The sequence below is a fragment of the Plectropomus leopardus genome, chromosome 7, assembly GCF_026936395.1.
Source record: "Plectropomus leopardus strain MGB_pleo_1.0 chromosome 7, ASM2693639v1, whole genome shotgun sequence".
NCBI classification, from domain to species: domain Eukaryota; kingdom Metazoa; phylum Chordata; class Actinopteri; order Perciformes; family Serranidae; genus Plectropomus; species Plectropomus leopardus.
In genome coordinates, this window is record NC_142182.1 from 36,155,001 (window position 1) to 36,362,026 (window position 207,026).

The 207,026-nt window shown below is 40.2% G+C and overlaps 2 protein-coding genes across 12 annotated transcripts; both read right to left on the reverse strand.

Moving 5' to 3' along the window:
- Positions 1-71,087: 71,087 nt before the first annotated feature.
- On the reverse strand, positions 71,088-107,819 carry mctp2a (multiple C2 domains, transmembrane 2a). 2 transcript variants are annotated; one of them, XM_042496159.2, is made up of 23 exons: positions 107,693-107,819; positions 104,958-105,965; positions 103,154-103,213; positions 102,955-103,063; positions 99,279-99,421; positions 99,099-99,175; positions 98,880-98,994; positions 98,759-98,782; positions 96,269-96,442; positions 95,419-95,549; positions 95,126-95,312; positions 94,765-94,858; positions 94,567-94,669; positions 94,376-94,478; positions 93,438-93,539; positions 93,248-93,322; positions 92,842-92,961; positions 82,257-82,376; positions 81,124-81,165; positions 76,334-76,443; positions 75,395-75,504; positions 74,104-74,201; positions 71,088-71,929 (listed from the first exon to the last, which is right to left on the reverse strand). In XM_042496159.2, the coding sequence occupies exons 2-23, from the start codon at positions 105,951-105,953 to the stop codon at positions 71,870-71,872; spliced, it is 3,153 nt and encodes a 1,050-aa protein (XP_042352093.1). In that variant the 5' UTR covers positions 105,954-105,965; positions 107,693-107,819; the 3' UTR covers positions 71,088-71,869. The 2 variants fall into 2 exon arrangements, with proteins under 2 accessions (XP_042352093.1, XP_042352092.1); XM_042496158.2 differs by having other exon boundaries at positions 96,269-96,445.
- A 5,636-nt stretch (positions 107,820-113,455) lies between these two features.
- Positions 113,456-194,486, reverse strand: mef2aa (myocyte enhancer factor 2aa). Of its 10 annotated transcripts, none has more exons than XM_088080602.1 (12): positions 194,207-194,486; positions 164,430-164,625; positions 153,175-153,378; positions 134,649-134,780; positions 134,446-134,580; positions 131,665-131,878; positions 129,819-129,878; positions 122,166-122,350; positions 119,631-119,654; positions 117,459-117,588; positions 117,198-117,321; positions 113,456-117,011 (listed from the first exon to the last, which is right to left on the reverse strand). In XM_088080602.1, the coding sequence occupies exons 2-12, from the start codon at positions 164,481-164,483 to the stop codon at positions 116,675-116,677; spliced, it is 1,599 nt and encodes a 532-aa protein (XP_087936728.1). In that variant the 5' UTR covers positions 164,484-164,625; positions 194,207-194,486; the 3' UTR covers positions 113,456-116,674. The 10 variants fall into 10 exon arrangements, with proteins under 10 accessions (XP_087936728.1, XP_087936729.1, XP_087936730.1 ...); XM_088080603.1 differs by lacking the exon at positions 194,207-194,486 and adding an exon at positions 189,103-189,262; XM_088080604.1 differs by lacking the exon at positions 119,631-119,654.
- Between the last annotated feature and the right edge of the window lie 12,540 nt (positions 194,487-207,026).

Consider the following 207,026-nt stretch of genomic DNA (forward strand, 5'->3'; position numbering starts at 1 on the left):
CTTGTCACCTTTAACCAGTTTATTGCTCATTTCTTTTTTTTTTTTCATGTTTCGACATGCTTGTGAAAGGCATCTGAATGCTGTAGAGAAACTGATGTTGATTCAGGTCTCAAAGATTTAAGTAAAAGTACTAAAACCACACTGTAAATACTCTGTTCCAAAAGTCCTGCATTAAAATGTTTCCTGAGTAAAGTATGTAAATACAACCAGGAAAATGAACTCAAAGCAATAATAGTCTAAAGAAACAAATCAAAATGATTTTACAAAGTAGAAAACCCAATAGGCTGATTGATTAACAACTAATAATTCCAGCTATACATCCATAAACTGTATGTTCATTCAACTTTTTAAGAAATATTGACTAAACTATTTTTATGTTTGTTTGTTTGTTTTTTATTTTTTAGTCACTAGTGACTAAAATGTAGTTGAGTAAAAAAGACTCTATTTCCCTCTGAAATGTAATGGAGTAAAAGTATTGAGTCGCATGAGAAAAGACTAAAATAAAGTACCTAAAATGTGTACTTAAAAGTACAGTACTTAAAGAGATGTACTTAGACACACTGGTTACTTTTGAGTTTACAATAATATGTTTTAACTTAATTTTTTTGCACAAAAAAGTTTAGGTTGTTCTGATGCGCTGTTTGTATGTTTTCCTAAAGTTATGCACCAAAATTTGCACGTATCCCATGTCATAATGAGTTGGTAACCACGTATTTTGGAAGGCTGCGATCTTGTACACACTGCCATGACGGGCGTGAAGAGGGGATTGGTCAGATTTGTGTGAACTTTGACCAGTTTTAAGGCAACACAGTAATTGAACTTTCCTGAACCTAAACTCTGTAACTTTATATTAATCATATATCTTAACATTAAGGTGCAGGACACTGCACCTTAGGATATTATATTGTATCCGGATATGTTGAAAAGCTACACATCAATGCCAAGTTTAGCCTTTGTCACAGCACCTAAAACATTATTGGACAAAAATAGTTTTTGGATATTTTAAGGTGTTCTTTCATTTTTTGAGATATTAAGTTGCAGTATTTTCTGTATTTTTACTTCTCCAAACAGAACATGAAAGTTTGCTGCAAAGTGAACTGATTTCCAGGAAAGCTGTAAATCGATGGCTCTCCACCGACAAAACGTCTAAACACCTGTCACTTCCCGGCGTATTCATTCATCATTATTAGATAGTAAGTGGGGAATAGCCCCCGAAAAACCTCTATTACCTTTATGTACTCTGCAGAAGTGTGCCACAGATAACAGATGAGGCTGGACTTCATGTAAAATTAAATTACTTGTTTTCATATTGGGCACAATTAATGGGTTTTTTCAGAAGCAACGGAGCTCAGAGCATTTAGGGATGTGTCCTATCAACTCGTCCTGGGGATTAACCCAACTGCTTTGCATTGGCCCCGAAACGAACGCAAGCAATGCTAATCTGTGCACAGCCAGACAAGCCCCCTTCAATAACTTTCAGAAACTTCTGCATTGATGATGGAATATCTGTCAGCTGGCTGTCATTAATTTTGTACATGATTAAGCGTGTATTTACGACACTTGTCAAGTGGAAGTTTGGAGCTGTCTCTTGTTTGAGTGCAGGCAGAGTTTTTTGTACAATCTTGTGGAGCGTCTATGTTTTGTTTACCAACTCGTATAGCAAAAATGTGATTAAAAAATCAAAAATAATAAAAACATGCCTGACTTTGTATGATTTTTCATTGATAATCCGCATTCATTTTTATCCAACATTAAAATAACTGTTACTACGGCATCCTACTCTCTGTACGGTTTATATTTCACCTCTTGGAAATGCTGTATTTCGTACTGAGAAAGGTTTTTAGCTTTTGTAAAATCTGAATTGTGCTGTTTTGTGTTGGAAAGCACCGCTGGGTCACCACTCGCTTCCCTGTGGCCTTGACTGTGACAACACAGCAGCTGAATAAAAGTCATAGGAGGAATGCCTTTGATTGTGGAACACCCTTCCAAATCTTACATAGCCTTGGGTAAAAACATGGAACAACAACGCAGAGGTACAGTAACAGCACAATGGAGGCACTCAACATGAACTAATCAGTGTTTTGGGAATATATAAGTCTCTTTGACTTTCAAGGCAGTCGAGGGAGAGAAAGAGTTTCCAAGTTGTTTGTCATCTAAACAAATCTTCCCTGCAGCATTTCTTCATACTTCCAATAATAGTGACTGGTTCAAATGCCAAATTATGCTTTGCTCTGACATATTGCCCACACCATGTGGTGTATGTGTGTGTTTGTATATGTGCTTGTGTGTGCACCAGTATGTGTGTCACAATGACTGTTAGTGTTTTTTTGTGCGTGTGTGTGTGTGTGTGCGCCCGCTGTTTGTATGCATTACTGTACGTGTTAGTGGAGGTGGCTGGTGGCGGTGTACCAACTAGTCACGGACCTGGAGGATTAGATTTACCATTTCAAAGATGCGTGTGTTTCTAAAGTTTACACACATACATGCACACACACGCACACACTCATGCAATCACCCACCCACACACTGCTTCCCCAGCTTGTCAACGTGCAACGTGGGCTGCGGAGGCTTGTGCGAACAGATGGGAGGAACCAGCATAAAATAAAGTTAAACTAGAACAGAATGACTATGCAAGTGGCGTGGCCGCCCTTTGTTTGCTAGGAAGGTGATCCTCAGCAGCTGGGGATGATGGAACGCATGATTAAAATTACCAGAGGGAATGATTAATATCTCCTTAAAGCACACACTTCCAGCATATCAATCATCTCATTACACTGGAAAAGTTAATTGTGTGAGGGGAGGGTTGGGGCCCCTGAACCATGAAAAAGTAGCCCACCCCTCGACATGTTTACTTACACAACAGAACAGACCCAATAACTCCATGTGTCCTGCACCGCATTTTGGGAGTTTCCACACAGCAGGCCCCACTCTGCTGAGGACACTGTACTTTACAGTAACTGGATTTTTGTCTTACTGACAAAGTTTGTCTGTTGAGTAACAACTGAGAGATGTGGGCTGATATATGAGTGGTTACAAAGCTATAAAAAAAGCTGACATATGGTGTTAAACAATGTACTTTTAAAGGGTAAATTTGCTTTAAGAAAGTGCAGCAGGCTCTGCAGTACATCAAACATGCAGCTTTCACCCCTGTGCACACTCATGCTAATAACACTCATGAAAATGGTTGAGTGCCATATATTAGCGGGACATTTCGTTATATTCCGGAAGCCATAAATGGCAAGGTTATGAACTGTTGAGCTGCTTAATTGAATTGAGATGAATTTCCTGGTAGCCTTGATTTCCTGTAAGATTTGTATAATTGAAGGACACAGGCTTGTACTTTCATGAGGCCGTGCAGGAAGTCCTGCATGTGTTTACATGTACAAACAGTAGCTGAATATTATTTAAGTGCCAAACCATGACGGAAAAAGAGGGTAAAAACAGGAATAAAGCTGCATACACAGGGAGACGAAGGGAGGCAGGGCTCCCTGTGCTGCCTACGGTGGCCCGGCTTGCCCTTGCCTTGCCTCCCTTTCCCCTAGCTGCCAGTGTGTCCTACTCTTTGCCCTCTCTGCTCCGCTGCGCTCGCTCCCGTCCCCCCTCCCACCTCTCCCTGCATGCCTACGCTGCCTGAGCCAGCTGCTCCCACTTCATCTTCAGCAGCGTCACCAGGCGGGGTATTAATCATGTTTTTCGAGGGGGACACTCTGCTATTTATCTCTCTGACACTTCCAGCATTCAGAGGCCCGTTGCTGGGCACAGCCCATTGAGTAGTAAGATTACACATTACTTCGCTCCATTGCTTCTCCCTGCCCTCTCCATTGACTAGCTGTTCGACGGTGGCATCGAGCTTGCACGTTCGGACATAATTTATACCCTACATGTATAAAAAACACAATTCTGTTTCTCTGTTTTCACTCTCTATACTTCAATTTGGCTAATGTGCATTATGCATACATGTAATAGCAATCATCTGTTGGTTTCCATAAACAGCACACACAGTAAGTGATGTAGTATCATGACAGAATAACACTGCAAAATCAATTTCATGAAAAACACATTCTGATAGAACTTTCCAAAATTTCTTTTTAATGTGTAAAATATCACTATATGCAAGCCATTCAGACTTCTTCCTGTTAATAGCACTTAACAAGATTAGATTAGATTAGATAAGATTTTTAATATGTAATATTTTATGCAGTCACTAGAAAAAATCCACAATGAGCATCACAATTTCTTCTGTACATCACAAAGAAGGTGTCTACTTTCAGTCAGCGATGCACTCACGCTGTTTTTCAAAGAGACAGTCAGTGGAAATGGTTGCATCTGTGAAATCCAATTACACATGTTGACCCTTTACTTTTTCACTTACACCGCACATTGAGGCACTTTTACAACAACTCCAGCACCCATAGATTCAAATCTCAATCCAATCCCCGTCCTTTTGAGTAGGCGATGAATTGCCGAAATGAATGCACCACCATTCTCCTGATATTTGCTTCAGCTTCAGTTTGTTAAATGTACGAGACTCCTCTGGGCTAAAGTAATCTACTACCTCTCCACCGTTGGAAGTTTCTCAAACAACTGAATTATGGTGAGGATGAAAAAGGTGTCTTAGAGAAACAGGAAGCAGTTATGTTGGCTGATGGCCAGTCTAATGGGCTGATGGGAATGCTGAATGAATGAGTGATCCTCCAGGGATCCCCTCAGCTTTTGGTGGAGTTCTGAATCGAGAGTGTCAGCTAACTCCTCCTCTGCTGAAAATGGAGGGTAAAAGTGCATTGAAATCCTGCCAAATGGTAAATCAAATATGTGTTCAAAAAGGAAGTGAACATTTTTAGAACAATAGAGTTAAGTACACCCTCAACCCCCACCCCGTCCTCTCTCCCGCTCTCTTTGCCTGAACTGCTCCAGTTTTCTGTCTCATTTTCTCATTCTATCATTCACACATTGATAGGCTGCAAAGGAAAGTTAGGAGTCGTGTATGTGTTTGGGGGAGATGCAGAATTATTATATTAATAGATGCTATTGCAAAGTGTTGACTTGTGTCTAAAGGAATGCTCTGGGTATTGTAACCTCGTCCTCGTGTATGCTCTTTTCCACATAATGTTTAGGGGTCAGCAGGCTTTGAAGAATAACTTTTCTGATTTCCTGTCCATACAGCAGGGGCATGAATCTGCCCTGATCCCACTGGCCGCTCATGCTTAGAAAGGTTTGCTTCGAGAAAGGATGACAGGACTCTCCAAATTCAAACTTCAAATCCAAATCATCTTGTGAGCTTGCTAACAGCTGAAACTGTCTTGTCACAGAGAGAAGTATAAACTGGCAGAATGGCAAAATTTTGCACCAAAGTAAATCAGTTTCAATAGAAATGTCACAACTAGTATATTTGCTTGCCAATATTAAGTCGATTTGCAAAGGGTTAAACTTAAACACAACTTTACACTGTTTACTAATTGCACGCAGTGTTCAAAGTGTGTGGTGTAAGTGTTTAAGGGAATGGCAAACCAGGGCGTCCAAAATAGAGAATATTTCCTCTGTCTCATCATTTTTTTTTTCTTTTTACATATATCTCCGAAAGAAGACATGCACACAAATATGTTCCCTTTAATTAACTGCATTAATCCTATGAGACCTAGATTAACATCAGTTTTCTTGTGCTGTGTCCAGGTGCCTTTTACAAGAGGTTTAACCCTTTGAAACCTGAGCAAATTTGTTTTATGTTTCACAAATTGCAAGAAATTACTAAAAGGTGACAAGAAAAAATTATTATTACTATTATTAAAAAAATTGGGAAAACCAAAAAAACTAGGATAAATATCCACAAACTATATTTGTAATTGTTATAATTATTAATTTAAAATTATGTTACAGGGAAAACAAAATACATATATTTTTTTCAATTTTCAGCCCTTTTTTGGAGTAATTTGTTGATTTTTTGCTTATGAATTTTTTTTACCTTTCTTTTTTTCTTGTGTGCTTATTTTCAGGTTTCAGGTTTTTACTAATTTCTTGCTAATTTTTGGGGACCATGTGTTGTACAGTTGCTCACTGCCTTTTCTCCTTGTTTTTGTAAATAATCAAACCAATTTGCTCAGGTTTCAAAGGTTTAACAAACAAACATTTTAATTAGCACCAAGAGTACAAGCCTTCACTATTCACCAGAGGACATTTCATTGTGTGTTGATTTTATTTCATTTTGTGAGGGTCCTTGATGCAAGTCAAGTGTCAAAGTATTTAAGGTTTAATTTATTATTGTCATCATACAATACCGGGTTGCACTATGTAGTTGTAGTCCTCTCCACACTACACACACAGAAAATATAGATAGATCTGCTGTACCTTTACGGTCATTGCACAAGTACAAAGACAATGGGTGGATGTCCTTGCAGGTGGGCGAAAACGAAAAGAGGATGACTACAAAATAAGATAAGTTAAAGATAACTATAAAAAACAAAGTTAAAAAAACATTTAAAATGAAATATTGCATATTTGCCAACACATTACATTGCATTTCAGTGTAATGTAATGTGTTGCATATGAAGTTCATAATGTTCACATTGTTCAGTTGTTCATATAGAGTGCAGTAATGGTTCTGGGATAAAATTGTATATAGAGGTGTTCAAAATATTTAAATTAGAATAGAATATTTAAAAAAAAAACTTCATTCTGAAACTGGTTATATGTTCAAGTCCATAGGTTTTGTCTAAATGCTGAGGGGACACATATGAAACCGGGGATTTAGAAGGTCCACTGCCAGAAAATTTGAGCATCAGACATTAATTTTCTGCATTATTGTGAACTTTTCTGCACCAATTTGTTCCTTTTTTTGCATCTATTTATGTAGTCAATGTCTTTAATTTTGTCAAAATAAAAGTTTAAAAGCTTGCTGCTTGCATTCTTTTATTGAAGGAGACAAATGCACATTCTAAATATTAAGGGGGGCATGTCCCCTATATTTCCCCGAAATCTACACCTATGTATAAACAAAACAATTGTCATAGCAAATATATCAGCTGCATTTGAAATTTGAAATTTTTGCCTTTTTTTAAGCACACAGCGTTCAGAGTTGACTCGACACCCACAGCAGTGACGGTGAAAATGCTCTTTAGTTTTGAATATTTGAAAAAAGAATGTGTTATATCCTTTACAATGGCAGTATTCTAATAATATGTTGTATTAATATTTCTTTAAGAATGGCCAATTCACACCAGTTGTTGATTACTCCCTCTTATTATTGCTTTTATTGATCCTCTCACTGACTAGGTTGTTCAGTCATTTTGTTCGTCCTGATTTTTCTTTTCACATTTTCTAAATGCAGGCCTCGCACTGAAGTGAAAAAATGAAAAACATGCAGAATCTGAAACATGCTTTAACGTGCGGCCCATTCCCACACCCCAGATGTTTTATACAAGTGGGAGTGTCGCCCTCTTCAAGTCTGTGCTGCTCAAAGTCCAAGCTTCTGCTAATACAAGACAGGAAATGGCTGCAACAAGGCTTAATGGCTAAAGTCTACCTCCTCTGTCTGTGAGTGCTTCTCCACAGTGCTACGAGGAGTGGGTGTTAGCGCAGAGAGGAGAGGGGTGCTGTTCGTTGAGGTGCGCTGCAGGGGGGCAGAAAGACTTAATAAAGTGAAGACGTCTGAGAGCTAAATATAGATAACGACTGAAGTCAGATTTGCATAGGTCTTTAAGTGTGTGTAAAAGTGAGTGTGTGTATCCTCGTGCATGCGTGTGGTTTCCTCTCACCTGGTATTTTGGTCGTATCTGTCGTGTATGAATATAAGGGAAGGGCTTTGGAATGTTAACCATCAGTCAGTATGTCACTGCTTCTAAGACTGTTGGCTTCTGTATAGACGATGGCTCTTAGATGAAAGCCCTGGACTCTCCTCAAAAACCTTGGAAATGGAGCACGGTATATAGCTAGCAGTGATAACAAGAATTTGGCTTCAAACAGGGAGAACATCAAATACCTCCGTGTATGTGTGTCTGTGCCAGTGTCCACTGAGTGTGCATTTTTGTGCATGTAGGTGTGTGAGTGAACATGTCGCTATATGTGCTGTACATTTTAGTGATTTTATCTGTCATTACGATACAGTATTATTTTGTGCGTGAATGTGTGTGTGTTTTTGCAGCAAAGCCCTCCCATCCCAGCTCTAATGACACAGTGTGCTGTGGCTGAGGCCACAGGATTTGGACATATGTTCACCTTTCTTTTGATGAACAGAAATTGAGACCACAAGAAAGGGGACAACATTTGGACCAGGGAATCACCAAAGGGAATAAGATGAAAAGGGAGAGACTAGATGGCTAGTGAAACCCTGTCATGACCAGCAGAGTGGCCCATTCATCTGCTCTAATTCAGGGCATTAGTGCCTCACAGGATCAACATTGTCAAGGCTACAAACAAGAATTGTTATAGACTTCACTGCTGTAGATTCTTTCATGTGTCTCACAGCATTCTTTTGTGCTGGAGATTTCATAACAGTGTGTGATAGTAAGGTCATTAGGGTGGCATCAAAGTGAAGTGGAACACTTTAAAGCAACAAGACGTAAAAATAGTTTAGTACTCACAACACATGATTTTAATATTCGAGCAGAGAAAGTGTCCTGTGCAGTTGGGCTGGGCCATATGCTGAAATATATTGTCTGTCACTAACTAAACGTTCATCATTTCATATCATGCTATATTGTTAATTTCAAAACATCATCTGATAACACCGTCTGCGTGGCCGAGGGGGCGTGTACATAATGCACGGCAACAAAACAAACAAACACGGAGGAGCTGGAAAGCAATACTGAAAGTGTGAAACATCTAATTGTTGACCAAAAGCTTCATGTCCACAACAAATACATTAACACTTCCTGCCAAAGGCGAGCCTGGCCCTTCAAAATAAAAGCACCATGGGTTGTGCTTTGATATATTTAATTATAACAATACTTTATCTAACGTTGCTATGGTAGTACTTTATTTAATGTTTTACTTAATTTAACCTTACAACAGTATTTTATTAAACTTTACAAAAACATTAGTTTATGTAACTTTATTTTATGGCGGTAGCTACTTAATTTGTAACTGTAGTTTATTTTTACAATACAGCCTAAAAATATCATGATATTATTTTAAAGCCATATCACCTAGCCCTACTGTGCACATATGCAGTGACCTTCAACATCATCCAATCAAGCTGCAGGAGAGAACCACGAAGAACTGATGTTACATTATTGAGCACCAGTTGAAAAAAAATGACACCAGTATAATTTTGTTTGTGCACAAAAACTGGTCATCAAAAAGGATTATTGCAGTTTGCAAAATGTGCAGGTCAAAAACTAAAGATGTAGAAAACATACATTTCAAGTTGTGCAAGAAAAAAAGGTAAGTCGGAGCCTACACTTATATTGTTGGCGAGCTAATGCTTTGATAATGTTAGATAAACAGCTAATTGAGATTTTAACAAACTTGTTCTTAGAATTAAATACATATTTTAAAAATCATCCAGGACTGTTGTAAATTTAATATATCATTTGTCTGTTGTTAAAAAAGCATCAACACTTCCTGCCCAAGATGAGCCTGGTCAAAATAAAAGCACCATGGGTTCCTCTTTGATTTGTTTAATTATAATACTTTTTTTAACTTAACTATAATAGCACTTCATTTAATAATATACTTTGATTAATTTAACCTCATAAAAATGTTAAACTTTGCAACTTTGTTATAGTAGCAGTTTATGTAACTTTATTTTACGTCAGTAACTACTGCATTAGTAACCATGGTTCATTTAATTTTTAAAAAAATTATTTTGTAGTTTGCAGTGGTTTAGCAGAAATTTTAAAATTTCAAGATATATATCGTGTATCACAATATAGCCTAAAAATATCATGATATTATTTTAAAGCCATATCACCCAGCCTTAATGTAACATTAAAAGTAATAGAGTAATAATAAAGTGTTAGCATGATTAATCACCCCATCTGCCACTGAATCCTGGAGGACTGCTGATATTCTATCTCCAAATTTTGTATTGATTCTGATCAGACTGTGTAAAGTTGTGGCATGACCTTTCTTTACAATTCCCCTGCTTGGGTCTCTCTCAGCATCTGTGTCTCCGCGCACTAGAAAGCCTCATTAATGGTTCTGCAGGTGCCTTTATTGCTATGTCCCATCTTTGGACCTATGATTGATTGTTGGCATCGAGTGAAATTGGAAATGCTCTTTGCTGTGATTGTTTTGTTAAACACCTGCACAGTATTTATTACAAAGGTCACATCACGTTGGTTCCTTCATCTAAAAATATATGATCCCAATCTACCTCAGAAACAGTTTCATTTGGACGTATACCTTTATACTTTACTGCTTCTATAGACGGAGTGCTCAACTGCCGCATTCAGCTTTAGAAATGGTAATGCATCTTTTTATTTCCTGCAGATATCAACAGCGCTGCTATTCAGATGTCTGTCTCTGTCATAGCTCAGTGTCATTTCACTTTGTAATCAGCACACTTATTTTAATTAAACTGTCATATTTCATATTTTGCATATCCTTTTTAATAACTGTGCTATTTGATTATTTGTCTTTCACAGCCACATCTGTATGGTTGGGATCAATAGCTGATTATAAGCGACGCAAAATGTGTGTCAAAGCTTATAAGCATCCAGCAGAAGCTTAAAACACATGGAGCTCTATGAACAGATTATGTTTTCATTTTCACAGTCAGACCTCCAGGCGAATATATAATGATACAGTTATGTACCACAACACACAGATTTACAACAAGGAGCGTGACTATTGTCTTTAATCAGAAACTTGCATATATGTAATAATGGAATATTTTATTATCAAAATGTGCCTGGCCATATGCCAGTTGTTCACGGTGATGTTTTTAGATGTATTTATATTCTCGAAGTGTCTCGGGCTTGACTAAAAGGACAAAGTTATTGCGCTTTTGTGCAAATATTATAATGTCTTTCCCAGAGGTGTGGATGCCTTTGACTTGAAAATTCTTGATAATATCCTCCAAGACCAAAGATTAAACATGTTATTTTAAAAGTGTGCCAAAAATCAATTAATTTCCAGAATCAACTGGTTTCAATGACATCCTCTCCTCCAATATATTTTCAGCAAGTTGTCACTTGTCCCTGGATGTACTTTGCTTGAACCACTCGACAGCATTCAGTCAAGTTACAGGAGAGAACCAAAAAGAACTAATGTTGCATTATTGAGCACCAGTTGGAAAAAATGACACCAAGGATAATTTTGTGTGAACATAAAATCTGGTCATCAAAGAGAAGTATTGCAGTGTGCAAAATGTGCAGATCTAAAACTAAAGACGTAAACAATTTACAACTTTGCTCGACATTTGAAGTTGCATAAAAAAGTGTAAGTCAAGACTTATAAAGTTGGCAAGCAAATGCTTTGCAAATGTTAGACTAACTAACACAACTAACTTTTTAACAAACTTAGTCCGAAGATGTTAATTTTAGTCTCAATAGAAACTTCTTAGGCTAATTCTATTCTTATAGACAAAGTGTCAAGATGTTTTGGGGGGTTTTCAGCCTTGAAATGTTTCAACTGCTGTCTTCCTGCAGTCTTCCTCAAAGGAGTCATGTGACAGAAATACTGAAAGATGCTTGCATGACCAGAACAGATACAAATACAAATACAAGAACATAATACAAAAGAAAGATGTAGATGATATGGTGGTTCAGATTTGGGGAGGCAGTGGGAGATGGGTATTGTATGCTTTTTTGATAATTTTTCTGTTGTTAAAATGGTATTAGATTTGGTGAAGAGTGCATTGTGACTTGTTTAGGACTTGAAACTCAAAGTATAGGACTCAGGACTTGACCTGAGACTTAAGTGCAAAAAGATTTGAGGCTTAATTGTGACTCATACAATGACTTGGTCCAAACTCTGCTCCTTCCCGACTATGGCAGATAATGATGGATAATATCATACAGTAGTTTGGTGATTTAGAGTAGCTGTAAATTTTTCAAATTAAGTATTGACTATGCAAGCTTTACTGCATCTTACGAGCCTCTTTATCAATTCACATTAAACAAGTGTCTATTCAGCCGCACTTGATGAACAAGTTGAAAACCTGCTGCTTTTAATGATGGATCATTCATGTTCAAATTTGCAAAAGCAATGAAACACCTGCCTGACGTTTGAAGAAAATGATGGAAATAGGTTTCAACCACTTTTTATATGACTGTACACAAGTCTATAATTAATTGAATTATTAAAGGTAAGTACATCTGCTGCAATAATCAGTATAATTGAAGTGTTGTATGCTTAATGAGTTGCTCATTAAGGGCTCTGAAATAAAGTGCCCTGTACCACTTCAAATTTAGTATTTTCATGTTAAGTTAGTGTCGTCCATTTAGCTTAATTATATTGAAATGAGATTAAAAATATGCATCTTTGTCTACTGGTATGTTTGCACCATTATATCTCATTTATAATGTATTGATCAAATCAAAGAGAAGATTATCATAGTCAGTGTGATGGCCCTTTGCTCTCTCATTTAACTGCAAAAAATTAGGTTTTATTGTCATGATTCACACAATTTTCAAGCTTCAAAGGAACAAAACAGCATATTTTTGTTGTGAAGTGTTGTGAAATGACAGACTTGGTACACATTACAGGCCATTAACTTGAATGTCATAGTTGAAATAGGATTTCCAAGGCTGCAATGTGTATGCAGAAAAAGGCAAAATCATTGATCCTTTAATGCTGTCCCAGAGGGTCCACTGGTGGGGTAAAATAAAGAAGCCCTTAAACTCTGCATTGCCAATAATGAGCCATCATTGCTCAAATTACAGCAAGCACTGATTGGGTTTAAAGTAATGAAGAAAACAACATAATCAATCATCATCAAGGCCTGGTGTCATCATGTCAGAGCCCGGGCCTTGTGCTGTGACTGGCGGGCCAGAGCTCCATCTACAGGGGCCAGGACTGGGCCATGTCCTTGGGGCACCCATCCATCCTCCAACATCAACATCTCAGAAACAACAGCACCTGAAGCGCTCACTTTGATTTTAAAATACTGCTATGACCAGCCGCACCTAATGATAAAATTGGAGCTACATCAACCAGATGATGGGACAGATGTTTTTTATCAAAAGGTAATTGTTGGTACTATATATGATTAGAATGGTTTATATGCGATGCAGGCTTATTATCCACAGGCACTGCTGTCCAGATGCTGACTTTTGTCTGTCTTTTGGCAGTCATTTCCCTGAGAGTTAAAATTTGTAAAGAGCAGAATATAATAGTTACTTTTCATAATCTCCACCATGGATGGCTTGTCAAGCACCCACAAGCTCTATTATCATTTTAATACCCTGCTTGGACTTATTTCACCAGGGTGCTGACAGAATGGTTTTGAGAGTAAGTCGTCTTATGGAGAGGAAAATTATTTTCCCCTGGTTCATCACAGATAGCTCAATTAAGATAAGAAGGAACAAATCTAAGCCGCATTATGAAGAATATGTAAATGGTAAAAAAAGAAAACTCCAGGCATCATGGAGGGGCATTATTTGCCTAATGAGGATAGTTCTATTATTGTTTTGCATGGCAATCCTATTGACAAAATTAAATAGCGGGAATAGTCAACCCATTCACCATATCATAGCCTTGTAGTAGGTCCACATTATAGTATATTCTCACTCTGCGTGTGCACTCTGTCAACTCATCTTCTCCCACTTATTTGCCATTCAACAGTTCAACCAGCCGGCATGCCCTCAATCTCTAGCAGGAGATGCAGGAGGCACAAAGCAAAGTTTTATTGCTGATCCAATCCCTGTTTAGATTCAGCGTGCATGAAAGCTCCTAAAGTTGCCTACCATCAATAATGAGGTCTCATTTACACAAATTACTCCGAACGCTGATTAGGTATTATCTAACAGCAAGGGCCACCTCGATCAATCATCATCAGCCTGTGGAGCGTCAATGGACATCGAAAGGTTAACCCAGATCTTGGAGGCCCTGCCAGAGTCAGCAGAATCAGAGTGGGAGGCCTCTCTGCTGTCGATTGAGCAGCCAGACAATTAGGTAATGATTAAAATAGCGGCACCTGGGACTCAATAAGAAAATGAGCCATCCCGGCATAATTTGAGAATGATTTGTTTACCAATCCATATAGCTGTAGACGAAAGTCACTGAAGTGCAATGTATTATATGTACCAAGTCCTTTCTTTGCCACCAAAAACTTTCTCAAGTAGTGTATGGACTGCCATGCTGTTTGGTATTCATAATAAAGGTAAAGCCATTGTCTGGATAGAAAAGGTGCAACATAAGTATTCTTATTGCACTGTATGTCCTGGATGGTCTGTAGGTGTTTATTTTTTGGGTATTTTCCATCCACATATCATCAGCTGGAGGAGAACTTCAAACTTGGCGATGTATCCTTTATCAAGTCTTAATTTTTAAGTTTGAGTTTCAAGATTTAATTCAAGTGAATATGTCAGATGTCTGTTGTGAAAGCAGTCTTTATAGCCCATCCATCAGTAAAATAAAACCCTCTATTATCTTATCATAAATACCTATAAAACACCCTTGTCTTTGTCAATAAAAATGATTTTTTGACCAAGGTTTAACAGTCCTGTGTATGTGGGCTTTTGGAGGATTATTCATTGTGTTTATAAACACTGCAGCAAACCTACGTAACTCTGCATAACAGTGTTAATTGCAGGACAAATTCACACTGGACTTGTCTACATTTCCAAAGATTCTTTGGTCTATGTCATCGTTAGGAAATCTGGCTGCGGACATATACAGAAACAAAACACACCTCTTTAATAATTATAATATAATAATTTTAAAATATTTACAGACCAGTGCTACTTGTTTACTATTACTGTATTTCTATTTTACATTTTATAATTTTACATACTTGTGCTACTTATTTCTATTTATAATAATTCTCTATGCTGGCTTCAGAGTGACTCTAATGACCAAAATTTTCACTCTGTGGATCAATAAAGTATTTCTGATTTCTGATTCTAATAGTACTGTTCATTATACTGGGATCTTGTTTCTACTTCGGTGGTATAACCACTGAAATTGAAATTGTAAAACTTAACTTTTGACATGCTAAATATAATCTATCACAAGAACAAGCCTAGAAGACTTACTCATGTGATGTCAATTGCATGGCATCTTACATCAATCTATCAGTTTGTACAAGTAAGACTGTAGCAGCACAACTAAACTTAAAGCTTAACCAAGAAGCTGTCTGAAAATGTTTTACATTCACCGACCACAGTCGCTGTGGGTTCGATTCCAGTCTCGGCCCTTTGCTACATGTCATCCCCTTTCACACTATAGCTATCCTATCAGAATAAAGGCATAAGAAGCCCAAAAATATATATTAAGTGTTAATGACCTTGACAGTGACAGAGGGGAAAGGGATGGTGGCCGTTGTGCTTCCACGAACCTGTCTCAATATCAGCAGTACAAGTCGAATGGACCCAGTACAGAATACAGCGAAATACACCTAGACTGCAACAACGAATCGATAAAATAGATTATAATCAACTATTAAATGTGTTGGCAACGAATAAAATTATTGATTCGTTGTGTTGCGCGATTATTACGTCACTCACTGTGTCACAGAACTGTTTACGTCACATGCAGATGGGAGAAGCCGGTGTTTTGAAGAGGCATGACAGTGGCAGAGAGAACATTTTGAACGAAAACTTCAAAAGTTTGGGAGCACTTCACGTCATGCAAAACAGCTGCAAAATGTGCAAAAGTGACATGGCATGGCACGCAAGCGCGACAGTTATGATGCAGCATCTAAAACGAAAGCGAAACTCTCGACAAAAAACGACGTATGTTTGTTTTAAAGTAAGGAAACGTAATGGTATGTCAACATTTAGTTTATGAATTGTTTCATATTTGATTTTGTAGTTATCTATTGTTTATAATCTAATATTATTTTGACAGCTCAGGGATGTTTATGCACTGTACTCTTAGCACTGTTGTCAATGATAATCTGTTTTGGAACAAAGTGATGGAAGAAAACAAATCTTATTTTATTAGTATTTCTATGTTTATGTTTAAAAATCTGATTCATTGAATAATCGAAAAAATGACCGATTAATTCATTATCAAAATAATTGTTAGTTGCAGCCCTGGAATACACACATGATTATCATAGTAAATCGTCAATGGACTGTACTTGTATAACGCTCTTCTAGTCATTTTGACCACTCAAAGCGCTTTCACACTACATGTCACATTCACCCATACACACACATTCACACGCTGATGAGCAAGGCTCTGTAACCATTCATACCCACGCACACTCTGACGACGCAGCATCAGGAGCAATTTGGGGTTCAGTATCTTGCCCTCAGAGGTAGAGTGGGTCGTCCTCTAATCGGAAGGTCAGCGGTTCGATCCCTAGCTACATGTTGAAGCATCCTTGGGTACTGATACTGAACCCCAAATCCGATCCTGCATCATCAGAGTGTGAGTGTGTGTGAATGATTACTGAGTAGCAGGTGGCACCTTGTAAGGTAGCCTCGGCCACGTGTGTGTGAATGGGTGAATGTGACATGTAGTGTTAAAGCGCTTTGAGTGGTCAATAAGACTAGAAAAGCGCTATACAAGTATAGTCCATTTACCATTTACCAGTTACTTCAACATGTTTGCCTGGAGGAGCCAGCGATCAAACCGCTGACCTTCCGATTAGAGAACGACGCGCTCTACCTCTGAGTCACAGCCGCTCCCACATGTGCAAGGGGTTGGACCATCTACTTCCACAATCAACAGAGAAGCTCGGAGTACAGCACACACAGAGATGCATCACTGCACCGTCTGCTTAAGACACCATTATTCCAATAGTTCACTCAGTAGTTGCTGCTGTATTATTGCTCTAAATGTCGCACACAGGACCTTTAACCAGTAATGGCCCCATACATTGCTGCAACTCTTATACTTATATAAGAATACATCATGTAATTTCAGAATGAAAATTTTATATATATTAGTGGGGTTTTTTAACATTGATTCTTATAGTTTTCAAAGTAATATAATATAAAATCTGCCTTGACAGCACGCACGAGTGAGATGAAGATTAAAAAGATGAAGAAAAGCTCCTTTTCTCTCAGACTGTGAACGGTGGAAGAGAAAGATTCAAAACAGTTGTGTGGAGATGAATATGTGGTTGACAGTAAGGATGGATCAGCTGCTTGTGATCTAGGAATATGCATTAAAAATGTCAGTTAGACTTTCAACACTGTAAATTAGCATTCAGAGCACCGAAGATTATTCAGACACAAAATGGCCCATATACAGACCACAGGCATAATTCCTGCTCGTATGTGGGTTTCAAAGCATTACTTTATACTCTCAGGCCATTTAGACCTCACTGGTGCACTTGAGCTGAGCAGGAGACATTGGAAAGTTTGCTGGCACTCTTTATCAGCTCTGTGGTAAGTTATCTGCCACTCAATGTGAAAATAACAGCCTCCAGACACAAGTGGAAATGTAACCTAGTAGATTCTGTCTGGACAAATGACTTCCAGGGGGCAGACATTATATCTGTGGCTGGTGCTCGCTGTTATAGCACCCCTCATTCTTGACATTTATTCAGAAAGTCTTCCCTCTGACAGTACAAGAATACAAGCTGGACTTATTTCCGATTAATGCTTCCATTTATTCTGATTTTAAAGAAATATTATTTATAACAAAAGTTGTTATATGTGGGTGTTCCTATTCTTAATAATGAGAACTGACAGAAGAGGGTTTTCAGGGGAATAAAGTCCCCAGTAGTTCCCAGTAGTTAAAAAAGGCTTCAGTGTACGCTATTATGATAGGCTCTAGTGCATGTTAAGTACTAGTTAAAACTACGATCACTACAGTGCAACTACAATAACTGTTAACTATTTAATCTATTTTTTTAACCTTCTTTGTCTTAATTTCTTTTTCTTCTCTTTTTTAGCTAAATTTCAGATAATTTTCTTGTAACTCAAAGTTTATAATTTCTTTCTATATTTTTGTAAGAAATCAGGTCAACTTGCTTAGGTTTTAAAAGCTTAATAAACATTAATGTAAATGTGTCAGTGTTACCAAAAGGCTAATTTTCAAGTGATGCCCTTCAAAATAAAAGATAAGATGACCACTAAAACAGAAACTTGCCGAAATTAGCCACCCAAAGTCCCAAAACCAGTAAATGAGTTACCATTTAAGCATTCCCACTACTCTCTCTTCAAGTAAATATTTTTTTAAAGGAGTTTTCGGTTAGATGCCTTAAATGAGGTCTGTGGTTAACACAAGCTGAAGAGACTTTCACGTCTTGTTACTAAGTGGCCAAATAGGACTACTGAATGTCATCACACTGAATACAGCTTTAATGCCTTGTTGTAGTGGCGATCATGTGACCATAGTGTCGTCTAATGTTAACTTTTAACTTCTGGCAATTGCATTTAGGCCTCAAAACCCATTAACATCCTCCCTGGGGCACTCAGACTTGACAGAGAACAACACCAACATAAATGTTATCCAAAAATCATTATTGCATATATGCAAATGTCAAAAATACCAAAGAAAATAAGGAATCAACCACTGAATCAAATAGTTGTTTTTTCAAAGTTTATGTCAAATAAGCATATACTTTCTAAACATATACTGCTATAGATTGCTTCCATTTTATGTTTAAAAAAAGAAGAAAAACATGAAAGATATGGGTTTGCCTTTTCAATTGTATATATATCAAATGGCAGCATTCTTAATTTATTTGAGTTCTTTGAACACAAGCATATATTCAAGGTGGCAATCTGAATTACTCACAATTGCCTGTTTTCTAGCCCACATATTGTAGGAAGGCCCTTCACCACAGGGGCCCAAGTGCAATTGCCCGCCTGCACTGTCTCTATTTGCACCCCTGTATATCAGTTATACTGCAGCTTTCTGATTTGAACAATGAAATTAAATCCCACATTTCTGTCTTTGTTCCCCTCTCACTATTTGATTTAGTCTGGGACAGAATATGATTATAATAATTGGAATAATTTGACATCCAATTTTAGAAAGTTGAGAGTATGTCAAAGGGATGGTGCCTTTATCACCAACAAAAATAAATTATATTCTATAATATATATATATATATATATCTTTTTTTTTTTTTTTAAAGAATAAGGAGGTTTACAATTTTTGTTTTACTTTGGTTACATCTTCTATCTTTAACTGCAAATATACAGAGCGTCACTGGCTATAATACAATGTTTGACATTATCTAACCAAGCAGGATTTGCCACTGGGAGTATGATGACACAAAGACAAAATCTAATAGCATGCTACCTATTACATTCAGCATCTCTTGGATGCTACCTCAATCCAAATATTTGCTCTTTGTTAAACCTTGTTACCCAAATCAGCTGGTGGCCCCTCAGTATACATACGTCCCATAAGGCATCAGTGCTAGAGCACGCTGTGTGCATCCACTAATACAAATGAACTTCTTCAGATAGGTGTGACACTTACAGCAGTGAACAAACAGCGCAGCCTCTTTATGTAATGGGTAGCAGTGGGGCACAGCAAAGAAATGATGAGACATGAAGGGCCATTGCCTCTGGTGCTATCAGGCCACAAGGATTAAAACACGTCCCCCACAGCCAAGTCACACGCATGCCCTGCTCTCCACCAAACAAGTAGGGTTACAAGTGTTATTACTGTCACCTTTCAGAGGGGGTTTTGGATAGAGAGATCATTAAATTAACCGCAGGGCACTGCATTTGTGACCAGAAGTACATAAGCCACTTGAGGGTGGTGGCCTGCACCCCGCGTTTCTTGAGATGCACGTATAGCTGTCCTCAGAGAGCCACCACGACACTGAGGTGAGTCTGAGTCTGTAATAGTGTTAGCCTTTTGATCATTATGTGCTTAACACAGTAGATCTTCATTATCAAGGCTATTTTTCACTGAATTCACTTAGTTGAACATTATTTTTCCCGTGCCCCAGTTCAATATCTGGCACTTCACGCTGACTTGACTGGGAGCTCTCTCCTCTTAGAGGATGGTGAAAGGTAATGAACGAGTGCCTCAAAGAATTTTTCAGCCATCAGTCTGCAGCCTTTCAAAGAGGAGGTGATTGACAACATCCTATCAGTGTAAGTGCGCAGTGTATTATCATAGTTGTCCATCCTGTCTAACAGGAGAGGATGTCCCTGTCTTCAGATGATGCTTTTCATGAAGTGGTTCTGCCCGATCGTTGTCAATAAATAAATCTGATAATTGTCAGTGCAGACAGCTGTTTGTGACAGCTTTGTTGTCTTGACTCACTGCATCCTGTCATTCTCACAGAGGGAAAAGTGAGTTTTATATACTCTGACTGCCATCCGGGGAGCGGAGACATTTGCACATGAATCAATTGTCAGCATCACTGTACTTTGACAACTCCGTGACAGCTCAAATACACAGAGAATGGTGTTGTGCACATTTTTCTCAGCGGCATCCAAAGTTTGTGCAGATATTTTTTCCCAGTCATGTGATTCAAGGAATCTGGAATATCAAGGTTATATCTATCATTATGAAAACAGGAGTGCAGAAATCTTCAGAATTATGGACTCGAGCAGAACAGGAAAGTAGATGAAACATCTTTCTTTTTTTTCCCTTTTTTTTAAATATCTCCTCTTTCAACAGCTACTTGAAAGTGAGCCTCTCCGATTATGATTGTGGCTCTTGTTGCTCAAGATAACTGCTTGACATTTGCTAAATCAGTCAGTGTCAGTCTTGCATACTCAATTTCCCTCCACTTGAAAGCTCCCTCCAACTTTGGCATTTTGCAATGTTCTGTCACTCAAACAGAATTTGCTATGGGTATCGATAAACAAAATGTGTGACAGCACAGCAAACAAAGAGTTAGGTTTTTTTTATTACACAAATAACTTGCAGTGCCTTCCATCAGTGCATCTAGACTTAAAATGATAGGCACAGTAATACCAATGCATTACATGGATCAACATATAGTATTTAGATTCACCTTGCAAAAGCATGAGTTTGACCATGGCAATATCCTACAGTGTAAAAAAAAAAAACTTACTCTAAGGCCAGCCAACTGTAAAAATTTTTACTCAAAATCAGTCATTTCTTTTATAACACATTATGGTGGTGAAAACATGAAAAGACAGGGAACTGTGTAGTACTGCAGCGTGGAGCTGGAACTTTTTTTCTCCATTTCTCTGTCCGGCATTTACTGGGCGAGCATAAAAGCCAGCTCGATGACGCACTGGAACCATCCCTAACATAATACCTCCCCAAATTTATAAAAACCAGAGAGCCATGTGCAGCGACAGAGTGTCATTTAGCCACTAAAGCAACCAATGTTAGCACGAAACACACACAAAAGCAGTGAGTTGTAACGACAGTGGCTGGGTAGCTAAGTGAATCGCAGGTGATGGATATTCTGCTTGTGTATCGCTGCTGTTGGGTGCAAACCTCCTATCTCCAATATCGCTATATTTCAGGAATTAGGGAAAAAAAAGTTTTAAAAGGATGCAATGGAGATGAGAGGTTTAGTTGCAAGCTTTTTTTTTTAACACATTTCATTTATTGAGAAATCCACTGACAGAAGCAGAGGGGGACCAATACAATTAATTTATGAAAAAAACTGAAAATAGTGAAATGTGGAGATACAAGGTTTGCACCCGAAAACAACAACTGATACAACAATTCTGCTTGTGGCATTTAACAGACTAAGTTACTCATGTATGTAGCTAAATAACACCAGTATATGATAAATGCTACAAATTCTAACATTAGTAGTAGCTGTAATGTAGTTTCAGTTTGGCGGACACGCCCCCAGCGTCTCACAGCAAAGAATACTGCTGACGAGGAACTCTTATGAGGAATGGCCAAAGGCATGCCTGGAGGATCAAACACTAACAACTAACATGCTGGGTAAGCATTTTACTTCAACATAGCTGGAATTTAAGAACATAAACAACACCATAAAAACTACACAACTTAAATCCCAATATACCAGACACATTCTTCAAATGTAATAATGCTGAAGACACACTCTTGTCAGTGATGTCAGAAGTTTTTGGAGGAAGGTTCTTGACATGGTTAGCCAGATATCAAAGGTGAAAATCTCTTATTGTTTAAAGCTGTGCATCTTGGGTATTTATCCAGGTGATTTTTTAGAGTGACCGAGCACTAAAAGACTTGTGTCTCTGACAAGATAAGAGAGCAACGGCTATAGGATGGAAAGATGTGAACAAACCAAGTATAAAGCAATATAAAATTAACATGTGCTGCTTTGGAAAAACTACTTTATATTACAACAGGAAAGCTGGCAGTTTTTGAAAATATATTTAGGAGCTTTATAGACTTTTTGAAACCAAATGTTGATAAAGACCAATAAAAACCAAGGACAGGAATTGGGTCAGGGCAATCAGAAATAAGAATATGAAGCGTTGCAGTCCATGTGATCTTCAAGATTTCTGTACATTGTAACTACGGTAACAACATCTGTTTTTCACCCCTGCTTTATTTTTTCTTATTGTTGCTTTACTTTAATAGAAGATACACATATCAGAGGGCTGATAATGAACTGGATGTGCTGCGTGGATTTCATTGATGTGTTACAGGATGGATTATTTTGGCATTTGGCACTTGGCACTTGGTAGCAGAAATAAAAGCAGTATGGTTATTTTGGTTAGGCACATGTATTGTATTGGCAACAGTAGGCATCATAGCCCATGGGTTAATAAAGTTTAGAGAAATGTATACGACCTTCTATCAGCAGCAAGCCACTTACTCTGGTAGGCCGTGGCACATTGATCTGTACTGGTGAGAGGAACGCTCTCCAGTTGCACTTCAACCTGGACATCTCATGAATGTTTTTGCCGGTGTCAGTGCACTTTGAGCGCTCCTGCTGAAAAGATAATCACTGCGATCAGTGTTCTTTAAGGCTTGACCAGCCACAATAATCTCTTCACATCAACGATTGTGCACTCACTTGTGCCTAATGGCTCTTAAGTTCCCCTGCCCTACAGCTCCCCTGCACCCTCCGACTCGCAGCCAGCAAGCTCCGGGGCTGATCAATTAAAACGACTCGAACATTTAAAGACCCGTCAATAAACAGTCCCCTATGACTCAACACTACCTGCTGAAGTGTGTGGATTTGACTCATGTGCAGAGTCACTTGCTTCCAGTCAATGTACCTCAATGTCATAAGCACAACTAATTATTAGCTGGCGTATACACACCACATTTGTACTGTTGCCTAGGATTTAAGTTTAAAATACAAATTTGGCGCCAAATTTATTTTTAATGTATAGTTGTAAGAAATCATACTGGTTAGTTCAAATTTGAATAATCTGACATGTAAATGAAGGATAGGTGATCATTTTTAAATTAGTTTTCTAGCCATTTAGTTGTGTTCAATGATGAAGATCACTATTACAAATTTAAATAAACTGCTGAGTTCATTGTCCACAATTCAAGGATGATCTACTGTCAATGAGTATGTAACAAACTGTGTTTTACACGTTATACATATCTGGTATAAAACTGGTACAAAACTGGTGTCTTGGAAAAACAGAGACATCCTCTGTTCCTGGAATATACAGCATGCTACAAAATATCATGAACTATGCATATCTCTATGCATGTGGTGCAAAAGTCACTCTCATTTACTCATCACTAAATGATTAGTGTAAACTATGAAAAGTCTAGGAATAATGCTTGCATTTAAAGTATGAATAAAAAAAGAAGCCTTGCATTTGCATGAAGAGCGCAAGCTGCAGTCACCTCTCCGTTGTTACAGATGAGATTGAAGTTGATGCTATAAATGGGCCGGGTAAGTCCCTTAAGGGAGCCTCAGTTGACATGTGTTACTAAATCTTATGGAGATGCCATCTGCCACTGTGTTAACTGTTGGGAATGCTGACCTCTGCAGACACTGAAGTCATCCAAAACTGATCAGATCCGGAGAGGCAGACTCACTGACTCACAGTTTGAAACGGCTTATGAATCCATTTTTTTGTACCTTTATTTCAGTAATCTTCATTTTCGTGTAGATACTGTAAAACTGTAAAATAACTGCCAGTACGATTCTGTTAGGGTTGTAAATTGGAAGCACTTTCCTTAATCAATTATTATTAAGATTAACAATTCATTAATTGATTAATATTTATTTGAAAAAAACAACAAAAAAACGTTGCTTATTTTAAACAATACAAAATGCGTTTTTTCCTCAATCAAAGCTCACAGCAATATGTTGCATATACCGCAACAGTACTACATATCAATATATTGATTGAAATTTCACATGTTCAATTCATTCTTAACGATCGATTAATCAGTCTCTGATAATTTAGTCTCTGTGTATGCTTGTAAAGTCGTCAAAGTTATTTGCGTGACACATGGAAAGAGCTGTCAACTTCCTCCCTCACGCTGAGAGTACATTTTATGTTTATTTTGCTCAGTGGCCCAAAGTAGAAGAGTTGGATTGAGCATGGTGATTAAGTCCAGACTGTGTAACCGACACTATGGAGCTGGTTGTGGGTGGATACACTTGCCTGGAGCGTGGGGTCATGACACTGACGTACCAGGCTCTCTGTCCTTAGCAGTGAGTGACAGGAGGAGGCAGCTCGCTGATGCCTTTCACGTGGGAATCACAGCTTGCAGCAATACTGAAACAAAAACGTCTGCAAGACTTTGTGGGAAAATTCAATTGTGAGTTTTTTGGTCCCTTAATGTTTCTCTTAAAGTAAACTGCCATCCAAAGTTTATTAGTTCAGATAACATTTTTTTGTCCAAAGAAATGAGCAGCTGTGTTTTCAGTCCTGCCCAAAAGGTCACTCAATAGACACTGGCTAAAAATAACTCCTTCTAAAATGTCTTGTCGCAACAATTGTTGTAGATCCAGATGCAGAGACGGTGCTCGTTTCACATATAGTTATTTGTTATCAAAGAAATCAGTCTTTGTTTTCACCAGGGAGATTATTTGACTAATGAAGCTAATTTAATGAGTGGATTCTTAATTTATTCTGACAACTGGATAGGACAGGAGCAGCATATTAGCAGTGACATTTGGCTAAAAGGAAAGCTTCAAAGTGTGTTCTTCTTAGCGGTGTTTGACAGTGAAGGCATCAGTTGTGTCAAAGTATCTGCTTTGCTGTCTTGAACCGTTGTGCAGCGCTAATCAGTTTGTGAGCATTTGGAACTTCTCCTGACTACTGAGCCATACAATCTGCACACCTCAAAGACACCTTTCCTATGGAACAGCGGGGGGCTGCTCGCTTTACAGTTTGTAAGTTCTTCACTGAGTCTTGTGTAGAAGTTTGCAGGCTTATTACTCAAGGGGGGGTCTTCACTGTTTTCCTTGCATGTCCCATGGGTGTCTTTCTCAGCTGTAATGAGGCCTCCTGGACCAGAAAGCTCTCTTTAAAACAGGGAGTAATGAGTCCGTGTTGGCAGAGAGAGTGGGGATTTGCACTACTCAGTGGAAAGGGAAGGTCACTGAGAGGAGTTTTATTTTGGGAAACTGTCTTGTTTCTGAACCAAACAAAGCTTAAAGGGAAACACTACAAAGTCCTAGTCCAGGGATTGACTATCGTGGTCTAAAGGCAATTCAACACCTTCGAAGTTCCAACGGAGACTTGACAGCTTGTGTCCTCTATCCTCGCCCTGATGGCAAGAATTATTATAGCTGGCAATAGAATTTTCATTAAGTGTAATACCTTTTTTTGCTTTGCGCTGGATGTATTTAGATATTTTCAACTGACCGTTTAATCAAAGCCAAGGGCAAATGTTGCACACTGATGTAACTTCAATCAAACATGAAATAAAAGAGAAGATTCCTGTCGTGTCAGTTTATTTCAAGTTATTAGTGAGCTCTTCAAGGTCTCAAATATGATGAGCTTTTCCAATGAGAATGTGCATGTATACAATTGTATTTAAAGTTTAATGGAAATGTATTTGCTGGTCTTTAACAACCAGTAATTCAGAAGCCTTAAATAACGAACTATTCATCTTTAAATGTCTATTTCTTTTTCATTTATATCTTTATTTTGTAGGCAAGGCTATGTGGACCGAGAGCAGCCAATAGATGAGATGCAGATGCTTGAAGGTCCAGTGGATTAAAGGGGACGTATTGGCAGAGGTGGAATAGAATATAGGAAGTACGTTTTCTTTAGTGTATAGACACCTGGAAAGAAGATTCATGTTTCCGTTACTTTTGAATAAGCCCATTATATCTGCATAGAGTGTGGGTCCTTGTCCATTGGGGCTGCTACGTTGCACCGCAATGTTTCTACAGCAGCCTAGAACAGACAAACCAAAGACATTTGCAATTTTGCGTTTTCGTTAGCTACCGTAGTTAGCAGCCCCTCCCAACGAGCTAATTAGCATCTGTTTAAATCACCAAGTCCATTTGTTTTTGAGAGGAAGAGATCTCTGCAGATAATTTGGCTTTGTGTGAAAACCTCCTGAACAATGAACGCTGAAAGAATCTTAACTGGGAGTTCAAACTTGCCAAAACAGACAAGTTTCAGCTGCTTGCGATCTGCAGTCCTCACCACTAGATGCCACTAAATCCAGCCCATTTCAGTAAAAAGTCATCAAATACTGCCACTTTTGCAGTGCTTTCGGCAAAAGATCTCAACGCCAAAAACCACCTTTACTGTCTGCATGATACAAAACTGGAAGTCATCAGCTGAAAATGCAGCCGGACAGGACCATTCATGGTGTTCGCCACAACAGCATGATACCCCGATGGAACCAATCACTTCTGCAAGATACGCAGCTGGATAGCGTCAGGTTGAAACACTGCCAGTAATTCTGTAATATAAGGAGCACAAAGGTCCCTATAGAGCAGGCCGGAGGGTCTGTGGATAGATTAAACAAACCCCGGACTTTCATGCAGGAGTCCGGTGTTTGCTTCCTGTCTGAATGTGATGGGTTTTTTTCTACACCTTATGAGGTGCCCTTTTTGCCTAAACCTTACCATCTGTGTTCTTATTGCCTATTCGTAACCATCCATGCCAGCATGTGCATTTGTTGAGGTGCTGCCGTTGTTTGCCATGTGCTTTTGTTGCCTCAACATAACCACGTGCAGCGTCATCCCAACATGTGCTTGTGTTGACATCACAAGAGCCTTACCTAAAGCGTAATATGTCAACGCAGAATTCCACTGCAAAGCTGCAATATGTGACAATTGGGATGAGGATGTGTTGCTAAATCCTACAGACAGCTCCTTTAAAACAGTCAACAATTCAACCGAACGTGAGATATAGGAAAACATTTTACTCATTGAACAATCCATGGCAAGTTTAACCTGAAGATGGGTTCTTGCCCTACATCGACCTACATTGGGGAAAAAGTGAGTGCAGCACCTGCTAACCTGGGACTGGGTGGGGAGGCCAGGCAGTTTGCCTCACGTCATCCCTATGCACCAGTAACAGCAGACGCACAGCCTGCCACCATGACACATCCGAGCATAATTGGCCCTGACAAGAGGGCAAATCATCAACACAGGCCTGATAAGCATTACAGCCAGATGACAGCGTACAGAAGTGTATTAGCAACAGTGTGACATATCACATTACCACTGTGAATACAATAAAGGAGATACTAAACACTATGGCAGCTTCAATAGCCGTCCATTTCTTCTTTCTTCTGGCGGGCCATTATGCTCACTTTGCTTTAGCTAATTTGTTGCACACAAGTGACACCTGAGACAAAGTAGGCAGAGTGTAGATATGCACCTAATTTATAGCAGAGTTTAAGCAGTTTACTTTGACACAAGCTTCCTGTTACCTCTGGGATATGTTAAATGTTGCAATGAGCGTGATGCTTTTTCACCACTTAGCATGGAGATTTAACCCTTTAAAACCTGAGTAAACTGTCTTGTTACTTTCAAAAACAGGGAAGGAAGGCGATAAGTCACATAACAAGAAATGAACCAAAAATTAGCCAAAAAAAAATGTAAACTGCTACAAGAAAATTATCTGAAAATTAGCAAAAAAATGAAAAAAAGCAAAGTTTAAAAAAAAAGCAAACAAAAAAATGACCTAAAAAAAATGCTTCAAAAATTGCAACATGTCTGTCACATAACATTGTATATATTATGATAATTATAAATATAGCTTTCTTTTTTTAAAATGTAAATCTACTAATTTCTATCATTTTACAGCAACATTTCTTGCGGAGTTGCACATTGCCTTTTTAGGATGTTTTCGAAAGAGATCAAACCTATTTCCTCAGGTTTCAGAGGTCCGAATATTCCTGAAAGAAGTTGGAATGAAGCACAACAAAGTGATGTCAATCCAGGTTTCAAGGGGTTAAGGGACACTGAAGATGTAATATGTTTGCACGTAAACCGGCATGAAACCATGAGTTCTCTTAATAGATTTTATGACGTGTGCTGACTACCAGCTTGTACTGACTCTGATTGGAGCTTTTATGACAGGCTGAGGAGGCCGATTTCTCACATGCAGACAGTGGAAAATCCATTTCCCTTAATTGTTTTACCACTTGTATTAAAGGCAGTGCCATGTGTAACAGGAGCCTCCAGATACTGGGACAGGTCTTGAACCTGATAACTTGTACATGTTTTATAGCTGTTACATTATAAATTATTTCCACAGACTGAGGCCTTGAGGGATCATATTCTCTCAGCTTCAGTTACTGGTAACATCTTTTAATGATATTAACAAATTTGCAGCTCTAGTGTTTCAGCTTTATCTGGGAAATCTTAAACGGCTCCATGGTAAATACTTGGTTATGATATTATCAGGCACAGCCCATTGTGCACCGGGTGGATCATATGGCTATTAAAAGTGGGTCCAGCAGTGGTAATAACTAAGCTCATAAAGGCCTGTGTTGCTGCCTAACAGCCTGTCTGCATTTCCTGTTGTAATAGTGAGATACTGGCTAGAAAAGCAGGAAAGAACGGCCATTTTAATGGTCGAAAAAGCAGCTTTTTACGGTTTATTTTTCATGGCTCTGTGGTGCTTTGTTAAACCTCTCATTAACCTTGTTTTTAACTTCCTCTGCCATATATGAAATGGTATTGTATTTCTGCTCAGCTTCAATAGTGCCATTACTAATGAGGCCCTCAGAAAAAAAAGTACATGCTTAAATAAATCTGTTTTAGGGTTAACACTCTTCCAGGTTTTTGTAATGTTCATTAGCCTCACACTGTTTGCACGTATGGATTCCTTTGGCAAATTGTGCCCATTCGTTATTGGCTGTACATTTACCTTGCCATGTCTTCTCAATAACTGCATGTGGGCTATTATGTTTCCAGAACAGTTGCCAATAAACTGAGGTGTTACTATCTGAAGATAAACAGTACAGTATAACATGGCATTTATTCAAGCATATGATTACAAATCATGCTGTTAAACTTATGTAGTCCATGTTCTCTGTCCTAGAGTAATAAAATCCCTGCGTTGGCCTTATCAAAATATTTCCATTTGTCATATGAAGAGTGGGAGTAAAAACTACTGCCATGATGAGGGAATCTTTTTCAAAATTTATCATAAGTTTTTATGACATTGTAATCCAGAAAAAAAAGTCTTATCTCTTTTACATCTGATACGGATGGGGAATGTGCATGAAATAATGAGCTGCCAGATAACATCCTAAAGAGCCACGAAAACCTCTGTGGCCACACAAGACATGACAACTTTTAATCTCAGCGTGGAACTATGCCAAAGCCCATTTCATCCCAAAGACAGGGAGAGGGATTTTCTTCCACTAATGGAGTTCAAAGATTGCAGCATGTCAGATAAGGAGTCATGGGAAGTGAGTGACAGCACTAGGTATGAAGTGAGGAAGGGTATGTACATAGACATGCGAGTGCTTGTGTGTTGTTTAAAAGGGTTTTTGCATTACTCATCAGCCACTGTCACTGCTTTTTTTTTTTTGTTTGCAGCTGCAGTTCTGACTTTTAATAGACTAACTGGCGAGGATGTGGAAATGGTGCACCAAAGCTCCTCAGAATTAGAGTCAGAGGGGCACCGGCAGCATCAAACCAGACAGCTATTTATGGGAGATGACAGTTTGCAAATATCTCAATCTGGGTAAAGGCACTCGGGGTGACAATGAGGAGTGCCGTGAAATTGGAGGAGTCAGCAGCCAGCATTTATTTCATCAGGCTTTTTCCAATGAGGTGCAATTGCCTGACAGCACCAGATTATTGGTGGATATGTCATAACACCCACAAACCCGTTCTACATAAATATGTTTGTAATGAAAATGTATTCCAAAAAAAGACAAAGGAATGGCAGGGAAATGAACTGATATGAAACTTTAAGGTAAAAATCAGAATCCAGGAGTCACTGATGGTGGTTTAAATAATTCAAGCCTTATCTTACAGGAAATGTGTGTGTCAAATGTGAACTTGAGTTGGTAATTTTTCTTGAGTTGGTAGAAAATTTAGACTCATAATTTAAACTCAAGCCTAAAAATATTGTAATGATATATCAGTAATTTTGGCAGTAATGAGTATAAGATAATACAATTAGAAGTTAAATGATGACAATATAATTTCAAAGCAATACCAGTAATGCTCCATTATTTTGAAAACTTTAAGGTTAGCTTGTTCACATGTCTTAAGCCTCCTGCAGACTGTGAAATGTTTGTAATCTTTTAAGTTTAGTGCAGCTCCACTGTGTGACATGGATCTTAATAAACTGTGGTAAGACATCAAGTTTGATGTATGCAGACTGTACGATGACATCACCTACTGAATCGCAGGCTACGACCTACGTCCATCGATACACAAGAACAAAACATCATCAGTGTACGTCATCCATCTACACCATTGTAGCAATAAGAGCAAATTGTAAACAAACAAACCAAGCCCTTGCTATCATGGTAGGTGTGTGTGTCAGATAGTCAGATGAAGAGGAGGAGGACTGGAATGTGGACGCTGTTGTGGCAGTTCAATTTGCCACAACTTTAGTGTGAGGAAGGGACTCCCTCCTCTAGATCTGTGTGCTTTGAGCTAGCTATTGACAGCCCACCTACAATAGCAATAGAATATGTCACATCATATTGAGAATTCGGGCCTGTTTTAAGGCCCTTTGTTTGATTAACATAAGTAAAGCAAAAGCAAGTATATAACTACTGTTAGTAAATAGCAAATAATGTACACTACTAGTCAAATAGGTCTACTTGCCCAACACTAAAACAATTTAACTTAAAAACTTAACCTCAAATCTGAGATTTGATAACTAGAATTTAAAAAAATAAATGTCTCTTGGATTTTTTTTCTCTGCACTCAGCATAATTGAACTAATCAAACTTTTTAATGAAGATATGTATATACTGCATATAGACATCAACTCTTCAGGATGCCCCTGTGTGACTGTATTTTCACTCAACTAAATAACAAATTATGAATTTGATTTTGCTATAACAACAATTACGTTGAGCAGCTACTAGTTATCCTCAGCATACACCCACCCATAAAGCACACCAGCCCCATTCTCCCCTCTGTGTGGTGCGTGTATTTGGATCAAAGCTGTGTCACAGCCAATGACTTCCATGAGACGCTGGATTAGAGGAGACAGGAAACCAGTTTGCCAGCAGGTATACGTGCAGCTGAGCATTACAGCTGTATAAACAATATTAAACAATCTGGGAAAATATTTTCAAAAGGAAGCTGGTAATTCACCCAGAAATCAAGGGCAAGGTGGGGATGAAGACACAAAGAGCGAATTGCTTGCAACTGAACCTCCACCCTGTGACCCAAATCATTCCCAACATGCTCTCATAGCTTTAAACGCAGCCATTTGGCACTCTGGACTGTACTCAAGTAATGCTCTCAAAAGTAAATATGAACTAAAAGCCACCTTCAAAATGTAATTATGTTAAGTGTAGGCATATGGTGAATCGTGGGCCTATGCTATGCAATTGTCATTTTGGTCAACTCCGACCTTTAAATGAGGTCTGGAACCAACTGATTTCATCAGCAACAGCTGCATTTTTTCATGACTTCTAAAACACTTACATTCCTAAGAGGCTCAGATTTCTGCCCACTTGCACCAGTCGAGACCTTTCTCGCTACTTTCCGTTTCAGCTGGTATTATGTTGACCTGGATTTTATTAAGCATGGCAGTGTGTCCTAGGCATGCCGTTTAGACGTCTGATGTCATGGTGGGGTAAAGCGTTGAGGTTAGAGGACTTTCAGCTGTGATTGCAAAAAGTATTGCTATCTCTACATAAAGGGAACTTTAAGATCTGCACCTACACAGTATCTGTAAATGTAACCTATTAAATGTGGCCCATCCACATTCATAGATTGGCTTCTCACGGGTCTGTGTTTCAGAATCCTTTGATCTTTACCTACAATATAACACCACAGCACTTCCACAGAGGAGCTGATGGTGTGTACATCCAGCACAAGTTGGACTTTAGTTCAGAAAACTAGTACAGAGAAAAGAGGAAAAAGTGCATATGCTATAAAAACTTCCACTATCATATTGACAAAAGATTAACTTCACACAGACCTTAATGAGTTCTGTGATTCCAAAAATGACACAAATGTGAAGTATAACCCTTTACAAATCCTTTACAAATCTTGAAACAATTCCCCATTTTACCAGTCTTTTTAACAACTTATTTAAAGGTGAAAACAAAAATGAATATAAAAGTTAAAACCTACACCTACATTATTGTTTTAATTGTTAAACAACCATCTATGCCGATGAAAATATATCTGATGGGTTTCTGGCAGCAGAAATCATCTTCACTGACAGTCAGTGTGTTTACATGATGTAAAGTGGAATTATCGTGCCAGTCCGACTAAAACTGGACTTTTAGAATATGTATAAAAGTCAGGCTGAAACTGGACTAAATCGAATTTCTAGAGGTGGGACTAACACACCCAGATAATTTCATTAGAAGTAGAGCTACTCCATCATGTAAACACCTCAGTCGGACTTGAGCTGGCCTTGGTGTTTTGTATATGCTTCTAGCCGCTGTGCTGGCCTTCTTCAGTGGTTAGGGTTAGGGGACTGTTTATTATTTATGAGGGGACGAAACAATTAAGGCAGAGAGTGCATTTTGAAAATCATTGTGGATCCTACAGCAATCTTTAGATAAACAACAACAACAACGATGTAAAACACAGACAACAATAACAACTTGTCATTTCATCCTAATAAAATAGTCACAAGCAGCATTAGCTAATGTAAAGCTACATCGCTAACTTAGCATTACACCATAAGGCCACTGTACTTAACTTTATGTGGCTAATTTAGTATGGGGGTACAGCCCAATGCTGGTATCTGTGGTTAAAACCACCTAGCCTTTTCATTATCGCTGGCACAACACATCTACATGGCCTAATGACAGCTAGTGCCATGGCTGCAACAGAAATTAGGGATCAACAGATTATCAACCGGATAATTATTGGGGTCAATATTTGGCACTTTGCTGATAATCTGCATTGGCAGTTTATTTTAATGTTCACCAATAAAATTAGTTAATTAAAAGGTGCAAAGAAAGTGTCAGCATGGAAGGCACTTTTACTTTGTAAAACCTCAGGAAACAGTTTTTATTTATACAATTTTATTGAAATTATCACTTAACTTTCTAAAAAAAAAAGAAGTTGCTGGGAACTTGCTGTATATAATGTTAGCTGTTTCAGTTTTGATTAAACATTTGCGAAAGGCATCTTAACAAAGTTTTGTGTTGGAGTTTGTCATATTCCAAATTCTAAATATTGACAGAATGATTTTCATTTTTTATTGTAAATGCATCAGTTCCAAATATTGGTTATCGGTCTCATTAATCACTAACAATCGATATTGGTATTGGCCCTGAGAAAAACATCAGTTTAATAGAAATAAAGCTGCTAATATGTTGAACATCCATCGCCATGCTTCTTGTAATGTTATCGCCAGAGAAGACGCAGAACATCACTCAATGGAAACGCTGTCATCTTGCAATAGTGTTTATCATTTTGTTTTGCACAAATTTGTAATGGAAACCTGCCTAATGTAACCGCTTTAGATCCAGCAAAACTCCTAAACGCAGAAGTACAATAGCTGTAAAAAATCTTGAAAATGCACACACATCTTACAGGCATCTTTACTTTTGTACATATTTTTTTAATACTGTTTGAATTGACAGCTGACAAGTTGCAAGCTGGATTAATTTTCTTTTCCTTTAATGAGTCTAGCTTTATATTGTAATATGTCTGTTATACAGTAGATGTGAGTTGTAACCCAACATAACACTGAATATTAAAAATTCCAGGGCAATACACAACTAATGGATGTATACAAATAAAACATGCTTTCCTGAGTTTCACATATTTTCCATATGAAATTAAAAGTAAGCCTTTACTTTTTAATCTATTCACGTCAGATATGCCGTTTAAAGTGAGGTCAAACATGTGGCGCTGCACATGTTTACCAGACATTGGGAGGAAAGCTGATGTAAAGCATACCATTTAGGGGGGGCTGTTTGCGAGGTGATACTTTTTAATTGCTTCAGACAAATTTGTTTTGAGACAAGCGTCAAATTCAGAACATTAAAGTGGATTTCAGCGGATGAGCACGTAAAAGGCGTGTCCTTGGGGAGCACTGTGATGTGCTGGTAATGAGTGGAGGTAATGAAAGACTTCACATAGACAGATGTATCCATTTAAAATAGTAATAACTACAGTTAAGATGGCAAAGAGCAAATTACACACAACTTTCACTAAAGCACATGTTTATGCAGACTCTGCAGGGACCTGTCATTTTTACTGAGTCCCTGGGAAGTTAAGGAAGCTCCTGACGACTCTCATTGCCCCTCAAACAAGGTCAAAACTGTGATAGAGCCAGCATGACAAGTGCTACTGGGTACTGTACCTCTGAGACCAGGCTTGGCTCACTGCGCTATGCACCATACATCCACTGTTGTGTATGGCAAATGCAATTAAAGCGCAAGATAAAATGCTTTCTCTCATATGGTGGATTATCTTATACATGTCTCCTCTGCACATGATTTAATATGATTTTAACTCCAACCCATCATCAGCTAAAGTCAGTTTGAAGTATCATATGCATAATTTCTTCATTTAATCCTTTTAATTCCAACACAAGCCATATACTGTAGAGATGTTGCCGAAGACAATGACAGTAAAAAGATATCCATCACAGAAAGTTCGTCTCAAACAGTCATTTGCTATTCTGTCTGCACGTAGGGCATGTGCGACCTAGAGAGGATGCGTGTCCATCCATATGGATGGTGTATCTGCCGGCTGACAAGGTAAATGACACTTTATAGAGTTGTGTCACTCATCAGGGCTACGTGATGTATGCTGGTGCGGAGGTTAGGCCCAAACCCTTCACCTCTTGTCTGTTGTTTCAGGTACAGCCTGCCAGTGAATCACCAGAGGTCAATAGACTCAAATGACAGAGCTGAACACTTCTTCATTCTGCTCTGATGGAGAGCAGAGAGCAAGTTAAAGACAAGACTGTTGTTCAACAGTCGCCCGCTCCCTACCTGAGCAATCATTTGTGCCATGTAATTCCCCTGGCACTGTGTCACAGAGATGCTTCCCAGACAGCTCTGTGCTTTTCAGGGCCTTTGTTGTGGAGTCACACCAAGTGATGGATAGTGCACTATTGAATGAAGATGAACCTCTTGCCTGTGCGTGAGAAGGTGTCAGAGCTATGTGTGTTTGTGCACTCGGCGGCGCTGCCTCCTCCTTGTCTTCTCCTGGAGGCTCTGGCCATTTATCCTGATTTAGTCTGGAGTGCTAACATCAGTACTTCCCCTTTGTGCTGGACAGAGACTAATATTCAGCCTCTTACAGTCTTAGTGGCTCTTGCTACAAATCTGTGGTGTAAAACTCTGAAGAATGGTGTTGGTTTAAAACTGAAGAATGGAGTGGTGTTTGCGTAAGGGAGAAAGAGAGAGAGAGAGGGGAAAAAAGGGAGAAAGTGTGAGTACATGAGTGTCTTTGTTTGTGAAAACTGTTGCCTCTCACAGTCAGCATGCATAGAGCTCGCCTGTGCCAAAGCAGTGCTTCCCACGCAGCTAATGGCGGGGATGTGGAAATGAGTGGCTGGCCGGGGCGGTGGAGGCAGGGGATGTGTTAATTGAAAGTTAGGATCACTTTGTGGCCATTACAAGGAAACCTGAGACGTGTTAACGCAACAGAGTTAGGCAGCACCTGCTGTCACTAGCTAATTGTGTTGGGTTTGGTCATGTCTGTCAGAGGCGGGTTCCCATCACGCTCTGCCTCCAGTTACAGCTGTATTACTGCCAGAGTTGACATTACAGCAGGAGCCACAGGGGAGCCGGAGCCAACCTGCGACCTCGCCGCCATGGCTCAGGCTGATGGATCCTCAAAAGCCAATATAAATCGCAGTCATGTCATTATTGTGCCATTTGGGGGTTTTCTACGATTTTAATTGCATTTTATTAATCTCCATTAGATACCGGTTATATTTTTGTATACACAGTGTGCCCTTTTTAATACACAATACTTTAGATCCCTCTGAAATTATTGTATTGACTGACTGAAGGCGCCTCTGGCAGGAAAAGAGAAAAAAAAATGATCTGTGTGTTTCCAATTCATCCTCACTTACATATGCATCAGTCACAAACCAGGGTGCTGTGCAGATGACTCACTGAGGAGACATACTGTGCTTTTGAGGACCTGCTAGGGGCAGCAATGTATAATCTGATTTAGACTAGAGCAACCTCCTATTTATTTTTAATTGTCCCACTTTAGCATTTAAGAGCTATTGATCCCCGGAAAAGCATTAAGTGACAGAATCACTATTACTGTTAGTGCTCCCTGCTTGGGGAAGACACATCAAAGGACATTTTAATGTCACTGACTTTCTGAGGGAATTTAAAGCCTGGTTTTGAACAGGCCAGCCTATGAATGGAAAGGACACACAATAGACAAATGCAGAAACAAATGTGAGGGCAATTTGCAGCTAATCAAAGAATAGCTGGGAATTGATTTTTTTTTTTTTTTTTTACGGGTGGATGTTTGTAGTGCGACAATTTCATAAAACAACAACATTTAAAAGTCACGTCGGGCTCTTGTTAAATCACACACATTGATGGTTTTATTACTTATGGAGAAAACGTGGCAGAAACATGAAGGGAGACCTATAATGCTGCATCTTTTCTTTGAGATTTTAAAATGATTCAGATCTGCGGTGCTTTATTTGTCCACTATTTGTTTGCAGATATCACACCTGTAATCTACCCAGGGCTCTTTGTTGAACAGTCGCCTTGCATTGACTCCACTCACAAAATGCGTCCCTTTCAAGTGAGACATCCCCCCTTCTTCTGCCACCATCCCCAGATGTTTTGATTAGCAGCAACTCGTATGCTGGTCAGATCCCGGGATTAATGATGGATAATTTGCCTAAGGTTGGCACAGCACACCGCCACGCTGCCAGCCTTTGGATGCCATATGGGCAGAAGCAGCTGTTTTCATTACTCTCTCTTGCCCAGATGTGTCAAACAGGATGCCGACTTCAATCCGCAGTCTTGCTGGCACTTGGTGGGGGGTGCTTTCTACTAGCTTGGCAGCTAATTACTTTAATGTAGCCGAGTATGGAGGCCCTGCGTGTTTTTTAAAGGCCTTTTACAAACAGCTGAATGCCAGCTGTCACCTCTGTGCACAATGAGGGAAGATGGATAGGTAGTAGCCGAGTGTCTGATGAGGTTGGCCACGGGCACAGACCCAGCCCAGACCAGGGGCAGGGCAGCCTCTTCTCACAAACAATGGCAAGGTCATCCCAAATACATGCTGGCGAGCCGCGTGGCCGCAGCATCGCATCCGTGACACACCTCTCACTTTACTAAAATCTGCACTTTTCGATCCGACCTTGCCCGTGACGCTGTATTTGCCCTCTCTCCACCCAAAAAAAAGGCTACTGTAGGGATCGTTCAATGAAACGAATGTGAATGTGGTAATCTGAGCTGCGGAGGTAACAGTGCCAAGTCACAGCAAAGACCACACACAGGATAAGCTGGCACCGGAGCAGAGAACGGCAAGTGAAAACAGAAAGGAGGACGCTGCCAGAATGTCAGCTGGGTCTTTACATGAGATTGCACACACCATGGAACATGTGTTCAATGTGTCCCATTTCCTGCTGAGCAGCTCTGTTTTATTGTTCAGTGATAAATCCTGAGATTTGTCCCAACTGCCACATTTTTCATTGTTCAGACATGTATGCCACCGCCGTCTTCAAACTGCGTGTAATGTGTTTTAAAGTGATTGACACCAGTCAGATAAAAACCTTCCCTTTTATTCTGGGACACTGACACATGTCAAATGCCCTGAATAATACAAATAATAGCTTGGTGAGCTCAGTCAATTTCATCATTACCGCAGCAGAGGGCATCAATAAGTTTTCATTATGTTGAGATGCCATGTCTATATTATCACTTAAACAATGCCCGGCGGCCAGAGTTGAATGTTGACATCATGAAAGGGTCAACGGCGCCTGTCTGTGTCTTTGATATTTCCGTCAATAAGACTTCATGTTTCCACACCTGTATGTCCTTACCCCTGTAATAATCAACAAGGGGTTGCTCTCAGTCAATACACCATGATAGTTTCTTCCCAGGGCAGGAGTTGATGAAAGCGTCTTCATCCTGCGCCTGCAGTCATCAAGGTGCTGTAACGCGTCCAATGACCCCAAGTTTTTAATGTGTTTATTTTTTGTCTCCTACTTCGCCCGAGAAAGGTTGAATTCAAACATTTGGATTTTGAGGCGCTGCTCGTCTTATTGACGGGCCTCTACGAATGCGGGCGACATGGGGATAGGAACAGCAGTAGTGCTCCCTTGCAGCTCGATCCAACAAAGTCACCGGGGGTGTTGTTTTGTTGCTGTTGTTTTTGTTAAGTATTGATCTTAATGTTGCGCTTCATGTTCAGCCTCCGTCGGGGAAAAGATGAGTAAAGAGAGCATTTAGTAAATCAAAAGATCTTCTTTTAAGCAAGGGTACCACGCACTTTCTTCTCTTTTTCCCTTTTCTTTGTATTTTGAGTGACATTTTGTTCAAATTACCGACAGTGCCTTAGGGAAGGTGATGCTGAACCTTTAAACTGCTATCATTGTACAGACAAGTGCGGCTTTATTTCCTCCATGTAGTTCATAATTCAAAGTGGTGTTTGTACAGCGTGGCTCCTACACTTTTCCATGTAGTGTGGATCCCCTTCACAGCACTTTCACAGTCATGCTCACTTTTGGGCCTTAGCCTCTCCTCCCATAGGAACCTATTATCCTTCTTAACATATGCAAAAGCTTGCTGGATTGTGCATCATACTCACTAAGGGACTTGACACACTCATATTATGAGGCTCATACTTGTGTGCGGGCTGCTCAGCGTTATTGTAGGGGTGCTTCTCATTTAGAAAGCTCTCCTCACTCTGAGGGCTTTCACAAAGAAAGTCATTAGAAGTTTGGAGTGAATATGAAGGGTCATGCATCAGACAGTAACATCTTGGTTTGAGATTGAGCATCTTGAAAATGCAAAAGTTTAACGACAAGATTGGAGAGTGGACGTTATTAATTTATCCCATATTTAGGGTTTATGTGGGGGTTTTTTTAGCTCAAATATATAACCTTGCATTCTTCCTGTCTGGTACTGGAAACACATTTTTTGGTATTTTATTCACCTACAGACGATTGCATTCTTTTTCTGAGAGGCAAAATGTTATAAATATTTTTAATTAGATTTGAGGACAGAAAAACTAGCAGTTTTTCTCATCATCACGTCTGTTCTGAAAGCATACACTCAATAGAGATGGGGGCACCTCAGCAACGCTTTGATTTCAGCTATGAAATTTTAATTTGAAAAAAGAAAGGAGGGAACATATTGCGCTCATTCAAATCTAACTTTGTTCCCTCAAACTGGAAGATTGGATTTTCTTAATTAAATTATCCCCCTTGTTCACATACTCAAGGGGGCCATTGGCTCAAGGCAGTGAGAAAAATGTGTCTGGGTTTTTGGATGCACGGCTGGCATAATGCTGGTTTGTGAAGAGAATGAAATGTTTTGTTCTGGTTAGACTCCTTTTTTCCATTCCATTTGGACTCCTTTTTTCTAACTGGCCGTCCCTGCTTTCTTCTGTGCTCCTCTGTGTTGTGCCAGCATCAGCCCTGAGCCTCTCACCGAGAGAACGCTTTGATGTGTCCCCACTGTGCCGCCGCCCCCCTGTGCCCTGATTGGTGGATAGCAGGCGGGGCTGGCGGGGCAATGTGGGAGTGGATGGGGGATGAAAGCGAGCGGGGCAGCGAGGGGGCACCTGCACACAGAGCCTTGCCTGTGTGCCTGCTTCATCTTCAACTGCTTCCCTTGACCGCAGGCTGAACTCCTGTGTCAGCGACCATCACACGGTCGCTATGACCTCCCTCTCCCGCTCTCTCCCCTTCTCTCAATTTATTTCCTTTCTCTCTCCCTCCATATCCTCCTCTTTTCTTTTGCTCCCTTTTGTCTGTCTCTCTATAAATGTGTTATGAGAGAGTAGCAGATGACAGGTGAATCTCTGTGTGTGTGTGGAGCATTAGGCAGAATCAAATGAAATTCCTCCTTATTCAGACTGATTTACCAAAGCAGAGAAATAAATCTGTACTGTAGGAACCATACAGTATAACTTCAATACGTCTGTCTTGTGCTAATAATGACTGTCACTGAATTTTTTGTTATAATTCTAAGGCACATAAACAATATCCGATTACATCTATCAACTATAAAGCTGCTCCTCTGACTCTCTGCTCTGTGGGAATTTGATTAACCATAAAACGGTGCATTATGTCATTCCTATTTATGCCATTTGAAGCTGCCAGAAGGTCGGAGCTAAATGACCCCCCCACTTTTTTTTTTTTTAACTTTTATTGCGATGTCTCAGCAATAAGGGCACTGTTTCAGCACAGCTGTATACCAAGGCGGGCCAGTCAGCAACAATGAATGTCTCTGTGCCATCACATTTCAGACTTGTTCGAAGGAAAAAAGGGTTTTGGTTCATGGATGAAACATGGTTAGCTCATGTTACTGAGAAAATAGATTTGCTAATTATTTCACAAACGTGTACATCCTGTGCAGGTCAATTTTGAAACCTTCACTGTGGTTAAAACAAATTTGTATCACTTAATCTGTGTTAGAGAAATCGTTTGATGTTATTTGAAATCTGGCTTCATTAATTGTTGTAATATTGCTGCATTCATGTGATGTTGGAAGGTTGTAACTTCCGAGTAGGGAAGTCGTCCTTCCAACTTTGTTGTGTTCATGAGCTTTAAGGTCGTAATGTGGAAACAAGATGGAAGCTACAAAGAAGATGAATTGCGCTTTAATGCTAAGAGTGTTTAAACAAAAGGGTTAATAGCTGTTTCCTGTTAATTTTTATTTTTATATATTATTATTATCATTATTTATGATGTAAAGTCAGCAACTCGTGTTATAAAATAAGGTTGTTGTCAATGTTAGTATACTCGCCTGGCATGCTTTATAGTTTAAAGTTTGCTTGTTTGCTACAGTTAATACATGCAGATACTAAAATGTGCAACTACTAAAAGTAAATGATAGCTACTAGGAACAAAATAACTAAATATATCATTTTTAACCATCAATTGATGACACTGTTTCCATGCTTTCCTCCATTTCTGCTGACCTGAAACGTCACGCACACGTCACAACTCGAAACTCGGGTATCATCGAAATTTCCCGATTTCACACTTGGAATTACGATTTTAGAGGGAAATTTATGTGCTTGTAACTTGTAAATTTGGCAAATACAATATTTCTGAGAAGCACGTGAAGGCAACATATAAATATGTGTAATACAAAACCCCACTTTATCTCTGTCAGGTAGTTAAATGTAAAAAAAAAAGTATTTATATCATGTTTGGCCTCAGTTTTACAGTAACCTTTAACCTAAAATATAAGGCTTATAGCAATACTTACATCAACACCTGTGATAATTAACCATAGGCCCGTGTGTAATCATGTGTGCACGTAGTGTGTGTTTATTAATTAAAAAAAGGGTGTTGATGTGTCTTCACTTGCTACGTTGCATTTCTTTGGACGCCAGCCTCAGCTGTGACCCTCTTCTCTGGCGCTGCTTATGTGCAGTTGTGTCGTGGCTCTTAAGAAACACTATACGATTAAGATCTGTCTGCTTTTTTAAGAGTGTTTTTGGTGTACCGCGATCTTAGCTGACCCTGCGTAAATGCAGTTGTTGCAGAGGTGACCTGCTTGTAAATGAGGGTCATGGTTCAGGTGCTAGAGGTCACAGGAATTGGCCCCTCTCTCTGCACGAGGGCACCTTAGTGGCTGCCACTGCTTCGACCCCCAAATGCTGAACGTGCATTTGATTGTGTTAGGGCCAATAACGTATGGAGCTCCGAGGCAACAGAGAGGTCACGTCTGGGCCCATTGAGATGTGAAAGGTGACAGGCAGCAGGATCTAAGCCAATAGAACTCAAAGAGCATCTGTCAGATGTCTTCGACAGGAGTGTTTGCTCAGCAATCAGACGGCATTCTTTTAAAGACGAACGAGTGCTTTGTGGATGCAAAGATATTTGTTCATTCTGTTAATACTCCAATAGCTACAAGACTTAAATGAAGGGCAAATTATTCACACAGTAATAAAATAGCTGTTAAAAAATGATATATCCGTTAATCAATCTTCTATTGACTTCAGCCTTGTTTTCACTCAGTGAAAGAGAAACTGGGAGGAAGTGTTAAAGCAGTGTTAAAGACTTTCAGGGCTGCCTGTGCTTGAGAATTTCAGAGCAAAGCATCACAACGCACAGCACTTAGGCCAAATCCCAAAGGCCGTGACTGGCGCAGCGTGTCCCACATTAGCTCAACCACAGCTCACTGAAATGGACTCGCCTGAGTGGAATGAAGCCCATAAGGCACCATGCACACCACGCCAGCGGCTTTATCAGACAAAGATCAATGGACGGCAGCATTCACTCGGAGCGCCCAAGCTGCAAGGACAAATACAGTATCTTGGGGGGTTGTGAGAGTCATTGATAGGCTTAGGCTGTGTATGCGTACGTCTCGCCTGCTTTAATCAGGTTTCCCAACAGCAAACACTGGGCGTCAAGTGATGCGTTTCAGGCAGTGAGGCCTTTCAGGCGAGACAAAAGGTGGGAGAAGCTGTGGGACTCAGGGCCCGGGCCCTCTCCTTCGGTGAATGTGTCTCAGTTTTCCAGTGGAGCTCAAAAGGCCTTTGCCCTTCCAGCTGTAAAATTGGCAGATGGGGAGCCTCTAAAATCCCCTACTACTGTGAGTCCACACAAAACTGCAGCATTTTACTCTGAAGGAGCTAACCAGGCTCCAGCACAGCCCGTATCAGACAGTGCGGGACTGAAAGCAATACATTTTCCAGTCTTTAACTGAGAGTGAGAGTACATATATGTATAACGCTTTGTGCAATGTGCTAGGTTTCCATAATAGTGATTGATGGAGTAATTGTTGGCCATGAAAGAAATGGTACACTGAATGGGTTGCTATATAGATCTGAGAAAAAGACTGTTTTTGTTAAAACCATATGGAATAAAGAGAAATGTTATTAGTGTAAACAGATAACTTTGCACAAAGAAGATAGAATAATCAGTCACAATTTACACAGGGTTTAGTTTTGAATTTACTCTTATTTACCACTGTGTTCTGAGGTAATCTGTTGGTCTTGTTTATATTAAGTGCATTTGCTGTGTGTTGTGGATTACTAGAAGAAATGACAGTGGTGTGTAGAGTTCAATAGATAAATTTATAATTTTGATATGGAATTACCGATAAGATTTTTACAGCGGTTCAATCTCTCATAGCTCCAAGGAGAAGACAACTCAAACTCCTTTTTCAGTCATTGACTTATTAGTAAAATAAAAAGGCAAAGACACGATATTTTCACATACTTAAGCTACAAATGATGCCCCTGTATCAAACATTACATAATGTACATTACACACTCAGCATGTTTACATGATGTTAGAAAAATTCAAATCATGTTATTGCGACTAAAACTGGACTTATTTGATACATGTAAACATGTTAGTCCAACTGAAAATGGTCTAAAATGAATTTCTCAAAATTGGACTAAATCGAGCTATTCCATCATGTAAACACCTCAGTCGGACTTCAACTGTTCTGTGCATGCACCTAGTCATTGTGCCTCTGTGTTTATAGGGACTGTTTGTTATTTATGAGGGGGAAGGGGCACTGCAGGCATTTTAAAAAATGTAACACTGAAGAGGGACTTTAATTTTAGCTTAGATGATGTAAAGGTAGCATTTTATATTTATTTTAAATTAAAAGACTCCTCTGATAAATAAAGTACAGTCCTACAACACTGGCACAGAAGCTACGTGATGTCCTGCTGTGGACGGGCTGCAGCAAAACATATTTTAGCCATCTAAAAAAAGAAAAAAAACAATATCAGTGTAAGTGTTCACTATATTTAAATATTGTCTCCTCTTAACCTTCCACAACAGCTGATGGAGGCAGCAGTGGAGCAGCAGCTCCGCTGTTCAGTGGAGTAAAATTTTTCTCAGTGGAGTCTGGTGTTTTTGATATAAGGGCTGTCTTACAGCAATGTAAAGTGGTTAAGATACCATAAATATAGTGCACACTTAAAATGATATTGATTTTTTTTTTAGCTGGCTTAAAACTAATCAGTGAAGGCAGAGTTTACTCAGCGCCACTTGATTATATGTTTGTGACGTAGCAGTTTTCTACCCCAAAGTTATTGTAAATAAACACTTATGATTGTGATTGGGTCTTTATCATAGACTTTATAAATAATGTAGGTCTATAACTACTAGCTGAAGGGGGCATATCTCCACCTGCTGTGTAGGAGTCGGACATACTTTAGTCAATAAATGGACTCCCCTCAGTGCCTGTATACTGAGACAAGAACAGCAGTCCAGTTAAATGACCTAATCAAGTTATAACCATAGCTCCACTAAACTGCATGGGAACATACTGACTATTAGTTTTCTGTGCAAAAATGCATTATTAGATGTAGATGGCTGTGTCTATGCACCATTTGGAACATTGCTTCAGCACAGTGCTCCTCATACTGTAAGTCTCTATACATTAGAGCACTACGCGAAAGTGCTGGAGGTCTGCATTCATCATTACTGCATCACCAGCTAGTGAACTGAACTAAACTGGAGCCACAAGCCCGTCAGTGGAGGACATCATTTATTCATGAAGTGGCCCGTGACTTAAGAGGATCATGGATCTTATGAGGGATTTATAGTATACACTGTAACTTAAAGCATGTCCATTTAAACAAACAGGTCATCACTAAAAAGCTGTTTATTGGAGCGTCACACATCCTTAATGTGATCGTAGGTAACGCCTACTTTAACATTAGACCCTTGTGGTGCTCTACAATGCACACGAGTAATCTGTTGTTTTAACATTATTTGATATTTGAACATGTCTTCAAAATAGAGCTTGAAAAGTTACTGTAAATTATTAATAGCTAGGCTTATTATTTTCTTAAACCACTGATTTCACCAGGCTTATATTCAGGGCAGGAATTTATATGGGACAGGCTTTTATTTCCATTTTATTTAAACCTCTTTTTTTGTATCTCTCTTGTTTACCCTGCTGGTATTACTACTTCTGTGGTGCTCATAGTTTCAGTAAAATGAACTGAATGATTGAATTGTAGAGAATCTGACCAAGCTAACCGTGTGTAGCGATCTAAGCAGCTAATACTAGTTCCAGCAGGTAGTCAAAGAACTTCTATGAAAATGAATTGAGACAGGCCTTTATTTGTCAAAATGTGTAGCCGCATCGTGCTAGTTAAACAAACTTGGCCCTTGGACAGCCTTATATTTGAAGTTTTACTGTATTTTAGGCTATATGCAAGAATTCTAATGCCATCATTAGGGGGATACATTGGCAGAACTGAAATATTATATGTTAACTTTGTGTAAAATCACCTGAAAATAAGAATCATTGTGTTTTGTTACATTAGAATGAGCCATTTATATACACAGGGAATGGGTCCTCATCTACAGAGCCCTCTATGTTGCTCCCAAGTGGCAACCCCTGGGGCTAAAAAGTGAAGCCAATGCCAAAGTGCCACAAACTGCAGTTCATCAAATGGCCACTTGAGGCTGGCTCCAAGTGCATGGACATGCACAAGTAAATCCTTATAAACCCCCCATGTTAAAATGACCAACTTTACAGCACAAATAATGTTTAGAGCCTTGTACAAAAACTGTTTTTGGTCCCTATAGGCTATCTGCTGATAGTGCCTTTGGCTCAGTCAGATCCACCTTGTGCTCCTCCACAACTCCAACTTCTGGTCCAAATATTGTCACTTCTGGCTCCAAAAAACCAAGATGGCCACAGGCAAAATGCTAAACTCAGGGCTTTATACTAGCAGTCCACAAACTAATGGGTGACGTCACAGTAGCTACATCCATTGTTTATACAGTCTATGGTGTCCATCAGCCAATCTGCTCCCATAAATGGTCTATTCTGTCTTTGTTGTGAAAATAGCTTAGCTTAAGAAGCGGCAGTGACATCATAAGTACCTTTCTAAAACTAGCAGCAGACAGAGTACCTGCACAAAAAAGGCAGAGAGCTCTGAAAAAGACACTGGGGGCTGTGCTTATTCTTCAGGCAACTACATGCAGCCGCATACACCTCTGCTTGGGAACAATCGAAGGAAAACACTGCAAAAAAAACCCCAAAAAAACCCACATAAACACAGGCCTTTAAAAGTGCAGTGTATGGGATTTTGGGATATACAGTATAAACTGGAAGATAACATATTAAGTATGTTTTCTTTAGTGCACAATCGCATGATAATAAGAATCATGATCATGTTTTTATTACCTTAGAAAGAGCTGTTTGTATCTACACAGGGAGCGGTTCCTGGTCTATGGAGGTCATCATGTTGCACCGCATATGTCCACAGTAGCCCAAGACGAAAAACAAACACCACCTCTCATCAGAGCCATTCGCACTTTTGTGTTTTTCCTCAGCAGCCACTCGGAGATGAGTTCATTGGAAAAATTTGAAGTACTGGAAAAACACTTACTTTTTAACATGAACCTGCTTTATTCAATGTTTTTACCGGTCTACATCACCTTGTAAGTTTGTTCTGGAGGAGAAGACGTCCACAGATAATTCTGCTGAAATTGTGCAATATCTATTTATTTTCTGCAAGGTTAGTTTATATGTCTGAGTTGATGGGTCGATCATTTTTTTGTTTTTATTGTTTTAATAATTTTAATTGTTTTTATTTATTCCCTTTGCACCACTGAAAAGAGCTGCACGTAAATTTCGTTGTACTAATCTATTCTATTCTAAATTAACGTCTGGATCTTAAGTTTTCAGAGAATAAAGATAAGCACAGATTAGTAGCTGCTAGGTTAGAAGCCATCTCTTACCTGCAAAACAGCATTGGAGAAATGCAGATTTGTAACGTGAAACTGTTTTATTCAGTGTGTATATATATATATATATATATATATATATATATCAAGTATTTCAAGTATTTCATTAAATAATATTGATTATGCAACACTTTAATTGTTGCTGATGATACTGAATTTCTTCTATAAGCTAAAATCGTTTATGGTAATCATGGCCCATATCGCTTAAAATGACTATCTCAAAGCATCATATACTGGCTCTAAGAAAACACTCTCTTAATGTTGGTTTATATTTACAACTCTTGTATTCATTGTTCAAGAAAACACAGCAAAGCAGCCTTTAAAACGGACACCATGGAGAGAAAATGCAACAAAATGACTACTAATTAGAATAGTAGGTGGGCTTCTCTAACCTTTTGCAAATTTATGAAATTGGCTAACGACAAGGTTACGACATAGGCACCAGGACACTTTGAGGAGAGACAGTGGAGGAGATGTGCAGTTGACACCGAGCGCATCAGTCAGGGCCTGGCTGTGTTGTTTACATGATTCACAGGACTCGCTGCTCATCACGGCCTGTGGCACTCTGTCAGGAAAAGAGAGAAAGGATTGTAACTTTGGCCCTTTTGTTTAACAGCTCCCAAAGACGGAGGACACAGAAATTATTCTGAAGAGCAGGAGGCACACGGTGGAAAATGACCTTTAACTGCACTTCCTTAGCTGAATCTCATCCAATTAGAGCACTGTATATTTTCCCTAATAGCAGCTGATGAGGCAGGGCGTATGAGCGAGCACGCCCGACCGGCGTTGCTATGCAGCGAGATGGCTGCTTAGCACCAGAGGAGCGCTAGGGAATAAGTGAGCAGAGAGCTTTAATTTGATAGGGTTAGAATCCTGCAGGCTCCGGGGTCGTGGGTCACCAGGAGCTTGTCTCACACTGAATATGAAGAAATCAGAAGTAAATTGCTTACATCTGCTGCCAGTGGCTGTGAAGGCTGTGATTGGCTCCCAGAGGTGTGCACTATCTAACGCAGGCAGCGGAAGGGGGCCTTGGTGCAAAGAAGGCTTGTAATTGGAGTAATTCTGCATTAATAGATGTTAAAAATCCTCCAAGCAGCTGGTTTGAAAAGCAGTGCCTTCATGAAATGCGGCAGGATCACGGGGGCGTTTTTTTCCATTTTTTTTCTCTCTCTCTCTCTTTCTTCCTCTCGTTCTTCCTCCTTAAATGTCTGCACTACATTGCAATCACAGCAGCCGGCTGTAAATGCTCTGTCTCCCTGATGAAGGCAATGATGGTTATGTCAGACACCAGGGCAGATAAATAAGGTAAACAAAAGTGCCATGTGAAAATTACTATCCATCAACATTGTCCACAGCCTGGAATGAGAGGAAATAGCTTGTAATATTACTGCCAATGAATAATGCTATATCAGGTCAAAGTTTGAGGTGCTCCATATTGCATCCTCCATGTTTCCATCTATAGATTCCATAGTGGCTAGCCAGTTTGTTTGTCTTGTATTCATTGTTATGACTACTGAGCTATTTCACCATGCTACAAATACTGTACATTTTCTCTTGTCAGTTTGACACTGTCTAGTGGATCATGTTTCTCATCACAGCCCCTACTTTGGGACTGTGTCCAACAGAAAATGGGACAGGCTGTGAATTATCACAAATGCTCTGGCAAATGACACTTCATTGGAAGGTCTTTGTCACCAATTATGTGTCTATTAAGAAACAGTCAATCAGTCAATGTGCAAATAGCTAACCCTCCAAGGGCTCAGCTATTGACAGGATGCTGTCAATAGTCCATCTGATATGATTTAGCTGCGGAGGAACTATGTGTTCACCACTGAAGCTCGACAATCCTGCCGACCGTTTGGAGACTAACTTCTACTCCCCCTAGTTTATTGACCAACAATTATTTTAATGAGCCTTTTTAATGGAAATGTATTATTCACATTGGATTTGCTGAGCAGCTCGCCACGTGAGAACCTTTTGATTACAAGGTCCTCGGTACATCAAGTGTAGGTCATTTCTGCACTTTGCAAAATAAAAGTTTCCATTTCACATCAAGAGCAATCGCATTTTTTGTGTGTGTGTTATGTAACACAAATGAGCCACTTTCCTCTTGTCTTGTGGCCTCCAGCATATTATGCAGCAGCCACATTTGACTAAACCAAAACGCAAATTGGATGTCTGGCAGACTAATTTGATTTCCCCCAAAAAACCCTGAAACCGAAACCCTGTTAGTTACCTCAAATGATGGACACTAATATTGTGTTTTCAGCATGTAACTGCAGCTCGGCTGACTATCCTATCCCAATCAAAACAGTTACTTCCCAAATGTTATTACATTATGTTGCCATTTTCAGATAAATGACTGTAAAACGGCTCTGCCTCGCCATTGATGTCCATGCACAAACACATTACATTTACTGGCTTACTCTGGTTTCAGAGTCCTTCTGTCTCATTTAAGTAACTTATATACTTGAGATAATGCACTACAGTAGCATCACTGCAGATTTAAAAAAACAAAAAAAAAATACATTTTTTAACTACACACAACAATGGAAGCAGACAAAGACGACTCCATCAATCCGTCTTCTACTACAGGGGAAAGTTAATTTTCAGTACTGGCTGCTGCTTTCAGACACTCTTCCTGTCAAAGTCGGACTGGATTGTCAGTAAGCAAATTATAAAATGAATGACAATTCTATGACATTGCATTTGCTTTAACCAGCCGGCTGGTTAAAGCGGCATCCGCTCACATTCTGACACATCCTGATGGATAATCAAACACAGCAGCTGCATATGGCACAGGGCACACGCTGATACCATACCTCAAATACAGTTATTCCTTGGCATAAAATGCATGTGATTTGCCTCAGCTATTGCCATTAGGTAGATAAGTGCATCTTTTCAATTTCCACCCGAAGCTCACAGGAGACTCTTTATGCTCAGGATAGATCAGACTGGCAGTGAGCAGGCTGAGGACCTGATAGTCCTCAACTATCCACCATAATTACCATGACAGACTCACTTAGGCTTCTCCTCCATCTCGCAGTATTACTGACATGGATAGATCTCAGTCTTCTTGTTGTGCATAATGGTCATACAGCGGCAGAAAAAGCAGAGAGGTTACGGCGTCTGCAGTTTAGACCTTGTTCTTGTAATGAAAGGTGTCATAGGAACGTAGGTGGACTGGATGTATTCCACTGGGACGCTGTTTGAAGACTGACAGGGATTAGATTAATTAGTCATAGGCTGTATAGAGAGATGTATTGACATCTCTTTTTTTGCTGACTTCTCACACATAAAAAAACACTCAATAGAAATTAAGCCAAATGAGGAATTAACTTCAAAATAAACTTTTGTTCAAATATCCCCCCTCCCCAAGGACATTTCAAAATAAATTCTCTCACATCTTATTTTTATTTCTCAACAAGCAGAAGACTCCAATGCTGTGGTTCCTTTGTTGTTGTTTTTTGTTTTGTTTTGTTTTTTTGTTTTGTTTTTTTTGTGGTACATTTGAATAATACTTCCTTGTTTCTGATATGATTTGTGAAGGGGGAAAAAACCCAAAACAGATAATCATTAAAAGCAGAGTAGTCTCCAGCTCATAAATCAGTGGTGGGTGTTCCAGCTGAGGTAGCTCAATAAGCTTTCCCTTAAACATTGGCCCATGGTAATGGGAATATCTGAGGGTCAATCGGGGTTAGGCAGTCTTCCTCAACAGGAAATGAGCTTTTGGTGGGCTGTGTTCCCAAGGTAATGAGCAGTGTGTGTGTATGTGTGTTTAATCTTAGCTAATATTGTTATAATAACTGGATAAATTATTAAAAACAAGCCAATGGTAACATTCTAAAGACCACCAGTGCAACTTGAATTTGTTGCATTGTTTTACTTTCAATGGAAGTTCCTTAACTTCCCAAATGTGAGCCCTGTGTGGAGGCTTAGAGAGATATAATATATAACCCGTGTTTTTTGGGGTTAAAAGGTCATTAGTGAATTAGTTGCACAAACTCCCGCTCCTCTGGTAAACGTCCTCATCACATTCCTGTATGCATGTTTTTCCCCCCTCCCTTAATTCTTTGCACACGCCGCGTTCGTTTTACCCCCACAAGTGAGCCGTCAAATCTTTGTTCTTTTTCATCTGCTGTAAGGTCATTATTGCCTGGGATCTGCCGTGGAGCAGCAGCAGCGGCGGTGAGGGGGTACGAAATTCATGTCCTAATATGCAAATTAATTCGTGAATGCTCCATATTGTATAACCGCATGCATCTGGCATGATTGGGCAGTGTGGGACAAATTGTCCTCAGCCAAGGCATTTTGCTACTCAGCAAAAGCTAATGTTGAGAAGTGGAACCGCGCTCACAATTACCATGATAAAGGTGAGCAGGGGAAGAATAAATTGTGAAATTAGGGAACTTCTGTGTGCAAGGCAGGAATAAAAAAAAAAATTAAAAAGTCCCCTCCTATATAAATACAATACAGAGTTAGTCCTGAAATCACAGAACAAATGCATCAAATAAATACTTTATTCATGTGGAGCTAATTTCACCCCGCCATTTTGATCACGTCATTCCCTCTGGAAAATTGCAATTAAGTTTGGAGAGATAAAACATGCCAACTACTCTGCATTTCAAGGCTTGATTGGCCTATCAGCTAGTCAGTATGCCGCCATGGTTTTCATCACTGTTAATTGATCCTTTCTTTAATTAATCTGGAAAGGAAAGCCCATATCTCTATCCTGTCTGATCGTCCCCTCTGTCTGTCATAACACAATAAAGGCCCGATCCTACTGCTGCTAGCTCTGCCTTAGCCTCTGCCTCTGGCTCTCGGCCAAATGGACTATTTATGGTGCACCTATCTAACGACGAGCCGGCTGTATGGAGTTCAATGGCTGGGTTCATTAACAGTGCTTTACCCGGGTACTTCTAATTTGCATGCACTGACACCTTTCTTTTAGTATGGATGTGAAGATTAGTGGTAGGCCAAGCCACTTTCTCCACTACCATTGCTCTAAATATTGTTCTTGGAGCTCCCTGTCCCCTCACTGCCACTAACACCGCGACATCTCCCTCTGATTCAATTACACCCCCTCGCTTTTTTTTTTTTCATGCTTTATTCTTCTGCTGGCATTTGTCATGTATGTTCGTTATGTATCATGTTAGCTCCTGCATGGACAAAACTTTGATTCACAAGACTGAAAACTGCTTTGATTTTGAGTAATGTGATAGATAACCAGAACATCATATAGTCAGCTCATAAATTATTATTTATAAGCACACATTTAAAGGAATAATTGACATATATGTTTTTAAAGTCACACCAAGTGACTTTAAGAATTAAGAGTATTTGCAAATGAAAGGTATGAATGCAAAAAAAGGTTTCCATAGGTCTTTGTTTGATGGGTGTGGTCTCCAGCAAAGAGGATACCTCAAGACTTATAAAAATAAATAAAAAATACTTTCTTTGTCCACGCAAAAAAAGTCTCTGCCCTCTCTTTTGTGTATTTTAACAGTTGGCCTGTGATTCTGACAGCTCTACCTGCTGTAATGGTTGCCTCTAGGAGGTGTGAAACAAGGTCTTAACACTTGGCTTTTCACTATGAATGTGTGGTTCTCTCTGTGCTCACAGTTAAAGTTACAATTGGACCATAAAGCGTTTTTCCCCAACAGACTGTAAAGAAATGGATGGGAGGCAGCTGAGAAATGAACATGTGAGTATCTGTTTCTGTCTAATTAAATCCACAGAACAGCCTCAAGCCTTCCTCTGCCAAGACTGGATTCAGACAACGTGCAGACGCTGTGGAGGCGCCTTGTGTGGTAGCACACTGCCACCTATTGTTCAAAGCCCCCATGTCTCACTCTGAAACCTTTGTCTGCCTCCTCTCTTGATTGCTGAGAAGACAAGTTAGCTGGTAACAGATAACTGATGATAGTGACATCAGTCATCTGCCGGGATAAAACACTCTTTTAAGATCACATATCTCTTTTGAAGGCTTCTTTATTACTATTTGTACAACACATAGGCTACCTCTAATGGCACAAATCATCTGAGCAGGAGAGTAATGTAACCCCAGCTCTTATGTGTTATCATTGTGAAATGTGTTTTCTTAGTGTGGGATTCTGCAAAGGCCCATTTGTTGTTGTTGCTCTTGAGAACAAAGCAAAAAGAAGAAGTGGCAGCTGGAGGAGCAATTTTTGTCCATCAAGGGCTATTGAGGGTTCAATTATTTATCTTGTGAAGTGTTCCAAGGATGTGGTCAGCTCATCAGGGTTATAATGCATGGAGTGAGAGGACATGTGCATGGAGCGCGGGGAGGAGGATGTTGTTGTAGTCTGAAAAAAGTCGGCTAAAGCTTGTTTCCAGATACCAGCACTCCCACGCTCTCTGCATCTGATGAGGAAGTCTTTTAGAAACGGACATTGTTCATATCTCTGCTGGTGAGAAGCACAAAAACTGCAAATGCTCAACACTCGACAAACTTACACTGACAATAACAAGCAGAGACAGCAGACAACAAATTCATTCCCCATTTAATAATATTTATTTATTCCAAGTGTACAAAGTGAAACTCAAGGTCAAGCCTGCTGGCCACTTGTACGCTGCAACAGACAGTTTGTCCTTGGGAGAAATTCTGTGGGAGTCTTAATGACATTATATGAGCAGCGTATATAGAGGGTAGGGAGTTCATGTTTCTAAGTTATCTTTTAAAGACATTTTTTTGAATGGGAAAGAAGTTTCCATCTTTTAATAAATGAATTAAATATTTAAATAAAAATATTTCTTTAATTTGGTAAATCCCAAACTGATGCAGAATAAATTAATTTACAGAAGATTATTTCATGACAAAATGAGACTGTGAAACTGTGATGGTGTCAACCAAAAATAAAATCTATACCTTTAAAAAATATTTAAATAGTTACATTAGTTCTTACAGTAAGTCTCTCAACCAGACAGTATCTCATGAAGTTTATTTATACCAGTATTTTTACTTTTTCCACCTTCATTAAAGGATTTTTTCCTGATCTGAATTGATAAAGAAAGAGGATGTCTTAGGCAGTACAAACTGTAAAGCCCTCTGAGGCAAATTTGTTATTTGTGATTTTGGCTCACATATATAAAACTGACTTGCCAATGTTTACATTAACTGTCTACGAGCCTAATATTATACATCACATGTACATCAACAGCCTTGCAACTCTGTATGAGTAACATAATGAGCTGAAAATAGTTTTGTAAATGCTTTTTCAATGCAATATATACAGTAGTTTATATGTGAAGGAGTGAAATGGATGGAAGAAAAGAGAAAAATCCCTGCTAGCAGCCCCTGCAGGCCATCTCCCTCACACATCACATGACCAAAGTGTTTCTAACCAACCAGCCAACATTTCACTTCTTTGAAATAACTTACCTGGCCATACAGACCGAAGCAAATACAGATTTCTATCCTTGGGGTTACAACTACTGTATGCCAATTATTTATTCAAACCCTGGTTGAGTGGCAGATGAAATGCTGCACTCATCGCAGGAGGATTTATCATCAACGCTTAAAGCCAAGGAACCTTCGGCCATATTTTTTCAGGCACAGATACATAACAACAGTTAATGGAGAGCGGCTGGCAGGGAAAACAGGAAATGCATTATGTCCATAAAGAACGTCAAAGTCCTTGATGACATCATTGACTGTTTTTGGTCGATCTTGTAACAAGTACCAAAGCATGGGGGGGCGACTTTGTCCATTTATGGTAAATCTGCTGCTTCTGTACTGTACTGCTATCTTTCACAGAGAGGTCCTCTGAATGATCACTCATTCACAAAGCTATTTACCATCATTATCAAATTAAAAAAAAGGATCTTCTGATGTTCATTGGCTAGACTCAACCACGCAACAGACCTCCTAGCCCCTCACAATAACACTTTGAAACCCTGATCGACATCACTTTTCTTGTGCTGCATTCAAAAGCCTTTCACAAGCATTTTAACCTTTTGACCCTCAGCTGATTGGTTTGATTTCTTTCAAAATAATGGGGAAAAAGGCAACGTCCTGCTGATTAGTAGATTAGATTTTTTTTTCTTTTTTAAGTTAAGGAAAAATGCCCTGCAAACTATATTCATAATTATTCTGATTATATATTTGAAATTGCTTCATTTTCCAGTATGCTGGAATTTTTAAGCAGTTTGGTTAAGGTTAATTCCCTGTTTGGTTTCCTTTTTGGTTTTTGGGGGTTTTTTTTGGTTTGTGTTTTTTTTTTTGTGCAAATTTTCAGATAAACCTCATGTACTTTTTACTAATTTCTTGTTAATTTTTGGATAATTTTTTCTTGGTTCCTCCAAATTGCAGAGAAAATAGAAAATGGAAAATATTTTTGGAAAAGATTAGGGGCAAATTTCCAGAGAACTATATTCATAATTATCATGACTGTTATTTTTTTTAATTAAATAGTTTTTAAGTCAGTTCCTTGTTTTTTTCTTTTTATTTGTTTTCACTATTTTGTTGTTGTTCTACTGCCCTTTTTTATTTATTAGTGGGGTATTTTGTTGTTGTTTTTGCTGATTTTGAGGTAATCTTTGTGCCCAAGTTTCAAAGGGTTAATAAAACACAAAAGCATGTTCAACCCATCGAGCCTGACCCTCTGCTATATTCTCATTCAACCTGTCATAACTTGCATGATAACTTATAAAAATCTCCCAATCTGACGTTACCCTAATGCATTTGAAGAAAGACAAAGTAGAAGTGAGATCTGGTGAATTTCAAGCGACTGTTAAAACAGCGCCCCAAGGCGAAATCCATCACTAGTTTATCCTCCCAAAAAATGGATCACTTTCAGAATTCCTGCTAATGTCCATCCATTTCTCCCAGTCAAATGGACTCTGGAGAAGTGACTGATTTTACACTGAACTCAATAATCCGAAGCCTGCGCAGCTTAAGTCATGGAGCTCTGCTGTGCGTATGTTAACACCATTAAATCACCTCAAATGTCTACATGATTCAATCTTTTTCACAGTGGACGACAACTGAATTGAATTTCCCCAAAGTGGCTGTCCATTTCCTGTCTGTGTGTGACGAGTGGCTACAGTTGCTGGGGAATTCAAACCCACTCTCCCATTCACTTAACTCCCATATCACATTTAGCACAAAGCGAGTGGCTGCCCATTTTTCAAAAAAAAAAAAAAAATGTACATGAGAACAAAATGTAAGACGGTCAAACATACGATTTCAGTTTTTCTGGCGTTTTCCTGCTTTTATGAAACATTATCCATCAGATTCTTTTTCATTTGTGCAAGGATGTCTTTTCTATGTCTCAACAGTAGACCATATTCAGTGCCTAAATTTCGGCATTGCAGCCAGATGAGACCCTGGCCTTGTATGAGCCTGTCAGTGGTGCTCTATAGCACAGCGGCTCTTAGTGGCCGTGACTCCATGACCTGCTTTCCCGCTTTGTCGTGAATAGCTGCTGGCACCTCTCTCCAGCCTGTCTACTGGATGAGGAGCAAGTTTAAAGAGATACTACGTGTTTTTTTTTCACAACCATTATGTTTTTGCCTTGATTACGTTATTATACTTTATGCTATGTCCACACAGTTATGCACAGTTTGACAATGCCCTCCAGGTCAAGTACGGGAATAACAAAAAGAAGTCTCCTTCTGTGTTCCTCAATGGATCTCTGCAGAGTTGCACCACTGACCATACAAATGCTCAGCAGGGATAAAGAAATGCAAAAAAAAAAAAGTTAAGGAGCAGTGTTTGGCACTAGAAGCACAGAGTTTGGCGCTTTTTCCTTAACCCTTTAAAACTGTAAAAAGTATGGGAACAAGCAAATTAAAGGCAACAAGCACATAGCCCAAAAATGAGCAAGAAATTAGTAAAAATTAAGGTACAAGAAAATTATAATCCTCCCTTTTTTTAAAACTAATTTTTAGGTAATTTTCTTGTCACCTTTTACTAATTTTTTTGCAATATGTGGGACATTTTTGCCAGGTTGGTCATTGCCTTTTTTAAAATTCCAAACAATTTGCTCAGGATTCAAATGTCAAATGGCTTGTGAAAGGCATCCGAACGCAGCACAAGAAAACAGATGTCGATCCAGGTTACAAGGGGTTAACAACCTCTGTGACGGTCAAACACAACTAAAGAAACAAAGATGCTGACAGAAATAAAAATACTATGTACCGCTACGTGACATCTAGCTCAGAGACAATGTAGCATTGTTTTCACTTTAGGGCAACAACTATGAGCGCTCTAATCAATGGGAAGATAAAACCACGATTCCAGCTGTGGACAGGCGGAGACAGACGATGTACTCGTAGGCTGGGGAACACTGATTCCCTCTGACAGACTGGGCCTGTTTGCTACCTTCTTAATCCCCAGCATTTTAAAATTGTGTTTGGAATAAACGGACTAAAGGGAATAGAGCACCTAAGAGCTGGAGAAATGGAGAGCTCTCCCGGCTTGATTGGCAGGCCTTGTCAGTAAGTCTCTTCCAGTAAGAGGCACCTGCCTCAGCCCTGGTGGGATCCCCGCTCCAAAGTGAAGCGCAAAGGCATTGTCTTAATTATCCCCCTCCCCAGCACCCCCACCACATCTCAACTAGAAGAAGGAGAAAAAAACACAATTAACGGTAAGCGTTTAGGGGAGAGAGATTATTTACTGGGGCCCATCCAGTGGAGACAGACGCTCAGTGGTCCTGAGAGACAAGCATGTCCATCAGCTTGGGGAAGCCAAGCAATCCAATTAAAGTGGAGATCTTTCAGGCGGTCAGTGCTAACCAGTGGTGTTCATCATCCCACAATGACATTGCTTTAATATTTTTTTTTTTGTTGAAATCCTTTTCATCCCTGAATTATTTTGGGTGTAAATTATGCAAGATCATCTGTTGTTGGTAACAGAGGATGACTAAAATTGGTCAAAAACACATTGACTAACCTTATTTCTACTCAACCTGTTCTCATTCTCAAGTTATCAAAAACCAACGCTTTGTCTTTTTACCACTGTCGGACAGACAGCAACGCACAGGGCAACCTTTAGCATATCTATAGGCAGGTTTCAATTACAGATTTGCACAAAACATTTTAAAAATGTCGATAAAACACAAGTGTGAGATGACCACTGAGTGATGATCTGCGACTTCTACTCTCATTGTAACATTCTAAGAAGCATGGCGATGATGTTCAAAACATCAGCAGCTTTATGTCTATTGCAGTCACACCACTAGTGGTCATTATCTCCAATCCAAGGCCACGTAGGATTATGGAGCCATAATGGAAAGGCAAGCCCTTTATACATGGGAGGTGATAGTCCACGATTTCAGAGATGAATTGTGGATTCAAAACTTCCGGATGATCCGCTCAACTTTTAAAGAGTTGTCTGATGTAATAATATCTCTTGTAGCTCATGAGGGAGCCAGTTCCTACTGACAAGCACGTTGCCATGGCATCATGTGACATAGAAAAGCCAAAAAAAGTGTTTCCATTGCAGTTTTGCAAAATATGGCTTTTACAAATGGCATAAATTTTTTTTTCTGCGATAAATTTTAGGGTTAATGGAAACTCCCCTTATGTGACACCCAGATGAAACATATATCAAAACTTTACTTATATTGAGATATGGTCATGGTTAGGTTTAAGCAACAAATCTACTTGATTAGGATTAGAAAAAATATCATGCTTTGGGTTAAAAAGAAGTGAAACAAGTGAGGTCAGTGCACAGAGACCGTATGCAAGTCATATGAAATGATGTTAAAATAACACTGAATCTGCAGCCTCCTAGGTGACAGTCTCTGCTTGACTAACCCATCCACCTCCCATCCCTAACACGCTCTGCAGACTTTCTCACTCTTTGCAGGCTACTATGACAGCTGCTCTCAGCATCAAGTATTGCCGCAAATTGAGTTTACAGTGGACTTAGATGAAGGCTTGGTGCGTCTAAGAAGGACGCTAAAGCTGTGACAACAGATTCATATCTGAAGTTTAGTGGGCGTGTGTGTGTGTGTGTGTGTGTGTGTCAGTAGATAGATTGGAGCACGCAGACAATAGCTCACTGCAAAAGGGGTGAGGTATTGGGCCCTCATGCAGCCTGTAGGCTATGTGGTGATGCAAGATAGATCCAAGGGTAAAACCGATAAAAATTTGTATTAGGCTACAATTAAGTGAACTATTTCAGCAACATTATCATTAAACGGTGATCACATGACATTTGAGCAGCACAACTGCTGATAGGCCATTTCAGAACCATGAGCAACCTTTTAAATTTTAACAATAATGTGCCCAAAACCTTAGTGAGATTAATAAGAAAGACAGACTGAACTAGCTGGAAATTCCACCAAAGGAAACAGGGAAATGAAGACATAGTTTGACATTCAGTGAAGTCACAGCCACACAGACAGACAGCCAACACAACCAAACCACACGACTACTAAATACCAGTGTGTGAGCAATGTGTGCTCTGAGGTTACCGAGCAGACACGGCGGTCTGCAACACAAGCACCAACTAACACCGCGATATTTGAAAAAGAGCAGCTAGTCAGCATGTTTACTAAACATGAATTCCGCGGCTGTCACTTTGGACCAAATCCAGTAAAATAACATGTAACCTGTTGTAGCCTGAATAAAACGTCCAAAATGTCCAATGTCCAAACACTCCAACAGGTGAGCTGATCTCTCTAGGTCCCAGTAAACACCGTTCACAATCTATTAAATTCATTTCAGAAATGTTTTGTCCTGGACTCTTCTTCTGCAGGTGTGACATTACGAAAATAAGCAAGGGGAAACAGAAATATAACAAATAATGCTAGATAGCTTTGAAATTTCGCGACAGCCAAATCGAAAGGGCTGGAATCAATGACCAAAGTTCCCCACTGGTGCTGTGAGTTGCGGAGGACAGGAACCGCCTGACAGCTGTAGGAGCTCCTCTGTTCTCTGCACAAAACACCCACAGAAGCTGCGTTCAATTTTAACCATTTCACTATAATACATCCATGATTTCAACAGGGTGTGCACATGGATGTATTACAGGTATGCACCGTTTTGCTACAGTTTCCGGGATGAGCAACATGTGTCTTTGGCTGCGTTCATGTGATGTCAGAAGGTCGGATTTTCTGGCTTGGTTGCATTAATTTGCTTTGAGGTTGTAAAGTGGGAACAACATGGAATGGATGCTAAGAACGTTAAACAAGAGGTTGATGGCTATTTCTAGTATATGTTTGTATGTCATTTTATTTTCTACATATTTCTGTATATTATATTTTTGTTTATTTTAATATTTAATCTATGTCACTCTACATGGACAGCAGTTACCTTTAATACCATTAAAAACTTTACATGTGACCAAAACATGATATTTAGTATGTGAATTAATCAAAAAGTTTCTTACCATTGACCAAACACTGACTTTTGTCTGCCATGTTAATGCTTTTATGACATTTTTAAATAAAGCAAAGAAATGGGTTCCCTTTAGGAAAAAGGTAGGGAGCCACAGGTGAAACCCCCAAGTGTTACCAGGGAAACTCAATTCTGGCTTGTGAAAAACTTTAGATTTTGATTGCAAAACACATGAAAATATAAATGGTGGTTAAAGTTTTTTTTTTCTTTGCAAAGTGACCATGGTCTAAGCAGCATAATAACCTTTGAAGTATCCATAATCAGGAATTAATGGACTCTGCGGAGGCAAACTGCCCTTCCCATCGTCCATTAATTCCTGATGATGGATACCTCATCGTGCATTATCTCTCACTTATTCATGAGATTAGATAGTATAGAGGAATTGCTGTGCCGATGTTACAGTACACATGTAGCCTGAGTCTGAAGGTATCGCCTGTTGTTAGCCATCAAGATGAAAGGCTGACCACTCTGCCACCAACCAGGAGACTCGTATTAAGACAGCAGAAGACATGACAGTGGGAAGATTCCAACACTCTGTATAGTATGCAGACTTCACTACAGACCCTCCAGGCTGAGGTGAAAAAAGATTGCTGCAATTCAAAGACCACAACTTTACTTTGAGAGAGGCAAACCAAATGAGAGTCTGGGCCCCAGGTCCCCAGGTCAGCTAGCAGGTGGGAATGAGATGAAGCAGAGCAGGGGGGGAAAACAGGATGGCAGAGTGGGGACGTCACATCTGGGCTGAATTAGGAAAGTAATATGGCGGGCCCAGAAAAAGTGTTTGAGGATCTGGGAGGCAGATCTCCTTTCCTTCGGAACAGCAGGTTTGTATGTCAGCGGGGAGTCCAGATGAGAATGATTAGAGCTGGCCTTTGAGGAGCAGGTGCCTCTTCCAACCTCGGCTGCATGTAGCAGCGAATGGACCGTCATTAATCTTACATTGTCATAAGGCATTTAAGCAGATGATACTTTATGAGCTTGTCAAATTCCACCTTGTATGTGGTTTGTTTCAAACCAGGAATTTTCTGCATATGGGCCATTACTGAGCGGCGCTTCATTACAGTCAACAAGCCTTGAAGTTGAAAGTGGAATCTGCCGCTGATGGGAGAAAAAAGAGGACGGGGCCTCTTAATCATCACAAGTGGATTACCTCACCTAATAGATATATACACAGATATGCCACATCCAGTGTTGTCAGAAGCGTCAACACGGCTGCCATCTTGTCTCAGGGCTTCTGACCAGCGGTCTGCCTGACTGCAGCAGCATCTAGGCCAGTGCAAAGATGCCAGACTTTTGTGCCGTTTTTGGATGTTCCAATTAGAGAAACACAAAAACTAAACAACGAGGAATAACATTTCATGGGCAAGAGGTTGTTTTACATTACTTCACTTTACTGAACATTTGGCTTTTGAGATATCTCTTAAACTAGCATAAATGTAACAAATGTAAATTAAGATCATTTTAATGCTGTAATACATCATTAAGATGCTGAAAATGACCTTCGTCAATCAGCTACTGTATGTAATTGAGTTAAGTGTTATTTCTAAATTATCTGTTAAATCATTTGTTTCATATGATATATAGCTAGATATATATAGATATGTAGCTATTACAAATGTAGGGTTACATATATACTTAGAATCATTATGTGAATTCATCATATAGAGCTAATGTTTACCATCTACATAAGATGAAACATTTTGTTATGAAAACCTGCATTTTTAATTTAACTAGTTATTCTGTCTTATAAACACATCTGCCATTTGTAACAAATCAAACAGCTTGAAAGCTGGGTGAAAAGTCAGTGAGTTAAGATGATATTAACCAGTGATAGACCTCTGTCTCCACTGACTAATGCAGTGAGTGGGCATAGCTGCCACTGACACAAGATGGCAGTCACGTTGGTGCATCGTTCCAATGCAAAGCAGCAGCGAATGCGGCATCTACGCCTATATATCTTTCACCTCACCTGACATGAAATCTTAGCTGAATTTGTGAACACATAATTTGACAATATCGCAACATAAAATCATGTGGCCGGGTAGATTTAACATGGCCTGACCAGTGGAGACACATCCTCTGACAAAATCCTGCAAGAAGCTAAGAGTAACAACTGTGTCTCCTTAATAGTCCCCTAATTTCCCCCATGGCTCTATCATGCTCACTGTCTCCGTGTGCTCCCCCAGCCCGCCTGCTCTGCATAGCACCGACAGACACATTCGAGCATTGATTCAGCGCTACATTAAGTAATTTAGTAATCATTTACACCAACTGTTTTTTTGAGAAACAGAAGCATATTAAACAGGCATTAACGTCACTACGAGGAGAGTCGGCTGCGATGTGAGCGCTCTCCAACTTGGACGGCCCGCATTGGGGTTTTGCTCTCAGTTACCTCCTCGAGCTGTATAATGAAGTGGAAGATCTCCTTTTTCACGCCACCATTTCCACCCCATTTCTTTGCATTTCATTGTTGTCCCAATCTCCAAAACAATACAGTCAGTCATGAGGCTCTAGCCAGAAGACCAAAGCATGCATCCGCTCGCAGGTGAGTGGGAAGAGCAGCTGTGGACACAGACCACAGCATGAGAACTACAGTGTAGGTGTTTGTCAACATAAAAGGCTCTAGACAGACACAGATACTCTTTCACATTTTAGATCCTCACTGAAGCAACCTTTTATTATTTATTTCTGCTCATGATTGCATGCATTTCCACCACATCCAGCAGCACTTAAAGCATTGATACAGATATGAGTAGGGATAGGCTTGACAAGTTCTCCATAAATATTTTTGTTGCTTTTACTTCCAAAAAATAGGGGATCTTTTAAACACACCTCTCTGCATTGTGCATGAAACCTGCTGTGCTTTAATAAGAATTGTATGGTCTGTAGCTGTGAGCTATCTTAAACCTTAAACCTCGGACTAAGACGGGAAGATGGAAAAGAAATCAGAGCCAAAGGCAGTCTAGTTTGAACAGCTTTATAGACTCGACTCCAGTGCATTGTGAAGATTTTTGGGGTGCAAAAGAATGGAAATGGTTATTCTCACCTGACAACGGCCTTCGCTTGAAACAAAACAGGCTGTGTTCCTGCAGAATGTTTCAAGTAAGAGGGATTTGAGATGCTTGCAGTGATGTCTGAGGAGACAGATAATTAATGTTGCGAGGTTAGACAAATGTTGTGTTTTTCTTAATTCACAAACATGAATAGATAACACATTAAAAAGCAAAAAATAGATAAGAAATAAACAATAGATACTTTATAAAATAGTCCAAAAAAATTATGAATATTTGTTTTTGGTCATTTTTCTTAGGAGAGAAACTTTTTCAAACTATTTTTCATCATCTTCAGCTGCTCAAAACTTTGGCCTGAGTGATGTGCACCCTCATCCTCTGGCATAGGTTTGGGACGGAGGTGTGGGTGGCTTCGGATAAGTAATGATTTACAAATAATAAGTAGCGGAACAAATCAATAAATCAGTAGATCTTGGGATATTTGTGAGGCAACCTTATTTCTTTATTTATTGGGGTGTTTTATTTGTTTTCAGCTCTCCAAGGCAGGAGCAGGAATCCCAAATTATCCAGGGGGTTAGGGGGCGCGTTGCCCCTGAGCCCCGAGCCCCATAGCGGAGGTAACGTATTCAATGGCCTGGGGCGAGTGGAGGAGAAGAGCGGCCCTGCTGCATACTGATGGCAGGGAGAGAAGCCAGTAATTGGAGCTGCAGAGGAGAGGGGAGAGGAGGGCAAGCACTGGGAGATGATGGCTTTGTTTTCTCTCTTCCTGTCTGTGCCGCTCAAACTCCTCCCCCCAGACCTTGCTCTCCCTCACACTCACTAAGTACAGATATGGAGAAATTGAATAGAGATACTTGCTAATTGGTCTCTTGCCGCTTGCTTAAAGGACCATGGACATTCTTTTTCATTTGCCTATTGAAACTAATAAACTATGTCTGTCTGTGTTTGCCTGCGAGTGTGTGTGTGTGTGTGTGTGTGTGTGTGTGTGTGTGTGTGTGTGTGTGTGTGTGTGTGCGTGCGTGCGTGCGTGTGTGTGTGTGTGGTAATTCAAGGATTACATGAAGCACTGTGTACTTCTAATGGAGAAAAGAGGAAGGTGTGAAAGACTGCTATGACAGTGGTTTGGAGAACAGTTGTTATTGTTATCGGGACTTAAAAAAAAAGAAAGCTGCTCACAAAAAATGAGCATGTCCTTTAAAAAAGAGTATTTATACCATATCAAAGCTCGACTGGATCATTTACTGCGTTATTTCTCTCTCTTGTTGTGAAACATATGCATTATGTCCATGAAAGCCAATCTAAGCCCAGTGCTGCCTGATATGATGTAAATTGGTAAATACTATTTTAATCAGAGCACATCGCAGTTAATTAAGAAAATTACTTTGACAAATGGTTTGATCGACATAAGAGCTCAAGACAACATTGCAATCAGGCTCATTCCTTATGGTGGTGCTCCCTCATGTGGGTGAGGAACGCAGAGGAGGCATAACATTACGGAGCATCACTATCAAATCACAGGAGAAAGTGAATCTGGAGCCCTAAATACTTCCCAAACCAACACACTATATCAGCGGCGTCCTCTGCTGACACAGTTAAATGGCATGAAATCTACTGGCAGAAGAAGGACAGGGAGGCTGCGGTGGCATGTTTGAGTCGCCGATGTCAGCCAGTCTGCCCTTAACAGGTTGGAGTCCAGGGGTCACTAGAAGGACAAGAGCAAGTGCAGCTTTCATTTCCTGTCAAAGAGGAGCAGCGAGATGCTTTCCAAGGCATCAGTCGCAGGCTAATTGGGCCCCGGTGGGTGACACTGCAGCATCATAAATAAAACAAACACAGTTGTGGTGTTTCTGCCACTGGACTCTTTAAACCTTCATCACAGAGCAAGCGGTTCCGATGAAACACCCAGCCTAATTACTCTGGTACGGAGCTGTTATCTATTCTGCCTCGCCGTAATTGATCCTCTTTTTTCTGTGCGCATTTATGTTTTTAATCAGAAATGAGAGCATGCATCGCCTGAGAGCTTCAAGACCTTGTAGGAGCCGATAATTAGCCGCTCTGGTTAATGGGCCTAACTGTGCTCGTGTGCTACATGACTCTCCGGTGTCATAATGTGGCAGAGCTTGGAGGAGACGGTGCTCAGGGGTGAAACACATGTGATTAGTCTTCTCACTTCACCACAGCCCTCTTCACACCTCAGCTTTGCAGTCAGCGACACAAACCTCTGGTGGAAAAATTGCATATCCGAAAAACCAACACTCACTAATCAAATCGGGCTCCTTGTGAACTTCTGACTGATCCGTGGCCGGTGTTAGGGTTTAATCGTTTATTCATTTATTTTTTTATTTCTTTAATTATTTTTTTTATTCTCTTGAAAAGGGCAAATATGCTGAAACACACAAGTAGTGTGGGTGCATTTTCCAAGTAGAAGGACTTCAAGTGCAGCACATGAAAAGAACGTGGCCTCTCAAACATGTGTGCTGCATTTATGTGTTTGTACAGTGGCATGTATGCTAATTTGGATAAATATACAATTTGCCCTTGGCTGTGAATCATAAATCGGGCTAATAATAATACACTTAGAGTCTCTTGCTTCTTTTAAATTCACAATGGATCAAAATGCATCAGCTCCCCGATTGTCATGTGCATTCTTCATTCTGCTGGGTTTGCTGCAGATTTCACTTTGTTATTCAGCCAGTGGCTCCTTCCCTGGGAGTATGTATCCATATTCATCCAGAACCTATAGAATGTGTCAAATAGAGGTGTCCTAATTGTGTCCTTGATGAAAGGCTATTAATATTGAACACTTGCGCATTCACCCATGTGCTGGCGCCGAGGAAATTGTGTTTTCCCCTTCTTTCAGCAAGACAAAAAGCAGATCTGTTCATATCTCTAATGATACCTGATTCCCCAGGGGTTAGTGGCGCGACTAGCTGTGGCTTTAGCAGATTCATCAAACAAAATGTGGTGCTCTTTCCTCAGGAGGCCGAGAGTCACATTGCGTTATATCACTGTTAATTAGAATGAAATATGCAGTTCAATTATTCTTTGTATTGTTTTCTGACACATGTGCTCGTGCTAACTATAGAGCACTGATGCAACACAGAAAGTTAGGAAGCTAAACACTTTATTTCCTTTTTTTCTCCCACAGTTTATCAATTTTCAAAGTAAGACCATAAATATTCCACTCGGTGGCTATGAAAACAAAACATTTAACAGTTTGAAGGTTTTTTGCTCTCATAAGCAGAACTGTCATGGTTGCGGCAGCGGCTCACCTGATTGGCTGGGTGGCCGGGTGTCTGTTCCCATGTGACATTGTTTTTGAGGCAGGCAGTAGCTGTCCTGTGGCTGGTGTCACTACCCAACAACCTCTGATCCGCAACAGCAACTGTCAGGCCTGCACCTGTAACACTGAGACCTTCTGTCCCCTCCCCGTCCACAAGGCAGGGTTACACTCAGACATGCTTTGCATCACGCCGGCACTCATTGGCCCAAGCAATACTCCCGAGACTGGGCATGATCCCAGCTGTTGTCTTCATTTTAATGCACTCTGAATAATATTAAAGCAGAATCAGTTGAATTTATTAATGCAGCTTGCCCCTTAGAGAGATGCTTTTAAAGGCCAATGATTTAATTTCAGCTCTTAAAGGCCATCTTCTATTCTTGATGCTATAAAGAATTATGGCTTTTGCCATGTCTTAACACCAGTGTTTACTGTGGGCCACAAAATGAATTATTAGTAAACTGGAGCTGCTGCAAACAGCCGCTATTAGCGACCGTTTTTCTCTCTGTTGTTATCGCCATCTTATTCCCACTCCTATTCCCAGATACAACATCAATCCTGATTACCATGATTTATATATTCTATCATCGCGAAAGAGTAAAGCAAAGTGGCGACCGGTTACAATCTGGAACAAACTGCAAAAGCAGGCATCATTTTAAAGCTCCACATGCAGCCTCCTCAGTGGATGTGCTCATATTGTCAAAACAGTCTGACTGAAGAAAACTAAGTCTATTCTGTCATTTGTGTTTCCACTGAGGCGATGCCCCGGCAAATTCTGCTCTTTATTGGTGTCAGGCTTCTGTCTGGAGGCAGACCGTAACCTTTGCACCTTTAATTTAGGCCAGTTGGGACTTGCAGCACAGCCACTGATCTCCATGACCTGCTTCTCAGGTGGTACAAGCAGACCAAATAACACATGCAGAAGAGCTCCAACACATGTAAGTCAACTATGAGTCGTGCTTTTCTTACTTTGTCCCACTGTGCACATTATGTCTCCCAGAGAGGAGGTCAGAGAACCTTAACAGCATTGCACATGTAACAATTACTAAGGAGGTGCTGAGAATAGTGGCTTATTCAAATGAGGAGGCTTTTTTTTTTTTTTAATGCTATGCATCGCCTTGAAAAGCAGCGCAGAAGTGCGACAGAGAGAAAGGGTGCAGTGTTCTCTCTCCCTGCACTTGGTAGTTTGACGCCCGCTCCGGGGCTGAACATCAGAGGAGCGGCTGCTGAAAAAACAGGTTGTATGGGTCCTTGCACACAGCCTGCCTGTGGTGCTGCCTGAAGGACTGCCATGGAAACAAGGAGTGTGACAGGCTCTAGGGGGATCCGCCACAGCTGCAGGCACTTCCTTTTTGACAGCCTGATGAAGACATCACTGCCACACCATGCACAACAACAACAACTACTGGAGAAAAAAAAAGTGATCAGACAATGTTAACTGCTGTGTGGCTCAAATGTTCATTAGCAAGCTTGTAAAACATCCAGGGATTCTCCCCACTGCATTCTGGGACCATATTGCAAAGCGACTTCCTCTGCTGAGATTTGCAGCCATCCCAGGAGGAAATACATTGATGAATAATTCTTTAAATATGATTACGCCTCCTTGAAGAGGAGCTTATTTGTGTTTGTTTGTGCGCACTGTATGTGTGAAAGCAACATGAGTGTGCATTGGTGCATGCAGAGCCGAATCAACAATTGTTGTAACCCTGTCAGACTCTTTTGTATGATCCATAGACTATGAATGATACAGGGAACATACAAGTCCACAACCCCGGTGCCAAAGATTTGACAGCTTAAAGGCAAGCAGCCATATTCCTATATGACCTCTCGTAATGTCACAGGCAGCATTTGCCTCAACATGCAGGTTTCCATTACAGATTTGTGCAAAACTAAAGCAACATTTTCAAACGCAAACACAATCGCCAGATGACTGCATTTCCACTGAGTGATGCTGTGTGACTTCTCCTCTGGTGGTAACATTCCAAGAATGGTTATGAATGTTCAAAACATTAGCAGCTTTATTTCTATTGCAGTCACTGCACTAGCCACCATTATTTCCTATCCAAGACCATGTAGGTGTGTTATGTGAGCAATGATTGAAAGGCGAGCCACATGGGAGCGGCCACATATGAGGGATTTCTGGGAGGTGATAGTCCATTTCACATTCAACTTTTGAAGAGTTATGTGATGCAATAACTCTTGTAGCGCCTGCTGCATCATGAGGGATCCAGCTTCTACTGACAAGCACATAACTGTAGCATCATGTGACCTGTAAAAGCCAAAAAAATGTTTCCATTGCAGTTTTGCAAAATATGGCTTTTTCAAATGGCCTAAAATACCACCTCATGAGCGTAAAAACTTTTTTGCGGTAAATAGTTTTTTTTTTTTTTTTTTAATTTTTCATGTTTGCAATTTCAATTTGCGCAATTCGCAGGTTAATGGAAACCTGCCTTAAGTGACACAGCTGAAACACAAAACGTCTGATTAATGTTGTGAAACGGGCATGGTTAGGTTTAAACAATAAACTGCTTGGTTAGGTTTAGAAAAAAAAGATCATGTTTTTGGTTTAAAATAAGTTTTTTAGATCATGTAAATACGCCAGGCAAGTGACGTATTTTCGAAATTGACATGTTTCCATTAGCTGTATTTTATATTTGCAGTTTCAGTTTGCGCAATGTGAGGGTTAATGGAAATCCGCCTAGTGATACATCTAACACAATTTTATTAAATATTGCTCCTCACCAAAGTGATTTTTTTTTCTGGTTAAATGTGGCTTTATGAGCCCAAACTGTCTGTTTCTTATTTTTACGTGTTTTGTCAGGTTTAGATGTCCTGGTGCGGCAATTTGGATATTTGCTGAAATGTTGATTAAAAGTACCCTGGGAGTATTGCTTAATTGGTTTCACCTCTTGGGGACACTTCATCGGGTCTTGCCAGTGATCTCCTCCACCCCTCCCTCCCCAGCTCTGCCCTCCTCCCAGCACAGCCAAAACCAGCCCCCCACCCCCCACCCCAACGCCCCAACGGAGCCAAGAATGTAGGAGGGTTTCAGCCAGTGTGTGGGATTTAGCTCGTCAGAAGCTCAGGGTCACCTCCACACCCTCTCACTTTGAAATGGACCCCTGGTGGCAGCTCCTGGGAGAGCCCAGTGATGTCTCTATCAGCCTGTCAAAAGAGATAGCCCGGGGCTCCACCAGGTCCCCCTGAGCCAATCAAACTCTTCACAAAGCACAGATGGATGCTCTTTCACCAGCGTGCTACTGCTGAGGAGGGGGGCACCCGGCTGCGATGCTCAGTCTCCCAGTCAGTTAGAACAAACTCCCAATGGTGGGGTCCAAGCCTCAGTTCAGCCCAACTTCAGCTCTAACTATGTATATTTTAAAAGAGAGTGCTTGCCATTTGTCTATCAGAGCGACAGAAAGCAGGTAAAGGAGGAAACTATTTTTTCATACCATCCCACTGTTTGTAGACTAGCTAATAGATTAAGGGCAAATGATAGATATTTTGAAGGAACTTGTTTTTACTCAGTAAGGTTTTAATGTGAGAATAATCCAAATTGTCTCCAATGTTTAGCAAAAATCAAAATGGCCAATTGTGTCAATAATTTAGCTTTTTGTCTGTAAAATAAATATAGATGAGAAGACTGATAGAGGATAGACTACATCTCTCTTCTTCGAAGAACCACTGTGGAGAGACAGACGGAAAAACCAGTGTGTGTGTGTAACCATTAGATAGGCCAGGTGATTTTAGTGGAAATGTAAAGCACTAAGTGCTGAGGATGGAGAGAGTACTCTCTGTGAGATGAGCTCTTTCTCTCTCATCTGGACCCTGTTATTGTGAGAAGGCAACAAAGCAATGCATTAGGAAGCACACTGGAGCCACACAGCTTTGATGTGAGCTCGGTAACCAAGGCGCAGCGGTGGCCGGTGTGTGAGCTCTGTTCCAATGGCTGTGTTGTGTAATCAGATGTGTTTACTGTGTATTCAAGTAAAGAAGTGGTGTAATCCATCCTCACTAGAGTGCAGTTATTGAAAAAGCACGGGCAAAAACAAGAGCTCCAACTGATCAAGATTCTTTATTCAGGATTCCAGTAAATTCTCTATTTGATGATGCAGACGAGACACGGGGTAAAATTAAAACTGAAATTAATCAGTCTAACATACAGAAACATACACAGTCAGCTAGAAATAATACAGCAGAAGATAAATATAGATTTGTTGCTGAGAAGTATTATATTATATACACAATAAAGCCTCAACACAACTATTTTAAATGAGTGTCAAAACCTTAAATTTTGAGAATTATTTAAAAATGTATTACAATATATATGAACTTTTGATCTTTATTAAATTTACACATGTATTAAGAAAAGAACTGCCATGCTTTGTTTTTCATTGGCTGTAAAGCTTGTATTAACTTAACCTGAAGGCAAATTTCCAAGTTTCACCAAAGTTAAAAAAAAAAGAAAAAAAAAAAGCAAGACAGTGGAGGTCTAAGGTAAGCCAAACCCGACGCTTTTCATTCCTTTTCTAAATTATATCCAAAGATGAAGGCTGAGCCTTGCAGCGCTCTCTTTTCTTTACCTCCAGGCTTGTGATTGACAGCGCCATGTGCTGCCCTCCTAGCTGCTGCAGTTCACAGCCTCTGTCAGGGGGGTGGCAAACACACAAGCCAGAGAGCGGCTGGCTGCCCCTCAGCAGCAGGGGGCAGAGTTAGGGTGATATGGTGGGGTGCACGGGGTCACGGGCTCTGCTGGCACCGGAGCATTGTTGTCAGGTGGACTGCGTCGTGCTGTATTCAAAAGGAGACCAGCCTTTCATCCAGCGTGTCCGCTGAGCCTACCTTTTCTTCCGTGGCTGGTTCTGGCTGGTGGGCGCTCTCAGCGCACTGTGCTGCACCTGTAAAAACAAACAGGAGTTTGGTCAGAGGCAGGTAATCCGAGCTCAGTGGAGCGCACGGTAATGGCTCCCCTGAGGAGAGCTGGTGCAGGGAAAAGCGAGGCGGGCTCGCCTGTAATGAATCATTTTTTAAACACAGGAGCAGAGGGGATTAATCACAGGGAGGAAGGATTTGAAGAGTCAAGGGTTCCGTACCAGTGTACGCCCCCCTCATTCTGCACCACAATCACAATATTAGAAACAGACATCAACTGTTGTGATGACCTGCCAGGCCAGTGAGGGAGCTGCAAACTGCATAATCACTCACTGTAAGTTATGTCCCTTAAAGAAAACTTTTTGTATGAGCCTGAGAATAGTATAAAGCAAGTGTTGTTACCAACATTAGTTGATGTGTAACTTTCTTAACTTTTGCAGACCCTTTGTGTGACTTTGATTTCTTCGGGAAAAAACAAGACCTGCAATGTGACATTTGAACTCACACCCTTGTTTTTTTCCTGCTAGTTACATTTGTAGAATTAAGCTCAAGACAGACTTCTTCTTTAGAAGACAGAATCTTTCTGTTTTTTTTTCCTTCCAGAAATTCCTTGATGTTCAAATGATTTACAAAATAAATATATGTTGTAGAATCATGTTCTCTTTGACATTCAAAAAATTAGATTCAACTGTCCGTATTTTTATTTCAAAACTGCCACAATAATCCAAAGAGGACTGATCATAGGGTAAACTGAAAAGGAGAAGAGCTGGAATTTGAAAACTTGCTTTTGAAGCATGCTTGCTGAGCTCAAACAATACGGTGAATCTGTTGAATAAAGGTAAGAACTCTATGCTAATTAGCTGGTCTCCATTATTAGAATGGGAGATGGAATGTGGGAACAAAGTGACTGCCTCCTGCATCAGAACATGAAACTGTCCTCAGAACTGACAGATGCTTCTTATTTCAGGACAGACACAGTGTTGTCAGAAGTCCCTGTTTGAGGCAGACTTTGTAGATGTGCACAGGCACTAATTGCCAAGTCACATTTGCAAGAAAGACAGGAGTCAATTTTCAGCCTTTGTGGTGTTTTTGTGTCCACACCTATCTGAGGATTGAAGTTCTAAGTCAACAAAAACAAAATATGTGGTCTATTGTTTTGGGTCTCCTGTGTATATGATGTTAAGGTTATTTTTCACAGCACATAATGAAACGTACTTATGATGAATCTTAAGGGTGTTTTGTTTTTTATGATTGGAGCTATTTTCAAGATGTAGTTTCGCTTTTAAACCGGGCTAAAAAGTATTGTTTCCATGAGATTTGAAAGTGAGTCATTTTCAAAGCTCAAACATTGTATCCCAATGGGGGAAGAAGACATACAAAGGATTCTGAATCAAAATGTATTCACCACCTTGTTTTGCCAACTCAGTCAGCCAAATCTCTAACAACACAGGCTCCCTCCAACATCACAGAGAAGTCAGCAATGGCTTGCTGCAGGAGGACATCAAGGGTGCAGCAGAGAAACAGACTGGGGTGAGAGTGTCTTTCCAGATCCAGACTGTCAGGATTTCTCGCTGAATTCAGTCTGGCGAGTTACCTGGGAGATGAAGGCGCTTGTGTGGCACTTCATTTCCTGGCCGAGCAGAATTCTCAGTCAGAGAACGGCGAGCACCCGGCGCCACTTACAACACCCTGACAGCTCTCCTCAGCTCTGTGATGTAAATGCAAATGACATATCAGCCATGGCTAATATGTAATCACATATGGCACCCAGCAAGACGACTGGGGCTCACCACTACATTAATTGACTCTACCACCCTGAAGTGACTGAGGCCACATCAGAGTTTCCGTGCTGACACAACAGCCAGAGACGTCAGGAGCCCTCTGCCGGCCCTTGGCCAATCACCAACTTTAATGTCACAGCGCTTCAATCAGGCAGACAAAACTGCTAATAACGGACGAGGCTGCAGCAATATGGCTGAAGACAGATCTGAGCATCTCCTCACTCAGGCGATACAGCGACTACATGAAGCTGCACTGAGGAATAATTGGGCCAGGGCTGCTTTAAAGGCGAGAGTCCATTAATAATCAAACAAAGCCAGAGGATATATTTCCTGCAACACTTGGGAATTGTGGTACAGCAAATAATGCAGACATCTTCAGGGAATTCCCTCCCTATCTGTATGTAAAATTGGACCCTTACCTTTTGAACATCAGAAGGCACCCTCTTGAGGAAATCCAGTATTTCATTATTGTCAATAGTATATGGGTTGCGCAGCTTCTTGGTAAATTTGTTAACGCCTGTGAAAACAAGAGCACATTAATAAATAAAGGTGTCATACCAACCACCATATTTTACAGAGTAAAACAATAATATTAATAAAAAGACTTCTGTAACCCTATCTGTATATGTACAGTATAGCGTTCCCACCAGTGTATCACTAACTGCATTTATGATGCTGTTTCAATTGATCCCTCTCAGCCAAATTGAATTCAAGCCAGGCCAATACAATGAAGACAAGTGTGGACACAGTGATACTTTATCACATGAATAATGCTAACTGCAGTTTGAAAAACAGGCCCACATTCATGACAACTTTTCTTCACTTTTGTTTGCTTCACTCTGATCACTAGCACATCTATATTTACTTTGCACATGGCTGCATACCACAGAGAGAAAAAAAACTCTCTCTGGGGTCTTGTAATGGGACCATTATATTCGTAGCTTGGTACTGCGTGTACCTCAACATGCAGACAAAGAACCTAAGGACTTAAATATGTGCAAGCAACTTGAAAGGCTTGCCTTGCAACCACAGAGATGGGGGTTAACTGGGGAGGCAGAGGAGTGTCTCAGACTGTGTGTTTTTTGTTTGATATGATGGTTTTTTGGTATTGATTGTGTTGAAGGCAGTGTGGAAGTACAGTGGTTGTGGGCTTACAGCTGGAGGAGGAGAGCCTGTTAAGGGCAGCATATCTCCCTGACCACTGAGATGACTGTCTATTCTGTATGACTACAGCAGATAATGAGAGGCTAGACCAGGAGCCTACAGACTGCCCAAGGACATCATGTATTATATACAGCTTGCTACTCTACCTCTGCTTTGTTTTCACACAAACCTTAGGCCTCGCCTCTGCTGGGCTCTGCTACATCAGCCCACACTGAGCAGAGCAAACCTCTGCAGCTGTCTGATCTCTGTGCATCTGCAGAGGTGTAGGCATGGCAGAGTTCTTAAATTACTGTACTTCATTAAATCATGGATGTGCAGTTAGGAAGAGTGAATAAGAGTTTTGTTTTGCAACAACGGTATGGGCGTCGATTTTCATGCAATTTGTCAGGATGTTTTGGTCACAGTAATGAAGAATCTAGCAAGACACAGATAGTGGGAGTATGCTTGCTTTTGGTAATCGTCCAGTGTACTTGTAATTATGCAAAAATGATGTTTTTCATTCACAGTTTCATGAATTAGAATAGTGTTTTGAGATATAGAACTTACCCCATGTCAGCACAATATATCGCAGTGGGATATAATATAACAGCACTGTGGCCACAAACAGCACCAGGCAGGCCATGCACGACAGGAAAGGGACAGACCAGTTGAAAATGCTATAAAAAAAATAATAGTGTCAGGTTTGAGAAAATCAGATATCACAATATTTTGGACCAAATACCCCAATATTGATATTAAGGTCTGGGGAAAAATCCATACAACATAGTATTGTGATGTTTTTATGTGGCGTATCGATGCATGTTTGAACATATCTATTTTTTAATTATATAAATTATTAAAATTACAAATACAAATTAGACATTTGGCAGCCTTCTAGAATAATATAATCCATTACTTCTTTTAGTCCACTAGATAAAAAAATGCTGCAGTAAAAATGACAACAGTTGAAATGAAAACTTTATGTTATTACATAAAACAGATGTTGACAATTTGTTTTTCTTTTAAGGACATAATTAGCAGTTGAAAAAAGGGGGGAAAATCACTACATATCACAATATATGTTATCAGAATACATTTAAAATTGCAATAATATTATTATAACGTATCTTGGGGCCTCTGGTGATTCCTTTACCTATCAATATTGCAGGGTTAACTATTGGTGTTTTCACAGAATATTTACACAATTACATTTTGGATAAATAATCACCAGTGATGTGGATATAGTGACTAAATGGTAATAAAACAGCTATAACAGTTTAAGTTCAGAAAATTACATCACCTTGCTGTCATGAAGCCTTTAAAAAAAACAGGATAAGACAACACTTAAGATGTAACAATATCCAAAATCTAAGGCAACATAGTTTCATATTAGCATACCATTATATCAATATATAGCCCAGCCCTTTGTCAGATTAATGTAAAGTTCTATGAACATAATTAATTAAAAAATGAAGATACTTTGTTGGATAAATAGAAAATGTTTACTTCTTGATTCGTTCCCCGATGTTTGCGATCTCCTCCAAAACATTCTGGACAACCAGCACCACTTCCTGTACCATATGTATCTTATCCATCAAACCCTTTTTTCCGGCTTCCTAAAAAAAAAACAAGGAAAAAAATGCGCAGACACTGATGAGGTACACTGTATGTCAATTGTTGGGCAGAGTAGACAAAGAGCAGTTTATCTCTGCTGTGCTATTATGTGTGATTTATCTATTGAATGGCCCATAATGAGCAAACACTGTACATCTTCAGACTATGCTTTTGAAGATGAGACAGACTCAGTGCTCAGAAGCTGTTATGTGGATGGCTGAGAGATTTCAGCTTTTGTCCGCCACACACAATAGAGCTGTTGCACAAGTGCAGCACAATCAAGACTCTCTGGTAGATGAAAAGTACACAAAATGGCCAACCGCAATCAGGCAGAATAGACGACCTAGACGAGAAGTGCAGGGGCCTCGCAACTTCGGAAAGATTCCTTTCCGGCAGCGTGCGCAGGACAAGTTAGAACGTGTTTTTACAGATCTGTCGGCCGGGCTTTCTAACCTATCCTAAGACTTTCTCAGCATGAGAAACACACTTCACCCCGCTTTGAGCACCAGTTGGATGTGCTCATCCTCTCACTTGCATGATTCTTGTCACAGCTAAATTTTATTTGCTTTTAATGCGCTGCTATAATGATGACTGAGTCTGGCAATGAGTCAACATGCAAGGGGGTTGGAGCGTCTCAAAGAGAAATAAATGTGATCACATCAAGGCTGGAAATAAGGAGTGTGGAGCTTTTCAGAGGCAGAGGAGTTACTAGAGATAACACAAGTAACACAAGCTAAAGAGGGCTGAGAAGCCTCACATCAAAAGGAGGAAATAATGACAGGAATGATGACAGAGGGCGGCAGAGGAAGAGTGAGGGAGGGAAGGGAGAGAATGAGAGTGTTGGGGGAGGGCGCTCTGATGGACCCTAGCAGGAGGCTCGGGGATGTCTATATGTTTATGTTACAAGTCAGCCGAAGCCGCAGCCTGTGTGCATTGACAGGGGCCAGACAGAATGCCTTTATCAGAGCTTCATGAGGCAGCCCCTGGGAACACAGTGTCTGCCAGCACACAGAGACTCCCCACTGTCAGGCCCACTCTTCTCCACGCAAGGCGCAGGAAGAGAGCAATTCCCACACTAGCAAAGCCTCCCCCACTGGGCTCAGATCTGGACAGACAGTGGAGGCTCAGCACTGTCCAAAAAAGGAAAAACTATCACAAATATGCTTTCTCGGAGATTAACATCTCACGGTCTCATCATGGGGAGAGAGGACTATCTGTGGTTATGCATCATCTTACTCCACTCCACTGGACTACGAGGTGGTGGGGTGGGGTGGGGGGGCTGAGCAAACCTTCATGCGTGTCCTTTCCTCCACATCAGGTGTTAATTGAGCTCTTTATCCGAAGTTTATTTTGGAAGCGGGGAACACTGTTAGAGTCTGCTAAAAGCCATTAAAATCTGTGTTGGTGAGCTCCTGATGGACGCGGAGAGCCACGCTCGCTCGATATGGAGCCTCATCAGTTAGGCTCACATTCCTTTTCATATTTCCATTTCAACTTGTTTAAGCGACCCAATTACACCATTTAGAATTCAAATCTAATAAGAGATATGAAGCATTATTTTATGGCGCTGGATACACATGCAAGAGGTAAATTTAGCCAGAAATTCAGCTCCGCCAGGGAAAAAAAAAGAGAAACCATATTGGCTTTCATTTCTAAAAGGAAAAACAGACAAATAGATGTACTCTGAAGTATGCATTGAGAGGCAGAGCTCTCATGATTATCATTATTCATGTGCTTTAAGATTCTCAGAATCCTCCATCTCCTTAGCGACCAAAACTGAAGTCCTTCCTACATTAATCATTTGATGATATTCTTTATCTTTGTTCATTTCCCCTTTCAGCATGTGCATGAGTGCAGAGAAAACAAAAATAAATAAAAGATCTCCTTCTGAAATGGAAAAGGATGGGCAAACTGGGGATGGACTAAATGAATCCTAAATGTCTACTGATTAGAAAACCTGTGTGAAATCATATTCTCATTTCAGATAAAATTGTAAAAGCTTCCTTTTAAGGTGCAGTAATGGAGAACCAATTTGATCTCCTGCACAAAGGTAAACATACTCTCACAGACATGTGGGGTGTTATCAAAGGCTGGAAAAAGCTCATTTAGCATCATTCTAATTAGAATAAACGGTGCCAAATTTGAATTCTCTAATTCTCTGACTGAATATTTTTCTGGTGACTTTTTTTTTTTGACAAAGATAAGAAGTGCATTTAAATGAAAAACACCTGTGTTCCAGGCAAATTACCTCACATGGAGCTAAAATAAGTTAACAAACAATTTGTCAGGATAAAACACACAAAAAGCTCTCAGAGGCTTTAATGTGTTGGTGGGTGCGTATGTGGTGGCTCTGGTACGGATCATGACATGTGCAGTCTGTCTGACTGGTGTGCTCAAGGAGACCCAGCGGTGACTGTGGACCATTGGGTGAGAGATGGAGTAACCCCCCAGCCCAGTCTAGCACCCCGCAACCACCTCCTCCCCCTCCCCCTCCAACTCCCCTGGGCGAGGCTCTGGGAGCAAGTCAACCCCAGACCAGCAGTGCCAGCCGGGGGGCAATGGAGAGGCTGTTTCATCTCCCCTTTTCATTTCTATTGGAGATCTATGGACTTGTTTTGCCTCTCTGTTTCTTTATGTTATGATTAAATATTGTCTATCTGCACAATTGATACCTGAGGCCAAAGGGAAGTCACTTTGCCCACACATAATTTGTAAGCTGTCTCTTTCCCCGAGGACAGATTTGTTCACAGGCAGAGAATCTGTTCTGTATTATCCCCCTGTAACACTGCCTTGCCTTTCGTCTCTCTTTAACGTCATGCCTTCACATTCTTGCTGTTCTGTCTGAGGTATAAATATTTCCTTCCTCAAGGGGGAAAAAAGGGGGATAAAAACATATTTGAGTGGTAATCATAACCTTCTCAGAGGGAAAAGCCTTTATTCACATGTTAGAGGAAAGACTAGGGGGAAAGAAAGAAAAGGCTTTGAAGTCATCAAATTTAACACTGATCACTCTTTAACCCCAAATATTTCTAAAGAAGACTTTGATAGGAGGTGTAAAGCTACACTGCTTGATCTAACGGCATGATATCACATCCAAGTGACAGCAAGACCATAACAAGACTTTCAAAAAAGCCACTTTAAATTAAAGCTGACAGCTTAAAACAAACATGGGTGACTGCTTAATTAGTAAATGAAAGGAGATATTTCATTTCCTCAGAGTGTGAAAGGGCTTAGGCGGGCTCATGGAAAACCTTTTAGAAAGCTTAAAGAGTTCGCAGACACATGCAGTGTATTAAGTATCTTAAACTTTTCTAAAGATACTGCCATTTCTTTAACTAAAAAAAGTAAACACTCCTCTGTTAATATTGAGGTTTCAAGGTAAAGACAAACGTAATCATTCTGCAATAATATTTAATTCGGTGCATAGAGGTAATCCTGCCTGATTCAATATTCATAAATACACTGAATTTTCTGTGTCACTGCTGTTTGTTTAAGCACCAGTTTGCCTGTTCCTAAGCGATGATAGCAAGTGCAGCTTCCCACTTTAGTGTGTGCAGACATATCATGCGAGTTTCATCTGTGAATTAGCCCATCCTTTCAGACAGGATTTGGTGGATGTGCCTGTGTTTTCTAAAAGAAGCTGGCTTTTTTTCACAGCCCCAGGTCATCACAACAGAATATATTGAGTGCATTATGGATATGAATCCTGGGCCTAGACACGCAGCACAAGGGTCATTGCTTGGAGGCTTTGCGTTAGCTCCACACTTCATTGCCATAAAGCAATAATACACATCCCTGTTAACTCTTCCTTCTTTACAGGAAACAGTGGGATGAGTGTAATTGAATATTATGTGCTGTGGGAAAGTATAATTTTCAGGCTACTTAAAGATTTCCTGTTGTTTTGTGTTTTCGAGAGACACTGGAGAGATGCATTAATAAACATTATCATTTAGGATTTCTCACAAACGAACAAGTGAAAATGACTGATAACCTTTGGGGCAAAGTATGAGTTTGCTGCCGTGTTTTTCGAATTTGTTCATTTGTTCTGGCAGTAAAAGGTCACTCTCAACACAGCTAGCCTATTTAGAAAAATGATAATGCAAAAAAAAAGGTGATTTTATCCTTAGCAGCTGTGCAAAATCTAATTGACAGTGCTGTTTAAATTCGATTTATAGATTTTCAAAGGGCTGCAGTGTCTCAGCGGAGTGCATTTGTAGAGTGACACTAAATACCCAGAGGAGCAGAATAAAGAGCTACTTGCTACAACTGTTTCATAGATGTCACCCTCATTTGGGATGCATGAAAATATTTCTATTCTTAGTCAGAAAAAGAGCTTCTGAGGAGTAACTGTGATTGTGACGATGCTAAAATATGTGTCTGTTAAATATTTTCTATTTTCTAAGAAGCAAGTGTTTATTTGTATGACAGCTACTTCTAAAAAATATGTGTACCCACCAGAGGCAATGCAGACATTGTTATAAATTTGATTTAACCTTGGTGATTCTGAAAGAAATATTAGCATGAGTCCCATTTTTTTACACAAGCCAATGAGTAATGTCACTATGAAATGTTAAAACAGTCAGTGTTTATGAATTGATGTTTGGAGTAAAAACTGAGAGTTGATAACATTCCACCAAAACATATTATCCCTTAAAATGTTGGAAAGAGACAAGATAAAATACCTTCTCGTCTTCCTCTTCGTCGTCACCCATGCTCATGTTCACCTGAGAGAAAATAAAGGGTAGAGGGTGAATTCAAACGAACGGGACATGTGGGCACTGGAGCATTTTTAACAAACACCTAGTAATGAAATTTTCTTTGAGTACATTCACCCCTATTGGGAGAGGCTTGTTTCCATAGAGACTGCATCACAGGGGTGACCTCACACAAAAGGAGAGGTGAAAGAGGGGCTTCCTCACAAGAGCACTGTCACACCAAAGCAATCTCATTTCTCCACAACATAAGCACACAGAAAAACAGAAAGAAGAGAGGGAAAAAAACACATTTAATTTGGATGCTGTTGCCTAGATCACTTTATATCAAGTCATCCCTGACCCCAATGTGGTGCACACTGTGACATTGCCTGGGAACAGAGCTGTGTCATTGCCAGCCAGAGGGTCACAGAGGGGTGGCAGTGTCTCCACACTGGATATGAGGGTGAGCCTGGGCTTTAACATTGCCCAGGGACGGCATTTTGCCAGCAGCCATAAACACAATCACCGGACCGGGGATGTTGCTTTGGGGAGGGTGTGTGAGCGGGCCAGGCCCCTGGCTGACCGGTGAGAAGGCTTACAACACAGTGAAATTGGGGGGCAGTCAGAAGTGTGAACAGCATTAACCTTCACAGACATGTGTAGGGCAAACATAATTTCCATAACAGTAGATAGAGGGAGGAGATGGTGCTATGTTGTGGAGAGAACTGGACTCCTGCATTTACAGATGTGATAAGACTAAATCAACAGACTACAGGCTATACATACATTTACAGTCATTTAATTTTAGTGGCTCCTCACTGCTTGCTGTTTTATTGGGCCTCTGGAGAAAATGTAGAAACCAGTTTAGCCAGCTATAAAACACATGGAATGCTGCTAAAACTGGCTGTACTGTGAAATGCATTTTATAGACCAGCTCCTGCTTTATACAGTGTACATGCAAGTGTAAGAGTTGTTAATTGACATTACTGTAAAACTGCCAAAAAGGATTCCACCAGGGTCTGACCAGTGCTGGGTTAACATATATTGACTTTACGCTGTAACAGCATGCTGCAACACATGTTTGGATCAACACTGAAGGGTTCAGAGTCCTCGTCACTCACCAGGTCCTGGTTGGAGCTGGCCTTCCCCGCAGAGAGCTGGAAGTAGTGCCAGCCGATGAGCAGAAGCAGGAAGAGGGGCAGCATGAAGAGCTCCCAGTGCCACACCGTCACAAGGAAGATCTGAGAAGACAGGACATGACAGAATAACGCAAAGCCAATCACACTATAGCATGGGCCCAGCTTTCAAATCTCAGCAAGCCTGTTCCCAAAACAAAATATATAATGGATTTAACTACGTCCTAAATCTCATGAAAAGCACTACAGACTGTAAAGCCTCTGAGATTTACAGCCGATGGCAACAGATTTTACTCTTAGTGGTTTGAAAGTAACAGACATTCAGGGACAACTTTTAATATCTTGAAATCCTATTTATATACACCAATAACACTGTGCTGGCAGAGTGCCTTACTGCAGAACAGAAAGTATGACATGGATAGGCATGGTATGCTGTCTTTTAACTAGCACATCAAATCCTCTTAGATTCGGTTGCAGCAAGGCTCTCTGACGAGGCGCATATGGCAACTGGAGAAGCATTTGCAACATTTACCCCCTCCGTGGCGATGATACTGAGAAAAGCCAAGACCCCTGGTAGAAATAAGATGGATCACACTGAATGAGTAATCCCTCATAATTCTGTAAAGGAGTGGTGCTAAGCACATTGCACAACACCCACTGCATTTCACAGCAGAGCACTAATTGGACGGCTGCATTTAAACCCATTTAGTGACAGCCTAATGAGTCTGTCTCCCAACTGAAATTATCAGGAATGTGTGAGGAGGATCACACCAGCCGGTTGACAGGGATGAAATAAAAATGTCCCCCACAGCAAGGAGAATCTTAAAATTTATTATAGCGTGATTATGTGCCAATACATCCGACACATGGTCCACTTTATTTACCACAGACATCTTTCACAATTTTTCCTTCATTCTTTATATACATTTCCTATAAATAATGCATCCTTTCCAACAGTTACATTTATCATACTTTCTTAACAATATTTTTTTTTTTTTTACAAAGTTTATTTCAAAACTTTGAGTACGACTGCTAAGCTGAACCCACACGGTGGTAGGACTGTGCAGTCTAGGCTCAAAGACCTGGAGGCTGCTTCCACTATGAACAATATGTTCGAGTTAAGCCCGAGACAGGATGTGAAACACTGAGGCCTTCAGGCCTCCATCGCAGGCCTGTAAACAGCAGACTGCTCCTGTCATAGCAACCACACATAGTGCATGTATGTTGCTCTGGGGGCCAGTCTACCTACTGCCACACCAGGCCTAGGTTCAAGCGGCCACCAGGGAAACGTGAACCATGAGTAATGCAGACAACACTGTGGCCCAATTGCCCTAGGCTTGACCACTGTACTGCTCATTATCCCTCAATACAACCTGTGGGTAAGCCGAAGCATCACGCAGAATCACAGCAGCAAGACCAAGGTACAAAGAAATCAACAATATGAACAATATGTTCCTGTACTTTTTTTTTCACAGGAGCTCATTTGAATTACGTATACAGCAAAAAACTCGAGCTGGTAGGGAATAAAAAAAGGTAAACAATGAATATGCATGATGTGCAGAGGTAGCTGCAGTACATCTCCTCTCTGTTATGAATAACCTACGTCATGTGTTGTCACCTCAGTTCCCGGGAGGCGATACTAAAGCGACGCTCCCCTCACCCCAGAGGAATTCAGCTGGCTGCTGGACAGGTAGCTTGTCATATTCCCAGTATTCTCATAAAAAAGGGAAAAGAAAAGGGGGGGAAATGTGCCGGGAAACTGACATGAGCCCGGCAGGAATGTTGAACCTCCTTGCCCTCCCTGCAAAAGCTGCTACATTAACCACTAAAGTCTAATTGCTTGGTCTCTGTCTTCCTGTGCAAGTCAACAGAGGGAGCCAATTCATTTCCGCCCAGGGAGCCGGCAGAGAGAATCTGTCACAGGTATTCATAATCGCCCACTAATGCAAATTTCTGCTCACCGCGTTCTGGCTCAGCGGACAAGATAAAAGCCTACAGAAATACAATGCCTTGTGTCTAAACTGAGTGCTTAAATGAGGGTATAAACCAAAACTGTCAGAAATATCTTCTCAATTCCTCCCTCATGGTATGTCAGCCCATGTGTTCAGGATTTACATGCTTTTTTAACACTAATAAAAACGATGGGAGAGAAACATCTGGGAAAACCTCTCAGATTCCTTCACTCAGGTGCACAGACTGAGACTTTGCCGTCAGACATCCCGCAGTAATGAGCAGAGGCAGGACTAAACCTTCCCCTTGTCTCCCTGCATTCTCCAGAGTTTCTGTGAGATGGAGACAGAACTAATTCCCCACTAAGTGGTTTATGTTTTATTAGCAAGCAGCTGAGTGATTAAAGGACACGTTGGACAAAGTGCAACCTTTCAGGCGTAAGTGTAAATTTGTATAAAAAATAATCCACGTTTTAATTGCCATCAAAGAAGCCACCATTTCCGTCTTAAGGGCCTGGCTGTGTATTTTTTTCACCCTTCAACAAATTACGCCTGACAAGTAAAACCTTGAACTTTTTAAGCACGACAATGCTAATATGTTGCGCGAGCAGTAAAACAGTCATTTATTTTGCCAAAAAGGCCATAAAGCAACAAACAAAAGCAAGGGAGGTAACAATTAATGATATACCTGAGCATTTAGGTTTACACACAGCAGAATTGGATAACAAACGACTTGTAATTGAACAAGTGTTAGTATGTATGTCTGGGAGGAGTGTCTTTAATGTAGGAAACCTCCCTTGACAAACACCATTTAGCTGAAAAATGTCTGTATGATTATGCGCAGGGTGCCTAGGGAGGAAAAAAAAGAATGAATTAATAAAACTATTAGCACATGGTGGAGTAGATGATGGAGATGCACTCTCCTTAGCCACCTGTAAGCGCTTGGAGAAGGGGGCAACCCTGGGCAGAGCAATTCTGCCAGCAGGGTTAAGAACAGCCTGACAGATTTGTTTTATAGTGCCATTAATATGATTCCACTAAATGCATTCTGCGCCTTCTCATGCAGATCCCCTGGCCAGCAGAATCCAGTACCTAATAATAAAGCACTCAGCGATTAAAAGTGTGAATAAAATAACTTAAAGCTGAGCAAGCATGGCAGCTCCCACCACCCACACTCTCCCAGGAGAGGGAGAAGGGATCGTAGCAGGAACAAAGGGACAAAGACACCCTCTATAAGAGTTTCTACCATCCTGTAATTGATTAACAGAGGAGGGGGTTGCCCAGTCTACCAACCCAAATTACTGACTGGCAGCCATACCATCAGACTGCAAGGCTGCCAAATGTTCTCCTTATACACTACAGCAGATAGCGGGCTATAAATATAGGCGTCTCATCACTATAACACACATAATACTGTTGATGAGCAAAATTAGTGTAATGTCACAGCACATAGGGCCATGCCATATCATTAATGTTGCTGTAAAAAAAAAAAAAACGGTCTACTAAAAATTAAAAAAGTCTTTTAACATGTTTAACATGGCACATGTCGAAAATACCCTTATTTTTAAGACTATGTACCATCCAAAAACACGGAAGATTTAATCTTGGCTGTATCTTCACTACTCTCTTCAGTTGCACTCCACTTGGAAAGCTAAACAAAGCGAGGAGAGCGCCAGCCAACATTATGAGGGTCAGTCATGGGGGCTGTGGACGGATGCCAGATTACGTGAACATATACTGAAAGAGTTTAACAAGACTGACTGCAGGCTGCAGGGTTTGTGTATATATGTGTACGGCTGTCTCTCTCTATGTATGCATAGGTTGTTTTTTTTTTTGTGTGTGTGTGTGTATAATGGACGTGAAAAGGCCAGAATCCGTGTGCGTGACTATGTGCAAATATGGGATATAGAAATACCAAGAAAATAAATTAAATGGATCATTATTTAAAATAAAAACAAACGGGAACAATTTGAAAACCTTGAATTGTTTTTTTTTCTTCTAATAGAGATAGTCTTTTTCTGGGTGAAATCAAGGGCAGTAAAATTAATCTGTACTACTTCCTCAATTAAAATACCAAAAAAAGAGATTAATAATGAATCAAAGGCATAAGTAGCAGCTCAGCTCATGCAGGTCTTTTTTTTCAGGCTGGCTGAAACAGAGGCTGAGGGCTTATGTTGGGGACAGGAGTGGCAGGCTTTAAAGTAGCTGTAAACGCAGAGCAATGAGACATGTAATTTGTGTTGAGCTTGGGCCAGTGTGGGGACAGGCTTTCAGGGGGTGTTGGAGGCAGAGGAAGCACAGATAAGATTTCTCTTCGGGGCAGGTAGAGTGTGTGGGCAGCCATGGTGCTATGAGCTAACGCTGAATAAATATTTCACATACGCTCAGCTCAAGTCTTATCGACTGGGGAGGGAGAGAGAGAGAGACAGAGGACAAGAGAGAGAGAGAGGCTACATATGAGTGAGAGCGATAAAATGAGGAATCTCATGTCCCTCTTCAGCGGGATGAAATCTGTTGTAACAGTTATGGCGTGTGATGCAATTCACTATTCAATTTTTTAAATCCAAAACACTGTAGAATACAACAAAGTTATATTTATTGTATTTAATTGGTCAAATTAAGCGGTTAGTTTTCCACTTTGTATAGAATTATTACCATAGCTTTGCTTAATGATTTTTTAAAAAAGCAACAAAAGGACGCATTTTAGTTAAAAAAATGCATTAACAATTCTATTCTTTGGGTAAATTCAAAACTAAAAATAAATCATAAAAATAGTCTAGTCTAAGTCTAAGTCTAAGTCTAATTTCAATTAATTTGGTGTTCACTATTTTTTCTAAGTTGTAAACAAAAGGTAAACAGATAATAAACAAATCCCACAGCTTGTAAGGATGCATGCACAGTGCAGTGCAGTAGTGATAGCAGCTCTTTATCAAAGCACTGAGGAAGAGTAGCCGTGCGAGGCAGAGCATTAGCATTTGTTCACAGGGCCAGCTCTGGCTGTTGTCTCCCCGCCTGTCTGACACATGCCTGGGCCAGAGTAGCGCCAGTGCAAGGCTGGAGCAGGGCAGTCAGCGGGAGCCCTGTGGTGCCTGTCAGTGGTGGCTACACTGACCCTGCACTCCGGCACTGGCCACTAGTGTTTAATCCGTGTCGGGAGCGTTAACACTGAGCGACCTCCTGGGTGACAGATCTGCCATGCGAGCCTTTTCCCCTGAGGAGGTGGGGAGGGAGTGGCATGGACTCTTCTCTCCCTGTCAGCTCAGCTCACATGCACGTTAACTCGCCGGGGCCAAGACCGGCCCCGGAACAGCCACACACAGGGGCAGACAGGTCGCCGCCTCAGCTGCCTGGGGAGAAGTGTCCTCTGTGACTAGGAAGGTGGCAAGTACGTCATTATGATATGGCACACACAATGGGGTTAAACACAAAGCACATATGAAAATACGCAAAATAGAAAACAACTAAGTACAACAGATGCGCAGATAAAACCTCTACACGCTTTCTCTGTGCAGTCAGTTATTATAAATCTGAGGACTTGTTTGTACTTAAAAGCTACTTCATGCAGTTTGATAATGCAAACCACTAATGAGGAATTTGGTCAGTTTGTAATGAATCAAAAGTGAAATGCATCCTAAAACATACAACAATAGGAAAAGTTTCACAGCTCTAATGAAGTGAATATTAGCAGAGAAAGCGTATTAATCCCACTAATAGGGGGACATGTTTCAAGGTTACACACTGCATTCAGCCAACCTCTAAATCAGGAGGCACTGGTGAGCTGTTTACAAGTAGTCATAGTGTATCATTTAATAAATAATAGATCTCAGATTCAAAACCATGAATAAACACATCGCCATCACAGTTATCATTTTTTTTCTCATGCTGAACACATTCCCACTGCGCAGTCTATGAGAACTCCCACAGCCATGGAGATGGAGAGTGTAACCCCCATGAGACTGAAGAAACCCACTCCTCTAAGGCCTCCAACTTTTTCAAACAGAGGGAAAACAGATGCAGAGCAGAAACAAGGAGACAATTCACAGACGTGCCCAGTCGTCTCGCTGTTCTCACAAAAGCCCGGCCACGACTGCAATGCAGTAAATCACAAACAGGCCGATCCAAGACTCACAAAGCATCTCATTTTCAGGGACAGTGTTAACAAGAACAATTATGACAACTCTGATTATGGCTTTGATCTCGGCCGGGCTGGTGTTCTGGTTAATGGCCCCGACTGCTGTGGCTCTACACAGGTGGTCTCCCGAGACCTCTGGATCCAGATCTGACCCTGCCCTCCTCTCATGTGGGGAGACGATGATTCTATCAGCCCCCCCCCACCCCAAAAAAAGTGCCCGTTGCAGCTGCCAAGTGTGTTTACAGCTGCATCGCATCAAACATTCATCAAATGCCATCTTTACAGTGTGTGATGTGAGGCAATCAGCATTTCACAGGCTGTCAAATGATGTCTAAAGCGGTTGCTACCTGGCAGTGACAAAAAGAAAACGGTTCAAATACTCACATAAGGTATACAGGTTTCTTTCTAGTCTCACTCCTGACAGATGAGGTACCTCATATGTTAAAATATTAATTCTACTTAAATACTTAAAGCGGTCTAATGACAGCAAAGCTCAAAATCAGCTTTCAAGTGTAAATGATCCTTTTCCTTTTTTTTTTCAACTTTAATCCATTTCATCAAAATTGTTCTCAACTTTAAACTTCTAAAACAGATTAATTTGGCTGGCTAATACATGCTCATTTAGCTTTTTTTCCCTTCTTTTTTCTGTGTGGAGGAAACTTGTGTCTCTCCTGGTATAATGCACAGAATAGAGGATTTCACTCCAAGTTGTTCCCACGAATGGCTCCTGTTGGGAAAAGTAACTGATCTCCTTAGCGCCTGCACTCACGTCTCCAGCAGTGCTGTAGCTCCATCTACAGGTCCCGTTCTTGTGTGCAGCAAAGAACTCTGGGTGACCCCTCTGCAGTCACTGCTGATGTATAGCACATTCATCTCGCTCAGTCTTAGTGAAAAGCACATCTAAAAGCCACTATTTTATGAAGATTTTAGCTGTCACATTTCCTCTCTCTCAGAGAAAAGAACATGCTGTTGTCAAACTCTTGAAAAGCGCAGATCCTAGGCTCATTACTGTAGCATAAACAAGAGGGTGGGGGGGTGGGGGGGAATCAAAATTTCTTGTTTGTATTTCCGTTCACTGATGAAAATGTTTATGAGGATTTGCCAGAACTTTGTTTAAATGCATGAGGAGGATTTTTCTTTTTCTTGCTTTTTTTGGTACATTACCTAATTAGAGAGATTCTATTTTAAAACTGCTACACATTGGTGGAAAATCGAAGGCGACTTCAAACAGAACGGACTCTGCTGATGAGACTGCACAATCAAAACAAGTAACCTCCTGCACTCGCAAACAGTGACAATACTGCAAGTATTCCCATTGCTCACACACTAATACTCAGCTGCAGCACATAACCAAGTAAAGCATCAGTCTGTAAATGTTAAATGTATATGTTCCTCGGTGTGCAGCTTTCACTCAGGAGAGAAAAGTTATAAACAAAGAAGACTTCTCAGAAAAAAGGGAATAATTTTTTTTCACACTCCCGTTCACATAGTTAACGTGAACCGGAGCAGCGATCCCTCATGCAAAATTTGAATACCTTACGTACCACACACCAACAACCGCTTCATAATGCATACATGAATCTACATAAACAGGATACAAATGTAGACTGCATGCTGTGTGGAGGTCAGAAAATTGGCCTATGGGATTGAGTGATATAATGGCTAAGTATTCCTGGTAAAGCACTACGCGAGCATCCCGCAGTCCCAGTAGAAACCACAGCAGCGGTAATGCATTACAGGATGTATATGGTGTAAAAGGGTAGGACCGGTCTGCCTGCTTGATAAATAATGTATTGTAATGTATATTAAAGCTAGACCCACCATTGCAGTGTTTCCTACCGGCATACCCTGAGAAGCCCTGCGCTGCCTGCCACTGTGGAAAAGAGCAGACACTAGTGGTATAATTATGCACATCTGAGAGGCAAGCAGAGGCCATCTGTCAATGTCTGAATCAGTTACCTTATTACCACTGCCTAAAGATATAAAGATAGGAGTGGGAGCTGCTTTCATTAAGGCACATGGTGGCATGCTGCTTTAGACAGCTCCAAACACTAACTTAATTGCAAATGATGACTTGGAGGAGGAGGAGTAGCTGTGCAGTGGCTACCCTTGGAGTAGGCAGGGGCACGAGTGTGGATAGCGGCGTGGCACTAGTCTCGTAATGACAGCCAAGTCAAGTCAAGACCTTGCTGTTGGCCTCACTGATTGAGTGTTTTTTTTTCCGGTTACTATCAATTACACGCAATATTTACATGTGATTTTCATGTTTCACTGCGCCTGTTACTTGTTGAGATTATAATAACTCATTGAAAACAAGAACTTTTTACTCGCTGAACTCTCAGTCTGCTGATGAGTGGGTGATGAATACACAGTGGCAGATTTGCTCTGTTTGGGCAATTCTCGCCATGCACCTTCGACACTCAGACTGTTTGAAGCGCACCTCTACGCAGACAAAGGCCAACTCCAGCTACTCTCTTACAGTCTGCTTTTAAAAATATCAACCAGTGTGCTGGTGTTAGAGTCTACAGTTAGAATACAACAGCGCTGATCATAAAGAAGCTTTCCGTCAGTAAAAATGAAATGGCCACTTTCCCCAAAAAGTTTGGGGCTTTGTCTCCATTTTTACTTAGACTATTTGAAGCACACCTTTTTGCAGACAAAGGCGAACTCCAGCTACTCTTTACGGTCTGCTTTTAAAAATATTAACCAAGTTGTTAGAGCCTGAAAACTGAGCAATTGTTTCAAATAAAAGGATGAGACAGGATAAGTAATTACCGGTTCAGTTTAGAGTACTACCAACAGTAATGATCATAAAGAAACTTGAAGTCAGTAATGAAATGGCCACCTTCCACAAAAAGTTTGGGGCTTTGTCTCCATTTTCCCTCAGACTATTTAAAGTGCAGGGCACCCAGTAGCTCAGTATGTAGAGCGGGCACCTAATGTATAGAGGCTATGTCCTTGCTGCAATGGTTGTGGGCTAAATTCCTGCCAGGGCAAGTGTCATCCCTGTTCTGTCCCCCTTTCACACTTCAGTTGTCCTGTCCATTAAAAGCTAAAAGCCCTAAAAAATTATATAAAAAAAAGACTATTTGAAGCCCACCTTATTGCAGACAAAAGTGAACTACCTTTAATCTGTTACGGTCTGCTCTAAAAATTATCGACCAGTGCTGATGTTAGAGTCTGAAAACAGAGCAATTGTTTCAAATAAAGGATAAGACAAGACAAGAAATTACTATCCTCGCTGATAAGATGACACACAGCTGACAAAAATAAGGCCAGGAAGCACTGCCCTACAGTAACGATGATGCTGATGAAAATACTGAGTGTGTGAGTCCCCCTCCCGTTCTAAGATCTCTATTTGTGTGCCGCACCCCTAAACAGCAGGTGGAGTAGAAGTGGAAATGAAAGATTAGAGTGTGCCACCACACACTCCCATCGCCTGCGGAGGATCTAATTATAGGTGGAGGAAGATGGCCCCATCCCGCTGACCTGTCACCTGTCAGCCTGCCTATCCTCCTGCTCTCCTGCCCTTATCCCTGCCTCCAAGTCTCTCGCTATCAGTCTGCGTAGACCGCACTCTTACCCAACTGTCTCCCTCTTTCTGTGCTCCAACTTTCTTTCCCAGATAGTAGCCTGCCTCCCACTCTATCCTTATACAATCGCCCACATTGTTCTCTGTCTTCCTGCCTGTGTGTCCGCCTGCCTGTCTGTGTGCCTTGCTGTTCTAAAGGCTGTGATACATTGAGCCTGGCCATTGCCTGGGGGGATTTGCACCTCAGGATCAGTGAGAAGGGCTTACAGAATACACCAGGTATGAATTGCATGTCATTCTGAGACACAGCAGACAGAAGAAAGGCGGTGAAAGGAGAGTTCTTCACACACCCTGTCTGTGACCGCTTCCTCACCCTGACATGGCGCTGGCAGGGCTTTCATGGCAAGTGTACACTCTTAATCATGACATTACATGTGCTGTACTGAGGGGGATTCACAGGGTGATTTAAGATTATTTAAGCTTAGGACCCTAGATCACATACCCTCATTAAAAACAGCTAAACAGAGACATTTAAACAAGGTTCAAATCTCGGAGGCAGACTGTCACTCCTCCACCCAAGGAAGTTGAGACTGTGATCCTCCTTACACCGTCCCCTGGGCTAGGAGGCTTTGCTAAGAAGTCAGATGTACAAACGCCCAAACCCCACCCCTTCAAATACACTCTAATGTCATCAGAAGTGAAGGAAAGCCAAGTGGGGTTTGATTTAAAGGATAAAGCACATCCATCACATACGCATGGGATCAAAACAGAAAGGCAGCCATTGTTTTTCATGGGAAAAAGACGAGCGGAAAGAGAAAATGACTAAACCACAGATTCTCCCCAACATCTAATTCACATAAAATGAAAGAGTTAAAAAACTGGGCTGCAGTGAAATGGGACAAAACTTGTTCGCCCCAAGGCTTTAAGAGAGTTCATTAACGTGAGGCAATGACTTACCAGAAAGGCTATTAGACTCCGTTGCGTGCTCTCCCATTGAAAACAGCTTTTAATGTACTGTAACGTGTACAGAACTGCTGTGCTGATTTTTCGAACCCGATATATATTCCGGGCAAGAACCTAATGGGAAATAATTGGAAGAAAACACCGGTTAGTATCATTTGATACTGGACATAATGTTTATGACTTTGCAATGAGGTTCAATCAGCCTCACTATGCCTTATTTGCTACTTGTAAAGTTAGATGTTTAAAGCCAATTAAACAAATTAGTTTGACTGTGTCCGATCCAAACTGCGACCGTGTGTAGCTTTGTTGTGGCCACATTATTATTGGGATGTGGGGAACATACTGGCAAGCCTTTTAGTTCCATCAGCTAAATCCTGCTAAAAACATCAATAGCAATAACCTTTTTGGAGAACTTCAGGTTTTCCTCCATTAATTTTGTCTCCTTCGGCTGAAAGGTTTTGATACCGGCTCTGACCTGAGACAAGAACAAAAAAACCACAGCAGTTTAAGTACTTTTTGACTCCCCACTTCATGATATGGAACATTATCACCTTTTTAACAAGCTTGAACGTATTTAGTTTGATCCTTACTTTGTTGTAGATAACCTCCAGCACCAGAGTGATGGTTCCTTTTGATGCACTTCCCAAGTCTTCTTTCTTCAAGAACAGACATATCTGTTGCCCATTCTGCACCTTTTAGAGAGAAAAGAAATAGTATATCAGATATTATGTAAGACCTTGACAAATTCAATCATGTCACAGTAGCAATCGCTGATTATCAGTGTTGTAGTCAAGATCACCTAAACCTAAGACAAAGTCATGACCAAGACCAGACCAGTGAGAGCCCTACACTGCATGACACACTGGCACATGCAAACCATAAATTAATCCCCATTTGCATAAAAATACGAGTGATAACAGATGAAAATTCCTCATCATTCACCTGTTTTATTGCCATACTGTACATACATATGTGTGTTTGAGTAAGACAAGAAATGTCTTGATAAAATAATCAAAAAGTATTGCAAAAATAATTTTTCTGTGTGCAAATTTTCCTTTTTTCTGTAAACAATCAAATACACACAAACTCTACGGAGCTGAAATCCACTTAGATATATAGATATTAATTTTGAACATGTAAAAAAAACAACAACAGAAAAAGATCAAAATGAAACAAAATGGCAATATCAAAAGTTTATGATAACCTATATTGCATTAATAGATTCAAATAAGCAACAAGAAATTGCATCTTACATGTCTGAAAAGAAGCAGGAGGGAGTATAAATTTACTATTTCCTACTCCTTCTCAGGTAATAAGTTAATTCATTTGTGAACTTCATCTCTAACATATATACATATACTCACACATTTACACACAAACACACACACACACACACACACACACACACACACACATACAGACACAGACACACACACACACACCTTTTTTGTCTGGCACCTAAAATGTAAAAAACATGGTTGAGTTCAGTTTAGAGTACTACAACAGTGGTGATCATAAAGAAACTTACAGTCAGTAATGGAATGGCCACTTTTCCCAAAAAGTTTGGGGCTTTGTCTCCGTTTTCATCAAGGACAGTCAACTCTGCCACATCATGAATGTCCTTAATTGGGCTGTAACACAAGAGATAAACATGTCATTTCCATTACAATATACAACACAGTATAACAGATGTTTTTGTTTTCCAGATGTCTTCCTTACAATGTCAAGGCTTTGTTCCACTCAGGATTGAGCGTCTTGTAGATTGTGTGAGTTTGAAGTTTGCTGTTGCCGAGCTCAACAACACATAAAGGGTTGCTCTTCCCTGCAAATGACAAAGAAGTGTTATTATTTAATGTAAAGAAAGAGTCATGACCATGAGGATAGAAAACAGAGAAGTGAATTGTTGTCGCCGATTACCATTGAGGTCTGTAGCGGGAAGATCATTTGCCTTTACAATTTTGACCTGAAGGAAGCCAACCTCCCCCACACACTTGTGTGAGTTCTTTAAGCTCTGGAGAAAAAAATGAAAATTATTCTAAGCATGTTATTCGAAAAACATTTTTATGAGCCTTGAGATTGCAAAGATTGCATTCTTTACACTTGGCCTGTAACAGAATTGTACTATTGAAATGTGCTCACTTCGAAAAATCCATATGACATGTTTGTTCTTATTTCTAACTGACTCAGGTGACTTTTACTATTACTAAATTTACTTATTATTACTTTACTATTACTAAATGGCAGTGGGATGTTAGACCAATATTCTCTTTTGACATACAAATTTCTCCACTATTGTGTCTCTCTCATCAGGCTTATCCAAGGCAGCTGTTTCAATGTCAGAGATGGAGACTCCCCAGCAAGGTCTCAGGGTGACCAGAAACACCAGCCTGCCCTTTCCGGGGTCCAGCACATGAGTGTAGAGCTGCCTCTCATTAAGTGGAAGTCTCGATAGGTCAATCTCAAACCTGAGACACAAAGGGAAAATAGGTCCAATGAAACACACGAGGCCAACTAGTTCGGTGGAGGAGCCAATGTGAGCAAAATTAACACTACCCACCAGGAAATACTCACATCCCCCATGATTCCTCACCCTTCCTCCCCCTCTTTGAGTACACCTCCACCTGCAGAGGTTCCTGGTTATCTTCAAACTGATTGAAGTCAAACTGCTCTCTCCACTGGGGATTGGCCTGAATGCAGAGGTTCTGAGGGCAGTCAAGACACAGATTCAGCACATACAGTAACGTGGAGACACACAGACTTTGATACAATGCCAGCTTTAATACATTATCAGACTGAGCAGCTCCTGCATGACAGGTGGATTAAGTCTTCATTCAGTCCAAAGCAGAACAAGGTAGGAGAGGAGAAGGAGAGGTGTGTTATGTGTGTGTGTGTGTGTGTGTGTGTGTGTGTGTTTCTCTATTTGTGTGTGCTTGTATGTGTACACCTCAGCAGCCACTCTGGGATTGTAAACACTGACAGCTTCCAATTAGAATCAGCTTTGTCCAACAAACAAACAAGCAGAGAGGAAAGCAGAGAGGTTTACAAAGAAATGACACGACAACACAAGACAAGTGCACCATAGAATCATCAGGGGGGAGGCCAACAAGTACAGGTAGATGAACAGGGCATGCTGGGTATGCAAATCAAGGCAATGAAGCCCAGCACCCGTAGCACAGGGAGAAGTGAGTGGCAGGCTTGCCCAGTCTAATGAGCTGCCTCTGCCATGGCCCAGTGAGCCAAGGTGGAGGTGAGTCACTGGCAGGCACCTGCTGAGAGAGAGGCGGGGAAGTAAGAGATAGGGGCAGGGAAGAAAGACTTAAAAGTATAAAGAACAGACATTAAAAAGACAGAGGAGCATGGGAAAAGGCGGTGTAGGAGAGGTGGGAAAAAGGAAAAAGACTTTTTGAAAAACAAGTCCAACCTTGCTCTTGTACTTCTGATCACCAAGGCGAAAGCGGACGTAAACGTCCCCGTGGCCGTGCTGTGGCAGGTCCAGTCCCTGCACCAAGGTGATACCAAGCACCCCTGTCCACATCTGGCTCTTCAGCTGATTCTTCTGCGTCTCGGCAGACCGTGGGGATGGTGCGGCCTGGTTCTGCTGCAGAGCAAAGAAACACACACAAAGTTAAGCTCCGTGTGTGCTGTCCCCTCTGTTTACCAGTTCCTGCCTCAGCCTGGCACCTCATCATGCTCACAGAGTGCATAAAAGTAGGACAAAGGTCCATGCTATACAGCACATCGCTGTTGGAGTACATTAGCACATCTCTACTGACAGGTAAGCCACACCATGGAGGCTCCTGGAGAGCGAGGAAGAGAGGGACGTCAGCGAGCAGCCAGATGTCCCTGGCTGTGACAGTCCCACTCATCACTGGCTCCCAGACTGAGTGTGGGGAGGCAGGACACTTGGCATACTGCACAAGAGACAGCAGGCAGCAGTGAGTAATGATGCAAACCGCACAGCTCTCTCATCAGCAAATTATGCATACATGCAGCATGTATGGCCAGCGTCGGAGTTTGCTGCATGTTGGCAAATTCATCCAATATTTATTTAACCAGCAAAAATAACAAACTGTTTCTACTCAAGTGAATCTAACATAGATGTTGTGCATTCAAGGATTCTTTGGAAATCAAGGACAAGCCCAGCAAAATAATCCACTTCTCCTGCCGTGTGTCACAGAGGGAGTGAGAGAGAGAGGCCTTGATATGTTTCCATGTTAGAGTTCCCGTGAGGCCATGCGGTGATAGGCCAGGGCTGTAAAAACAAACAGCAGAGAGGTTGTGTAGGGCTGACTGTAATTAAAGAGCAGGACCGTAATCTGCTCTAGCCTCTTTGATTGCCCAGCTCCTTCGACTGCCCTGGCGACGCTGCTTCAAACAGCCCCACTACAACTCCCCTGCCACTCCGGCCCCTCCTCTTCACTACGGGGTCACAACCCACATTGCCACCCAATCCGGAGGGGATCAAAGCACATCTCAGGGACCTGAATTAACATGGAATACCACAGACACAGCCCTATAAATATCAGCCCCTTCAAAAGAAGAGGAACAGAGGGAGTGGAGGAGCGATATAAAACAGGCCTCAGCCAAGTCATCCCAAGTGTTTATCTTGGACACATTTCTATCTCAGCGGCCAATAAAACAATTCCACTTAACTGTAAGTGGCCCCTAAAGAGAATCTATTCCTGGTCCTAAAAGGGCTGTGCGATTGCTTCCATATGGTGGGACAGCATGGGGACAAGCACGATGAGCTCAGACCCAGGTCCATTTGGCTGGTACCTCAGCACTGTCCATCCACAGCTGTGATATTACATCCTAACATCTGGGTTATTGCCCGCTATGCCTGGGAATTATCAGCATTGCCGATCTTAGGCATCCCACACTGGCAACATGCCTCGAACAGCAGAGCCCCCCTCCCGCTTCTCCCATACGCCCCCCTCCTGTTTGAAACACTATCACACAGCAGAGTTTTACTCAGGCACTTGCCATTCCCTGTCTCTGTGGTGGTAACACAGAGGGAGAAAACGATGTTCTGAAAGAGGGGGAGTGGAGCTGCAAGAGCTGGGTATTCAGCACTTCCAGGATAGGTGTTAAATGCAATAAGATATTGTACGTTTGTCAAAAATGAAATGGGAAAAAAATGGCATTGTTACATTGTTAAATTAGCACTGTGATTTAGGCAGCAGAACATTGTGAAGAGTCCCATCACACATTTCTGTCTCCCTTTGAGTATCTTTCACCATCTGTAGTGGATAACCTACAATGCGTATGAAAATGGCTTCATTCCTTTGTCATCTAATTCCAAATTGAGATTGTCTACTGGACCATCAAGAGACTGAACAGTGGCAGATGTAGTGACTACATAGGTGTGAATATAAACCCACTCGCTGCAGTGTGAGTCCCAAACAGCAACCCTCCCATTTCACTCTGAATCTAATTACAGCTGCAATACACTGAAAACCACTTGAGAGGAGATGGAACTTTGTTTACTACAAAAACCAAATACTGCTCCATAATATTCATCTGAGGGCTCTTTCATGACAACATATTCAGTCAATATTATTATTTTGGTTTTGATCAAATTGTAATATTGTACCGTACTTTTTTTTCCCCCGCAAATGATACCACTGAAAAATAATATGCATTGCAAAAAAGGTTCACTATAAAACCACAAAAGAAATAGGCTGTGCTGAAACCAAGGTTACACACAAAAGCCTGAGTCCTGAGCATACACCTCATTCTTTGTTGGACCATAGTACAGTGAGCTACTGCCCCCTAGTGCTTCAGAGCAGAGTAACTGTCAGCGCTGCCATGGAAATGACAAACCTTGAATCAGGAATACAAGTAGCACTCTGGATTCACATAAACTATTAAGTTAAGTTAAAAGTAAATGTAATTATTTAAAAATCCATACCTTATTTTTCCTTTGAGGCCATCTCTGTAAAGAAAACCCAATACAAATCAGTACAAACAATTCAGAAAAGATTAGAGATAGAAAACTGCATCAACACTTGTTATATCAGAAATGCTCTTACAGGGGGCCTTTTGACGGTGGCGTCTCTAAACATTAAGCAGATTTCAACAACAATCACTCCCATGTCATCTTCTTTACTTTTAGGATCGTCAAGACGCAACTCCATTTCATAGGTTCTGTAAAGAAAAAGAAAGGAAAAGAAGGAGATTAAAACTGACTATCACTAATGGATATCTTTATGATCATCTATTAATAAATAATAGTGAAATGTATTCCTCACTTGTACAAATCAAGATTTTTCAGGGAAATCGCACTGGAACCCATGAACTCGTCAGCGGTCCGGTTTTTATCGTAGACCTGCAGCAATATTACAAACATTGTTAACAAAAATTGTGTGTTCCAGCGAAAACCACTCCTGTATTATAAAATAACTCATTGTATTCAAACAAACAACGCCTACCCGAACTTCCACAGCATGCTCTCGGTCTCGAAGAGGATGGGAGAAGGACTCATTCCACCGTGGATTCAGGCTTTTATAAACTACTTTACTTTTATAGAACTGTTTTCCTTCAAGTTTGAACTTCACATACGGATCACTGGTCCCTAAAATAAATTAAGAAAGACCAAATCAGCAAAAAATGGGTTACACAAGTAGTGATTACCCTAAGTGTTAAATTAATATACAAACACATTATCTAAAGACTTGTGTATATACAGTCTGTGTTAGAAGTGAATTATTTATGCAAACTATGTTTTATTTGTGTAGATCATATTGTCACTTTAAAGATGTACACTAAAAACACACACGACCCCCCCAAACACACATACACACCCTTCCCCCATGCTGCTTGTGTGAGAGACTGAAATATGTGAGGAGGAGGTGCACCCCACTCCTGGCAAAAACAGAGGGATGTAGCTGTTTAATTGTGAAAGAGTAGAAACACTCGCCAGCATGAGGCAACCAGAAACCAAAATCTAGAAGCAACCAGTGTTAATCTCCCAAGCCTGTTAAGAAAGTCTGTCTGCAAGTGGGGTGGGGGTATGGGACTTCTTTGTTTCTGCAATTGCATGCAGATTGGCCAAAAAATGAAAGCCAGTCCCATGCCTTCATTTGTATAGGGGAATAAAGGGGTGCTTGAGAGAGCCTGCAGGGAGGCTTGAATCACATGACAAAGGCCCTGTGGGGATGGGCTGTCAGGCCTGTCAGCTCCCCACTCCAAATGAACATCTCGCAAAGGCAGGCAGGACCCACAGCAGCTCCACCCTGCCAGCCTGTGACAGGGAAACCTCCAGGCAACTTGACAGGAGGAGAATGTGGCAGCTAGCAAGGAGAAAAGCTCTGGCATGACTGAGAACGGTGACGATGGAAATTAATGGGAAAAAAGGGGAGAACAAAAAGCAAGGAGTGGGGGCTGATGGTGTGGCTCCTTTCAGAATATGTAATGACAATGTATGCCATTGGTGAGCCTTTGGCACGCTGTTGATTGTTGGGCAAACAGTGGAGAGACAGGGGGCGTGTGGAGATTGCATCATCACAGTGCCATCTTGTCAAGGAAAGTAAGGTCTCAACTAGCAGGGAGCAGGGCACTGGGCTTGGAAGGTCTTCTGGTGCCAGGCAGGAAAAAACTGTTAAGTATCAGTCCAAGAAGGAAGTCCTCTCAGTGACTGGCTGCCAGGTGATTTCCCAAAGCTACAGCAGCTACAGCAGCACATAACTTTGATTAAAACTACACAATTGCCTAATAGTTAAAATTTTCAATTCCATAAAACTGATAAAGCTTTGATATATGTGTGTGTATAGAGAGATAAACATGTCATAACTTTCTACTATAAAATGTGTCCTTTGATTAATATTCCAAGTTTTAACTATGTTTTGTTTTTTAACTTAAAAAACTAATAATTAAAGCCCAAAACATTGCCAAAAAATATTGTCATTAAAAAGCTACTCTTTTTAAGACCACACATGCATTTTTAAAAGTTGAAGTTCCACTTCTGGCCACCCGAGGTCACTGCTTTACCAAAGCAAACTGCTGAGACTGGGCCTCAGGGACAGATAAAGATGTGTGCAAATTTTTATTACACACTTGCGTCATTCTGTGTCTCCCTCTCTCACTGATCAGTGTCATTGTCAATGAATGATCAGTTCTCAAATAATCATCCAGTTTATGATAAAATACCAATGTAAATGTGTTTCAATTTAAATCTTGATTTTATACCCAGATACATGGGCAGATTATGACACATGGGCCTCCTGGCCCAGACACATTAAAAAAAACCTAACCCCCTTAGGGAAGGTACAACATGCTCCTGTCCTTCCCCACATCTAAAGCCCTTTGGACAAACTCATGGAACAGAAACTCTCACTTAAAATGTATCCTGGTGGTTTCCTTATTGTGACAGCAAATGTATAGTTTAGTCCTCAGGTTCTCCTTTTCTTTAAGGACTTTTGGAGCTCTGTTATTGACATGATAACTAAGCCTTTTGACAAGAAATGCAAAGTTAATAATAACAACTTCAGGCAAAGGCTTTGGATTAAGGGCCCCCTGAGCCCTTTGGGCCCCTGGGGCCTGGCCCAGTAGGCCTGTATGGAAATACAGTACATAAACAAAGAGAGAATCTCCTGCACTGTCCCGCTTACTGCTGACATATTTACTGAATGAAAAAAACACATTTTGGTGTAGCAGACTTTCATCAGGTTTGACAGCAGCAACACAACTTTTCTACATATATACAAACACAAAAATATTTTTTTCATCATCCAATCAGAGGACAGCTGAGACTGCTGATCCCCTGAAACTGCTTTGCATCATGAGCCAGGTAATAGTACATTTTTTTTTTAACCATAAATCAAAATAAACATTAAATATAACTATATATAACCTTACAAAACCTGGCAAGTCAAAACATAAGTATCCTCTTTTATCATTTTAAACATCATCCTACAATAAATACCTTAAAGTTCCTCAAATGGTCACAAGACATAAGCATGTGAATAAATGGAGCAAATAGAATGAATACCAAATACATCATTCATCACCATGCAGTCCAAACAAAAAGTAAGCAAACTCCTCCAGGCTGGAGACAAACTGCAATAAAGGGAAAGACGTGTTAACACGTTTCACTTTATTGTAGTTTGACCTTGTGCAGGAGTTTCTCTCTTTGTTTATAGATTACTGTCACACATTCGGGTGTGCAGAGATTCACTTCAGCTGTTTGGAAATACACCCAGGTGTGGATATGACAGTCTAAAAAAAACTGCTACCCAATTACAGATCCAAATGCATTACTTAATAAAATAGCAAAACAACTTCAACACTCCTATAGAAATGTATAAGACTAATTTCCAACATCAGACCTAAAGACCTGCACACCATAATTTAAGAGACAAAACCTTTGTGGCCCGGAAGATTTTAAAAATATGAACATCTACGCTGTAAGTGATAACTCTTTAAAATCTATGAGCCAAAGGCTTTGTTTCAGCTATGAGGGACGAATTACAAACATTTGAATGCCAATTAAATTTAGCAAAAAAATACCAAAGCATCTGAAAACCAGCCTTTTCTAATAAGCTGCAAAACCCGTGGATTCATGTTCAGATCCTGTGTTCTCTTTAATTACTGATGGCTTTATCCCAGTCTACCTTTTGTCATACAGGTCTGACTGCATACTTCTCCGATGTGTGTTTTTTTTTCCCCGTACATGCACAACTTGACAAGGCACGTCATCCTTACAAGTAAACACATGCATTAACTCAACACAGCTCATCTTGCTTTTATACACAATAACAGATTTTCCATTCGCAACTTTCCACCGCCTGATTGGCTCTCAAGTACAGCGAGATTAACGAGATCTAAGCATGCGTGCATGTGCAGTATTTCAGAGAGAGCTCACCCTTTAGCTGCAGCCACAAGCCAACACACAGAGCTGCATTCTTTTAAGATGTACACAGAATCTGATAAGGCATCTTTTGATCTGTACTGATCCACCCAAGTGTTTGAAAAAAATCCCATATTTTTAAGATGTTAGCTTATAAAGAGTTTGTAATTATTCTCTCAAGATCTAAGTCAGACAGTAACTTAGCCTTACAGGCTGTGAAAGACCAGGACTTACGGATCACCTGCAGGTTGTTGACCTACCAGAGCGCTTATCTCTGATGACCAGGTTCCTCCCCTGCTTTAGGTTGATATTCAGGAGGTATCGTTGGCACGGGACAGGTACTTGGACATCAGGCCCTGTTGCTATGACCTAGAGTGAAGAACCATTCACTTTTAAAAGCTTTCTTGTACCATATGCCTGACTTACTTCAATGGGCACAGCAGTCAAGTGAGTACTTACAGAGCTTTCCAGAGGATCTTGCAAAACTTCTTCAAAAAACTCAAATGGTTCACTGGACATCTACATGGGAAAAAAGTTCTTCATTTTATGAAGAATTCAAACACTTTTTATAGATCACAGTCAAGCTGAGATGTCTGGGTGTATGCCTCGCTCTGGGGTCCACATATTTATGTCTTTAATTTAAAAAAGGGTGTTTTTCAAAACATTCTCTAAATATTTAAAGTAAAATACAAAATAGACCACCACACACTGAAGAACTTTGCTGTGACTTTATTCAGAGCGAGCAGCACATTTTGCCTGTAGCTTCTTCAGGTGCGCTCAGTGAAATTACAGTATTCACAGGTGTGATAAATACACACAAGTCACATGACTAATTATCTACATCTCTTTTATTTATCTCTGTTTTTTTTCCAAAGTGTATCAATGACATTTTCTTAAGTGAGTATGATTCAAAAAACATGACAATATTTACTACACATATCAAGAAACAGCAAGGATTTCATGATTTATCATAATCAATGTAACAATATTTACAAAATAACATTTATCAAAAACATCAAGAAGCCTAAAATAGCCTTGATGTTTTCACAGATGTTACAGTGTGAACACTGTTACATTGATTATGATGAAATCCTTGCTGTTTTGTAAATACGTCATGTTTTTTGAATAATGCTCACTTTAGATATAATATAGAATATATTATAGATACACTTAGAAAAAAATGATAAAAGATGTTGATAAATAGTCATAAGATTCATATATATATTTATCACCTGTGAATACTTACTATACTTGTAATTTCACTGAGCGCAGTGAGTGAACCTAAAGTCACACTTAAGTTCTTCAGTGTGCAGTGGTCTATGTTCACTATAAATGGTCCTGCTACAAACCAGCACCTGATGATCACACTGGCTGTGCACAAGGACTTCTGCTCATTAATACTCCAAGTATTTGTCATGACTTTAGATGTCTTTCGGGGACACAACTGACATGACTATAGTATGCCAATAATGCCCACAGCAGTAAAAAGTGAAAGGCAAAGTGAGATATTATCAGTCTGTTTTTGTACTTTTTGTAGAGCTCTCCACGGTACATTGTGTCTCCAACTAGTAACGCAGGTTTTCAGCTGGTATCTAAGAGGCATCTAGACAAGGGAGGACACAATAGTCTTGGTTTCAGCTTTACCCAAGGGCTGTAAAAAGGCAAATCCCATGTGGTCACTTCACATTTAACACCAACTATCAGAGGACGCTTTTGATATGTGGCACCTGTAGGCTGAATTGTTGCTGTCACAATGGGTGTACCTAGAATACACACACTGTCTATACTGCATGTGTGCTACAGGGATGAAGTGTCATAAAACCACAAGCCTAAGCTCGGGTTTAGAAAAGGAATGTCGATTTCATGCCATTCACCACATTCGAGGATCTTCGCAGAGCAGCTGAAGTGTGTGAAAAACCAAACCAGACCATTTGAGTCAAATGAAGTCAAATTAAGCATGCAGATATGACCGATGAGAGAATATATTACGTTATTGACTAAAACACTAGAGCTTGCATACTTTTATCTAATTCCTGTGAGATTAACACTTTTATCTTAGTTTCTACAACGGAGGGGGCTCTCTAACAGTTAATGTATAAGCACAGAACTTAATTTGTTTGGATTTCCATCTGTTTGATTTATCCAGTAAAAGGAAAATGACTAATTTGACATCTGAATACAAATTTCAAATAACAGTCTACATAACATGCAGAAAGATCGTCTGAGTGTGCGTGCAGTTTAATATGCTTGTAATATAACTGACCTCTGCTATATCTTCCAGGCCCTCCTCAGGCTGGGCTTCTTCGAGCAGAGCCTCTTCCACGGAGTAGTCTCTCATCAGAAAGGGAGAGCAGAGTTCCAGTTCCTCTGAGTCTGTTGTCCAAGGCATGTTGACTCGCTCCTCAATGGGACTGCCACAGGCAGAATCCAGAGAGGTACCATCTGCACTCTCCAGAGGAGTACCCAGAGTATCTAACATCAGAGACACGGTATCTGCAGGAGCATTTGCCCTGGTTACTGGCGGAGTTCCTTTTTCAGATGACGGCTTTCTGTACTCAAAGGATGGGGTCCTCTTTTCCGTGTAAGGGTACATTTGTTCTCCCATTGAGCTTGCTCTGGCCAGTATTGCAGAAACAGAACCTGTGGAAACTCTGTCAGCTTGGGCATCTTCACCAGAGGGACTCTCTCTGTCTACAAGGTCTGGCCTTGGTGAAAGTGCGTGGGTAAAAACTGATCTTGGTGCAGGAATAGGATCAAAAGTAAATTTAGTTGCATTCCCTTTGGCTCTTTTATCTGGTTGTGTATACAAGGCTTCTCGAGTGAAGTTCGTCCTGTTCTGTGATCTCAAATTCAACATATCGTCAATTTCCTCATAAAGGCCCGGTGTTCCTGCTGGGGCACTTACTCTATTCAAAGCAGCAGCTGTGCGATCTGTGGGAACTTTAAGTCGGATTTCTGGGACTGAATCAGTCAGTTTGTCTGTGAAGAGAGGTCCATCAGCGATGGACCCACTTGCTACAGAATCAGTATCACTCTGACCAGGGGAGTGGCCAAAGAAGATGGCATCATTGGACACCAGGGCGCTGTCTGTAGCAAATGCTTCACCAGGCACAAACCTCAGGTCCGGTACAGAAATACTGCGTCGATGGGCCAGCCTCCTGCCCTGCTTGGCAAGGGCCTTCTTCCCTGGCTTCTTCAGGTTGCCCAACTTAGTTTTTAGACGCAAGTTCTCCAAGAAGTTCTTTTTCTTGACATCCATCTTGAGTGATACCTTTGAGATAAAAAAAGTGAGATCAAGATCCTTTTTGTGACCTGTGTACAAGCTAAGAACAATGCAGCAAGGTGCAGTAGACTCAGTTCATGGAAATTATATACACTACAACATCAAAATGTACAAGAGGTTGCCACTGATGAAAGGGAAACTTTAAACCAGTATTTTTCAGTCTGGACCCTTGCTGTGTCCAAGTGAGCGATGTAGACAACTTTTTTAAAATTGATCCACTATTGAGAGAGAATTGTGCATGGTCAATTTAAGTCCATTAAACCCGTTTTCCCACTGACAGGCTAAGATTGTTATTAGAAGTGTCTGACAGCATTAAGCGGAAAAAAAACTACCGAAAAAACAAAATGTTTTTCTTTTACCTTTTGTTGCACTGTTTGTTATTGTGACCAAGTTGCGTTCAAGAACACTTTTTTTGCAGAAAAGTGCTGGAAGAGTTTGTTGTGTTGGAGTACAGAAAGCATAGCTTAGTGTTATTTAGGGGTTGACAGATTATTGGCCTGGCTAATTATTGAGGCAGATATTTGGACAAATACCTGTATCAGCATTTTATTTTAATAATCGCCAGTAAAATTAATTAACTAAAAAGTGCAAAGAAAGTGTCAGCATGGGAGGAACTTTTACAACGTAAAACCTCAGGGAGCTATTTTTATTTTTTTCATTTTTTGTTTAAATTTTCACTTGACTTCATAAAAAAAGTTGCAGGGAACTTATATTTGTTGCTGAAAGTTTCAACTTGGATGAAATATTTGCTTAAGTAACTTAAAGTTTTGTGTTGGAGTTTGTTATATTCTAAAACCAAAATATTGACAGAAAGGCTTTCATTTTTATTTTAAATGCATTGGTTCCAAATATTGGTTATCAGTCTCATTAAATACTAATAATCAGTATTGGCCCTGAAAAAATAATAACGTTCAACCCCTGGTGTTATCTAATAGATTTTAGAGTATCTAGCAGATTTTGACAATGTGTAAAACAAGACTTCTCCTTGAGCGAGATATGGTTACACACACTAACAAAAAGACCAGACACTTAATATAAAAACATGAGCCTGTCAGTGGCAAAAACAAGCACTTTTAGTGGATGTAAATTGTCCCCATTAGTTAGTTAGACAAAACACACACACACACACACACACACACACACACACACACACACACACACACACACAGAAAGCAAAAGGGGAAATAGGGTCCATGTTGAAAAATACCTTTAAGGAAATTCTTTCTTCAAAAGAAATGTTGGCTATACACTCAAACTTAGTTTGACCAAAAAGTATCGAACTTCTGAATGTACTTTCCTGTCCTACCTTAGACGCTTTGTCTGGAATAGTATTTTAGGCACTCTATCACTTTAAATGTAGACGGTGTCCTTACAGAAGGTGAAATATACAGTAGGTGAAGAATTAGTAATACAGCTGCAGATTAACCGCTTCAAAGGATTTACATGCAAACACACAAACAAAAGTAAAGATACCAGTTTGTCTGTCAACTTATCTTTGCTCAAGCAAAATTTCAATCTTGATCTACTGTTAACAGTACACAAGCAATGTCCACCTGTGACCACATAGATCAGAGAAAAATCTCACCATTGGTGCTAAGGCCTAATATGTGATCCTACAAACATTTCTGAATGAATTACTTCACTTAAATTATTTCACAGACCATTAAATACTGAAATATATAAGTCTGATTTAGACAACAAAAACATGATGATACCTTCTCAGATGATGTCCACTGAACAGCTTGACAGAGCCGCACACTGAATCAGTCCGAGAGCACCAGTAAATTTCCAGAGAGGTAGCTCAACCATCCCAACAATGATGTCAAAGGGGAAGTGTTTCAGGCAACACAACAGGTAGTTAGTTAGTGCCCTTTCCTGCTTCAAGACAACTTTGGAAGCAGGCGATTGGTGGAGAGGCAAAACTGGGTGAAACAAGCCATACCAGTCTCACAAGGTGAGTTTCAACGACTATGAGAATACCACGGTCACGTGTTGAGCCCTACCCAAGTGATTTTTGATGGATGGAGCCACAAACAGTACAACTTCAATTAGAAGGGATCAGAAAGACATTGATGACAAGCAGCGAGTACAAGACACTTAGGCGATAGATTAAATAAACGCTCAAGCATCAAAACTATGATGAAATTTTTCAGTTCAGCAAGTTTAACAGCCTGTTTGTTGCCGGCCTGTCAGTCTGTTTATTGTTGATTTGAATACTTATTTGCATTTGTAGGGCTATTTGTCTGTTTCAATACGCGCATGCATTACACTTCCTCTAATGTGCGTTCTCTTATAGCTCCAAGTATTTGAGAAAAATACTTAATTCCATAATCTATCCTAATTCTACAATACAACTGTCCTTCTTATCTGTCCAAAACGGTCCCAAAATACTGCTGATGGATTCTACAACATGACTGAGGCATATGAAATGTTGGCTATCTGTTCATCTTATCTCATCTCTGATCTTCAGCACGGATCTGGCAGTCGGTGGCTGCCTTGTCATACCAAACTCCATCTCTCTCACACAGCCCCATATTTGTTTACAGTGGAACATGGTTTAGCCTAAGCTCGTCAAAAGTGAGCATTTGTGTTTGCAAAGTATAAACTATAGCTTTATGTCCACACATCGAAGCTAATGCAACAGACCCACTGGTGTTCACTCTCTCTCTCCATGTCTGTGCCTAACAGTGGAGACTATATGACAACAGATGTGTTTGAGTCTGGACTGAGTCTTGTTCAATATTTGCTGACGTCTTAAAGAGATCAGGCCCACATGAAAGAGCCCCAACTTGGCTCCCAGTTGAAAGGCAGGGCTGGGGATCTGAACAGGGCAAGCCCCTATGGCAGGTGGCCTGTCGCCCTCCTTCTCACATAACTCAAACAGCCCAAAACCCTGCTTGGTTACTCTACACATGCACGCTGGACCTGATCCAGCCAGCAGCACAGCTGGTCTGATGGACAGGAAGCCAAGAACATGCACTTGGGGACAAATATAGTGAGTGATGCACATGCGAGCCTTCACACGGAAAACAACCATGAAAGATTGAGGTTGTTAACTACACAGCTGACCCAAAACCCCAGTTTGTCTCACAGTTTTATGTAGCTCAAATGTTGTATTCATAGCCTGCATAGAGGCAGTGTATTAATTCAACAAAGCAATAATACTTTTTTTTTTTTTTTTACAGCATTTAATCTTTTTTGGGAATATCTAAGCAAAGCTTTTCCTTTTCATGACTGATTTGTACATTTGTGATCTGTAGAATTTGTGTTTTATTTTACCCTTTTGTTCTATTTTGCCACATTGAATACCATTATCTTAGCTCTTGATTGTAACTGTATATTTCTTTGTTTTATTCTTATTTACTCTGTGAAGCACTTTGTGACTTTGTTTAGATAAGTGCTATACAAATAAAGTTATTATTTGCTTGCATTCTTATATTTCGGTCATCTTTAAATTTCACTTCACTACATTTCCTAAATCAAATCTGTACTTTTACTCCACTACATTATCCCTAAGCATTTTAGTTATGGTAAGAAAGGAGGAAGGAAGCAAAAAACAAAGGAAGTATAATGTTCACTCAGTTTTTTTTAAGGTGCTGTACATGTTACAAAAAAGAAAACGTCATGATTCTCAAAATTAGCAAAATTATTAAGGAACCTGGTTCATCAAATTTTAATGACTTAGAGAGAAGGGTGGCATTATATAAGTTTGTTCTTCTTCTCAATCATTTTCAAATATGTAAACCAAGTCATCATGTGTTTGACCTTTGCAGAGGCGGTCCTGGGTAGTTTTGCGCCCTGGGCGACCCCCCCCCCCCAAAAAAAGTCATCCATTAACATCGTATTATCTAAGCATAACGCCTCAAATTTTAATAGTTGCTAGTTCAGCAAAGCTAAAAACCAAATAGTCTTCTTCTGTGGCTAAGTAGCAGCATATTAGCAAGAGGATAATAAATAGCGTATAAGCTACTGTTTCATTACGTACAATTAACGTCACTCGACCTGCATACCTTTTATCTTTTGAGCGTTTCTCCTCTTCTTCTTTCCCTTTCTTTCTGAACTGGACATCTGATGGTTTCTTTGGTCTTTTGTCCATGATACACCCTTGACTCAATTTAACATCATCACCTTTTCCCTCCGTCAAACGCCCATGTGGTGATGTTCAGCATATTCCAACATGCTCTTATGTTGAAAGGACTGCAGCAGGAAGTAGTTCTGAGCGGAAGCTCTGTATTGCGTATTGAGAGTTATGCAGACGCTTGACGGATTTAATGCGGTCAGACATTAAAGTGAGTTCCAGTAAAAACCCAACAGTTGTGGCAGTTTTTACATTTTCACATAGCGCAATAAATGTAAAAGTATCTATGTTAATTTTATGAATGAAATACAATTTATTTGGAAGCAGCTGGGATCATAACAGGTCAGTCTATCCCTCACCCCCCCTCCTTGCTTTTCCTCTGAGAGTTAAACTCAGCCTGCTCACAGCCTCTGCAGCTGTGAGTTGATCGCCCTCCTGTCTCCCTGCTGCCTTTTCTTCTGACGCACACAACCTGTAGACATGACTCTCAGCAGAAAGTTGACATGATAGTAAGGGCGCCCCGCACCTACTCCACTAACGTGACGTGGAAATGAGCGGTAGAAAACTTGCGATTTTTATTTATTTATTTATTTATTTTGCGGGTGCTCGTGCGCCCCCAAATAGATTGCGCCCTGGGCGGTCGCCCACATTGCCCATAGCAAAAACCGTCCCTGGACCTTTGTATTTGCTTTATGTTTTTTGTTGTCTATAAATAGTACTTTTTTGTCTTTCTGCTTGTTTGTGTAATCATTTCTCTGTTTTCTTTTGTACATGTTTGAAATAAATCAAATCAAACTCCAATTAAAATTCTGACTGTTTGCTCTTTATAAACTGCATGCACATTTACTTTCAAAACTTAAGTACATTTAATACGATATAATTACGTTTGAAATTTAAGTAGGTCTCCAGTAAATATCAGATACTTTTACTCAAGTAATAATTCAATAAGGGACTTAAACTTCTACCAAAGTCATTTTCTGGTAAGACATCTGTACTTTTACACAAATATGGCTTTCGAGTACGTCATCCGCCATACAGGGGCAGCAATACCACAATGGAGAAAATGTGTATAAAGCATTAAAAATTAAATTCAGCAACTACTGTGAGCAGTAAAAGTACTTTTACTAAACGTACTTTTTCTAGCCTACTTTGTAGCATTTAAATTCAACCAACGTTAGCCATCGTTGCTGTTAGCAATGAACCATTAGCCTTTGAATTTTCACCATGTTTCTTACCTTTGAAATAAGCGTCGGCTCCATTTATCTGCACTATGTTAACGTTACAGTTACACCTGTAAAATGTGACACTCGTTTTTAAAAGCTGAAATTTGACCATCTTACTCATGTTAAAACGACAATGCTTTCTTTAAAAATACCGACTAACAGGTGCTAATAACGGTTAGAAAAGTTAGCTACTAATTAGCTTTAGCTGCAGTGGCTGACCAATCACAGGATGTATCATGGATGTATTAGCAGGCCAGCCTGCAGCTCTGAGGAATGCTTTGTATTACAGTGTCTCCTGCTGGCGAGACTCTGGAACACTCGTCTTTCAAAATGTTCTAAAAAGAAAATGTGTCTAAATGTCACCTGTGAAACACAGACGGTCTCATCTGTATGTTTACATGCAGTCCAAAAATTGAGCTGAAAAAAGCATCCATTCCAACAGCTTTCGAGGCCAACTTTAAAGTTTTTAATAAATGATTTAACTTCAGATAAGTACTTACTGTCACAAGTGGTTAAAAGAAACTAAATTTCTCAAAACACTGTAGTTTAGCACAATTTCGAGATACAAAAGTTTAAATTATCTCCACTGATAATAAAAAAAAAACTGTACTGCAATGAGCCAAAAAACTAGGTTTTGGTGAAAGTAAAAACTCAGGTGCTCTTCAAGAATATGGCACACAGCCAAATAAGATGAAGATACATTGACTGTCCAGCTTAGAAGTCTGTAAAATAGGTTGGCAGTCTGAACTGTAAGGGTCTGTACTTTATTTAACAGAGTAGGGGGGTGGCTTCATTTTTTGTTGTTTTTTTTAAACTATATCATGACACACACCCCCTCCAAAGCAACGAGTATTTTTCCTTTCCTTCTTGAGTGACTGGAGGAAAATTCACCACCCTCCTTCCGCCATAAAAAATCATAGTTTACAGTTTTTTTAATTTTGTAATTTGGGAGGTTTGTGGCTTTTGTTGATATTGATATATTTGCCATCTGTCATTAGCGCCGTAAGCTTGTTTACTATATGAGGAGGATGCTGCACTGAATGTCCTGTGCCTGCTCAAACTTTAAAAATTCATATTGGAAACAACATAAATCATCAAATATTTGTACTGAATTGCCAAATCTGATTCAACTGACATAATTCTGAGTCAAAAAACTTCCTTACCAGTGCTTAAAAAAATATTTTAAGGGCCTCTCCTGGTTTGCACCACCCAGTCCCATCTAATTAATAACCAACAGACCCTGTGTAAAAAACAAATTAATACATGGATGATCAACGCGTTTTGATGTAAACACTAGTGGTTTTTTTTTTGGGCTTCTTTCCAAGTGGGCACTACTGACATGCCATGTGAGACATTGATACGTTTTTAATTGAGCACTTGTTCCCAATACACTTTTTACCCTATAATAAATAATGATGCCTGATGATGTCTTAACGTGTTGGCCATAATAGAAGACTTTTTGTTACAATAGAAGGGCCCCAGATGCTTCTCAGACTGCCATCTTATACTGTCTTCTGCATTTAGTGAGCTGGACAGTCACTGGTTTTTATTCTTAAAATAATTCCATTTTATGGTGGCTTATAATGGCTTTATTATTTTTAGTGCCCTGCATTGTTTTGGGAAAAAAGTGTTCTTTTATCTCACATTTCTGCTCATTATTATTCATATTTTAGATTCATATTTTATTGAAAACATCTGAAACTACCTGACCATGTTCTGTATAATCAGTTTAAATTAGCTCCACTGTGACCAGCTACAACATAAAAAGATGACATACATGTGAATGCAGTAGTATAATAATCCAATATCTATATGATAATATTACTCTCATAATGGGAACTCTTCCTGTTTACATTTTGATATCACACTTTTACTTTTGGTTGAGTAAGACTTTAAATGCAGGACTTTAACCTGTACTGAAATGTGTTAACTCTGTGTTAAATAGTGTACTTTTACTTACTTCTACCACAGAGTTATTAGTCCTGCGCGTATAAAATTTTCAGTTTGGTGATTTCATTAGAGTATGTCAAAGATATTTTTTCATAAGTAAATGAGGTGAAGATTTGAGCAGCATTGTGCAGTTTTCTATGACAGACTGTGTGATAGATAACAGCAGTGTCATAGCCGATGCATGTAGTGAATAAAATGCAATGGATGAATAGACACTGAGTTCAGACTGAGCATACACTGAGGTGTTTAATAAAGTTGACAGTTTCTACTGTTTGGGACTTCACATGAGAACAAATTCTATGTAAGAGTTGTTTACTTCATTTTATACAGAATAAGAGAGATAACCTAAATTACACATTAAAAGCCAATATTTGTACTTTTGTGAAGAATACAAATTTTATACAACAATATCTAGCATAGTATCTTAATTGTTTAATAAAAAGTTCACTTGAATATTTATTGTATGATGAAAATAAAATAACACATTCAAGGGAAAGAAAAAAAAAGTAGATTAACTTAAAATCTCTTTTTTTCCAAACAAATAATGTCATTATTGGCAACAAAGTCCAGCTTGTGCCGCCAAACGGTCTGAGCGCTCAAACCGAAAACAGCTTCTTCAGTTAAGTGAACTATCAACTACAAACACTTACCAAACACGTAGTTCTGTTTATAAAAGCCATGAAGCAAAGCAGTGTACTCTTACACAGAAAAGTGAAGAAAGACCTCTACAAAGGTTCATTGATTACCATTTCCTTTCACATTCATCAGTTGTGCACAATTTGGACAAAGAGCAAAAGAGCAAAGTGTATCCTGCTGCATTCACCGTGCATTTTCTTGTGTGGAGTCTTTTCTGAGAAGAGGCAGGTCTGGTAAAGTTTGTGTGATATCTGCATCGTCTACTTTTGAACCAAGAGAAAATAAAATAAAAATGGTATATAACATTTTTCTTTGGGATAAGGCATTTCCTAACTGTGCATATAGACAAACTACAAAATTCCCTGATATGTCATCAAGTGCTAAAGTGTGCTCAACTATGAGGTGGTGCTGCCGAGACAGGCAGACTGTTTTAGTTGTAGTTTTTTGTTATTGCTATTTTCACCTGCTGCGTTAAACTGGATTAGATTATGGATTATTATACATTATGTAAAGTATGTCTACCAATGTATATGAACATGAAGAGATTGCCCTGGGGTTTCCAAATCAATTTTATAAAAACTTGTAGTCCTGCAACTTCCAACTGTGGCACTTCAGGATGAGAGGCTAACAGTCTGTCCTCAGATACTCTTCTTCCTGATGCTTTGTGGACTAAACGTGTCCTGTACTGACATCATATTCTGTGTGTGAATTGGGGCTAAAACTGCATAGATCATCATATATTATAAGAACTAGCATGGAGCTGATGATGGGGCGGAGAAAGCTCAGAAACACACACGAGACATGTCACGGCGAATGCAGAGTGATACCTTTCACGTACAGTAAACTTCTCATAGAAATGTGTGTAATCCAGCAGTGAGATTGAAGTCAGTGACCTTATTGGTTTGGATTAGCTGCTGAGTTATTTGCTTCTGTGATGATGGAGAAGAAAACAAGTCACAGCCCCCCCCTCTTTTTCCCCCTGTCTGTGCACGGTGTGATAACAGCGTCGCAACACCTTCCGCATACACAACTTCAGCGCCTTCAGGTTTTCACTTTTCTGGCTCCTAAGGATCCTACAGTAGTCTTACTTAGAATGGGGGCGTTGATATATGATTTCTGGGGCCAATTCAGGAAACACATTAGTATTTCTGTACATAATTATGACTATCTTCGATATTTACAACCACATATGAGCACAGGCTTGATCTGTGAAGGTCGGTAGCCACTTCTGCCACATTACCGTCTTCTGTTTCAATTCAGTGAACCAATAACAGGGTAATGGAGTGGGCTTGCGAGATGGTATGTCTTTCAGTTGAGCTACATGCAATAACAATAGATTATTCTTCAGTGTGGGGCTGGGACCTTGGGTTTTTATGTTGGCAGTGTATTCAGCAGCTGCTGGTATACATCTACAATAGGCGGGAAGAAACCCGATTTCCCATAGCCTTGTGATCATCCTTCACCAATTTGAAAAAAAAAGTGGTACTTCAACCTCACAGCATTGTTGTTACAATGTCTTCAGGACAAACAGTCATCACTAATAAAGGGAGGAAAAAACAAGTTGACCATCTGGAACCAAAACACATGGGATGCTGATGATTAAATTTCGAGGAGATTACAGTAAAATGAACAAAACAGCAAATATTGACCAGTGAATGATCTACTCTTTTTTAGGGTCTGCTCTTGTAAACTTGGCTGTAATCCACAAAAATATACTTTTCTCGAAAACGGCGGCCGTACGGTACACTCAGCGCATACGCCACGCCCCGGTGATATATATTAAAGTCGCTATTTACACAACAAAAGAAAGATGTTTGGCTCAAATTATCAATTGTACAAACAGAACAGCAACATGTTCATGGCTTTAGATATCGATTCAAGATCTGGTTTACACGACTTCACACCGTTTGCGATAAAGCACGATCAAAAGTAAAAACTATGACGAAAAGAAAATGGTGCATTTGAGTGAACTGTTAGGAAACTGTAGCAACTGTACAAAAACAACACAAAAGAACAGCTTTGGCTTATATTACTGATGAACTGTTACACAAAAGTGAACATGTTGATTTTCTCACCAGCTCAACTGGACAGGTTAATCTTAATTGCACATTTATATATCCAACTCTTTTAAATTATAAAATGAATAGTATGTCATTATTGCAATAAATTCTGTTGCTAATTTGTTTTTAACCTCCAACAGCATGGTTTCATGTATTCACTAAAGTAGTCTGCAATTATTTACTGTGTGATCAAAATTCTGTATAATTATCCGTGCTCTCTGTGACTCACAATCGGCTGAATCAATAAATTACAAGAGGCCACTTGAGATAAAGGTCATTGTGTGGTTACAGCATGTTTTTTAAAAGACAGTTCTCGCAGTGAACGTTATATGTAAGGGTCCTCGGCCTGAAAGCAACACAACTTTCTCTGATTGTTTGCAACTTGCGAGCACAACAGCAATACAGCAACTACATGTAAGTGTCTGACTAGACCAGTGACTACAATAATCTACCGCCTATTGTTTAACGTCTTTCTTCAGCATCTGAATTGCACCAAGTACCTGATACCACCTGCTTGTGCATATTTTTCAGTCCAGCTAACTGAGATTTTTTTTTTTAATCTTACTGTTTCAGTTTGACAATTTACTTTAGATATGTCCTGACATAACATCTGCCACTCAGTCTTACAAATTGAAATGGAGTTGAATAATATAATGATAGCTCTAAGGACCCTTGCTCTTTCTTTTCTCTCCATGTCTAACCCCTCCCTCTCTCTGACTGGCTGGTGACTGGAGGCCTGATCGAGGCTGTTTATGTCACCCATGTGTCCATGCGCAAGCGCTTGACCGAGGGGCTCTCCCTGTCCTCAGAGCCAGCAGGGGGTCTGCCCAGCCCCAGCGGGGAGTGGAAATCTGGCCGATGGTCCTCACGATCACTGCCATCGTAGGAGCTACAGGAGGAGCTGAGGCTGTCAGCAGGTGAACGTCCCAGAACTTCCTGTCGGCTGGACCCTTGCTGTGGCTGCTGAGGGGGGAAGCTGGATGGGGTGACACGCTCCCGTGGCGGCGAAATGGGCTCGGACTTGATGTTTATGCTGTGGCTGGTGCTGATGGAGAGGTTGGAGCCCTGAGGTAGGTGACCTCCACCACTGCAGAGAAGATGACATTTTGTGTTAAAAAAAAAAAAATGAGACAACAAATGTGAGGTGCGATAATGTGAACAGCCAGGAATATGTAGATGTGTGATTCAGCATGATATCACAGAGCATTGTGGGTGTTGCTTTCATGTGAGGGTGTCTGGAGAGTGTGCCTTTGTTTGGAAGTGTGTTACTCACACCAAAGAATTAAGAGCTGCCTGGCCCAGTTGATGCTGTTGCCATGCCGACATGGAGCCCAGCGAGAGCCCAGGAGAGCTGAAGCCCTGTAGGGAAGAGATCTCTGCGCTGCTCAGGGAGAACTCTGTAAAAACAAAAGCAGCCACGCACAGTGAGAAACTCATTTCAGCTACAACACCATGTGCCGCTGAGAAAAGAGCACAACCAACAGCATGGAGGCTGAGGCAGTTGTTTTCAGTCTGAGGGGACAGCGGGGCTCACCAGTGGGGTTGTAGGAGGTGGGCATGCCTGAGTAGACGAGGCCCTGTGGGGGTAAGCTGGGGGTGGTGACAGACACTACTGGTGTGGCCAGCGGCTGGGTGGACTGGGAGCTGCTTATCCTCTGGGTGTTCTGCAAAAAACATAAAAAAACAACAAAGAAAATGCATAAGCCCTAAATGTAACTTTTATATAGCACTGTAATACTGAGCAATGGACAAACTTTCTACTCAATAAAAACAATTTAACGCCTACACATTTCAAGTTAGCAGTTGCTATATATATTGTAGTTGTTATGGTATATAAATGTAATATTAAAAGCTGCCACTAGGTGGTGGTGTAGCTTTAAGGAAGTCAATATTCTGCTCTTTCTGACTGCATGCTTTTACAAATAGAGCTCAGATGCTTGCTATGTACTCTATTTTCATTTAATGATGTGTTTTTTTTATTGTTGTTAAATGTCCATTCATATTGAATTGACTTGTTGCCCTATTTTCTGTTCATTCTGCCCACTTTCATGTGGAGCAGTTTGTATGTAATTCTATTTCTGTACAGCACTTGCAAGTATAGCACTGTGCTGCATTTCTTTCATGAAATGTGCCTCATAAATAAAGTTTTTGTTAATATTATCAATAATAATAATATCATCACTATTTTTATTAGTATTATTATTATATCTAATTTGTTACTTTTTTGCAATCGGGGTAGGGGTGGGCACAGTTTAATTACATATAGAAAATCAAAGTAGGGAGTAACTATTGAATTATAATTGTAGGGAGGCCACTTTGTGGAGAAAATCTGGGCCAAAGAAGTCTTTATTAACATTTGTGATAGTAGTAATAATGTAAATGAACAAAAGGGCAGTCATAAATACCTACATGTACTAATACCTATTGCATAAGGGTTGTTAAAAAAGAGGATGCAAATACAGGAAGAAATATCCAAATAACTAATGTTGTGTTTTGTATTTGTATTTTCTGACATTCATCCAGATAAAGTTTATTTAATTTATGTGTATGTGTGCAACAAACTTCACGTGTATCTGTGACTTATCCCACATTAAAAAATGGTTACCACAGGCTTTGAAATATGTCAAGTACTGAAATAATCCAAATATAACAAAACTTCAAGTTGAAAACTGATGCATGTAGTCATCACAAGAACCAACATGCAGCTACAGGCACAAGAAATGATTAATCTGATTCACTACAACCTGCTGAAACTTTGTTAGACATGAAAAAGAAAACTGTTAAAGGGAAAGTGCAAGGTGAGGAAATGCAAACCCCCATCCACAGCATCTAATGCCTACGCATTCAGAGTGCCAAAAACATCAGAGTCTACTGATCAGTTCTACAATCAAATAAACTCCTAACTGAGAGGGTGCAAAAGGGTGATCCCAGAGTGACGTACAGTAAAGCTCCAGTGGTTTTTTAGTGCAGTGACCAGCATGCAAACACACACCTACACAGCTCGGTGTGGTCATGCAGCTAAACTACTCTGAGCTAACAAATACACACACTCCAACTCCGCTAATCAAATGCAGACACAGTTTAGAACAATGCTGTACCAAATCCTCACAATACAATGTAATAAACATATGTGCAGCTGCCAGCGGTTACGCTTGAAGCAGCATTGCATCATGATCTAGTTGATGGCTTCCTTGCATTGTTCCAACTCTCTCCAGCCAGATGACTTCACCAAACCCCGAGTATCTCATAGCATGAAGTCATTTAAGATGATGTAATCCTCTCTTCCTTACAAAGAATATAAATTATTGAGATTTTTTCCCAACACTTCAATAAAGTCTTAAAACTTTTGAGATTTTGGTGACAATATAATAGTTAAAGAAATGTAACATTAATTAGCGCTTAGCTTTCATATCTCTCTCTCTCTCTCTCTCTCTCTCTCACACACACACACACACACACACACTCCTTGTGGTATATGACTAACATTGACGTGTTGAGAATGGAGGAGCCAATCCAACAGGCTGAGGCAATTTTCACAGGCCAAACCCAAAACATGCAGTGACAAAACATTTTTTTATTTTTTTAATTTATCATTGCTGGCAGTCCTAAGAGCCAATCTCCGGTTTGAGCCTTTAGTCTAGCATGTGTGATTACCAGAAGCGTGTTCACATTTCAGCCATTTGCCCAGGCATTTGTCAAAACTCACCAAATCCATTTCCTCCTCCTCCGACTGCCCTCAACAGAAGAGAAGAAGAGAGGCAGAGTTACAGAAAAGAAGCAGAGCGACTGTAAATCGCTCTGAAAAAAAGTGCCAGTTATCTGGACTTCACAGCCAAAGGGACGCTGGGGGATATAAAGGTGTGGATGACTTCTGCAGTCATTGTTAAATCAGTCTATAGTCTGTTGTTATGCTCAAGAGCCGTTTTGTCCAAAGCATAGGCGTCTGATTAACTTGTCTTGTCTTGTAAAAAGTGAAGAAGAAACAGTCACATCCTGGACAACTGCCAATGAAGTTAAAGGGATAGTTCAGATTTTTTGAAGTGGGGTCACTTATCCATAGTCAGTGTTTTATATACCGTAGATGTCAGTCAGCATGCCCCCAGTTTAGAGAAGCAGGCAGGCGTCCAACATGGAATCTATGACTGTGAAGGGGCCAGCAACAAAACATTTCAGCTGCCTAGTCAGGGAACTAAAGCTGTTAACGGTTTTCCCATTGGAACAATCTATCGCGCAGAAAAAAATACTGTCAATTTACACTTAAAGCTGTCAAGATTACTTTGGTAGGACTTTTTCTCAGGGGGTAAAATGCATTTAGTTGCTAACCCCCATCCACAGCAGTACATTGCTTAGCTTCCATGCTGGACTCCAGTCTGCTTCTCAAAACTGGGGGCGTGATGACTGATATCTACTGTATGTAAGACACTAGGCGGGTTTCCATTAACCATCAAATTGTGCAAATATAAAATACACCTGAAGGAAACACAATTTCATCAAACTCCCATTTATTGCAACAAGTTTGTACGCTCGCATGAGGTGGTATTTTCGGTGATTCAAAAATGCTATATTTCACAAAACTGCAATGGACACACTTTTTTGGCTTGTCTATGTCACATTATGCAATGGCTATGTGCTTCTAGGTAGGAACTGGCTCCTCGGGCATGATGCAGCAGGCACCACAAAAGCTGTTATTGCATTGCATAGTTATGCAATGCAATAACAGAAACCCCTGGGCTGCTCCCACGTATAAGGGGCTTGCCTTTATATTATCACTCTAATAACACGCCTATGTCACCTTCGACTGGAAATAAACCTGGCTAGTGTGGTGGCTGCAATAGAAATAAACCTGATAATAGTTGAACATCCATCGCCATGCTTCTTGGAATGTTATCGTCAGAGAAGTCGCAGGACATAACTCAGTGGAAACACAGTCATCTCGCCATTGTCTTTTATCAACATTTCAAAAATACTATAATATTAAAAAACTAAAATAATATTAGTTTTGTGCAAATCTGTAATGAAAATCCACCTCCTGACTCTGGATAACCCAGAGTTTGGATTACCCCATACAGCCCCTCTTAAAAAATCCAGACTATCCCTTTAAGAAGAGAAAGTATAGACTTGTTCTGGATATTGACTAACACTCATCTGATTCTGGATGTGACACTGCAACCACTGTGCAGTCATCAGCTGTTAGATATGAATTTCTTCACTGGTACCAACAATGCCCCCACAGCACTTAGTATTTCAAATCCTCTGTGTGCTTTAAGAGGAACCAGAAGCCCATCTTCCATCTTTTCCGTGCTGTGGGACATACTGCGACCAGGCCAGGGCTGTCTTAATACCCACACTCAATCAATAGCGGCAGGAAGACACGACAAGGGCGACAAGATATTATCTGGCTCACACCCTGGGCCCCTGATTAAGTCTTCATCTACACTCTGTCACACTGAGATGTGATTAATTTAATACCATTATGGCCTAATGACAGGCTGTCTGCAGACCTGCCACAGCCAGCGCCCTCCGCAGCCTCAACCACTCTGAAAAAACCTGCCAGCCGCCACCGCCTAACCTGTTTCAGACCTCTTACAACACACCCTGTCCTGCTCTGCTGATTTCCACATGCCGACATGATAACACACTTGTATAAAAGCTGCTCCAGGCAAGATGAAGTTCTGCAATAGAGGAGCACCCACAGTAACCCAAGGTTTATTTACCAAACACAATCATTTTCCTGGAGTGGCTCCTGTTGCTGACAACAACATCATCATGCAACCTTGGCCATTTGCTGGCCACTGTCTGACAATCCCACACTTACTGTTTTTTTTTTTTTTTTGTCTTTTTTAAATCTTAATGTTGATTTATGACCAGAAGAGTCTAGTTTAGCCTCAGGTGTTCTCTGTGGTCAGAGCACTCTGCACCTTCATTATTATAATTAGAGAAAACCTCTTATTTAATGTGAATAATTGAGTGTGAGGTGACACCTTGGCTGCAGATTCAAGACTCTGCCCACATGTGAACAGAGGCCATGGAAGAAGAACACAGCACAAACAGAACAATGCTTAGGTGAGGTGAATCCCAGTAGGCTGATAAACCCTCACACTAACTGGTTGCAGCAAAATTCTACAAAACATTCTGCTATTAAAATCTAGATGCCACCAAAGAATGCTCTGGCCTGCAGCAGAGGTACTTTAAGGTCCTTTAGCTGCAAATACTTGTGTGCAGTGGTGTGCTCTGTACTCACCAGCGGGGGCATCATTCCTTTGCTAGATGGAGGGATAACAACCCTCAGGTCTGGCTTGCGTCCTCCTATTCCCATGTTCCCTCCAGGGGGTGGTGGAGACTTGGTGGGCATGACTTTACCCAGGCCATTGCCGCTGGGTGTGCTGAGGACGCCCGGGGAGCCCCTAGGGTTAACAAAACCGTTCCCTGCAGAGGTATACAGTGACAGAAACGCATCATCAAACCACAGACTGTGACTGACAACACTCGCAGTCATCAAGCAAACCTCTCAAACAGCGTTGTTTTTCCAGCTTGCTGCAGCATGCAGCGTTAAGTGTTTCCAACCCTCTGGGAAGTTTTAATAGACTTGGATAATTATCCTGCACATTTACAAAAATAAAATGTCCATTTCAAAATTGATGAGCCTTTTATTTTTATTGTGAATGATTACATCTGAGTCAATTCTTTGCATCTCAGGATGAGGAGCAGTTCACTGACAAATGTACTGTGACTGCTTAAAAGAAATAGCTGAAGCCATTACAGTCGAGTGCAAAAACAGTAAAAGATCTCATGTTGTTTTAACACTGTGCCCACAGACAACAACTAAGTGCAAGACTCTTCCTGACACGTTCACACCTTGATGTTCATATCATGTCACTGTCATAGGTCATTTCCTTTATTTTGAAAAACGATGAGTTTCCACCTATTTATTTTATGAGCTCACATCCACCTCACCCAACTCTATTGATGGACAACTATCCAGTGCAAAGGCTGAATACTATCACTATTTAAGATATATCCTTTAAGAAATAAAAATAAATTTTCACTGTGAAAATTTCTTTACAGTCTGCATAGATTCATGGTACATATATAGATGCTATTCTATATTTTACAAAATGCTGCACTATGTTATGTACCCTAAAATAATATCTCAGAAATACTTGCACCAATAAAAAAGGATTCGATGCGTAAGGGGTATAATTGTTACTTAAGCAAAGAAATAAATAAAGTTGAAAAAAAAATTCATTTCAAAACAACTACAGTGTTAACCCTTTGAAACCTGGATTGGCATCAGTTTTCTTGTGCAGCGTTTAAACTCCTTTAACAAGCTACTTGACCCTTAGCAACCTAAACAAATTGGTTTGATTTCTTTCGATAAAATGAGGGGAAAAAAAGCCATGACCAACTTGACAAAAAATGTCCCACAAAAAAAAGAAAAAAAAAAAGAAATTTTAAAACTGTGACATGAAAATTTCCTTAAAAAAATGTTTAAAAAAAGAGGGGAGGATTATTCAAAGTTTACCCCAGAGACAGGGAAAAATGTCTTGAAAAATGTCTTTTTTGGGATATTTTTTCATATTGCACATTTGCATATTTGGTAATTTTCTTTCACAAATTTGTTGGTAATTTTTGGATCATGTCTTATTAAGTTGCTTCTTACCTTCTCCCCATGCATTTCAAAGTCAAACCAATTTCCTCAGGTTTCAAAGGGTTAAAAATGAGCCCTTACACTGTCTGCATGATATTGATATTGAAGATACTGTGTGACTCATTTGAATGAGGTCTGCAGTTGGATTCTGCAGATTCCAAACAAATCCACTCAAATCAAAATGGAGCAGTGGGTTATTAAGAAAAAATAATATAACAACAGCAATATTTCAATTGCTCTTCAATTCTTAATTGAATGCAATTCACATTACTCTTGATAAAAGCTAAACAATACAGTGAACATGCTGAAATCCTGAAAACGAGAGGAAGAAAGAATGAATAGCGTCTCACGCTGCATCAACAGATCAGTAACACTTCAACAAGTTGCTGACTTCTCTATTGTGTTTAGTGTATCCCAGCGAAACACAAAGTGTGTGCACAATGAGTAGGCTCTTGCGTAGGAACATAATAGAACAATAGCCCCTCTGACTACAGATAAGGACGGCAACAATTCACGGTCAAATAAACAGTTATGAAGCCGACAATAGTATCTCACAGCTGAATCAACAGTATATACAAGCAGCTATTGCCGTCAGTTCTGGCTTTGATCATGCAAGACTTGGCTGCTGCAAGAAAACAATGTTTACAGAATTAGCAGAGTAAATGTCCAAGGCCCTAAAAATAGCGGACCTGATTAAAAGCAGTGAAGATGTCATTCAACAGGAATGAGATGTTAGTGCAATTCATGCCAAGGTATTGGTTACAGCTTGGTAATATGGCATGTTAAAACTTTCTGATAACAATCAGTGAGCTGTGATATTCTATTTTAACAGAGATTCTGTCCAAAACATAAATATGTGTCCTAGAAGGGAGAGCAAAGGTGTGAGTTATACAAATGTAACAATGGCTGCATCCTATTATGTTTTGCAGTAAGCCACACCAGTAAGCTAGAATGCAAAATACCCTTCAACTGATAGACCTCATTGTAAGTGCACAGGGTCACACTGAGGTACTGCTTTTTCTGCTGAAATATCAAAAATTAGCTCGTTATCTGTGTCTTGCCCAATGTTTGGTCTCTTTCACATAAGAAGATACCAGTGTTTCTCAAATATCTCAAATATCAAAAGTATAACCCTCTGGTAACACATACATTATAATCTTATATGTATATATCCTTAAATGATATATATTTAATGCAACATGTATTTAATTGTGCAGCAAAAAGAAAAAAAAAGCTACAAGCCTAAAGTTGATCTTAAAAAGGGAGCTTTTTTCCCCTCATCTCCATTTTTGTGCATCATTTTAAAAAGTTCTTACTGGTAATTCAATTATACATTAAAACTTACCCGTGTTGGTAGCCTATCTGCACTGTTTTTTAAATTTGTCTAGTTTAATGAATCCATTTTTGTTTGCCTATTAATTTATCTTTTAATTTGTTCTTTTATTCTGTCTTGATCGTGTCTAATTCTATCATAAATACCATTATTCCTGTGTTTACTGCTTTCATTCTTTGAATCGTATTTACCCTTATTAGTATGGGTTGTTATTGTTATTTTTTTTATTAGTAATTGTTTCTCTCTTAATCTACTTTAAATTTTGACTGGCCTTAGTTCTGCATTATTGTTTGACTCTTATTGTTATGTTGCCTCTGCAAGAAACCTGTGCTGCTTCTGCTTTGCCTTGTTGGTCAAAGCACATGGTAAGAAAAAAAAAATTATTTATTGTCTATGTTAGTGTTTTTGTAAAAAAAAAAAAAAAAGCTGCTACAATAGAGCCAAAAATAATAAACGCCTCCTGTGCCACTCCTCAGTGCATCTCTAAATCAAGTGGAAACCTCAGAGGCTGAAAAATGAAGCTAATCTCCATAGATCCCTATGTTAAAATGACCAACTTTACAGCACAAATAAACATGTTTACAGCCTGGTACTCAAACAGTTTTGGTCTCTATAGCAAAGTTTAACATTTGTAAGTGTACAGAAGGTGATATTTTATTTAAAACTCAACCGTTTACATTTTATTAAGACGTAAAGTTGCCTATATTTAAGGGTGGGGCTGCTTGAGTGGCAGGTGTGTGAGTGAGATCCACCCCTTGCTCCAACTTCTGGTCTAAGTATGGTAACTTCTGGCTCCAAAAAAACAAGATGGCAAGACTTCAAGATCATCCACAAACCAATGGGTGACATCTCAGTAGCTACGTCCAAAATGAATACAGTCCATGGTCTAAATTTACTAATACACCAAATTTCACTGTTCATAAAGCTGCTGCTTTGTTGTAGTATTATAAAATACCTGGTGCTCATTTTTCATTATATAAGCTGCCTGAATCAAGCATGTACCGTCTCTTTTAAAATTCAGTCATTTTCTTTGCTCACTTTTATACCATCATATTCTGGGTTGATAACAGTAGGACACATATTGCCAGTGCTTCACCAGGCAAAGACAGACAGACACTCAGTGCTGTATTCACAGGCTAATTTAGACTTGGATTAACCCACCTGACTTGCATATTTTTGGAATCTGTCTCTGATTATGACTTCAGATGTCTGATGATGATTAACTCCTGTACTTCTTTCAAATAATTGCCATGAGGGGAACACACGTCTAAACAAAAACTCAGATCACAAAGTTCATTTTGAGCCAAAGTAGCAAGCTGAGACCCAGCCTTTCAGCATGGACGTTTCAGTGGGCTTTTCTGATGTCTGCCCTCATTCCATATTCAGACTCCTCGTACGGCTCAGTCATGCCAATAAATCCTCTCTGACTGAAACCTGCGCGTGTTGGAGCTGTTTGGTTTCTCTTCATTGTCCTGAATTATTAACACAGTCTGGGAAAGAGGCATTACATAAGGCCTTGTGTTTACAACTGAAACATTCAGTTTTCATTTTAAGGCCAGGAAAAGAAAACACTGCAACTTATTGTGCCTGGCAGCCCACATATGTCAGGTTAAGGAAAAAGAGAAAATGTCTTGATGAATGACAAGAAATAATAGATGTGAATCAAGGTCTCCAAAAACAGTTTTCTAATAATAGATGCCACGCACAGTCCTATTGTTGTGTCTCAGATAACTAATACCAGGCAGGATGTGCAGAAGGTGATTTTTTAAGGCAGATGGCAACCAGGTATACCATTGTTTTTATGTTTTTCAAAAAGCATGGGTATGATTCATCATCATCCTCAAACTTTGAATATATGTTTCACATTCAATCAACCTACAAGAAAATAACTTTCTGAAAGTAAAATCTGTACAAATTATTTTTCCTATTACCTGATGTGATCTGCTGAACACAAAAACATACTCTGTAAGTGTATTTCAAGGGCTTGCAATGATTAAATACTGTTAAAGAGTTGTGTACAGCGAGCAGACATATTCCATAAGAGAGAGCACACAACTGTCATTCTTAAGGCTCTAGTCAAGAGCTAAAGGTTGTAATAAGGTGTAATTGCAAACAGCTAGTAAATAATAACCCCCACAGTTCAAACATCTGCCCAGAGGCTGTGTGGACAGTATTCACTCACTTCTTCTTCCCTTTGCCTTAAACTGGGCATACACTGTGCGATTTTAGAAATTCTCTTGTTAATCCCAACTCATACTGTACAAGAAAATTGTCTGTGATGTAAAGCCAAAGCTAACGATTAATGTGCTCACAATGTACAGTCCGATCGTCAAGCCATCCTGGCTGACAGTTGTAAATAGAGATTAGTTTGAAAGCTCTGAGGCAGGTATTAGCAACAATGCAAACAAGGCAGAAGCATGCTGCCTTGATAATCTGTACAATCCTGTGTGCTGAGACCTCCGAAAAAAACAGGCGCCGGCGCATACAGACTCACAGATGGCTTGGAAGACATGGACATTATGGCTTGTTCATTTTGCAGAGAGGATTGAAGGTAAACTAGCTACTTTTACAGTTGTTAATTTGATAGCTAACGTAACGTTCCTTGTTGTGCACTTTCATTGTCGTGTTGCCATGGTGTTTTCATATGCTCTGTTTGCCACACTGAGGAATCGTGACTCTTCTTCAATTGTGCGAGACCCTCAAGCCCCCATGAAGTGCGCCAGGCGTTGATGCAAATTCAACATAGTGGCCAAAAGTGGAATTACACTGTGCGAGTCGGTTGACTGATACACACTGGCCCAGAAAGATTTTTCCATATTGACATACATTGGGAAAGAGATGTCTGTAAATCAGTAAATCCTTTTTTGTCAATGTCAAAACCACCGTGAAATGACTCATTTCAATATCATTAAATTACCCGCTTGGACATACTTGGCTGCCGTTAATCTCTACAACACATGCTCTATGGGCCAATAGATCTGTGTATTTAACACAATTCTAAACCCAGAAAAAGAGCTTTTTCTGCTTCATGAGCCAATGAGCAGCTCTCACAGGAAAGAACGAGGCCCCACCCCCATGGCTGTATCCAGACTTCCCTATAAAACATCCATGGAGAGCCTACGTGGGGTAACCATAACCTCTTACATGTCAGAAATTCATCCGACCGTCCAAAGGTACGAGCAGATGATCGGCCTTTGCTCCTCCCTGTAAACTGCACGGTATATGAGTCCCGACGAAGCTGAAATTTGGCCCAACTCTAAAGTGAGTTGTGTGGCTCAAAAATCTGCATAAAAAACGGTCTAAAACTGTACAGCGTTTACTTGGCTTTATGTAAAAACAACAACAAACTTCTCTCTGTGGTGACACCATTGAACAGGGGAGAAGATATCACACACATCTTCCATCTGGTCACTTTCAAAGGCTTCTGCTGAGGTCATAGCTGCTACTTGTGAAAAATCAGAGCTATGTCAGGAATGGTCATCTGACAGCAGGGCTGGAGAGGTTCTCTCCTCCCTGTAGACTCTGCTGTTCGACACACTCGGTACAAACAACAGCTGCAGCATGCTCACACTGTGCCAAACGCTGACGCCCCCTGGCAGAGGATTTTGACTCTACCCTGACCCGCCACCACACCCCAAACTTACCCAGAACTCTTTCTGAAATGTTGTAAACTGATCTGAGGTGATCTTACTTTCTCATCAATACCTAGCCAAATGTCACATAGTAGGCATCTATTCTTGAGGTCGCCCACGAGTGATGAACATTAAATATCGTATCATTTTATATCACCATGCTGCATTTTGTCAGAAAAACTACATGGAGTACAAGTGACAAAGAAAGAGTTTACACTTTGAAACCTAGGGCAACATCACTTTTCTTGTGCTTCTTTGAGTCACCTTTCACAAATACTTAAACCTTTGAACCCTGAGTAAATGGGTGTGATTTCTTTGAAAAACATGGTTAAAAAAAAAAGGCTACAAGCAACTTGGTAAGAAATGTTTCACAAGTTACAGAAATTAGTAGATTTAGACAAATATCTAGGGACAAATGTCGAGGGAAGAAGAAAAAAGCTAGGGAAAAAGCAATATTCATAATTATCCTAATTATTTTACAGAACTTTTAAAGCAACTTTTCCATGTCTCATTTGCCTTTTTTAAATTTTTCTTTCTTTCTTTCTAATTTTCTTTTTAATTTTCAGGTATTTTCATTTTTTTTAAATAATTTCTTACTAAGTTTTGGTTCATTTCTTCTGTCACTGTTCATGAGCCTTGTATGAAATCAAGCCAATATGCAAAGATTTCATAGGGTTAAACTCCACCTGCCTGCGCCTCTCACCCATCACATTGCAGCCATGACAGGCCGTCCGGTCATTGTGTACCGAGGACTTAGTGGGATGTCATGGCCCGAATGCCTAAAGGGTTATGCTGGTCTAGGCATCCTACAGACCCTCTCCAGCCATATAAGGGCTGTCATCGGAGTGGGGTGCAAACAGATGCACCTGTCAATAGAGGGAAGGAAACAGGATGAGGGAGGGCTACATAGAGGTGACAAGTTTAAAGGAAACGCTGCATTTATTTACCTGCCAAAGTCAGTTGGATAGCCAGTTGCCTCGCCTGGTTACCCAGGTTGCTGTCAAGCACAAACAGCACACTGTGTGAATGCTGCTGAGCCATTTCCGATCACACATGCATTTAACAAGCATACTATGCATTTCCTCTGCAGAGAGGAGCAACACTTGTATTCCCTTTGCATGCAGTGAAAATATATTCGGGCACAGGCACTATCACTCAACGATAGTGACAACCGCCTTGAACCAATCACAGATGGAAACGTAACTATCCAGCTCGCGTGCTAAGCAGGAGGCCTATTGGGCAGAGCTACAGAGAGCTAATGAATCTCCAGGGAGGACTTACCCGCTGGGCTGGAGCCCACACCACTTGGCACTGAAAGGTCTGTGGTATCCAGCATGCCACCTAATGAGATGCACAGAGTGATATGATTAACCATCTGCATCCTTCTGCAAGCTAGCAGAGCATGTGATGGAGATGCCAGACCAGACATGAAAATGTCATGTACATCTATCTTCACAGCACACGAAAGGGAGGCGTGTGCACTCCCACCAGTGTCCTCATGGTCTGGAAATATTCAATATGTGATAAAAGACCATATATTGAACATCAAGCTGCGTTCAGCATGGTGTTTGTTATGTTAATAAAGTTTGAAATGGTGAATACAGATTTCCACTATGAGGACGAGCCTGCAACAAATATTTATCCATTTTCTGGGCAATCAGGCATCAATTTCAAGAATCTCTACCAACAGTCGAATGAAAACTCTGCACTTTCAACACTTAAATCAAGCACATAGTACTAGTATGCCACATGAGTGTGGGTATTATTTTAGCTTTTGAAATATGCTGATCCAATATGAACCATTAAAAAAAAGGGGGAAAAAACCCAAACAATACAGATAGAGCAGCGAATCATCAAGAAAGAGTTATTGTGAAAAACACCCATTAACTAACCCCCCTGTGCATGGGAAGGTGTTAGCCAGTTCTGATATGTGGTTAATTTTGAATGAGGCATTTCACACCTTGTTGCATGTACTTCTAGCGTATGCAGTGTAGCTAAATCTTGCAAAAGCCATCTGGAGCGACTGAGTCAGACCAGTCATACAAGCATCAGCGTAGACTGACATCATTTTTCCACAATGCTGATACAGTAAAAGGTGTGATGATGAGCATTTCAGAGGGTGTGAAAAATATATATCACACCAAAACCAGTTAAAGGGTTTCGGCATGACATGACTGCTTGACCTTGGGTCATTACATCCAATGCTATCATGAAAAAAAACCTTTATGTTCTCTAGGGAGAGACAAAAAAATACCTTAAAGCAATAGTTGGAAGCTAACTGCATCCACATTATTGTATTATAAATGAGACAAAAAATCTGTGAAGAAAATCCTGTTCCTCTTTCTCCTGGTAGTTCTTCTTATGGCCTTTGGTAGAAACTAGCATGTTAGTTGGAAAACAGCAAATCAGAGCCGAGTAGTCCCTAACGCAGCTGTCAATAAGTGTTTGTAAGCTGCAGTCAAACTGTCAAACTAGGCAGCATTGATCAAATATAAATCAAGATTCCACCAAGATTCTATGGTATGTCATCACCGTCACACTGCCAACTACTAGCCTGGCATGCACACTACAGCGTTCTTGGTTATTTCTGTGGATCACTCTCATAATGCTATTATATGAATGCGTTTCTAAAACACAAAGAAAAGAGCCCAGTGGAGCCCTTCTCATGTGGCCTGAAAGAAATGCTGGGCACACATATTTTAACTGTAGTTTGTCAAAAAAAAAATTGTAGTAGTAGGCTACTACAACATCCTCAAAACCCATATTAATTTCTGTTGTTAAACAAACAAGATATGATGCGTTAATGTTAATGTCTTCATGAGCTTTGAATGAGTCAGTAGTTGATTTTTTAGCATTAACAAGATCCTGGCTATCTGTTTCCTGCTTGAACCTTTTATGCTATGTTAGGCTAACACCCTTTTGGTTGACAATCATCAGTTCTCACCAGAAATCTTATTTTGTTTAACAAAAATAAATGCTATTGGGATAATTAAAAAAAAAATCAATATAATCATATACAAATACACAAAAAGAGTCTCTAATGAACTTTATAAAACCTGCACTGAGTGGTCTGGATCGTCCTCTATACACCACTTTGACCAGTTAACTGAGGTTGTTGTCCACTAACCTGTACTGGTGGGCCTCTGGGGTCCTCCACTTGAGCCCACATTCCTGTGTAGAGAGGCCTGTGGAGGGGACAGCATCCCACTGTCACTCAGAGAGGCTGTGGCTGCTGCCAGGGCCTGGCTGCCCAGAGTCCCTCCTGGCTGGTACATGGCATTTGGATTGGATACAGGCACTGCCACATGCATGGAGAAGTTCTGCTGAGGCAATGCTGTGGGCTACAAGAGGGAGACAAACACACACAGAGGTTTACACACAAACACAGTAAAACACAAGGTTTAATGATAAATCTGAAGGGTCAGTGATTGTCATGGCATCATTAGCAGAGAGCTCCCCTTGAGGGTTTGCTTTCATAAACAAGGACACTGTGCATTTTCAACTCAGCAGCTGCTTCATAACAGAATATTTTAAGAAACATTTCTGCCCGACATCTGAGGGCTGTTGAGTGACACCATAGAGCCATCATAAAAGTTCATTCTCAATAACATCATACACACAGATCTTTGGTAATACTGCAACACACAGAACACACAGACACAAAAAAAACATGCATTCAGGTGATCACTTTGGCATTGCAGCAGTCAGCACTACTTTTGCCTTTTGAAATGCCACTGTGTTTCTCAGCAGAGCAGAGAGGGGTGGTGGGGATTCACAGCTACGAAAATTGTGACTCACTTGCATTTACCTACAAAGTGCTGACTGTGCAAAGCACAAGTGAGAATGACAGGTGGCAGTGAGAACGTTTCATCATAGCATTATCCAGTGAGCCGGCTTGGCCGTTATCATTAGTTTGTTAATGGCAAAGTGATGCTCTTCATGTCAGGAACATATAGAGAATGACTGCTTAGTATGCACCATGTTCTTGCACAGTTCTAATATTGTCACGCATGATAAGATCACAAAAGATTTGTGGTGTTTTAGCGGTTGAGCCAGTGTGGTGCTTGATGAGGGAAAGGGAGGATGTAAATGATAGTGTAGTGTTAGTGTGCTCTGGGAACACTTTACTGCTGGAGCTGTTTAGGCGTACCAGATATTTTATGCTAGAATGCACCGAGAGAGAGGTAATAGAAAGATTTAAGAAGAAAAACATGACATTATTACGGAACTGTGAAAATAAATCTATTTTTACTCTCTTTTGTGATATTGGACCTCGTGCAGCAACATTCTCTTAAATTTCTCTGATATTTTCTCTTAATTTTCTGATAAGAGAAAAGATAAGAGAGGTCAACTCCAGATGCACCAAACGCTCTTCACCACCCAAATCTCCTCCGACCAGGTGTGCTCAATAATGAATCCCACTGATCATAAGTCACCTGTTAGCACAGGTAACGCCCCCTAAACACTATATAAGGGCAGGTTTTGTGCCGTGTGCAAAGACTTAAATACATAGCCAAAACTGGAGAGATGACACCAAAAAGGTTGTAAGAAGTTCTGCTGAGTGAAATTTTTGTAGGCCTACTGTTAAATAAACTTAAACAAAGTGAATGTACTTCACATTCACTTTGCACATAATGAAGTACTAAAAGTAAAAGTGCACATACAAAAAGCTTTAAATAAATTTAATAGATCAAAATAATTAAAAGAATTAGAGGAAAAAGCAGGAAGTCCTCATACATACATATACACATATGTACATATGAGAAGCTGGAACCATAAAATGTCTTTTGCATTAAAAAAATAACTTACAAGATGAAGAAAATAGTAGTTCCAATTAATTTTCTAATTAACTGACTAAACTGTTTCAGCTGCACTTGTATATTGTCATAATTTTGGTTTGTGCACAAAAATTTTAATATGTAATGTCGTTACATAAAAGAAGTGAAGTAAAAAGTACAGTTTTTCCCTCCAAAGTGTCATGGAGTAGAGGAAGAAAATGGCATGGGATTAAAATAAACTAACATAAAAGTAACTAGTTACATTCCAGCTCTGGTCAGCAGAGGGATGGGAAGTAACTGAAATTACAGTGACTGGGACTAATGCACCAAGTATAGCAGTATCTCTTTAGCCCTGAAATTTAACAATCCAATTATTAAAATTACTCTAAACCCTCAAATAAATTTGATTAAATGATATTCATGCATTTGTCTTTAATGTTCCTGAAATATAGAGCTTATTTTTCCTTGTGTTGGACAACAATTTGTGGACTGTGAAGGCAAGATATTTTTCCCTTATCTTGGTAAGAGTCTCTGAACCACTTGTAAAATGTTCTCTTACCTAAGTGAAGAGCAAAAACAAGAAAACATTTGTTTATCCCAAAAATCAATGGGTACTAACAAAAGAAGAACAAATCGTAGATACGAGCAAAAATAAGAGAAAATTTGTTGTATACTGTTACTTGCATGAGGCCCAATATAGGATAAAAATTAGGTTTGAGATGAAAAAAAAACCTTGCAGGTCTTTATAATAAACACTTGTGATATGTGAGCACGTATTTACTGCATGTGTTTAAATAGAGACTGCTGTTTGATTAATGATAACATGACCATGATACTGGGGTGTAATCTTTCCAGCAGAAGCATGCAACATTTCACCTGTTCACATGAAATGTGATCTTATCAGGGTGTGCCAAAATATCAGTTGCAGAACAAATCAACATAAGAAACATATGCACGCCCAGTGAAGGGGGGCATTAATCTTAAGATAGAGTAGTTCTGAAAGAAGTTGACAGAAGTTCTGCGGGGGAGGTGGGGGGGGTAACAAAAAGAGGAAAAAGTTAAATGAAAAAAAGAGTGAAAATCCTTTGTGCCACAAAGCCAAGCAAAAACGTTGCATTTACAGTACTTACGATTTTATGATTTCTCATCATATTATCAAACTCCTCATTAATTTTTTTATACTTTTCTTCTGTGTGAGGAGTGAGGACATATGAGGCATCAGGGTCCGGGCTATCACAACCTCTGTGTTCTTTCTTGTTTAGCGCCTGTAGTGAACATCAACATAAAGACAAGGAATCAACACAAAACAGCAGGGGACAAAGGAAGTACTTACACCACAGCGCTTGTACATTAAATCACTCTCTTCGTTTAGTTTGCCGAAATGGTCGTCCATGAGGGGGCTGTGCCCAAAACAGTCTTCAGGATCAGGACTAGCACAGTCATTATGGCCTTTGTTTCTCAATTTCTGAAAGGAAATTGCACAGTTGAAAAGAAACAGTATGGTAGTAGTAGTGTTACCTAATATATACATTTATTCTGGAAAAATATAAAACAAATATATGTACAAAGCAAACATCTTCTGTGTGATTCCTTTTTCTTTTCAGTACAACATGAACAGCTGCTACACTGATACAAGGCTAAGCTGTGGCTCAATACAAGGCTCTGTACCAAGGGGAAACTGAAATGTCACTCTATATCCTTTCACCCCTCAGATGTGTTTAGAGAAACAAAATATTGTCCTCCTCCCTTTTCCTCTCCTTCTCCCCCCTCCTCCTCCCTGCCTCCATCCCTGTCTGTTCTTCCTCCTCTTGCTGCAAGTGTGTGTTTGCATTTTTCATTTTGTTTCAGTTATCATAAGCCACCCAGCTGGAAGAAACTCTAGCATAAGGAGATCCTACAGCAGCACACTTTAAGGCTGTCCCAGTCTGTAATACAGTATGGTTGTCACTTGTGGGATCTTATCAAAGTTAATGCATGTGGGGAAGTAACATGGATTATCAAATGTGGTCAAAGATGCCTATTTAAGTATGAAATTGAGCAATTATTGTGAAATCAAAGCGCCTGTAAGTACACAGGGTGGTGTGTTGTGGTGTTATAAAGAGCTTGTTCTAACTTCAAGAAAAAAAATGCAATAAAAGCAAACAAATAATAGCAGTTCTGTGCACTTTCTTACAGGCTGTTCTATGCTCCTCATTACAGCTCTGAATAGCGGTGTTAACAAGACTCGCTGACAGCATGTGACAGCATGTGATATCAAGGCAGCATACATCAAAACATGATTTATGTGTGGCTCGCAAGGTTTCTCTATCAGACTAGTGCAGGTCCGCAGCAGTGCCCTGCCTTGTCTGTGGGCTGCCTCGGAGGCCTTGCGTGTACAGGAAGGTCATTGACTCCTGTGGAGGCAGGGGTCAGAGTGTGAGGCAGGGGAGCGGGACCTACACACACTAATGAGACCTTACTCTCTGTTGCTGGTCTTCATCACCCAAGAAAGAAGAAAATGTGTGTGTGTATGTGTGTGTGTGTGAAAGAGAAAGAGAGTAGGAGTGTGTGTGGTGCATGTGTGCAATGTGTGTGTGGTGAAGGGCGGTTTCTACAGCTCTGACAGCGATGTGAACGTATGTTTAGGTCTGTGCAAGACAATGCGGCTAACCCAGCGCTTCTCACCACAACCTCAGTGTAAGTTACATTTCCTAAAACCTGTGCCATGGCTTTATGGGAGTCCTGCATAAAATCATTGCTCATTAAAACCACACAGTGCTAAATCCAACTCTGCTCAGTCCCATCTCCATGCATTCACATGCATATCATTTGTCAGGGATGTAGATTTTGTGCCACAAGAACAATGTCAATCTAGAAGTGTGCACAAAAATAAGGAAGTTCAGAAAAGAACCCACATCTCTTGAAACATAAGTGCCCAGAGGAGAGCGAGAGAGAGAGACATAAGTCTTGTGGATAATGAATGGCCTGCACTGTACCACAGATGCATTACTGTTTGGTGCGGTACAGAGCAGGGGCATTCTTCTCATTCTAAGAAAACGCCTTGCTGGTTCATTTCCTGTTTACTGAACGAACCCTCTTTAGTTAGGGTCCTGAAAGGCCTGTGTTTACTGGGGTTTAACTATGCACTTTCTCCACCAGCGAGCAAAAGATCTGATCTGAACCTGCAAATTTAGGCTCCAAACCTGCTTATTATGGGAATAGCTTGGGTCGGACTGGTTGCAAAATGGGCAGGGCTGCTCTACTTTCTACTTTCACAACAAGCTTGGCCAGCCTTCATTACACCGCACCCACTGGCCCAAGCCATTTAGGGAGGGGTTGTTGCAGCACAGTGGGTGAGCAGGAACCAGATAGCAGCAGACAAGGGCAGGCAGCGATCAGATCTGCTCCATGATACATTACATGAATCACTACAATATGTATTATCTTCAAAAGGATGATGGCGTTGTGTGTACATGCCATTTGGTGTGCAAGAGTTAATCGTCTCTGTGGCGTTCTAATGCATATATCATGGCAGGCCTGGGAAAGCATGGCTGTAATTCTTTGTTAAATGACTTGGCATGTTATGGGTGTCCCACAGACGCTGCCCACAGCTCCCAGTAAATGGATCACTAAATCAGCACATGGCCAAACAGGTGTCCCTCTTCCAAACACCTGTCAGGACCTGGCTCCCCGTACTGGCCAATCAGAGGCAGCCGCGCAGAGATATGGCCGTAGAAGGGACCACATGGAGCCCTGAAGGCCACCTGACCTCACATCAACTCTGCTCTTACATGTCTCTGCTGCAGACGACTCCAGACATGACAAAGTTCTGACCTAGAAAAAGGGGTAAACTTACTGAGACAATCAGGATGCAAAAAAAAAGGACTATTTTTTTCATAATGAATAGTTATATAAAAGCAACTTCTAAATGCTCCATACATGCTGAATCAAAATATGGGGTTTGCTCTTGTAAAAGTAAAGTTGGCTGCATGTGAATAGAGCTTAGGTTGGGATTTTTTCCAAAGCATTTCTAATGAAAAATATGGGCTGTTTGTTGCAGGAGGGGGGCTCACAAAGAGTATGGACAAGGGAACTTGTGTAATCTATTCACAAGGTCCTGAGAGGCTCACAAAGATGAGTGGGAACAAGGCCAGCTGCTATTTTCTCACAGCAGTCCAAACCTGTATTGATAGAAATTTTGCTCCTCAGATAAAAATGAGACTGTGAGTGGCTGACGTCAGAGCAAGCAGGCACCATTGTCTGTGCGTGTATGTATGTGTGACTATCAGGTTTTTTTTTGTTGTTTTTTTTTGTGAAACTTGAACTTCTCCTAAGAAAAAACATTTCCCATTGCAGGAAGGCTTATCCCGAAGAAAACATCTATATGCCATCTCCACCTGAGCCCTGACCATTAACTTGGCTGTAACCATGGAGAACATTCGGCACAGTAATTGGCTCTACAGTTTTGCAGTAAATGGTAAGTACAGAGTATAGTGCAGTGATAAGTAACCTTGCAAGTAACAATGATGTGATGACAATAGGAAATCTTTCTAAATATAGTGACTGCCTTAAGATCTGCTGAGGATAAAAAAAAATGTTTTTAAATGGCTCAGTTCTGAACATTAGATGTACTTTCAAGCATTGTATTCACATTTTTATTGCGAAATGGAAGCAAACACTATCCCATAGATTAAAAATAAAACCCAAACCGTTGCATAAGCCACCTACATCACCTGTTTCTTGAGAAGTACTTGCAGTGAAATGGGCCCAAGCAACGTACTCTGCTGCTGCGAGTCTTGGAAAACAACCTCGCTCTGATGCTCTCCCTCTCTTGTGTCAAGAGAGCTTTCTGCATTTAACTTATTCATGTACTGTACAGTACTGTACGTGAATAGAAGGCAGGGTGAAAGGAGAAAGATAGTGGTTTGGCATAAAAGCTGAACTTCAAAAATTGTGGGGGAGATGGCTGAAAGGAAGGCATGAAGAGGCTGCTTCTTCCATTGTGCCTGAATCACAGCACTATCGGTAGAGCACCACCTGACCTGCGACTGGTGCATCACTGCTCTGATTACAGGCCCAAGTTTTTCACGTTATGGCGACACGGGGGAAAATTACACAAAATGTTCCAAAAGTGGAGGACAACATGAATGTTTAATACATGCCGTGTTTATCAAAGTACATGGAGGCTATATTTTAACTGGTTGTTCTGCAGCGGCCTCCCCTCACCTCATTTCAGCCGGGACTCTCAGCCTCTCGCCCCGCAGTGCTGTGAATTAGCCCTTGTGCCCGCCGCTACACTAAGCAAGGTAGCGTGCTAATCCTCATGACATCACCATTGTGTCCAGGCCGTTCCATCTAATGTGCTTATCAAAGGGCTTCTTTGAATGTGAACGCACTACAAAATCAGCATGGGGAGGCGGCTGATAGGAAGGCTTTTATCTGCTGAGGAATATTTCTGCTCTTATATAACATCTTAAGAGACTTTCACTACCATCATGTTCCCTTTCCCCCTGTGGTGCTGTAGTCTTCACTTGAGGGGAATAAAAGCCTCTTTTGGTTTGTCTGTAGTGTGCCATGGCCCAGCACTGGGTTACTGTACTGTAAGAAATCTTCTCTGTCTCTTCATTTCCCACCACATATAGTAAGTTAGGAGTGAAGGGGGTATTACAGTAGATAAGGAGAACTCTGTCATTCCCAGACATATCTTGTTTAATCTCATGACCATTACACATTACTGACTGATTTGAGGATATGAGGCTAGATTCATGTCCTTCCAGTGCCTCACTCCATTGTCTAGTTACACAGCAGACAGGAAGAGCAGCGGGTGTGTTTGTGTGTGTGTGTGTTCGGGGGGGGGGCACACATTGTTGTCATGTAGCTAGACATAGTGACATTCAAGCCCACCTGCCACCAAAATGACAATGGACACATCACAGTCAACTGAGCTCAAGTCGTGACCTATAAATCCAAAGTGAGTCATGCTTATTAAAGGTCCAGTGTGTAGGATTTAGGGGGTATATTGGCAGAAATGCATATGATCTAATAGGTATGTTTTCTTTAATCTGAAATCACCTGAAAATGAGAGTTGGTGTGTTTTCCTTACTTTAGAGTGAGCTGTTAATATCTACATAGAGAGCAGGTCTTCATTTATGAAGATTGTCATGTTGCATCGCCATGTTTCTAAAGTAGCCCAATGGACAAACTAAACAATGGTTCAAGAAGAAAAAGCCAGAAGAGAACGGTGATATTTTTAAAAGATCTTTAAAAAATCTTTTTTAGTGTTGCTTTTTATTGATATTCATCTATTAACTATTATTTATACATTTAAGCCTGTTTCACAGTTTTACTACTTCCATTTTATTATTTTTGACATATTTATTTCTATTTTTACTTTGTGCTGTTATCTTTTTTTTTTTTTTTTACAATTTGAGTATTCTACTTATTTATCTTATTATTACTATTATCATTTCATTTTTTTTTCTATTTATAATTTTTATCCTGCCTATATGAGTGTATATGTGTGTATATGGTGTATATGGTGTATATGTGTATGCTATACTGTGCTATACAGTGCTATACATATAAAGTCTGACTGATGGATTGATTGATTCGTTTTTTAAGATTTTTCGTGTCTGCCTCCATATTATGAAGCTAATCTGCAACGAGCAGCGCCGGATTTACATTGATTTGTGAAGTGAAACAGCTATATCTAGTCTGTCTAGTAGATAAAATCACTAGGTCTTTTTTTTTTGGAGAGCAGGAGATCTCTGTGAATAAATCAGCTTCCAGTGGGAACCTCCTGAATGTCTGGATATTAGGTAAAACCAGTGAAAAACAGGTAAGCACACAATAGCATGTGTTGAATAAGCTGCCTGCAGTGACATGCCACATAGCATCAGAAATACATTAATATGTAACATGAAACTGCTTGATTCTGTGTTTTTACCAGTTTAATTTACCGTGTCTGTTTTGGAAAGGAGGAGACCTCTGTGGATAATTCGGCTCATGGTTAAAACTAAACATCAGGATCAGATAAAGGTGAGCATAGATTAATTTCTCAGAGGAAAGGTGTAAATACACAATAGCATGCAGTGGGTGCTATACGGGTGCTGCCCGTCTTTGAGACACCAAACTGCATTGGAGATGCACTGATTTGTCACATGAAACTGCTATTCAGTGTTGTTAGTAGTTTTAATCACCAGGTCTGTTTGTTTTGAAAAGGAAGAGACCTCTGTGGATAATTTGGCTTCTGATAAAACCTCCTGAACAATGAACACTAAAGGAATGTTAGGTTATTGTAATCTGAAATTCACAGGTAGACGCCACCAAATCAACCTAAATTTTACACACTTCACTTGTAAATCTAAAAAAATGATAGAAACAACCAAAAACAAACTGATTATCATTTATATTGTATACTGCAAATGATAACCTGCATGCGACTAGCTGGCCAATTAAAAATAGCCCATCCATTTTACTGGCAATTGCTGTGCAGTGAGCGGTCCCTTCAGAGCTTTCTGCTCTGAGACTGTGGTGAATGACTGATGTGACAAAGCTATTAGCCGCCACAGTGAGAGGGAACAGTCTCAATCAGCGGACTGCATATTTTCAGTATAGACAGGAGGGAATTCAACTACAAATTGAGGATAAAGGCAAACCAATGTCATCATTATCTACAGATTAAGGAGAATGAGAACACACTCCCTGTTTCCACTCCACACAAAGAAAAGGTGGCACACATTAAAAACTGATCAGAGGGAATTACAATTCAGACAAAAACATCAACATACAGATTATTGAAAATCTTTCCAAGCGTTTCTGTTCCCTGTGTCTCTGTCTCCCGCCCTCTCTCTCTGGTCATTGAGTGGATCATTAGCTGTCAGGGCCCTTGAAACCATACCCCCAACCCTGAACTCCCATTCCTGCTCGCCTCTAAAATATTCATAAGGACACTTAGAAGTTCCGATAAGGCGAGTACGGAGGGCTGGGGGGCGTGCGGCAGAGAGGGCAGGATGTGCCAGCAGGACTTCTGTTCTGCAACACTCTATACCCAGACCACAGACCTGTCCTCATCAATCTGAGACACAGCAGCCTCCCTCTTTGCCCCCAGTCAGGGGAAGTTGGCACAGTGCCAGCTAACCCCCACACCACCACCCCCACCCCCACCCATCCCAGCAGGCTTTGCTCTGTCCTCGCCTCTGGGCAGGAGGGGTTGGCCGCACAGCACGCACAGTGGGAGGAGGGGGGCACAAGGGCAAGCTGATTGTTGCACGACCAAACTCACAGAAGCCGCTGTGTACGAAAGCAAGGTCTCGTTTCAGCTCAGCTCACAAGGTCACTGAGGAAGGACTCATGGCTTGTAGTTCTGATGATCTTTAACATAGTATCACTGTTGCTCCGGAACTAAGTGCAAACCAAATTAGGTCAGCTCCATCTTTGACCTATTTCATGTGGTTCAGACCACAGTTTTGACAGGTATGTAGTTTAAACTCAGTTTTTAGAAACTATCTTAATGCACTATTAGGTGCCATCCAACACATTCGTATTGTAAAGAAGCAATGTCATTCCTTTTCCTGATAGCGCTGGGACAATCAAAATATGAGGAATTATGACAGTATCCAGCTTTCTTACAGACAAGGCCAAGTCAAATTCAAGGACTTTTTCAAGCTCTCAGTTTTATTCTCTAGGGCAAAACTGTTTTCTCCAAAGACCATCTATCTCACTGTTAAGGAGCAGAAAAATAACTAATGCTGACGATGTTTCAGAGTGAGTGTTTTGCTGTCTGGTGAAACATCCAGGCGCAGACTATCTACAGGCGTTTACCACCCTGTTGGCTCTCTGTTCTCATACTGCTCATACAGCTTGAGTACTTAATTGTAAGAACAGCCGGTCCTTAAAATATTCTCTAATATGTTTCACAAAATAACTTATCCTTCCTCCTACTTCCCTCTGTTCTTCTCTCAATTTTATGCACATATTTTTTTCAATGACCAAGTACCATTTTTTAAAAATTTATATTTATTTATATATTTTTATATTCCAGTTCTTGAATTTCTGAATTCCAAACTCAAGTACTTCAAGCACCCCAAACATGCTACACATACAATTATTCTTCTTGCATTCATCACTGTTGCATCTTTCATTTGAATTGTTTTGGCAATTATGTATATTGTCATATCAACAAGGTGAAACTTTTAAAAAGTTTTATGCCTCTGAAGAACAAAAAGATGAAAATTAATGTGTCAACACTGATCAGCAACAATCAAAACGTATAAAAAGTACACTGTATAAAGTTTAATTATCTTGGACAGCCTTGTAATATAAAAGGATTTATATCAGAAAAAAAGATGTATAATATATATAATAGTAATGTTTAATTTATGTGACAGACTTTATGAAATGAATGTCAACATCAATTAGTTTGAAATCGATAAAATGTTTTATTAAAATGGTTTAATTGGCTTTTTTTTGTTCTGTTTATGTGAACAACAGCAGTAGAGTGACACATCAGACATCTTCATCTTTTGCTGATGCATAAAGGAGAAAGAGACCACTTTTACGTACATTTCTCGGGGCATTTAAAAAAATTATAAAATGAACAAGTAAAACATTTTGAGAACCAGATCAAACTAAAATGAACTTAATGTGGATTTTTAGTTTTTGCTCCAAGATGTGGCTTAGTAATAAAGGTGTCCATCATGTTGACTACATGACTTAAAAATACCTGGCCAATCACACATTTATCAGAAGCATTTTAGAATGAACAGATGTTTTTACAGAAAGGTGAACTATGTTAACCTGCTTTAACCCGCCTGTACCTTCAGCACTGTGCGAGGCAAAAGTTACTTCCTCAGAAATTGGCTCAATTGTCTTCCTTAACTTATCCATGTTGGTAGTTTCTCAAACTTAACATCTGTCAGCTAGACATTGGCTCCAAGAATTTTTTTGCAGAAGTCTGATATTTCACAGACAACTTCAAAAAAGAAACATTTTTTGAATAAGAATTGGGTAAAAAAAAGAGTGTAATTTATCTTTAAAAAAACAACTTGTACATCTTTTCTCCGGCAAATAAACTGCTATGTTTTTAAGTTTTGAGAGAGAGCATATCTAATGTTAGACCTTAGAGTATTAACTCATTTGCGCCAGTGGAAACAAATGTTTAGAAGAAGGCAGTGTGGCTTGTGGTCTTTTGTTTTTGAGTCTCCTTTCACTACATGCTCTCTTAGGGACCTTCGATTTGATATGAGACATATGCCATGTAGTTGAGAGGGTGGAAAAAAAGCTCTGACGTCGATGAAGTACGACATGTGCTAAAAGCAAAAATCTCTTAGCGGTAACCTGGTAACAAGCATCATCACACTGGAGAGCAGAGGCATAATACAACAATGAGTTGCAATACATGACAGGTTTGAAATACACACAAAACCAGACCTTGATAATGGAGTGAAGCCACTCAAAAGACAAAATCCCATATCTTACATGATAACAAGTTTAATTTCAGTAGTCAAACTACATGTTGAAAAATTAAAGGTCATTACTCTGTCATCGGGTAACAATTGCTGTGTGTGCCACAGCAGAGGACACATATTACAGAACAGTATGTGATACACTTGCATGAACATTACAACTGTTTCATTATACGCAGAAAACTACAAAAGAGGACTGGTGACCCTTTTTCACTAAAAGCCCAAAGGAAAAGGAGTCCTTGTCCTACAAAAAGGGACACTTTGAAACCCAGCATGTTGCTCGAAACAGAACCATTAATTCTGCTTCACTCAGTGTGGCAAGAGAAGACTTTTCAGACAACTCTCACCAGTCGGTTCCATAAGAGATATCAATATTAAGATGCAATGTGCACAGGGGCGTAGCACCAAATTCAGGGACCTATGCATAATTAGTGTCTGTGGGCCCCCTACCCTTCCTCTCTTAACCCATGTGTCTCTAAGGGGCCGATTACACGGAGACGCAACGTGCCATGCAGGTTAAAATATTTAGACTTTTATGCGTGCCCAAAAACCACCAGAAAAGCACGCTGTGTATGAGATTTAGATGAGAAGATGGATTTTACTTCAGTTTCATGTCTGTGTACTAAGACACAGGTAATAGACCCAGGAGGCAATTAGCCAAGTTTAGCATTAAGACTGGAGACGGGGGAGCAAATAACCTGACTCCACCCATAATTAAAAAAAAACTCTCCAACATCTGGAAGCTTTCTACTGAACATGTTATAACTCAGTTGTTTGATGTTTATGTGAACAGAAAAGAAAAAAAACAACTGTTTTGGTTCCTCCTGATAAACAACAGTTTATCCATATGCACAATAATTCTGTGCAGTGTCTCTGGGTATACAGTACAAGTTGTGTACAATGGTAGCGAACCTGGTAAATTCACGAGACAACAAAACCCAAATATTATATTATACTGTATATAAAATATTATCACATCATACACAGAATGTATACAAGTCAAAGGGGCCATGGTGAATTTTCTGTGTACTATGCAAGTAAAACAACATACCATAACTGTGAGTAACATTATCAGAGGTATTGCTGCTGCTATAAAAGACAACGCTTTTCTCTGTTTTCACTATAGCATTTCTGAGATATTTATTTTTAACTTGTCCTACTGCACTTGTCTGAAAATAGACACTGGTGTTGTATGAAAAGCCAGTGTTTGTTTTGACAAGCAACACAACTTAACTGTGGACCTGACCTGGACTGAAATACAGGCCCAAAGGTTGAATGCTTGCTCTCAGGTATACAAAACACTGTGTGCACCGGAAATAGGAAGTCGCTCATGTGATTATATGAGGATAGGATTTAGAAAAGGAACTCAGCAACACAAGTGAATGGCTGCCCATGCTATTGCTTTACCATCATCTCCAGAGACAACACAGTGACTGACAGGCTTAGTATTCATGTGGCAACAAGGAGAATACACTGAAGAAGAAACCTCATCCTGATCACAAAGCAGCATCATGAAGAACTTACATTTCCATTTATTTAAATAAAAAATTCATACTTAACATAATACCATCATACATACACATACTATCAATCTGCAATACTGCGTGTGACCTACAGTCAAAATAAAAATATACGAAATCATTTTAATATCACTCCAATAAATCACTGGAGCCCAAAAGTGCACATACTTTTTTATCTGTAATATTAAAAATGGGGCTGGCAGAATTTCACGTATATTGAAAAGCCCTGAAAAATCAACATCAATCTAATAAGTCTATGTCAACAGCCATGACATTTGATTTAGCTTAAAAAGGATTTCTCATCACAACAGCTGAGAGCTCTGTGGTGAAATACCAAAAAGGAGAATATAGTGATATGATGATGGCAAAGAGGGGAGAAAGACTGAAATAGATAAATAATGGTGAAAAGCTGTAGGTGGATATTAAGAGTGTAATTAAGACATGGTGGTGAACTTCTGAATTTGCTGGATTTGTCCTAATAGCCACCTTACACCACATCATCCACAGAGAAGCTTTTCAAAGACTTCTAGCCTTTAATATTTTAGATTGTGTGTGTGTGTGTGTGTGTGAGAGAGAGAGAGAGAGAGAGAGAGAGAGAGAGAGAGAGAGAGAGAGAGAGAAAACAATCAGACAATATTATTTACCACAGGAATAACAACTTGTCAAAACTGTGATCTTCCTAAGATACAGAATTTTTAATTGTCTTGCTCTTCTGTGTTAGTAGAAATGGCGGTTCAGTATAGTTTTTAGAGAAAACCAGCGTGTTTGACAGAAAATCTGAAACCCTGACAAGAAACTGAAAGAGAAAGCGTAAGTTGGTGAGAAAGAACGGGGGAATGAGAATTGTCTGAATATGTTAATGTTTTAATGCAACTTATTTGTCTTTCTCTGAAAAAGGTTTCAGAAAACATGATGGAAATGAGCACTTTCAGTCTCTGCTCCTACATATGGCACATTGAAGATAATAGACAATGCACCTGATTCACTGAGATAGGTCAAAAGTCTGAGAAGGAAGGAAGAAGGAAGAGAAAAAATAATTTTGTATGACTTACTTCTCTAACACTGTTATTCTCTCAACATATGGGCAAATAGACTTAGCAGCATTTTTAGATTTTACCCATGAAGATCAACACAAAGGTGGCCCCAACAACGGCTTCTGGGTTAGGTCTATGCATATGCATATATATATATATATATATATATATATATATATATATATATATATATATATATATATATATATATATATATATATATATATATATATATATATATATATATATATATATATATATATATATATAGGTGGCCTGTATTTAATTAATTTTATTTAGTGTCTCTGTGGCAGTTTTTTTGCTTTTCTGATGTCTTTGTCAGTCTTTGGGGACTGAAACAGAGGGTTTGGGGTCCTTCTGCAGAAAATTTAATTTCCTTTTAATTTTTTATTTTTTTATTTTCTGCATTCTGGTGAATTTTTGGGACTAATTTATGGTATCATTTTGTGAAAATAAAAGCCCTCTGCTACTTCTATGTTGTAATAAGTGGGAGCAAATGCACATGTTCAAAATATTGAGGGGGACATGTCCCCTGCATCCCACCCGGAATTTATACCTAGGCATCTAAATCAGTTCTGACGGGTATCTTCACTGTCAACATATTATTGTACAAACAAAGTTTTACACTACATATGTTCCAAAATATATACCTTCATATAATATAGCTACTGTAATACTCTCTATTGCATTAGAGAACATAGTATTAGTGACAGTTTTCATGTGTGCCAGCAAGAGCCTCATTTGACCGTCCTGTCATGTTTTGTGCCACAATCATTAATATACACTCAGGAGGACAATCTGCCTCTGCTACTGAGAGTAGTCAGTGTGCTTTGATATTGGAGGGTTTATGCTTACTGTTAAAACAAACACAAACAAGCTGCGCAGCGCACTATCCTCGACAGACTTCAGAGTTGAAAGAGTACTGATCTACTTAATATTTGCATGGCTGAAGCTCATTTCTCAGAGGAATATTTGATCAGGAAATCTACAGAATCAGATGCATGATTTAAAATGCAAATTGTGTTTTTTTGTACATGTAAACTCAAAAAAGCAAATTAAGTGAAAAAAAGTCATGATCATACATTCAAAAACAGATAAAAACTGTGTTATTTGCAGTAATCTGAGGAATATCACGTCTGATCTCTAACCTGCCCTTTTTAGGTGCCTATAAGTATGAATTATTGTCAAAAAAGTAAAAAACTACGATATAGTGACTCCTATTGAATTTATCACAATGCATTTTTGAGAAACGGGTGCTAAATGAGAGCCCTCTTTGAGTGAAATGAAATTCCATTATTCTCTTTGTCTAATCAAATAAAGCATCTGATTTATTCAGTTTTGACACTTTTCTGCTCATTTTTCCTTCTTCTGCTCTTTCATCTCTCTTCCTACCCCCCACCCCACCCCTTCCCCAGCCTCCATTTCCAGTGAGCCACCAGCAGGAGGATAATTGATCAATCATGCTAATTGAACAGTCTGGACAGCTAGCCCACCATAGCAGATGTGCCAATTTGCATTCATTAAGATAGAAATGAGTCTTAATCACTGCTCAGCCTTTGATTGACAACATAAACATCCCCTGTCTGAAACTCCTGGTGCCCATTCAGCCCAAAGCACTGTACGAGCTTCATTCCACAACTGCCAATAAAATATATTCTTTGCTTTAGCTGTAAATGCACTTTTGAAGCACAGCCAACTAATACTCAACTGTCTCCATCAATAAAAAAAAACATGAAATACACAGTTTAACGCATGGAGACAAACTGAGGCCTTAGTTCTGATAACTGTTCAGATTCAGTCGCTGTAAAATCAGCAAAAGATGGTCATGAAATTCCACAATCAAAACTGCTTCAGATGAAAACACAGCTTGACATTCAGCAATGGTTAAAATTTCCATCTTATTGAATGATTAATACAGCTCCGTTTATGAAAACAGCTGATAGATCATGAGATAAAACAAAATGGTAATGACCTGATCATTTCATGCTCATTTGCTCTCACTGTAGTGGTCTTGTGAGACGGGGCGTTCCTTCATAAATAGAGAGGGAATTGTGTGTTTTTCCCGCAGTCACACTAACAATGGCCGCCACTCTTTATTATGAGGAAGATAACAGAATTTCCCTATGAATGATCTTCGGTTGTTTACTCTCACAAATCATCTGGGTAAAAGGAATAAAAAAGAGCAGTAAAAAGTCGGTGCTTTGCATACAGTGCAGTCCAGTTATTTACAAATACGAGCATTGGTATTTAAAAGAAACTGCCTCTCTGGGTTAAAGCCTATTCACAGCCCCGGTTTTATACAATTACAATTAAGTGTTGACTTAATGCTTGCAAACCTGATTAATCCTAATCTGTACCCTATACCTTAATTGTAATGAATTGCTCTAAAGAGGGGACAGATAAATGCCAAATGATGCCTGTGAAGTTCCTATCTGATTTCTGCGGCAGACACAGTGATCGTTCTGTGTGCTGCTGGACGGTGTGAGGTTATAGCGGAGCATGAGCAAAATCTCATTAGCTGCACTAGCGCAGAGGGGAGGAAGAGTAAATATTATTAGATTAATCTAATGACTAACGGCAGCATTTGGATTTGTGGCATAAAAAGAATTCAATAAAAAACACAATAGGAACAACGCTTTAAAACTTTCAGCCACACTCAGCTCTGTTCACAACAACATGACCATAGATACCACATTTATTTCCAGGGAGAAATTACAGTATGTTGATAAGTATGATCTTGAGACAAGAAAAAGTGACCCTAAAAATACTTTTTTTTTTTACTCTGAGAACCAGTTTATCTTTAATTTAGATGGCAGATTTGGTTGTTTGTCTATGCACCCAGCAAACTAGTGAGCACTGTGATTCTTTAATATTTGATTTTTTTTCCTAAGTATATATATATATCTATATATCCTTTATTCAACCAGGTAAAATACTTACTGAGATTTAAAATCTATTTCCAAGCGTGACCTAGCCAAGAGTGTAGCCTAAAAGGTTAACATTAGGTAAATAAGGTTGTCCAACAAAAACTCAAACAATGGCATTCCACCTTAAAGGGATGCTTCGATGATCAAAACAAAACATCAAAATAATGTTGTGTAGTCAAATTTGGGTCAACTTTTCCCTGCTCCCCCCAAAGCAAAACTTCACTAAATGATGCAAATGAAGCAAACTGCAGAATTTTCCTGGCTCTCGGGTTGTTGCTTGAACAACAGGCTGTGCTTTTGCATTTTTGTATTGCTTGCCAACCCCCACCACCATGGACACACAAACAGTACACAGCTGATCAAAAGACAGACCCGCCCCTCTCTCTCTGTCTCAAACTCGGAACCAAATTTCGCACAACAGTAAACAGTAAACAGTTAACAGTAAAACTAGGCGCTAATGATCAAATATAAACCAAGATTATGTTACTTCACTTGTCTATCTAAAATTATTTCAGAAACACATTTTAGTGTGCTGTTTAGCTGTAATAGTAAGAGTTTGTGAACAGGAAGTGGGTGCCATACTACTTCCTGCACAGTGAAAATGGAGGCAGAGAAAAACAGAGATCACTTTACTGTTACCTGTAATACGAGATTTTTTCTAACATTGTGTAAAACTGATTAATTAGCATTGTGTCACTCACCAGCAGGAGCATTTATTGGTCTGGTGCAGCACAGTATAGTTAGGTTTTCCACCTCTTGAGCAAACGCTAATGCCACAATCCTTTTTTTTCTTTTATTCCTTTAGTGTTGTAGCACCTATTTCAAAACTAATTGCATCTTTGTAACACATTAGACAGCCTAGTTTTATGTGAGGGCTCTTTTAATACACACATATATATATATATATATATATATATATATATATATATATATATATATATATAAACTCTGTACAGAAATGTTTAAATAATGACACACAGGTCAATGCATAAAAAGAGAGATTTCATACATCAGTTCACCTGTCGCCTGGAGTGTTGCTAAGGTTAAGACCATCAACACATGCAGGCACAAACAAACAAACAAACACACACACACACACACACACAAACACACAATACTGAGCCTACTGCTCCGCTTTGGACTGCGAGCCAAGTTTGAGACAAAGTCCATAGCTCTCCACTGGGTTATCAAACTGTGGCCCAGGCATGCATCCATCTGTGGAAAACATGGAGACTGTTCTCCCACAATGCACAGCCCAGCCTTTATCTACAGATGGTACTACTGAGCAGGAATGTGACCTTTGATTTAGTTTCTTACACGGAATGAGCTTCCCAGTGAAAAGTGGGAGAGGGTTTTTCTGGCCTCCCAAACCTGACAAATGAGCACATGATTGTTTGCATGGCAAAGATTGGTTTAACACAATTTAGATACATTTAGGTAAGTGTCCAGTGTAAGTGTCCTCATGTGAGGCCCATTTTACTAGATAACTGGGGGATTCTTCCCATCAATACAAAGGCATCAGCTCTTCCATGTAGTGTACTGTGCACCTCTAGAGAACCACAAAGACTGGAAAAACAGTCAAGATTACTAATTCTCTTAAAATATGATCAAATCATAGCTTTTGCATTATCAACCACCTCTGACACCGACCTCTCTGGCAAAGTGAATAGTGGGGTTGTGTGGCAATGCTGTGAAGTGGACTAGGTTGGTTACTTCTGCTCTGCTTCCTCACTTCTGAACCTTGACCACGTAGCCAGCAGGCAGAGGCAGATTTGTGCATATTTGCAAAGATGCTGGCCGAGTGAGCGGGGACAACAGTGGCTTGTTCTTGCCTTTTGTGCAACAGGGCAGCTTCCTTGAGAGTAACCAGAAGGGCTAAGTGGCAAATCAGCATGGGACCACTGGTGCTACATTATGCACAATGTACATTCCAATTACACCATGCTGTCAACATACACCAGTAGATGTATGTGATATAAAGGGGAGTGACCCAGCTGATAGGCAGTGAATAAGACTATGAAGATTCTGAGTATAAGATGTTGTTGCCCGCTTCCTGAGTCACGACAAAAACAAATTTGTGGTCACTGTTACGTAAGTAAGGAATGTATCCATGTATTTTTTATGCAGGTGAGCCCCTGCTCTGCTCTGAGGGCCCCTGATGGAGGAGTGACTGCATGAGTCTACTGGATGCCAGAGCACTCTTCTGCAGCTCTGCCAAGCAGGTAATTCACAAGCAGCAGCACCATGAATAAAATATAATGGGCCACAGCTGACTCCTTTATGCTGCATGTAATTTCACTAATTCCTCCAAGTGAAAGTCTTTTCCAAAGCTAGGATTCTTGATTTTTTTTTTATTCTCACTCATCTCACACACTTGATGTCTCTTAATTGGGCATTGGTGATAAAAAAAAAAAACGCTGTATGTTTTAGTGGGCAGGTGGCAGTAAAAACACCAGAGTGTTGCGATGCAGCATTGTCTAAAAAAAAAGTATCTCAGTGCAGAAAACGCTAATCTAAGTGTATTTCAAATAAGAGCTATAAAAATAAATGGGCACGTTTATATTAGCAATATCAGGATTTCATCAATAGGCATTAACATACATTGTATATGCTTTCATTTGTCAGAATGAAGCTTCTTAAAGCAGATCTTGAATGAGCTGAGAAACCACACGTGTGCTAATGAAAGATGTTTGGAACAGGATGTATCCCTAATCATTCTCATTTACTTTGGCTTTTACACTTTTGGCTGACAGTTTTGTACGCTAGCATAACAAGTGGCTTACTCTTCCGCCCGTCACCGAGCATGCAGGAGCTGCCAGGAAACCCAAGTGCTTGTTGAGTTTTATAGAGCAGTATGGAACATACTGAACACTGTATTTTCACTGTGGCAGTAGCCAAGCTGATGGTCTGTGATGAGGAGAAGCCAGAGAGCAGAGCCCTACAGGTACAGTATCTATGGGAAACAGGGTCAGAGATGGTGGTCAGAGGCTATTGTGTGCATGCGTGTGCAGAGATAGGTTTTCCACGTCAGTTGATGGGCACAAGAGAAGCTCAACTTATCAGGAAGTGCAGACCTCCTGTGTCCTATCTGAATGGCGACTATGAGGAAACTGTTACTTGTTCCTCACTCTCGCTTGTCCAAAACATTACCCTTGGAGCATTAACAGAGCTTTTAAGCCTATAGTCACACAAGAAATATATTTAATGGCATGAACCCAGCACCAAATAATAAATTATTATGGTTAAATCTAATAAATCTTAAAATAGTAGAGTTGGGCTAATTTCAATTCGATTTAATTCAATTTTACTTTGAAATGTCATTATTACAAATTTGCCTTGGAGGGCTTTACAGCATACGGCATCTTCTTCTGTCCTTGGACTCTCACAGCAACTAAGGAACCTAACCCCCCCCACACACACACACCTTATGCAAAGTGGCTGAACTCGTATTTGTTATTATGAGTAGTAATATTATTGAACCTTTTTTTTTGCTTACTTTTGGGCCATGTCTTGTAAAGTTGCTTGTTTTCTTCTCCCCATGTTTTTGAAATTAATTTAACCAAATTACTCAGGTTTCAAAGGGTGAAAAAGAAATGTTATATGTAGGAAGATAGCAAGTAGCCTACTCACCCATCGTTTAAGTTGTGACATATCCAGTCTGCTCTCGAGCGCACAGCTGATAGCTATGTAGTTTGTTTACATAACGCAGCAGGAGTGCATATTTAATGGAGTCAGTGTGGACAGAGAGCTCTGTTGTTACACGATGCTATGCAACAGATCAAATTGGTTTGAAAGTTTCACACCGGCCCAACCCTAGAATATACTTTTTGTATAAATCACAAAGGAGAAAATAGCAAAAGGCATGATGTAAAAGACGTTTTCCCCCCAAAGTGCAAGGCGGCGCTCACTCACCTCTACAATGTCAGAGTTGGTTCTGCTCTCGTGGGGCTCGTTGTACTCTGTGTATTTCAGCAGCACTTTGTCCATGTCTGTGCTGGCATACTGGAACAGTTTGTTAGAGCTGTTGAAAATGATGAGGGCTATCTCACAGTCACATAGAACGCTCAGCTCATAGGCCTTTTTCATCAAGCCAAACTTCCTCTTTGTGAAGGTAACCTGAGAAACACACAGAGAACAAAACCACCCATTACAGAGGAAAATGTTTTCACTAAATTAAAAAGGAAGATCAAAGTCAAGGGACCAAAACAGAAATTCGTACATTTACATAAATTTTCCCAAGAGTAAATGTTGATGTAGGTTTCTTGTTATAACAGATGGTAGTGGTTTATGTCAACTCTATGTTTATCGGACAATTGTCAGTTGTGGAAGAAGATTTTACATCCTTTACTTAACCCGTTCAGAGCCCAATTATGTTCCAAACACAAATATTGTAGTGGTGGGTTTCTACTCTAAATGCACTCATATATCACTAGAATTTTTTTTTTGTTATAAGGATACACTTACTATTCTGCTATTATGTGTTATTTTTTCTGCCAATTTCAACTAACGCAAAAATAACCTAATAAGAATAAATGGTCTCAACAGGCCTTTTTTCAATAAAAAAAATATGAGTTTAATCATTTTTCATGAGTGGTAAACTCATATCAATGATTAAAGTGATGCGTTAAAAACATTTCAAATTCATTTCGTATTTTATTTGACTTCATGACATAAAATAACCCTTAATTTCTGTGTTTCCAAAAAATAGTAGGTTGAAAACCCCCTAAGATGCATATTCTGCATACATAATCAATAAAATGAGTTATACACTGATTGTGTCATTCTTTCATATGATTCTTTTGACATTTATATGTCATATAATATCTTATGTTTGCTTTAAACACAAATGATGAACTTTTAAAATATGACTGATAGACTAAAATGTGCCTTGCGCTTCCTCCTTTCCTCCATGGATGTATTATAGTAAAGTTCCTCATGGTCAGCCATGCTTGTTAGAAAAGAGGGCGTGGCTCTGCTACAGTCCACTTTAGATGATTTAGAACTGTGTGACTGACTTACAGACATCCAGTCAAATAAGTCTGTGCATTTGGGTGGAGTCAGATGACACTTATCATAGATCTAGACATCCTAGAAAAGTTCCTCCCATTGGAATGGGCGGGGGATCGAAACAGGTAAACTTAAAGTAGCAATAACACAGAGTAAAAGCGCTCTATTATAAGTAAAGTCCTAAACTTCAATTAACTAAAAAATACAATACTTCACTCTCAAATGTAGCAGGGCAGATGTAAGTAAAAAGAAGTATAAAACAGAAATACTCAAATTACATGTATCTTTGACATTTTACTTAAGTGTTACAGATATGCAGTAATTGTACTTCCACCACTAATAATTATGCTGATAACTTGCTCTAAATATTATTGTAGAGCTGCTTTATGCTGAAAATGTACTTTTTCAAATATAAAAGTATACAATATATATATATAAAACTAGCAGTGTTAACAATCTGATTTTGTTACATTAACCAGAAACCAAGGTGAAAGAAAACAAGATCATTCCTCCTTTAGGAATGATTGCAATGACATAGTACACGACTAAAATGTCTAGTTATCAGGACAGAGGTCAGGGTTAAAGGCACGAGTCAGCGAGCTGAGTCAGAGCTTTGGCAACAACAGGGGTCCATACATTACTGTAGCCCCTGACTCCATATACGGAAAGCTATCTCTGTAGTGCAGCATAAGCCTTGTAACATGAGCCCTCAGATGGGACTTGGGGTCATACATCACTCCAATGGTAACGCAACCCTCTCTGCAAAGTGACTTTATGTCCTGTACCTCTGCAGCTCTGTCTCTGTGGTCGCCTCAGACCCACGCACACATGTCATTATGTTACACCACCTCTTTACAGTACGCTACAGTCATTTCTCAAGCTAAAAACATCAGAGGGAGTATATACATGCAGCTGTTCTCTCCTTTGGTTTTGTAGTGGTTGTTTGCAGAAAATAGTTTTGAAAATCCGTTTTGAAATCATGGCTCCAGATTTATGTTTGTCTTTGGTGTGTGCGTCTTGTTTAAGGCGTATTATACAGCATGGCTCAAGAGCGTGTGAGTGAAAGCAGAGTGCATGTGTCTGTATTCTCCATCAGTTTCACTGACCTACTAAGAGAGGAGTTGGGCAGATGAGCTGGCTTTGTTCATCTTTAATTTGTCACAGCTTGCGGCTATACCCTCATTTAAAGTGGTATGATGCAGTATGATCCTATGTGTTGCATAGTGTCTCTGGAACATTTAGGGTGTGAGGTCACTCACACTGTGATAAATGAATTTCAAATCTTCCACACTACAGGTAATTACACAGGACCATTATTCCCGCTGTAGACATGGAGGAGCCTCTCCTCATGTCGTTCTCTATTCAATGTGCCGATGTTAGTCGGGCTCATATGACAAGCCAAATTCTAAGATGACATTTCTTGAGATGACAAGGTTTAAATACAGGCTGAATCAAATGACATGTTTCCTTGCAAATCGGAGACACATAAAGACTTTGAGTGAGTGACAGAAAAAACATTGGGCCCCATGCAAGAAATGATATACAACATATTTTCTATTTTTTTTGTGCTCGTATTTAGAATTTGTTCTTATTTTGTTAGTAGCCAATAATTTTTGGGATTCACCAATGTTTTCTTATTTGTGTTTATTTTTTTTCGAGTGGTTGAGAGCAATTGTACCAAAATAAGAAAAAAACATCTTGTTTTCACAGTCCACAAATTGCTGTCCAACACAAGGAAAAATAAGTTTTATATTTGAGGAACATTTAAACAATGCATGAATATCATTTAATCATATTTAGATGGGGTTTTAGAGTATTTTTGACTGGATTATTTGATTTCAGGACCAGTGTCAAGGGAAGGTAACTAAGGACTATTTACTCAAGTTCTGTGCTCAAGTACAAATTTGAAGTTCCATTACTTGCATTACTTGCATATTTTAATCTCATGCCACCTTCTACTTCCACTCCACTACACTTTAGATGGAAATATTATACTTTTTACATCTCTACTATTATAAGATAACTACTTTAAAAATATAGATTTTTGTGCACAAACCAAAAGTATGAAAATATACACTTGCAGCTGACACAATTAGTCAATTATTTGGAAAATTAATTGGCAACTATTTCTTTAATTGCGTGAATCATTATTCATGCAAAAAACATTTCATGGTTCCAACTTCTCATATATACTGTATGTATGAGGAACTGTTACTATTTCTTTTAATCATTTAAATTATTGTGATTTATTAAATTCATTTAAACCTTTTTGCATTTGTAATTTTACTTTTATTACTTCAGTGCATTTCCCTGAAATTACATTTACTTTGTTTTAGTTTAAAAATACTTCAGTTTCGCTACTGCAGCAGAAGTTCTTCTAGCAGTCTTTTTTGGTGTCATGTCTCCAGTCTTGTTCATGTGTCAGAGTCTTTGCACTTGGCACAAAACCTGCCCTTATATAGTGTTAGGGGGCGTTAACTGTGCTTATGGGTGACCAACCCATAATCAACTGGGATTCATCGTTGAGCACACCTGGTCAGAGCAGATTTGGATAATTAAGAATGTTTGCTGCATCTGAAGTTGACTTCTCTTATATTTTTTCTATTACTAGAAAATTAAGAGAAAATATCAGAGAATTATAAGAGAATGTTGCTGCTTGAGGCCCATTTTTTGGTTTTGTCAATCTTATGATGTTCAGGGGGATGAGGGGTTAGATGTGAGCACCTGCAGTTTTAAGCAGCTGACATTGGTCTCCTCTGACTTAACATCAGGGTTGACAATCGTTTGCCTGCTTCCATATTTGTTTGTTGGCCTAACCAGCTGGAAAGCAGGGACTGTCATGTGGGAAAATGATTAACAAATTGTATGCTCTTTAGCAGATGAATGCGGCTGTTAAGCCATGGAGATGTCACCTTTCAGCAGGAAGCCCAGGATGAGACGCTGAGCGAGGACTTTGTTCCACCTGGATGCATGGCAGAGTGCTGAGTGCAGGGCTGCTGACCCAGGCACCGCTTCATTTCAACCTCAGCAGCAACAGCAGCACTGAGACTCAGTCCTCATCCCGGCCCCAAACACAAAGCACCTCTACAAAAGCCAGCTGCTGCTCACACTGCCATTAAAGGTGACGACCACATTACTCTTCTGTGCTCACATTTTTATAGGGAGAGAAGGAGGCTATTTTGTGTAGTTTTGCCCCATTTTTCTCCTTTTGTTAGAGTATGTCCAGCTTAATATGATAAGTCATGACACAAAACAGCTCTGAGCATAAAGACCAGCTTTCATAAATATAACCTCCATCCACCCACATCTTCTCTGGGGTGACTGGTGAGACGGTGGAAAACCACAGACATCCTTGAGGTCAAGTGGGAGGTTCACTGGTGAAGCTTTCTTATGGTTCACCAAGTCAAAGGCACCCACAAAGACACTCAATGTGGTTTTCAAAATTTGAGTCACTCCTATAGTAAGATGTGGTGCACATGTCGTCTAGCTCCCTGACTAATTCATGTAATTCATAATGACAGGATTAGCCTAAATGTTGTAAAGCTGCCTCGTAGCAGTGCATCTTACACATGTTCAGAGAAATCAAATGTCAGGGCAAAAGAGACGAGAGGCCACATTTAAACTCCCAATAAACTGGAGTGATTCCAACTTTCTCTGCTTTTGATAAGGTCATTACAACAGCTCGCACAATACCACACAGATTGGCGACTAAACTAGAATTTCATTTAGACTGTGCCAAGCTGAAAACCCTGACCTTTTAAGAAGATCTCACAGTGTCAAAATGAGGTGCTAATTCTGCTCTAAATTCACACAATCTGCATATCCAACTTCTTCCACCACCGAAACCTGTTTTTACTGAGCTTTAAGTGAGTTTGGTAATTCAGTTCTTATATGCATGTTCTTTTATACTTTGGGTATGAGTTTTATTTGATAACACACTATAAAAAAAAGTATTTTAAAGTGCAATATGCAAAATGTTTCTGTAAAAATTCAACAATCATACTGGTCAAAATCACAGAGTGGTGCTGCAGCAGAGTAAAGCCTGCCATAAGACAATTACAAAAAAATCAGATAAACAGAGACAAGCAAATTTGCCTTCTGGAGAAACTAAAATATTGTAACGTCCGGCAAGACGTTGGAAAGAAAGGCGACAGTTTATCAGTACGCCACTTTATTACTGAACTGGTTACTGTAGGCCGTAACCACGCACAAAACAAAAATAAAATAATACAGGCACAGATCAACTTGGCTGCTCTCTGGCTCCTCATGCTTGCTCTCTCTCACACACACAGACTCTTCACCTTCTCACTCCTACCCCGCCCCCTCTCTCCTCTCAGCCATTCACATGCCTAACTCAGCTCTCAAGATGCATTCAGGTAACAAGAGAGGTAGGAACTTACAGAACATCTGCACGTAACAGCATCCAACATTAACATAGCAGCAGAGTTGCTACAATATATATATATATACACACACACACACACACACACACACACGCACACACACACGTATATATGGGCATTTTTTTACCGCAGTGAAAATGTTTTTGAAAAGCTGAACATCCACAAACATGGATTAAAGATTTTTTTAAGATACATTTTTTGATGATAACATCTATCTTTTTTTAAACTTCTGGACTTTAAAACACTCTTGAGTTATGGAAAGTGATCACACAAGTCACAAACATTCCTATGCAGCCACCACTGGAATCTTATGCTGCAAATATTAGTTCAGCCTAATCTTTATCTGCAACATTGAAAATATACCGGGTTTAAACAGAATAAATATACACGTAAAAAAGAAAAAAACTGAATGTTGATTTCTCACAATAACTGGGCGTGGAAAATGCAACCATGTTTTTGTTTTATCGTTTCCATTCTCCACGATACGGATTTTGCCATAGAAAGCTGTATAGCATATAAGAGCATATGCTCCAACAAACCCTGGCGCACACTTCCACTCAGAGTTGATGTGTCAATCAAAAGGTCTATCAATGTCTGTCCTCAGGCAGAGGTGCCAAGATGACAAACAAGACATCTGGGACTCAGAGTGCAGCTGTGACTGGGGCATGGCAGGAGATGCCTGAGTCACTAACACCTTCAGAGGGGTGACGAGCTAGCAGCCTTATTAGAACCTCATGTCACCTCTGACGGCCCCCCATGGCAGACATGAGAGCGGGCTCGAGAGTCACAGAGGTCTGGCACCAGCTGGCAGAGTGACCCGGGCCCTGTGGCTGATGCCCTGGCTACGTGGTGCCAGTGTGTGCGGGCCTGGGAGACAGGCCAGGGCCACCGCGACTGTCTGCCTGGATCAGCTCTCGCTGGGAGAGAGGACAGCCCCAGGATCCCCATGTGGACAACTGAGGGCGCAAAGGCCTCATTTACTGGCTGAGATTGACCTTGAAACCTACAGTAGCCATGACTGATCCTGTTTAGCAGAGAGGATGACATGCTAGTTAACTAAACGTGAGGTTTCCTAGATAAATCTCTCTCATCAGTAATCACAATGATCAAGTTTAAAGACAACTGGGTTGCTCAATATAATAAGAAAACGTATAAGGGGCAGAGTGCTGTGTGAATCAATAATTCTGGTTTATTTGTAGGTATTTCAGGGGCCATTTACACGGCAACAGTTCATGCACGAAACGTTTAACTTTTGTTGCCGTTTGGCTTTTTGTTCACACAACAAAAAGCATTTTAGGGACCTGAAAACTTTTGAAACCATGTTCCAGAGTGTAATCTTTTAAAACACAACCTGTTCTGTCGCCATATAAACTGGCAATGCGCTTATCCTGTGAGAACGGTGACGTCGTGGCCACAGTTCCTGCAGGTGCATTACACTTTAGACAGCCATGCATAAGTAGGAGGACAACAATAACAACAATGGCACAATATTGAGCTGTGTTTGTGCTGCTGTTGGTTCTTGTGCGTGAGTACACCACCGTTTTCTTGTTTGTTTATACTCACCTCTCTGTAGAAGAACTCCTTTATGCGCAAGCGCGTGGTGTTTTTTTATGACGTGTCATAACAAAGTTACACCACAAACTACTGGCCTGGCATGTATAGTACAGCGTTTTTGGTTGTTTTTGTGGATCCATGTATACAAGGCCTTTTTCACAATGTTATCATATGAACACAGACTTTTTTAAAATGCAAAGGACAGACTTCTGCATTTGTAGTGGGGCTGTTCAAGGTGCATCCTGACTTGACAGCAAAAATACAATTACCATCACCCCACTTCGTGTTTTATGGAAACTACATATCATCTTGAACAATAATAATATATATGCTCTTGCTGTTACATTTAACACCGTCCCTTTGTTCTGTCCACGGTCTATCAACAAGCTCTTTACCTGTCAAAAATAGAATGACGACCGCTCAGAACTTCAGCAATGGGTGAAGGCTGAAATATAGGAGGTGTGCACTGTGTTGCTCCCTGGAGAGGGAAGTGAGAGAGCTGCTCTGTGCCTACAGGCATCTGAAGTGCCAGAGCGCAAGCCAAAATGAGCCACAGCAAGGGCAGGCAACCCTCCACCCAGCAGCAAAATCATCAAACTTTTAATGACTTGGGCAATTACCCCCAGTGAGCCTGCTTAATGGCATCCATAGGACGTCACTAGACACCGCTCACTAGGCTACACCAGCCTCTTCCCCACACTAACATACAAGACTAATGTGTGCCCTCCCTTCTCCACCATCAGCCCCCCTGCAGATCCACGCACACCATGACAGCTGTTCTTAGGAGTAGGTGAAAGACCCTGGAAAAGCTCATTGAGTGCCATTGGCTCTGCTGTTGTTATTGTGTGCGGTTCACGAGTTCCAAACCTGCCAACCCGAAACACAACAGGCATTATAATTACTCTGACACATGATTTAAATGTAATTAAATGATACTAATGCATTTTTTAAAATGTTCCTCAAATATAAAACTTATTTTTTACTTGTGTAAGCTGCTAATATTTTTTAGCATCCATCCCCACGCTTCCTGGAATGTTGTTGCCAGAGGAGAAGTCGCAGAACATAACTCTGTGGAAATTCATTCAGCTCGCAATTGTGTTTCATCGACATTTCGCACATATCATTTTAGTTTTGCGTAAATATTGAAGGGAAACCTGTCTAGATACTCCTTACTTTTTAAGGGGAAAATTTCACTCATCCAAATGAATACCCTGTAAGGCTCCGTATGAGTGGGTCTAATGCAAATAGATAGAGATAATGTAATGTGTAAATGAAATGCATGTGAGTATCTGAATGTGATTCAAACTGTAAAAATTGCTGTGAATACTGTAAATGAGGAGAATCAAGCTGGGCAGTGCTGTTGTATGGTTGTTATCTTGCATTCATTTGCAATCAACGTGTCATCTAGCTGATGACTGCGCGGCTGTGCTGTAGGACCATCACTTATGCAAGGGAACGGTGCAGGGAACAGGCTCTTCACTATCGTACAGTATGCATGACAGGACCTCTGCTGCCTGCATGTGTCATTCTGCACACCTCCGCAAGGCCATGTAGCAGGGAGACACACACAGCTGCACAAAAACACACAAATTCAGCATGCAACAACTGTGCAATATTTTAATTATCTTACCTGTCATTTCTGCACAATGCACTTCATTACTCTGACTCCTGACAATGTGTTGTCATTATGCACTGTAGGTAATGACTTGAAGCACAATATCAGCTAAGTTCACTGCCTGTCCCAACTCTGCACTCACAATTCCTGATAGATTGTGCAATTACAGACCTCCTGAGCCTTTGCCACACTCTGTGTTATAAATCCTGAAAGGTTAACAGCCCTCCTAAAGCACTTGCAGTGATAATGCAAGGGAGCCCCCGTTGTCCCCGCACAACATCCTGTATAGCAACACTATCTAATTAGCCCACTTAAGGACTTCTTTCATTTTAATGCTAAGAGTATGGATAGCTAGCAGCAGAGCGGCATAGATAAAGATTCAAATTGTCTCCTGACAATGGGGACCATATGTTAATGGCTATTCCCCCTTGGTTAGGAGCATGCCCCAGGGAGATGGCACTGTGCACTTCATGGCCCATGGAGAAAAAAAGAGAGAGAGAAAGATACACATGCATACATCACTTTACACCAAAGCTTTATTTTAGCACGACGGCCTATTGTCACAGCAGCTTCTCTGCTGAGCCAGCTAAAACCGACTAAATGCAAGCCGAAATGCCTGCGTTCTGCTGATAAACTTTCTCACCAATTATACAGTGAGACATTTAAAATCTGATGCAAACACTCGGCTTTGGGAGACACATTAATAATAAGCGACGTCCCTCTGTGCAGCTTTCTGTGAAACAATACAGCAAAATGCCTTCCCTCACTCCCTTCATACATGCATTATTTAAAAAAGTATCACCTGAAGGGTTAATTTTTTCACCTAGTGAACAGTTGACAACCTGTTTTCATGTAATTTCCTATCTTTACTTTTTTTCCCTGATGTCACAGGTCATTGAATACAGTGCAGATACCAGCAATGAGCCAGGGGTGATTCCTCTCCTGCTCTCCTGCTTGGATCCAGCCCAGAGCCAGGTGTTACACTGATAATTGGCCCACAGTGTGGATTTTTGTTTCGCACTTGGCTGAACTGCTAGGGTAACAGTAACAGACACGGTCAGAGCACCAGTTGGCTCGTACCGAATCATGTCAATACCCCCAGGAGAAAAAGCACCCACATTATATTTCTGTGTGCACAGCAAAAAGTTGTTCCACCTGTGAAGGAATGCATATTATATTATCTGGGGGTGTTAACAAGATATTTGGCTATGGGAAACCTACACATCTTCATTAATTGGTGTAATTTGTCAAAAACTGCGCTCACGCATCCTCAACTTACCTCTTAAATCAAAAAGAGCGCAGCTAAAAAAGACCCAGCATTCCTGCTATAGATATCCAGGCCTGTTATTCTTGTTTCAAACAGACCTAGGCTGTTTTGTACAGTGTTTTGCTGTTTAGGAGTTTATATATAACATGAGCAGACAGAGTGAATTCCAGCTCTCTCCCTCTCTGCGGCTGGCTGGGACCAGTGCAGCCACGGCAGAGAAGGGTGCTGTGTGTCCTGCTGACCCACCCTGCAAATGAGAGGGTGCTGTGGTGCAGTGGCTGCTCCTAATTACTACCAAACAGCTGCAAACACATAGGGCTACAGCGAAGGGGCCCAACCATGCTGCCAGGCCAGGGGACAAGCCCTGCAGTGTGGGGAGGCCACAGGCGGCCCGCTGTGCTCCTCGCTAGCCTCAGTTCACTCCCACGCCATGAGGCCCCTGCTGCAGCCCAGCGCTCCTGCTGCCTCATCAACTTCTCAGGCTGAAATTGCAGGGTGGCAGGGGAATCATGTCTGTAAATATGACCGCACTGACAAAGAAATGTCATGGTCCCTGTTCAGCTGGCTGGGACTTTAGAGGGGGGAGGTATCTCTGTTTAGATCCATGCACACCATGACAGCTGCTGAACTCTGGTCCACAGCAGGAGGAAAACAGAAGACTGTAACCTCCAAACAGGTACAAAGCAGACTTTCATCTCAGATACGAGAGAAAGATGCACTGGCAGCTTGCAAAATAAGCTAAGAAATAGGTGTCAACCAATATTGGTTTTTCAGGGCTGATGCCGATACCTATTATTATTAGTAGTTAATGAGATCGATTACTGATATGTGGAACCAATATGCATTTACAAGAAAATGAAAATCTTTCTGTCAATATTTAGAATTTGGACTTTAACAAACTCTGACACAAAACTTTGTTTAAATGCCTTTTGCAAATGTTTGATCAAAACTGAAACTTTCATCATCATAAACAGCAAGTTCCCTGCAACTTTTGTTTATAAAGTCAAGTGAAGAAATGAATACATAAAAACACCACAGAGGTTTTAAAAACTAAAATTTACTTGCATGCTGACACTTTCTCTGCATTTTTTAATTAATTAATTAGATTAATTTTATCAGCGACCATTAAAATAAAACGCTGATATAGATAATCGTCAAAATGCCAAATATTGGCTCCAATAATTGGCCAAGCCCATACTCCCTAAACCCCTACTAAGAAATAAGTTAATATGATTATAATATTAATAATTTTGTATGTAAACTGTATTTGAACCTTTAAAGAAGTGCTCCAAATAAATAGAAAGCAAACTGTGACACTCACCTGCCTGTTTCTCTCATCCATGATCCTGGTGATCTGTATCTTCTTCCGCCCCATGGCTGCGTGCTTTCCTGTCTCTCTGACACCTCAACAATACCAGAAAAACTACACGATTTCTTCCCGCACTCTTCTAGCACATTGTGCAACAGTCTATCTTCTTGTATATGCTCTTTCTTCGCGCTCTTCGACAGACCACAAACTGCAAGAGGACAGAAAGAGAAAGAGAGAGAAAGAGAGAGAGAGAGGGGCAGAAAGTTAACTTGACACTCGACAATGTCTCCTTAAGCACTTCAAAGCACCGGAGGGCTCTGCTTTCTGTTCTCAAGCACATTCAGAACGTCTGAGACCCACATGGTGTGCCCTTATCTGCTCCGCTGCTGCACTTGAACCACAGCTGAAGTCAATGAAAGACGGCTTCACACTTAGAGGGCAGCAGCTGTACAAGACTCAATGATTGGGTGTATTGAACTGTACAGTTTAAATTAAGTACATAGATTCAGACAATGGCAAGACGAGCTTGTGACACACACATCAAAATACTTTCACCAGTGGCTGAAACCATTAATGATGACTAATTTGTTCACTCCTAAAAGCAATGTTTGAAGAGGGGTCATCAACCTTTTCAGGCCAAGGAGCAGGGACCCTCTATAAAATAAAGTTGCACGTGAGGTAATTCCCTTAGTATATTTGGGGCTTCTCTTGTTTGCGCTTGTTTGTAGCTGCTAAGTCAGTCGTAGCATGGCGAGGTGTGGTCGCCTCACCCTCTGCATTTTTACTGCTGGTTTCTGAGGCGTGTCTCTTGGTTGAAAAGTTACAAAATAATGGGCTCACAAGAATGTTGGTACACGCTGACTAACAATACAGTTAATTGTTCAATATATTTCAATGAAAGGTTGGCTGACTAGTTCACCTTGCCGTTATGGATAAGTGCTGCGCTGTAATTCAGTTTTGGCTAGCTCACATGTATTTACAAGGATTCATGGGTAGCGGTTGGCTAATCAGTAATGATGAGTACTGTAAATGACATTTTTAGTTTTTTATGAATAGGACGATTTATATTTACGAATAATACATTGGACCAATATTAAAGTGTACTTTTAGACCTTTTTTTGTAAATCTATTTTTATTGGTTTATGTGAGCATATATAAACAAATACACAAACAAATGAACATGAAGACCTTTCAATAGACAAATAAATAGATAAATGAAAATGTATTTGTTTATCTGAGGATGCCCTCAGGGTCATAGACCCCCTGTTGAATGTCCAGGTTTTAAAGGAATAGTTTAACATTTTGGGAACTACACTTATATTTTCTCTGGAGAGTTACATGAAAAACTTGGCTGTCTTTAACAGTATCAAAATATGCTTCCCTTTGTTTTAACTCACTGTACTGAGATAAGCTAAAAAGCTGTTGGCTGTAGCTTCATTTTTACCACACAAGCACTAGACTCAAGTAACATATGTATGACCTAAATATGTTTAGATAGAGTTTTTCTAAGCTATGTTCATCTTATACAAAGTGTTTGTCTATGTTCCCCTGCCTGCAGAGACGGAACATTTCCTTGCTCCTCCTGAGCTGACCCACCCTGTCACCAACTTTGCTCTTAAGATGATTAAGAGAGCATCCAGTCTTAGGTGGACAGTGGTTGAAATCTCCTGGGCTGGAGGAGAAGCCATAGGGGGTGAGGAGGGCGGGGGTTATATTCCCACATGAGCTTGTAACCTGGCCAGTGGTTCAGATCGCACTGTTCCCCTAGGAACATCTGACTCTGTCCTGCCTCTGCATCTCTGCGAGAAGAGATATAGCCCCCTCCCTAGAGGCGCATCCATCACTTAAACCCAGCAAATAGAAATGTCTAAACAACTACGTTTCCCAGATGAGTACAAATGTAGAAAGGTTAACAACTCAGGCCATTAGATGCAGTCAGCAGTTGTGAAGCGAGGAAGCCAGGGGCCGAACTGGCAGTGAAAAGGAAAATGACCAGTTCCAGTGGCACACGGTTATTATGGGTTACAGATGGACTGGCATTATGGTGTCTGGCTGTCTGAATCGGGGCTCCACTGAAGGCAAACTTGACTGAGATCACCTCGCTAACTACCCACGCATGGCCGTCTGAGCCAGGAAAGTAACCGCCTGAACCCTCACAAAGAATTTCCCCAAACCACATCACAACAGGCCAGGGAGAATGACGATGTTCTTGTTCATTCACCATTTCTCACACACATACACACACACATACACACACACAGAGTGGTGTTTGAGCCAGAGGGAGATCGGGGGATGCAAAAAGTGATAACCTTTCACTGCGTTTATATAATACTGAAACCTTCAGTGAATTTACTGGAATGGGAGGCATACACTGTCAAATTAAACAAGTGACTTTTACTTTAAAAAATCTACAAAAACCATTGCCTTGAAAAATACAAGTTAATATAACTATTAGTATTAATTTATGTTTACTTTATATCTAATGTTCAGTAAGACTAACTTGGTTTGCTGAAGTTGCTGACACTAACAATTTTTAAGTTGCAACAACTTGTTTGTTATACTTACTTTCCTATTTTAAGGCAATCGGTTTCAAGATTACTTTATGTAAAATCAACTTGTCAGATTTTACAGTGTACTGGTGAATTCACCGTGTGTTCATAAAATTAATGGAGAGGATGGAAATTTGGATATCTCCATCTTGTTTCTTTCCTCCTTTTTGGGAAATGGAGATTCATTACATCAGATTTCATGACACAAAGTGTCAAAACAGAGAGCTATTTGCGAGTAGGCAAGTGGTGGACCTGACAGACCACTGTGGTGTACTTTATCTGCACAGAGGTAAGGAGATAATCTCTTTCTCACTCAGCATTTGTACAGCGTGGAACTGTATTGGTTGAGAGTTTTTGTACTGTTTGCTTTTTATCGTGGCTGTAAATAAAAGTTTTATTTGCTGCCTTTAATTTGGATGCACTCGTTGACAGCATTCTGCAGTTTTATCCGTGCGCCTATGTGTGAACTTGTGTGTTGGTTTAGAGAAGCTTATCTGAGGTGGACTAATCAGTGATCATCTGTTGAGGCTGGTTTGAATTAACCACAACAGTTCTGTTTGTGCATGTGTTCATCAATGTAACACGAGTGGGAAACTGTACTTCAGAAAGAATCGAGACACTCTCACAAATACACATCCTTTCCTCTCTTTATGCAGAGGAGCTGCCACAGCAGGACAGTTCAAGTCTAGAGGCATAATAGACTGTGTCATGACATTTCTGTTACACAGATACAAAATGACAAGCTGAGAGGGCCCTCAGACTGTAGGTGTGTCGCACTCCCAACTTAGTGTCCACATTCATCAAAAGTTTGTCGGAAAGCTTAAACATCTTGCTGACAATTGAATGATCACTCCATCTAATGCTGCGGTTGATCATAACACAAGATATTTTACTTTAGATCAAATAACGCAATTTCAAATCTCCAGAACGAAATAGGAAATATCCAGCTGGCACCACCACCCAGATAGACATGTCAGAAGATGGTCAGATTACAAAGGAGAACAATGTCTGCACTGTAGCAGAGTGCATGTTTGTGCGTGACACTCTGACTTCTCTTGAGTGTAATAAGGGGACAGAGTATCTGTTTATGGCCTAAATCATCATGTGCTTTCTCCCTCTCTCTCTGTGTGTGTGTGTGTGTGTGTGTGTGTGCGTGTAAGAAACAGAGACAAAGAGATAAACATAAAAAGAAAGGGGGCTAACCGAGCCTGGGAGCAGGGGCAGGACAACACGAGGCTATGAATCTACCTCACTGTGCAGCCACATGGTTGATACTTGTGTACTCAATGTAAACAGAAACCCCCCTGCAAAAGCCCCATCAATTAATCATGAACTATATAATCACAACAGTAATGATAAGCATAATAATAGTTTCGGTCATTAAAAGTGTACAGTCTTCTATTTTGGTCCAACCGTTTACAGCAGTAAGCTGAGGTGCTTAACGCTACAATTACTGTACTGTCTACATGTGCTGCACAATAACTGCTTTTTAATATATATTTGCAGTGGTTGGCCTTTTCTGTTAAAACAATTCCTACATATGGTTTTTCCAGCAGTACATTTAGACCTTTTCTGGACTTTTTGCATCAATGTGATTAGGGCTGGGGGACATAGCTTTAAAATTTTATTGCAATATTTTAACGCTATATTGCAATACACAATATGTATTGCAATATTTTTAAGCATCCTTTAAACTAATGTTAACTACTGAAATAAAATATTACTGAATGAACTGCAGTTAAAATTGAGTTAAAGAACAATAAAGTTAAATAAAGTAGCTACTGTCAAATAATAAAGTGTCATTGTTGTTGATGTTTTTGCTTCAGGTCAACAGTTGGATGTTAGCGTTAGCAGACAGTTAAACCAATACTGCAGCGCCTTTAATCGTGAGGATTCATTCACTGTGAGCAGGCAACAAACTAACAGCGCTCCAGTTCAAATATTATTAATATTTCCAAGTTTCACTGGTGCTCTGTTGTCGCAAAATGTGACTAAATCACATTTTTTTGAAGAAAACATACCTATTGTGTTTCTGCCAATGAAGCCCCCTAAATTCTACATACTGGACCTTTAACAAAGCTTAAATGACTCAGAAAACAAGAACTAACATGACAGTTTATTGACAAGGAACCTTGAGAGACAGGAATTAAAAAAAAAAAAAAATACTAATGAATGAGTTGTGTTGACAGTTTTTTTCTTGTTCAGTGAAAACAGAATGCAATTATACTAAGGGGAGCCTTTTCCATGTGGACGCACAGAGGACAAAGTGTGCAGCATCAGATCTGAACATCTCGGCTCACAGCAGCTCAGTTATTTGTTAGGTGTGTATTTATTCACAGCAGAAATCCTACAGCACACACTGTATGTCTAACATCTACCGGACTGAACTTGATGGTCTGTCTGTCATTATGAAGTTGTTAAAAGCGCAATCTTGATATTTTATACATAAAAAATAAATAAAAATATGGGATCTGTGCTGGGAGAGAAATCTGTGCATCCCTAGTTTGTACACACACGCAGCACAATGCATAACAGCATCACACACTCTTCTCAAAGACCTTGATATGATACACCTGGTCCACTTTGATATCAACCAGTCCAGCACTTCCATAAGTTGGATACCAAACATTTGCACAACATAAATCAATGTGCAGAGAATATGTCCATGTCGCCACATGAACAACCACAGCAGCTTGACAGGACATTAATGTGACATGTCCAACAGAAGGAGTCCATGTCTCGTACTGTACCTTCTGTTAAACACACGGGCAGCACAGGAACATGCTGTATCAGTAAAAGTAACAGCATTACAATCATTTCTGAGCAGAGCTGTTTTGATCCTTCGTGACGAGGTGTGAGACTGGTCAATTGACAGGAGGGCCAGCCTGCCTCCACGTCCCTTAAGACAGACCATGGAGACACTGGGAGGCTTGGTGACAGGACTGGCCCTTTCACAATCAATAAAACATGCTCAATTCCCGCTGTGACTAGTGGATACAGCACGTCCTCCTCCCTCTATGCCTGTTCACACAGAGTTGAGGCATTACTCCCTCAACTGTTGTCCTACATATAAAAGCTAACATGAAATGACACAGTAGATTTATGTTGCACAGTTTGCCTAATGAACAAAAGAATGAGGCCACTGTTATTCTGTACATTTGCAATATAATAAAACTGTCTATGCTAGATTGCTATAATTCTTAACAATCTTAACCAGTGTTTCCCCTAGGTTTACAGGTTTGGGCGGGGGGGGGGTGCCTGGGCTGGATGAGGATGGTCTTCCGTGGGACCCTACCCTCCCCATTCATTTTCTATGCACTGTATTCATCTATAGCTTATTTATTTATTATTTATTAATTCACCAAGTTCAGTCTTGTAGAGGAGGAGTATTTCCTCTCTGACAGCCAAGTTGGATCAAAGCCTGTCATCCTGTGGTGAGTGCTGTACTGGGGATGTAGTTTCAGCAGGAGAGCTGCTGGTGTTCTGTTTGGGACACCACTGATGCTGGTTTCATGGTGTGTGTGTGTGTCTTAAAACTGTGGATCAGTTTTTTTTTTGTTTTGTTTTTTTTGCCTGCTTTTCAGATGGTTGGGGTTGATGTCTTTTGTAGGCTTTTAGACTAACGTTGGTCGACGGATCACTCCAAAAAGGGGGGCACGCAGTGTAATGGTAGTGGAAAGATTTTCCAAATAGAACTGAATATATTATATTATATTCCTCCTATCTGACCTGTGTTAATGAAGCAGCCACCATGTGCTGCAAGCATGCCTCCACTTCTCTGAACGTAATGGACAGCAGCCAAAGTCTTGAGCATAGCCGTGACAGTTGCGCTTCCTGTGCAAAGCAGCGTTAGCCTCAGTATCCTACCGCAGGCCGTGGGCAGACAACTTCCTGCCCCTCCACTTCCTGTTATTCAGGACCCTTCAACATGCCCCTCTGCGGGGGAGTCAGAGGGAGCCGGTAAGGAAATGGAGAGGAGGAAGAAAGGGAGGGACCACCTTGGGGACACCCATCCCCTCTGATCCTTCCCCGTAATACCGTCCTGGCTGTGAGTCTGAGACTAAACAACAACAGAGGCTCATCTCCTGTGGCTTCACTCTGTCTGCTTATGTTGTTTACTGAAAGGATCATTACACAGGCTGGACGACGTGTGCACGCTGCCTTCAGCCGCTCACTTTACAATTAGCAGAGAGAGAACTTTCCTTGTTATTCAAACACTCCACTGGTTACATAAGAATGAATCACAGCTTTAACAACACTAGTAAATATACATTGAAGCAACATGATTATGACAGAACTACATTTCTGATAAGACAGAACAGCCTCACGCTGTAATCTGATGTGCATTGATATGGGGATTCCGTGAAATAATCCATGACGGCGTTCTTAAGTGTATCGAACTCAAAGTGTCAACACTGTGGCTTGGTTTGTGATTAGCTTCTGGCAGACTGGAGACATAAAGCAGAGCAGGCTAAATCCACAGTTTTACCGATTTGTTTCAATGGAGCCTTGACACCAGCGCAGTAGGAAATGAACATCCACCTCTTTGTTCTCGCTTTCATCAGGAGGTGCTATACCTGTAAATGGGGCTATTGGCCTGAGGGGAGTGGAGGCAAGCCAGCCCTCTCACGCTCTCTCCCTCTCTCCTTTTGTGAGAGCACGCTTATCTCCCTCTCCAGCAGTGAAAGGCAGGATTGTGGCCCCAGCAGCATCACTAGTGTTAATGTCTCCTGATGCTAATCTGACACACGGCTGATCCCTCAACAACCACTTTCTCCACCCCCCCCCACACACACACACACACACACCTCCCCCACTCCCGCTTTCTTTCTCTCTTTCTTTGAACTCATGCTATACATTCCCTCACCTCAGTTTCCAAGGCAACTAATGAGATATAATTAATAAGAGCTATCGCAAGGGCATGCGAACAAAAAAAAGTGAAAAAGGAGGCTTTGACAAATGTAGACAGAGGTGAGGCAGTCTGCAAAACGTGGACTTTCTGCAGTACTTCCCCTTCCTCTGTAAAGCGTTGCTTGGGGTGACACTTCTCGTGCCGGAGAAAAATTTAAACATTTAAAGGAGAGAGTAAAATGATTATGATATGAACACCCTGAAGGTGTTGAAAGAGAATCAAACACACGGTTTGCACAAAAGAAAAACCTGCAGGTCAAAATTTTAAAAATTGTAAAATGAAGACTGGCAAATGTCCCATGAGGTGCTTACAGATTTAGCTAGTCAAGCATCTTATTTCATTAAGCAATATGTTTCCTCTGAATATTAAATCAGTCTGAAATTAACTCAATAGAGTGAGATATAAAAATGCATTGTTCAAAAGCAGACAGTGACCCACACAGTAGGGACAGCCACAAAGACAGCAGTGAGAGGCTGCACTGAAATGGCAGCCAAGCAGACAGCGAGTGGTTAATCTGCCCTGATGACTGGTAGCTCAGTCCAACTCTCCAGTGACCCAGCTGTAATCCCACATTGGATCGATGCAAGTTCAAACAATCCTCCATGCTGCTAGCACCTTGCTTGGGCTGGGGGATGGTGCTGTAAGACAGGGACCAGGAGATGAAAAGCTACTTATCACCTTCAAAAAGGAAAGAAAACCCCACAGGATGAACCTGCTCTCGCTGAGAAAACGTTTCACTGTGGGGCCATGCTGCACTGCCGACTGAATGGAAATGATGTCGCTCCTCAGATAAATACCGGACATGTATCCAATCTAAAAAATCTGAATGACGATGAGTGGATATAACAACTAATAACCAAAGGACATCATGTGCTGACAGCATTACCAGACAGACATCCTCCATCTCACTCTCACAGTACTGTCAGGGGATGAGAGGACTATGCAAGGTGACTTTGACTAGGTGCCTTGGGGTTTCATGAGGAAACGCCATTGACATTACATTAATTCCATGTCTCTTTTTTAACTGACTTAGTGCCACAGAGCCCCGGATAGCAAGAAAAAAATGAAAGACATTTTTTGCTTTAGCTCCGAGGCCTGGGCAGCGGGGATCTAGAGGCCAGGAAGACAACAAATAGACAACATGATCAGCTACCAACTTTTCCCTCACTTAAAGAGTTGTCAAACAGAGCGGGGAGACATTCGTTCAACAGAGCAGGTTACACGGTTAGTCAGAAAGTTTCCATGTGTGGTTGATAGCAGGTGTGTGTGCAAAGAGAGAGAGAAAGAAAACAAGAGTGGAAGGGAGGAAGAGTCAGACAGAGAGAGGACAGTATGACTGTGTTAACTATGTGGAAAGATGTAAAGGAAACAAGACTAAAAGAAGCACCCCGCGCCCGTCCCATCCCACCTCACTGGTAGTGCGCGGCAGCGGCGTTGTAACATAATTACTGCTGGGACACTTCTATTCCCAATGATCCATTTGCGTCAGTCAGGTTCTTGAGCCCAGCCAATGAATGGATTCTCAGTTTCTCAAGGATAAAGTGGTGACCCTCTCCTAACAGTTATATCCATTTCATGTCGAAAAGCTACTCTCCATCTCAAGGTAAATCCCTCGATGCATATTTAAGTGAAACTTTTATGAACAAAGAAAATGAGGATAACTTCCTTGATGCATGAGCGGGGTGATGAATCATGTCTCATTAAAAATGAATGCATTTGACAACTGAGAAATCATAGACATATGCTACAGTTGCTATACTGTCCTACTAGCCTGAGTTTGTGCCTCTGAAGTATCACCATTACATTTGAGTCACAGAACTACGCATCCCAGTTCCCGTCAAGAGAACTACGCAGTGATCCATGAAAGAAACATCTGAAGGTTCATAAAAGAACACTTAATGCTGTTCTAAAGGTAAATCCACATTTTTTAAAGACTCGTCTTACAATCTGGATCAAAAATATTCAGTCCATCTCATGGCACGAATCATTTTTAACTCATTTGATCTCTTTTTTTTCTATTCCACATGAAGGTGGTAGCTGGAAATAACATAATTCCTCACTCAAATCTATGTCATATATATTGGCGGTGGTGGAAGAATTATTCTGTACTGTAAAATCTATCCCGCTTAATATAATCTTGGATTCTGATAACCTTGAAAAAGGAAAGTGACTAATAATCGTCATTTATGTTTACTTTACATTTAAGTGTTTCTAAGTCTTAACAATTTCAGTAGACCTAATTAGTCTGACTTAACTTGATCACGACAAAGAGGACTTTGCTAATAATGAAGTTCTATTTTCTTAACTTGTTTACAAAAATACAAATACGATGCACTAGTTTGCAACCAGCAGATATACACTTAGAATACTTGATTTACAGAAGTTGCTAAAACTGAGTAAAATTGATTTAATTAAACTTGTCATTTTTAAGTTGCAACTTAAGAAAATTAGGTACATATAAATTTTTTAAAAAATGTAATAAAAGTTACCTTACAAACATGAGTAAATATCATTACTAATCTTAATTTATCTTTACTTTATATTTAATTCTTAAGTTTAACTAAAATTAAGTTAAATCAGCTCAGCAGGTTTTACGGTGTAATCCTTCAATTCAATAGATATAAAATTACCACACTGCAAAGAATACTGCAAGTCCTGCATTATACTGTAAATGTTATTTAAGTAGAGATATATGAGTATAATCAGAAAAGTATCGTATTTTAATGTAAAGCAAAAGTACTCAATGAAAAAAATGTATAAAATCAAAATAATTACAAGCAAAAGCAGCAGCAACTCAAATTTGGGAAGCTTGAACCATGAAATGTTTTTGCATGAAAAATTACTTCACAGTATCAAAGTAGTTACCAATTAATTTTCTGTCAAACAGTCAACACTCACTTTCTGTCAAACAGTGACTGATTGCTCTGTTTCAGTTGCACTTGCTATTTTCATACTGTGTGAGAAAATTAAGTTAAGTTCTTACAGTTGTAACTATAAATGGGGGGTAATAAGTAGAATATTTCCATCAGAAATGTGGTAGAGTAGAAGTAGAAAGTTGCACGAGATTTCTATCCTCAAATAACATAAAACTACCTCAAATTTGTACTTAAGCAAAGTACTTATGAAAATAATTACCATACACAACTGTATATGGGTAAATATTTATTTTCATTTAAAATTTGGGGTAAATAGTAAATTATATGTAAAATATTATTATTATCATTATTATTATTATTATCTAAATATGTAAATTCTGTTTCTTTAAAAAAAAAAAATCTATTTGTTTATTTATACTGAATTAAATTAATTATTTTTATTTGATTTCATTTCATTTCATTTTATTGTGCAGCTAGCAAACTGAAAATATTCCAATCCAGATGGTTCTAAGAGTCTTTCAAGAAAATATTTTCAGGACATCTGTAAGTGTTGAAAGATTGCAAGGTATTTATAATCTGAAAAATGTTAAGGTTTAGTTCTGTGTCTCTAATGTAATAGTGATACATGAGAGGCACAATCTGAGGCTGGTGTCCCACTGGAGTTTCAAATTCTCGCAGCTACAATATTTCTACAGCATCACGGGGACTTGAGAAACCATCGGGTTAACCTTCTGACCCTTTGAAAGAATTAATAATCAGCCAATCTACAATTTGTGATGCTATATCTGTAAAAATGCAATTGACAGACTAAAAGCAAACTAATCACTTCACATTAACGCTGCTGGTTTAACAAACTATGTCTGTGAGCAAAAGCCCTCCATCACCGACATTCCTTATGACAGTGTGTCACTTTAACAAGTCAATCTTGACATGGCACAGCATCAGTGTTCTGCCCTCTTTATGGATGAACACTTCCTGTGTCACACTTTGCTCCTAATAATAAATAAAGTTTTTTGTTTGTTTTGTGATTGATTTGCTGGTGGAGCAAATGTTTCAAAGAAACTCACTTACGGTTTTTATAACACTTGCACACAAACTCGCACAAATAAAACATGCATGGTCCTAGAGGTTTATGCATTTGCATAGCATTACAGTGTGGCTGCTGTGGTCTGATGCGATGGCATGTGTCCATTTGCATGGCTGTCTATCATCAGATGGACTACTCACCAGGGAACAACAGTAATGCCAGCATTATGGGGTGTAACAGTTCCCCACCCTCACAGGAACCCTGCGAACTGTGTTAAGTGCCATGGCAGCCTTTTGATGTTGCGCCGACCGCAACTCAGAATTGGTAAACAGCAAAGATGAACCAAGATCTTCCTCCAGGGGGAATCCACAGTGTAAGGATATTAGGAACGTCATGCATAATGTGTCTCAGCAGCAGCACATTTACCCGATCTCAACACATCTTTTGAAACACTGTGGATCGAGATTAGACACTAAGATTCCCGATATTCAACTCTCCCCCAGTGTTTAATGATCAGCAGGCAGATTTCACTAAATAAATAGCGAGCGCTGCAACAGACAAGTTTTGTTGTAAACATGCATGTAGTCCATATCGTTTAGGATTACAGTTGCTGCTTTCAGAGAATGTCTGCTTTTAATGGAAAAAAAATTAAAAAGCTCAGAATAAATATTTGATTTTCTCTCCCCATTTTTATCTTCCACTCAATGCCTCTTTCCCACAGTGTTCCATTACATAAAAGGTTTATGCAATCTGAGCAGTGAGGATGGCCATGAGTCATAACAACAGTGAAAGGGGCTAGCTAAAGTAGAATTGATTATTTTTTCCCATACAATTTCATGTTATAGAATTAGTCTGTTAATGGTCTCACATGGACCTGTTAATCTCACATTTCATTTCATGCAATACATTTCAAATGAAACAGACACTTTCTGAAAACACAGAGTGACACATATGAGCTGGAAATTGTAGAAAATCTGGCTTTGTGCATGTTTGTCATGGGTTTTTATGTTATTAGGTGTCTGTACTGTCACACTGAGAGACAGTTTTCATTTTGAATAATCAGAGTCTGCTTTGTGAATGATGTGTTGTCACAGTAAACAGCAGTTACAAAAGCAGACAATTCCTGAAAGCCTGATTTTCACAGGGCGGATGGGACCGAAAAATGTGCAAGATATATCATAATTTCTCTGTCACTGATACAAGTTGGAAAACTGTAAACTGTTTCTCTTGTCTATGTCAATTTGAAAATCTATTGACATCAATAAACTGCATTCACTGAGCAAATCATCTGAGGGGCATTTCTGCAGCTACAGCCCACAGTTTCTCCCAAATCAGATGATGTGTGCTAGCTGTCACATGAATTCTGTGTGCAAACAGTGTGATAGAGAGAGAGGGAGTCAGACAGAGAAAGGGAGGGAGAGAGAGAGAGAAAGAGAGAGACCCCCGCAGGCCCCGCTGCTGCTCGCCTCTCCAGGAACCTTTTCAGTCAAACTGTTTGCTGATAGCCTCTGGTCCTGAGTCCCGGGGCCAGCGGCTGCTGATGGATGCCCACCCCCTTCTTCCACCTCCTCAACCCTTCTATACGTTCCTAACACCCCTGGCAGTTGGACCAGCGACAGAGGTTGAGGGGTGGAGGGAAACAAAATCAAGAACAACGAAGTCTGACATGAATACAGGCTGGCAGCAGCTCACTGGTGGAAACACTACACCATTTTCAACTAGATTTGCAGCCCACAGCACACAGATGGAAAGTGGACTGGGAGAAAGGGAGAGGACAGACGGGCAGACGCACAAACAGCGGGCAGACTCAACACCTCACTCACAATCATAGTCACACTATAGAGAGCTGGGATCTAGAGACCGGACATGCAAAGACAATACTTTGTGAATGTCCTTGATTTTTAAAGTAGAGTTTTAACTAAATAAAAAAACGACAAATATGGCACACCAGGAATTTTCAAATTGTGTTTACTTAAAGGAACAGATTGTGGTATTCAGAGGTTTTAGTGGCATCTAGTGGTGAGGATTGCAGATTGCAACCAGCTGAAACTTTTCATGTGTACCAAGTGTCAACTTCCCGTTAGTCCTTCAGTGTTCATTGTTCAGGAGGTTTTTACAGGAAGCCAGATTATCCCCAGATGACTCTTTCCTTCCAAAACAAATGAACCAGGTGCTTAATATCAGTAAAAACACTGAATAAAGCAGTTTCACATTACAAATCAAAGTTTCTCCTATGTTGATGGGTTGCTAGCCCAGGCCCCTAATAATGTTGTAATGCTTGATTTTTTCTCAGATATCTTCAGATCCAGATGTTCAGGTATTTTTTTTAACTGGGAGCTGACTTATCAAAAGAGGTCTCTTCATCTCTAAAACAAACTAACCTGGTGCTTTAAACCAGTAAAAGTCTAAATAAAGCAGATTCATGTTGAAAATCTGTTTTTCCGATGCTGTTTGGCTCAATGTGGAGGAGCAGCTAACTGCGGATAAACACAGATGGCCCTTCACAGAGCAAGTAAGGATTTGGTTTGTCTGTTTTGGGCTACTGTAGAAACATGGTGGACAGCATGGGTGAGGACCTGCACCCTATATAGGTATAAACCATGGATGTATTAAGAGACCTGGATACAGTCTTGGAGGTGAGACCCGTTCATATGGAAGCTGCTCGGTGGTATATAAAGCCAAAGAAGCTCTATTTCTGCAGTATGAAATTACCTGAATGATGAGCGCTGCTTGTGCATCACTGGGGCCATACAGAAAATACACTAGAGACTTCTGTTGGCCAAGCTGGCTACTTCCTGTTTAGAGCTCTGCTAACTTGAATAGGGATAAAATGATTTAATCTTGTTGCTCTTCTAGACCTTTCAAATGGTATCGGACCAACTGGATTATTGCTGCCTTCACATGCTCCATGCAATGTACAACAGTTTGGAAACTCATGCTCTAGTTAACCCTTTGACACCTGGGGAAATAGGCTTGATTTGATGAGCAAGAAAACTGATGGAGCAAAGGCAACGAGCAACGAAAGAAGAAATGGGCCAAAAAGTATCAGGAAATTAATAAAAAGAAATTACAAAAATTACAAAATAAAAACAAAAAATAAAGTTTAAAAAACAAGGAAATTACCTGGAAAAAAAGTGTTTTAGGAAAAATATAATAATTTCATAACATAATAAAGAATTAGAAAGATTTATAAATATAGTTTTCCCTTGATTTTTTTTTCCCCTTGACATTTTTCCCTAGCGTTTTAAAAATAACTTTCTTAATTTACTATTATTTGCCCGTTTTCCTATGTTTTTGAAACCAGTTTAAATACTTATGAAAGGCATCTAAAGGCAGCACAATAAAATAATGTTGCTCCAGGTTTCAAAGGGCTAACGAAGAACATGTGCAAGGCGTTGCAGCGTTCATGCTGCTACAGCTAAGCCCTAACAGCAGAGAGGAAGACAACTCTGAACTACAAGTCAGAGCCCGGAGCAGCTTCCAGAGAGCAGGGGGGGTCACTTCCCTTCTCTGTTCATATGGCTGATGTGTGCTGCACAATAATGGGAGGAATCACAGCCCCCCCTCCCAGCTGTCCTGGTTCACATGGCTTCTCAGACAAACAGAAAAACAACGATATCACGGGCCAGACCTCCTTCCTGCGGCTCAGGAGGCCACGGGGCTGCTCCAGCTGCAGGAGTTCCATCTCTTCCTCCGAGCAGCTACTTGACTTTAGTCATGGTGCTGGTGGTGGGAGCTGTGACACCCAGGTCTCACAGTTGTATTTACTACACCAGCCATTGATAAAAACTTTTCCAAGGACCCGACTCCTTGTTGTCTTGGGAAACATAATAGAAGGCTGGATTGAATGTTTCAAATCGCCTATTTTAGCACTCGGTAAGAACAGAGTCAACAGCTTCACCACACACAGCTTAGCAGACTTTGAAGAAAGTTTACTTTGCACACAATTCAATTGTTTGTCTGTTCGTGATGCTTCTACTTAATCAACTCCATACAAAGCCAGAGAAGTTAAATCTCCAGCGAGAGACACTTTTTAAGAGCTACAGTAGAACATCAGGAATTCAATACAGTGGGGTATATTAGCAATCATGGGAGATCTTTTGATGTTGTAAATTAGATTATAATATATTCCTTTGATTTATGTTTTTTCAGAGTCTCATTAAAATGCAGTTAAATTGCAACTCAGCAAAAAGATGTCTTTCTTAACTCAGTATTTCTCTACACATGATTCAACTTAATAACGTCACAGCAGTATTGAGTAGCAACACAGTCACGGGCTATTGTTGCGTCTGTATGCAGGCAAATGTCTGTTTCATGTAAACAAGAAAACAAGCTAAAAAACAATGACTAACCAAACCACAGGACACACGGGTTTGGGTTGTAAGTCCTACAAGTGTGGCCCACTCACTTTTGAGATGACGCATAGTGTGATGGTGTGGCTTTTCTTGCACTCCAATAAGCCAAAGAAGGGAGACGAGGCAACTTAGAGAGGTGTTAAATGACTTGCATTCTCAAAGTCATCACCTCTGTTCCACCGTATGCTTCCACAGTCTATCCTCCCAAACCACATAGTGTTTATGTGCTATTCTTTCTGCTCATTACCTCCACCAAGGAGGTTATATCTTCTGTTCTGTGTGTTTGTTTATACCAAGAAAACTAGTGGCCCGACTGACATGAAAATCGGTGGATGGGTATAGCATGGGCCAAGGAAGAACCCATTAGTTTGGAGCAGATCTGAATCACAGGACCCATACACTAATTATTTCCCACTTTCATTTGGCATTCTGCTTTGGCAAAAGATAATCATTGACAAAACATAGCCAAGTGTAGAAATACGATGACTTCATATCACAATTTACATTCACACGTACCTGGAGTAGCTACAAATGGGGTAGCCTACATATTTAGTTGTTTAAACCTCATACAGAAAGAATTCGTTACAGAGCACGTAGGGACAGTGGTTTAATGGGAGAACTGGTAGCATTGCAACACCACCACAACTGTAAAGATGCTCAAACTGATGTGTGGCTATGGAAGCCTAAATATATGCAGTACGTACATTTACGTGCACAGTTTAGTTGACCTATGGTTATAGGACTACTGTCCTTGTCCCAGTAACAAGCACCGAGGGAGAATCCATTTATTGATGGAAGTATGTCCGACTCCACCACAGCAGGAGGAGATATGCCCCCTTTCAGCTAGCTGCAATGAACCTATATTATTTATACAGTCTATGATATAGACCGGATCACAATCATAACTGTATATTTACAGTAATTTAACTAACAGAGCAGAAAACCACCGTGTCACGTACATATAATTAAACGGTGCTGAGTGAACTTTGCCTTCATTGATTAGTTTGAAGGCACCTAAAAAATTCAATATCAGTTTTACCCTTTAACAATTACACTATGAAATGCATTTGTAAAAAAAATAATACAATATCATAGACTGTATAATATGTTAACCACATGCATCAGAAAAAAACTTAAAAAACACAAACATTTTCCTAGTGTAATGCATTTTAAAAAGTCTGAAAATAAAGGAAATTTCATGCAACAAACATAAAAAAAATACATACATACAAAAAGTAAAAATGAATATTGTAAAAACCAAATCAGTATAAGATATATGGTTAAAAAATTGTCAGTGTTATATACTAAAAATCTGAAGCTAAAAGTAACTTCATAAAATAAACAAATAAAATATAGAAAATAAACAAATCAAAATAAATACAAGTAATAATGAATCTATGGACAGAATCAGTTTAAAATGCAGGGTATAAAAAACAAATAGTCAATTTAATATAATAAAAAACAGAATTGAATAAAGTAAACAAATAAATACATACAAATAAAATTGAATCTATTTTTAAAAATAATATAAAATATATGGTAAAAAAAGTGTCAGTGTTATATATTAAGAATCTGAAAAAAGTACCTTCAAAAAATACAAATACAAATAATGAATCTAGTAACAAAATTTGTTTAAAATATATAGTAGAAAAGAAAGAAAATCAATTATATATAATACAAAATAGCATTGAATACAATTATGTTATGATCAGAATACTAAAATGCATCATATAAAAATATCTGCATTATTTATTTCAAACAAATATAAAATACTACATGTACTTGTACTCATGTTTTATGTCCCTCACCTGAGCCTAAATTAAAAACACAAGTCTCTCCTCAGTGCTTACATTTTTTTTCATGCCTGACCTGTTTTGCAGTACCAATTCCCCCCTCATAAATACAGTTCCTATCTGTGACCACTGAGGGAGGCTGGCACAGCGACAAGGAGCATGCGCAGAATGCCGGGTCCAGTTAAAGTCCGACTGAGGTGTTTACATGACGGAATAGCTTGACTCCTAATCATATTATCTGGGTGTGTTAGTCTGATTTCAAGTAATTCAGTTTAGTTCGATTTCAGTCAGACTAACTTGTTTACATGTATTGAAAAAGTCCAGTTTTAGTCAGACTAATTATACTCTTATTCACATGCAAATATGAACTGTCTGAAATAAACTCCACCATAGATAAGTGTTTAAATTTCACTCAAGAAAAAATGTCTTTTTAATGTGAATGTACAGTTTTTCGTGACAACTGTTTTTGATAACAAGCAGCCATGTTGATGATGTTACTTCAGTCTAAGCATTTAATATTTGTACATATGTACATGACAATAAATTGCTCTCTGTTTTTCACAAATGTATGTCATGTAGGCCTGTACCCAACTCAGAACTTCATCAGTAGAATAGGATTTGGATGTAGGATACAAATATTTGATTATTTGTTCCTTTCTTTCCATACAGAGTTTGATAGTTTGAACAGGGTTCGGCAGGCCATTCAGGTTGACAGTGGTGTTCAGATATACTTAACAAGCCAAATTAGCCCTCCAAGCTAATGCATGCTATTGACGAATGGGAAACGTGCAACAACATTTTTTGCTTAATATCAAGCAAAAGCCTGAGACTTTGTTATATGACATTGCTCTGAGCTACAAATTCAGCACTTCTAAGCAGAAGGCAGATGATAACGTCATCTTGGACCCTGCACAGGCAAAGCCTCTCTTCCTCAGGGCAGCTGTCTCCCTCTCCCTCAGACTCACCCTGGATCTGAGTGCCTGCACCAGAGAGCAGCGTGAAAGGAGTGTGAGGAGCCCTCACTCTGCAGCTACATCGCTGGACTGAAACATCCCTAGAAGCACACCACACACACTGTGTCACACACTGACACCAAAAAAAAAATCAATTTGAATAATCTAAGTTGACTCAAGGGTCTCTGAATGATTATTCAAATCAACTTTCAAAAGGCAGCTCTAATGATAAGTTTGCAAAATATATTTTCACTTAAGAAGTGCATATAAATCCTTTGAAACCTGAGCAAACTGGCTTTATTTCTTTCATAAAACATGGTAAAAAGGCAACTAGCAATAAAAGAAGAAATTACCCAAAAACTTGCAAGAAATTAGTAAAAAGTAAAATATAAAAATAAAATTAATTATGATAATTATAAATAAGTTTTTTCTGGAGCTTTTTCTTTTTTTCGCTTGAAATTTTAAATAAAAAAGTAAATTTCTAAATCTGGTTATTTCTTGCAATTTGGGAACAATTCTTACCAAGTTGCTTATTACCTTTGTTCCCCATGTTTTCGAAAGAATCAGGCCAATTTGCTCAGTGTTCAAAGGTTTTAATACTCATGAAAGGCATCTGAAAGCAGCACACGAAAACTGACCTCAACCCAGGTTTCAAAGAGTTAATAATAATACACAGCTGAGATGATGAGGCTTCAGCTAGGCACAACCATATTACATTATATTATTCTAATAGTTTTGGCAATACATCCAGACATAGAGTGGTGGCACCTGCAGATTTGCGTATCATAGGAGACTGGGCTATAGGCCTTGGTGGGGGGCTGTGCTTCTTGGATGCCCTTATCATTCGACATGTGGCTTATCAAAACTTAACACAGTAGCTAGCAACTGATGGAACCCAGAAGAAATGATATATATGGTGCTAAAAACACAAACCAATTTTGGGACTTTTCTGTGGCTACAGCAGCTTCATATCACCCTGCGTTTGTTTGTACTCTGAGTCACAGTCAGTGACCAGCATGGAGTGAGAGACAGACTAGGATCATAGCCACAGAAGCAGATCAACAGCAGATTAGAGTGCGGCTCTGCTTGAGGATCTTCCCGCTGCTTCTCCTGTGTGGTCTGGGGTTGGAGAGGTGAAAGACCTCCAGTCAGGCCTCGTTTGGAAGAGCAGGGGAGACAGGAAAAGACGGTGCGGCCTTAAGCTGCTCTGCCCTGCTCAGCAGCACATGTGCTGAGCGAGCCAAACGGGGTGGCTTACCACCAGAGGTCTCAGTCAAGGGCAGGACAGTTGAAAGGTCACTGCTCGCTGTCTTGCTATACAAACAGTGCCTCAGCGAGTAATACATTCACCCTCTGAGCTTACCTCAGGCTATTAGAGAGCTTACACATTACTGGAGATTATCAGCAGAGCCTCTGACAGCAAGTGATAGTTTGTTATTTAATATAAGAGCTAATGATATCGGGGGTTTTATGACAGTACAATGTCATTATATTTATTTATTATAGATATCTGGAAAGTTAAAATAAATTATTTATATAAGTAACAACCTCAGTGCTATCAATTGACTCGATGATATCTTAAAACTGTATTAAAGTGTATGCACTATGTTTTAATTATAAATACAATTCCCTCTTAAAGGTCCAGTGTGTGGGATTTAGGGGTATCTAGTGGCACAAAATTTTATATAACTTTCATATCTATGTTTTCATTCATTTACAATCACATGGAAAAAAGAATCGTTGAATGGCAGGCTTTAAAATGAGCCATTTAGTTCTAGATACTGAGTGGGTCCTCTTCCACAGAGTCCACCATGTTTTTCTACAGCAGCCCAAAATTGACCATAGACTGTATATAAAGATGGACAATGCATCTCCACCTACCCCTCACAATGCTTAAGTGAAGCTAAAATATCCCACCAAGTCAGCGCTGCAGCAATATCTGCATCCACAAAAACACCTATCCGACCAATCGCACGCAGTGCAAAATAATGCAAGTGCATGAACTGGATTTCACAACTGTCAATCATGGCGGAAAATCCCCTTTTTGTAGAGTTTGATAACTCAATAAAACCAAACCTATCATGAAACCATCACTAAAACAAACATCAGGGTGATGAGAACTACTTTCAGCGACAGAAACCATTTTTGGGAAAAATTTATTTGGCATGTACTTTGACTTTTAAGTTTGGCCTATGTCCCATTCACTAACACTGAGGGGCGGGCTTTATGACCTATACTGCAGTCAGACACCAGGAGGCGATTCAGATTAAAAAGCTACATTTTGGGGGAGCTGTCATGTCGTCCATCTTTATAAACAGTCTATGGAAAGGACTAATTACACACTGATTCTATATCAGGCCATTTGTATTTTTGTGTCGGCTACCACAGTTCACCTAAACGCTTCGCACACGAAAGAAATTTCAATTCTGCAACTTTACCTCTAGATGCCACCAAATCCTCCACGCTGGACCTTTAACTCTGAATCAACCACTGCATGCAAAATAGTAAGTAGCCTATTATTTAGCTAGATGATGTTGTATGACACCCGCAGGTAGTTTACAAGCAGACCAATGGCTTGTAATGATCCCAGCAGCACATGAACATATATATAATACAGGCAGCACACACACACACACACACACACACACACACACACACAGAGGGGCAGGAACTGAACCCAGGACCTCCTCAAAGTGAGGTACAATCGCTAACCAAAGGCCCACAGTGACCTACATAGCATTAACCAAACTCAGACAGAAACAAAAACTAACAAAAAAAAACCCTGTCTACAGACGTGAAATCAAGGCGCTTTAAGCTAATAATTTAGGTCTGAATATTATTTTTTCTGCACATCCCTGGTCAGCTATTTGTCTATAGAAAAAGCATCACAAGTATTTTCTCTTTAGTCTACAGAGGATGGTCTACAGTTAACTGCAGTCCAAAACATTATCTGCCAGGCTCAAGATTCTGCATCCAACCTCCAGGTCTCACAGGAAAACGCTGGAATCTCCATATTGATGATAGAGCTCCAATAAACAATGAATCATGTTACCAAGACGCTTTTGTTAGTCGAAAGAGAACGCTGAATAGTTGCAATGTGACTAAGTATTATCATGCCACTTTTTTGTGAACTGAAAAAACACCTGTTTCAAATGAACTGCATAAAAAAATTAGACAATTATTCATTTGTGGCAAAATGTGTCTCCAAACACCTCAATACATTTGTCCGTGAATCTATAGGAACTTTCTGAATGTTTCAGTACCTCAATGAAGTCAATTTCATTGAAAAGAAACTGTATTCACTGTTCATAGTCTTTACCAGAAATCCTAAAGCTCACTTTAAGATACTTTAAGATCAGCTCTGAAGGCTACAGACGCCACTTTTTTCTTACTAAACATACTGTTTAAATAAAGCCAAAAGATTGAAAAAATATATTCACAATTATCAAATAATCCTAAAACATCATAATATCCATAATCACTATTTAATGTTAAAGCTAAATTTTTTTTTTCAGTTTTAAAAAAAACCTTCTTGGCTCACCAAACAATCAAAGAAATACTATCCTCTTTATTGGACCACCAAATGTTCAGCTTCTATCTCTTATTTTTCACTCAATACATCCTTGGCTTTCAGCTTTCTGCTGTTTTGTCCTCCTTGGAAAAATGTCCTGGGAGGAGGAGAGTGGAGGAGAAAGACTTTCACTCAGTGATTCAGAAGCATCGTGTAAACGCCAGCATTCTCTTTCTGACAACCGGCGTTAATTGCAGATCCGACTCGCCCACACACTCCACATTTCTCCTGGAAGGAGAAGCTGAGACACTGAGATTGAAGTGGGATGAGGAGTGCAGTAAAAGATGCTGCAGCTGCCCGTTCCTCACACCGTCACCACCTCTCATTTCTCCCTCTCCACTGAGAACTTGTGCTAAGACGCTCACACGCACTTACTCACATTTACAGAGACATGCCGGGGCACAAAAACATAACATGTAACAAGGCTAAAACATTTAATAAACAGAGGTAGTCACCGTGGAACATCATCTATCTATCATAACTGAATCGTTGATTAAATGATAGAGGGAGAAATCCAACAGATATATTAACATACACCACTGTGTGTTTGCAAAAGTGGAACATTTGGGGTCTGTGAGGTTACAGTAACAACATGCACGAGAGAGACATTTGTGACGGCTCTGTGTGCCTTCACAGACATCATATTCATTCCTTTGAGTAATGCACGACATAAATTGTTAAAATGATATTCATTTCAGCTGCATTGAAAGAATCCCTCATCCACACATTAGACATAAGAGCTCACGTGATGTGGATCATGAGCAACAAGGCCATTACTGGCGAGGCCTGGGGCAGCACAGAAGCTAATGACTGCAGATTGAAGGGTGCTTTACTGCTTTGCTTTAGAAATCACTGGCAGCCAGCTGGTATGGTAATGTACACACCATCACAACAGCGCTAACATTAAATGGACAGTGAAAAAAAAGGTATGCTTAAAACTGCCGCAACATCTCGTGTCACTGAGGACTTACTTAAACAATACAATTTGTCATTGATTTGTCCTGGTAACTGAGGGGTGAAGTAGTAAAATATTTACTGTAAAATAACATTTTTAAATATATGCAAGTAAATAATACAGTGAATTCTAAGCTTCTGTGGATGCTGATAGTTTGAATTTACTGATCTACAAAATTTAACCCATGCAATAACACAAAAAACACTTAACATTTCAGTGGAACAAACATTTTCCAAACACCTAATTCATACCAGCATTAACTTGTAAATAGAGTAAACAGCACAATTTCAGTTGGTACTTTCTGCTATGACTGAATAAAATCTACTCGCTCTGTACAATATTAATGACACGAGCATGGTGAAGGCATACACAAGAAAACATCTGAGAAGGTCAGGTTACTGTTGGCCATTGGCCACTCTGGCGAGGGGGGGGGGGTTAAGGTCACAAGAGTCCCACAGATTCAAAGAACCACCAGACAGCAAAGATCCTCCTTCACGAGCTCTGCTATCATACTGAGCATACAGCTGATCAGAAATTTGGCGTGCACCATCCTATAACATGTCACTTTACATTAAAAAAAAGTCTTAAAAGAACCCCTCAAGGTAATGTGTACCTCCAAAACATGTCACATAAGTTCAAAATTCAGCTTTTATCAGTCAAAACCCCTTTTATCTCTGAAACAAAGTAATGACTGAGTGGTTTAGTTTAGAATCAGAAAATATACAGTCAGATATAAGGAACTGCATCACTGTATATTATGTTAAAGTGCAAAAATAAAAGCTTGATGTCAGGCCACTATGAGCTTTGCAACTTGTGTTAAATTGTTGCAGATACGCACACACACACACACACACACACACACACACACAACACTGGTAACAACATGTATGGCAATAAGCAAGTGTAGTGATGTCACCGTGCACGAGCTGACCAGCACCATCTATATTTCAGTACCACTAACACCAAGCTGTTCTCAAAATTGGCGAGCTTTAGCGCCAAAACGCAAAAACTCGAAAAATATATACACAAAATAATCCACTGTATTTTCAGTACAAGCAAGTTGGCAGGATTTACATGGTTTTAAGAAGTTGTGCAATCATACAATTTGCTGTAAACACAATATCAACTTGTATTATTCACTGTGTAAACTGCTGTTGTTGTGACGGCTCAAGTGTGTTATTACACACACATTGATTACTATTTTGCCCAAACGACGCGCCTGTTTTACAAAGTACAGTTCGCACTTTCGGTTATAAGATTAAGTGTGAAGGACTTTTAAGACTAATAATTCACACATGGTGCGTCTTCCAGGACCTGCAGTGAGGCTTCTCACCAGCGTCTTACTGTTGACGACGAATCGTGTAAAAGTTTCTCGCAATTGAATGATATCAACAGCGCGCGCGCGTCTGACTGCGCCCTTTAAACACACACTTTGACGTTTTCACGGCGTCAAATCCTCGCTGAGAATTCAACGTGACCGATGTCAAGTGACAACGACGCAGTTTTTAGGTTCCGTAGGTTATATTGTGCGCGTATCCAGAGGGAGACACATTGATAAATAGACAGAGCCTCCAGTTAACGTCTCCGTCTCCCAAATCCTCTCTACGTCTCCCTCTTGCGCTTTTCTCCTCTCACTCTGTAGCCCCAGCACCGCTGCCACACTCCGCAACATTGTTTCTATTTCTGTTACTCACCTTTACTCCCAAGTCAGTTGCCGTGTATAGACACTCTATATCGGTGGCTCCAGTGGATAAGCGTAATTTCAGTTCACATTTACACGCTGACTGCTATTTTAGGGGGAGCTGACAAACTCAGAAAAAGCCAGGCTCCCTCTTGTCAGCTACAGACTCCTCCCCTTCTCTGACGAACTGCCCTTCTCTCTCTCGCTCTCTCTCTCGTTCACGCGCACAAGCACACGCACACACACACACACACACCGTCGTCAAAACATTAAAATAAGTAGTAAAAGTCTTTTTATTTCATAAACGCCATGAAGTGCAATTGAAATTTAGCCACATGTATTGTGCTGTAGTGTAATAATAATTTCTGTTACATATGCATTTATTTTTAATGCACTGCTGCAGTTTGACTCGTGTCACAGTCATTAACACAGCAAGTTGGCTCCAAACAGCTGAGGATGAGACAGTCAGTTTTTAACAGACTTAACTCATTGAAACGTTGGCAGAGCTAACTAGAAAAAAAGTACAACTATGTGATTCAGGCACAATAATAATTGAAGTTGGTTTTCTTCATTACGTTCCCAAATTACTCGGCCTCATCAAATTAGATACATTTCACGTCATATCTCTAAGACAACAGCAATGGAATTCGGTTTAAAGGGCACCTCCCACAGCCAATCGGAGTCCGCAGCGTCTGTTGAGCAGCCAATTAGAGGAGGAAGGCGGGACCTGTTTGACTCGCATATGAGCATGTCACGTGTACGTGCAGGACCAGAGGAGGTGTGGTGGCTGGGCCTCTACCCTGTGCTTACCGGCGTTTGGAAGTAGGTGCGCTACAAATCGTGCAAAATTGTCATCTACTGTTACATCGGTGTATTTCAGATGTGATGATGAAGGTGTGACAAAGTTAGAAAAAGCAACCACATGCACATGGGCACCTCTTATATAGTCAGTTGGCAGTTTAACCCTTTCAAACTTGAGCAAATTGGCTTGATTTCTTTCACAAACATATGGATAAAATGTGATGAGCAACTTGGCATGAAATTAACCCCCAAATAGCAAGTAATTAGAAAGAATCTACAAGAAAATTACCCGAAATTGGCAAAAATGAAAAGAAAAAAAGAAAAGTAAAAGGCAAAACAGAAAATGAAATTGTGCTAAAAAAAGATTTTAAAAAAAATCTATATAAATAATCATATATCCATCTATTTTTTTCGTGTAACCTCAAATATATAATTCTAAATGTTTTATTGATAATTTCCCCTAGTTATTTTATAATACTCTAATTCTCACTCCTTACCTCTTTTTTAGGCTGGTTTTTAAGTCACCTTAAAAAATATAATTTGCTGAATGCCTTTTTATCATGTTTTTGAAAGACATCAAATCAATTTGCTTCAAGTTTAAAAGGTTTAAATGCGTGTGAAAGGTGTCTCGAGGCAGTACAAGAACAGTGATGTCGATCCAGGTTTCAAAGGATTAAAGCTGTGTCAAATTAATAGGCCTAGGCCCAGGTGTTTCACACAGGGCTTGAATGCTGAATTGGAAAGTCGGAGTCTATAGTATTTTCCATTTTTCTTCCACTTTATACTTCAACTTCGCTACATTTTACAGGGAATGTTGTCTGACAGCAATAATTGTTGCAGATTAAGTTTTTATATATGTGTATAAAATATTAGGTTTTATTGACTTTGTTCAAATGATTTAATAGTACAACAGTTGAAAATGTCACTGACAGAGCATTTTTCCTCACTACTTAAAAAAATTGTTTAAGTACAGTTTGCAGATCATTTTTATGTTTTATGTTTAATTTGCTGTGATGTTCATTTACTTATGAGGGGTGAGGGGAATTGATACAGCACAGTACTGCAATATTTTTGAGTGGCAATATTGTATGAATACATTGTAGTCAGGTATAATTTTTTATCTATATTATATATTAAATATATATATCATGATAGAAATAATTAACATTACAAATACAAATTAAACTTTTAATAGCCTTCTACATTGATAAAATCAATATAATAAAATAAATTGCTTACAGTTCATCAGAAAATGAAATGATTTAAGCGAGATTTACAGAATTAAAACTATTTTTTTAGATTAAACACATGTTGACAAAGTTTTATTTTAGGGCCATGATTTTCATTTGAAAGTATATACTAATATTATACTAATATACTACTAATATCACAATAATATTGTATCTTGGCCTCAGTATCATGATAATATCTTATCGTGGAGCGTCTGGTGATTCCCACCCCTAAACTATACATTGTGATATTGCTCCTTTAAGGGATCCGAGATCTGCTCTGCTTCCACCAAGCTTGCATCCCACGTTTACCTGATATCACATGGTGCTCAGAAGAGTTACACATCACACAAAAGTTTCACACATTCAGCTCCTCATTATGTCATAGTAAAGGCATGTCATGTTGCTTCTGTATGACTGCTTCTATATCATATGACTCAATCATTTTGGTCACAGGACTTCAAAAAACACTTCACCGATTACTTCATGTGTCATTTGAAATTTTAAACTGCTCAGTCACCAGACTAATTCACTTTAAGTTTGTATGTCTCTCTCTGTGTTTTAGAAATAGTGGTCAAAGTAATTTGACATCTCTGCAGAATCAGAATCAGCGATTTGATGGCATGAACAGCCTGGCTGAATACAACAATACATGATTATCTTGACATCCTCCTCTAATAACATCCTGTTTTATTACACTGCATGCTCACTAATGAAGGAAGGGGATTTCACAAAGCATGGCTCCTGCTGTATGAGCATTTCATTTGTATTAGTCTAGTAAAGCCTGCTCTCTGGTGTATTGTGCTACTTTTTCACCAGTTAGTCCCAGTCTAGTCTTCCTCCCTCCCTTCTTTCCTCGGGGCTCTGGGCCGAGGAGTTACAACTATCCTTAATGGCTTTAAATGCCTATACCACACAGTTCAGCTGCATTGCAAACCACACCTTAATAATATTTATGTTAAATTCAAAACAGTTGATTGATTGCTTGAAGTTCATCAATTTAGTCTGCACAACCCTGCTTCTGGCTCTTGACCATGTATCGGGTCAGGTTAAACAGGGGCATGCTCTGACCACAGGAGGCAATGTGGGTTGGCAGTTCCTGCAGTTTGCTTGAGCCTTGGTCTACTTTTTGGCTGGAGACCAGCCATATAAATGCAAAACTCCATGACTGAGTGAGTGAGTGATAAAGTTGACGAAAGTTTCAACAAATATAAGGAAAACTCATCTCTGATGCAAAATTTACAGGAAGAAATCTGCTCAAAATTCATGATAATTTGACACTCATTAGCTCACCTATACAGAAGAAGTACAGAGGCTGTGTCTTTGCCACAGCGACAGCAGGTTTGACGTCCACCTCCCCCTTTCATGCTAAACCTATCTTATACAAAAAACAATCCTTGACAAAAAACCCATCAGAATTGCTAATCTAACACAAACTTCCTGCAGAAGGCATTTTGGTTACTTGTACAGTTTATTAGTTGTTCTCTAACATCATCATTATGAATATAATACAGAATATCCCTAAAATATGTCATAAGTTTACTTAATGATAGTAAAGAAGTCTCTGAAAGAAAATAGGTTGGGAACCACTGTACACAGTCCAGCCTAATACTAGGTTTTAACCTTGTCTTGTTTGTTACCTTCAGCTCCAGCAGAAAAAGCACCACCTGCCAGATTCTAACAAACCAGTAGAGATATAAGAGTTACTTCGTCTACTATAATATGTGCCAGTTGAGGATAACTGCACATTACATGTAAATTAATGTGTGCATCACACATGTATACCCATTTTTAGTCAAAGCCACAGTGAGGCTTGATGAGCTTCTCACGCCCGTACAATTGCGGTTATATTGAAGGGCAATGCAATACTTTTTATTTGTTTGTTGATTAATTTTTGAATGACATTTGTTGCCCAGTGTTTCATTTAAATGTATTGTATTTTCAGCAGTACTAAGATAACCAATATTTTTCTTTAGAGTACACAAGCATGCTTTTCAATCATATATCTCTAATCAGTGTAGCAGGGACATGCAGCAAAGGGCCGAGGTTGGAATCAAACCTGGAGCCGCTATGGTGAGGATGTAGTCTCTGGGGTGCCCAATCAACCAACTGAGCTACTGGTTGTACTATTTTAAAGTAAAATGAATATTGGTTTATAGGTGCAATCCAGTCTTAAACTAACCTACAAACAGTAACGTAAGACACTGCAATGTTAGTAATAAAGATAGATATGGGTAGTGGAGACAAAAATGGTAAATCAAAGGAATTCCGATGGCGCATGTACCGATATCATTACTTATAGTTTGTGTCTTCCCTGCAGAAGTTAGTGCCCCACCAGGGCCACCCCGGTAAAAAAGGTCTGAACACATCACTGCAGTATAGTAATTATATGATAACGCAACTATGCCAAATTAATTTCCTTTACAATGTGGGTTGCTCAGATTTTATTCTATGGCAACAATAAAACATGACACCCAGAAAAGCATATAAAATAAACTAAAACAAGCTGTACCTTGAAAGTATTAATCTGCTCACTGTGATATTTGGAATTGGCTTTCAAAAAAACAATAACAGCAAATTAAACATACATATGCATACAATTCTGTTCTTCCCTCTGCATTGTGATTAGCAATAGTCATGACTAAACAGAATTAGACAGAAGTCGTCTCCAGCTGTTTTCTTGGAGTGCTTTCGGTCAGTAAACTTTCTGCTGTGCAGTGGTTCTTAGTGGGTTCAGGCTGATGCCAACTGACAACAGTGTGGATCCAAATTGCTCTCAGCATCTCCTTTAGCAGCACTTTTGTTTCGACATACACCCCTCCCATCTTCCCACAGTGATGCCAGCAACAGAAAACAGTGATGTTAGCAAAAATACAACCAAGATTACAATAATGTGCATTTGCTCACTGATGTTTACATCCACATGATGCTACAGTAAAAGTAATAAGATAATTCTCAAATCCACATAATCACAAAACAGATAAAAATCTTGTTATGGATAGAAAAATGAGTCAATTTTGATTGTTAATTGGCATCACATTTCCACCTTGCAAGGAGTTAAGACCTCTCCTGACACCTGTGTCTCACCTGTTTGTCGTTGTTGCACAAATGCCTTCACAGAGCCTGCTGTTCCAATCTCCACTTCTCCCCCCTACCAGTCTCAGCTTGCTTTATCTCTTCCTTTCTTTCTCTCTACAACACTTCCTCTTCTTTCCGTTGCCTTTGTCCCACTCTGCCCATTGATTTACCTCAAAGCCAGACCAGCTGGCTTTGGATGCTTCCCTCAGAGCCCTGAGAGGCCCGTCTTCACACGCTGCTCGTCTTCGTGTCCCTTGGTCTCTCTGCCGGCAGAGAGCAAGGGGGGCAGTGGTTTGAAAGGTAGGACCCCAGATGGACATAGACATGTCGGGCATGTGTTATGTGATGGGACTTGGCTCAGGGCTCTCTGAAGCAGCCACAGCTGTCAGTCATAACTCCAAAAGGTGTTGAAGATTAGCCCTTCCTCCCACAGAAGGCTGGAGGAATGCAAAAATGTTGTTTTCTACAACATAGTGAAAGGGTTTAGAGAAAAAACGCAAGTAAGTTTGTGATTTTCTTCTTGGTTTGTAGTAAAATTAGTCTTCAAAATGCAACATTTTGTCTTGTAGATGATAAACAACTTTTTTCTAAACTTGATCAAATGTCCATGTGAGGCAGTTTGCCTTTTTTACATTTTTGTAAAATTTTTTTTGGGGGGGGGGTATTTTGTATGACATAGTAAGTGATGCATTTCAACAAGTTGCAGGGACGTGCCAAATAACGGTTTGTTCCAGCAGGGCTTTGATGCGCGACAGCTGGCATTTCCAACATTGCACCAGACCACAAATAGACCCAGACACTCTTTCTCTCCAATTAAAAAAGGGGGACTAAAACACACGTCTCATGCAGCGAGCTTTATTAGGCTATATAAGTCAAGTCTGATCTACAATACGATAGCAAGGGAAGAAATAGATGTTTATTTTGTAAATGAGAAAAGCACAAACAGATCACTGAGTCACAGTTTTCTGAGACAGCAATCTGACCACCAAGCTCTGAAATAACATTTAATTTTATCCGAGGCTCATTAAAACAGCCTTTCTGAAAAGCCCTCACCAATCCACGGTCCTCCGCTCACTGCACACTACACATTCAGTCATGGGACTAAGACTGCCAACAAATGCCAGACTGTGGTTTCAGTGACTTTTGAGATAACGACTCTGAAATATAAAGTTACCCATGACATAGTCTGCAGGGCAAGATCCTTACACAACCACCAGCTGAGTTTATTAAACAAATCCTCAAGCAGTTGTTAAAATAAATTAAGTTTTAAGGCACAAAAGTATTAAAATATAGAAGGGTTATTGCAGTAAATTCCTTAAAATGTGCTACATTATTTAATAGATGTTTCCACAGTGCTAAAACTCTCCATCCAAAGTGATTTTCATCATATTGACAGCACAAAACTCTTCCGACAAAGTCGTATCAGAGGAGACCGCAGCGATGTGTTAGATAATCAAGATCAAGATCTAAAAATACTTCACGTCTCACAGTTTGGATCTCTTCTCTCATTACCCACTGTAATTAAAAGTAACTAAGGCCTGCCGGCTCCAAATAGCATAGAATAGCACACAACTGTTAATGTGAGGGAATGACACTTGAAATGAAAACCCTCGTGATATCAGTTGGCTGAGGAAAGTGAAGCAGATAAGCCGAGGATGGCTGGGAGATCTCCAGTGAATGTGGGTCAGTGGAGAAGTGTCCAGTTTGGTTTGGTTGTCAAACATTCTTTGGCAAATCAAGACAATGCAGTTTGAGTGTATTTGTTATACAGGTTTAATGATAGGTGCGACTTCTCCAGCGCTGTGTGATGTTTTTCATCTTGTTTATATCTCACTTCTGTACAACTTTGACACTGCAGTAGGTTTTGCAGAGCGTGTGTGCTCCTCCCGAGGCGGAGAACGACGGCACACAAAGGTCCTTATGATGAGCTGATGATCTCTCTGGAGATTACCAGTCTCTTGGGTTTCTTCAAGTATTGTTCTCTGTTTATCACACCGCTCAATGCTTATCAACTGCAAGGTGGAGCAGTTTGCTTGATGCTCCCCCCACCTCTTTTTTCCTGCAGATGTACAGAGATCCAGATAATAACACAAGCTCTTTAATTATCTCCAATATTCACATGAGCCTATAGCTCCATTTATAAAAATGTAGTCTCCTTCGTACTGAGCTCATTAAAAATTCAACAAGGTCAGGAATGAAACTGCTCTTGCCATTATTCATTGTGTCCCTAATTTCAACTATTATTTAATTAATCACCTGGAATGATTCAAATAATTCATAATGTCACAAGTTTCTAGGAGATATTAACAGTTCATATGTGCAAACATGCATTTTTGTAAACTAAATGGAGCAAGACGTTTCTCTAATCTCTTATTTTTTGAAAGTAAGAGCCATCTGTAAATGTCTGTGATTTCATGGATTTAAAAAAGAAAAGAAAAACAACATTTATGATGTCTTTTTCTAGCGTTTAAGAGATCCAACTTTGATGTTCTACGAGGCATAACGATCATTATGTACCAAAGCGTTTCACTGTTGGCTAATTTCACAGATTTTCTGACTTGATGATTGCATCATAAGCAAAAACCTTGCTGCGTGTGTGTGTGTGTGTGTGTGTGTGTGTGTGTGTGTGTGTGTGTATGTGTGAGTTTCTGACATCGCCAAAACCAGTCAGCAGGTGCCATCACTTCTCATTCCCACCATTTACAGTGTAAAGACATGTTAAGGACGAGCAGGATCAAGGGAGACTGCCAAAGGGAATGTGTGGGAGAGACCACTTTATAATTTCTGCCTTTCAGCCAGTTCTTCTTGGCATTTTAGCTACGATTCCACATCAAGCTAACACTACTGTAATTCAATTTGTCAGGGTGTATGGCAAGAAAGCTAAAGATATCTGAATGTACTGTCAGTGTTTACCTTTAGGCAGCATTTAGAGAACACACACTCTTCTCTGTTCCAAATGTGTTTTGTTTATTACATTGACCATTTTAACTGATAGATGGCACCTGTAATATAGTGTACAGTGGGTCCGCATTGTTTCAAAATACGTATTAGAACATTTTTCCCAGTTCTAAGTTTTGTTTTTGCGATCATGTTCTCTGAATTGCTTCTATGCCGCTCCCTTTGAAGACAAGAACAATATTACATGCATATTCCCTCACAATGCTCTATTACTGCACACTTGATTTCTAAAAACCAACCCTATCACACAATTGTAGGTAGTAGGTGCCCAGTTCTCACTAAGCATTATGACTCACACCAGCGCATAGAGCAGCTATCCAACTCTAATCCACAAGAGATAATTTGGTATTCATGTTTTACAAATGTGCTTGAGAAAAATCCCTAAATCTTTTTGGCAAGTGCAGTCGAGAAAGTCGTGCGAGCATGTCATCCGCCGTGAAAAGGCAGCGGGATGGTGTAGTAAAGCAGGGCTTTGTCTCCTGAATTCAGCCTGAAAGACACGGCCATCATCAGCTTTCTTTGTTGCAGACTTTGTCTTTCCAGTGTTTTACTGGTTTCTCAAAGGTAAATAGAGGCTTGACTCAGTGGGGCACATGCAGTTTTTCCTACAACAGGTAATAAATTTGCGTGTCAGGCCTGCACGTCACAGATTAAACATGCTTTGTTTGGGATGATTTATGAGTGCGATGTCGTGCTGGGTGCACTTGGCTGTGAGAAGCTGAGGGTTTGATGGTGGTGAGGGGGTAGCAGGTGGGGCGGTGGGTTGGTGAGTGTCAGATTTGTCTTACAGGAAGACTGATCTGTAGCTGCTCCGAGGGTGCCCACTGCAACACACACCTCTGTCATTAATCACACACAGCCTCGGAGTACAGAGTGCTTTGTCTTCTCCTCCTCTCACACCAGTGCTGCAAGCTGTCACCATCCTGAGAAAAGCTTACTTCAGAACAAGAAGTAAGAGCAACTACTGGTGCCTTTCTGAAACTACACTCTATTTATGTATTCACATTAAGAAAGATATGAAGTTACAACAATAAATCAGGACTCTTTACTCATACTGTTGCATGCCAGTATCTGTGCAAGTCACTATAGAAAAATAGCTTTTAAAACCAAAAAATCCCAAACTCACATACAAGTAGCTGCATCTATATGTTGTGGTCTTTGTCTAGACGATGCCTGTATATCTTGTCTGCACTGTTTTCGTACTCTTCCTCCTTCAGAGAAGGTTACCTGGATATACAGGATTAAGATCATTCACTATCCTTGCAAAGAAACAGCTTATTCAGCAAGCAGCGCAGCTAAAAGCATGTTGACTTATAATCCAAATACAGCCGACCGCGGATGTCCCACTTTCCACTGATCTCACACATTCCCTCCTTCCATTTGGAGTTCAAGTTTGAGGTAATTAATCACAGCAGTGGCATTAAATTAGAGAGGGTGATTAGGTGATTTTTGAACATCAAGAAAAAATATTGTCATCACATCACATTGCATACATTTGACTGGTGCTTTAATCCAAAGGAACATACCATATGTGCATTCGCCGTAGAAACGAATGAAAATTGCAGACCTTCCAAACAAATAGCTAAATGTGTGTAAAGCTTCCCACAGACTGTGAGATTTTTTGCAAACCTATAAGTTAAGTGCAGCTCCACTCTGCAACATGGATCTTAATAAACTTGGGTACAACATCAGGTTTGATGTATGCAGACAATGACATGACATTATTTACTGAATCACAGGCTACAACCTATGCCCACTGACGTCGATACCCAAAAACAGAACGTCATCGGTGCATGTCATCTATCTACACCATCTATCTACGCTGCTGTAGTGGTGAGACAAAAATGTAAACAAAAAAATCAAGTCCTCACTATATTTGGCATTTATGTGTGTCAATAAAGTTGGAAGAGGATGAGAATATAGATGTGGTCATGGCTGGCGAAAAGAGGCCAACTTGGCGATCAAATTTTGCAACGAGAGCTCAAAGTTTGTATTAGCATCTACTAGCATTTAGCATTTAGCAGTGTGGCGATGATCAGTGAGTCATTTCATGCTGCATTTCTGTTGGTTGGTTAGTAGACGTAGGTCATAGCAGCAGTCACAGGGTGAGATTATCATCCCATATTTCTGACACTGTCACAATTTTATCCCAGGCTGTCTTTGATCACATTACCAGGACCATGGCCATCTTTGAATCTCTCTCACTGTGCGACGTTGGACCACCGTTTTAGGGCCACGACCAAAGGCATCACCAGATTTCTTTCACGCTGGTCATCTTTCAACTGAGACAGCCCAAAATCCTACAGTGTATACTGGGCTTTAGTTGTAAGTGAGAAGTAAGCTATACCTGCATAACAGTGGTGCCCTCGGAAAGTTTTCATTGGGCTGGTCAGATGGGATCACTGAAAATCTTGGCGTGGCACACCAAAACAAAAAGCCAGAATTGAATTTCAGAAATTGCATTATGCCTATGAAGGAAATAGACTAAACTTGAAAGTTAAGGAATTGCATAGTGATACACTTCTTGTTTTACAATTACTAATTATCTGACTAATACCGGTACAGTGCTGTTTAAATGTCATGTATCTATACATGTTAGGCAGTTCATTGTTGTCAAAATAGACTGAATATTCAGACTTTTTCCACACAAATGCCACTATAGCAAGGGCTTGATTTGTTTGTTTACATTTTGCTCTTATCACTTGAGTGGTGTTGATGGATGACGCACGACAACAGCATTTTGTTCTTGCGTATTGACGTCGATGGACATAAGCCATAGCCTGCGATGATGTCATCCCACAGTCTGCATACATCAAACTTGATGTCATACCCAAGTTTTTTAAGATCCATGTCACACAGTGTAGCTTGCACTATTCAAATGAATTCAATTTTATTTATAAAGCCCATTATCACAAATCATAATTTGCCTCAGAGGGCTTTACAGAATACAACATCCTTCTGTCCTTCGACTCTCACAGTGACAAAGGAAAAACTCCCCCTCAAAAAAAAGGAAAAAAAAAGTAGACACATAGACACGTCATAAAAAGCGACTGAGGAGGGATCCCTCTCCCAAAACGGAAAGATGTGCAATAGATGTCATAAGGAACAATAACATTACAGCAGATGCCTAAACTTATAAGACTGCAAAAATCTCACAGTCTGCAGGAGGCTTTACACAAAAAACCCTCTTGTTTTCATAGACCTAATAGGAATAATTAGCGATGCTGTGGCTGGAAGAAAGTAGTTTTTATGAGACCAGAGAGATGAAAAAAGCCAATACACAGAAGAGATAACACTTATTATGATGTGTGGTAATTGCGAGGGCATAGAGAGAGCACAAAAAGGTAAAAAGGACAAAAGGTAAGTAGGGGTCCATTTCTGAGTCTGTGGCTCAAAAGTTTAAGTCGTAAAATAGTCAGAAAATAGGCAAAGCAGAATGCACAGCAAAGCATAAAATCACCAGCTATGCACACATTCTGATCTAAAGCATCCGAGATCAGCATGAAGCCAATACCTGTTTTCTCTGTGCATTTTAATGTATTCTCTGCTCCCTGAAACTGTGAAATCACATGAAAATCTATATATTCCTTATACTGAAATATGCGCTGAAATTTGCCATCCACCTTAGGAATCTCATAAACAGTTAATTTCTGAATGTAACCCTAGGTGGTCAGGAAGGGGAATAACGATCTGTCAAAATAGAGCCTGGATCCACAAAGCGTGCTTTCAGTGTGCGGGGCCAGATATGTGAAGTATATAATTGCATGCACTGTTTAACATTTATTACATTCAGTACACCATTGCGGTTTGTTTATCGTAACATACCAGGCAAACAGAGTTAATGTGTGCCTAAGCAAATATTTGCAGCACTATATCAAATTCAGCTACCAAATTAAGGATATCAGAGAGGCCAAATAGGGTCGTGTGTGAAATAACAGAGTTGTTAGGCCATCCGCTGTTCCACACACAGATTGCCCTATCACACGAGTTGTTGAAGTGTTTGCACACAGAGCTTTGCCGCCTGCGGGCTTATACATCACACTGTGCCTTATTAAGAGCTTTAACAAAATCTGGCTTTCACTAGCCCCCCCTTAGTCACCACTCTGAGGGCAGCAGTCTTCAGGACCTCGGTTTGCGCTCAGCCCCGTCTAAACGCCTCATCCCCCCCGAAACAGATTGGGGTTGTGTACATATGCTCGATAGATAAAAGGCGAGAATGGAGATATTATGCCTGCGCCATATAAATCATATCAGAATGCGTCTATAGTGATGTGCTTCTTGCTGTAACTGGTGTAAGATATCAGACACACTCAACTTTAGTGGATGTCATGGCTTGACGTGATCAAATTTTATTTTTCAACAGATTGTACTGCCTATTTAGATGTGCACCACTAAATCCTTCATATTATTCCAATAAAATTCAGAAAAAAAACTTGGAGAGAGGAGAGCATGGTAATAGTCTCATGGTATGACTTCAGCTGTTAGACAGACAAGCCATTTACTTTTATGCAAAAGTAATGAGCAGAGGTCCAAGTGAGTGAACCAGTGACCCATGAACTGATTATCTGCAGCTGCATGCTGACCCGCTGAAATGACTTCACTGTAATCATTGAAAGTTATGATGTATTCTGGGCGTAGCCAAGTCTGCGTCCTATTCCTTTCAGTCACCAAAATAGAGGACTCCATTTTATTATAGCATGCTGGGAATTCCCCTCCATTTCCTCCTGCTCTTGACCTCCCACTCTCCATTGTATGTGCAAGGAGAGGGTCTGGGGCTGGAGTAGCCTGTGCAGCTCTGCCAGGCTGACAGATCGGCCCGTCGTGCCCTCTGCTGCTCCGTCTGCACTGCGGCTCCATTGTTCTGCCCTCTCAGGCCGAGCCGCGGGGCAACTCCTCACCATTGTGTCTGACAGACCTGCAACCTGATACCATGGCAGCAGGCGCCTGCCTCCGTCCCCACGGAGCACTGATGCAGAATGTACATGTGCATGTAAGCCTGTATGTATGTGTGTGTGTGTGTGTGTGTGTGTGTGTGTGTGTGTGTGTGTGTGTGTGTGTACATTAACTTTAAAATGAATTTACACAAAGAACTGTAAAACATGTTGTAATCACTTAACTATGAGAAAAGTGTAAGTGCTATAAATATATTATATTATCATTAACCAGAGCTTTTAGAGGTAATGAGAACTATGCAAGTGGTTCACTATCACACAGGAAAAAATAACATGATCCAGGCACCATAAGCAGAGGAACAAACACAGGACCAGTGGTGGAATGTAACTAAGTACATTTACTCTCAAGTGCGGCTTATATGAGTATTTCCAATTTATCTAACTTTAAACTTCAAGGAGGAATTCTGTACATTTACTACACTATGTATTTCTACACACATTTGTACCATGATCTGAAGAGCAAGCTGCTGCAAAGCTGCAGACTCTTATTTAGTCGCTAAAGTGGATTTCCCAAGTTCAGTGTTAACAGAATAAGCAAGTCACTGGAACGAGTACAGTAAGATCCACAGAACTAGTTCAACAGTGTGGAGATACAAGAAGAAAGATCACCAGTAATGGCCTGTATACGAACAGATGCTGGTGAAAATTACATCTCTCCACCTGAAAAAAACTACTTCAGTGACAGATACTCTCCATGATGGTGACTTTAAACAGAGTTGTTTATTGATGTATTTATTCATCTAAATAATACGAGTTTGAATGTTAGCAGTAACATCTAATTTCAGCTCCTTCAGCAGACTCGCCCTCAGCATCTCACAGCAGAGAATACCGCTCATTCATTTAAATTTTTTTTTTTTAAAAGCTCAGGAAAAATGTCCAGAGAACTATATAACTTAATGATACATTCAAAATTATTTTAAAGAATTATTTAATTTTTCAGTTCTTTTGTTTGTTTGTTTTGTTTTACTTTTCCCTTTTGTGTCTGTGTGTGTGTGTGTATGTGTTTTTGTGTGGTTTTTTTTTGTTTTGTTTTTGTGTCATTTTCATTTTTTAAACTAATTTCTTGCCTATTTCTGGGCCATTTCTTCTTAAATTGGTCTTTGCCTCTTATTCTGATTTTTAATTATGTATTTAAAATTTATGTGATGAAAAAAGAATAATTGTATTTCTGCTCCTGCACCTGTACCAGCCTCTTCTCCGCCCAGAGATGCTCCTGAGCCCCGGGTGGGAACCCCGGAGTGTTATAACGGTGATCGAGAGACTTGTAGCCCCTTCCTCATCAACTGCTCTCCTCTGTTCGCCCTGCAGCCCCGCACCTTCGCCACTGAACCAGCAAAGGTAGCATTTGTTATCAACCATCTGACGGGCAGAGCTCGACTATGGGGAACAACTTAGTGGGAGAGGCAGTCTCCAGCCTGTGCTTCCTTTGACCTGTTTGCTGCCAAGCTTCGCAAGGTTTCTGGCTTCGAGAATTGTGGTTCTGAGTCTGCAAGGGGACTGATGGGACTGAAACAAGGCGAGCAAACACTGGCAGATGCAGTTGGAACAGGTCAGCCCTCTGTGATGCCTTCCTCCATGATTTGGCTGACTACATTAAAGATGAACTGGTTTCACATGACACCCCCATCACCTTGGACAGGGTGATTGATTTAGCCATCTGCATCGACCTTTGAATCCAGGCTCGTCGACGAGGGAAGCGTCTAGGGAGAACCCAACGTTCTCTTCCACCTTGTTCCCGTGGGGGTGCTGCTGTAGTCAACTCCGTCTCATTGGATGCAGTTGGGTCGCACCTCCCTCTCCCTGGAAGAGAAGGAGTGCTGCCGCAAGTCCTGTCTCTGCCTCTATTGTGGGGCAGCGGGACACTACATTTCCAGCTGTCCAGCAAGTAGTCACCTGCTGTCAGCTGTCACCAGTAGGGGAGACCCTGGTGAGCTCAATTGCCCTGTCACCTCCCCAAAGCCAGAGACCTCTGCTACAAGGCTGCCTCCTCCTTCCAGATGGCCCTCACATTTTGGCTATCTTCATTGACTCTGGTGCCGATGCCTGTATCATTGATGAGGAGGTGGTCCTTCAGCTGGGGCTCGAGAAGGTTCCTTTGCCTCATCCGGTTCCTGCTAGAGCCTTAGATGGACATATCTTGGGCACCATCACACATCAGACCTCTCCTGTTCACCTGCTGCTTTCTGGTAATCACGAAACAGTCCAGTTCCACATCCTGAGCTCTTCCTGCCTGCCACTCATCCTGGGGTATCCATGGCTCTGTCTTCAAAACCCTCACATCGACTGGGCCACTGGGACCATTCTGGAGACATCATCAGAGGTGCCTGCAGCAAGCCACAGCCCTGCATCACTCCTCCATCTCTCACCGGGGTGCCACCTGTGTACCATGATTTCCACCAGGTCTTCAGCAAAGCTAGAGCCACATCTCTGCCCCCACACCGCCCCTACGACAGCGCCATAGATCTCCTGCCTGGTCCGTCACCTCCCAAGGGGCGCCTGTACTCTCTGTTGGAGCCCGAGAGAAAAGCCATGGAGACTTACATCAACAACTCCCTGGCCACGGCCACAGGCATCATTTGTCCTTCTTCATCTCCTGCTAGAGCAGGGTTTTTCTTTGTTGAGAAGAAGGACAAGACACTGAGACACTGCATCGACTACTGAGGACTTAATGATATCACTATAAAGAACCGTTACCCACTGCCACTCATCTCCACTGCCTTTAAACTGCTCCAGGGGGCCAACATTTTCTCCAAACTTGACCTGTGCAATGCCTACCACTTCATCCGCATCAGAGAAAAACATGAGTAGAAGACGGCATTCAACACCCCAACCAGACACTATGAATACCTCGTAATGCCGTTCGGCCTCACCAATGCCCCTGCCGTCTTCCAGGCACTGATAAACGATGTAGTCCGAGACACGCTCAACCGTTATGTCTTTGTGTATCTTGATGATATACTCATCTTCTCCCGGTCCAAAGACCAACACATTCATCATGTCCAGTCCGTCCTCCAGCGCCTCCTAGAGAACTCCCTGTATGTAAAAGCAGAAAAATGTGAGTCCCATGTCTCTTCAGTGTCTTTTCTGGGGAACATTGTAGCACAAGGCAACATCCAGATGGACCCAGCCAAGGTCTCAGCTGTCACCTCCTGGCCTGTTCCTGAAAACCCCAAACAGCTTCACCGTTTCCTGGGGTTTGCCAACTTTTACCGTTGCTTCATCTGCAACTACAGCTCTGTGGCAGCCCCCCTCACCACCCTGACCTCCTCCAAAGTGCCCTTCCAGTGGTCACCTCTAGTTGCAGCAGCCTCCCAGACCCTCAAAGATCGGTTCACCTCATTGCCCATCCTCCAGGTGCCTGACTCTGAATGACAGCTTGTGGTCAAGGAGGACGCCTCAGATGTTGGGGTGGGGGCCATCTTGTCTCAGTGCTCTGGCACTGTGCCTTCTTCTTTCGATGCCAGTCCTCTGCTGAGAAGAATTATGACGCTGGTAACAGGGAAGTGTTGGCAGTTAAGATGGCCCTAGAAGAGTGGCGCCATTGGTTGGAGGGCACCAAGGTGCCTTTTCTTGTGTGGACAGATCACAAAAATTTGGAGTATATATACGCTCCGCTAAAAGACTGAACTCTCGCCAGGCCCGCTGGTCCCTGTTCTTTGCCCGTTTCAACTTCGTCCTCTCTTACCATCCGGGGTCCCGCAATGCCAAGCCTGACGCCCTTTCCCGTCAATTCCTGAGGACAGAGGATTCTGTTGATAGACCTGAGTCCATCCTCCCTACATCCTGCCTTGTTGCCACATTGACCTGGGATATATAGGAGAGGGTGAGAGCCGCCACTGCCTTTCCGTCCCTCCAGCCTTGAGGTCAGATGTGCTACTATGGGCCCACTCCTCCAAGCTCTCCTGCCACCCTGGTGTTCAATGGACACAGCATGCCCTCCTCCAACGTTTCTGGTGGCCCACCTTGCAGGAGGACGTCCAGGAATTCATCAAAGCCTGTCTTACTTGCAGTCAACACAAGACCTCCCGCCGGCCTCCTGCTGGGCTGCTTCAACCTCTTCCTGTTCCTCACCGCCCATGGTCTCACATATCCTTGGACTTTGTCACTGGTCTTCCCACCTCTGATGGCCACTCTGTCATCCTGACCATCGTGATTGACCTGACCTGATTCACTCTCGTTAGCGGAGTAAAGGTCTCCAGTACCTTGTGGACTGGGATGGTTACGGTCTTGAAGAAGGGTCCTGGGTTCCTGCTTGCCATATTGTGGACCCCAGTCTCGTGGCCAACTTTAATTGGCATCACCCCGACCAGCCAGCCAATGAGTCTGCTCGTTGAGGGACCCGCATCTTGCCCCGACTTGTCCAGGATGTTGAGGACCATTCTATGAGGGAGATGTCAGATGCCTGCCATACCCGCCTGCTCTACTCTGATGCATCTTCTGGTTAGCTGTGTTCTTGCATTAACCTGCTGAATAAAGACTGTTAATTCAACAAACCTGGTTCATTTGTGCTGCAATTGGGATCACTCTACACCCATTATAATTTCATTTTTTTAAGCACTTTCTTGAGGCAATTTCTTGGTTGTTTTTTGGCGTTGTTGTTTCTTTGTCTGTTTACTTATTTCTTATTTTGAGGTAATTTTCTTGTAACTTTTTACTAATTTCTTGTACATTTTTGACCATTTCTTTTGAAGTTTCTCGTCACCCTCTTCCCATGAATTTTGGTAGATATCAAGCCAATTGGATCAGATTTCAAAATGTTAGTAAAGATTTGAATGCAGGACTTGAGTATTTCCGCACTGTAATATTACTACTTTTACTTAACTGAAAGATCTTAATGCGTCTTCCGCCACTGCCTGGGACCACACTGGTATAGGATGTATGTCTACATAGGTCCGATGCTCCTGTTTAGTAGCAAACTA

What these genes read in the sequence shown, in the direction of transcription:
- mctp2a (XM_042496158.2), bottom strand. Translation starts at nt 105,953, where the DNA reads ATGGATGTCAAGAAAAAGAACTTCTTGGAGAACTTGCGTCTAAAAACT. An exon ending in CATCAGAGATAAGCGCTCTG is followed by an intron (nt 99,422 to 102,954) that starts GTAGGTCAACAA and finishes AATTTATTTTAG; the next exon opens with GGACCAGTGATCCGTATGTG. An exon ending in ATATATTGTGCTGACATGGG is followed by an intron (nt 74,202 to 75,394) that starts GTAAGTTCTATA and finishes TTGTTTTCACAG; the next exon opens with GCGTTAACAAATTTACCAAG.
- mef2aa (XM_088080602.1), bottom strand. Translation starts at nt 164,483, where the DNA reads ATGGGGCGGAAGAAGATACAGATCACCAGGATCATGGATGAGAGAAAC. An exon ending in CCAGAGGCCCACCAGTACAG is followed by an intron (nt 129,879 to 131,664) that starts GTTAGTGGACAA and finishes GCATCTCATTAG; the next exon opens with GTGGCATGCTGGATACCACA. An exon ending in GCAGCTCTTAATTCTTTGGT is followed by an intron (nt 117,012 to 117,197) that starts GTGAGTAACACA and finishes TCTTCTCTGCAG; the next exon opens with TGGTGGAGGTCACCTACCTC.